This window comes from Ahaetulla prasina, chromosome 2 (genome assembly GCF_028640845.1).
Source record: "Ahaetulla prasina isolate Xishuangbanna chromosome 2, ASM2864084v1, whole genome shotgun sequence".
NCBI classification, from domain to species: domain Eukaryota; kingdom Metazoa; phylum Chordata; class Lepidosauria; order Squamata; family Colubridae; genus Ahaetulla; species Ahaetulla prasina.
In genome coordinates, this window is record NC_080540.1 from 278,293,417 (window position 1) to 278,537,209 (window position 243,793).

At 40.7% G+C, this 243,793-nt stretch overlaps 1 protein-coding gene across 6 annotated transcripts; it reads left to right on the forward strand.

Annotated features, from left to right (window-relative positions):
* The first annotated feature begins 107,911 nt into the window (after positions 1-107,911).
* Positions 107,912-242,488, forward strand: LIFR (LIF receptor subunit alpha). 6 transcript variants are annotated; one of them, XM_058170033.1, is made up of 21 exons: positions 108,196-108,589; positions 127,461-127,578; positions 154,366-154,516; positions 168,211-168,334; positions 172,809-172,969; positions 176,392-176,555; positions 178,344-178,518; positions 182,859-183,149; positions 185,772-185,901; positions 187,269-187,435; positions 188,584-188,729; positions 191,131-191,296; positions 192,221-192,291; positions 193,846-194,059; positions 209,423-209,599; positions 210,817-210,918; positions 212,344-212,511; positions 228,983-229,126; positions 231,664-231,757; positions 233,351-233,426; positions 235,422-242,488. In XM_058170033.1, exons 3-21 carry the CDS (start codon positions 154,432-154,434, stop codon positions 236,049-236,051), a joined length of 3,285 nt encoding a protein of 1,094 aa, XP_058026016.1. In that variant the 5' UTR covers positions 108,196-108,589; positions 127,461-127,578; positions 154,366-154,431; the 3' UTR covers positions 236,052-242,488. The 6 variants fall into 6 exon arrangements, 4 of the variants coding, with proteins under 4 accessions (XP_058026015.1, XP_058026016.1, XP_058026014.1 ...); XR_009153551.1 differs by lacking the exon at positions 127,461-127,578 and having other exon boundaries at positions 108,197-108,589; positions 235,422-241,743; positions 241,840-242,488; XR_009153552.1 differs by lacking the exon at positions 127,461-127,578 and having other exon boundaries at positions 108,197-108,589; positions 235,422-241,743; positions 241,847-242,488.
* The last annotated feature ends 1,305 nt before the right edge of the window (positions 242,489-243,793 follow it).

The following is a 243,793-nucleotide window of genomic DNA, read 5'->3' on the forward strand; positions in this document are numbered from 1 at the left end:
TGCCAGAACCTGCTTCCATAGCAATAGCAGTGTCATATCTGTAGCTCAATCAAAAGCACATATTAAGCATGCATGACACTGCAGGTACTATCTCTGGCAGTCCTGGTTGAAAGAGTTACAAGGATGGTTTTCATGCTGTCAGAACATGTCGAGAATATTGCAAAAACCCATTTTCCCTATCCAGTGCCATCCAGATGTATTAGATTTCAAGTCCCACAATCCCTAAACTTCTTAGTTGGAATCTGCTGGATGTCAGAGCATGCAGAGAAAATTGTAAAAGAGTTTCCCATATCTGGTGCCATCCAGATGTATTAGATCTCAGCTCCCATAATCCTTAAGCTTCATAGCAGCAAGATTCTCCTACATTCCTAGCCATAAGTGGGCAAGGAAAACAGCAAAAGTGGTGGTGGTGATGCTGATGACGACAACACTGAAAAGAACCTTTATAAAGAAGTGTGTTATTCATGAACATGAGGCTATATTCTCTACACTCTAAATTGCTACCAGCTTGCCTTCCATCGAGGACCTGTATACTGCATGAGTCAAAAAGAGGGCTGTGAAAATATCTATAGACCCCTCACATCCTGGACATAAATTGTTTCAACTTCTACCTTCAAAATGATGATACAGAGCACTGCACACCAGAACAACTAGACACAAGGACAGTTTTTCCCCCATGCCATCACTCTGCTAAACAATTCCCACAACACTGGAAAACAGTTTAATAAGGCTGTATTACTATTATTTTTCTCATTTTTCTTATTACCTATCTCCTTTTCTACTTATGATTATAATTTTATTTCTTGTATATTTATGATTTATATTGTTTTATTTAGTTTCCTAGTATGATTTATGTTGATTGCTTATTTAGTATCCTATGACTATCACTAAGTGTTATATCTTATGATTTATGATGAATGTATTTTTATGACTATGATTTAAGGAAGGAAGGAAGGTAAGGAAGAGAAAGAGAAGGAGGAGAGGGAGAAAGAGGAAAAGAATTATTGTTCACTCCTTGATCCAACTACCCTAAGCAGGAAGTTTCGTGATAGAAGATGTTGTATTTTGGAATTAGCAGGTTGAAAACAAACTCTATATGGTTTCGTAATTTTAAGATAACTATAGGTTTAGCCATTCTCCCATTTCAAAACTTTGAGAGGAAAATAGAGGCTGTCATAAAAAGTAGCACTTGGAGAAAGCAATTGAGATTTTCTGAAATGGCCATCTCTAACATTAATAGTGGGGGGAGGCTATTCTAGAGATATTCTCAGACTTCTGATAAATTCTGGAAGAGTAGAAAGAAAAGCAGATATGACAGGACAGACGTGTTCCTGCTTCACAAAGAACTATAATTTGAGAAACTGATTTATCAGCACAGACCTTGACCATAGGTAGTAGCTACCTGCCAAGACTAGTATAGTTTACTCCTGGTGTGACAAAAATGTTAGGTGGAATTCTTAATGTATTTTGGATTGGATAAAGAAATACAAAGTATCTGTATTTCTTTCAATTTAGAACCTGCTCCCCAAGTTCAAAACTGACTTTAAAGGGCTTTCAATTAATGTAATAAGCCATAAAAAGGTAATGCAAAACAAAAACAAGATGAATCCAGTCAATTAATACAAAATCATAGGCAAAACCACAGTCAGCAAGGGCCTTTATCCATCTCAAACTAAGGGATGAGAGAACGATCAAGTGTTCATTGCCTATTAGAATACTGTCACAGTGGGAGACAGTCAGAGTTCAGGTGGATCCAGAGGGCAGGCATTGTGACTAAGAAAGTATGCTGTTAATAGAAGGCATTGTTAATTGAAGAAACCCAAAGCATGCCCAACTCTTCCAGCAGGTACTTTATAGGTAATAACCATCAGCTTGAATCACACTCATAACTGATATGCAGTGCACCTCACAAAGCAGAGGCATCACTGCCCCCACTGATGTATTCTGGATCAGTTGAAGTTTCCAAGTGGTTTTCAAAGGTAGTTTTAAGTAGCAAACATTGGAGTAGTTGAGTTGTGAAGTTTCTAGGACATGAGTCTAGAAGCAGGGTCTAAAGCAGGGGTCTAAATGGTCTAAAGCAGGGGTCTCCAACCTTGGTCCCTTTAAGACTTGTGGACTTCAACTCCCAGAGTCCCTTAGCCAGCAAAGCTGGCTGAGGAACTCTGGGAGTTGAAGTCCACAAGTCTTAAAGGGACCAAGGGTTGGAAACCCCTGGTCTAAAGGCTCTTCTCAGACTTTGTGGTGGCTGGGAAGAAGCAATTAGGAAGAATGGTCTGCAGTTCTGTGCCCTAATAAACGGCTGGGTGGGCGTGACCATGGTGGGTGTGGCCAGGCAGCACTCGGCCTCCTGCATCCCCCGGGAGCAAAATTGGGCCATGGGGAGAGAGCACCCCCCCCGTGACTCGTTTTGGGCCTAGTAGTCCTCCCTGCAGCCTCCTGGGAGCAAAAACAGGCTTTGGGGGGCTGTGCTGCACCACCATGCCCCATTTTGGGCCTAGTAGACCTCCCTGCAGCCTCCTGGGAGTAAAAACGGGGCACATGGGGACTCCTGGGGGGGGCAGCCAGCAATTTAACAACTGGTTCTTCTGAACCGGCTGAATCCCGCCACTGGCTATTATCACTCCCACAAAATGGCCGCCATGACGTGCATAGCCACTATGCTATGCTAGCTCACCCAAAGGTGGACTAATGAGGTTCCTCAGGATCTTCACTGCCTGTATAAAGTCCCATTTATCTTTAATGTTACTCTCTTTTTCTTTTTGTAATACCTACCGAGTCTCTATGGAGCTCAAGAGATATTGGAGGCTAGAATCTGCTGGCACATTATAGGCCTGATCAAGTGTGTGTTTCTTGTGGGTGCCAATTGTGTAAAGCAGGGATGTCCACTGGGAGGAAAGTTTAAAAAAAAAGGTCAAGCCATGTGACCAACACCTCACTCCTTTTTATGTATGTCATGTAAAAATGTCCTATACTGTCAGCCTTACTAGAAAACACAACCAGATGAGTTAACTCTACTTTATTGTAAGGCAACTGAAAGTACAATTCTCTCTGTGTGCCTCCCTTTACAGCCTGAGAAATGAGAGAGGATCTAAGGACCCTCTTGCCCAACTCACTATCCAGCTGCAGACTATGCTGTCTCTTACTGTTTCCTAGATAGCCCTTGGCCAAGTCTCCCAAGTTCTTTCTCACATACCATTACACATACACACCTAACTGATTAATAGTCAGTGTCAACAGAAGAAAGTTCTACAAGAATAGACATATATGGATTCCTATCAAGGGAACGGGACTGTGGAACCTTTCAGTTTTATACCTGTAGATTGGGCAACAGAGACCAGGTACGAAAAGTATATCTTCACTCTTTTTCAGGGCCACCTATGTCTGCTGTAATTGTGTAACTGAGTTGGAAGATCATTTAAAGGCAATTTATTGGAGTACTCTGATAAAGTGGGATCGCTCTATGAAAGGAGAGAGAGAAAACCTGCAAAAAATGGCTTACATTTACTTTTGTAATTAATATAACAAAAAAATAAAATAAAATGCAAAGTGAACATTGTGTCAGTCCTGCCCCAAGTCGAACCTTTAAGTAAGAATGATCCTTGGTTCCATTTGTTGAGAAAGGTATAGTTTACTGAAGGTCAAGTGGATTACAGTAAAACAAAGCCAGAACTAAAGTTCATGTGCCAAATCCCTAGGTGTAACTTTCCCCCTCTTAGATACATCCCATTGCTGGTCCCACCCCGTCATCCAATCACCTTCAAAGAAAATGTTTTTAAAATGGTCACTCTCAGGGGAGGCTGTCTTGCAGCTGCATTCTTCTCTCAGCGACCTTCAAGCGCCATCTCTGAGAGTCACATTTAGGTCCATTACTTTCACTTACCCCAAGCAGTTCCTCTCCCTTTCTTTCAAGGGTTCATGGCAGACTGGTGCCAAAGATCAGAGAGTGCAGGCATGAGATGACAGTTCTGACACATGGATTGGTTTAGAAATGATCATCAATCCAGTTACCATATTTTTCGGAGTATAAGACACACCTTTTGCCGCTGTAAAAGGAGGTGAAAATTTGGGTGCATCTTATACACTGAAGGTAGCCCCGCCCACCCACTGGCCCCCACCCTTTGGCATCTGCCTCCCAGCAATTTACCTCCTTGCAAGAACAGCAAGAAGAAACAGCCCATTTCAGCTTCAGCACAGCCTAATTAGCACAAGTTGATTGTCGGTTGGATCGGCCTCCCGACTCTCAGCTGTTTCAGGCTGCAGGGATTGCCATTGCCTATTGTTGCACCGGCTTCTGCTGCTTGCTGCAATGAGACAAAATTGCTGGGAGGCAGAGGCAGATTTTTTTTTTCTTGTTTTCCTCACCACAAAATGATAGGTGTGTTTTATAATCCAGAGCGTTTTATACTCCGAAAAATACAGTACATCATAAGAACAAAAGCATCCAATATTATGTGAGCTTTGGACATTGCATTCTGAATAAAAGAAACATTTGCAAGGGAAAGCCATCAGAATGGGTATGACTAAGAGGCATTTGCACTCCTCCCCAATGCTGTGCTTGAATACGTCTTTGCTCCTCAGCTAAAAATGAAACTTTGATCTACGATGTACTAAATAGTTCTCTACCAGCTCTGATTTCTAAAAGAAAGGTTTTGTACATTTTTTTTGAAGGTTAAGGCTTATGGCAAGTTATTAGCAATACGTTTGAAAAAAAGCAAATTTGAAACACAAGAAAACCTGTGTTAGTTAGTCAGTGCAATAGTACTACAAAACCCTTACTGCAAATATTTTAAAAAATTCCACCCTACGTGACCCTCCCTACTTAAAACACAGGGCTTGAACCAACAAATTCCACCAATATAATAGGAGAAATGTTATCTGTTTCTTACTTTTATGGGAAATAAGCTACATATCTGTAGCCATAAATTAGAAAAACTTCTACCCCAGTTCCAAGCATGGAAAATCTCAGACCTGGTCATGTGTATTTAATGTCCTGCACGCAATTTGTATGATTGCAATGCTTCTCGCTCTCAAAACCATCACCAAAATGAAAATTACAGCTCCTGGCCACAAGAAATGGGCCTCCCCTTTCCCTAAAACTCTGCCCCTAATGCAAACATTTTAACTGTCTTTTCGTAACACAATAAACCCCAAACTGGCCACCCACATATTAGCTTGGCTTGTTGTTGACCCTGTGTATCAAGTGACTGCAGAAAACTGGTGTGGGTGAGCATATTGTCCAAATACAGTTTTCGGGATTTCAGGTCCGTATTTGTAATTTCTCAACAGTGATTGGGCCAGCCAATGTGGTCTGGAAGTTAAAATGTTAGATTAGTTCTGAGGAGAATAACACTTAAACTCCCATCCATGCACGAAACAAATCCATGGTTTGATGGGTTGCTAAACTACTTGGCAAGGCTGTATTGGGCAAGATTATTTCATAAATAAGTCATAAATCGAGCAGATAACCCTTACTTTACACTCTGAATTCTTTTACTAACCACAAGTAAGCAGATAGATGTCTCCATAAGGAACACTCTTGCTTTAGCAAATGTTTTCTAATCATTCATCTATTATTATTCCTTTATTGCTTAAAACACAACCTTACCATCCAACTTGGCTGCTTGAAACTTTAAGCAAGTCATTTCCCAGCAGTAATAATTTTATTTACTGTAAATTAATTTATTTGCAATACTGTAGCGACCTACTAATGCATTGATGTCATAAAAGTCCACTTTATCTCAAAAGCTGAAAGACCACAATCAATACATTTTTCTGTCTTTTTTAAGGTCAAGGCTATTGAATAAGAGAATGATGCTTTGAAACAAAAGAGCAAGAAAAGAAATTCCATTGAGAACATATTCAATAGGGCAGTGGTGAAATGTAAAATTTGTTACTACCGGTTCTGTGGGCGTGGCTTGGTGGGGGTAATGCGGCTGAAGAGGTTGTAAAAAAGTCCTTGTAAAAGGCTTTGACGATCCAACCAGTTGCCTGATTGTCAGAGGCTTTTGCTTTCTTTTAAAAGCATTTTTTTTGAAAAGAAAAAAATCCCTCTGACGGACTAGGCAACTCAGCTAGGATCATCAGAGTCTTTTAAAAGCATTTTTTTATAACCTCTTCAGCTGAAGAGATTGTAGAAAAAATGCTTTTAAAAGGCTTTGACGATCCCAGCTGAGCCGCGTGATCATCAGAGGCTTTTTTTTACTTTTAAAAGCATTTTTTCAGCCGAAGAAAAAATGCTTTTAAAAGTAAAAAAAAAAAACCCTCTGATGATCATGCAGCTCAGCTGGGCATGGGGGGGGGGCAGGGGTTTTTGCTACCGGTTCTCTGAACCACCTACTGCCATCACTACTGGATCGAGTGATCCAGTCTGAACTGGGAGCATTTCACCTCTGAATTAGTGTTAGGGTTAGATCTCTATGAATTAGGACGGAAAAAATGGATGTTGCCAATGGGTTCAGAGTACATCGGAATGATTAGTATGGAACTGACTTTTCGAGCCTGCCTTATCTACATTTCATGGTAAACTACATGGAGAAATCCCATTGCAGAGCATATCCAGTTAGGGTTAGGTGTCCATGAATTCAGACAGAAAAATGGATGTCGCCAACTAATTCGGAGTGCATCAAAGTGATTAGGAGGGTTTTGACATTTCAAGGCTGCCTTATCTATTAATCCTGGTAAAATATATTAGAAAATCTGACATAACTACTTAGGGTCAGGCTTAGGGTTAAGGTTAGATCTCCAGAAATTTGAATATAAAAATGGATGTCCCAAACAGATTCAGAGCGCATCAAAATGCTCAGGAATGAGCTCACTTTTTGAGTCTGTGTTATGCACATTTCCTTGTAAAATACAAGGGAAAATCACATTGGGGGGAATATTCATGTAGGGTAGGGTTAGGATTAGGGTTCTATGAATTCAGACAAAAAAATGGATGTCACTAATGGATTCAGAGCACATCAAAATGATTTGGAGGGTTTTGACATTTCAACCCAGGTTTATGTATCTTTCCTCATAAAATACATGGAAATCCCATGGGGCAGGGGCATATCCACTAAGTTGGACCTTAAAAAAGCAGGAGAGGAAGAAAATAAATTAGCTATGGTGTTGCAGAAGGCTCCTGCTTATTCCTCTGACTGTTGAGCAAATGTGACTGATAAGGAAATGTTTGAGCATATAATATCGTACTAGACATGTCACTAGAAGGCAAAATCATGAAACCGCATCTCACTTAGTTTGGCCATGTCATACAGGTGAATAGAGAAAGCAATTATATTTGGAAGAGTTAGCAATAAAAAGAAGCCAGGTCATCAAAGAACATGGTTGTTGGATGCTATCAAAGCTGACACCAGACAGAGCATATATAATCTCAAAGAAATAATTCAAGTTCAAAAGATCTGGAGATTTCTGGCCCATAGCATCACCAAGAGTCAGACTCAACTGAATGGATATCTTCTTCTTCTTCTTCTTCTTCTTCTTCTTCTTCTTCTTCTTCTTCTTCTTCTTCTTCTTCTTCTTCTTCTTCTTCTTCTTCTTCTTCTTCTTCTTCTCCTCCTCCTCCTCCTCCTCCTCCTCCTCCTCCTCCTCCTCCTCCTCCTCCTCCTCCTCCTCCTCCTCCTCCTCCTTCTCCAGAGCGACAATGCTATGATGGATTCCGTTAACATAGACTTTGACTGATCAAACTGCCATCCATGGTGTCTCCATGAGTGAAAAGTGATTCCCATATGAAGCATTAACCCTTTACAAATATTTCCTACAAATCTATCAAAAGTGGTGATTCTAAGAAGTAATGGAGTGTAAAGGTAAAGGTTCCCCATATGTGCTAGTCGTTCCCAACTCTAGGGGCCGGTACTCATCTCCATTTCAAAGCCAAAGAGCCAGCACTATCCAAAGATGTCCCCGTGGTCACGTGGCTGGCATGACTAAATGCCAAAGGCACACAGAATGCTATTACCTTCCTACCAAAGGTGGTCCCTATTTTTCTACTTGCGTTTTTTACATGCTTTCAAACTGCTAGCTTGGCAGAAGCTGGGACAAGTAATGAGAGCTCACCCCATTACGCAGCATTAGGGATTCGAACCGCTGAACTGCCGACCTTTCGATCGACAAGCTCAGCGTCTTAGTCACTAAGCCACCGCGTACAAGCAGAAAAAACCAATATGAATGTTGAATATTGTGTAAGAAATTACAACAAATAAAGCATTCTATTGACTTTAGAATCTTCATACCAAATCGTAATAAACACGTCATCAGTGCATAAGCGCACCAACATGCCTACCGTCCCTGTCCTAGTGTTTTCTTTTATTCATGCCCTTTACATGTGTTTATAATTATGTTTACATTTGTATCTGTCATAAAATACATGCTTGGTGAAAATAAATAAATAAATGAAAATAAATAAAATAAAATACTACGATTTTCTTTGTAATAACTAATTGCAGTTTCTCTCTGAGATTGCTGCTGCAATGAAAAAAGGAAAATTGCTTTGCTTTCTAAGGGGACCTTTCAAACAATTCTAATCAATGTTATACCTCTCAATTATAAGTCCTGACCTGCAGATTTCCATGCACAGCAATGCACAGTGAGATCATTATACCTCTGTCTCTTGAACTATTGATGAGAATTGCATCATTTATGAGGAGCCACAAAAACAGATGGGTGAACCAAAATAGACACAACAATAGAAACGATGCTGTCTAGAATATTTATAAAAGAGGATATGGATCAAAATAGACACAATGGTGGAAACCATGCTGCCCCGTCTATCTTTAAGAGAGTATCACAATTCCTTACAGCTATTGCCTTTTCTGTGGTTCATATATTGTGATATAATCCAAACCCCAGCATTATTTCTAGAGATGCAGTTTTTGTATAGAGCGCATCCTTCCCCTGGTCATGCAAATCACATCCTGCAAGGTAACCCATGCATTCTTCAGCACATGGTCCACTCTTGGATTGAAGAGCCTGTCTTAGCTATTTGCATTAGACTCTTTCTCTACATTCATTTCCAGGTTTTGCTATTTATCTATACTGCAAATCATCAGCTGGAGACAGCAGCGGAGAAGAAAAGTTATCTTCTTTTCCCATCCATCATTTTTCTGCTGTTCCTTTGACCCATCTAAATACCTTTCATTGCATCAGAGGTTTCAGGTACATAGAAGAATGGGGAATAGAAAATAATTATGAAAGGGGAAAACAGAGGGCAAAGGACAGTTAAATGGTCATTCTACAGTCTATCATTTCTCCCCTTCCAAATCTTGTTTTAAGCAGAGATCTATCAACAAATACAAATTGGCTAATTAGCTCAGTATGTTATCCAGAGATTAGATATTCATAAATAATCCACCTCTTCTCTTAATACAGGAATTTTTATAAAATCCTGGGAAACATCCTAATATGTGTCTATTTTTAAAGGGACTTTTCTTTCTCAAAAACACATGCTGTTCTGCAGCGTTGACCTTCATTTTCCAGTAACATTTCTCCCCTTCCCAGATGTGGAGTTTCGGAATAAACCAACTCATTTGCTGTTACAGAAGGTCACTTCTTGTGTGACCCGGTACTTTCAAGAAGCAAAAACAAATTAATGAGTTCCTTCACATTGCTGGTTTACATGAAAATCATTTTAATTTCCTCCTTTTTTAGAAGTCATCATTTTACAGTTTACAATAGCTGATTGCTGCTCATTATTTTTATCAGAGAGGAAAGAATGCCATCATTCAAACTTTTTTTTTAAAAAAACAACAACCCTAAATCTGATATAGTACTCAAAATCAAGTCCTATTAAATTCAATAGGTTATGCATAGACTTCAATCTAAGATGCAGAAAATGAGTGAGAGACAAAATCTTGAATCACCCCAAATCTGTGTAGTTCAGCTAAATCTGTGTAGTTCAGGACAAAATGGAACTGGAAGTTAGAGAGGCAGCCTGATGTCAATTCTAAAATAGCAATCCAGGCAAGTATGACAAGAGCAAGCAGAAAAACAAGACATGTGACAGATAAACAGGAAGAATTGAAGGAGGTTCCCTAGCACTAAGAAGCAAAGCAGGAAGACTCAGGAGAGAGGAGAAGAGTGAAATGGCCAAATCAAGAGTCAGTTCTACTCTTAGGCAAAGTGACTGTGTAAGGTAATCCTTGACTTATCACCAGTCACTTTTTGGGTGCTTAGCAACTTTACAGCCATTTGCAACATCTTATAGTTATGGGACTATGATTTACTTTTTTTTTTTTTTTTGCTGAAAACCAGTGTTTACTTTTGGTTTCTGGAAAAAAGCCCATTGCAAACAATGGTTGGCATTAACACCCATAGTGCTAATTGCAAAAAATTGTCATAAAATTGGCCATAATCATATAGTGATCGGCTTAATGACTTACAACCACAATTCTGGGCTCAAATATGGTTGTTAAGTCAAGGTCGATTACCTATATTCCAGGGGTGAAATGCTCCTGGTTTGGACCAGATCACCCGATCTGATAGCGATTGTGGCAGGTGGTTTGGAGAATAGGTAGCAATCACGGCCCGAGGCTCCGCCCACCTGCCCAGTTGTTGTTACTTCCTGGTTAAAACATGGATGTAAAATGTGTTTTATACCCTCTACGCATGCACAAAAAGGTTTTGTGAATGCGCAGAGAGTCTGCGCATGCATGCAATGCACACACGCGCATGAGTGAAGCAAGCGAGCGAGGCTGGCACATGCATTCCCTAACTGGTAAGGAAGGTAAGTAGATTTCACTCTTGCTGTATTCAATTTAAGACAACCCTCTATTTTGGGGTTTCTTAACCAACAATATGTGTAGGCTTGTAATACATGAATGGTTCCTCAAATCCATGCAGAGAAGATACAGAAGAGGAAGACAATGTGTCCAGTGCAGTTTTCAGCTGGGTACAATGAGCAGGTTGATAGTGTTGCAGTGAATAATGAGAATAATAAGCTATTAAATTTAGATGCTGCTCGACTCCCAGTGACACTGAACAGGATGACCACAACCAGTGTTTCCCCAATGGAGAAAATGACTCAACTCAATATCTCTTCCTGGAGAGTTCTGGAGAGAAAAAAATAGAGCACAACAATGATGAAAATCATCTTGAATGCATTTGGGTCAATATAAAAGGGGGGGATGATATTGCCATAGGTCTATACTATAGGCCACCCAACCAACCAGAGGAAGTAGATGAACTTTTTGCTAGTCAGCTAACTAAGGTATGTAGGAAGCACATCATGATAGTAATGGGAGATTTTAACTACCCTGACATCAACTGGGAGACAAACTCTGCACCAAGTGGAAGATCCAACAGGTTTCTAACAAACCTAGCAGACAACTTTGTTTCCCAAAAAGTAGCGAGGGCAACAAGGGGATCAGCCATACTGGACTTAATTCTCACTAACAGAGATTGAATGATAGAAGGTGTTGAAGCTACAGGAACCTTGGGGCAAGTGATCACGCAATATTAGAATTTAACATTAAGCAAATACAAGTAGTAGAACAAAGTCAAACTAGAGTCTTGGACTTTAAGAAAGCTAATTTCAATAAACTTATTGAATAAACTTGAGAGAGCTTGAGAAGGATTCCATGGATGAGAATCCTCAAGGGGAAAACAACTCAAGAAGCTTGGGAAATTTTGAAAAGTGAGATTATAAAAGCGCAGTCTAGCACAATACCAGTGAAGAAGAAAAATAATAGATCTCAAAGAAACCAGCATGGATGCATAAAGAACTATCTGACAAATTGAAAGACAAAAAGGACAAGTATAAAAAGTGGAAAGAGGGACAAATAACTAAGGCAGAATATCAACAAATAGCCCGAGCCTGTAAAGATGAAGTGAGGAAAGCTAAGGCTCACAATAAACAAAGGCTAGCGACAAAAGTAAAAAATAACAAAAAAAGCTTCTTCCAACATGTTAAAAACAAGAAAAAAGTCAAGGAAACAATTGGCCCATTGCTGGGAGAAAGTGGCAAGAAGATGACAAGCAACAGGGAGAAAGCAGATCTACTTAACTCATATTTTGCATCTGTCTTTACACAAAAGGAAAAAACAATCCAACCTATCAAAAACAGCACCACAAAAAACAGATTAGGAACACAAGTTAAAATAGGGAAGAAAATGGTAAGTGAATACCTGTCTACCCTAGATGAGTTCAAATCACCAGGACCAGATGGATTACACCCCAAGGTTCTGAAGGAATTGGCAGACGTGATCTCAGAACCACTGAACTATATCTTTCAAAGATCCTGGAGCACAGGGGAGCTGCCAGAGGACTGGAAAAGAGCTGATGTAGTTCCCATCTTCAAAAAAAACAGATCCAGGAAACTACAGACCTATCAGCCTGACTTCAATACCGGGGAAGATTCTGGAAAAGATAATCAAGCACCGAACACCTAGAAGCAAACAAAGTAATAACCAAAAGCCAACATGATTTTGTCAAAAACAGATCATGCCAGACTAATCTTCTTGCATTCTTTGACAAAGTGACAAAATTAGTAGACCAGAGGAATGCTGTCGATATAATTTATTTGGACTTCAGTAAAGCATTTGATAAAGTAGACCATAACCTACTACTAGATAAAGTAGAAAAATGTGGGTTAGACAGCACCACCATCAGACGGATTCGTAACTGGCTGACCAACCGCACTCAACATGTAGTCCTCAATGGAACTACATCCACATGGAGGGAAGTATGCAGTGGAGTACCCCAAGGCTCTGTTTTAGGCCCAGTACTCTTCAACATCTTCATCAATGACTTGGACGAGGGGATAGATGGGGAACTCATCAAATTTGCAGATGACACCAAGCTGGCAGGAATAGCCAACACTCCAGAAGATAGGCTCAAGTTACAGAAGGATCTTGACAGACTTGAACATTGGGCGCTATCTAACAAAATGAAATTCAACAGTGAAAAAAGTAAGGTTCTACATTTAGGCAAAAAAAAAAATGCAGTTACCGTATACGTGGTACCTTGCTCAATGGTAGTACCTGTGAGAGGGATCTTAGAGTCCTAGTGGACAACCATTTAGATATGAGCCAGCAGTGTGCAGCAGCTGCTAAAAAAGCCAACACAGTTCTGGGCTGCATAAACAGAGGGATAGAATCAAGATCACGTGAAGTGTTAGTGCCACTTTATAATGCCTTGGTAAGGCCACATTTGGAATACTGCATTCAGTTTTGGTCGCCACAATGTAAAAAAGTTGCTGAGCCTCTAGAAAGAGTGCAGAGAAGAGCAACAAAGATGATTAGGGGACTGGAGGCTAGAACATATGAAGAACAGTTGCAGGAACTGGGTATGTCTAAAAAGAAGGACTAGGGGAGACATGATAGCAGTGTTCGAATATCTCAGGGGTTGCCATAAAGAAGAGGGAGTCGGGCTGTTCTCCAAAGCACCTCAGGGTAGAACAGGAAGCAATGGGTGGAAACTGATCAAGGAAAGAAACAACTTATAACTAAGGAGAAATTTCCTGACAATTAGAACAATTAATAAGTGGAACGACTTGCCTGCAGAAGGCCTCCAAGGTCCCTTCCAGCTCTGTTGTTATTATATTATTAAGAGGTGAGAATTGGTGGGCAGAGACTGCTTTCTAGTATATAGAGAAAAATGATCTTGCCAGGAACAGCGATTAGGATTTGGTCATTTTAGGGTCAGGGTCAGGGTACAAAGAGTTTTAGCTGAGATAAATGCAGTCTGCACTACAAAGTCCTTGGTCTTCTATTGCAGATCTTCTCTTGGTGAAGAGTCTGACTTTTCTTTGGACACACATGAAATGCTTCTCCTCCATTGGAAACACATGAAATTCTTCTCTTGAACTGGACACACATGAAGTCCTTGGACACACATGAAGTTCTTCACCTCCATTGGATACACATTATTATTATTATTATTATTTTTCATATTTATATACCGCCCTATCTCCCTAGGGACTCAGGGCGGTTCACAGGCAATTAAAAATACATATAAATACAAACTAAAATGACAATTAAAAAACTTATTCTATAGCCGAATTATTAAAAAACAGTATAAATAATAAAAACCCATTTAAAACCAGTAAATTTAAAATCTAATCCAGTCCCGCGCAGATGAATAGGTGTGTTTTAAGCTCGCGACGAAAGGTTCGGAGGTCCGGAAGTTGACGAAGTCCTGGAGGGAGTTCGTTCCAGAGGGTGGGAGCCCCCACAGAGAAGGCCCTTCCCCTGGGTGTTGCCAGACGACACTGCCTAGCTGACGGCACCCTGAGGAGTCCCTCTCTGTGAGAGCGCACGGGTCGGTGAGAGGTATTCGGTAGCAGTAGGCGGTCCCTTAAATAGCCCGGCCCTATGCCATGGAGCGCTTTAAAGATTGTCACCAACACCTTGAAGCGCACCCGGAAGGCCACAGGTAGCCAGTGCAGTCTGCGCAGGATAGGTGTCACGCGGGAGCCATGAGGGGCTCCCTCTATCACCCGCACAGCCGCATTCTGGACTAACTGGAGCCTCCGGATGCCCCTCAAGGGGAGCCCCATGTAGAGAAGGGTTTCTTTTCTAGTGGACATACTGTATTGTACAATGTTATTGTCAACCCTGAAGCTGACCCGACCAGTGCTATATTGGAGCTTCAATGTTGCCACACTGGAGTTGAGGGAGAGGGAGGAGTGATTAGAGATAGAGGGGTTTGTGTAGCCAAAACAAAATACTGTCTCTTGAGAACCAAGGATGTTCTCACACTGGGACTGTGGAAGGAGGAGTGAGGTCACTAGACGACCAGAGAGCATCTTGATTGGACCATATGACTGATTGTTTGGGGTTGTGGGAAAACTTTCTATTTTAACTAGGTGAAAACCGTGGGAACCTTTAGAATTGGTTTTCACTAAATATGTGCCAATATGATATTACCAATAAAGCTATTTTTTGAGGAATATACCTGCCTCGGAGGGACACGGTGGCTCAGTAGCTAAGACGGTGAGCTTGTCGATCAAAAGGTCGGCAGTTCAGTGGTTCAAATCCCTAGTGCCACGTAATGGGGTGAGCTCCCATTACTTGTCCCAGCTTCTGCCAACCTAGTAGTTCGAAAGCACGTAAAAAATGCAAGTAGAAAAATAGGGACCACTTTTGGTGGGAAGGTAACAGTGTTCCGTGAGCCTTTGGCATTGAGTCATGCTGGCCACATGGCCACGGAGACCTCTTCAGACAGCGCTGGCTCTTCGACTTTGAAGCGGAGCTGAGCACCGCCCCCTAGAATCGGGAGTGACTAGCACAGATGTGCGAGGAGAACCTTAACCTTTACCTGCCTCAGAGTTTTGTTTGCTATGGATCTATTACTTGGAACCCTGACAATTATTCTAATACAAGAGAATTTTTTTAGATAAACACTTCATCTTGTTGTGTTATTCCAGGTTAAAGTAAGAATTGCTTTTCCTTCACTTCAGACTTCAATTGCATTGTGTTACTCCAATGTAAAGAGATATTTGATTTTCTTTTGCTTCTGATAAATTTTCAGTTGTATTGTTTAATCTAGTGAAAAATTGATTTGATTTTCTTTTGCGATGAATAATATAAGGGACTGTGTTGTTCCAATGTGAGGAGCTATTTGATTATCTTTTGACCGAAATGCTGTTCACTGAAATGCAGCAATAGGCTTCCCACAAATAACACAGATTTAGTATCATTTCTTTCCTGGTGGTGAAATTACCTTATCTTCCTGTTTTACAAACAGAGCAGTCAAATGATTATCAGCAGTTCTCTTGCATTGTTATAAGCTAAAACCTTAGGGTAATCAGTAAGTATAAAAACAGAATGGATGTAAAAAATTTTCCTTTTTGGAAAAAAATAGGTCTTTTGGTTTCTACTTTGATAGAGTGATCCAGGGAACAAAAAATGCTGAAATTAAAAACCATGGCTGTTTTCTTTGCTGTAGATAATTGAACACATCATTTTCAAAATAGGAGATTTGGCTAAATTTTACTTCATATTCCCTATCCAAATAATTGCTCACTGTGTGATCTTGAACAAAGTAGCAATCCTCAGGACAGAAGTATTTAAGCAATTATTCCATCCCGTGTCATTTGGATTGAGTAATAAATTTGGTTAATAGTTTCTGAAGAACAATAACCTTGCAGATGATTTAAATAATAACCCAGTTGGAAAATTGTATGATGGATACAACATAATGAAGAGAGGGAGATTCCAGAAGATGGGGAGCATGGTGATTTCCAAATAATTTAAAAGCCTTCAGATGCTTCCTTTGGAACTGTGGGAATAGTACCATACCTTTCCAAGTTTTATTTTCCTTTCATTGTTCTTTGGCATTGTTTGTCACATTCTGTGCCACATTCTGGGGCAAGAATATAAATCCCAAGGTACATAAGAAGTTATCAGTGTTTTGAAAAGATTCTTGCCCATCTACATAAAAAACACAAGCAGAATGTGTGTAAATTTAATATAAACAGGCTCTGACCACCAATTTATTGAGAATTATCATTTTAATCTATTGAACATAACTGACTGTCTATTAATTCATAGACAGTCAGAACAATTAATGAGTGGAACAACTTGCCTGCAGAAGTTGTGAATGCTCCAACACTGGAAATTTTTAAGAAGATGTTGGATAACCATTTGTCTGAAGTGGTGTAGGGTTTCCTGCCTTGGCAGGGGGTGGACTAGAAGACCTCCAAGGTCCCTTCCAACTCTGTTGTTGTTGTTGTTATTTTTGTTTATTATTATTATTATTATTATTATTATTATTATTATTATTATTATTATTATTATTATTATTATTATTATTATTATTATTATTACTATTATCTATTAAAAACTTCTAATTGGCTAAAAATGATATACCCGCTAAATCAGGAAGCAGTTAAATACAGCTATCTTGCTGACTTTAGATTTTTATATTTCAAGTTTACAATTTATAGATTTATTCAGTTGTATGGATGTTTTTTTTACTGGAAAAAAAGAAATAAAAAATCTCTTGTCATCTTTTCAGAAAAACATTGCTGTTTATAAACTACCAATCACTGTGAAATAAATGGTAGCGGCAGAAACAAGAATCTTCCATCATAGCCCTAAGTTTGATTTATAGACAAGCTGAGCCAGGATTGTTGTACAATCAGCTGAGAAAATTAACCTGTAGACTTCAGTCTGGCTCTCCCCAGACATTTATTCCAATCTCACTCACCTGAATTGTCAAGAATTGTCTGTTCATTCAAGGGATGGGTTCTACTTACCTTTGCTACTGGTTTGCATCGTGCCCGCGTGCATGCAGTTGCTCCACTCGTGCGCAGAAGAGGTTTGATGACATTTGGGTCAGTGGGCGGAGCCTCCCGCCGGTTTTACTACTGGTTCTATAGAACCGGTCCGAACCGGGGACAACCCACCATTGGTTCATTCCACAGTATCTGTTGGCCACCATTCATACCAAGTGGTAGCCACAGTGAGGTGGGAAATGCCTTTTAAGCATTCATTCTTCTTGTGCGGGTTGGGAATGAAATTTTGAGAGAAACAAAACAGACAATGAGATTTAGAATCAACTTCCATTTTTGAAGTGGAGCAAGATATGGAGTCGAGGCTCTCTGAAATGCTCTTTTGTTTTACCTATTTATTTCAGTCTGATTTTTTTAAAGAAAAAGAATGTTAGTATGAAAACATGTATTATTGTCTTTATATCTCCTATTATGCATATCTGAAAGCCAATTTTTCTAATATTGTAATTTTGTATATGATTTACATAAGCATGTGAAAATCCCATCTTCCTTCCTTCTTTCCTTCTTTCCTTCCTTTCTCATTTGCTCCCTCCCCTTTTGTTTTACTCCTTCTGTCTTTTTCTATCCTTCATTTTTACCTTCCCTTATATAGAATGTCTCCTTTGAGACATTCTGAAAAGAAGTACAATTTACGGGATTAATTTCCTAACTTGTTTTAAAAGTCAACTGCAGCTCCATTTGTTACTCACTTTATATTACCTTGATGTATATTTCCTCTTCGTTTGATTTAATTACCGAAAGACAATTTATTAACATGCCCTTCACTGAGACATCAAGTGGATATTTCACCCTGGTGTTTCAAAGTGATGTAAACTACTTTGAAGAGCTGTAAACATGATTCAGAATATTTTATCTGCAAACATTGTAGATCCAGTGTTGTATCTCTGCTTCCTTCATCTACAATAAAGTTGAGAGATGGAGGAGGTAAATTCAAGGAAGGTTCAGCTGAGCTACTTGTACAACTGTTTCCTTGGCATGGTTCAGATGATAACAGAATACTTATATGATGCAAAGAATTTTTGTGTGCTACCTTGTCAATACAAGTAGTCCACAATTTACGACCACAATTGAGCCCAAAATTTATGTTGCTAAGTGAGAAATGTGTTAAGTTAGTTTGCCCCGACTTTTCTTCTTGTTAACAACTGCAATTGTTAAGTGAACTACTGCAGTTGTTAAGTTAGTAACATGGTTACTAACAGAAACTTTGTATCAGCCCTGGAAGCCATCTTTTTCTTTGGATCTTCAGGGCTGCCACAGTGCTGTGGAAAACTGGGAGGGGGGATTGCATGAAGTTGTAGAGATATCTAGCCATAATAACATTCTTTTCTCTGGGAGTCAAGGACATTCAGTCTGCATCTGGAGTGACGTGACTGGGAGGCATCTCTATTTGGGATGGTGCATTGATTGGACCATGTGAGGAACATGTGGGTGCAGGGGAAGGGGCTTGGACTTTCTTTTGGGTGGAGAAAACCTGGAAGCTTTCAGATTCCGGTTTTCCCAGATGTGCCAATATGACATCTCTAATAAAATGGAACTTTGAGGAACTTCTAGCCTCAGAGTCTTCTTTGATTGGGAGTGCTACTTGGAACCCTAACACTTCGCTTCTGACAAGAAAAGCTAATGGGGAATCTGGCTTCCCCATTAGCTTTGCTTGTCAGAAGGTTGGAAAAAGGGGGTCACATGACCCCCGGGACACCGTCATAAATATGAACCAGTTGCCAAGCACCCAAATATAAATCACATAACCATGGGAATGCTGCAACGGTCCTAAGTGTGAAAAATGGTCATAAGTCCCATTTTCAGTACTGTTGTAACTTCGAAAGGTCACTAAACAAGCTGTTGTAAGTCAAGGACTACTTGTATTTGTGGTAAGAGAGAAGGAGAAGGATTCTTATCAAGAATGAAATCAAGGGTGAAATGCTCCTGGTTTGGACCGGATCGCCTGATCCAGTAGCGATGGCAGCGGGTGGTTCGGAGAACCGGTAGCAAAAATCCCTGCCTCCACCCCGCATGCCCAGCTGAGCCGCGCGATCATCAGAGTTTTTTATTTTATTTTAAAAGCGTTTTTTCTTTGGCCAAAAAATGCTTTTAAAAGTAAAAAAAGCCTCTGATGATCGCACGGCTCAGCTGGGATCGTCAGAGCCTTTTAAAAGCATTTTTTCTACAACCCCTTCGGTAGAAAAAATGCTTTTAAAAGGCTCCTCTGGTGATCCCAGCTGAGTTGCCTGATCATCAGAGGCTTTTTTTCCTTTTAAAGGCAAAAAAAAATGCTTTTAAAAGAAAAGAAAAGCCTCTGATGATCAGGCAACTCAACTGGGATCGTCAGAACCTTTTAAAAGCATTTTTTCTACAACCTCTTCGAAGAGGTTGTAGAAAAAATGCTTTTAAAAGTAAAAAAAAAAACTTGGCCATGCCGACCCAGTCACGTTACCACCACCACCACCAAGCCATGCCCACAGAACCAGTAGTAACAAATTTTACATGTCACCACTGATTCTTACCATACTACCAAATTACCAGTTCTTGTTCTGCTTGCTCATCTGGGAGGCTGACTTTCCTTTTACAGTAAACATAGCACATGAGGTTTACCAGACATGCGGCTCACTGTTTATGTCTCTGCCTTGTTCAATCAGTCTAGTCTTTGCTTTCTTTATGGTGTCAATACTGGTAATTAAAGTCTCAGTTTGATTGCTGTCATAACACGTAAAAACTAGCTGATTAATGGCCCTTGATAAGAGACAAGTAATCTCGGTCTAAGTATTTTTTTTTAAAAAAAAGACAGTGAGATGAAAAAACACGGGTATAAATCCTTATAATCCTGTTCCTCTGACTCCCACATGTTTTACTGCTAGTCTCACCACATTTCAATGGTATGTTGTGCATAATAACACAACTGACCTTGGTTTTACTCTTCGTCTAGGAGGCTCAGGAACACGAAATTACAGTAAAGGACAGATGGGTGCAAATGAATTCTGGAAATTGGTTGTATAATGGTCTTCTTCCTGTCTAGGAAGTTCAAATGGGAACAAAGATAGGAATGGAAAAAAGATGGATTATGACCCATTGCTAGAATGGTGGGCTAATCCATCAGTCAAAACTTGAGCGCAAATATTTTTTGCAGATGCATTTCAAGGGATCCAAACTAGTCCAGCAGTTCTGGAATAGCAGTATTATAATAATAAAAAAATCCCATAATGAACCTTTCTCTTAAACATCTTCATAATTTGTAATATTAAATTAAAAAGATGCCAATATAATTATATAAATGCTTTTTGTTGTTAGTTGTGAAGTCGTGTCTGACCAATCACGACTCCATGGACAACATTCCTCCAGGCCTTCCTATCCTCTACCATCCTCTAGAGTCCATTTAAGCTCACGCCTACTGCTTCAGTGACTCCATCCAGCCACCTCATTCTCTGTCGTCCATTCTTCTTTTGCCCTCAATCTTTCCCAGCATTAGGCTTTTCTCCAGTGAGTCCTTCCTTCTCATTAGGTGGCCAGAGTATTTGAGTTTCATCTTCAGGATCTGGCCTTCTAAAAAGCAGTCAGGGTTGATCTCCTTTAGGACTGACTTGTTTGTTCGCCTTGCAGTCCAAGGGACTCGCAGGAGTCTTCTCCAGCACCGGAGTTCAAAGGCCTCAATTCTTTGGCGCTCAGCCTTTCTTATGGTCCAACTTTCACAGCCATACATTGCAACTGGGAAAACCATAGTCTTGACTATACGCACTTTTGTTGGCAGGGTGATGTCTCTGCTTTTTACTATGCTGTCTAGATTTACCATAGCTTTCCTCCCCACGAGCAAGCATCTTTTAATTTCTTGGCTGCAGTCCCCATCTGCGGTGATTTTGGAGCCCAGGAAAATAAAATCTGTCACTACCTCCATCTCCCCCATCTATTTGCCAGGAATTAAGAGGACTGGATGCCATGATCTTAGTTTTCTTAATGTTGAGTTTCAAGCCAACTTTTGCACTCTCCTCCTACACCTGCATCAAGAGGCTTTTTAGTTCCTCTTTGCTTTCTGACATTAGAGTGGTATCATCTGCATGTCTGAGGTTGATATTTCTCCGGGCAATCTTAATTCCAACTTTTGATTCATCCAGCTTTGCCTTTCTCATGATGGGCTCTGCATATAAGTTAAATAGGCAGGGCAATAGTATACAGTCTTGCCAGACTCCTTTCCCAATTTTGAACCAATCAGTAGTTCCGTGTCCAGTTCTCACTATTGCTTCTTGACGCGCATACAGGCTTCTCAAGAGACAAATAAGATGGTCAGGTACACCCATCTCTTTAAGAACTTGCCACAATTTGTTGTGATCCACACAATCAAAGGCTTTAGCATAGTCAATGAAGCAGAATTAGATGTTTTTCTGGAACTTCCTAGCTTTCTCCATGATCCAGTGTATGTTGGCAATTTGATCTCTAGTTCCTCTGCCTCTTCGAAATCCTGCCTGTACGTCTGGTAGTTCTCAATCCACATACTGCTGGAGCCTAGCTTGTAGGATTTTAAGCATAACTTTACTAGCATGTGAAATGAGTGCAATGCTTTACTGTGATATAAAAATATATAGTTAAAAAAAATTAATCTTATGCTACACTACCTTAAGAAGTAAAAAGGAAAAGAAAAAAGGAAAGAAGGGAATGTGATGAGAAGGGGGGGGAAAACCTATAAGCATTTAAACAAAACTAAAAAAACATATCCCAAATTCATTCATTCTTTTATTCAATCTATTTATCTAATCATCCATTTACCAAATATATTTTGTTTTAAATAATGAATTAAACCTGGGCTATATGAAATCATAATTGCCTGGTCTTGGCTGATCCCAAAGTTGGGACTTGACAGATTACCTCAAGCCAATATTTAGAGTCTGGAACACAAGCATTCTTCTTTGAGTGCATACCTGCTATTTTTTTTTCTTTCTCTTTAAACATTTTATTAGATTCTTCTTCTTCTTCTTGTGCCATATCTGTCATCGAACATTGGCGATCTTGTTGGTGACCCTATTTTTATCAACAGCTGCACAAAAAAGTCCCTTCGATTTTGAAGCCATGATGTTCTTCTTCTGAACCTCGTTTGCCTTCATTTTTTCCCTGGAGGATTAAGTAAAGTATGCCGTATTTTTCCAGGAGTCGCATCACATGTCCAAAATATTCTAACTTTTGCTTCTCCCGACTTTATTAGATTATAGAATAAAATACAGAAAAACAAAAACAAATAGGAAAACGGAGGGGGGGGGAGAAGTGGTGAGGGAGGAAAAAAGGGGGGAAAAGCACTGACTTCCGACTCCTTCTGTTGCAGTAAAATAAAGCATTAACATTAAACCAGGGGTGAAATCCAGCAGGTTCTGACAGGTTCTGGAGAACCGGTAGCGGAAATTTTGAGTAGTTCGAAGAACCGGCAAATACCACCTCTGGCTGGCCCCAGGAGTGGGGAAGGAATGGGGATTTTGCAGTATCTTTCCCCTGCCACACCATGCCCAAGCCACGCCCACCAAGCCATACCACGCCCACCAAGCCCCACCCATAGAACCACTGATTTCACCACTGCATCAAACCTCAACTTTTCACTTTTCCATAATGTTATAAACTAGCCATTTCTATAATGACAAATCAATCTAATCAGTAGAACCGAAAATCAAAGTTTCATTTTTTTCCACCTCAAGCACAAAGTCCAAAAGTGGTCTTCGTGTAGCAACAAAAGCACTTATATTCTTTTCTTTGATTAAAACAGTCAGTTCAGCCATTTCTCCCAACACCATCAGTTTCTGTAGCCATTCGTCCATGGTGGGAATTGAAATATCCTTCCATTTTCGTGTGTACAGTAAGTAGTCTTGCTGTTGGAGTGCATGACCTACTTTTGTGCAACACTTCAAGCTCAGAGATGCCTCGAACCATGAGGTGAGCAGCACATAAATTTAAGAATAATTAAGCTCAATATCTAGGGGACACAGTGGCTCAGTGGCTAAGACACTGAGCTTGTCGATTGAAAGTTTGGCAGTTCAGCGGTTCGAATCCCTAGTGCCTCGTAATGGGGTGAGCTTCCGTTACTTGTCCCAGCTTCTGCCAACCTAGCAGTTTGAAAGCAGGTAAAAAATGCAAGTTGAAAAAATAGGGGCCATCTTTGGAGGGAAGGTAACAGCATTCCGTCCGCCTTTGACATTTAATCATGCCGGCCATATGATCATGGAGATGTCTTTGGACAATGCTGGCTCTTCAGCTTTGAAATGGAGATGAGCACTGACCTCTAGAGTCAGGAATGACTAGCACATATGTGTGAGGGGAACCTTTACCTTTACCTTTAAGCTCAGTATATCCAAAGTTCTTCAAAAAGTAAAAGATGTTGCCCAAATGAATGGGGAAGGGGCTGAAAGGTGACTAGACTACAAAGACATTTCCCTGGAGGGCAGGATGAGATGCACACATCATTCATAAAGACATATCCTTTAGGAATAGTAGGAAAAGCACTTTCTGTCATAAAGGGATGTAAGAATGAGTCTCAGTAAAACTTGGAGAAAAACTGAATAAATCAATTCCTATTGAGAGCTTTCAATTAGCTTTTCTCTTTGGCTCTGATTTCATTGGTGTGTGAACTGATCTGAAAGCACCTTTTACTACAAATCAAGCCTGTTAAAATCTTTAAATTCTATTTTAAAAAAAAGCTTTGAACTGAAACAGCATCACTAGATAATTGTACAGCTGACATCCCCTAGGAATTCCTATTTCAGAGAAGAGCATTTTGACCTTACCTCTCTGAATCATGCATCAGCATATTTGTGGCATAAAAGACTTAAAGTCACATCTCTCTTGAGACTTGGCTGAACAAGCAAAACCAGATGATTTTTTTAAAACATCTGTGAGTAGTAAGAAAATCTATGCAAGACATGACACTTCCCACATGATACAAAATGAGCTATTATCCCTCCGTGAGGTGGAATGGATCCACCATGTGAAAATGTTGACTGCTGTTAAAGGGAATGGAAAACATCTATTTACATTAGATAGATCTCTTCTTTTGTCTAGGAGCTCAAAAGAGTTAACCCAGAGAGCTTTATTTTATTTTCAAAGCTACTACCCTGGCCGGGAGGGGGGGGGAACTGGTTCAAAGTCAAGTCCCTTCCAACTCTGTTACTGTTATACCGATCCTAGGATTTATGTGTTGTGGTCTGGCAGCAGCCTGCGAAGCTGGCAGCAGAGTCGGACAGTGAGGAGGCCGGGGAGGACCCTGGGCCAGTCCTGGAATCTGGGGAAGGCTCAGATGAGAGCTCTGCGTCGGAGGCAGAGAAAGAGCCATCTGGGAGGTACATGCTGCCTCCAGAGCCTCCAGAGTCAGACCTCAGCGAGGAAGAGGAACCTGTTCCCAATGCACTCATGCGCAGAGCTGCCAGAAGGTAAGAACAGCTAAAACAAAGGGGACGACTCAGGAGTAGGGCTGGGAGATGGTTGGTCCGTTCCATAAGACTTAAAAGAGGAGCAAAGGCAGGTGGGCAGGGGTGAAATCCAGCAGGTTCTGACAGGTTCTGGAGAACCGGTAGCGGAAATTTTGAGCAGTTCGAAGAACCGGCAAATACCACTTCTGTTTGGCCTCAGAGTAGGGTTGGAATGGAGATTTTGCAGTATCCTTCACCCAGGAGTGGGGAGGGAATGGTGATTTTGTAGTATCCTTCCCCTGGAGTGGGGTGGGAATGAAGATTTTGCAGTATCATTTCCCTGCCATGCCCACCAAGCCACGCCCACAGAACCGGTAATAAAAAAAATTGGATTTCACCACTGCATGTGGGCCTTTGCAGGAAGCAACGTTTGTTCATTCAGTTCAGCTTAAAGCCTGAAGCTCTGTTTGATTCTGGACTCCATGTGGCTTTGCCAAATAGGTTTTTGGCAGCGTGTCAAGGGCGATAAAGGTGGGTGGTTATCCCAAAGGACTTCTTTATAACTAATTGGGATTCATCTGTGAATGAACAGAATTCACAGCTGTTGCAATAAAAGAGGTTTTTGGGACTCCTCGTGTGTTTTAATGACTCAGGAAGCCTAGGTCAGAACATTATGCTACACTTTCTTTCTTTCTGTGTCTGTTTTCCATTACAAAATAGTAAGAAACTACCATGTGCAATCATAAAGATGATTCTGAGAATTGCAAAAAGGAAAGTTAGTAATGGCAGGCAGACCTGGAGTATGCAGCCTACTTCTGTTCTACAGCATGCTAACTGGGCGTGGGGGGTTGTTTCTGGGAACTGAAGTCATCCCATCTTAAAATTGCTGTGCTTTAGAGTGTTTCCAAGTTTGGTGGCAGAAGATTTTACAAAGCTGCCTCCCTCACTTCCAATATGCCTGTTATCACTCTGCAGCCCCCCCCCACTACTATTCCTGTTTCCTGATCTGAAAAAGGCCCAGGGGAGAAGTCCCCTCTTGATGACTTCCTGTGGAATTTAATTGAAACTCAGAAAATCAAGGCGACTGCTGATTGCTGCTGAAGAAATGCTCCTAGAATGAAAAACAGGATGTCCACGTTATCCTTTTGCCCCTTACAAGGGCATTGCAGGAATCATGCACCTCACCCTGGAGAATTTCAACAAAATGTATTTTTCCTTAGGAAAAAAAAAAGCAGCAATTTATTTTCAGTTTAATGGTAGGGAAACAAGGGCATACATACTAATAAGGTCAGAGAATCAGTGTTTGGGTCGCTTTGCCCCAACCAGGCTCCTCTGAGATGGCAACCTGCTATTCCTTTATGCTTTTCAATGTGAGCTCTACGTATTCTTCAAGATGGGAATAACACTGTTGCTTGCAAGGCTGATCTAAGTGTCACTGGGATAACAGTGGGAATTTCAGTGGAAATAATATATGGGAATTTCATTGACATCTCTCAATGCTACAACCGCTTCTTTCTGTTAGGCCAAAAAGACACTTTTTGCTTAGTCATTTTTATATTATATTATATTATATTATATTATATTATATTATATTATATTATATTATATTATATTATATTATATTATATTATATTATATTATATTATATTATATTATATTATATTATATTATATTATATTATATTATATTATATTATATTATATTATATTATATTATATTATATATTTAACAAATTTATATAGCCACTCAACTCACATATAGGTGACTCCGGGTAGCATACAAAATTTTAAAAATGCACCATATAGCAAAGCCAATTAAAAAAAACAAAAACCTTCCCCCAATGGCAGGGGTATCAAATTCAATTTCATTTGAGGGCCGCATCAGGGTTGTGTTTGACCTTGGGGGGCAAAGGAAGGTCATGGCCAGGATGGCTGCACCCAGCTCAACATCACTTGTATCAGGGGCACTTGTGGTTGCCCAAGCACTCTCCCAGCTAAAATGGAGCTCAGGAGGGCTGCCTAGTTTGCTGGCAGACACACCACAGGCTGGTCCTTTGCTGTTTCCAGGGTGGCCCCGCAGGCCAAATATAAACACTTGGCGGGCTGGATCTGGTCCCCGGGCCTTGAGTTTGACGCCCCTGCCCTCTGGCATCAATGACACAAATAAATCAGCTACTTGATCCATTTTTAATCATAGACTCCAGGCCAACTGAAAAAATCACATTTTTATGACCTTTCGGAAGAAAAACAAGTGAAAGCCAGCTTTAGCTTGGGGGCAATGCTGTTCCATAAAGAAGGGCCCACCACGGTGAAGGCCCTTTTTTATGCCTCCATCAGATGACAATCCCTAATCAATGTACCCATAACATGCTCTGCCTTCCTGTCTTGGTGGGCTGGGTGAATCTAAGCCAGGGGTATCAAACTCAAGGTCCACGGACCAGATCTGGCTCATGGGGTGCTTAGATCTGACCCATGGGGCCACCCTGGAAACAGTGAAGGACCAGCCCACGGTGCCTCTGCCAGCGAAAATGGAGCTTGGGAGAGTTCCCTCCCAGGCTCTGGTTTTGGCCAGGACGGCTTCTTGCAACCCTCGGCCAGTGAAAACGGACACATTTTTAAATGACTAGTTGACTGAGTTTCATGTTTAATGAATAAAAGAGATAGAATAGAATAGAAGAATAGAATAGAATATATTTTTTATATTTTTTTATTATTGTAACTGGACACACAAGGAATTTGTCTTGGTGCATATGCTCTCAGTGTATATAAAAGAAAAGATACCTTCATCAAGGTACAACACTAACAACAGTTAATGATAGTCATAGGGTACAAATTTAACATTTAATGATACAACACTTAATGATAGTCATAGGCTACAATTAAGCATTCAGGAAACAATCAATATCAGTGTAAATCGTAAGGATACAAGCAACAAAGTTAAAGTCATAAGTGGAAGGAGATGGGTGATGGGAACAATGAGAAGAATAATAGTAGTGCAGATTTAGTAAATAGTTTGACAGTGTAGTTTGACAGGGAATTATTTGTTTAGCGGAGTAATGGTGTTGGGGAAGAAACTGTCCTTGTGTCTAGTTGTTCTGGTGTGCAGTGCCCAATAGTGTTGTTTTGAGGGTAGGAGTTGAAACAGTTTATGTCCAGGATGCGAGGGGTCTGTAGATATTTTCACAGCCCTCTTTTTGATTCATGCAGTATACAGGTCCTCAATGGAAGGCAGGTTGGTAGCCATTGTTTTTTCTGCAGTTTTATAATAATAATTATAATAGATAATAACAACAATCCAAATGGAAATCCAAAAAGCTGTAGGTGCGTATGTGTTCGTGCCCATCTGCAGCTGAAGTGGTAGGTGAAGATCAGGAAGTGATGGAGACCTGACCACTCTCCCTCCCCTACCCCCACCCCAAAATCCCTGGAGCGTTTATCTGATTATTCGTAAGAGAGTTCAGTTAGTCTGGAGAGATTCTTGTAAATAGGCAAGTAGCAATAAATAAACTTTTCGTATCAGCTCATGGTGTCATTCTGGTTCCTTGCACTGGACAATATCCTGTGCAAGCAAAGTAACCAAAATGATTGCGTTCCATGTTTAGTGATCAAGCAACGGACTATTGGCATCATGGCTACAAAATGCACAAGTTCACATCTATCCTAGTTATGCAATATTTGCAGAGTGCACAGAACTTTATTACCACACGCCTTTCAAACACCCGCCTTTTCCCGCCCTCCTCAGCCGCTATCTCAAAATGCCATGAAGTTATGATTCAGCTACAAAGGACTTTGCTTGAATATTCAGATCTGGGCACGCACATCCATGTTTTCTCAAACCTCACTTATACAAACATAGCATTTAATTGGGTGTGTGTCTGTCAACAACAGACTACCTGTTTTTTTCTGCTCACAGGGCTGTTGAACAATGCTTTGCTTTCAATCGGTGAAAGACAAGTGGCTTTTTTAAAAACACAGGAATCTTGAAATAGACAGAAGAGATTAGTGGTGGAGGAAACACCATTGTACAGATCCTGGTGGTTTGTTTGGGAACAGTCGACTTTAGTTCTCTGCTACCTTCCTTTGTTTCTATTGAGAGGGAATGTATTATGCCTGTTGCCTTAGTTTCTGGATCTGTTTGGAGAAATGAGGAATTGGGAAGAACCTCAGTCAGCCCCAACAGTTCACAAACCATGCTAGAAACAACAAACATCATGTCATTTGTAATGGCAGAAAGGTTTATCACTCTCTATGGAGCATTTCATTGACTAGAATTCCTTTCTTGTTTTCTATCTACCCATACAGTTAAAATCTCAAGATATTCTCTATGGCACATAGCAATAGCACTTATAACAATAGCACTTGGACTTATAAACCCCTTTACAGTGATTTACAGCTCTCTTTAAGTGGTTTACAAAGTCAGCCTACTGCCCCCAACAATTTGGGTCCTCATTTTACCCACCTCGGAAGGATGGAAGCCTGAGTCAACCTTGAGCTTGGTGCAATTTGAACTGCCAAATTGTAGGAAGCCAGCAGTCAGCACTCTAACCACTGCACCACTGCAGCTCATAGCCAGGTTATCTGTAGGACTGCCTCTCCCTAAGAACATGTATCCATCCTATCAGCCAAGTCTCTTGGCTCAGACATTGCCATCTGATGGGACCTACTGTAGGAATTGTGCCTTTTCCATGGAAGTTCCTGCCTTCTGGTACACTCTTCCCCTTTAAGTTTGGCAGACTTCTACCCTCCTAGTCTTCCAAAAAGCACTTAAGACCTTGCTTTTCCCTTCAAGTGCTGGGATAAGGTGAGGTGGACAAGAAGATTTAATGATGGGCTGCATGTGGACACTTAATTTTGGTGCCAGGTTTTTAACGTTTATAGTAGGCAGAGAGAGAGAGAGAGAGAGAGAGAGAGAGAGAGAGAATGTTTTATTATTATTATTGATGTTGCTTTAATTCAGGGGTTTCAAACTCGTAATGACATATTGTTGTGTCACAATTGTTGTTGCATCACAATTTTTTCCCCTTCACCAGCATGTGACACATTTGGCCAGCGTGCTGTGAATTTGACACCTCTGCTTTAATTGTTGAAGTCCATTTAAATTCAAGAAGGAAGAGATGTGTCAACTATCTCACAGGTGACCATAGGGTTTTCTTTTCTTTTCTTTTTACAAGAATAATCAATTTATATACTCAGCAGGGCAAAAGCCTTCCTTTTTTTTGTTCAGTGTGAAAATCTGACTGCCTGATTAGGATGTCTTTTTTTTTTTAAAGAAGGAAGATAGATGTTTTCATCATTGCAAATGCCCATCTGAGCTTTTTCAGACACACAAGAAAAAGGACATTTTCGTCCTCAATTTCTTTTTTTTTGGGTGTGTGTGCGTATGAAAAGCTCACCTCCTTCTCTAGGAATAAATATTCCTGCAAGACACCAAACATCCAATTTATCCCAGTGCTTGAGGAACTGTGAGTGTATAAAGCCTCTAAGCATGACCAAATCTTAGCTATCGAAGCTACGTAGAAAGAATCCCTCTTAGCAAATGCACTCCTATTCTTGAGTTGGACTTTCCAGTAACTTAAATTAGCCCAGGATATAGTTATATGGATCAAACTCAATAACTGACATTTATGTTAATTTTAATAAAATTATCTTTAATATTTATCCTAGCTCTGCTCACCTTTTCTGATTGTGGCCCTACCTTTTGGGGGGCATTTAACTTCCTGATGCCAAGTTCCCAAAAAATATTGTGTAAATTTATTGAAGCTTGTGACCTGCCTGTGGCACATGGATCAAGTTACAATTTTTGGTAGTATCTGTAGAATTTCCTACCACACACTTTGCAAAAGTTACTGATGCTAACCATTAACTTGGAATTTTTCCTTAATTTCAGTTTTCTTCTAGTGTTCTCCAGAATGACTTCTATGTTGGCAAAAGGAGGGTTTGAGCTGTACACATACTCAATGCACATACACTGTAAAGGAATGTATAAAACAGATTTCAGGATTATGAAGGCTAATGCTATTTCTCCCATTCCAACCCTCTGTCAGCCTTGTAAGGTAGTCCAGACAGGAAGCAAACTCCGGAGTACTAGGTCTATCATTACTGTAAGTTTACATTAACAAAATCTTGCAAGTCTGAAAGTACTTCTCTCCCCTCTCACCTTTACAGTCCAAGAAACCAGGGATAGTCCCTTATTTGCCATGCCCTCATTCCTTCTATGGGCTCAGCTGACTTTTATATGACCATCACCTAGTCTGCAGTTCTTTTTCCTGTCTTTTACAGGTTAACAGAGTTGGAAGGGACCTTGTAGGTCATCTAGCCCAACCCCCTACCCAAGCAGAAGACCCTTCACCAAGGGTGTCCAAACTTGGCAACTTTAAGACATGTGGCCTTCAACTCCCAGAATTTCTCAGCCAGCTTTGCTTTGCTGGCTGAGGAATTCTGGGAGTTGAAGGCCACAAGTCTTAAAGTTGCCAAGTTTGGACACCCCTGCCCTACACCATTTCTGACAAATGGCAGTCCAATCTCTTCTTGAAAGCCTCCAGTGATGAAGCTACCACAGCCTCCAGTGATGAAGCTACCACAATTTCTGAGGGAAAGCTGTTCCATTGGTTGATTGTTCTCACTGTCAGAAAATTTCTCCTCGAATCTCTCCTTGTTCATTTTCCATCCATTATTCCTTGTTTGGCCTTTGGGTGCTTTGGAAAAAGCTTGACCCCCTCCTCTCTGTGGCAGGTCCTCAAATATTGGAAAATGCTTTTATGTCTCCCCTGGTCCTTCTCTTCACTAGACTAGCCATGCCCGGTTCCTGTAACCATTCTGTTTACACAGTTCTGGGCTGCATAAACAGAGGGATAGAATCAAGATCACGTGAAGTGTTAGTGCCACTTTATAATGCTTTGGTAAGGCCACACTTGGAATACTGCATTCAGTTTTGGTCGCCACGATGTAAAAAAGATGCTGAGACTCTAGAAAGAGTGCAGAGAAGAGCAACAAAGATGATTAGGGGACTGGAGGCTAAAACATATGAAGAACGATTGCAGGAACTGGGTATGTCTAGTTTAATGAAAAGAAGGACTAGGGGAGACATGATAGCAGTGTTCCAATATCTCAGGGGCTATCACAGAGAAGCGGGAGTCGGGCTGTTCTCCAAAGCACCTGAGGGTAGAACAAGAAGCAATGGGTGGAAACTGATCAAGGAAAGAAGCAACTTAGAACTGAGGAGAAATTTCCTGACAGTTAGAACAATTAATAAGTGGAATGACTTGCCTGCAGAAGTTGTGAATGCTCCAACACTGGAAATTTTTAAGAAAATGTTGGATAACCATCTGTCTGAGATGATGTAGGGTTTCCTGCCTGGGCAGGGGGTTGGACTAGAAGGCCTCCAAGGTCCCTTCCAACTCTGTTGTTGTTACTTGTTACATTCTTCATATGTTTTATTCTCCAGTCCCCTTATCCCCTGATTGTTCTTCTCTGCACTTTTTCTAGAGTCTCAACATCTTTTTTATAGTGTTTTTATAGTTTTTAATAGTGTGGTGACCAAAACTGGATGCAGTATTCTAGGCATAAGACTTACTAAGTCTTCAAGATGATTCCCATAAATGTCTCCTACAAAGTAGTCATTTTTTTTTCATCACATACATGATTGGTGCCATGTACCTGAAATTATTTTCCTGGAGCTTGGCAAGGGTTGCTGTTTATGGCTATCAGTCTATAGGACATGTGCAGTAATCTTCAACCAAGGAGGACCCTGATTGAGTCTAACTTTTCAAGATGTTTAACTCTTTATATAGAGGCATTAGTAGATACATAGTTCTAAATCATGTAGGGCTGCCATGTAGGGCTACTGGAAAAATATAAACTACCATTAGATGGCAGGAAAGAGACACAGAAACCCAAAGCTGTTGCTGTCATCCCCTGGAAATCTCAATTTTGTACCCCAAAACTCATAATTCTAAACCCATCCATTCCAAATATGTGCAAAGTAAGAAGCAACACCAGAACTGTTTTTTCATGTTTTGTAGATGCAAAGACATTGGGTGGTCTTCTGCTTTTCAAAGAGTTAGTTGCCATTGTTATTTCAATGGTTTGCCTAAAACTAGAACATATTTACTTTTTGCTGGTTTTTAAACCAACCACTGCCAGTGCAATTCGCAATGATATCAAAGCAGTACAGAACTGCAGATCAAATCCTAATGAAAGAATAGGATAATAAGTTGCAGAGTTGTTTTTAAAAAATAGCCAAGGGATACAAGCTTGTTTCGTTTAGAGGCAAGCACTTTAAAAAAATGCAAGCTGTTCTGTTAGCAATCCAGGATTTGAAAGTCCATTTCATAGTGCCATGAAAAGGGGATAAACAGGGGTTGAGGTTACTCCTTACTCTAATTAATTACTCCTAATTGATTAAAAAAAAGTATGTTGGATAATTTGCACAATGAACTGTTCTACACAAGTGAGATTTCTAATATTGTTTCTCAATAGCCATCTGGAATGTTTATCTTCTGGTGACCGTTTTAGTCATTTGTTTTCATGATTTTTCTCTCCCTTTTCTAATAGAGCTCATAATCAGAAAAATAACAGGCAATCAGAATTCAGATGATTACTGATCCAAGGTCAAAAATATTAACACGACTGAGACATTAAAATAACACATTAAAATAGCTGCTCCGAAAGAAATTGAGAGCACTGGGTGCCAAATAGGATCATCATGAAAACATCCCAATCTTTCACTGAGTTAGAAGATTTCTTTTTTTACTGAATTCCAGGCAGTTAAACCCAGAGGAAAAAATACAGTAAATAAAAATGGATAATGAAATCTCAGGAACTCAAGCATATTTATTCCGAGGACTAGTCTAATGATCCATCATGATTTCCAGGGATAGCCTTTTTCTCCGGGGAGTAATAATAGCTCCTCCCCCACTTTTTTTTCTTCAGTAAGTTCTGAAGGTTGGAGAAGATGGAGAGCAGCTTTTTAAGTTACAATGTACAGTATTTAGGTTTAAAAGAAAAAGAATAGAATAGAATAGAATTTTTATTGGCCAAGTGTGATTGGACACACAAGGAATTTGTCTTGGTGCATATAGCTGGAATGCAAGAGCTTGCTATTGACAGCTATTTTTAAAATTATACCCAATGCAACAATGCAATATGAGCATTCATTTGTGGTGAAACTTTAGCACTGAACTGATATTGGGCAGAAGTAAGAAAAGGCAAAATTTGAAATGCAAAGTTAATGAAAATAAAAACTTCCTTTAATCAACCTCATATTCTGAGGATCCATTATGGCCCATTGGCATTTGTGGGGTGTTCTTTTTGGCATCCCAGTTCAGTCGGGATATTTACTGGTAGTCTCCAATCCAAGGATTAATCTGTTCAATGCTGCTTGGATTTTTGAAATCAGCCAACGCTAATCAGGTGCTACCATCTTCTGTTGTTGGGAGAATCCATAACCATCTGAATCAGCATTTTTCAAACATGGCAACTTTAAGATATATAGAATTCAGCTCCCAGAATTTCTCAGCCAGCTTTGCTTTGCTGCCTGAGGAATTCTGGGAATTAAAGTCTACACATCCTAAAGTTGTTGTATTTGAAAAAAACAACAACCCACTGATCTAAATATTCCAAGTATGAGAGAAATGGACTTTCCTAATGTTTTTATATATTGCATGTACTTTGTATATTTTTAAATGTTTAGCTAATATTACTGCCTAACATTAAACTCAATTATAAATGTCATTTCTGGACTTCCGGTGGTTTCGTTTTCCCCGAGAAGGACGCCTGGAATGGCGTCCCGAACTGAGATTCTGTAAAAGCTGGTGAAACAGCGGGAGAACGGCTGTTAGCCAGCTTCAAAGCTTTTCTCTGGGTGAAAGAGATTAGCCAGAGTGGCTGGAGAGCAGAAGATTGCCCCAGGGGCTCTGCTTTCTTATGCAGAGTCTCGGAGGGCTGCCTGCATAACCCAGCCCCACTCCAGACTCGGCTCGATCCTGTTAATTAAGCAGGACAAGAGGAAAACGCCCACCTCTGCTCAATTGATTCCGTTTTGAATAACTTCAAGCAGACGGGACAAATACAAGCGATCGATTACTGGGAAGCAAGAAGAGAGCTGACTTCTACTCCTTTTAAAGGGAAAACTTTTCTCACTTGAACTTAGTGAAGGAAGAAATGGCGTCTGAGAGGAAGTGGATTGAGGCTGCTTGTGAGAGAAAGCGAAGTTCGTCTTTGTGGATTTTAGCTGAATAGAAGCTTTCCAGAGGAGGCAAGGTGAAAGTTTTATTTTACAACTTTAATTGGAGACTTTTGAGACTTTGAGATTTACTAATTTTAATTAGAGACTTTACTTAAATTAAAATGGCTTCTAAGCCACCAAAAGCTCCCATGACGAGAAGGGGGTCTGAAACTAATTTAGAAGATATATTAAAGGAACAGAACAGAGTTTCTGAAGAGCGATTTAAAGAAATTATGAATAATATTCATGGTGTGAAGGATCAACTTAGGGAAGAAATTAAAGAGACTAATAAAAAAATTAGAGAAGATTTATTGATGGTTTTCAAGGTTTGGCAAAATTTGGAAGTAATGGAGGATAAGGTGGAAGTAATTAGTCAAGCAAATCAGTATTTGGATAATAAAGTTGGAGAGCTTCAAAATAAAGTGGATAAAAATGAGGATCATGTGGTGGTATTGCAATATAGAGCGTTGGAGAAGGCTTTGAGAATTAGGGGTCTTCAAGACCGAAGGAAGAAGACCTTAAAAAGTTATATCAGAAGCCTTAGCTGAAATGTTAGGCATGGACCCTCGAGAAGTTGATTTTCAAATTGATAAGGCATACAGGGTTAATTCTTGGGTAGCGAGGCAGAAAAAGCTCCCAAGAGATATTGTAATTTATTTTTTAACGTCTACAATAAGAAATCAGATTTTGCAAGCTACATACCAAAAGAAATTGCAAATAGCAGAACAGGAGGTGTTGGTTTTGAAAGAGATCCCTGCTAAAATGTTAAAGGATAGAAGGATTTTAGGTTTTTACACAAGAGCTTAAGAAGCATCAGATTCAATATAGATGGGAGGTTCCAATTGGTTTAACAGTATTTTTCAAGGCAGGAGATATCGAATTGATACTGAACTGAAAGCAAAGATTTTCTTTTAATGTATTGAAAGTGGATGTAGAAACAGTGGATAAAAGTCTTCAAGAGAAACAGAGTGGGGAAGCTGAAACTGCACCTGTGATATCAGTCCCTCAAGAACAATCTCAGGAACAAAGAGTGACAAGGGGAGCTATTAGGCGTAAGGAGATGGAGGAACGACTTCGAAGACAAGAACGGATTCTACTACTGAAGCTGTGGGAGGAGCCAAGCCAAGAGTGAGGTCTTCAGCTAATTGCTCAGAAGCTTCAAGAGGCCAGAGATGGCAAATAAATTTTTGACATGGAATGTTAATGGTTTAAATTCAGCACAGAAAAGAAGAAAAATATTCCATTATTTGAAACAATTTAAAAATGATGTGATATGTTTGCAAGAGACACATATAAAATTATCAGATCAGAAATATTTGATTAATTGAAATTAGGTAAACATTTTGTTTCTTCTGCTCGAATAAGAAAAATGGTATAGTTATATATTTGAAGAAAAATATATCAAGTAAATTAATTGAAACGGACATTCAAGGAAGATATATTGCTATTGAATTGATTTTAGAAGGAAAAAAGACACTTGTGATTGGCATATATGCACCTAATCAACAACAAGAAAAATTTTATAAATTGTTACATGAAAAATTGACTTTTTGGGACTATAAAACATTTATTATATTAGGGATTGGAATGGTGTAATGGACATTAGAAAAGATAAAGAACTCTTTCTAAGAAAATTCCTATGCATGCAAAATTGCCTAAATCTTTTTGATTTGATGGAAGATTTTGAGTTGAAAGATATATGGAGAAGGCAGAATTTTGATGATAGAGATTATACTTATTTTTCGGATAGGCATCAATCTTTTTCACGTATTGATTTTATATTAATTACCAATGACTTGCTTTCTAGGGTTAGGAAAACAAAGATATTTCCAAGGTGTTTAACTGATCATAGTCCGGTATGGATGGAGTTGCAATATGAAGGTGGAAGAAGATCATGGAGAATAAATGAAAATTTGTTTAGATATGAGGATAATGTAAATCAATGTAAAAAACAAATGAAAGAATTTTTTGATTATAATTTGGGAAAGGAACTTGATAGAAATGGTGTGGGACGCAAGCAAGGCCTTTATGAGAGGAAACTTGATATATATTAATAGTAGACAGAGGAGAAAACTACAAAAACAGCGTAGGGATTTAGAAGAGGAAATTCAGAGGAAACAACAATTATTGGTACATAATCCACATGATTTAAAAACTATTGAGGCGATAAAGATATTACAGAGTCAATTTAATATGTTAATGGCAGATCAGGTGGCAACCAATATACAATATGCTAAACATAATACTTTTTGTAATGCCAATAAATCAGGAGGTGGTTGGCTTATATGTTAAGGAAAAGACAGAAAGCACGTACTATTGAAGGAATTGAATACAAGGGTAAAGTGCGATTTCAACAGGATAAAATTAAAAAAGCTTTCTTGGAATATTATACAAATTTATATGCCAGAGATACAATATTGAATATGGATATTGATAAATATTTGAAAGAATATAAGGTTAAAGGTTTAACTAATGAACAAAGGGAAGAGTTGAATCGGCCTATAACTTCTGAGGAAATTATTTGGGTAATAAAGCAATTAAAATAGGAAATCCCGGGCACAGATGGACTTACAGCAATATATTATAAAAGTTACAGGATGAGATAGTTGGTCCACTTATGGAGTTATTTAATCAGATATTGATGGGAGGAGGAGTACCACCATCATGGAGGACTACTTTTATTTCATTGATACCAAAAGAGGATCAGGATTGTACTAAGCCTGGGTCAAAAATATTAACACGACTGAGACATTAAAATAACACATTAAAATAGCTGCTCCGAAAGAAATTGAGAGCACTGGGTGCCAAATAGGATCATCATGAAAACATCCCAATCTTTCACTGAGTTAGAAGATTTCTTGTTTACTGAATTCCAGGCAGTTAAACCCAGAGGAAAAAATACAGTAAATAAAAATGGATAATGAAATCTCAGGAACTCAAGCATATTTATTCCGAGGACTAGTCTAATGATCCATCATGATTTCCAGGGATAGCCTTTTTCTCCGGGGAGTAATAATAGCTCCTCCCCCACTTTTTTTTCTTCAGTAAGTTCTGAAGGTTGGAGAAGATGGAGAGCAGCTTTTTAAGTTACAATGTACAGTATTTAGGTTTAAAAGAAAAAGCACGTAGCTGGAATGCAAGAGCTTGCTATTGACAGCTATTTTTAAAATTATACCCAATGCAACAATGCAATATGAGCATTCATTTGTGGTGAAACTTTAGCACTGAACTGATATTGGGCAGAAGTAAGAAAAGGCAAAATTTGAAATGCAAAGTTAATGAAAATAAAAACTCCCTTTAATCAACCTCATATTCTGAGGATACATTATGGCCCATTGGCATTTGTGGGGTGTTCTTTTTGGCATCCCAGTTCAGTCGGGATATTTACTGGTGGTCTCCAATCCAAGGATTAATCTGTTCAATGCTGCTTGGATTTTTGAAATCAGCCAACACTAATCAGGTGCTACCATCTTCTGTTGTTGGGAGAATCCATAACCATCTGAATCAGCATTTTTCAAACATGGCAACTTTAAGATATATAGAATTCAGCTCCCAGAATTCTGCTGGCTGGGGAATTCTGGGAATTAAAGTCTACACATCCTAAAGTTGTTGTATTTGAAAAAAAAAACAACCCACTGATCTAAATATTCCAAGTATGAGAGAAATGGACTTTCCTAATGTTTTTATATATTGCATGTACTTTGTATATTTTTAAATGTTTAGCTAATATTACTGCCTAACATTAAACTCAATTATAAATGTCATTTCTGATATTATCTTAAATCACATTCTCTTCCTTGGGAATGGGAACCAGGCCAACTCTTCAAGATGGACACGTCTTTGTAGCTAAGAGGTCTTGCATTGTTTCAACAGCCATCAATAATCCATTAGGCGTTTTTTGGGATAGGACTGAATCAACTGGATTTCACTGGAATTTTCTTCACAATTTTGTTTCCTATGATTTCCTTTTATTCTATTCCCCTCAGAAAGATTCCACAGATTATTGCAAGGAAATGATTCCAGAGTCTAAACCCAGAATAACCTTCATTGAAACCACATGAGCTGCCTTTGATTATAAGCTGGGTGTAAGGATTTAGTCATGGGGGATCTGTGATGACTATTCACGTACAGTAAAAACAAAAACATGTTTGGTGGTTGTTAGATTGGGCGATTGAGGAGGCAGGAGACAGATCTTGTGTAACAACAGCTCTTTATTGTATGGTGTGAATCCAGCAACCAAACCATAGCAGAAGCTCTCCTTATATACTATTCTGGCTGAGGCACCAGCCAATCATCAGCGTGCATTTTCCTTCCAAAAGTCAAATACATTACAGTGCTGATTGGAAATAACTGCTCTTCCTCAGACCCTTGTTCCAACAACTTCCCTATCCTCCTTCAGTCTGTTGCTATCCACATGTGCTTGGATTTCAACCCTCCAAAATGTCTAACTATCCTGGCTTCTCAGGAGCAATGTTAGCTTGCTACTGTCTTAAGCAGTGTCTGTCCTTACCTAACAGCATTCTCGCAATGTCCTACAAATAAAGCCTTGGGGGGAAAGTCCCGGAAGAAATGAATGGGCACAGAATCACCCTCATTCACAGATTCTAGTGGACATTAGACAACCCATAACCCATTGGGTCATCATTTCAGATATAATAAAGGTAAAGGTTCCCCTCGCATATATGTGCTAATCGTTCCTGACTCTAGGGGGCGGTGCTCATCTCCATTTCAAAGCCAAAGAGCCAGCGCTGTCCGAAGACGTCTCCATGATCTAAATGCCAAAGGCGCACGGAACACTGTTACCTTCCCTCCAAAGGTGGTTCCTATTTTTCTACTTGCATTTTTTAGGTGCTTTCGAACTGCTAGGTTGGCAGAAGCCAGGACAAGTAAGGGGAGCTCACCCTGTTACATGGCACTAGGGATTCGACCTGCTGAACTGCCGACCTTTCAGTCGACAAGCTCAGCGTCGTAGCCACTGAGCCATTGCACCCTGTTACAATATCTTATCTAAAATGGGAAACAGAATGACCATGGATGGGCAAAAAGCAATGGGAGTGGAAGGATTTCCTGCCAGCTTCCTGACTGACTTTTCTTGGAATGGCAGGGAGTGCTAGCTGATGGTTAATTGTGACAATGTGGCTGAAATTGCCACAATTTTGCCAAATTTCAATCTTACAAGTCATAATTGGTCCTGGGTCTTGGACACGTTCTTGAAGTTCTTGAACCTACTTGAGGTACATTGATTCAAAAATTGTTGCCTTATAATACATTGTTTTGCACTGCTGAAAGCTACAGACAGACAAATGGGACAGTTTTAGAGATATATAGATTGTATATGCACACCTATACTGTTATTAGGGAGGAGAAACATCTGAGAAGACAGAGGTCTTCTGGTGGGAGGTCAATGGAAGGTATCAAGAGGTAATTCTTTCAGGACAAACATAACAAATCCACTGCCGTGGTTGTTCTTTCTTCCAGCTTAAGGAAAGAGAAAGGAAAGGACATTCTACTAACAGGAAACATACTCCCCAGGTTAATTATATTAATCAGCTGCCTACTGAATGATGAAATTACATTTCAGACTTACATAACATGATGTAGGGGCAGTTAGTCTCAGAACAACACAATGGTCATGTCACTTATTTATCTCTACAATTATATATAACTGACCTCAATTCTCCTGAACTGTCCAATTTGCTTCAGAAGTTGGTAATTCATCTTGAGATCTTGTGTGGTTTTTATATAAGAACATGAAACTTTCCATGTACTTGCTTGAAATCTCCCGGGACTTCATACAAGAATTGAAAAAGCCCACAAAGCTTAGGAAGCTGATAAAATTTGGCCATTTCTAATTTCTAAACTTGATATTGCTGCTTTTTCAGTCTCACCTTACTTAATTGGCAGTACCTGAGAGGAAATGGTAGGTTATCAGCCACTTTAAGAACAGACCAATTTCTTGGATAAGGTTAGGGTAATATAAAACCAATTTGCTCCAGGATTCTATTGTTTGGATGCTTAACCAAAAAGCAAACATTCCTCCTCCTTTCCCACCCTCCCTCTCCCCCCGCTTCTTGAGGTTAAGCTAAAATATTTTTTTCTCTCCAGAAGTGTTATTTGGAAATAAATTCAGAATATCAAGCTCAAAGGTTGGAATCCAAGTCTGAAGTTTATTACCTGTGTTTCCCCAAAAAGAAAACCCTTATAATTTTTTGACCCCTGAAATAAGCGCTTGGCCTTATTTTAAGGGAGGTCTTATTATTTTAGGGTGTGTGGAGCAAGATGGGGCTCTCTTGCCTGATTTCCAGCTCTGTCTCCCTAACCCTAACCAGAGGAAATGGTGGGGACCAGCTACGCATGCATTTAAATATTTCTGAGGAGGGCTTATTTTTGGTGAGGGCTTATTTTTGGTGAGGGTTTAGTTTGGGGGGAGGTTTATTGTAGCACATGTGCTCAAAAGCCCAATTGGGCTTACTAATAGGGGATGTCTTATTTTTGGGGAAACAAGGTACCAGGAGTTATATTCTATGGAACAGAGCAAAGGAAGGCAGATCTTCCTTCCTCCTAGAAGCTCCTCTATCCTCAAGGAGTAGATTTTGAGAAGACAGAAAGAAAACAATGACAAAAATGGTATTATGAATGTAATTGGCAGAAAAATATAGCAAAGAAGAAATGTATTTAATTATCCATGTAATAACAGCAGCAAGACTTGTATTTGCGCAAAATTGGAAGTTAGAGATAATCCCATCAGAAGGTGAAGTAATAAAAAAGATTTTATATTGTGCGGAAATGAATAGATTAATTTTAAGAATAAAAGATAAAGAGGAATCGGTGTATTTCAAGACATGGGAAAGATTTTATGTATGGTTAAAAAAGAGACAGAAATAAAAGTCAATGAATAGATAAACAGTGTTAATAAATGGAAAAGAAATTAGAAAAATGGTAATGAAGAGTAGAAACCCAGATATCACCAAAATAGATGGAAAAGGGAGAGGGGGGATGAAGAAGAGAAGATTATAGATATAAATGTACAACCATGAAATGATGGATTGGGTAAAATAGAAAAGAAATCAAAAAGAAAGTATATATCTTATTATCAGAAGATTGGAGTTGCTCGGATATCAAACAAGGGAAATAATATGCAACAAGGAAGAAAGAAAGAAGAGAGGAATAGAAGGTAAGATAGAGGAGGTGAAGAAGAGAGAGGGATGGAAGGAAGGAGAAGGAGAGAAAGATAAGTTAGGGGATAAGAGTAGGAGAGAAGGTGAGAAAGGAGGGAAAGAGAAGAGTGGGGGAGAAGGAAGTAGGTATGAGGAAGGAGAGGAGGAGGAAGAAGGTAGGAAAGGAGATGGAGGGAGGGAAAAGAGAAGAAGAAGGTTTGTTGTAAAATGAAGGGAAAAGAAAGGGTAGAAGAGCAACTCCAAAGGTAATTAAAAAGTTTTATTTTCGTGCTTTCTTTAGAGAGAATATGTATGATTATCTATGAATAAGAAAATGTACATTTATAATATGTGTATAAGAAAACTAAAAAATAAAAAAAAATTCAAAAAAAAAAGAATGTAATTGGCAGCTTACTCATGAAATGTTCCATTCAAATTTGCGTGCCCTAGGGAAAGAGACTGTTGGCTTTTTCTCCATAGCAACTGAGGGTAGGACAAGAAGCAATGGGTGGAAGTTCATCAGAAGAAGATCCAACCTGGAAATAAATTTCCTGACAGTGACAACTAACAAGCAATGGAACAGTTTGCTTCCTGGAGTTGTGGGTGCTCCATCACAGGTGGTTTTCAAGAAAAGATTGCACCATCTTTTGTCCAAGATGGTATGAGGACTCCTGCCTTGGGCAGGTGGGTTGGACTACAAGACCTCCAGAATCCCTTCCAACCTTATCATTCTATGAACCTAGATTGTGGCTTGTATATGGGACTTGATGAACCCTGGTTCTTTCCAAAACAGCTAATAATTTGATTATAAGCAGCTCACTTTTCCAGCAATTATGAGCATTTTAGTTCCATTGATATTTTTGTTAGACACAGCTGCTATAGCAAAGTTACAATAAGCAGCTGATTTTGCCACAAACGTTTGGTTTAAATAGCCATGTAACAATGCAGGAAAAGTCCTTGAAAGATTATAAGTACTTTACTGGCCTTGAGAAAAGCATGAAAGAAACACTCTGTGGTGCCACATTGTCTGCAGGCATTAAAGGGATCTGTGTAGCAAAGCAGATTTTTTATTCTGCATGTGATGGGATCTTCTCTCATATCAGGTCATAGCTAGAACTTTCTCCTTTTTTAAAATTCTGGACAGCAGATTTGATTGTACAGTCAGAGCTGTCAGTGGTGGAATTCAAATTTGTTTACTATCGGCTCTGTGAGTGTGGCTTGATGGGCATGGTGTGGCTTGGTGGGCGTGGCTTCGAGGGCATGGCAGGGAAAGGATACTGCAAAATCGCCATTCCCACCCTACTCCAGGAGAAGGATATTACAAAATCTCCACTCTGCAGCCAGCCAGAGGTAGTATTTGCCGGTTCTCCGAAATATTCAAAATTTCCGGTACCAGTTCTCAAGAACCTGTCAGAACCTGCTGAATTCACCCCTGAGAGCTGTCACTGTGATGGTTTTGACCTCCTACAATTAGCACAGGGGCCCCCCAAGGCTGTGTGCTCTCCCCACTTCTCTTCTCTCTGTATACCAATGACTGCATCTCCAACGATCCATCTGTTAAGCTACTGAAGTTCGCAGATGACACAACAGTGATTGGTCTCATTCGAGACAATGACGAATCCGCATATAGGTAAGAGGTCGAACGACTAGCCTTGTGGTGCAACCAAAACAATCTGGAACTGAACACACTCAAAACCGTAGAAATGGTGGTAGACTTTAGGAGAAACCTGTTGTGCCTCGTCCACTTTCCCCGCAGCCGGGGCCTTCTTATCTGCTTCTGAACGCTGAGGAATGTCCTAGCATGCCTCCCGGCCCCAGCCCTGGCTCCATGCCCAGGCAAACGGAGCAACTAGACCCCTCCCCCTCCCTCACAGCATGTGAGCCTGAGGAAGGTCAATTACCAACAGCTGCAGACTGGAGTGACCCTCGCTTCAGGAGAATTGATAAGCGGCGTCAACAGAAGGAAGGGAGGGGCAGGCCGGGATAAGTGCTGAGTCATGGAGCCACACCCCATGGCCTATATAAAGGATCTGCTTTCTGGCATTCTCTGAGTCAGGCAAAGTCTACCTTATCTTGCTGAAATCACTTTCTGGTCTGCCTGCCTGCTTTGAGAACTTTGCTAGGACTTTGGCAGAGCTGCAGAGGCACGCCTGATTCGCATTTCCCTGACCCGGCCATCAGCGGAGGAGTGGGACACGACAAAACCCTTCCACCTCTCACAATACTAGACAACACAGTATCAACAGTAGAAACCTTCAAATTTCTAGGTTCGATCATATCCCAAGATCTAAAATGGACAGCTAACATCAAAAACATCATCAAAAAAGGACAACAAAGAATGTTCTTTCTGCGCCAACTCAGTAAGCTCAAACTGCCCAAGAAGCTGCTGATTCAGTTCTACAGAGGAATTATTGAGTCTGTCATTTGCATCTCTATAACTGTCTGTTTCGGTTCTGCAACCCAACAAGAAAAACACAGACTTCAGAGGATAATTAGAACTGCAGAAAAAATAATTGCTACTAACCTGCCTTCCATTGAGGACCTGTATACTGCACGAATCAAGAAGAGGGCCGTGAAAATATTTATAGATCCTTACATCCAGGACATAAACTGTTTCAACTCCTACCCTCAAAACGGTGCTATAGAGCACTGCAAAGCAGAACAACTAGACACAAGAACAGTTTTTTCCCGAAGGCCATCACTCTGCTAAACAAATAATTCCATCAACACTGTCAAACTATTTACTGAATTTGCACTACTATTAATTTTCTCATAGTTCCCATCACCAATCTCTTTCCACTTATGACTGTATGACTGTAACTTGTTGCTGGCAATCCTTATGATTTATATTGATATACTGAACATCAATTGTGTTGTAAATGTTGTACCTTGATGAACATATTTTTTCTTTTATGTACACTGAAAGCATATGCACAAAGACAAATTCCTTGTGTGTCCAATCACACTTGGCCAATAAATTTTTTTATTCTATTCTATTCTATTCTATTCTATTCTATTCTATTCTATTCTATTCTATTCTATTCTATTCTATTCTATTCTATCTGGATGGCCCAGTGTGGCAGAGTATGGGATGGTATCCAGGATGATGCAATTGAAGCTCCATCCCTCTTTAGATGTTTGTAAGTGATGCACATAAAATGCATGGACCTTCAAGTAGCCACCATCTTGACTATTTTGATCATACCCTGCTGTCTACTCCTGAGGAGAGAGCAGGTAGGGCAATTATTTAAGGCTGCAAGTGGTCTCAAAGAAAGAAAGTGGGATAGAATTTATTTTTTCTCTGACTGAAACATAGGGAAGATTTGTTATGGGGGAAGGGGAGACACAAGGCCCAATCCAAACAAAAACAATAATTTTGGATTTTGCAAAGGCTTGTCCCTGCAGCAGCTAAAATTAATCTTTCTTAAGAAAAGAAAACAACACCTGATTTGTTTTTACTTTTGTTTTTGTTTTTCTCAGTTACAGTATGAACTTGCATCAATAATTATTTTTGTGACTGTAGGTTTTTGGAATTTAAAAAGACAAGGACTCTTATTAACCGAAGTGATTCTATTGGGGAATTTTACCTGCTTGAGGCTAACCTGCATTTGGACCAATTACATCAGGGATCTCCAACCTTCGTAACTTTAAGGCTTGTAGACTTCAACTCCCAGAATTCCTCAGCCAGCAAAGCTGGCTGAGGAATTCTGGGAGTTGAAGTCCACAAGCCTTAAAGTTACGAAGGTTGGAGATCCCTGAATTACATGATCAATCTAAGAAAGAACAGGCTTAACCAAGGTTCTCCAACCTTGGTCCCTTTAAGACTTGTGGACTTCAACTTCCAAAGTCCCTCAGCCAGCAAAGCTGTGGAGACCTGTGGGCTTAACTTTTCAAAGTTTGCAGGACTGCTGTAAACATCCTGGTTTTTCTAAACATCAAAATAAAAGCTGATATATTTTAAAAAGGTGATGCAACCCTATTACTCATTCTCCTAGAATGTGTTCATTTTTCTGCAGAAGTAATCACATGGTTGTTAAGCAAATATGGATCCCCCCTCTGTTGACTACTCTTTTCAGAGCTGGCTGGGAAGGTCACAAATGGCAATCACATGATCCCGGGATGCTGCAAACAATGGTTGCCAAGTGCCCAAACTTTAATCAGGCTTGTGACCAAGGAGATGGTGTGATGGTTGTAGGTGCATATTTACTATACCTACAGTACATACATCAGTGGTGGGTTTCTACCGGTTCGCCCCGGTTCAGGCGAACAGGTAGTGGCGGCGATAGGAGGCTCCGCCTACCCGCCCAGATGCCATCACGGATGCTCTGTGCATGCGCAGAAGGTTCTGCACATATGCAGAAGTGCCATGCACGCACGCGCCCACAGTTCCAAACTGGTAGCAAAGGTAACATACTGACATACAGCCACATGTACACTTACCGGTTGTCATAAGTCGGTACAGTTTATTATTTATTTATTTTTTTATTTTATTTTATTTTTATACCGCCCTTCTCCCGAAGGACTCAGGGCGGTGTACAGGCATAATAAAACCGACAATACAATATACAAGTTTAAAATACGATTTAAAAAACTTATTTAAATTAGCCCAGTAATTAAAATTTACCATACTAAAAAAACCCCGTTTAAAATTAATAAAATTTAACATTAAAATCCCAATTTAAGCCAGCCCCGCGCGGATAAAAAAATGAGTCTTGAGTTCGCGACGAAATGTCCGAAGGTCAGGTATTTGGCGTAAACCCGGGGGAAGCTCGTTCCAGAGTGTGGGAGCCCCCACAGAGAAGGCCCTCCCCTTGTAACTTGCAACAGGCGCTAAACAAATTGTTGAAACCCAAGTATTACCTGTATTTGTACTTTTGAACGCTGATGCTGAAAAAAACTCCTGAAAATTCTGTGGATAGCCAAGAAAATAAATAGATCATAGAACAAATCAATTCAGAGTTCTCACTCAGAGCATACACGACCAAGCTCAAAATATCCTACTTCAGGCACATTATGCAAAGCCTCAGCTCACTGGGGAAGGCTCTAATGCAGGGAAAGACAAAAGGAAAGAGAAGAAGAGGACCCAGCAGCACGGGGGAATGGAATCCAGTTACAGTGCTGTTCAATACATCATTGGAAGATCTGAAAGATCAGGCTAGGAATGGATGTCTCAGAGAAAAAAATATGTGGCCACTCAGAGTTGACTCTGAGTCGATGCACATAAAATGCATGGACCTTCAAGTAGCCACCATCTTGACTATTTTGATCATACCCTGCTGTCTACTCCTGAGGAGAGAGCAGGTAGGGCAATTATTAAGGCTGCAAGTGGTCTCAAAGAAAGAAAGTGGGATAGAATTTATTTTTTCTCTGACTGAAACATAGGGAAGGCTGTTATGGGGGAAGGGGAGACACAAGGCCCAATCCAAACAAAAACAATAATTTTGGATTTTGCAAAGGCTTGTCCCTGCAGCAGCTAAAATTAATCTTTCTTAAGAAAAGAAAACAACACCTGATTTGTTTTTACTTTTGTTTTTGTTTTTCTCAGTTACAGTACGAACTTGCATCAATAATTATTTTTGTGACTGTAGGTTTTTGGAATTTAAAAAGACAAGGACTCTTATTAACCGAAGTGATTCTATTGGGGAATTTTACCTGCTTGAGGCTAACCTGCATTTGGACCAATTACATCAGGGATCTCCAACCTTGGTCCCTTTAAGACTTGTGGACTTCAACTCCCAGAATTCCTCAGCCAGCAAAGCTGTGGAGACCTGTGGGCTTAACTTTTCAAAGTTTGCAGGACTGCTGTAAACATCCTGGTTTTTCTAAACATCAAAATAAAAGCTGATATATTTTAAAAAGGTGATGCAACCCTATTACTCATTCTCCTAGAATGTGTTCATTTTTCTGCAGAAGTAATCACATGGTTGTTAAGCAAATATGGATCCCCCCTCTGTTGACTACTCTTTTCAGAGCTGGCTGGGAAGGTCACAAATGGCAATCACATGATCCCGGGATGCTGCAAACAATGGTTGCCAAGCGCCCAAACTTTAATCAGGCTTGTGACCAAGGAGATGGTGTGATGGTTGTAGGTGCATATTTACTATACCTACAGTACATACACCAGTGGTGAGTTTCTACCGGTTCGCCCCGGTTCAGGCGAACAGGTAGTGGCGGCGATAGGAGGCTCCGCCTACCCGCCCAGATGCCATCACGGATGCTCTGTGCATGCGCAGAAGGTTCTGCACATATGCAGAAGTGCCATGCATGCACGCGCCCACAGTTCCAAACCGGTAGCAAAGGTAACATACTGACATACAGCCACATGTACACTTACCGGTTGTCATAAGTCGGTACAGTTGTAACTTGCAACAGGCGCTAAACAAATTGTTGAAACCCAAGTACTACCTGTATTTGTACTTTTGAACGCTGATGCTGAAAAAAACTCCTGAAAATTCTGTGGATAGCCAAGAAAATAAATAGATCATAGAACAAATCAATTCAGAGTTCTCACTCAGAGCATACACGACCAAGCTCAAAATATCCTACTTCAGGCACATTATGCAAAGCCTCAGCTCACTGGGGAAGGCTCTAATGCAGGGAAAGACAAAAGGAAAGAGAAGAAGAGGACCCAGCATCACGGGGGAATGGAATCCAGTTACAGTGCTGTTCAATACATCATTGGAAGATCTGAAAGATCAGGCTAGGAATGGATGTCTCAGAGAAAAAAATATGTGGCCACTCAGAGTTGACTCTGAGTCGATGGCACATAATCAATCCATCAGCAGCATATTCAGAATCAGAATAGAGCTGGAAGGGACCTTGGAGGCATTAGTGGTTTTCACTTACCTTTGCTACCGGTTCGGGACCGGCGCTTGCGCAGAGCGTCTGTGATGATGTCTGGGTGGGTGGGGGAGCCTCCCGCCACTGCCACTACCAGTCTGCTTGAACCAGGGTGAACCGGTAGAAACCCACCACTGGTTGGAGGTCTTCTAGTTCAACGCCCTGGTATAGAAGACCCTATACCAGTGATGGCGAACCTTTTCGGCACCGAGTGCCCAAACTGTGCATGTGCATGCATACATGTGCCGGAACACTGGAAACCTGAAGACCAGCTGGCGGGTGCATGCATGCCTGTTTTTTGGTCGTTTTCCGGCCATTTTTGGCCTGAAAAATGGCCTGAAAAAGGCCCGAATAATGGCCTGTTTTTTGGGTGTTTTGGGGGCCGTTTTCAGGCTGTTTTCTGGTGCTCTGGCACTCCAGCACTCGTGAAGACCAGCTGCCAATGGCACGTGTGCCCTCAGAGAGGGCTCTGCCTGCCACCTCTGGCACGCATGCCATAGGTTCACCATCACGGCCCTATACTATTTCAAACAAGTGGCTGTTTAAACTCTTCTTAAAAACCTCCAGGGATGAAGCACCTACAACTTCTGAAGGCAAAGCTTTGCCACTGATTAATTGTCCTCAGTATTAGGAAGTTTCTCTTTAAATCCAGGTTGCTTTTCTCCTTGATTAGTTTCCATCCATTTTGTTTCTTGCCTTGCCTTCTGGTGCTTTGAGAAATAAATTGACTCCCTCTTCTTTGTGGCAGCCCTTCAAATATCAGAACACTGCTATCATGTCACCCCTAGTCCTTCTTTTCTCTAGACTAGCCATACCCAATTCCTGCAGCCATTCTTCATAAGTTTTCTTTTCTAGGGCCCTTCATCATCTTAGCTGCTCTTTTCTAGCACAGCCCTACCCATTTGTATTTAGAAATCTCTTTGAATCCATCAGTGTTTAATGCTCAGAAAATGCTTGCGAGATTGGTAATCACAGCACCGGATTGCTCTCTGATGCACTTTGGGAAATGGGCATCCCTGCATTATAAGCCTATAGACAGCTTCCCACAAGAGTGTGTCTGAAAGCTTTTGTAAAATGCCGGAGATGCCGCAGGAAGGGAACACTCAAGTCCCTTTGCTTTCATTAGCAGCCAGAATGATATGATACAATAAGCAATGGAACTTTCAGTATCGCAGATGAATACCAGATGAAAACGACCAGAGAAGAAGGTGCACATGCTTTGTGCACTGTAATTGGACCTGCAAGTACACAGCCTCGGGCACAAATAAATGCACGAATCCCCGTGGGAATTGCTTCAGCTTCTGGCAAAAGGAGCAGTTGGCAGCTGCAGAGGGACACCGTGGGTAGAAGGATTGGCTGGTTTCCAGGCTTCTACAGCTTTCAGATCCTTTCTTCTGCTTCTTTAAATAGCTTCCTTGGGTTTGACTTCTGGACTGCACTTCTGTTTGAACTGTCCTTGGTAAGCCTGTCTATCTAGGTATCTTCCCCAGGTATCTAAACTTTGTTATTGGAATAGGGTTTATAGGTTAAATCAGTGGTAGTCAACCTGGTCCCTATTGCCCACTAGTGGGCATTCCAGCTTTCATGGTGGGCGGTCGGGGTTTTGTCCGATACTAAAGCATTTTCTCTTTTTTTAAATTTAATTGACTTTTTTTAAAAAAATTCACAGCATTATTTAAAAACATTTTCATTAGGTTTTCATAAAATTCCCCGTGACAATTTAAATTTCTGAAAATATACTATTTGTATCGCCTGCGCATAAGTTTAATTCATGTTACGTAAGTGGAACTAAATGGCGCTATAGTGTGACCGAAAATGAAAGAGCCTCGTCCCAGAATAGCTTGCGCATTTCCCCCCATACCACCCAGCTGTAACAGACAAGCAGAGCTGGTAGCCGGCGCTCCCCCCCAACCCAATCTACGATGCGTGAGAGGCATGCACAGATGACGATATACGGTGCATTACTGTGAAACCAGTGGGCAGTTAGAAAATTTTATTACTAACAGAGATACAAAAGTGGGCGGTAGGTATAAAAATGTTGACTACCCTGGGTTAAATAAATAGTTTGTTGTTAGTTGCGAAGTCATGTCCAACCCATCACAACCCCATGGACAACGTTCCTCCAGGCCTTCCTGTCCTCTACCATCTGGAGTCCATTTAAGCACCTGGACCATCTGGAGTCCATTTAAGCTCACACCGACTGCTTCAGTGACTCCATCCAGCCACCTCATTCTCTGTCATCCCCTTCTTTTTTTGCCCTCAATCGTTCCCAGCATTAGGCTCTTCTCCAGTGAGTCCTTCCTCCTCATTAGGTGGCCAAAGTATTTCAGTTTCATCTTCAGGATCTGGCCTTCTAAAGAGCAGTCAGGGTTGATCTCCTCTAGAACTGACTTGTTTGTTCGCCTTGTAGTCCAAGGGACTCACAGTTTAATAATTAATAATAGTTTACATTCAATCAATCACAAGACTGAGATCAGAGGGGCCCAATCCAATCCCCAGGATAGTGTAAGTCCCCCAAAGATTTGCCTGCAGCACCGGAGACCTGTTACTAATGGCCATTTTTTAATGCAACCCAATTGTCAAATGTTATATTTTTTTCTGTCCTGCTCTACGGAGTAGAGAGTTGGTCTCGGACAGAAGGCCACTTGAAGAGACTAGAAGCATTTGAAATGTGGATTTACAGACGGCTGATACGTATAATCTGGGTTGACAAAATCAGAAATGAGGAGATGATAAACTGCCTGGGAAAGCCAAGAGAAGACATCAAAACCATTAAAAAGCAAAAGTTAGAATATTTTGGACATGTGATGCAACACTTAGAAAAATACAGCATACTTCACTTAATCCTCCAGGGAAAGATTGAAGGCAAATGAGGTCCAGGCAGAAGAAGAACATCATGGCTTCAAAATCTAAGGGACTGGTTTGGACAAAATTCAGGAGCACTTTTTTGCGCGAGTATTGATAAAAATATGATCGCCAACGTCTAATGACAGATATGGTCCAAGAAGAAGAAGACTGCAACCCAAGGCTTAATTAGTCCTACTAACTATCTAATGATATACCTTGAAGTATAAATAATCGTATTAAACATATTTAATTTTAATGGCGCATAAAGGTAAATTAAGTCAATAATCATTTTGCCCTTGTCCACTACTTTGAGGAGCCTCTTACCCTGAACACCACTCAAGGGCCACATACAACCCTTGATCACTAAAGAATCTTAGAAATAAAGATGATGCTTGGAGCTTGTACCAGCGATGTTCGAGTCAGGAAAGAGAACAAGTTCAAAGTCAACCACATGAACAAAGCCTCCTCTTCTTTTTTTTTCGTGAATTAAAGGTGTCATGCATGTAAAAATTGGTGTGTTGTGACCACTGTCTTGTTTTTTTAATTCCCCTTGTGGATGCCACTGCTTGCATTTTGCTTGGTAGGAGGTCTTAGTTCCCCTGTTCAATGGAAATATATGTGCAGAGGTGGGATTCAAATTTTTTTACTACCGGTTCTGTGGGGATGGCTTGGTGGGCACGGCATGGCTTGGTGGGCATGGCTTGGTGGGTGTGGCAGGGGAAGGATACTGTAAAATCTCCATTTCCTCCCGATCAGCTGGGAATCGGGAGGCAGAGAATAGATGAGGGTGGGGCCAGTTAGCGGTGGTATTTACCGGTTCTCCGAACTACTCAAAATTTCTGCTACGGGTTCTCCAGAACTGGTCAGAACCTGCTGAATTCCATCCCTGATAGTGTGTCTATATTGTGTGAAATATATATTGTGTATCAACCTATTCTCCAAAGCACCTGAAGGCAGGACAAGAAGCAATGGATGGAAACTAATCAAGGAAAGAAACAACCTAGAAATTAAGGAGAAATTTCTTGACAGTTAGAACAATTAATCAGTGAAATAACTTGCCTCCAGAAGTTGTGGGTGCTCCAATACTGGAGGTTTTTAAGTAGAGATTGGGCAGCCATTTGTCTTAAATGTCTTAAATTCCTGCCTGAGCAGGGGGTTGGTTGGACTAGAAGACCTCAAAGGTCTTGAGATGGGGGGAGGGGGAGGGAGGAAGGGAGGGGGAGGGGAAGGGAGGGAGGGAGAGAGAGAGAGAGAGAGAGAGAGAGAGAGAGAGAGATTGATGACCTTATGGATGTAGAATGTAGGAAAGATTACCTTGATGGAAATATCCAAGAACTGTTACATAGACAAAAGCGATGGAAACATTTTTTTAAGTCCAGGCAGTGAGATAATATGTGTAAAGAAACTCATGCAGATATCTCCTTATTCACTACAGTATCAGAAGTAGGAAAAGATACACGATAATCAGATAAACATAATTCTGTTATTATAGGTCATCTCAATAAAAAAAGTTATTGTTGCATTGATTTTTTTCGTCTGGTCTACCTAAATGGTGGTGCTGCCACTGACAGACTCATGTTCTTCTCCCTGCAACAACATGGAAGTGGTTTGTCACTGTCATCTTCTGAAATGTGTTTTTAGCTTCTCAATCTGCTCCCGGTGTCAGTTTGGTTTCCTAGCTGCCAAATACAAGTCTGTCCATTGGACAGATTTCTTAAGATCCATAAAGTGGACTAGATGCTGCCACAGCACAATTATGATTAATCAGTTCCTATGTTAAGAATGGGGGTGTGATGGCTCAGCAGCTAAAGACGCTAAGCTTGTTAGCCTGGAAAGCTGACAACGTCAGTTCGAGACCTGAGTGGCATGCAATGGGGCAAATTCCCGTTACTTGCCCCAGCTCCCATCCTTGGGGCAGTTTGAAACCCTGCCTTCAGAAGTTGTAAATGCTCCAACACTGAAAGTTTTTAAGAAGATGTTGGATAACCATTTGTCTGAAGTGGGGTAGGGTTTCTTGCCTAAGCAGGGGGTTGGACTAGAAGACCTCCAAGGTCCCTTCCAACTCTGTTATTCTATTCTAAATGAGAGTGAATAAAAAGATACCACTTCACTGGAAGATAACAGCGTTCTTTGTGCCTTGGTGTCTAGTCCAGTGGTGGGTTTCAAATTTTTTTACTGCCGGTTCTGTGGGTGTGGCTTGGTGGGCATGGCATGGCTTGGTGGGCGTGGCATGGCTTGGTGGGCGTGGCAGCGGAAGGATACTGCAAAATCCCCTTTCCTCCCAATCAGCTGGAACTTGGGAGGCAGAGAATAGATGGGGGCAGGGCCAGTCAGAATTTTTACTATCAGTTCTCCGAACTACTCAAAATTTCCACCACCGGTTCTCTAGTACTGGTCAGAACCTGCTGAAACACACCTCTGGTCTAGTCATGCTGGCTACATGAGCATGGAAATGTCTTCAGATAACACTGGCTTAGCTAAGAAGCGAACACCACCTCCTAGAAATGGACACAACTGGACAGGAGAAACCTTTATCTTTATGTGAAGAACTTCTTCAAGTCAAGCTTCACTCCGATGACTATTGTAGACCCAACCATTTAGGTTCCTTGGCACCTGCAGTACAGGGCAGTTTGGTTGCTATTTTCTGTTTTGATTTTAAAAAAACCAAACATTTCCAACTCTAGCTTAGACCCAGGATGTATCTGACTTTGATCAGCTAAGAGCAAGAAGGTTCTCCAGTTTGCTATGACTGATCAGACAGTTGTCAAATTATATCTCTCCTCTTTTGTTCTCCAAAGACCATGTCAGCCAGTGTTTCTCCACCTTGGCAGCCTAAAGATGCGGGGATTTCAGTTCCTAGAATTCCTCAGTCAGCATGCAGCATTCAGAGAAAAAGAAAATGTAAGTTACCTAAGAAAGATCTTTTTACATTCACATCTGTCCTGTAGGCCTGCCACTGGGAAGTCTTCCAAAATTGAATTCCTGCTTCAGACGCCACACAGCTGTGCAGTTCGTTGCCCTAGGCATAATTCCATGTAATATATAAGTAATAAAAAACACATTCTGGAATCTGAATACCCATGTAAATGATATTTATATAATGTAAACCGATCTAAACATTCTTTAGTTTCCACGACTTATTCTATATTGTCACTAACTTTTTAAATTATTATTATTCTACTGAACATGTTATTCAGGGAGAGGAGCAGGAAGGTCTACATACAGCACAGAATTCCTATCCAGAGCGCTGGAAATATTACAGGTATTTGCAAGTTGATAGCATTTCATTAACTTTATGAGTTATTGATGAGTATTTTCAAGCAAAAGCCCCTAACTGTATAGGCTGGGAATGGCTGAACAATGAAAGTACATCCGTGCTTCTATAGAATTGCAATTTCCTCTTGGCTCCAGGCCCACAAAGATATAACTGCACAGTAACTTTGTGGGCTTATAGTGCCAGGAATTTGTTCAGGAAGGCCTTTGATTTACTTGCCATTTAGGTTTGATTATTTTGCTCTGGATTCTTGGATGCCTTTTCTTCCTTTTTGTTTGTTGATGTATTTCTGATGTGGGTTGTGGGTCTTTTGAGTCAATCTTGGAGACTACACCGATCACTCCCTGCAGTTTATTCTGCAAGATATTCAGAAGTGGTTTGCCATTGCCTTCTTCTTCCTAGGGCTGGCAAGGAGGGATTGGCCCAGTGGTAGGTTGCCCCCGATTCGAACCGGTTCTTGCAAACTGGTAATAAAACCGGGGGGGAGGCTCCACCCACTGACACCAGTGTCATCAGGAAGCTTCTGCGCATGCACAAAAGCAAGCACGAGCGAGTGAGTGAAGCAAGCAAGCAAGTGCGATCCCACTGCAAACCATAGTAAAGGTAAGTAGAACCCACCCCTGGATTGGCCTAAGGTCACACTATAAAAAAATGTTGAGACTCTAGAAAGAGTGCCGAGAAAAGCAACTAGGATGATTGGGGGATTGGAGGCTAAAACATAAGATGAATGGTTGCAGGAACCGGGCACAGCTAGTCTAGTGAACAGAAGGACCAGGGGTGACATGGTAGCAGTGTTCCAATATTTGAGGGGCTGTCACAGAGAGGAAGGGATCAACCTATTTTCCAAGGCACCTGAAGGCCAGATAAGGAATAATGGATGGAAATAGATCAAGGAGAGATTCAACTTGGAAATAAGGAGAAATTTTCTGACAGTGAGAACAATCAACCAATGGAACAGAAGTTGCCTTCAGAAGTTGTGGGAGCTTCATCACTGGAAGCTTTCAAGAAGAGACTGGACAGCCATCTGTCAAAAATGGTGTAGGGTCTGCTTAGGAGATGGGGTTTGGACTAGATGACCTAGAAGGTCCCTTCCAATTCGGTTAATCTGTATCTGTATCACCCAGCTGGGGTGGGGTGCTACAACGGCCGTAAGTGTGAAAACCAATCATAAGTCACTTTTTTCAGTGCTGTTGTAACTTTGAATGGTCACTAAATGAACTATTGTAACTTGAGGACTACCTATAATAGACCAAACTACTTAACAACTGCAAGTTTAATGACTGTTCAAAGTTATAATGAATTCCCTAAAATATACTTTGGGCAGCAGCATCACTTCCTTCCCTCCTCCACAAGAAGACCACGTTACAGGGGCTTGGCAACTGGCTGAACTTTATGGCGAGTTGCACCATTCCATGGTCACATAATGTCATTTACGATGTTTTGTGCTGGAAATTGGCCTTTTGTACAGATTTCTGGCAAACAATGCCCATAGGAATGCATTGACCTGCTTAATAGTAATTGCACTTAGACTTATATACTGCTTCACATTGCTTTACAGCCACTCTCTAAGCAGTTTACAGAGTCAGCATATTTCCCCCAACAATCTGGCTCCCCAGTTTACTGACCTTGGAAGGATGGAAGGCTGAGTCAACCTTTGTTCTGACCCAGCCTTAGCAGAACCAAGAAACAGACTCCTTGTCCCGAAAAAACTCTCTTTATTTAGCTACTGTGAATTCATGGCATTCACATACAGAAAAATCCAGGCAATAATCCTTCCAAGGATTAATTGCTATAACAGACCTTATCAGTCCTTGGATAATTGCCAGGCTGAGAGCTTCTACTCACAAAGCTGTAACCATCACTTCCCTTTTGCTTCTATTCATTCTCCAGCCAGGGAGGGGCCATTCAGTGTCCACATGTGCCTTTCTTCCTGAGTCGACCCCTGTTCCTCAGTTGTTCTCCTCTCCTGACAGCTCTGTGGGAATGTGCATCTGGAAGAGACCCCAGCTGTTCTTCTTTTCCACTTATCTCCCACTCTGAAGGCAGCTGCGAGTTGGACGGACCTGGCTCTATCTCTGCTTCTGACGCAGATCATCCATCAAAGCCTTCCTCAGACTCCAGGACTGGCCCAGGTTCCTCCCCAACCTTCTCATCCTCAGAGTCTTAGCAGTTCCACTTGGCAGCTGACGGGCCACAACAACCTTGAGCCTGGGGAGATTTGAACTGCCAAACTTCTGGCAGACAACAGTCAGCAGAAATAACCTGCATTACTGCATTCTACCCATTGCATCACCACGGCTTATGACCATGGCGTTCACTGAATCCCTATTGCATTCATTTAACAACTGCAGTGTTCACTTAATGGCCACTGCAAAAAAAGTTATCAAATCAAATCAATCACATGGGGGACTTGGTTTATGACCATTATGACAATGGAAATTCCAGGCTCCATTACCGTTGAAAGTTAAGGACTAGATAAATAAAATACCACCAAGACAATGTAAGATATCAAAACAGCATTAAAAGTTGTTGTTTTTTAATTACTTGGTCCTGACTCTGAACTTCCAAGGGGATGCAGCAGGTGGTTAACCAATCTGAGCAGGACCAGAACAAATGGGTCAGTTGGTGGGGTTGCTTTGATTTAACACATTCCAGAACTTTCCTTCTTGCTTCTGAAACCGTGGCATCAAATGCAAATGATCCGAGGCATTTCAAACCTACACTTTTCCATTTCAGATTGTCAACAATACATTTGTGCCAGAATGAAACCTAATCATCACCTCTGTACCTTCTGCTGTAATTTTTATCACCCAAAATGAACTGATAATCGCATTATAGCTTATCCTGTTTACTTTAGTTGCACAATGTCCTTGTTATGACCCCTTTTCTCCATGCTGTTTATTTCTTGAATACAGTATTTTTTATTACAGGTCAGTGACCCAGATTAATTAAAACCTACAAGAATATGATCTTCTGTAGATCTGCATTGTTTCGACCCTGCCGTTTCTCACAGCTTCATCCTAATTCTATTCATTTCCCCACCCCCACCCTCAACTTTGGTGTTTTGGCTTCTCCCTGTTCTTTATTTTGTTGTAATTCCTTCTATTCTCTCTTTATTTCTCTTTGCTTACTGTAGTGCCAGCTGTTTAAAAAAAAAAAAAGAATAGCAGCAGCAGCAGCAGCAGCAAAACCTCAAATTACCTTTCGAGAAGACTAAAATATTCCCTTTAAAATGGTAAAAACTTGCCTGTCCAAATGTCCTTTTTATTTTGAATGGTCCAATGTGAAGGGGAAAGGCAAGATTTAATTTTTTCATTTAAAAAAAATTTAGAGTTTTCCTTCTGATGAGTTCCAGTTTATTGCAGGAACTCGGTATGTCTCGTTTAATGAAAAGAAGGACTAGGGGAGACATGATATCAGTGTTCCAATATCTCAGGGGCTGCCACAAAGAAGAGGGAGTCGGGCTGTTCTCCAAAGCACCTGAGGGTAGAACAAGAAGCAATGGATGGAAACTAATCAAGGAGAGAAGCAACTTAGAACTAAGGAGAAATTTCCTGACAGAACAATCAATAAGTGGAACAACTTGCCTGCAGAAGTGAATGCTCCAACACTGGACATTTTTAAGAAAATGTTGGATAACTATTTGTCTGAAATGGTGTAGAGTTTCCTGCTTGGGCAGGGGGTTGGACTAGAAGACCTCCAAGGTCCCTTCCAACTCTGTTATTATGTTATATGTTATTATCCTCAACCTAATATGTCCCCTTCTATAAAAACTGGTTTCCCTTCCCTTAGGTTTCCCTTTTCACAGAGTAATGCAACAGCAAGAGAGAAGCACGATTCACACCTTAGATGCATTTTTTCCTGCATCTACTTTTATTACAAGGTGCAAAGAACCTTCTTAAGAAGTCACAATCTCAGCTTCAGTCAATAAACACTAAAATCTTATTTCATGCAGGAAAGCCACAGATGGCTGCTTTTTCCCAATTTTCTTTAGAGAAGGATCTGGTTTATTTTGGAGATTGATATCTCCCACCCATCCTTTAAAGGTCTATCCTCTTTCCTTGCTGAATTTCCTTTATAATACTATAGCCCAGGAATGTCCAACTCAATGCTGTCTGGGTTATTCTGGCAGTTGAAGTCGACAAGTCTTAAAGTTGCCAAGGTTTGTGTGCATGTATTGCTTTCCTATTCTTAGGAAACAGACACATACATTTTATCTTGGTCTGGTTTTTTTAAAAAAAACTTCTCAAAAACCTGGCATTTTATCAGGGATATGTAGACTTTTTATATTCACTGTATGATGGACTGATAAATATATAAATAGCTCTAGGTTGAAACTAAACTTTGTGCTTCAGCTGCAGAAGTCAATGTTGTTTGCTTACTTTAAATTTAAAGAGCAAAGGTTAACTTGGCTACTGGCCAATCAGCCATTCCACACTTACAATAGCAGGTTTGTGTGCATCATTTTTAGCTATGTAAAATGGTCAAGGACATTTGCCTCATGTTTTCTGTAATTCAGAGATGTGCCTTGTTGATAGAGTTTCCAGGTTGGAAGCAGGCAGTCCTGAAGGCTGTTTGCTCTCTGGGTTAACTTTTCTTTGCCTAAATACGTAATTGCTTCATTCAAAAGAAGAACTGCTCTCTTGTGTGTGTTTTTATTGATTGTCCAAAAACAATGTCTGTCAATGCTATTTGTGGGAAAGGAAGCAACATGGGATGAAGAGTTAAATATATAGGTAGTCTTCTACTTAAGGCCATATTTGGGACCAGATTTTCTGTGAATAAACAAGGCAGTTGTTAAGTGAGTCACGGCCAATTTTATGACCTTTTTGCCATGGTTAAGTGAATCTCTGAAGTTGTTAAGTGAATCATGCAGCCATTAAGTGAATCTGGTTTCCCCCATTGACTTTCCTAGTTGGTTGCAACTGGTGACCATGTTCCCCTGAGATGCTGTAACTGTGATAAATATATGCCAGTTGCCAAGCGCCCTAATTTTGATCATGTGACCATGGAGATTCTGCAATGTTTGTAAGTGTGAGGACCAGTTGTAAGTAACTTCTTTCAGAGTCATTGTAAGTTTGAATGGTTGCTAAATGAATGCTTATAAGGTAAGGACATTAACATTAAGAAAACTAAGATCATGGCATCAGGTCCTCTCAATTCCTGGCAAATAGATGGGGAAGAAATGGAGGTAGTGACAGATTTTATTTTCCTGGGCTCCAAGATCACCACAGATGGGGAATGCAGCCAAGAATATATATATGAATATATATATAAGAATATATATATATGTGTGTGTGTATGTATGTATGTGTATATATATATATATATATATATATATATATATATATATATATGTATATATATTTTCTGAGGTTTTCGCGGGTGTTTGTATGTAGGTCTTTGGTTATTCGGGTTTTCTCCCGCGTAAAATTGGAAGTGTCTTGGCAACGTTTCGACGAAGTCTCATTCGTCATCTTCAGGCTTCAGCTTCGTGCTTCTAGGAGCAATGTGTGAATGCAGCTGTTTCTTCCTTTTTAACTGCTAGTGAGGGTTTGAACTGATTGGGTGGGAGCTTGGCTGTGCTCTGATTGGATGGGGTTTTTTTGTGCTCTGATTGGATGGGGGTGTGTCCTGTTTGGGTGGGGGCTTGGTTGTGCTCAGATTAATCTGAGTTGCAGGGGAATTTGAGCTGGTGAGTTGCATTGCTGTTGTTTGGCTTCGTGTTTGTGGTCGTGCTACATCTTCATAGTGGATGTCTGTCTGCTGTATGTATGGATTGGAGGGGTTTGAAATGGCTAATGTTGCAGCTGCGGTCTGGCTTCTGGTCCTTGGTCGTGCTTCCTGATCAGTGTGGGTTTGGGTCTGCTTTCTGGGTGGATGTGTGGTGGTGACATCCTGTGTGGACCTCGTGAGTGTGGGTCTGGTGGGTCTCGTGTTAGGGACTCGTTTGTCAATAAGGGCGGGTTTCCAAATGGCTGGTAGGCGGGAGGTATCATCTCGTTTGTTCATGCTGTGTGGGCGTTTTTCTATCTCGATGGCTTCTCTGATTATTCTGTTGTTAAAGTGTTCAGTTTTGGCGATAGTTCTGGTCTTTTTGAAGTCAATATCGTGTCCTGTGGCTTTAAGGTGTTGGACCAGGGAAGAAGTTGGTTCCTCTTTTTTGACTGAGTTCTTGTGTTCTTCAATGCGTGCACTTATTCTTCTGTTGGTTTGTCCGATGTATGTGGTGGGGCAGGCGGTGCATGGGATTTCATATACTCCTTGATTTTCTAACTCAATTTTGTCTTTGGGGTTTCTTAGGATGGTGGATATTTTTTGGTTTGTGCAGAATGCTGTCTTGATGTTATGTTTGTGGAGGATCTTGCTGATTCTGTCTGTGGTGCCTTTTATATATGGGAGGAGGGCTGTGCCGTTTTCTTGTTCTCTGTCTTGGATTTTAGGGGGGGTTCTTTTGGATTAGTTTGGTAATCTTATTTCTCTGGAATCCATTGGATGTTAGTACATTTGTGAGAGTGTAGTTCGGTTTTAGGTGTTGTTCGTCAGCTAAGCATTTTGTTCTAGAGATGAGTGTCTTGGCTACGGAGTTGATCTGTGCTGGGTGGTGGTGTGAGAGTGCATGCAGATAGCGGTTTGTGTGTGTTTTCTTCTGGTAGATGGTGTGTTCTAGGGAGCCATTGGGTTTCTTGTAGACTAAGACATCTAGGAAGGGAAGTTGGTTGTTAACTTCTGTTTCCATGGTGAACTGTATTTTGGGGTGTAGGCTATTGAGGTGTGTGAGGAAGTTGTCAAGTTTTTCTTTCCCATGTGGCCAGATTATGAAGGTGTCATCTACATATCTGAGCCAGAGTTTGGGTTTGTGATCAGATTTTTCTAGTGCTTGGGTTTCAAAGTGTTCCATGTAGAGGTTGGCAATGACAGGTGAGAGGGGTGATCCCATGGGTGCTCCTTCTATTTGTTTGTATTTTTGTCCGTTATAGATGAAGTATGTGTTGGATAGGCAGTGGTTGGTTAGATCTAGGATGTGCTTGGGGGGGGTTATATTTGTTTTGGATAGCTGTCAAGGCTTCTTTGATTGGCACTTGGGTGAAGAGGGATATGACATCAAAGCTCACGAGTAGGTCGCTGGGCTGTAAGTTTTGTTTCTTTATGATCTCTATGAACTGGAATGAGTTTTTTACGTGTGAGGTGATGGATTCTGCATAGGGCTGTAGTTGTTTGGCCAGAAATTTGGCTAGGTTTTGTAGAGGTGAACCCACACTGATCAGGAAGCACGACCAAGGACCAGAAGCCAGACCGCAGCTGCAACATTAGCCATTTCAAACCCCTCCAATACATACATACAGCAGACAGACATCCACTATGAAGATGTAGCACGACCACAAACACGAAGCCAAACAACAGCAATGCAACTCACCAGCTCAAATTCCCCTGCAACTCAGATTAATCTGAGCACAACCAAGCCCCCACCCAAACAGGACACACCCCCATCCAATCAGAGCACAAAAAAAACCCCATCCAATCAGAGCACAGCCAAGCTCCCACCCAATCAGTTCAAACCCTCACTAGCAGTTAAAAAGGAAGAAACAGCTGCATTCACACATTGCTCCTAGAAGCACGAAGCTGAAGCCTGAAGATGACGAATGAGACTTCGTCGAAACGTTGCCAAGACACTTCCAATTTCTGCGGAGAAAACCGAATAACCAAGACCTACATATATATATATATATATATATATATATATATATATATATATATATATATATATACATATATATATGTGTGTGTGTGTGTGTGTGTGTGTGTGTGTGTGTGTGTGTGTGTGTATGCTTATATATTATATAGCTACTTCATGCTTATGCTTATATATATTGTTGTGACAAAATAAATAAATAAATAAAAACCTTAAAAGACGCTTCCTCCTGGGAAGGAAAGCTATGGCAAATCTAGACAGCATACAAAAAGGCAGAGACATCACCCTGCCAACAAAAGTATGTATAGTCAAGGCTATGGTTTTTGCAGTTGCAATGTATGGCTATGAAAGTTGAACCATAAGAAAGGCTGAACGCCAAAGAATTGAGGCCTTTGAACTATGGTGCTGGAGAAGACTCCTGCGAGTCCCTTGGACTGCAAGGCGATCAAACTGGTCAGTCCTAGAGGAGATTAACCCTGACTGCTGTTTAGAAGGCCAGATCCTGAAGATGAAACACAAATACTTTGGCCATCTAATGAGAAGGAAGGACTCACTGGAGAAGAGCCTAATGCTGGGAACGATTGAGGGCAAAAGAAGAATGGGACGACAAAGAACGAGACGGCTGGATGTAGTCATTGAAGCAGTCAGCATGAGCTTAAACCGACTCCAGAGGATGGTAGAGGACAGGAAGACCTGGAGGAACGTTGTCCATGAGATCGCAATGGGTCAGACATGACTTTGCAACTAACAATAACAACAACAAGGTAAGGACTCCCTGTATTGGCTCAGATTTTCTGATAAAGATGCCCTCACCAAAGAAGAACTTCTCTTCTCTTCCCTTCCATAAAATCATAGTTTTGGGGCTGGAATATTTACAGGGAGAAAGCGAGACTATTTTCCTCTGTGAGATTTCCTGCCCTAGTTTTGCATCCAAACTGCTGATCTTTGCCAATAACAAGGGGGATTGTGTGGTAGGACAGCAAGTTAATCACACACTTCAGTGTGGTTGGTCCTCTTGAACCATTTGGCAAAACAGAAATGGAACAAAGCAGGAAATATGTCCTTGCTGCAGAGTGCATAGAGTTGACAACTAATCTACAGTTGCATTGCCCAATTCTCAGAGCTATATTCCTGAATCATCTGGAGGGCACTAGGTTAGCGGAGGCTTATCTAGAAGGAAACTCGCTGGAGGCATTTGGTTCGTCAAATAAATTAAATATATATTTCGCCCTGACAAGCTTGGAGCCAACCTTCTCCAGAATTTAATGACTCAGACATCAACAAAGGTATGTGAAGGGTAGAAATCGCACATCCCAGGTTTAGCGCTTAGATTCTTACAATATCATTTGGCAACTGGCAGCAACTGGCCAACTTTACCTGGGTTTGGAAACTTAAGCAGGATTTGCCCTGGTTTACTCTTGGATGGGAACCAACAAAGCTGTAGACCAGACCAGGGTGCTCATATATTTAGATTTGTAGATTTGCAGAGAGGAGGTCAGATAACAAGACAGTGTGTCACAACATTGCAGTGCAAACTTCATTTCAAGTGTGGGCACATTTGAAAGGTACAATTACCTCATAACACATTTCATTATTTTGATACCTTCATGGTTCAGTTCAGTTCAAATGAGTATAAAGATTTGTTGCAGGCTTAAACTCTCTACAGGAATCTGAGCTATTAATGGTCAAGGGAAATTAGGGGAAAGAAAGAATTCAAGGTGGAATGTACTTAGATCTCTTGCAGGCACACAATAATTCATGACTTATGATGTGTTTGACCCTTCCCTTGGGCTCAGCCAGGTCATCTCCTACAATTGGCTAAAACATACAATGAACAGTTGCAAGTACTTGGCATGGCTAGTCTAGTGAAGAGAAGGCCAGGGGAGTCGTGATAGCAGTGTTCCAATGTTTGAGGGGCTGCCACAGAAAGGAGAGGGTCAAGGTATTTTCCAAAGCACCCAAAGGCCAGACAAGGAATACTGGATGGAAACAGATCAAGGAGAGATTCAACTTAGAAATAAGGAGAAATGTTCTGACAATGAGAACAATCAACCAATGGAACAGCTTGCCTTCAGAAGTTGTGGGAGCTTCATCACTGGAAGTTTTCAAGAAGAAACTGGACAGCCACCTGTCAGAAATGGTGTAGGGTCTCCTGCTTGGGCAGGGGGTTGGACTAGATGACCTACAAGGTCCCTTCCAACATTGTTAATATGTTAGATCTGTTAGATGTGCAGTTGATAACTACATTTCAAGCCTATCTTAGTTGTTCAATAGGATGTCTAATTTTAAGTTGGCCAGTTAATATGAAAAATATTAATGCACACACATTTCAATAAACCATGCTTTGCTTTAACAAATCAAACACATTCACAGAAGGTCCAAAAATCAAGCTGGTAGACATGACTGCATAATCAGAGCGCCATTCTTTTTTTAAAAGAGGTAGTCCTCAACTTACAACCATTCATTTATTGACCATTCAAACATACAACAGCAGTGAAAAAAATGCAACCAATTTTTTTACACTTATGACTGTTGCAGCATCCCCACAGTCACCTGATCAAACTTTGGATGCTTGGCAATCGGCATGTATTTACAATAGTTGCAGCATTCCAAGGTCCCGGAATTTACAACCTTCTTTGGGAGCTTCGGACAAGCAAAAGTCAAGAGACGAAGCCAGATTTGCTTATCAACTGCACGATTTACTTAACAACTCTAGTGTTTTGCTTAACAGCCATGGCCAAAAAGTCATAAAATGAGGCACAGCTCACTTAACATCCATCTTGCTTAGCAACAGAAACGTTGGGTTCTACTGTGGTTGTATATTGAGGAAGGAGTAGATGTGTGTGACAATGCATGTAAAAAGGGGGCAGACCAGTGGTGAAATCTAAATTTCTTTCTTACGGGTTCTTTGCGCATGGCTTGGTGGGCGTGGCTTGGTGGGGTCATGTGACTGGGTGGGCAAGGCTATGTGACTGGGGGATCAAAAGACAGAAACTCACTAACAATTTCCTGCTGGAGCAGGGCTGGACTAGATTACCTCCAGGTCCCTTCCAGCCCTGGATTATCCTCTGAAGCTACGTCTAGTGCCAGGTTTGTAGTCCTTCCTTCCTCTCCTTTTCCTTCCTTCCTTCCTTTCTTCCTTCCTTTCTTCCTTCCTTCCTTCCTTCCTTCCTTCCTTCCTTCTTTCTTTCTTTCTTTCTTTCTTTCTTTCTTTCTTTCTTTCTCTCTCTCTCTCTCTTTCTCTCTCTCTCTCTATCTCTAACGAACTCCCCCCCCATTTTTTGCCTAGCAGGCTTCAGCTTTTTTACCTTTTAAAAAATGGTTTTAAAAGTTTTTTTTAAAAAGCCTCTGAGGATCAGGTACCCCAACTGGGATCATCAGAGCCTTGTTTTAACCCTTTAAAAGCATTTTTTACAACCTCTTCCGCCAAAGAAGTTGTTAAAAAAAACATTTTTAAAAGTAAAAAAAAAAGGCTCTGACGATCGCGTGGCTCAGCTGGGCATGGGGGGGGAAGGGATTTTTGCTACCGGTTCTCCGAACGACCTGCCACCATTGCTACCGAATTGACAGATCCGGTCCAACCTGGGAGCATTTCAGGCAGATGTTTGTAAAGTGGTAGCCGCCATTTTGACTTTTTTGACTTGCATACATCCCTGCCATCATTAAACAAGGGCAACGAGCTATAAATGTTAATAGTCAATTCTTAGTACTGGCGGGTAAATCTACACATGATAATAATAAAGTCAAAGTCAAAGAAAGTGCTTAGCATCATACGTGAATCTAACCAAGAATAACGTTGATGCTGAATTCCAGAAGCTGGACGTAAATGATACTCATGCAGTTGTGTACATGTGGCCTTCCCATAAAGACAGAGCAAGCAAACCATCTATTCTTTTGTCTCATTCCTCTCCTGTAATTTAGCAAAGCAAACTTGAACTGGCAACTTTAAATTGTATTTCTGGTCTTTAAACACACCCACACACACCCACATATATGCATTTGGGAGTGAGTCACTAGTCCTGAGTGTAAGATTCAAAGGTGACCACAAGGTTGATGCAGCATCTATCCAGCAGTCTTAACACTGCTATTCAAGCCCTTTCATTTGCTATTCCTTCTGCCAAGGAAGGTTTTCACAAGAGCGCATCTGATGAGTATTGACAACTTTGGGGCTTATGCAGTGGTGGGATTCAAATTTTTTTACTACTGGTTCTGTGGGTGTGGCTTGGTGGGTGTGGCATGGTGGATATGGCTTGGTGGGAGTGGGCGGGTAAGGATACTGTAAAATCTCCATTCCCATCCCACTCCAGGGGAAGGATACTGTAAAATCTCCATTCCCTCCCCACTCTACAGGAAGATTACTGCAAAATCCTCATTTCCTCAGCTGGGACTTGTGAGGCAGAGAGTAGATGGGTGTGGGGCAAGTTAGAGGTGGTATTTACTGGTTCTCCGAAGTACTCAAAATTTCTGCTACTGGTTCTCCAGAACTGGTCAGAACCTGCTGAAACCCACCTGTGGGCTTATGTTTCCTAAATTACGATATATAGTAAACCAGTGTTTTTCAAACTTGGGACCTTTAAAGATGTAGACTTCAAGAATATAACCCCATCAGCTTTGGAAGTTATGGTTCACTTCAGCAAGGCTCAAAGAAGAAGCAATACCATTTCCTTCTATTATCCTCGACAAAGTGAAGGTTTCTCTCCTCTCATTGATCAAACAAAGGAAATCCTTTTACATCAATAACTTCACTTACCATTACTGAAGTGTTCAAATTAGTCCTTTTCTAAACTGTCTCCTTCAAACTTTTTGGCTAGTGGTAGCCTAGCTTAGCCTCCCACACAACGATCAACACACCTTATGCCCAATCATAAGATTCGATGATGAACAGTCTGAAAGGCTATGAAAGGCTATAGCCTAACCACAGGATCTCCAACCTGGATCAACACATTTGGCATGCCGTGAAATAAATGTAACTAATGATAAAACTTCAATTTACCCCTTGAACCTGGCTATTTCCAAAATAACTGATATGGTGGTGTCAGCTACTCTAAGATATCTTCTAAAGAATGTCTCTGAAACCTATGTAAGGCTCAAAAACTGATTCTGCTTGAGACTTCTGGACTCTCATATTTTACAGAGAGGAGAGGGGAGGGGAGGGGAGGGGAGAGGAGAGGAGATTAGGTGGGGCTGATGCTAATGGAGGTATCATCAAACATGTTAGCATTCATGAGTACCAATCTCCTCCACCAATAACCAACATTAGGGAGATCTAGGATTGTATCTTTTATAGTTTTTAATGCATTTCCTTGTAGAATTTCCAGACTCTTCCATGATGAAAAATGAATGACCACAGAAATAGGCAAATAGCATCCCTCTAGTTCAGTGTTTTTCAACCATGGCAACTTTAAGATCTGTGATCTTCCACTCCCAGAATTATCCAGCAAGCTTCCTCAGCAAGGTGGCTGGGGAATTCTGGGAATTGACATCCATAGCTCTTAAAGTTGCTAAGATTAAGCAACATTGCTCTGGATGTTGGTTTTCAAAAGGGGTGGGTTACACTTACCTTCGCTACTGGTCCGTGAGAGAGTCCATGATGATGTCCGGATGGGTGGATGGGTGGGCGGAGCCTCCCGCCACCGTTACTACCAGTTCGCAAGATCTGGACTGAACCGGTAGCAACCCACCACTGGTTTCCAATCACTAGACTTAGAATAAGTTTATTGTTACTTTAAATGTTCACTAATCAGCATACAGTAAAATGAAGTTTCATTGCATACAGCTCTCAAAGGATCACCACCGCCAATATACACTACATAAACATGACCAAAAAATTATGCATATACACACATACCCACATATATTCTATAGCACAGAAACAATACAGTTCAGATGTACAGTTCAGATGTATACATGTACATGGCAAGAAAAACGAATCTTGCGAGTTTACCAGACGGATGGCATACGATAATTCCCTGTCAATGTAAGCAAGTCAGGGAAGATGGAAACTGGACTCCTAACAACTTCCAGAATGTTGGAGATTGCTCCAGGATGAAATTAATTTAAACACCAAACAAGCAACCAAAATTCAATAGCAACACATAATATTAGAAAAATGCTTTTTCAAGAATGTCACACCAAGATTTTTTTAAAGGCCAAGACATTTTGGGGGGGATTCCATAGTTGGCACCAAATCAGTCTGTCTAGAAACAATATCCAAATGGATATTTCAAAATCAGCTACAGGTTCCTTATCAATTATTACCTCGCCTGTTACAGCAGCTTCGAGCATATAGTGATTCTGATATAGTTGACTTTGAGTAATTCATAATGCAATCCTCTGCTTGTCTGCCAAGCAATAAAATTTATTGAATTCAATAAAATATAAGTCTCAGACAAGTATCAAATTTGCAGATGACACCAAGCTGGCAGGAATAGCCAACACTCCAGAAGATAGGCTCAGGATACGGAAGGATCTTGACAGACTTGAACATTGGGCGGTAACTAACAAAATGAAATTCAACAGTGAAAAAAGTAAGGTTCTATATTTAGGCAAAAAAACCCAAAATGCACAGGTACCGTATATGTGGCACCTTGCTCAATAGTAGTACCTGTGAGAGGGATCTTGGAGTCCTAGTGGACAACCATTTAGATATGAGCCAGCAGTGTGCAGCAGCTGCCAAAAAAGCCAACACAGTTCTGGGCTGCATAAACAGAGGGATAGAATCAAGATTACGTGAAGTGTTAGTGCCACTTTATAATGCCTTGGTAAGGCCACACTTGGAATATTGCATTCAGTTTTGGTCGCCACGATGTAAAAAAGACGTTAAGACTCTAGAAAGAGTGCAGAGAAGAGCAACAAAGATGATTAGGGGACTGGAGGCTAAAACATATGAAGAACGGTTGCAGGAACTGAGTATGTCTAGTTTAATAAAAAGAAGGACTAGGGGAGACATGATAGCAGTGTTCCAATATCTCAGGGGCTGCCACAAAGAAGAGGGAGTTGAGCTGTTCTCCAAAGCACCTGAGGGCAGGACAAGAAGCAGTGGGTGGAAACTAATCAAGGAGAGAAGCAACTTAGAACTAAGAAGAAATTTCCTGACAGTTAGAACAATCAATAAGTGGAACAACTTGCCTGCAGAAGTTGTGAATGTACCAAAACTGGAAATTTTAAAGAAAATGTTGGATAGCCATTTGTCTGAAATGGTATAGGGTTTCCTGCCTCGGCAGGGGGTTGGACTAGAAGACCTCTAAGATCCCTTCCAACTCTTATGTTATGTTATGTTATCTGCAGGATGCACGTAAATCAAAAGTGAGGGGTTCTTGGTGGTCTCTGAGTTTGGTGGTTTTCTGGCAGACATTTGATTACCCAAACTAGGGAAGCTCATCAGCACTGATAATGTTCTCAAATTACTCATTTGAGTAATGAAATGTCTCCCAGAAAATAACCAAGCTTAGAGAGCACCAAGGACCCTTCATTTCAGCCCCGAGCTACAAATATTCTCCTTTATCGGGAAATCAAAACTGCAATTTTAACTCCTCCTAATTTTCCAACAATGTGATGTTGTTATGTTTTGGCTTACTGTGATATGTGTGTACCTACCCAGTTCCTGTGATTTGCACACCATAGTTAGTAAATGATATGGGCTTGTCTACTATGACTTTTAGCCAATTATAGCAAATACAAACCACACTATAAGGTAAAAAAAGTGAATTCTACCTTCTGTTTTCCTCATCCAGATAAATGATTGTGCCCCTTATTAGGCTGTCTATATATGCCCTGATTTCTAAAGAGAATAGATTTCACCTCTTTCACAAAGATAGAAATGTGCACAATAAAATAAAAACGTATGGCTAATTATTATGTTTAGAAATACATTTAAAAATAGCTTCCATAATTTTCATTGTGAACTGTATTTCAGTATTGCACTCTTCCAGAGGAGAGAGGTTGATGAGTTTCTTTCTTGAGAAATTAGAATCTCAGTCCAGCAAGGATTACATCACAAGTTAACCTTCATTTAGCAAAAGCTACTGTATTTTTTGGAGTATAAGATGCTCTGGACTATAAGAGGCACCTACCTTTTTTGGGGAGGAAAACAAGAAAAAAAAATCTGCCTCCCAGCAATTTGCCTTTTTGCAGCTAACAGCAAACAGCCTGTTTCAGTTTCAGTTTCAGCACAGCCTGATTAGCACAAGAAAAAAAATCTGCCTCTCCCTCCCAGCAGTTTGCCCTTGCAGCAAACAGCCCTTTCCAATTGCAGCTTCAGCACAGCCTGATTAGCACAAGTAGCTGATTGTTAATTGGATTGGCCTCCCAAAGATCAGCTGTTTCAGGCTGCAGGAATTGCCATAGCCTATTGCTGCCACCACGTACCCCATTTTCTAGGCTGGCAGGTGGGCGGGGCTACATTCAGTGTATAAAATTGCCTTACACAATGTAAGCCGCCCTGAGTCTTCAGAGAAGGGCGGGATATAAATTCAAATAAAAAAAATGCACCCAAATTTTCACCCTCCTTTATGGAGGGAAAGAGTGCACCTTATACTCCAAAACATACAGTAAGTCCCTGGATGAATCTGTTTGGGCTTCCAAATTAAGTAGTGTTGGGTTTCACTGGCACAAGGGAACTGGCAAGGGTAGGTTGAAAAAGTGAAGATGGCTACCACAACCATGGGATTGAAGTTCTACTTATGTACACTGCCATGCCCATGAAAAGGGCTTTGACTGACTTTTTTGCTGTCCCTTTGGATATTCCTAAAGTAACAACATCCTGGAAGAAAGCAATGGCAAACCGTTTTGGGATCAACCAAAGATCCAAAGAGAAAGATGGCTCCCAGGGCTGACACCTTAATTCAGAGTCATCTTTTGCTTTTACCCAAAGGAAGTGTCCTACTAAAATAAAAACACCAAATATTTCAGTTTTGTAGGCTTAGTGTTCAATACAGCACAAAGTAAAACAGTGTTTTTCAAGCTTGGCAACTTTAAGATGTGTGGACTTCAGCTCCCAGAATTGAAGTCAGGTTGGCCCAGTACTTCTTGAAGGAATTAGTTTGGAGGAATCTAGTAGAGTAGATGAGATGAAGCACTCAACATTTCTAATTCAATCATGGGGTTGTCTGGTTGTGGCTTAATGTGCGGAGTGAAACCAGCCAATGCAATTTGTCAGCCTAGGTTTATGGTATGGCACAGTGTTTCTCAACCAACCTTGAAATCAGCCAATGCAATTTGTCAGCCTAGGACTGTTTCACAAGGAGGAGGAAGAGGACACAAATAAATTGAAGAAAAAAATATTGTAAATAAAAAAAAACATTTTATTCATTGCAACAATAATACAGAATACAATATATAATATGATAAATGCATAATAAAAACATTTGTAACAATAACATTTTGTATTGTAATTGTGCTTACATGCCTATTAATTATTATTTAAATGAGTACTTTTCCATTGAATGAATATTTTTTGTCAATGTATCATCTTCTAACAATATATTGGAAATATCTGAACAAGAAATATCCTTCATAGTGAATTTTACGGCAAGTGCTGCTGCTGGAGTATCAACATTCAATCTCGATTTCTCACTTTTCCAAAAATCATTAGCAATTGAATAAATAAAATTAATTATTAAAACTGAAACAATAACATTAGTGAATTAACTTGTAAATAAAATTCTACATATTTGGCAATTATTAAATAGATAATGAATTAATAAAAGGTTAATTATTGTGCTCACCTGTGTATGATTGAATATTCACTGAGAAAGAAGTGAGTCTAATGTGTGCGTGTGTGCTGTGTCGTGTTTCGGTAAGAAGTAAACAAAGCCACTTGCGCACGGCACACTCTTGCGCACGGCGCACTCTCTCAAAACAATTCTCCTGTGTAGAGCACATGCGTCTCATATTCACATCTTGCCACACTGTACCGAGCCTTGATGAATCATCATGTCAAATATAAATATGTCACATCACACACAACGGATCGGATCGGATCGGCATCGATCGAATATGGAGTTTTACAAATTAGTCTTCAAATATCGAAAAGGAGGACATGTAGGAGGACACTTTTCAAGAGAGGACAGAACTTACAAAAGAAGGATTGTCCTCACTAAAGGAGGACGATTGGTCACCTTATCTTTAACCCTAAATCAAAATAATTCTTCCAATAACATGTTGCCTACGGTAACATTGATCTTTTACTGGGATTTTTGAACATATTTCTTTAGTTAGCATTTCATTAAGCTGAGGGTTGTGGGGTTTTTTGGGTGTTTTTTTGGGGTGGTTTTTTTGCAATTATTCTGTGATCCATTTAATCTTCCAACACTTTCAGCACTGTCATTTTGTTTATAATTGCACTGGTGCTAGACAACTCTTCCAAACAGTGTTGGAAATGTTTCCTTTATATCATCAAATGCATGTCAAAGAAATGTCACCAGTCAGTTATCCATTGGGGCCCATAAAACAGTGTTGTTGTTTTTTTTTGTTTACATTTATACCCCGCCCTTCTCCGAAGACTCAGGGCGGCTTACAGTGTATAAGGCAATAGTCTCATTCTATTTGTATATTTTTACAAAGTCAACTTATTGCCCCCCCAACAATCTGGGTCCTCATTTTACCTACCTTATAAAGGATGGAAGGCTGAGTCAACCTTGGGCCGGGCTCGAACCTGCAGTAATTGCAGGCTACTGTGTTCTTAATAAGCCTTAATAACAGGCTTTTTACCAGCGTGAGCTAAACCGGCCCGAGTTTGGGGATGTAACATGGCAACAAAAGCTGTGATTTGGATAGACAAATTTGTTCTGTTTATTAATCTGACTGATTAATCAGTATACCTCATTACCACTCAGAAGCCACCCACAAACATCATTTTCACACGCTGTTCCTCATAATCCTTGTGTTTTATTCATTTTATTTATGTTCTGCCTTTATTCTTTTTTATAAATAACTCATGGTGTCAAACATACCTAATACTCTTTCTTCTTCCTATTTTCCCCATAACAACAACCCTGTGAGGTGAGTCAGGTGAGAGTGACTGGCCCAAGGTCACGCTTAGGCTTTCATGCCTAAGGCGGGACTAGAACTCACAAACTCCTGGTTTCTGGCATGGTGCCTTAACCACTAGACCAAACTAGCTTTTTCTTCCTGGTGTATTATGACTGTCACATCATATGGCATCACCTCACAAACTAGCATTGGATATAGTTAGGAGTTGAATGGGAGACCATGAAGAAATTTCTGGGCAATAGGCTATACAAGAAAGTCAAAAATACACCCCAGAAGAAAACTGCTGTGAGGCAGTGGTGGGATTCAACCAGTTCGCACCACTTCGGGAGAACCGGTTGTTAACTTTCTGAGCAGTTTGGTGAACTGGTTGTTGGAAGAAATCATTAAGGCAGAGAACCGGTTGTTAAATTACTTGAATCCCACCATTGCTGTGAGGTCTATAAAAGCAGCAAACACAGGTCTCCTCTTATAGGCATATTTGGCAATTAGATGGTTCAAGGCAAAACAGTTATCAATGTTATCAGTTATCAATAAAACCCCAGAAGAAAGCAATACTAAACTATTTTTTAATTATTCCCAAGAAAGTATTTGTTCATTTGGTCACCAAGAGTTGGAGACGAGTTGATGGATATTTTATTTTACTTTATATTAGGGTTCAACCTGTAATTTCATGCTGAACACCTCTGAACTCTAGTACTAAAAATCTCAATTAAGGGGATTATTATCAAGTGACAGTCATCATCATAGGGAACTATTGCTACCTCAAACTCTTGCTAGTGCTTATTGATCCATGACATTTCAATTTACCATCTGACTTTTCTGGTCCTTTGAACTTTTATTTGCTTATCAGCCACAAAAAGAAAACCCACTCATTCTGATACAGAACATGATAACCGAGTTAATGTATCATGCAGTGGGAGGCTGTTTCAGAAGGTAAGGAGACCAAATGTTCAAGTGTAGGCTTAACTGGGAACTTTTCTAACTAAAATCAATTAACAAATAACAAACAAAAGCTTACTTAAGGAAGATATTGTCCCGTCTTATCTGCAGACAGTCCTACAGTGATGTTAAGTAAGACCAAAAGACTGGTTATCAGCTAGATATTTTGTACTCTTGCAAGTTAAAAATTACCTGGACAAATGCTTGGAGGCCTGTAATTATTAACACACTTGCAAGCAAAAAAATATTGTATCTGTTGTAATCAAGTGTTCATTAATTCTGAAAGGCATTAGGTTATATATTGGTAGGGAACTGTGATGGGATTCAAATAATTTAACAACCGGTTTGTTGAGTTCAATAAACACGGAGACGCGTTGAATCAACAACTATTCTTTAATCTTGGAACGCTCTCTAACAGGCACGAACTAGCTAACGAAACTCTGACAGGAAATGAATCTTTTTCCTCTCAGCAGAACACCTACTTAGAACAACTATAATAGGACCTACCTAGTGGCACTGAGGGAAGCGAGACGTTGCTACGTCTCGTCCCTCATTGCGTCGGCAGATAACCGCCCGGCCACCCTGTTTCGGGTGACTCGCTCCCTCCTTCACCAGGGGGAGCGGGATGACCCGTTGCAGGGACGTGCCGAGGAGTTTAACGGTTATCTATACGATAAAATCGTTCAGCTTCGGGACGGTCTGGACCAAAATTGGGTGGATCCAGATGAGACGGCTGAGGGCGGTCTTGTGGAAATTGTCTGGGATGAGTTTGACCCTGTGGCTCCCGAGGACATGGACAGGTTGCTGGGTAGGTTGAATGTCACCACGTGTTTACTGGACCCGTGCCCCTCCTGGTTGGTACTGGAGGTGACACGAGGCTGGCTCCAGGGGATTACGAATGCTTCTTTGTTGGAGGGAGTCTTTCCGGCCGCATTGAAAGAGGCTGTGGTGAGGCCCCTCCTCAAGAAGCCTTCCCTGGACCCAGCTGTTTTAGGTAATTATCGTCCGGTCTCCAACCCGCCCGCGAAGGTTGTAGAGAGTGTGGTGGCATGTCAATTCCCCCGGCACCTGGATGAAACTGTCTATCTAGACCCATTCCAGTCCGGTTTCCGGCCCAGATACAGCACTGAGACAGCTTTGGTTGCATTGGTTGATGATCTCTGGAGGGCCAGGGATAGGGGTTGTTCCTCTGCCTTGGTCCTGTTAGACCTCTCAGCGGCTTTTGATACCATCGACCATGGTATCCTGCTGCACCGGTTGGAGGGATTGGGAGTGGGAGACACTGTTATCGGTGGTTCTCCTCCTATCTTTCCAATCGGTCGCAGACGGTGTTGACAGGGGGGCAGAGGTCGGCCCCGAGGCGCCTCACTTGTGGGGTGCCACAGGGGTCGATTCTCTCGCCCCTTCTGTTCAACATCTATATGAAGCCGTTGGGTGAGATCATCAGTGGCTTCGGTGTGAGGTACCAACTGTACGCTGATGATACTCAGCTGTACTTTTCCACACCGGGCCACCCCAACGAAGCTATCGAAGTGCTGTCCCGGTGTCTGGAGGCCGTACAGGTCTGGATGGGGAGAAACAGGCTCAAGCTCAATCCCTCCAAGACAGAGTGGCTGTGGATGCCGGCATCCCGGTACAGTCAGCTGCGTCCGCAGCTGACTGTTGGAGGCGAGTCATTGGCCCCAATGGAGAGGGTGCGCAACCTGGGCGTCCTCCTGGATGAACGGCTGTCTTTTGAAGATCATCTGACGGCCGTCTCCAGGAGAGCTTTTTACCAGGTTCGCCTGGTTCGCCAGTTGCGCCCCTTTCTAGACCGGGATGCCCTATGCACGGTAACTCACGCTCTCGTGACGTCTCATCTGGATTACTGCAATGCTCTCTACATGGGGCTCCCCTTGAGGAGCACCCGGAGACTCCAGGTAGTTCAGAATGCGGCTGCGCGGGTGATAGAGGGAGCCCCTCGGGGCTCCCACGTAACACCTCTCCTGCGCAGACTGCACTGGCTGCCTGTGGCCTTCTGGGTGTGCTTCAAGGTTTTGGTAATGATCTTCAAATCGCTCCATGGCATAGGGCCGGGCTATTTATGGGACCGTCTGCTGCTACCGAATACCTCTCACCGACCCGTGCGCTCTCACAGAGAGGGACTCCTCAGGGTGCCGTCAGCTAGGCAGTGCCGTCTGGCGACACCCAGGGGAAGGGCCTTCTCTGTGGGGGCTCCCACCCTTTGGAACGAGCTTCCCCCAGGACTTCGTCAACTTCCGGACCTCCGAACCTTTCGCCGCGAGCTTAAAACTCATCTATTCATCTGCGCAGGACTGGACTAGATTTTAGATTTTAAATTTAAATTGGTTTTAATGGGTTTTATTATGTATACTGTTATTTTTAATTATTTGGCTATTTGGAATAAGTTTTTTAATGGATGTTTTATTTTGTATCTATATGTTTTTTATCTGCCTGTAAACCGCCCTGAGTCCCTAGGGAGATAGGGCGGTATATAAATACGAAAAAAATAAATAAATAAATAAATAAATAAACTTTGCGAACTGTCAGATGGGGAGCCAATCACAACGCTCCTGGCTTCCCACTTCTCCTGTTGCTTGCGTCTCAACCAATCAGACTGAGCGGTGCTCGGATTGGCTGAGATGCAGGACACAACACCCCTCATCCCCCGGATCATGCAGTCGTAGTCGGCCAAATAAGCGGTGCGTCGTCGACTCCACCCTGAGCGCCGGAGTTTGTGGTACAGAGTGGCCGCGGATGGCATGGGAGCGGCCACTCGTGGAACAGCATGAGCAACGGCGGAGGGCTCGATGACCGGAACTTCCGGAGTCACAGGTAAGGGAACTGACGAGAGCGCTTCGGGCCATGGATAAGAGGGAAATGCGTGGAATTGCAAGTGATTGTTGTCATTTGTGATCGGTTGGCCCTGGTTTGCCGGCGGCCTAGGTGGAATGTTCAAAGGAGTGGCAGGGGTAGGAGGGTCTTGCGATGAGTCTTGTTGTTGTTGTCGTTGTTGGGTTGTTGTGGTGGCGTCCGGGGTCTGCCCGGGTGGCGGTTCTTCCAGGCTGAGGCGTGTCTCTTGGCGAAGAGTGGAACGCTGGTGGTCGTCTTCACCGGTGGCCAGGCGATGCCTTAATTGGTTAATGTGGCGCTGCCAGATTCATCCATCCTCAAGGAGGACCCTATAAGAATAGGGCCCAGACAGTTGTATTATGTGTCAGGGTAGCCATCGTGGAACATCCCCAAAATTTTGTACATATACTGAGTCCCCAATACCGAAAACCCGGGCCCGACCCTCATGGGCAGGGACCCTGTCGGAACCGTACGTGGGGTACAACCTGTCCAGGACGGTACGAAGGCGTCGCCCCATTAACAATTCAGTGGGGGTTAGTTTAGTTACACTGCACGGAGTGCTGTGCTGGGCCAACAGATATTGATTGATTTTTTGTTGCCAGTCAGCCCCCCCCAAATGGCCCAAAGCTTCTTTTGCCGATCTTACGGCCTGTTCTGCAAGGCCGTTTGCCGCCGGGGGGCGTGGCGGATGCCAAGCCTGGCTAAAAACAGCTGGAAGGCAGCTGCGGAGAATTGAGGTCCATTGTCAGTGACCAGCACATCAGGCAGCCCATGGGTGGAAAATAGTTTGTCCAGGACCTTGATAATGGAGTCGGCAGTGGTTGACGGCGTTAGGACTAACTCTACCCATTTGGAGTACGCGTCGACCACTACGAGGAAGGTCCATCCCTGGAAAGGGCCAGCGAGATCTGTGTGGATCCGCCCCCAAGGGCCTCTGGGTGTCTCCCAGTCCCGGACTGGTGCCGCAGGGTGTGCTGCTCGGGAGGATTGACAAGGGTGAACTGTCCCACCCAGGATTCTATCTCCCGGTCTAAATTTGGCCACCAAACATAGCTTCGCCCCAGGGCCTTCATGCGCCCAATACCGGGGTGGGCCACATGGAGACATGACAATATTTGGGGCCGTAGAGTGGGGGGAACTACCACCCTATGTCCCCAGAGCAGGCATCCTGACTGGGTGGACAGTTCGCCGCGTCTGCGGACGTATGGCAGGAATTCAGGTGCAACTGTCCCCTGGGACCAACCCCTCCGAACCCAGTCAATGACTTGGGACATTACGGGGTCCTTTCCAGACTCCCGGCATATGTCTGAAGCCGCTACTGGGCAATCTGACTCCTCAATCAGGAGAACGGGCATTGAGGGGGCTGGATCCCTAACGTGGGTGGGGAGTGGACAGCGACTAAGGGCATCAGCATGGCCAATTTCTTTGCCCGGCCTATGTACCAAATGGTACGAATAGGCTGCTAGAAATTCGGCCCACCGAAACATCCTCAGGAAGAGAATTTGAGGGGTGGGTCGGTTACTGGCCAGTAAGCCTAGAAGGGGCTTATGGTCAGTGACCACAGAAAAACAGCGACCATAGAGGTAGTCGTGGAATCGCTTGATTCCAGCTACCAAGGCGAGGGCCTCCCTATCCAGCTGACTATAATTCCGTTCAGCTGGGGATAGGGTGCATGAGTAGAAAGCTATGGGGGCTTCGATCCCATTGGGGAGGACATGGCTGAGAACAGCGCCAACACCACAAGGCGAAGCGTCGCATCTTATAGAGAGATGCAAGGTCTCGTCATACTGTACTAAGACAGCGGACGAGGTGAGGAGGCGCTTGACAGCGGCAAAAGCTGCTGCCGCGGCCCGGTCCCATACCCATGGTGCGTTTGCGTCCAATAAGCAGTGTAGCAGTTCTGCCACAGTCGCTTTGTGGGGCAGAAACACCGCATAAAAATTAAGAAGCCCCAGGAACAACTGGAGTTCTGCTTTGCAGGTGGGGGTTGGGGCGTTTTGGATTGCAGCTATTTTGGAGGGAGTGGGGTGGATGCCATGGGCATCCACTAAAAATCCCAGGAATTCCACCCGTGGCACCCCAATTCTGCACTTTTCTCTCTTCAATTTCAACCCCACCTGACAGAAACGGGTTAGCACCGCCCTTACTTTGGTGATGAGCTCTGGCATATCCCCAGCCAAGACTATTACGTCATCAAAGTAAGGGACCACCCCCGGGATCCCATGGAGCAGGCGCTCCATGATACCCTGGAATATTCCTGGAGCTATACTGACTCCGAATTGAAGTCTCGTGCATTTAAAAGCTCCCCGGTGGGTGACGATCGTTTGGGCCAATGCCGTTTCATCATCCACCAGGAGCTGTTGATAAGCCTGGGCCATGTCTAATTTAGCGAAAATGCGGCCCTTGCCCAGGGAGTGGAGGAGGTGCTGGACTACCGGCACCGGGTAGGGGTTTGCCTGCAGGGCCTTATTAATATCCCCCTTATAGTCGGCACAGATCCTCACGGATCCATCCGGCTTAAGGGGAATGACAATAGGGGTTTCCCATTTCACGTGATCTATCGGAACTAAAACCCCTTGGGCCATTAAACGGTCAAGCTGCTCCTCCACCTTCGGTCTCAACGCAAGGGGAACCCGTCTCGGTTTGAGTCGTATGGGCGCCACCTGGGGATCCAAGTTCAGGGAAATGGGGGACCCCCAATATTTACCCAGGCTCTCGTCAAAAACATCTGCGAATTCGGCAGCCAGCATGGAGGGGACATCCAGGCATGTACTGTGGACCCCAGCAATGTGAAGACCCAAGGCAGCGAACCAGTCGAGCCCCAAAACGCAAGGCCGGTCACTCTTAACAACAATCAGTGGGAGGTGGTCATTGAAGCCATGATATGCCACCCAGAACTTGCCAACCCCCACTGTTGGAATAGCCACCCCCTGGTAGTCCCGTAATGTGACAGCGCAGGGTTGCAGGCTGGCCTTGGAGACACTCGGCAGAAGCCACTTCAACGTAGACCATGCGATAAGTGACCGGGACGACCCCATGCCCACCTCCATAGTGCACGGTGCCCCCTCCAAGTTCACGGTATCATAGATCTTGTCAGACGACGACGCAGAAGCCGCGTAGCTGACAGGGACATCATCTTCAAAATGGGCCACGGTGGAATACTCCCTTTGACGAGGCGCAGGCATCTTGAACTGTCCCCGCGATTTGACCGGACTGCGGCCAACATCCTGGACCGGCAGAGTAGCCCGGCAAACCCTGGCCAGGTGTCCGCACTTTCCACAACGACGACAAACAGCGGACTTGAACTTGCACTCATCCCTCGAGTGATCACCGCCGCAGCCCAGGCATTGTGGTTGGGAACACTTGCCCTCAGGGAGGCCTGTCCGTTTGGGTGTAAGCTTGAGGCGCCTCACCTCAGCTTCATCTTCCGACGAGCTTCCCTGGGCAGAGTCCCCGAAATGGATTGAAACTGGACGGCTCCCATCCACCGTTCCTGTTCGGAACTGGTGGAGTTCTGCAGCGGACTTTTCGGCCATTTCGGCCGCTCTCACTTCATTGGGTGTTGTGTCCTTCCGAGCAAGGAGGCGGCGTTGGAGCTTTAAGTCCTTGACTCCATAGACCAATTGGTCTAGCAACATGTCCTCGAGGTCACGAAACTCGCAGTGTAAAGCAGCAGTCCTCAGGGAGGATATGAAATCATTAATAGTATCAGTATCTGATTGTATACAACGGCGAAAAGCATGGCGGCGGGCGATCCGGGAGGGCGCCGGAGCATAGTGTCCCCGGAGTTTATCAATCAAAACCTCCCAGGACAATTCACATACTGGTTGAGGTGCTGCAAGGGCTCGTGCGATGTTGAAAACCTCGCTGCCACAAGAGCTTAAGAAATAGCCACGCTTTCGAGCGCTGGAGATGTCAGACAAGTCGTTCGCCTGCAGAAAGCAGTTGAACCTCTCTAGGTAGGCGTTCCAGGAGTCAGTGGAGGGGACGAACAGAGCGAAGGTAGGCATCAGGGTCGACATGACGACAAACGAAACAGCTACACGAGGTTCGGTAATCCACAAACCTCGTCGCCAGTGTTGAGTTCAATAAACACGGAGACGCGTTGAATCAACAACTATTCTTTAATCTTGGAACGCTCTCTAACAGGCACGAACTAGCTAACGAAACTCTGACAGGAAATGAATCTTTTTCCTCTCAGCAGAACACCTAATTAGAACAACTTTGCGAACTGTCAGATGGGGAGCCAATCACAACGCTCCTGGCTTCCCGCTTCTCCTGTTGCTTGCGTCTCAACCAATCAGACTGAGCGGTGCTCGGATTGGCTGAGACGCAGGACACAACACGGTTCTCTGCCCTAATAATGACTGGCTTGGTGGACGTGGCCACGGGATGTAACTGGCAGCACCCTGGGAGCAAAAACAGGCTCTGGGGGGGGACGTGCTGCCCCCCGCGCCCCATTTTGGGCTTGTAGGCCCAAAGTAGGCCTTTCTGCAGCCTCCTGGGAGTGAAAACAGGCCATGGGGGGGGGCGTCCCTGCAGCCTCCTGGGAGCCAAAAGGGGACGGGGTAGGAAGGGGCAGTTTGCCCGAACTGGTCCGAACCGGCTGATTCCCACCACTGGTAGGGAGCAAGACATAGAAAAAAACAGCAGCCTGCCTAGGTTTTATAAATATATCTGCAAAAATGGGACACATAGAGAGGGGCGCAACACATATAAGTTTCAATCATATTATGACAGCTGCCATCTTGATCCCCACCACTATTCCATACGCACTCTCTTTCCACAAATATTTAGGCTAGAGAGGAACATAGTTTAAAGAGGGAGTCAGCAAATTTCTGACTTCCTCTTTAAAGAGGAGGGAGATAAAGTTCTTCAAAAGGAGGGAGATAACATTTTTCAAATAAACTGAACTGGGAATAACCTGCCAAGGCACAGTTCCAAGAATTATCTTGATACTAGCATTGTTGGTGATAGTGAAATTAATACTTGTCCCAAGGGGTATCTACCTCCTCACCACTGTATCACTGCAGTTATAGAAAAGAGAAATAATTTATATATGCAGATTATAATCAATATATAAATATATCTGCTGCTCAAAAAACAACAACAACACCACAGATACTTCTGGCCCTTAAAAATGTTTATGGCACAAGGTTTTGTGAACTATGCCCCACAAAGAATAAACCGGTACTCAGGGCAGAGAATGAATGTAAAATATATCATGATTTCACTTGCAGAAAGCTTACACAGAGGGCAAAGTTGGCACAGGCTTTTGCCCTTTCTACACTTTGCATTTTTCAGTGCTGTCGCTGAATGTTCCTGCTTTTGTTCTGCTTATCTTTCAGTATATAAAAAGAAATCCACAACGTGTCTTTTTTCAAAAACAAACAGGATGAAAGGTAAGTACAGGGCCAATTCACACTTTCTTTTTCGCCTATCGCCAGTGCAGGCCGCTCACTGCTTCCTGTGTATAGGAATATTGGGTGTTGCCTTCTTCCCACCGTAAATGCACTCCTTGATTGTGTTTTCCAGCTTGGATTCAAAATTGTTATTTTCTAGCTTGAGATATGGGGAGCCCCCCAGAGTACTCGGTCGCTAGGACTATCTTCCATTCTAGCAATGGCTTCTAGGCCTAGTTCCAGCTGGCTATACTGGGCTGAATGGAATTGTCTGGTGCCCCTTTTGCTCTAAACTCCTGGTTGCTACCTTCTCTGCTGGTTGGAACTTGTTGTTTTTTTAAAATACAGGTAGTCCTCCACTTACAACAATTCACTTAATGACCACTCAAAGTTGTAACAGCCCAATGAAGTGGACAAGAGATGATGGATGGATGATTCCTCTTTTTTGTTGCTGCTCCGAGTTGCTTGACATGATTAGAAGTTAGATAGGACAGAAAGAAAAAGTTTCTCAATAAAGGATGACATGATTAAAAGCTAGAATAAGTGACAGAAATAAATTTTTATTTAATTTGTTTAATTTTTATTTGATAAAATGGAAATAATAATGAGAAATAGATGGAATAATTGAATAATGATAGACTGTAACATAATATAGATGTATATCAGGGGTGAAATCCAGCAGGTTCTGACAGGTTAATTTTGTTTTAATTTGTATATTGTACTGTTTTTTAATCTGGCTGTACACCGCCCTGAGTCCTTCGGGAGAAGGGCGGTATAAAAATCTAAATAATAAATAAATAAAATAAATAAAACCAGTAGAAGAAATTTTGAATAGTTCGGAGAATGGGCAAATATTGCCTCTGGAATAGGCAATATTTTGCAGTATCCTTCCCCGGCCACGCCCACAAAGCCACATCATTCCCACCAAGCCACGCCCACAGAACCAGTAGTAAAAAAATTTGAATTTCACCACTGATGTGTATTGTTATTAGAAATACATAAGTTGATTGACTGTAATAATGATAATGTTTAATCTGATCAGTTTCATTTGTATTGGATTGTATGGTGCCCAGGTGCCATACTGTTCATGCATTGATTTGACATTTTTATAAAAAATAAGAAAATATTTTTTTTAAAAAAAGTTGCAAGAGCCCTGAAAAGAGTGTCTTAAGACCATTTTTCACACTTACGACTGTTGCAGCATTCCCATGGTCATATGATTTACATTCGGCTATTTGACAAATGACTCACATTTATCACCGCAGCAGTGTCTCGAGATCATTGCAGCCTTTCGACAAACAAAATCAACGGGGAAACCAGATTCACGTAACAACCATCTTACTGATTTAACAACTGCAGTGATTCACTTAAATGTGGCAAGAAAAGTCGTAGAATGGGGCAAATTTCTCACTTAGCAACAGAAATTTTGGGCTCAGTTGTTTATTTATTTGATTTCTATACCACCCTTCTCCCAAAGGACTTAGTTGTGGTCTAACTGTGGTCTAACTAACTGTAATCATGAGGTTCTTCCAATGATAGACAGTTACATCGATAAATCATCTTCATGAGAGCCAGTAGTGAAATCCAAATTTTTTTATTACTGGTTCTGCGGGCGTGGCTTGGTGGGCGTAGTGTGGCTTGGTGGACGTGGCAGGGGAAGGATACTGCAAAATCTCCATTCCCACCCCACTCTGAAGTCAGCCAGAGGTGGTATTTGCCGGTTCCAAACTACTCAAAATTTCCACTACTGATTGGAACCGGTATCCACTACTATCTCTCCTGGTGGCACTCTTTCTGCTTAGGCTGGGTAAACTTCCCTGCCCCTAATCACACTTCCACAAAGTTTCTTTCCTTTTGGTTTATAAGATCTTTAAGTTGCAAAGTATAAAGCAAAAAAAAGTTGGAGTTTACCTCTCCTTTGCGCTAGCAAAAATTTTCGGAAGGAATGTAGGAATCAGAGTGAAACCTCCTTATTGCTTGGATGATAATCGTAGCACCAGAGCTATCATGAGTCTCCCATTAGGGGGAGAAACAAAAACAGTGAAAAGGTCTGGCTTTTGTGCCAAGTGTGAAAAATTTTTTTTATTTATTTACATTTATATCCCGCCCTTCTCCGAAGACTCAGGGCGGCTTACATTGTGGAAGGCAATAGTCTCATTCTATTTGTATATTTATATACAAAGTCAACTTATTGCCCCCCCCAACAATCTGGGTCCTCATTTTACCTACCTTATAAAGGATGGAAGGCTGAGTCAACCTTGGGCCTGCAGGCAGCTGTGTTTAATAACAGGCTTCTTACAGCCTGAGCCACACCGTGGCCCCTAAGATGGGATGGAAGGCAATTCTATGTGCAAATATCTGGGGAAATCAAGCAGAGGCAAAGAAGCTAATGAAAATGGGGCAACCTATAATTTCAACAAATTAGGAACAAAGGCAAAAATATATGTCCCAGGATAATGTTGCAGGATCCAGTCTGGATCAGTCATTGGGACCAGAGCAGGGGTGAAATGCTCCCGGTTTGGACCGGATCGCCCTATCTGGTAGCGATGGTGGCAGGTGGTTCAGCAAACCAGTAGCAAAAATCCCTCCCCCCACATGCCCAGCTGAGCCGTGCGATCATCAGAGGTTTTTTTTTTTTTTACTTTTAAAAGGATTTTTTATTTGGGCGAAAAAATGCTTTTAAAAATAAAAAAAAGGCTCTGATGATCACGTGGCTCAGCTGGGATCGCCAGAGCCTTTAAAAGCATTTTTTTACAACCTCTTTGATGCTCTGGTTGCCTGATTTAAAAATGCTTTTAAAAGGCTCTGGCAATCCCAGCTGAGTTGCCTGATCGTCAAAAGCTTTTAAAAGCATTTTTTACAACCACTTTGGTCGAAGAAAACTTAATTTTATATTATAAAATTTATATTAAAATTAAACTATATTAGAAAGGTTACTATGTAATCATGTATTTCATAAGGCAAACATGGAGTGGGACGGGGAGAGATAAAGTACATCCAACAGGATTATTTTCAACATTTTTGCATTTCAAGTTGAAGAAATAATTACTTTCTTAAATTCTGATCATCTGAGATTTCCATTAATACGTCTGCTGAAATGAAGGGTAGCGCTAATCTGGTAAATGATAATAAATGTAAACCCATGCACTAATATCAAGCCTAATGACTGCCTTAAAAGAAAGTTAATTACTAAATGCACCGTCTCTGCTTACCATAGAAGCTTTTGTGTTGGTTCCAAATATCTGAATTAATTGTTTCTGCAAGACAGGATGAGAAAGGCTCAGATGTAAAGCAATCAGAATTCATAAAAGGGTACAATCCTATTTTTTTTTCCTAAAGCAAATCCTTAAATCTTACCTCCATGGATTTTTTTAACTAAATGGCCAGTCTGAAAGCCTTCCTCCACTTTATTCTATTCCAACCAATTATTAATTAGTAAAAATCTGTAAAACCCGTGCAAGCTTTTGTTACCTTAAAGCTACTAGAATCTGCAGCCACTTGATTTACTCCAATGATTGCACATTTTAGAATTCCGTGGGCCAGAATCAGCACCCTGTCCTCACCAGCCTCTTTTTCTATATCCTAAATTCAGCACCAAATCACAGAAGCATGATCTGCCACCAATTTTAGCTCAATATAAGTTAAAAAAAAAAAGATTCATAAGCTTTTGGAAAACCTTTGCACATCCAAAACAGAAAATCAAAACACACAAATATCCGGTTGCTATGATGCCACCAACTGCAATTCCAGAATTTTTTTTTAAAAAATGCCCTACTTCCTGACCTCCGGACTGTTCGCCGCGAGCTGAAGACATATCTATTCTTCCGGGCAGGACTGGCTTAAATAGGGTTTTTAAACATGGATTTTATTGGGGTTTATTTTATATTTTGTATTGTATTTTAAATTTAGGCTTATATTGAATAAGTTTTTTAAATAGTGTTTTTATTGTAATGTATTATTTTATCTGCCTGTTCACCGCCCTGAGTCCTTCGGGAGAAGGGCGGTATAAAAATTAATTAATATTATTATTATTATTATTATTATTATTATTATTATTATTATTATTATTATTATTATTATTATTATTATTATTACCCATTCATTGCAATCTACTTTTCCAGTAAGCTTTCCTGCCAGCCAGGAATGATGTACACCAGATTTTGCTCTTCATTGAGAAATATATGAATGTGAGAAAGAAACTTCATTGCAGGTGTGTTGATTTGGAGAATCCCTAATGATGCAGTGAATAGGCTTGAATTATAGATATGTTTTACATAAATATTGCAGTGGACATTGATTGCTGAATTCAGTAAGAAAGCTGCATTGGGGAGGTAAAGAAGGCCTGAAAATGGCTCTGAGCTAGGAGTAAGACAAGGGTAATGTCCTTGGGTGGTTGAAGATTGGTTTTGGGGACATTAGAGGTGTGCCAGTTGGGATCTTGAATATATATATGTGTTTTGTATGCAGATTATGCTGTGTTCTTGTCTGAGAACCCGAATTATTTGCAGGCCATTAGTTTCAGTGGTACCAGGTTCACCAGACTAAGAAATCAATGCCATGTAGGTAAGGACTACTTTTATTGTAATAACTACAGCAACAGAAGCACTTGCAAGTCTGAAAGCGCTTGGAAAGAACAGTGAAGTTAAAGTTCACAAGGCAATATATGAAATGGTTTTATGGATATGATGGAAGCGAATATAGCAATAGCCATAGCACTTAAGATTTATATACCTCTTCACAGTGCTTTACAACCCTCTCTAAGTGGTTTACAGAATCAGCATATTGCCCCCAACAATCTGGGTCCTCATATGGTTATTACACATACACACACACAAACACACAGACAGTCCTTGACTTACAACCCCAATTAAAATTTAACTATATTAGAAAGGTTACTATGTAATCATGTATTTCATAAGGCAAACATGGAGTGGGACGGGAGAGATAAAGTACATCCAACAGGATTATTTTCAACATTTTGCATTTCAATTTGAAGAAATAATTGCTTTCTTAAATTCTGATCATCTGAGATTTCCATTAATCGTCTGCTGAAATGAAGGGTAGCGCTAATCTGGTAAATGATAATAAATGTAAACCCATGCACTAATATCAAGCCTAATGACTGCCTTAAAAGAAAGTTAATTACTAAATGCACCGTCTCTGCTTACCATAGAAGCTTTTGTGTTGGTTCCAAATATCTGGATTAATTGTTTCTGCAAGACAGGATGAGAAAGGCTCAGATGTAAAGCAATCAGAATTCATAAAAGAGTACAATCCTATTTTTTTTTCCTAAAGCAAATCCTTAAATCTTACCTCCATGGATTTTTTTGACTAAATGGCCAGTCTGAAAGCCTTCCTCCACTTTATTCTATTCCAACCAATTATTAATTAGTAAAAATCTGTAAAACCCGTGCAAGCTTTTGTTACCTTAAAGCTACTAGAATCTGCAGCCACTTGATTTACTCCAATGATTGCACATTTTAGAATTCCGGGGTCCAGAATCAGCACCCTGTCCTCACCAGCCTCTTTTCTATATCCTAAGTTCAGCACCAAATCACAGAAGCATGATCTGCCACCAATTTTAGCTCAATATAAGTTAAAAAAAAAGATTCATAAGCTTTTGGAAAACCTTTGCACATCCAAAACAGAAAATCAAAACACACAAATATCCAGTTGCTATGATGCCACCAACTGCAATTCCAGAATTTTTTTTAAAAAAATGCCCTACTTCCTGACCTCCGGACCTTTCGCCGCGAGCTGAAGACATATCTATTCTTCCGAGTAGGACTGGCTTAAATAGGGTTTTTAAACATGGATTTTATTGGGGTTTATTTTATATTTTGTATTGCATTTTAAATTTAGGCTATATTGAATAAGTTTTTTAAATAGTGTTTTTATTGTAATGTATTATTTTATCTGCCTGTTCACCGCCCTGAGTCCTTCGGGAGAAGGACGGTATAAAAATTAAATAATAATAATAATAATAATAATAATAATAATAATAATAATAATAATAATAATAATGATAATGATAATAATAATAATAATAATTACCCATTCATTGCAATCTACTTTTCCAGTAAGCTTTCCTGCCAGCCAGGAATGATGTACACCAGATGTTTGCTCTTCATTGAGAAATATATGAATGTGAGAAAGAAACTTCATTACAGGTGTGTTGATTTGGAGAATCCCTAATGATGCAGTGAATAGGCTTGAATTATAGATATGTTTTACATAAATATTGCAGTGGACATTGATTGCTGAATTCAGTAAGAAAGCTGTAAAGAAGGCCTGAAAATGGCTCTGAGCTAGGAGTAAGACAAGAGTAATGTCCTTGGGTGGTTGAAGATTGGTTTTGGGGACATTAGAGGTGTGCCAGTTGGGATCTTGAATATATATGTGTTTTGTATGCAGATTATGCTGTGTTCTTGTCTGAGAACCCGAATTATTTGCAGGCCATTAGTTTCAGTGGTACCAGGTTCACCAGACTAAGAAATCAATGCCATGTAGGTAAGGACTACTTTTATTGTAATAACTACAGCAACAGAAGCACTTGCAAGTCTGAAAGCGCTTGGAAAGAACAGAGAAGTTAAAGTTCAAAAGGCAATATATGAAATGGTTTTATGGATATGATGGAAGCGAATATAGCAATAGCCATAGCACTTAAGATTTATATACCTCTTCACAGTGCTTTACAACCCTCTCTAAGTGGTTTACAGAATCAGCATATTGCCCCCAACAATCTGGATCCTCATATGGTTATTACACATACACACACACAAACACACAGACAGTCCTTGACTTACAACCCCAATTAAGCCGAAAATTTATGTTGTTAAATGAGAATTTGTTAAGTGAGTTTTGCCCCATTTTACGTCATTTCTTGCCACAGTTGTTAAGTGAATCATTGCAATTGATAAATTAGTAATCTGGTTGTTAAATGAATCTGGCTTCCCCGTTGACTTTGCTTGTCAGAAGTTTTCAAAAAGTGATCACATGACCCTGGGACGCTGCCATGGTCATAAGTATGAAACAGTTGCCAAGCATCTGAATTTTGATTAGGTGACCATGAGGATGCTGCAAAGGTTGTAACTGTGAAAAACGGTCGTAAGTCACTTTTTTCAGTGCCGTTGTAACTTTGAATGGTCACTAAATGAACTATTGTAAGTTGAGGACTACCTGTACTGGTAGGCCACTGAAAAATACATTTCTGTATGGCCTAAATGTAATAATATTTTTTTATTTATTTATTTATTTATTTATTAAAATTTTATACCACCTTTCTCCGAAGACTCAGGGCAGCTTACATTGTATAAGGCAATAGTCTCATTCTATTTGTATATTTATATACAAAGTCAACATTGCCCCCCCAACAATCTGGGTCCTCATTTTACCTACCTTATAAAGGATGGAAGGCTGAGTCAACCTTGGGCCTGGTGGGACTAGAACCTGCAGTAATTGCAGGCAGCTGTGTTTAATAACAGGCTTCTTACAGCCTGAGCCACACTGCGGCCCCTAAGATGGGATGGAAGGCAATTCTATGTGCAAATATCTGGGGAAATCAAGCAGAGGCAAAGAAGCTAATGAAAACGGGGCAACCTATAATTTCAACAAATTAGGAACAAAGGCAAAAATATATGTCCCAGGATAATGTTGCAGGATCCAGTCTGGATCAGTCATTGGGACCAGAGCAGGGGTGAAATGCTCCCGGTTTGGACCGGATCGCCCGATCTGGTAGCGATGGTGGCAGGTGGTTCAGCAAACCAGTAGCAAAAATCCCTCCCCCCCCATGCCCAGCTGAGCCGTGCGATCATCAGAGGTTGTTTTTTTTTTTTTTACTTTTAAAAGGATTTTTTATTTGGGCGAAAAAATGCTTTTAAAAGTAAAAAAAAGGCTCTGATGATCACGTGGCTCAGCTGGGATCGCCAGAGCCTTTTAAAAGCATTTTTTTACAACCTCTTTGATGCTCTGGTTGCCTGATTTAAAAATGCTTTTAAAAGGCTCTGGCAATCCCAGCTGAGTTGCCTGATCGTCAGAAGCTTTTAAAAGCATTTTTTACAACCACTTTGGTTGAAGAAAACTTAATTTTATATTATTAAACTTATATTAAAATTTAACTATATTAGAAAGGTTACTATGTAATCATGTATTTCATAAGGCAAACATGGAGTGGGACGGGGAGAGATAAAGTACATCCAACAGGATTATTTTCAACATTTTTGCATTTCAATTTGAAGAAATAATTGCTTTCTTAAATTCTGATCATCTGAGATTTCCATTAATACGTCTGCTGAAATGAAGGGTAGCGCTAATCTGGTAAATGATAATAAATGTAAACCCATGCACTAATATCAAGCCTAATGACTGCCTTAAAAGAAAGTTAATTACTAAATGCACCGTCTCTGCTTACCATAGAAGCTTTTGTGTTGGTTCCAAATATCTGGATTAATTGTTTCTGCAAGACAGGATGAGAAAGGCTCAGATGTAAAGCAATCAGAATTCATAAAAGAGTACAATCCTATTTTTTTTTCCTAAAGCAAATCCTTAAATCTTACCTCCATGGATTTTTTTGACTAAATGGCCAGTCTGAAAGCCTTCCTCCACTTTATTCTATTCCAACCAATTATTAATTAGTAAAAATCTGTAAAACCCGTGCAAGCTTTTGTTACCTTAAAGCTACTAGAATCTGCAGCCACTTGATTTACTCCAATGATTGCACATTTTAGAATTCCGTGGTCCAGAATCAGCACCCTGTCCTCACCAGCCTCTTTTTCTATATCCTAAGTTCAGCACCAAATCACAGAAGCATGATCTGCCACCAATTTTAGCTCAATATAAGTTAAAAAAAAAGATTCATAAGCTTTTGGAAAACCTTTGCACATCCAAAACAGAAAATCAAAACACACAAATATCCAGTTGCTATGATGCCACCAACTGCAATTCCAGAATTTTTTTTAAAAAAATGCCCTACTTCCTGACCTCCGGACCTTTCGCCGCGAGCTGAAGACATATCTATTCTTCCGAGTAGGACTGGCTTAAATAGGGTTTTTAAACATGGATTTTATTGGGGTTTATTTTATATTTTGTATTGCATTTTAAATTTAGGCTATATTGAATAAGTTTTTTAAATAGTGTTTTTATTGTAATGTATTATTTTATCTGCCTGTTCACCGCCCTGAGTCCTTCGGGAGAAGGACGGTATAAAAATTAAATAATAATAATAATAATAATAATAATAATAATAATAATAATAATAATAATAATAATGATAGTAATAATAATAATAATAATTACCCATTCATTGCAATCTACTTTTCCAGTAAGCTTTCCTGCCAGCCAGGAATGATGTACACCAGATGTTTGCTCTTCATTGAGAAATATATGAATGTGAGAAAGAAACTTCATTACAGGTGTGTTGATTTGGAGAATCCCTAATGATGCAGTGAATAGGCTTGAATTATAGATATGTTTTACATAAATATTGCAGTGGACATTGATTGCTGAATTCAGTAAGAAAGCTGTAAAGAAGGCCTGAAAATGGCTCTGAGCTAGGAGTAAGACAAGAGTAATGTCCTTGGGTGGTTGAAGATTGGTTTTGGGGACATTAGAGGTGTGCCAGTTGGGATCTTGAATATATATGTGTTTTGTATGCAGATTATGCTGTGTTCTTGTCTGAGAACCCGAATTATTTGCAGGCCATTAGTTTCAGTGGTACCAGGTTCACCAGACTAAGAAATCAATGCCATGTAGGTAAGGACTACTTTTATTGTAATAACTACAGCAACAGAAGCACTTGCAAGTCTGAAAGCGCTTGGAAAGAACAGAGAAGTTAAAGTTCAAAAGGCAATATATGAAATGGTTTTATGGATATGATGGAAGCGAATATAGCAATAGCCATAGCACTTAAGATTTATATACCTCTTCACAGTGCTTTACAACCCTCTCTAAGTGGTTTACAGAATCAGCATATTGCCCCCAACAATCTGGATCCTCATATGGTTATTACACATACACACACACAAACACACAGACAGTCCTTGACTTACAACCCCAATTAAAATTTATGTTGTTAAATGAGAATTTGTTAAGTGAGTTTTGCCCCATTTTACGTCATTTCTTGCCACAGTTGTTAAGTGAATCATTGCAATTGATAAATTAGTAATCTGGTTGTTAAATGAATCTGGCTTCCCCGTTGACTTTGCTTGTCAGAAGTTTTCAAAAAGTGATCACATGACCCTGGGACGCTGCCATGGTCATAAGTATGAAACAGTTGCCAAGCATCTGAATTTTGATTAGGTGACCATGAGGATGCTGCAAAGGTTGTAACTGTGAAAAACGGTCGTAAGTCACTTTTTTCAGTGCCGTTGTAACTTTGAATGGTCACTAAATGAACTATTGTAAGTTGAGGACTACCTGTACTGGTAGGCCACTGAAAAATACATTTCTGTATGGCCTAAATGTAATAATATTTTTTTATTTTATTTATTTATTTATTAAATTTTTATACCACCTTTCTCCCGAAGGACTCAGGGCGGTGTACAGCCAAAATAAAAACAAAATATATACAGTTAAAACAACATTTAAAAAAAGCAAATTATAAAGGCTGATAATTTAAAATTTAGATTTAAAATTTTAAAATATTAAGAAAACCCAATTAAAATTCATCGCTAATTATGCCAGTCCCGCTTTTAATGAATAAATATGTTTTGAGCTCACGACGGAAGGTCCAAGATCAGGCACTTGACGAGGCCAGGGGAAGTTCATTCCAGAGCATCACTGCCCCACAGAAGGCCCTACTCCTGGGGCCTACGACACTGTTTGGCGGACGGCACCCTGAGGAGACCCTCTCTGTGAGCGTAAAATAAATATGTAAAATATGTAAAATAATTGAAATAGTTCTATAATGCTATGACCTAGATCTCTTAAATAGCTTTATTTTTAGTTCATTATAATCATATCATGTGTATTTGTTATCATGTTTTCATGGTATTATTGTTTGTATTATAGTTTGTATTGTATTTTAAATTTAGGCTATATTGAATAAGTTTTTAAATAGTGTTTTTATTGTAATGTATTATTTTATCTGCCTGTTCACCGCCCTGAGTCCTTCGGGAGAAGGACGGTATAAAAATTAAATAATAATAATAATAATAATAATAATAATAATAATAATAATAATAATAATAATAATGATAATGATAATAATAATAATAATAATTACCCATTCATTGCAATCTACTTTTCCAGTAAGCTTTCCTGCCAGCCAGGAATGATGTACACCAGATGTTTGCTCTTCATTGAGAAATATATGAATGTGAGAAAGAAACTTCATTACAGGTGTGTTGATTTGGAGAATCCCTAATGATGCAGTGAATAGGCTTGAATTATAGATATGTTTTACATAAATATTGCAGTGGACATTGATTGCTGAATTCAGTAAGAAAGCTGTAAAGAAGGCCTGAAAATGGCTCTGAGCTAGGAGTAAGACAAGAGTAATGTCCTTGGGTGGTTGAAGATTGGTTTTGGGGACATTAGAGGTGTGCCAGTTGGGATCTTGAATATATATGTGTTTTGTATGCAGATTATGCTGTGTTCTTGTCTGAGAACCCGAATTATTTGCAGGCCATTAGTTTCAGTGGTACCAGGTTCACCAGACTAAGAAATCAATGCCATGTAGGTAAGGACTACTTTTATTGTAATAACTACAGCAACAGAAGCACTTGCAAGTCTGAAAGCGCTTGGAAAGAACAGAGAAGTTAAAGTTCAAAGGCAATATATGAAATGGTTTTATGGATATGATGGAAGCGAATATAGCAATAGCCATAGCACTTAAGATTTATATACCTCTTCACAGTGCTTTACAACCTCTCTAAGTGGTTTACAGAATCAGCATATTGCCCCCAACAATCTGGATCCTCATATGGTTATTACACATACACACACAAACACACAGACAGTCCTTGACTTACAACCCCAATTAAGAAAATTTATGTTGTTAAATGAGAATTTGTTAAGTGAGTTTTGCCCCATTTTACGTCATTTCTTGCCACAGTTGTTAAGTGAATCATTGCAATTGATAAATTAGTAATCTGGTTGTTAAATGAATCTGGCTTCCCCGTTGACTTTGCTTGTCAGAAGTTTTCAAAAAGTGATCACATGACCCTGGGACGCTGCCATGGTCATAAGTATGAAACAGTTGCCAAGCATCTGAATTTTGATTAGGTGACCATGAGGATGCTGCAAAGGTTGTAACTATGAAAAACGGTCGTAAGTCACTTTTTTCAGTGCCGTTGTAACTTTGAATGGTCACTAAATGAACTATTGTAAGTTGAGGACTACCTGTACTGGTAGGCCACTGAAAAATACATTTCTGTATGGCCTAAATGTAATAATATTTTTTTATTTTATTTATTTATTTATTAAATTTTTATACCACCTTTCTCCCGACGGACTCAGGGCGGTGTACAGCCAAAATAAAAACAAAATATATACAGTTAAAACAACATTTAAAAAAAGCAAATTATAAAGGCTGATAATTAAAAATTTAGATTTAAAATTTTAAAATATTAAGAAAACCCAATTAAAATTCATCGCTAATTATGCCAGTCCCGCTTTAATGAATAAATATGTTTTGAGCTCACGACGGAAGGTCCGAAGATCAGGCACTTGACGCAGGCCAGGGGGAAGTTCATTCCAGAGCATCACTGCCCCCACAGAGAAGGCCCTACTCCTGGGGGCCGCCAGCCGACACTGTTTGGCGGACGGCACCCTGAGGAGACCCTCTCTGTGAGAGCGTAAAATAAATATGTAAAATATGTAAAATAATTGAAATAGTTCTATAATGCTATGACCTAGATCTCTTAAATAGCTTTATTTTTAGTTCATTATAATCATATCATGTGTATTTGTTATCATGTTTTCATGGTATTATTGTTTGTATTATAGTTTGTTTGTTTTTATTTTCCCAGATTAAAAAAAGATTTTAAAGAGAAAACAGTAAAAACTGCTTCTTTTTAAAACCATTAACCCTCTTGGGTTAATTATTTTTTTTGTATGGGATCTGTGTGCATTCTGATTCAGTAAAATGACTTAATTTTATCTGTCTGTTCACAACAGTGCTGTTTGTAGACAAAATACTTATCGGCTACAGCAAAATATCTCTTGAAAAATAATTAGATTTCAAAGTAATTCTGCTATCACTGCTTTTTTCAATCACTGGGTTGAATGGATCATATGAATCACTCAGCAAGGATTATAAACTGTTTCATCTCCCCTTAATTGTATAGTATCTATATCGCCTTGATAGTAATGGTATTACCTTTTGGAGATATTGAGAAGTCACAAGTTCAGAATTCAAATCATTCATGTTTCTGGATGGCTTTATAAATCCATCCTCTGAGATAAAAAGAAACAGAACATAGCTTCACAATGGGCTCACTTACATATCTGCTTGAGCACGCTGCAATTACAAATATCAATATCAAACAAAAATCAAGAACTATTTTAAATCAGAGAAGCCATGTCTTGGAGTAAAAGTGCACAGTTTTGCAGAATAAAAACTGAGGATAACATGGGGGAAGATAATCCAGAGATAAAAGAAGATAAAGTCACAGAAACAAAACAAAACAAAAGCTCTTTTATGAACTGTTTGCAGTCCTAACCATGTCAATCTAATCAAGATCTTTGCCAGAGATTGTAGATTTCTAAAAGTATTAAATCATCAATGTGCTGCAAGAGATCTCTGAAACAATGGCTTCACTGCCCCTTTAGATTCCCCCCTTCCTTTCTGGCTTTGTTTTTATAGGATTCTTTTGATGTTCTTGGTGCCAAACATGCGGCCCCCTATTTTGTATCTCCACTTGAGCATTCTGAAGGGAAGGGTGGGATAGAAAAATAACGAACACAACTTATTCTTCTGTTAAACTTCTGTTCCACTAGAATAATAGGGCACTTCCTTCTCTTCAGTAGACACCATAATGATTTTTGTGTGTGTGTGTGGTCTAACTCTTTCAAATAAAAGGAAATAACCCAAAAGCTTGCATTTGCTCCTCTGAGGTCAAGGCCCCGATTCACTCAGCTTTCTTGAGAAGAGAACTGCAGCCTGTTCCTTCCATCCAGCTTGCTCCAAACCTAACTCACGGAGATGGATTAGAAACAGTTACTCCTGGAGTTGCATGCACGTCAACTGCAATCCTAATGAATGTTCACTTGGGGACAAATGAGAAGGAAAAGCAGTCCTAAGTGAGGCTGGCAAATTGACAGAAAACATTGGAGACAATAAAGGACAGAACAGATAAGCTGGGTGAGGCAGAGCTCTAAAGAAAGGTGAAGGTTTGATAATAAATCATTCAGTGCCTTTTTCTTCAGCTACTTGGCCAAAGAAAATGCTATGCTGATTGCAACGAATGGGCAGTACAAGCTTCTTCTGTTCCTGAAATACAAACTTAACCATTTTTCTCACTAGGCAGAAGACTTTGGTCCTATAGATACAAATCAGCGCTAAATTTCATTTACTAAAAATAAATTGTGTACTGTGTTCTGTATGTAGTCTCTGTTATCCTTCAGGTTTACAGGTCCTTCTCTATGAAGTCTTGAGCCTGGCTGAAGCATCTCTTAATAGCAATAGCCCTTGGACTTATATATGGCTTCACAGTGCTTTTACAGCCCTCTCTAAGCTGTTTACAGCAGGGTTCTCCAACCTTGGCAGCTTTAAGACTTGTAGACTTCAACTCCCAGAGTTCCTCAGCCAGCAAAGCTAACTGAGGAACTCTGGGAGTTGAAGTCCACAAGTCTTAAAGCTGCCAAGGTTGGAGAACCCTGGTTTACAGAGTCAGCCTATTGCCCCCAACAATTTGGGTCTTCATTTTACCGACCTTGGAAGGATGGAAGGCTGAATCAACCTTGAGCCTGGTGAGATCTGAACTGCCAAATTGCAGGCAGCCGGCAGTGAACAGAAGTAGCCTGCAGTACTGCATTCTAGCCATTGTGCCACTATGGCTCAATAATATTAGGTAAGACAAAAACTAGACTGAGCTCCAAAAAGTCCTTTTTTTTTCTATTAGTAACATATTATGGTTGGCTAGATTATCTAATGATGCAGTCAAATGTTTGCTTTTATAGGAGATATACTGGCTTATTTCCAAGATTACAGCAAGAGTGAATGAGAAGTGTAGCAGTATCATAGCTCTGTACCATTAGTAGGGACCCCACAGTTCATCTCCAACTTCTTCTTCCAGAGTCACTGGTTTGAGATAAGCAGCTATACAAAATAAACAACAGAAGGAGATCCAATAACAGAGTACCATCTACAGTGCAATTAATAGGAAAGATATATAGGGCACAATATGGATAGTCCTTGACTGTAGTAAACGAGGCTGGAACTACAGACTTAAGTCATTGTGACCATAGCTGGAGGCATCATGTGAATGGATCTAATTTTTTTTTTTTACATTTTTGCCATGATTGTTAAGCAAACACCACTTCTGACAAATGAATGTTGTGTGGTTGTTATACAAGTTCATTTTTCCCAGTCAACATTTGGGGGAGGGGGACGGGGGCAGAAACTGCAAGTAAACCCCAGAAACCAGCAAAAAAAGTTGCAAATTGCAGTCATATGATTGCAGGACACTGCAAATGGCCATAAAGATGAGCTGATTGCCAAGTGCCCAAAACCCCCACAGGGGTTTGCCAGCATCATAACTACAAAAATGGGTCAGATGTAGCTCTGGGGAGGTCCATCATAACCTTGTTGTTATGGGCACATATTTGTGAGAATGGAGCAGTGGTGGGATTCAGCCAGTTCGCACCACTTCGGGAGAACCGGTTGTTAACTTTCTGAGCAGTTTGGTGAACTGGTTGTTGGAAGAAATCATTAGGGCAGAGAACCGGTTGTTAAATTACTTGAATCCCACCACTGGAATGGAGGATAGCCTAGAATGGAAATACACTCAAAATGGTACAAAGGCAAAGCAATATAAGACATTCTAATCCAACAACAGGTAGCCCTAAATTAACAACTGGTTCCTTAGCGACCGTTCAACGTTACAACAGATCTCTCCCCCCCACCCCAAAAAAAATACTTATGACCTGGATTCAAAGTTCTGACAGCAATCCCTCTCCCACATTACATAGTTACATTTTGGATGCTCAACAACTGGTTGTTTGCAGCATCGTGCACTCATGAGACCAAAATTTACATTATTTGTGGCAATTATCACTTTTGGTTTTCTGCATAAAAAAAATCCATTGCATACAATGAATTCATTTAATGATTATGTTATTTGCTTTATGACTTCCATGTTCACTTTACAACCATCACAAAAAATGGAAAATTGGGTGGGTCCTAGGGGGGCCCTGGCTTACAACTGTCATGACATACGATGGAAATTCCGGGCACCATTACAGTCATAAATTGAGGACTACCTGTATATTAATCCCTGAACATGAATGAGTTTTCTGCCTTCTTCCCCAACTAACAAGACAATCAACCTCAACTGATTTTCAGAAGAAGCAGGTTAGTGAAGTAGACATTTTCTCCTCCAGCTGAAGTGATTTGGATGGATGGATGGATGGGTGAGTGGGTGGGTGGATGAATGGATGGATGGGTGGGTGGATAGATGGATGTATACATCAGTGTAGATAGCAGAGGGAATGGCCTTGAAGAACAGAAGGAAGGGTTGCTACCTGACCCGAAATCAAGAAAGCAGTAAACATCTCAGACAAGTGGCTCCATAGTTTACATGAAGATAAAAATGTATTAATATAGCTTTACAATAATGGCACAGGTTTCCTAATCTAGTATACCTTGAAGGATGGACAATCAAGAGGAGATCTGTACTTGCCTCTCAGATCTACCCTATTTCTAATTCAAGTTCTTTGAACACAGACATCCATTTCCAAATGAAGTGTATTTATTTACTTAATTATTGTCCAGAGGGGGGTGGAACAGGGACTTGAAATTCTCTGGAAATCAAATTGGTGATCTGCCTTTGGCAGCCCACGGTGACAAATTGTTCTATGTTGTTTAAAAAGGTTCACGTTAATGTTCAAATTCTCTTGAGTAACTGCAGTCTCAAGGAGCTGCAGCACAACAACACTTCTTGTTTCCAACACACATCTGCACCCCTTGGGCAAAGCTGTTTCCTTGTGAATGAAACACAACACATGCACCATCCCAGATCAGATTTGCTGAACTGTAAGTCTCTTTTCAAATGGTAGTTTAAACAGGAAATTTTTTTAAAAGGATGTATTAAAAATTAACGAGTTTATCAGATTGCTACTACCGGCTAATACTTTCCTCTTCTAACGTTAAATAACTTACCTGTAAGAATCCAGATTCCCAGGTAGAACTGTATTTTTAGAAATATATTGATATTAGATATCCTTAATCTTATTTTGGATTTTTTTTATTTGAGTTTTTATTTTAAAAGGAAGGTGTTAATGAATAATAAAAAGAGAAAGGAGACTTGTTATCTTCTTCTGTAAATCTTTTATTTGTTCCATTTATATTCCACTTTTCCTCCAGAAGTTCAAGAAAGCATCATAGAAATTCTGTCATCACAATAACACAACCACAAGGTAAGTTAATTTAAGAGACGGTGAATGGATCGAAATGAGCCCATGGAGCTTCAGGGCTGGGTAGAGATTCAAAATAGGAGAGTACTTAGTTGACCTTCTTTGTGCTTATAAAACAGTCCTGGTTACTACTTGGTTGGTTCACTCCACAGAATACCAAATTAACCATTTCCATACTGATAGAGGGAAAAAAAACCACAGGTAGTCCTTGACTTACAACATTTCATTTAGTGACCATTTAAATCATGGGTCCCCAAACTTGGCAGCTCTAAGACTTGCGGACATCAACTTCCAGAATTCTGGGAGTTGAAGTCCACAAGTCTTAAAGCTGCCAAGTTTGAAGATCTCTGATTTATAGTTACAACGGGAATGAAAAAAGTTACTTATAACCGTTTTTCACCATTCCCATGGTTCACGTGATTTACATTCAGATGGTTGACAACTGACTCCCATTTATGATGGTTGCAGTGTTCCAAGGCTTTGTGATGATCTTTTGCAACCTTCTGACAAGCAAAGCCAATGGGGAAACCAGATTCACTTAACAACCAGGTTACTAACTTATCAACTGTGGTGATTCATTTAGCAACCATGGCAAGAAAGGTCATAAAATGGGGCAAAGCTCACTTAACAACATAAATTTGGGGCTCAATTGTAGTCATAAATTGAGGACTACCTAATTGTCCACGAAGTCACCAGAATTGGTGCTCGGTTTCAACTTTTCTTATCTCCTGGGTCCTCCTTTAACACTTTAACAAGTCCTCTAAATCACTTGATTCAAAACAAGACAGTGCAGCACCTCAGTTGGTTCAGGTCTATCACTAGCAAGCTCTGAATGAAAGCATGTTCAGGAGCAATACAGAGTGTACCCCAAGTCAGATCTCATAAGTCAATCACAATAAGTTTCATGAATTTTATTAATCGGTATTATTTTTCTCAGAGAAAAGGTTACGGTACTTATGAATGTTCAAAAGTCATGTGTCAGGCAAGTAAGGAAGCACTAAGAAAAAAATGGCCACCAAATCGAACATATAATTTATACAATAAATTGTCGGGGGCAGGGTATACCCTGCGTACATAGAATTACTCTAAACATATTTCTTTTTCCTTTTTTTGTTTTTTTTTTAAAAATGGATATTTTATTTTAAATTGGGAGAAGATTTAGATTTGAGGAAGAGTCCGGAGTTGAAACTAGGTGGAGAAGCTGGGGAGGAACTCTCTATAATCTATCTGGCAGATATCTTTGGCTCTTCCATTGCAATTTTTTTCTGTGAAATCCCTATAAAAAGCAAGGTTTCTTTCAGAAACTCAGAATTGAGTTGAATTCCAGGAGTGATAATGTCCAGGAGTGCCACTTAGCAGTCTGAACAGGAAGATCACCCACATAAATACAATCTTATTACATATTCTGGGGAAAAAAAGAAAGCTAAGTGTATTATTTCAAGATGAAAGGGGCATTAGACCTCCTTCTTTAACACTAGGGACTCCTGACTCCAAAACTGCTGAATTGCACTCTTGATGGCAAGGACAGAATGGGTTTGTAGCTCCAATCCATTTCCACAGGACTTGAGAGCAGAAAGATTTTCTAGACCTTAAAGTCCTTTGTGTCTTTCAAATGCTTACAGGAAACACGGGAGCAAGGCTGGGGCAGGAATTGTTACTGAAGAATAGGTTTCCTATATTATCTCAAGGAAAGCATATTTTAAATAAAGACTACGGAAGCAGGGTACAATTATGGAGCGGAAAGGTCCCACACCATGAAGGCATCCGCTCCTTCCACACTGCCTTCCCCACTGTTCATCAATCATCCAGGCTCATTCCTTGATTAAAGCCAAGGCAAAATATCTCCAGGGAAATCTTGAAATGCAAAACACCTTTCTTTCTTTCTTTCTTTCTTTCTTTCTTTCTTTCTTTCTTTCTTTCTTTCTTTCTTTCTTTCTTTCTTTCTTTCTTGTGTGGTTCACTGAATTTCCTCTCATTTATTACAGCAGTGCTTCTTAACTTTCAGAATTCTAAAATGTGTGGACTTCAACTCCCAGAATTCCCCAGGCAGCGTGCCGAATGGGGAATTCTGGGAGTTGAAGTCCAACCCATTTGAAAGTTGCCAAGATTGAGAAACCCTGCATTATAGCAATTGTTTGCCTCCTTTTCTAAATCAGCAGGATTTTCTTTCGGCTACAATCTAGAAAAAGAAGTCCACTGGGTAGTCTCATTTTTATGTGACAACCTGTCATGGATGGAGGACAGATCTCCTGTTCATTTGAGCTGCTTAAATGAAAGAGACCCTTTGTCGCTGCCACTCCTGAGTAACCAAATGCAAATTCCTTTCATGGTTATTTGGATGCCAACTCCAGTTGACTTTGGGTGGTTCGCAAAATAAAGAACATAAAAAACAAGTAAATAACAATATAATGAAGATTATCCAAAAAAAGCATTAATTGCAAAATAATTACAGGATAGCAATCAGACTCAATCTCAAATATCATGAGTGTAGATTGATCATTGACTGGGGATATAGAGTTGTTTTTTTTTAGAATAGAATTTTTATTGGCCAAGTGTGATTGGACACACAAGGAATTTGTCTTGGTGCATATGCTCTCAGTGTACATAAAAGAAAAGATACGTTCATCAAGGTACAACATTTACAACACAATTGATGGTCAATATATCAATATAAATCATAAGGATTGCCAGCAACAAGTTATAGTCATACAGTCATAAGTGGAAAGAGATTGGTGATGGGAACTATGAGAAGATTAATAGTAGTGCAGATTCAGTAAATAGTTTGACAGTGTTGATGGAATTATTTGTTTAGCAGAGTGATGGCCTTCGGGGAAAAACTGTTCTTGTGTCTAGTTGTTCTGGTGTGCAGTGCTCTATAGCGTCGTTTTGAGGGTAGGAGTTGAAACAGTTTATGTCCTGGATGTGAGGGATCTGTAAATATTTTCACGGCCCTCTTCTTGATTCGTGCAATATACAGGTCCTCAATGGAAGGCAGGTTGGTAGCAATTATTTTTTCTGCAGTTCTAATTATCCTCTGAAGTCTGTGTCTTTCTTGTTGGGTTGCAGAACCGAACCAGACAGTTATAGAGGTGCAAATGACAGACTCAATAATTCCTCTGTAGAACTGAATCAGCAGCTCCTTGGGCAGTTTGAGCTTACTGAGTTGGCGCAGAAAGAACATTCTTTGTTGTCCTTTTTTGATGATGTTTTTGATGTTAGCTGTCCATTTTAGATCTTGCAATATGATAGAACCTAGAAATTTAAAGGTTTCTACTGTTGATACTGTGTTGTCTAGTATTGTGAGAAGTGGAAGTATGGAAGGGTTTCTTCTAAAGTCTACTACCATTTCTACGGTTTTGAGTGTGTTCAGTTCCAGATTGTTTCGGTCGCACCACAAGGCTAGTCGTTCGACCTCTATGGACCTCTATGAGACCTCTATGAGACAGAGGTGAAATCCAGCAGATTCTGACAGGTTCTGGAGAATCGGTAGCAGAAATTTTGAGCAGTTCGGAAAACCGATAGTGGAAATTTTGAGTAGTTTGGAGAACTGGCTAATGTCATCTCTGGCTGGCCCCAGAGTGGGGTGGGAATGGAGATTTTGCAATATCCTTCCCGCAGGAATATCCTTCCCCTACCACGCCCACCAAGCCACGCCCACAGAACCGGTAGTAAAAATTTTTAGATTTCACTACTGATATTTATTTATTTATTTATTTATTTATTTATTTATTTATTTATTTATTTGATTTCTATACCGCCCTTCTCCCGAAGGACTCAGGGCAGTGTACAGGCAAAAATAAAACAGACAGTACAATATATAATTTAAAATGCAATTAAAAAACTTATTTTAAAATTGGCCTGAAAATTAAAATATACAGTGAGCTAAAACCCCATTTAAAATTAGTTAATAAGAATTTTAAAAATTTGATAAAATTCAATTTAAGACATCCACAACTTTCTAAAAATCTTTCTAAAAATCTATCATGTGTCATGGTGGGGTGGGATAGGGGTCTGCAAACTTGGCTCTTTTAAGACTTGTGGACTTCAATTCCTAGAGTTCCTCAGCCAGCAAAGCAAAGCTGGCTGAGGAACTCTGGGAGTTGAAGTCCACAAGTCTTAAAAGAGCCAAGTTTGCAGACCCCTGGGGTGGGAGATCTGCTGCTTTAGTCCAATGAAGCCCTCTGTATTATTTATTACAGTCACATGAGTGATACAATTAGAAAATTGCCTTTACAATGTAAGGTCTCTTTCTTGAGAATTATGTTTAAAAGATTAACAAATCATCAACCTGCTCCCCCAATGTATATCAATGTATATCAAATCAATGTATATCAAATCAAAGTACCATCTTGACAACCATCCCAAAGGTGCTTTTTCAAGAGGCAATTGGACTTTCTGGTTTTTCTTTGAAGACATTTCGCTTCTCATCCAAGAAGCTTTTTCAGCTCTTCTTCTCATCCAAGGAACTGAAGAAGCCTCTTGGATGAGAAATGAAAAGTCTTCAAAGAAAAAGTCCAGTTGCCTCTTGAAAAAGCACCTTTTTCAAGACCTGGATGACTGAGAATCTCTATAGACATCTTGACAATCAATTTCCCATTAGCAAACACATTCAGTGTATGCAGTTTCCAATATTGCCCTAAAAGCCATAGTTTGTTTTAGTCATGATTTACCAAGATGATGTCCTCACTCATCCTATGACATGTATGAAAGTCTGAATGTATAAACGTGTTTTGCTAACCTGGAGAAACTCTCCTAAATTTATTTCACGGTAAGATTAAAAGTTATTCATCCAGTCATGACTAGGTCTCTTATAAACAGTAATTACCGTAAGTCTCCAAGAAGTGCAAAAGGTTCCTAGTAGTTACTACTTTGGCAGTCATCATTTCAAACTTGGGCAGAAGCTCAGCCAGGATCTTCCAAGAAGGAGACATTTCTGTAGGTTCTAACTGTGTTGTGAGTAAAATTGGAAATAATAAAGGCATCAGTCATGCCTTGTAATATGAGATAATAAAATAATAGAATAAGATAGGGAGATGATTTCTGTTTATGCTTTCTTTACTTGGGGGCAGTCTACTTAGGTCTCAGAAATTAACTTAAAAAATATTTATTTAAATTAAATTAAAATTCATGAGAATTTCAATAAAGGTATGACATTATAAGAAAGTGAAAGTTGTTTGTACTAAGGCATTTGTCCATATTTTTGTTCCTTATTTTTACATTATAAACACTTGGTCTGGTAATTTGTCCATGTTGCATACGCAGATTGTGATCTGGTTCAGTGAACACACAGCTAGAGCTATAATGTGATTTCCTTGGGTTTTGGAAGGAATGTTTTATGAATCTAGCCAAATGTCAGTTATGTTACAGCATGTTGAGTGGGCCCAGTCAATCATGGTTTATTCAGTAAATTAATGTTAATTATTTAGCTTGTTGCATGAATGTTATTAGATACTGGTGACATTGTATGGATAGAATCAGCTGAAAATAAATGCTTTGTATGTCTACTGTGCATCTTAGAACAATTTGCTCAAAACTGAGATCCATTAAATTTAATTTGTGGAAGATTGCTCCAGGAAGCTGAACAGGTTTGACACTTTAATGCTGACTTGATGCTTAAAACTAGTGAGTCATATAACCAGCCTTGAAACAGCCTCGTGAGAAATAGCAAGGATAATAATCAGGATTACCTTGATCTGTTCTCTCATTCTCTTTCAAAGCGATGTAAGAAAATTTGCATTTGTGTTATCTGTTGAAGTACAAAGGATCTCTGCTGAAATTCTCATGGATGGAGCAGATGCTCTTGCTTTACTCCAAGGGGGAGGGGCAAGAAGTATGATTCTCCTATTTTACATCCTCCTGACCTGCTGTCTTTGTGGAACTTCTTCAGCCATCAGCTTAACTTCCAAAGCTATCATTAAATCTCAAAGAAGACATCGGAACCTTTCGCCGCGAGCTCAAAACTTACTTATTTATCTGCGCTGGACTGGGTTAGTTTTCTTAAGTTATGGGTTTTTAATGGGTTTTATCTCTAAATTTTAATTGTGGCCAATTCAAATAAGTTTTTTATTAGTATTTTAATTGTATCTACAATGTATTCATTTTTACTTGGCTGTGAACCGCCCTGAGTCCTTCGGGAGAAGGGCGGTATACAAATTTAAATAATAAATAAATAATAAATAATGTGGGCCTTTTCCAGATTGGGAAGTATGAATAGCCAGGGAGACATCGGAAGAGAGATACCACAGAAAGGTCCATGGAAAAAAAAGTCAAGTTGATGTTCAGGAAAGTGCAACCAAAACTTTCCCTCTTTTTTTTTTTTACATGTGCCCATGGGTGACACACACCTCAAAAAGGCAAGTTCATTGTAGCTCCCCCCCCCCGCCATCTTGACTCCCTCTCCCTAAAGATATAGTAGCAGAACCCCTGATAAGACGACACTTGGAATACTGCATCCAGTTTTGGTCACCACGATATAAAAAAGATATTGAGACTTTAGAAAAAGTATAGAGAAGAGCAACAAAGATGATTAGGGCTAAAACATATAAAGAACGGTTGCCAGAATTGGGTATGTCTAATGAAAGGAAGGACTAGGGGTGACACTATAGCACTGTTCTAATATCTAAGAGGCTACCACAAAGAAGAGCTTGCCTTTGGAAGTTGTGGGAGCTTCATCACTTGAGACTTTCAAGAAGAGATTGGACTGCCATTTGTCGGAAATGATGTAGGGTCTCCTGCTTGGGCGACGGGTGTGTGTGTGAGTTTGGACTAGATGAACTACAAGGTCCCTTCCAACTCTGTTAAGCTGTAAAGAGGGGGTCAACCCAGTGCTGAAATCCAAATTTTTTTTACTACCGGTTCTGTGGGTGTGGCTTGGTGGGCATAGCAGGGGAAGGATACTGCAAAATCCCCATTCCCACCCCACTCCAGGAGAAGGATACTACAAAATCCCCATTCCCTCCCCACTCTTGGGGGAAGTATACTGCAAAATCTCCATTCCCACTCCACTTTGGGGCCAGCCAGAGGTGGAATTTGCCAGTTCTCCAAACTGCTCAAAATTTCCGCTACCGATTCTCCAGAACCTGCTGGATTTCACCCCTGGGTCAACCTATTCTCCAAAGCTCCTGAAGGCAAGACAAGAAGCAGTGGATGGAAATTAATGAAGGAGAGAAACAACCTAGAACTAAATTTCTTGACAGCGAGAACAGTGCCTCCAGAAGTTGTGGATGTTCCAACACTGGAAGTTTTTAAGAATACGTTTGTCAGAAATGGTATATAGGGTTTCCTGCCTGAGCTGAGCAGGGCGGGCTGGACTAGAAGCCTTCCAAGGTCCCTTCAGCTCTGTTATTCTGTTACATCCCCGCCCCCAAACTGTAAAAGAAATCCGAATCAAAATTCTCAAGCGCCCCTTAGGCGAGGAGATAAGGGACCCTCTCTTTTGGAGGATGAAAAAGCTTTGGGGATCTCGCAGAGCATCCTTGAGGTTCGCGTTGAATAGAGGTGGAGCTTCCCCAGTTGGCGAGCTTGACAGGTCCCTGCCCGCTGCGCTGTCAGCCTCATCCAGACCAGGGATCAGCTGGAGAAAGAGGTCGGGAGCGATGCCCCGGCGGGGGACGAAAGCTGTCTCGGGAAGCCCCTTCGGAGCAGGTGAGGTACTCCTGGCGGGGTAAAAATCTGCGCGGGTAGCTTTGAGTTGGAAGAATCCAGCAGGCCAAAGGACCGGGCGGGCTCTTCTCCGGACGCTCCCGAGCCTTTCCACCGAGCGGCTTCTGTTGCCTGTCGGCTCGCGGCTCCTCCTCCCCGGGGCCGTAGTCAGAAGTCAACCCCTTTCCATAGGCTGCCGTCGTCGCGGCTCTTCTTGACTGCGCCTTTGCTCGCCAAGCTGCCAGGCCTCTCGCGGAGCGCCTCGCTGGAAGGCGATCCAGCAGTCGGGGGAGGGTGTGTGTGTGTGTGTGTGTGTGCAATTTCTCGGAGCCCGCCCGCGGGCACGGTGGAGTCCCACAGGCTAGCTGGCTTTTAGGAACAGGATTCCCGGTCCCTTGCACGCCTCCCGCCCCCCTCCGCTCCCCCCCTTCTTCCCAGGCTTCCTGTCGGGGCTACGTAATCCCGCCACCCGCAGCAAAGCCGAGGCCCGGCCCGCCTGGCATTGCGCTTCGTTATGGACAAGCACGGCGGGAGGATAAAGGAGAAGCGGCGTTATAAGGTGAGGGGTGTCTTGGTTTAAGAAGGGGGAAGAGGGGCCAGGAGATTTTGGGGTGGGGGAAACCCTGGGATCGCCTGTTTTGGTTGGTTTGTTGGTTTGTTTCTTTGCGCGTGGGGCAGCCCATTCGCGTGCAATAGATTCCACCGGTTCCTCTCCGGAGTGAAGCCAGAATAAATTAAACCGGAGTAAATTAAACTTGATGTGGAGGAAGCAGTTCGCTCCCAATCGGTCCCGTTGGAAACGTTCCTGCGATCCAGGATCCTATATACCGCTTCCAAGGGGAAACTCTGGGTGGGATAATTCCGTTGATTCGGAATCGGATCCCGTTCCCTGGGAAAGCTTTTGGAAGAAAGGGGGCCATCTAGACGGTCCCCCTCCTTCGTTGAGGCTTCGGGACCCCGGAGGTCAAACTTTGTCTTCGGTTCCCAGGGAGATTTCTCTCGCCAGCCACCTAGCGCCCTCCCCCCCCTCATCTGCGCCTCTTTTCTTAGAAGAGGAAAGGAACTCCCACGCCATCCCAAATATTGTCCCCCGCTCTCCCGGCCAGCTCAGGCCGATTCCCCCCCCCCCCGCCTAAATGTCACGCCGTCTGGGACCTCTCTAAGGCTCGGGAAAGGCTTACGGTTAGCGCAGATTCCTTTTTTTTTTGTATTGGTTTTTTTTTTAAAACAAGCATTTCCGCTGATTTCTGTGAATGTGGTGGATTCCGTAAACGCGCTTGGTCCCCCTTGGGAAATGAGATTCGAGCGGAGAAGGGAAAAGTTGGGGAAGAGGGGAGCGGGGGTGGGGGTTGGGAGTTGCGAATGAAATCGGCGCGTTTCGATACCGATTTTGCTTGCTTTCGAGGTAACCGCGGCGATGAATGCGGAGAGGAATTGTTTCTTTCTAGGCTGCGTTGCTTATGTAGGTTGAAGGTCTGTCTGTCTGTCTGTCTCTGTCTCTCTCTCTATCAATGTCTGTCTGTCTGTCTGTCTATATCTATCTATCTATCTATCTATCTATCTATCTATCTATCTATCTATCTATCTATCTATCTATCTATCTATCTATCTATCTATCTATCTATAATTCTATATCTATCCAGCCATCTATTCATCTCATCTCTCTCTCTCTCATCTCTCTCTCTATATATATATCTATATATCTATATAGCAATATCATTCTCTCTATAAAATCTATATCTATATCTATATCATCTCTCTCTCTCTCTTTGGGGGTCGTGGGGTGAGCGTGGGACTGCGTGACACTACAGAAAGTGGGAGGAAGGGAAGAGTGACTCAGATGACTAGTTTGTCCTTTCACTTGGGCTCCCCCTCCCCCCCCATTTTGAGGACTGACGTGATATTGGCAGGATTTGTAGTGAAAGTTATTTGTCTGTGTTCACTGACTATAGCAAAAGCTGGGGCACTGCATTCCCAGATAGTTTTAAAGTCTTTGTCTCTCTCTCTCTCTCTCCCACCCTCCCTCCTTCCCCCTCCCCCTCAGAAACATATATTTAGTTATTTTTAAAGGTGTTGAAAATTCTGGCGGATCACAGCATCAAAATAAATCCTTACTTTGCATGCACCTTGCTGGTGTGTATAAATATAAATAAAGATTTATAGGACAAGGCTGTTAACAGTCAGAATGACTAGAGTCGTGCTTTGAGCTAAGCCTTTCCCCATGATTTATTGAATAAATTACAACTAGCTAAATTCATGCATTTGGGATTGTAAACTGGTTTACAGAAGAAAACAGCTAGGTTCCTATAAGAGGCTAAATCCCAGGCACAATAGGCTACCTTTATTATTACATAGTAGAGGGCAGAATTTAAATGGATTGCACTCACAGTACACTCCTGTTTTCTGCATTTAAAAAAAAAATCCAGGCTTAATGAAAATAGCCACTGTTTGAAATTGGCTTCAAGATAAACTAATGGTTAACTTTTAGAATGGTCTTCTGGATCAATAATTCATCAAGCTGCAATAAGTGTAGAAGGTTCTCTTTGACATACATAAACTAGCCTGGGTGTCTTCTCATTTTCTTGATTTGCAACCTGATTTTGGATTATAAAATATATAACCAGAGCTGCAAAAGAACTCGATCCATTTTGGCCTTGGACAATCAACAATTTTAAGTAGCCCAACAGCAACTCTAATTAGAATGATAATGTGACACAGCTGGCAGTAATTTTTAAAAGCTTGCACTGAAGTTACACCATTCAGCGGCTGCTTGGAAGCAGGTGAAAAAAAAAGAGGAGTTGGTTACAACTGCCCAGAGAAGGAAGCTGTTTCAAAGTCTTCCTTGTTCCTAAAGAACAGAAGACCCTCAGAGCCTGAATTGAAAGAGGAACTTGGAAAGCTGAACCATATTTGCAGGAACATTTATACTGAAAAGGTAATTCCCACAAAACTTTAATTTCAGACCTGGTAAAACACGGAGCAGTTAATCTCCGTCCTGTAACACATATGGATACCTTCCTTGGTATTTGTTACTGGTAGGTTGTTTGCTCCACTCAACTCTTAGATTGCTTTAATTTTTTAAAAAAATTTAAAAAAAAATGAAAAGCTGGGTAATTCAAGAACTGACTTTAATTTCTAGCAATGCCCCTGGGCTCTGTTGGGATGCTTAGAAAATAGATTTGGTAGAGGGGGGAAACATACTAAAATAAGAACCAGTAGCATTTATTGGAAGCTCCTTAAAGTAACCAGGAGCTTTTTTGGTGGGGGGGCATGTGTGGCTTTGTGGCACAATCCTGGGAAAACCTGGATTAAAGGAAAGGTATTCCTGACAACATCAATGCCTATATACATTGTAAAACTTTTTAAAAAAATTGAATCTATTTTTTTACTTGATCCTAATTAAGCTTTGTAACTTGGGGCACTAAGGAACATCCTAGAAGGCTTAAGATTGAATATTTTGTGGCTGGCCATGTTTAGCCAACTATTTTGTGAGAATGCCTGCAACATTCGTAAATTTATGGTGGATTGAACATTCGGCTTTGCCTTTAGGAAAATGTGGATTGGCACTGTGACCTTTTTAAACCATAGTGTATGCTACATAAAACCTTGAATATATTTTTTCTAAATTACCAAAAAAAACATTTCCTAATTTTTTTTTAAAAAACAAACAAACTTTGTTCTCAGAAAATAAGCAGTTGCCTAGAATTGATTGATGGATACGGTATCCTACTCTCCCAAATGAATGTTTGAAATTAAATATCTCATAGCCACGCTATAGAGGTGGAAAGGATTTATGTAGTCCTTCTATAATCATCTGAAGACATTTTAATTAAAATGTTGACGATTTTATATGACTTTCTTGTTTGCTTGCTAGAGAGATTCGGGGTTCTGATTCTTTAATGAGCTGTTTAATCAGATTTCCATATGCAGAGCAGTGGATTATGTTAGATAAGATTATTGGTAAATCTTATCTGAATCCTATTCAAAATGATTCTTTTCAATATTCTGGAATAAATTAAGATAATAGTTACAGTTTTTCTTTAATTAAAAATGAAAAGCTCAAGCACTGACTAATTTCTAGCAATATCCCTGGCCCTGTTGGGAAGCTTAGAAAATAGATTTGGTAGGGGGAAAAACATACTAAAATAAGAACCAGTAGCATTTATTGGAAGCTCCTTAAAGTAGCTGCAGCTTTTTTTGGGGGGGGAGGGCATGTTTGGCAAACTAAAAATATGCCACCTTGGGAAGATTTTTCCCCCCAAAAAACACTATTGATTCCCCCCTTTTTTTGTTCAGAATGATGCTTTCTATAACTTCATCTGCATTGATATACTTTTAACTGTCTATCTTCTCACTTCTGTCTCCGAATACAACACTGAAAATACCAACACCGTCGTAATTTTTTAATTTTTTTAATTTGCATTTATATCCCGCCCTTCTCCGAAGACTCAGGGCGGCTTACACTATGTTAGCAATAGTCTTCATCCTATTTGTATATTTATATACAAAGTCAACTTATTGTTGATTATCTTCTCAGCAAAGACAAATGCAGTAGAGATGTTAATACAATTTGTTGGAATGATCTTAAATGTAAATTGTCTCAATGTTAAACTTGACTCTTAATATAATTTTTCCTTAGTATATGGAAATGATTAACACTTTCCTTTTTAAGGCACATTTGTACCAATCTTCTAACAATTATAAAATATAGCAGAAAAGTGGAATGGATTCAGATCTAAAACATTAAGAGGCACTGGTGAGGGATGGACAAAGCAGAAAATTAAAGGGCATGGTAAAAATCTATTCCTCATGCTGCATCCTTTCCTTTAATCGTGTCTGGTGTCCTCATTACCCTAAAGTTCCAATAATATTGGCTGATGTTCCTTATTGATTTTTCAGGAGAAAAATATCTGTTTGGACCCTTTGTTTAAACATTCTGGGACTTTTAAACATACATTTCCTCAGCTTTGTTTTGATTTTTAATTGTACAGGAAATTCTGTATTCTCTTGCACGTTTAATGGCTGCTTGCAGATTTGCTAAGATATCCATATGTCCCTTAGCAGTTCCGCCATATGTAGCAAACTATTTTGGGCAAGCCAATCATCTATTTAGTTCATTATTTTTCATATTAACTGGTAGAGTCTTAAGTAGACGATTAAACCTGAGAGCTTTTGCAGAGCATGTGCCACTGCTTAGTCATCGTCTAGGTATAAATCTTAAGAACACTTATTTGGTGAATTACACAGCATTGATCATACAAGACTACTTTTATATGCCTGACAATTTATAAAAGCATACAGTATAGACCAAAATGCCAATTGTTTTAAGGAATAGCTCTTGTTTTTGTTTTTAAATCATTTTCCCTTTTAGGCTATTGATTTCTATAATGTGTATCACGCTGGCATTTTTAATATTCTCTTGCACTCTCTAAAATTGGAATGTACTGGATAGATTGACATTGAAAATTAAACAGAAAGAGGCTGTAGAATATTATCAGATGTGGAATTTATTTTACCAATGGTTGGGAAAAAAGGGGTGGAGATTAAGAATGTATTTTGTATTATTAAGCAAATTAAATACCCAGACAGCACGATGTTTATTAAGCACTAAGAAATGTATTTAATAGAAAATTAATATATATATAAAAAGAATTGGAATGTACTGGAAGGTTAATTAGTCCGGCAGCTTCATTTCTTCTTATGGCCTCTATGCACACCATTGTCAAGCTGCTGCTAACCATTGTTTTTGTACAAAACTACTCTGTGTTCTTTTTGCAGAGAAATACACAACAAAATATTTTTTTTATGAATTCCACATTCTCTTTCCTTCCAGCGACCTTTCCGTGAACCTTTTAACTCTCTCACTAATTTGTACAGTGCAAATAATACTTTTAGTGCTAAGGAGATAAAGTGTATTGAACTTACAATTTATACCGGCTGCAGAATGGCCTGGTGTTGTTGTGTTTTTTGGGGGGCGGGGCGGGGTGTCATTTGTTTTTCCCTCTAATAAGGCCTAACCCTAGTGATTTGCTCCAACTGGATTTTAAATTGCAGGTTTCCTGTTGCATCTATCCTGGTGTTCTTTGGAATGTGTTGGGTTTCATCTGGGAATAAATGGCCAGCACATCTGGAGCGTGGTAGCGTAGTTTGGGAAATGCTGCATTTGGTTCTCTGCCTAATGAAACTTGATCCACATTGAAACGGGCAACCTTGACAGCTCTGTGATTCAGGCACCTTTGTCAGTTAATATTAACATTTGTTCTTTCCACTGAAGACAAAACAATGCAATTTAAACAGAAACTGTAACAATGACTTGGTCAAAGGATTCGGTTCAGCAATGGGCAATCACGAAGAGTTTCAGAAGTTCTGTGAGAGTTTGGAGGTTGGAAGGAAGGCGTTCAAATGGGAAAAGGGAGATAAATGTTACACCCAGTTGCAATTGGACACAGTCTTTTCTTCCTTCAGACCTGCCTATCATCCTGTAATGCAGCGGTTCTCAACCTGTGGGTCGGGACCCCATTGGGGGGTCGAATGACAATTTGCCAGGGGTCGACTAAGACCATCGGAAATATGGGAAGTATACTTGCGAGTTGAAGAATCGCGCTCCAATGGTTGACTCCACAAGCCAGCTGCAGGCTCTTCAGATCGCTAGCCGAATTCAGCTTCAGGCGCGATGAATTAAAAAAGAGAGAAATCTTTGCTCTGATGTCTCACTCTCAAGCCAGCTGCAATTACTCCCAATCGCTAGCCTAATCTGGCTTCAGGCGGGATAAACTTAATAGGGGAGGAGTCTCCGCTTTAATGCCTCCGTCCTCAAGGCAATCGCAAGCAGTTCAGATCGCTGGCCAATACGGCTTCAGGTGCGATAAATTCAAAACGAAAATAATTTTATGGTTGGGGTCACCACATCGTGGGGAATTGTATTAAAGGGGTCGCCACATTGTGGGGAATTGTATTAAAGGGGTCACAGCACTATAAAGGTTGAGAACCACTGCTGTAATGGTATATGGGGGATTGACCTTAGAGAGCCACAGACGGGACAATCAGCATGTAAAAATATCCTAGTCCACAGAAACAGAAGGGCAGCACATGGGAAGCGTTTAAGAAAAGGGCCTCTCCAGTTTCTGGAGAATAAAAGAAGAGGGGAGAAATAAATACAGGTAGTCTTCAACTTAACAGTTCATTTAGTGACTATGCAAAGTTACAATGGCACTGGAAAAAAAGTGTGTTATGGCCCTATTTCACACTTACAGCCATTGCAGCATCGTCAAAGTCAGTGATCAAAATTCAGACCCTTGGCTACTGACTCCTATTTATGCTTGTCGCAGTACCCCGGGGTCATGTGATCACCTTTTGCAACCTTCCCATGAGCAAAGTCAATGGGGAAGCCCGACTCACTTAACAGCCGTGCAGTATTTCACTTAACAACAACGGCAAAAAGGTTGTAAAATGGGGAGGGGGAAATGCGCTGAAAAAATGTTTCACTTATCAACAGAAATTGTGGGCTCGGTTATGGTCGTAACGCAAGGACTACCTGCACTTCGTCTTGCAAGATTCTGTTAATGTAATCTCATAACAGTATGGATCTTGGAGATCTTCTAGCCCAACCCCCTGCTGAAGCAGGGCACCCTGTGCCATTGCTTTACTTCTATGTTATGTATCATAACTTGTTTCCAAGGTTCTTATCTATTCCAATGTGACTATGCGGCTTCACAAAGCACTGTGGTATAAAAGTTCTGTTTACAGGCTACCATCTGTTTCTCCCCCCCCCCCACCATCCACAAGGCATATAAATATGGTTAGAGCTTCTTGTTTGAACTCTGCTGAAGGGCTAACACATCCCTTGAAAAAATGGTCATCCATAAAAGTCGCAAAATATTTGCCCATTTGCATTTTTCGTGGAGTTCAAATATTGCAAAAAAAAAAAGAAAAGAAAAGAAAGAAAGAAAAGAAAAGCTATAAATATATTTTTACAGAGAAACTTTTTACAGAGATATTATTAAACTCTGCAGTTTCCTTGCTAAGATTTCAGAAGAAGTTTGCCGCTGCATCCTTCCCAAAATTGAAAGAAAAAGAAGGGATTGACCTAAGGTTTCTTTGTGCCCAAGGTAGGATTAGAACTCATGGTCTCCCATTTAATAGCCTGGTTCCTTAACCCTGTATATCACAGTAACTTTCAAATGTGAAATACTTGTCTTAAAAAAGTCTTCACTATGTACCTAAACTACCAGAGCACTTGATTTTTGTAGTGGCTTAATGTGATTACTCTTACTCTTAAGGTGTTTGCATTACTCTAATGTGTTTCTGTCTCTCTTTTTTTTTTTACACACATACATCATAAATTAAACATGAGTTTAAATTGCACAAGGGGCCGGAATAAGTGTGAACGGCTAAGGTTTTGTTTCAGAGTACTCTGTGAACCCATCTAATGGGACCAAGTTTTGAGTTTATAGATTTGAGAAATGGCTTCAGGACCAAAGTCTTTAGCATCATTGTTGATCTTGCTTGGGATTGTGGCAGTAGTGAGATTCAATTTTTTTAATTATTGGTTCTGTGGGTGTGGCTTGGTGGGCGTGGCAGGGGAAGGATACTGTAAAATCTCCATTCCCTCCCCACTCCAGGGGAAGGTTACTGCAAAATCCCCAATCTTCTGGGACTCGGGAGGCAGAGAATAGATGGGGGCGGGGCCAGTCAGAGGTTGCATTTACCGGTTCTCCAAACTACCAAAATTTCCACTACTGGTTCTCCAGAACTGGTCAGAACCTGCTGAAACCCACCTCTGGATTGTGGGACAGAAGCAATTTATCATTGCAAGATGGAAGAATTGAGAATAGACCATTTTGAGAATAAGCTTGGACACACATTTTATTTTTATTTTATTTAAGGGGTGTGCATAAGAGCACAAACGTGCCTACCGTTCCTGTCCTATGGTTCTTTTCATATATATATATATATATATATATATGAATATATATAAGTATATATATATACTTATAGTTCCTTGTTTCTCCCCATATATATGTTTATATATTATATAATCTTTTTGTGTGATGCTTGTGTATATTGTTATGACAAAATTAAATAAATAAAATAAATAAAAGAATGAGCATGGACACATGCTTAAGTTAATTTTAAATACTGGTAGAGTAGAATGCCATATTTTAGCTCTTGGTAATAGCCAGTGGTGAATTTCCTGCTGGAGGTAGTGAAAAAGACCAATATACTGGATTGAAAATGAATCTGGTTTAAATGACATGCTAATCCATCATTTTATTAACCCATCATTTGGAAATAAACTGCAAAGAATTGGGCTAAGCTAGGCAAAACCAACCATATAGTGCTCATGGGAACCAAACTGCTGGCGTTAGAAAACCATGGTTTTGAGCAAACAACCACAAAATGCTTGTTTGCTCTATCTCTCCCTTAGCTACTGTCTAGTGGTTTTCTGTATTTGTTTTTCAGACCAGATCTGGTAGCCTTACTTTTAGTGCAATCACATCCTACAAATTGGAGTGTAAAGCAACGTTTCTCAACCTTAGCTTTAAGATGTGGCTATATGTTAGCTGGAGAATTTTGGGAATTGAAGTCTACCCTTCTTACAGTTGCTAAGGATGAGAAGCTCCAGTGTAAAGTACATTCAGGAGAAGCGTATTCCAAAGTAAATATTAGAACTGCAGCCTGTTCAAAAGAAGTCACCTATCTAATTCTCTACTTTCTCAAAGTTCTTTAATTCTCAAAGTTTGCCTCTTATTGGGGTTACTATTACCGGAAAGTACAATTTATTTTACTAGAATCACTCTCCTAATTCTCTTTAGCATGGAGCTACAGCCCTATTGTATAACATATTTTTTTTCCCTAGCAGACAGAAAGTTGGCTGCTGTTGATAGTTGAATTATAAATAACTTAGGGAATGGGGGAGAGGAGAAAACACTGATATCCAAATTAAGATATAGTAGTGCGTTTTAAGAAAAAGAAAGCATTGACCACTATGGAACAAGCATGCATATTTTCTAACCACACGTGATTTATTTTAAACATTTTACCACAAAAGCCACTTATACTGTATCTTGCCTATCTTTTTGTTTATGTGAATAACCGTAGGGAAGGGCAATTTTGCCAATCTGAGGATTGTGGGTAAAACTTTAGTTGTAGGATAGGGGGAACATGATAATGAGTACTTTTGTCTTGAGGAGCCTGGGAATTTTTCCTTTCAAAGCCAGTGCTGTGGTATTTTGGGAGTATTTTGTAGAGGAGTGGCATAATAATGCAGTGATGTGAATACTGAATGCAGTGCGTTCCCCTGGAAGGGTGCTTTATCTTCCTCTGTTGCCAAGTTTGCAATAATGACAAAAGTCAGTGGGAAGCAGCACGTAGGTGATTATTCATCTCGTTTAAAAATAGCTCAACTTATTAACAGGGGCCTCCATTTTAATAGAAGTAGCACTTCAGTATTCATAAATTCCTCCTATCACTTCCTTGTTAAACACCGAATAATAGATTTGCAATAAGGTAGGCATATAATTGTCTATTAATGTACAATGTATACATCGTGAAGATGACTATCTACAGATGGATCCAGATTTGGAATCCTTTCATATCCTTATTTGATAGTAAGATATTCTCAGCTGAATGGCACTTGCCACTAGGTAAGGATCCTGGCAAGTCTAACTTACGAAATCTAATGTAGCATCTGCAGCCATAAATTTTAGCAGGATGGAAGTAGAGCTGTCTTGGCCCCAAGGCAAACATTTAGAAGAGGTCACCCAGTCCAACATCATTTAAAGAGCTAGGTGTGAGAGAGCAGGCCTGTTCTAGCGTCTGGAGCTTCTCGTTTGGATTATTGCAATGCTCTCTACATGGGGCTGCCCTTGAAGTGCACCCGGAGACTGCAGCTAGTCCAGAATGCAGCTGCGCGGGTAATTATGGGAGCCACTCGTTGCTCCCATGTAACACCATTACTGCGCAGTCTGCACTGGCTTCCTGTGGTCTTTCGGGTGCGCTTTAAGATCTTGGTTACTACCTTTAAAGCACTCCATGGCTTAGGGCCCGGGTACTTACGGGACCGCCTGCTGTTACCTTATGCCTCCCACCGACCCGTACGCTCACCCAGAGAGGGTCTTCTCAGGGTGCCGTCCGCCAAACAATGTCTTTGTTGGAGCTCCTACGCTTTGGAATGAACTTCCCCCTGGTTTACGCCAAGTGCCTGATCTTCGGACTTTTCGCCGTGAGCTGAAAACGCATTTATTTATTCAAGCGGGACTGGGTTAAAAGTTTTATTAAATTTTAATTGGGGTTATTATTTTAGGGTTTTAAATTTTTAAATTTCGGCCATCTTTGTAATATGATCGGTTTTAAGTTTCTGTTTTAATGTTTATATTGTGGGTTTTTTATTATCTGGCTGTACACTGCCCTGAGTCCTTTGGGAGAAGGGCGGTATAAAAATCTAATAAAAATAAATAAATAAAAAATAAAATTAGGCACATGTGCTATTCTGAGGGATGAGTGGCACCTGCACAGGGACTCAGGGTTGTTGGGGTTTTTTTTGGGGGGGGGGGGAACAGTGTTGGCAGGTTGCTACCGGATTTTGGTTGCAGGAATCTGAACCACCATTAGATGTAGCAGAGTTAGAATTTTCTGCATGACTTTGTTGGCATCAGAATGCACTGCTGATTAGAAAGGGTAGACCAAGGGTCTGCAACCTTTAACACTCAAAAAGCCATTTGGACCCGCTTCCCACAGGAAAGAAAACACCAGGAGCCACAAAACCCTTCCCATGCCTGACTATTTTTTGAGCGGCCACAAAACTAGCATATGTAGTTGAATTAAGCATTCTGTTTTCTTCTGAAACTTTTCTTTTCTTGGACTTATCTATGGTTGGCCTACCGGAAGTTGAAAAGCTCAATAAATCGTGTGCCGGCAGGTGTCGCACATTGGTGGTTATGACGCATATTTTGAGTGACAGGGAGCCGCAGCAGAGAGTGAAAGAGCCACATGCAGCTCCAGAGCTGCAGGTTGCTGACCTGTGGGGTAGACTATGGAAAGAAGGAAAGGAAAGTTTGTTGTAATTTTAGAGAGGGTAAGATATCAACTGTAACCGCTGTTAAGATCAGAAATTGCGGTTTATAACCCCTCTTTAACTATCCCATCTTTCTGTATTTCTTTCTTTGCATTTTTCCTGCTCCTATTTTTTTGTTACTTTGCTTTTGATTTTAAAATGTGACGTGTTTTATTTTCCAAAAGTTCCTTTAATCAATTTTTTAGACAAAACATGCACTGCTGCTTATATGCTCATTCACAGCCCAGTTCTACCAGCTGCCTAGGCGATTTAGATTTAGATTCCTCTCCGAGTGCACACTGGCCCACAACCAAGTTTGTTTTAATGACTGAAGGCCCAGCTGGGCCTCTCTTTGTCTGCAAACCCCAGGGTAGCCACCATTCCTCCTTGGTTACATTTCTGACACTGGATTTGGAATAAATATATGCACACATCTAATACACACACACTTGCATTTTATTTTGTGTTTTTTATATTCATTGGTTGATTTTATGTTATAATTCTTTGGCTATAATTTTTAATAAGACTAAATCTTAGACATTTTGAAGTTTCTTTCTTACTCCCTAAAATAAGAGACTATGTTTTCCAAAAATTTAGATTAGGCAATTGAGTTTTGAAAAGTTTGTTCACTTACACCGTCACAAGTGGCAATTTACACCTTTTATTGGGCTTACCTGCTTTTTTTGTCAGCTTTTTAAAATAACACTAAACCCGGATATATGTGGAAGATTTGACTGTGAACAACTCTACCTTACAAAAGATACACAGAAGCTCTGTAGAGGAATGCAGAATAAAGGAAATAACTCTAAATAATTATTATTTTGCATTTCCAGTTCTACTTAATTTTCTGTCTTTCTGCTATTGTAAGAGTTAGTTAAATCTGTTTAAAAACAGTGTGATAAAATGGCTATAACACCTCTTCTGAAGGATGTTGGCCTAGTTAAAGAATAGCAAAATACAGTATAAGAACAGGAAGGAATCTATAGCAATTATGTATATCATCAAACAATGATGTGTGGATATAGCTGTTAAGTCACCTTAAGAGGAGGCAAGGTTGGAACTAGACCAACAATGGAGAAAAATTGTTCTCTTTAAAGATCAATTCATTTGGCCATAGCAATTAATTTAGCTGTAGCAGAATGAGTCATATCTTATTGCTTCCACAGTTATGACTTGTGGATCTGCCAGGATACACAATGCCTGTCCTGAAAGTTATCAGTTGGGAACATCTGCTTGCACATATTTGCACATTTGAGTATAGGACAACTCAAAGAAGTAGTGCAAGATCAGAGGATGTGGAGAAACCTGGCCCATCAAATCGCCAAGAGTCAGACATGACATAATGGATAATAGCAATAACAATAGCATTTAGACTTATATACCGCTTTACAGTGCTTTACAGCTCTCTCTAAGCAATTTACAGAGTCAGCATATTACCCCCAACAATCTGGGTCCTCATTTTGCTGACCTCAGAAGGATGGAAGGCTGAGTCAACCTTGAGCCTGGTGAAATTCGATCTGCCAAATTGCAGTCAGCCGGCAGTCAGCAAAAGCAGCCTGCAGTACTTCATTCTAACCATTGCATTACCTTGCTCAGATGATGATATGATAGCATTATCATTATCATTTGCAAATAGAGTCTTCCCGGTGTGGCATCTTCCATGCTTGGCTGCATCTTCTATTATTTCTAATCAATACTCAGGAATTCCCACTGGTGGCTTGTTGTCCAGCACATGTGAAATGTGAATGTGAAGACTCTAGTCTTAATAGAAATATCAGAATAAAAAGAAAAGTTTCAAATAAATAATGGATTGTACTAGGATTGTCAGCATAATGCTTTCCTGATAGAACAATGGTCGGGAAATCTCAAATGATTTTAGACATTTGAATTAAAATGTCAATCCAATAGAAGAGAATATATGTACCTGAGGATTTTACTGTGAAGTCCTTGGTGCTCCCTGAGCTTAGTTGTTTGCTTGTAGATATTTCAATACCCAGCTAGATAATATCAGTGCTAGAGAGAGTGGGGTTTGCTGGGTTATTTTTCCCTGCCATCACTTGCCCTGACAATGTTGGTGGGGATGTGGTTTTCTTCATGGTAGTTTCTTGATTAGAGTATTGTTCTCTGTTTGATTTGTTTATCTGGTGTTAATCCCTGCTTATCAGGTTGTTGGGTATTGGAAAGGATGTTTTCTGTTCTGTATGTTTCTTAGCTTTTTTATTGTTTCATTTGAATGGTGTGTACATGTGTTTATTTCTATATGTCTATTGATGGCTGATTTGTCTGAGTTTCAACCTTCCAGGAATTTCCTAGAGGATATACACAGAGACAAACACACACACACACAGCTGAAGATCAAGGAGCACTCCCATGCTGTGAACCTGCTCTTTCAGAGCAATGCAATGCAATTGTCCAAAACATACTGCATTTACTGTCAGGACAGACAAAGCATTCCAAAATGTTTTACAGTATCTGGATAAAAACTGAAATTCTTGTTGCGGATCCTGTTGGGTTAATTTGGAAATGCTCTCAATAGATTTGTTAGAGTAGAACACTATCTCTTACAAAAATGGAAGTTGGGGAAAAACAACTAAGAACAATGATATCAGGCTTGTACTCTTGATACTGTTCTGAATGAAACTCTTCTGAATGAAACAATTGATAAATTGTTTGGGAATAAGATGAAGGTTGACTATGAAGCTTTAGTGATATAAAGGGTATGTACAGAACTTATCCTACCTCTTCTTTCAAGAAGTTAAATCATTTATCCAGCTGAAATGTCAGTAGTGAGGAAGGCTATTGCCTCACTGATTGATTTATTGAATTGCAGATAGACATCTGGGATAACTTCTCTTTGTCCTCTCTTATCAGCACACCCCAGGCAAAGTCTTCTAAACTTTTATTGACTTTTTTTTGGAGCTAAAATAGTGTTCCTTATCCTTATTTCTTCTCCATTTGTTGATTGTCCCATGTTGGCTGAAGATAATGGCAAGTTTAGTTAAATAACTAACTTTTGGGAGGATTCTAGGTCACCCAACTGAGAGGTGTGTTTGAAAATATTTTTTACTTAATGTTTCTGATTAAAGCAAAGGGAAGAAATGTACTTGTTGATTGTAATTGCTAGTATAGCTTTGAGCTTTTTCTTTAGTAAATTTCTGATTTTTTTTAGAAAGTGTGTTTGTACACATTATGCAGCTGGACCATAGAAAGAAACAAATATCTGAACTGATCAGAAATTTAGGAGTCTTCTGCCAGTTTCTCTCAAACTGGAATTCTTTGCATAGTTCACATGCTGAATTAAATTATACACTATCAGAGTCCCAAAACAAATTTCATAGCTCCTTTAAGCATTTTATTCAACAATTTATTTGAGTAATAATTATGGTTGACCTGTTGTTACTTTTCAGCATCTCTACAGAAAATTTGGCTTTTTAGGTGTACATGTAATTATACCAAGGTGATACGGATAACAAAATCCTTAAAAACAACATTGAATTTCTGACTCTTAGAAGATTAGCACATTAAGGGGAAGCTGATGACAGCAAGTTTGAAATGTTGGTCTGTTCTTTGCAGGTGTTCCTGATAGGTGAGCTTCAAGCAAACATTTGTTGACTTGAGCCTGCATTCATAAGTAAACAATAAGATTGATGTTCTATAAAGCATGTGGTTTGGCCCTTAAAACTATTCTCTTGTGGGTAAGAGAAACATGTTTTTTCCCCTAGCAGTATTGAAATACATCCTTTGACTGCAGGGACAAATATATTTTTCCAAAGTTGCTGATTATTGTGGAAATCATTGGAATAGGTTCTCACTATTATCAAACAACAAGCATCTGAGAATTGTAATGTAAGTCCTAAAATAAGGCTAGCATGGATCAACGACATCAGAAAAAAAAATCCATGCCGTGCTGGCAAATAAGATGCAATTTACATTGATGCCTTCAGCTGTTGTAAGACTGGCTATTCCTGCCCTATTGCAGGTTTGTGTATGATTTGAGATATTCTAATAGCATAAAACTACAAGCCAAAATATTGTACTGTACAGTACTGATATATTTTAGGGAACTTTTTTTTTCTGTTAAGTGAATCCAGAGATTATATTTTTGTAAGACGACTGGAGAAACTTGGGAGCAAGCTATATATAAATGAAATAATTAAAACTGAAACTTGGTATAATTCATGATGCGGATTCTTGTTCAATAACTATATGTACTTCACTTCCAAAGTGAAGTTGCACATTCCTGAGTCATGGTACCTCTCCACTTCTCTTCCTATTCCAGCAGAAACTGAAGATCACTTGGTGAGATGGACAGCACTGTCTCTATCATAGTTATTCATTTTTGATGCCTTCTCATGCCATCCTGCATAGGAATTCTGGGAGTTGAAGTTAAAACATCTGATTAGATAATATTCTAGGTCAGTGATGGCTAACCTTTTCCTGACCGAGTGCCCAAAGCATGTGTACCCGAACCCCCAAAATGCAAGCATGCAGCCCACGTGCGTGCCCCTGTATGTGTACCCCTCCCCCTGCATGCGCCCCACCTCATGCATGCGTACACAGACCTCATGCATTCACATGCGCCCCCCCTGCAAAGACCCCAGCCCTGCAAATGCATGGCAGCTGGCTGGCGGGAGGCATGCACACATGCACAGTAGAACTGAACTGGGGTGATGGATCACGTACCATCAGAGAGGGGGCTGCGTGCCACCTCTGGCATGCATGCCATAGGTTTACCATCATGATTCTAGCTTCTAAGAGATAGAAGGGGGCAAGGAGAAGTAGAAAGAGAAGTGGAGAGCCAGGGATTATGCCATGGTCCTAGTGAAGCATGGATGAACTTTCATCTTTCCGCATAGGTCATGGCAAAAAACACTTTTGTGGATTACTGATTTACAATGAAGAATAATAGTTGACTTCTGTGTTAAGCTGGCAAGCCAGTTCATTCACCTATCTATCTCAGTAGATGCTTCATTTTTTTCTACTCTGGTTTTGTAGGTGTGCCGTATCGTAGACAAACTCTTACTTTGTGTTCATTTGAATTTTTGTGGCCCAGGTGTAGCAGCTATCATTGAAAAGACACTTCCTATATTGTACTAAGTTGTGGTTTGTTTTAATTATAGTTTGAAGTACACTATAGTCCTTTATTCTTGTAGAGTTAGATGATCCCTGCATTGTTAATTCAATTCAATTAAACCTGAGAAGCTTGATGTTCACAATAAAGTAAAAACAAATCTACAAACCTTGCATTGCAGGTTAAGATAAAATGTAAATGAATATAGTCCCTTTCTCACTTCTCCAGATTTTTTACTTTGTTCTGTCAGTCGTAACATAACTCTATTATCTAGGATCAGTCACTAAATTACAGAGATAACATCTTTAGTGGTAATATGTGCAAATGGAGCATTTAACAAGAACAGAACAGTGTAGAATATTAGCTCCATGGCTTAAATTGTCTCTTGCTCTGGCAGTGAATCAGAATACTACTGATTTTCCAGATTTTTAAAGACTTTCTTTTTTAAATAGACAGAACATACATGCAATAATGTCTTCTGAATGGGAGATTGTGGTCATGAAACACCCAGTTAGCTGAAAGCAGCTTTAAAATTGAAACCATGAGAATCATCTACGGGAACTAAATTGATTTCCTAGTCTTTTACAGATTCCTGAAAGCACAAATCTATACATTCTCCTTAAATTATGTTTAAAATCAGCAACATCTCCTAAACGTTGACAGTGATGTTTACTGACTCTCGTCTTGAAGGTCTGGATCAATTGCCCTAACAATAATTTCCATGTAACTTTGAACATGTCAGCAATGCAATGATTTCAGAGTATAGGTAATGTGTTGCCCTTCCCAGGAATTGGAGAGAATTTACAAGACAGGAGGGAGAAGAAGAAATAAAGTTCCAGGAAGTGAGAGCTTCTTTTGTCTCAATGGGGAAATGATATAGCATTAACTTAATTGCTTGGCTGTCCATTGGCCTGTACAAAGGCAGAGAATGTTCTCGGACTTCTGACCGCAGTATCTCTTTCTTCACCTGCCTCCTTTTATTCACTTTACCCTTGATCTTTGGCTCATGTTCCTTCCCTCTTTTGCCCTGTCACTTCTCCGTGCATCAACTTTGCATAGGCTAAAACACGATCAAGTTTGTTGCGATTTGCTTTAGCGTGTTGTGATTATTAGACATGTATTGATTTAGAGAAACATATAAGCCTCCATCGATTAACATTTCTGAAGTAAAAAAACGACAGAGCTAATGATAGATGGGAGGCGGGTGGATGGGCCTATCACGCGCGCAATGGCCAAATTGATCAATGATGCATAAAGGCGAATATCTCTTCAGTGGTAGTTTTTACACTTCAACAATGTTAGCAGAGGCTAACAAAAGCTAAGTGGATAATATATTTTAAGTTCTAGAGATTGTGATATCTGTTAGGATAGTTTGATATACATGTGTGTGTGTGTGTGTGTGTGTGTAATTGACTATCAGCTGATTGATTTGCAGTTGTATATTAATGTTCAAGGATATATTTAATATAGGAATAGGACACACTGGCTGGGTTCAACGTAGGCTGTTCAGGACTGTAGATGAATTGCAGTGGAAATGGCTTTTGGATTCTTATGCTCGTATTTTAGTCGATGTTCATAGAATTCAAGGAGATTCACTTTTAGCAAGTGCATGGGCACAATTGCACTTTCAGTAACATACTTGGCAAATGGATAGTTTGCCAGAGTATTCAATCCACTGCTCATAAGCTGCTTGCAAATGGAACTTCAGTCTGATATCTTTTTATGGTTGTAAAATGTGTTTTGGAAGCGTGGCTCTGTTTTGGCCTTTGAGCTATATTAGCATTTATTCTTCTACACCATGTCATTATAACAGATGCATTTATTATTCAGGAATCAGGGCAAAAAAAATATGTGTTGGCTTTTAAGTGCTGCTCAGGACAATATTCACAAACAGAAAACATGCCCTAAGAATCACATTAGCCATTAAGAACACAATATTAATTTCTTTTGCCATTTTAATAAAAATCTGGACGGCTTGACTTAGATGCCAACTTTGAACATCTTTTTGAAATTGTGAATCTTTCGAAACTTTGTTTTAGAGCTATGGCATGCAATTCTACTGTGTTTCCTTGGAATAAGCTTGTATTTAGTAAGAATCTCTGAATAGCTTTCATTTGTTGCTGCACCTAAGTACCGGAAAACCATACCTATGAAGATATTAGGAATACCAGTGTAACTGTTCTGAACTAACTATAAGCTTTCTTGTTTGGGCAAAATTTCATTCTTTCTGCTGATGTGATACCTTGTCCCTGCCTCTTAATTCTGTCTTTTTTAAAAGGATTTTCTCTTCTTTTGACCCACTAGTTACATTGCCTGCATATGAAGGATGGACAATGGACTAGAAATATGTCCATAAAAAAACAACTAGAAGCCACCTCTTCATAACTCAGTAGGAGGGAACAGGAAAAAACAGATGAAAACGGTTAGAAAGCTAACTTTCTTGTATTCTGCAACATGCTCTTGAAAAGTCTTTTCCTCTTAGTTAGTGGTGTTTGGAATTGTAATCTAGCACACATCTGAAGAGAATTATGTCAGGGAAGGCTAAATTTGAAATGATCTACCTATGATTCTGGTTCAGTTCATAGCTGGCATTTAATAAGGTGATAGGAAAGAACCACTTCACAGTTTGCCAAGTGTAGACTATAAAACAGAGATTTGTACTGTTTCCTTTGAACAAATCTGTGTTAACTATGGTATAGAATAACATAACATGAACCAAGCCATCACAACAATGTTATCAGATTAAATTTGAATTTCTTCTAAGTTCCTGTGGCAAGGTCGGCAAATTTTATAAAAAGAAATACAGAAATGTGTTCAGGTTTTCAATTTTCATTGGCATTTTTCATGAGGAAGAGGCCAAATTAGTTAGAGATGAAATGTTAGAAGAATAAGCGGTATTGATATGGTATTTTTCCCCTTTTGCGTTTCTGAGAGGATTTTGTGGGGCTTTTAAAACTGGGCTATCCTGTTTTAGGATCTCCGCTACATATTTTAAGTCTTTCCCATTTTAAAATAACAGGAAACCACATTTCAACAGAGTGGTTCTGAAAGTTGCAACAGCCTTAGCCTAGAACTTAAGACAAAGTGCAAACTCTGTCAGTTTGTGGGTTTATTCCAGAAGCCATAATTGGGCTTTATATATGAGGCTTTTCACAGGGATAAATAACAGATCGGTTACCTTAATCCTTTAAAGTAGCCAGAGAGATATTTTTATTGCAATATTAACAAACCCACAACTGTCTCAGTCTTCTCGGTTGTGAGGTTTCCTTTTCTTTGCTGTAAAATTTCCACAAAAGAAATATTTGTTTAGCTGAATTTTAGTTTTTCTTTACTTAGAAATTACTAATTTTCTGTGAGTGGGTATGCCTATGCATATCTGGATTTTAAAAAATGAACTTAAATATTCTTAGATCTTTGTTTGGTGTGACTGGGACTGCCCAAGAGGCTGAGTCCAACAAACCACAACTTATCCTGAGATATGAACCTTGTCAGCAAATATGGTGACATGTTTATAAGTAATTGCCTCCTTATTTCAAGCTTTTTTTTTTTTGTGAATGGAAAATCCCATATCTTTCTTTTCCCCAGAAATAAGAGAGACATTCTAAAGCAGGGGTGTCCAAACTTGGTCCCTTTAAGACTTGTGGACTTCAACTCCCAGAGTCCCTCAGCCAGCAAAGCTGGCTGAGGAACTCTGGGAGTTGAAGTCCACAAGTCTTAAAGGGACCAAGTTTGGACACCCCTGTTCTAAAGAAACAGCTAGGAACACCACAACATAGAAGAAGATGGGGAAAACAGGGAAAAGCAGATATGGCAGAACCACATTTATGACAGATCACTTGATTTAGAAAAAAAAGTGTAATGTACAGTAACAGAGTTTTGGACTAGGATTGTGAAAATTCAAGTTTGTATCTACTCAGAGTATTCTTGACCAGAGTTTGTCTTTCTCAGTTCAAGAAGAGTAAATTCTAAGGAAGGCTTCTTCAGCTCATGGAAGAAAGTGGGATATAGATCTAGTAAATAAATATAGCAAATTTTTCTGAAGGCTCTCTTCAAATAACTTTTAAAGTTTCTTTATATATCTTATTCAGACTTGAACTCTTAAACCGTCGCTAAGTTTGTATCGGATTTTTTCATTATGGAGCAGAAAAACTGGCCTACAACATGATCTTCATTACCACCGCCATTTTGTCCTTGCAATGTAGTCTGTGAAATGGTCAAAACTGAGAATGCTAATTCTACCTCCATTGTACTCTTTAAAAAACAAACAAACCAAAACACCTCATTATAGGAGATGAGCCATGGGATCTCAGAGTGGTTTGCAATATTGGGAAATATATTGTTTGGGGGGTGGGGGGTGGGAATCATTTTTTTAAAAAAGGAAAATGCTAATGTAAATTGAACAGTGTCATCTTGGACATAAATTCTAATGGGATTGTCACTCTGTGCTTGTAACTGATGTAACTGAAGGACTTTTGCTGCCTTTATCTGTACAGTGTTTTGGCAATAAATCTTCCAATGTCCAGTAGTTTAGCATTTTTAGTGCATAAAATGTTCATGCCTCCCTGTTATCCATTACCCTCTGGGCTGCTTTCCAGCCATTGGCAATATTCTAAAAACACAGACAAGTTTAAAAATCCTTAATTGCAAATCAGTAATGTAATACTGTATATTCTGATGAATTACAAACTAAGTTTTATCTCAAGCTCATCAAGAATGTAAATTTTGGATTTTCCAAAAATTGTTATTCCTTAAAAAAAACTAAAACATATTTTATATAAACTGTGAAAGGTCTGCATATCTTATGTGCAGTTAAACTGTATTGGGATTCCATCTCCCAGACAATGTCATCTGGGAGTGTTAAGAAAAGAGGAGTAAATTCATTATAATTGTATTCCATCCCTTGAGGGTTTGCCTTCAGTAATATCTAAGATAGTTACAGTACGAATAAATGTTGCACAAATTGCAATTTAGAGGATAAATTTAGGCCATGATTTTTTGCGTCTTATTCTTCAAAGTAGGCCACCATTCTAATTTTTCTTTTTAATGTCTCATTTTCACTGCTGTTTTGCTTAATATCTGAAAATTGATTCTAAAGAAAATTAACTTTCACTCTTACTAATTACTTAGCTGTGCTGCAATTGAAAAACTGTCTGGCAGTAGAAACTGCAAGCACTGGAAATGTCCAATCTTGCAAAATTTATAGAGTGGCTTTTCAAAATTAATTTCTTTGAAATATTTCCTAAGGTAATGTCTCATTCATCAGATAGTTAGGATTTTTTTTTTTAGTTCTTCCTTAGAATTATGACAGTCTCCAGATACGATCATTTAATTTGGGTACAGTGAAAAGACATGCTTAATTCTCTGAGTAATAAGTTCAATATGGCATTAATTATAATTCTGATTTGTTGCTATTTCTAAAGGAAAACATTTGTGGCAAAAATTTACGCACATGAGTCAGTATTGACTCTTGATGATTGCCTGGATAAATCCTGCACTTTTCTTGGCAACGTTTTGGAAGTGGTTGCCATTGCTTCCTTCCTATGGTCCAGAGAGAATGAGTGGTCCAAAATAACTCGGTTGGTTTTATACCTAAGGCAGAACTAGAATTCACCATCTCCCATTTTTGGTTTGGTACCTTAAACACGACATCAAACGGATTCTCTTAGAAAGCGATTACTAGTACTTCAACCAGTTACTGGAACATATCAGAACCTTTCAAAAGCAGGATTAAGTCGGCTCCAAAAGAACTAGGGGACACTTGTTTGCCAGGAATGTGGTAGATTTGAAAAAGACAATGCCTGAATCAAGGATCTTGGAATTCATCTTGAAACTCATCTAATGTTCCCAGAAGGTTAAGAAAGTTTGGAAGAAGAAATAGCACTCTAAAGAAACTCTGTATTTATATGCAGGAATTTAGTACAGTCTTACTCTTGATTCTTCTGCCCACCAAGTGCATTTGGACCAGACGTTTGTTGGGAGACAAACTTCGTTAAATATCTGTCAACTGAGATCTAATGCATCTGGAAGTTATGAGATAAGGGAAAGTTCACAAACGCCTTTCTGGAATATATAAGTTTCCTTGTATAGAGTACAGCAGCTAAAAAGCACCAGTCTGGGCAAGCTGAATGCATTCAATTGCTGAACCAAAATATTGTATTATTAATAATTGTAAAGTTAATTAAGTATCAGAGTCTGTTCAGAAAGACTCACTAATATTTCCAAGCAGGCCATACATAGATTTTTTTTCTCCAGAATTTTTTCTTTTCTAAGCAGTCATTTTAGTAAGTGTTTTGTCCCCACGTTTTGGTTCAAGAAAAGATCTTCAGGGTTTAGGAGTTGTGATGGGAATACAGTACAGGGTGGCAGAAGTGTCTTAAGCTATTGACAAAGTTATTCTTTGTCCTATTGCCAAATCCTTCAGTTTGTTCATCTTTCTGACCCACTTGGATTATTAGATAGGGAAAAAAGAGTCTAGAATTGCCCCACAATTATGAATCTGTTACTGAAATAAATCAGGCACAAGGAATGCGGACAATCTGCTATCTCCTTTTTTCTCTTCCCCAATCTTGGTAGTCTTTGTTTGCATAAGTGTCCTTCTGCCCCAGGGATCGTAGATTGATTTCCTATCATTGCTATGATGAGTTCTTATCAATTCTTTGTCGGATACAAATCCTATGACACAGATTAGTTATCTCAGTACATAGGAAGCCATATGGAAGATAAAGAATATATTGGTCAAACAAGAAATTGCTGAGTAAAATGTTAAATCTGGGTTAACTTTAACATTAAAAGGTAAAATTACTACTAGTATTATTTTGTTTTCTTTGGGGGCAAATTTTGTTTGTTCAACATCCAGGGAACCAGTTTATCTAAGTTTATTTCTTAAAGCTTTACATTTATCAACAGAGTGAATTTTCTTTGATTTAAAAAAAGATAGAATCACAGAATGTGGTCAGGCAAGAAATTGCTGAGTAAAATGTTAAATCTAGGTTAACTTTAAAATTAAAAGGTAAAATTATTCCTACTATTATTATTTTGTTTCCTTTGGGAGCAAATTTTGTTTGTTCAACATCTAGGGAACTAGTTTAGCTAAGTTTATTTCTTAAAGCTGTACATTTATCAACAGGGTGAATTCTCTTTGATTTAAAAAAAAAATAGAATCACAGAATGCATGTCTGAAAGAGTCTGTAGTTTCTCTAATCCAGAGGTGGAGCTGGCTCACCTCTGGATTCTGGGAGTTGAAGTCCACAAGTCATAAAAGGGCCATCATACCCCACGCCTGCCAGTCCAACCCCTTGTTCACTGGAGGAATCCATTAAACACCATAAACAAATGGTGAATATCCTGCCCATTAAAAAAACCCAAAGAGAGGAAATGATTCCTTAATGTCTCATATTGTGGCAATTTTTTGCATTGGCAGAGCAGTATTCTAAGCATCAGCTTTTATATTTGACTTGCAAAATGGCAACTATGAAGTCAGCATTCCTCAACAGCTTTTTTTTGCATTAAACAACTGTGATAGGGTTTGTCTGGGTTGCTTTAACGCACAGTAGAAAGCAAGCCAATTTGGTTTGTAAGTTGTGATTTATGGCTGTTATCAACGTGTGAAACCAAACATTTATTTTTAGTGATCTAAACTTAAGAATTTTTAAGAGTGCTTAACAGAAATGTTTTAGTGTGGGATTGCTTTTAGCATTTGATTTTGGTTTTGTCTAGTTGACAGCCGCTTAAATATGAGCCAGCAGCATGCTGCAGCTGCCAAAAAAGCCAATGCAGTCCAAGGCTGCATCAACAAAGGGATACCCAAAGGTGCTTTTTTTCCCAATTGTCTCTTGAAAAAAAGCACCCTTGGGACAACCATGATCTGGATGACGGACATAAACATTCAATGAAGGGATAGTATCAAGATTGGGGGTCTATGACGCTCTCTGAGTTTGGTTGTTTTCTTGCAGATGTTTCATTACCCAAATGTGGTAACATCATCAGTGCTAAATATCAAGATCATATGAAGTGTTAGTACTGGTTTATAAAGATTTGGTAAGGCCACATCTGGAATACTGTGTCCAGTTTTGTCACCACAATAGGAAAAAAAATATTTGAGACTAGAAAAAGGTACAGAGAAAAGCAACAAACATAATTAGGGACCGGAGGCTAAAACATACGAAGAACAGTTTCTGGAATTGGGAATGTCTACAGCAGTCTAACAAAAGAAGAAGTAGGGGTGACATGCTAGTAGTGTTCCAATATTTGAGCGACTGTTACAGAGAAGAGAGGGGGTCATTCTCTAAAGCAGCTGAAGGCAGGACAAGAAGCAGTGTATGGAAACTAATCAAGGAGTGAACAAACCTACAACTAAGGAGAAATTTTGTGACAGTGTTACCAATTATTTTCTGGAATGGCTTGTTTTCAGCAGTCGCTGGCCTAGAGTAAATTCCATTTGAATTCATTTCTCACAATTTTAAGACGTTGCAATGCAGTTTTAACTTTTTCTCCTTGTATTCCCCCCCTCAAAATGTAAGCTTAAAGTGATCAAACAAATTAAAGGGACAATTTTAGAATACAGTATAGAGCAGATTAAGTTTCTTGTAATGAAGAGTGAAAGCCAAAGGCTGTAAACACAGGGTTGGTAAGGTTTGTGCATAAGAAAACAAGTCCATTTTCTATTTATGTGTCTTTAACGTTACTGTCAGCCAAATTGGCAATTTGCTTTGCTTTCCCAGAAATATGTAGTACTTCTGGCATGGACTTGTAATTAAGGGGAAAATTTGGAAGCTTTTTATGTTGGCAATAGCAACAGGATGTGTAATATGAGGCATCTCTTGAGCACTGTTTTTCTTTTGCTTGTGAAAGAGAGTACCATTTAACTTATACTATATAAGGATGATCAATGTCCCAAAGAATCCTTTAAGAGATTGTTTAGGTAGCACCGACGTTCTTAATGTAAATATGAAGCACTAAATTTCTCTTTCCTTAATAGGACTTCAGAGCCGATCTTAACATTGCTGTGAAAAATGATGATGTTTATTGACTTCAGGATCAGACCTTTTGTTTTTAATTCCAAAAATAAAATAAATTTACTGAGTTAGGTTTTTCTTGTTCCATACAAGTAGCCAACATTTGTAAACCCACATAGTATTAAGGATACTAGTTGTTAAGTTAAAAATCAGAATTTCATTTTGTTGAGATTTAATTGTGAAAAACTTTTTTTAAAAAAATAAACCTAATGCTTTCTAATAAGGTAGAAAAGGTATAATGATAATCTAATGGACCAGTCTTAGTTGTACCCATGCAACATTCACTGTAACAAAAAGGACAATAGCTATTTTAAGCACATTTTGGCTATGCCACGAGATCATCCAAAATCCCCTCTGTCCTATGCAAGCTGGGATCTGTTCTGTGGGCACTAGGGATCGATTCTCTGGAGGCACTTCGGAGGCGAACCGGGGGAGGTGTGATTTTGTGCACTGCCTGGGTCCTGCAGGATGCGGCTTTACTCGCTTGTGCAACCCGGTTCCTGGCTGGCCATGAACTGCCACCGGTCTGCAGCCTACTGGTTGGGGGACCCCTGATCTAGAGACTGCCTTGCAAACCAGCACAAATTTTGCATCTTAATACCTAAAACTTACACAATATTGGCATGTTGGAGGCAGTAAGTTTGCTTTAATGAACAAAAAGCACTGTGGGACGAAGCAGGATACGGTGTGTAGGTAGTAGAAACGAAAATTGTTGGATGAAATTATCCACTGGATGCATTCTCATGAAGACTGATCCCTCTACTTCAGGGGTTGGCAATTAATTTTAACGGAGGTGGGGGCGGGGGGCTCACGTGAGAAATTGGGACTGTTGTGGAGGGCTGAACCAATAGTGCTGGGAAGGTGCATAGGCAAGCACGCATAAATTGAAAAAATAATCACCTTTGAAATAAAAGCACAGACAAGGACAGCCAAAGGATCAGAAGTGGTGGGGGAAATAAATGCCCATGTCTGCTAGAGCTACAATCTGTATCTTTTCTGTTTCCTCTTATTTGTTATTGTATTTCCACTCCTATATCTTCCTCATTTGCTCTTTCCTTGCCTTTTATCTCTCTCCTCTAACCATTCATACCATTTCTCCCACACTATATAATATTCTGTTTCCTCTTTTTCATGTATTTCTTTTTTTTTTATTGAAAAAGTTTTAACAAGCAAAAACATTTTACCCCCTTCCCCCCATCCCCCGGCTTCCCGGGTCAATCACAAGGTATTGTTATACATAAACAGAACATAGAGTAAAATTTTCCCTTCTAATCCAATTAACCTCATCCAAATCTTTTCATTTCCTAACCCCCCCATTATATTATTTCAGAGAAGGATTTTGGTAGTTTTGCATGTATAAGTATCTTCTTAGAAGAGGCTCTCTTATCATTTCTTGTATCAATTACTCCATTCCAGTCTCCTAATAAAATAAACGAACTGTAATCCCAGAGGGTCAACCTCTCATGTAACATTTTATAAAACTTTTCTTGTTGCTGATTAGGTGCATAAATACCTATCAGTAAAGTCTTTTTTGCATCTATTTTTCATGTATTTCCTTTGTAAGTTTGTCCATTTCTGCACATTCCATAACTTTTCTAATCAAATTATCTTCCATTGGTATATTATTATTTTTCCAATTTTGTGCATATATTATTCTTGCTGCTATTATGATATGTATAATTAAATATTGTATTTTTTTTTTCATAAGTCCTAGTAAAACTATTTCTGACTTCATCTCTATATGCTGTTTGGTTATCTCTTCTAATTGTAGTCTAATTTTATTCCAATATTGTTTTGCTTTGGGGCACATCCACCATATATGGTAATACATTCTCCTTTGTTGTTTGCATTTCCAGCACGTTGTTGGGGTATTGGGAAACATTTTAGCCAGCCTTGCTAGTGGAAGATGCCACCTATAGAACATTTTGTACATATTTTCTTTATAGGTTACAGACATTGTCAGTTTGTAATTTTTGTTCCATAATTTCTCCCATTTATCCAATTCAATGTTATATCCAAATTTTTTTGCCCAAATTATCATGTTTTCTTTAACTACCTCCTCTTCCATTTTATATCTTAATAAATAATTATAATTTTATCTTCTGTGCCTTGAAGAATTTTATCTAATTTGTGTATTTCTTTTTGAAATCCATATTGTATTAAATCTGTCTTATATCCAGATTGTATTTGCATGTAAGGCCACCAATCAATTTCTGTATCCTGTTGTTTTAATTCTTGCCTTGTTTTCAATTCTCCTTGACTGTTTAGTAAATCTTTGTATCTTTTAATGTTATCAATGTCCAGTACATTCGGATAATTAGATTAGTTAATATAGATATTAGCTATAACTAATATATACACATATCACATTAATTTTTTGCCAATGGCAGGGCCAGTGCTAGATATTTTGGCACCCTAGGTTAAGTCATACTTTTGCTTATCTTCTGATTTTGTTAGGAAATTTAAAAAGGTCCCCTTTTGTTTCTTTGAGATTTTGAGCTTTATCCTTAGGATTTTCAGCCTGGGACAATTTTTTTTCTTTCCTCTGACATTTTCATCCTATTAAAATGCTAAATGAATATCTATTTATTGTGAAGACTTGACAGTTGCTTTTTTTTTTTTGCTCTTACTGCAACTTTTCTAGGATACGTAATCATTTCCATGAGCTGAGTCTGTGAATCTATATCTTCCAGCCTTTGAGTTCAAGGCAAGTGTGGGTGACTCCTGACATTCCAGAAACAGATGGTATTATTAGTAGTTAATACGCTGAGCTGGAGAATTCAACGATCTGACTTGATATAAGGCAGCTTCTGGTGTTCCCATGGTTTTCTACTTAAAGAAAAAAAAAAGCTTTGTCATATTCTATTAGTTCTCTTTTTAGCAATCAGATATTTATGGACCCACAACTTTTATTGGACATTTATACAGGTTATTTGAAGGGCCATCTTATACCAATTATATTTGTTTGTTTGTTTCCTGCCTTTATAACTTTTATCAATAACTCACATACCTAATACTCCTTCCTCCTCCATTTTCACCACGACAGTAACCCTATAAGATGAATTGGGCTGAGAGACAGTGACTGGCTTTCATGGCGAGGGCAGGACTAGAACTCACAGTCTTATGCTTTCCAGCCTAATACCTTAACCACTAGGCCAAACTGGCTGCTAGATTAAATTAGACTGAGAAGGTACAATATGTTATAGATCCCTTCTATTAAGGAAGTCCACTTAATGGGAGCATGAAGAAGAAGAACTTGCCTGTGGTGGCTCCTTATCTTGTGCAACATCATCTCCACAGAGATAAGATTGTCCTCCCCCTCCCCACCTTTCAAAAGTCCATGAAGACATGGTTTTGCTATTCAGCCTCAGGATCCCAGGGTGATACAGAGCCATCATATAGCTTGTTTGATTGTTGCTGCCAGGGGGATGAGGGTATTTGGGTTTTTACTTTGTAAGCTGTCCGGAGCAACTATGAGTGAATTGGTGGCATATACATTTTCTTAATAAATCAATCATTGCTTCACTTCTGTTTGGCTCAGATATATAAAAGACAGCTGCCCATCACATTCTTAACCATTGGCCACACAAACCTGAACTGCTAGATATTGGAATTCAGTAATATCTAGAGCAGGGATGTCAAATTCAAGACCCGCGGTTGCCCACCCATTCATCTCACCAGGTATTTTGATCTGGCCTGCGGGGCCAACCTGGAAACAGCAAAGGCCTGGCCCATGGTGCCTCTGCTACGAAAACGGAGCTCAGGAGGGCCACGTTTTCACTGGCAGAGGGTTGCAGGAAGCCATCACAGCCAAAAATGGAGGTCTGGAGCACATTTTCATTGGCAGAGTGCTTGGGCAACAACAGGCGCCCCCACCATGCCACTCTGGCCATGCCCACCCCAGCCACGCCCACCCCAGCCCCCTGAGGTCAAATAGAACTGTGATGCAGCCCTCAATGAAATCAAGCCCTCATCTCTGATCTAGAGAGTCACAAGTTCCTACAACTAGTGTAGTTCAGATTCCTGCCAGTTTCAACTGGAATGAATTGAAGTAGGCCTAGTTTAACTGAACTAGGTAGAGATGTAAAATACTATTTCTCATGTCAACTCGCAAAGCATCCCTGACCTGCTCTCAAGTTGCCATAGGCAAGGGGGATGAGAAAACGAACTCTGCAGCTGCGGGCAAAGCAGCATTTTAGTCAAAAGAAAAGCACATTCTAGTCATATCTCTGTCAAGGCCGTCTCCGAGGTTACCCACAGTGGCGGAGGGGAGTGATCTCTACAACCCCCGAAATTGCTTCATTGGAAAATTTGACTGATGGCACACCTTGGGGATAGGGGGGAAACATGGTCAGAGTGGGAACGTAAATTACGTGGGATCAGAGTTTGCTTCACTTGGACCATGCAATAAGTGGATTTCTTTTGAAGCTTGGCTCGAGACTTATGATTTAATTAGGTCAGAACCCTGACACTGAACTAGCTAGAGATGTAAAATACTATTTCTCAGGATTCACAAATGTGATGTTTACAAAATTTTCTTATGACATTTGTTGCATGTGGAAGCTGTCGTTTGTAAAAATGACACATGATGGTTGTCTTTGATTGTGGCAACAACAAACATTCTTTGATTAAACAAGGAGGCAGAGTTGTTTATGCAGAGCTGGCTTTGAATCTTGTAAGTTCATCCCATGTATTTTTCTAAACTCAGATGCCTACATGGTCTTATATAAATATGATTATGCACAACCCTCTAATTAGCTGCATGGAGAATGCACTGTGTTTGTAACTTGAAAAAGACGAGGATACTTTTTAAAAATATATTTTTTTTCTAATTTGGCATCATCTACCCTTGGTTAATCAAAACTAAACAAAAGACTTTATGAGCACAAAACTGGCTGAGAAAGTTTACAAATTTGGAAGCCTCCAGTGATCTCCTTTAACAACACATGTAACCTTTGGAAAGTCCACAATTGTCAGCTCGGATTGAGAATTAGGCAGGCATTCTTTGATTGCCATCAAATTCTCATTTCCAGTGCTGGGGAATTTGTGGCTCTCCAGATGTTGTACAACTTGCAGTATCTCTAGCCCATCTAGCTTATGGCAGTGTTTCTCAGGGAATTCTGGGAGTTGAAGTCCACATATCTTCAAGCTTCCAAGGTTAAGAAATGCTGGACTACTTGAGGGATGCTTGGAGTTGTGGTTCAGAAGCATCTAAAGGTGATAGATTTTTATGGTTTACCACTAACTGGCCAAGCCACTTAAAGGCCCAGGAGAAAATCAATCAATCAATCAATCAGAATAGAGCTGGAAGGGGACCTTGGAAGTCTTCTAGTCCAGGGGTCTCCAACCTTGATAACTTTAAGACTTGTGGACTTCAACTCCCAGAGTTCCTGGGAGTTGAAGTTCTGGGAGTTGAAGTCCACAAGTCTTAAAGTTGCTAAGGTTGGAGACCCCTGTTCTAGTCCAATCCCCTGTTCAAACAGATATGGAACAGATATGGAGTCAGATAGGAGTTAGATGGTAGGAGAAGCATTTTAAGTTTCTGAGAAGGATGAATTTTATTTTCACTCAGAAAATAAAGTGAGGTACATTCTGCTCTTGAAGGAAGTGACTCGGCAGTAAACTTATTTGGCTTATTTCTGAGCCAAAACCAATATGAGCCATGGGAACGGATTGTCCACATCTTATGAAACACAACATCAGTCTCTTTATATCCTGTAGGACTTTGATTATTATTGCTTGCTATTTTCCAGCCTCCCTCCCCCCCAACTACACACACCACTCTGCATGTTAATTTCCTTGTTAATATTCAGAATTAAAAGGGAAATTGTTATTTCCCCCTAATATTTGCTGTCATGACTGAGTCAGCGCTGGGATGAGGTGGGGTTGCAATACTACATGCTTAAAATAAATTTTATGTAATTCATCATCTGAGCTGTTTTTCCTTTTCAGGTTTAACTCATATTCAAGACCACTGGCTCTGATTACAATCTTGTCATATGCAGTAAGAATACAGACTCTGTTCAAATAAAATCGGAAAGGGCTCTTTTTCTTCCCCTACCACCACAGAGCCGTTTGCCATGAAATCTGGATAAAATTTTAAAATGCTAGAAAGCATTACCCCCCACCCCCGCCTCCCAGGACCTGATGAAATATTTTCTCTAAAAATGCAGTCAGGAAAGGTGCCTAAACATTGTTATTCTTTATTATTCCAAAAAGATTTGTATGTTGAGGATTAACATGGGAAAATTAAAAGAAGCTTCTCTCTGACTGGGCAAACCATCAGTTTTCAGAACTGAAAATCTATTAAGAGTGTAAAAATGGAAGTCTCAACCTTATAAGACCATGATGGTTTTATAAGGTTGAGACCATGAGTGCCACAGGTGTCACACAGAGCCCTCTCTGCGGGCACACCAGCCATCGCCCCAGCCCATCTCCATGGGGCATGCATGTGTGCATTCCGCCAGCCAGCTGCTCTTCAGGTCTCTGCCGCGCATGTGAGGGTTGCACATGCGCATGAGGCGATGCACAGATACATGCGGGGTGCATATGCAGGGTGCACACACACAGGGCGCATGTGCGGGGAAAAGGGCGCATGCGCAGGGCACTTGCATTGCATTTTGCAGGTTCACTCATGTGCGCCCCCTGCATTCCATTTTGGGCCTCCTGCACCAACCTGGAAACCAAAATGGGGTGCGGGGGTATGGGGCACATGCGCGGGGGCGTGGCACATGTGTGTGGGGTACTCGCATTGCATTTTGGGGGTTCGGACACGCGCACATGTGCTTTGGGGACTTGAGATCAAAAATGTTAACCATCACTGTTGTAAGAAATAGAAAATGCTGCTAGCCTGATTGCTCAGAAATTAAGACTGAGTGTTATTGTTGTTGTTAGTTGCGAAGTCGTGTCAAATGGGAATTTTTTTAATGCAGCGGACACGCTTGTTATTTCCTGTTTTCCTTGGCTCTTTTTCTAAAAAAATGTGAACAGATGGAGGAGTCTAAGGTCAGAAGACAGTGCTGTTTTATTATCATGTTGGTGGTTTCTTCCATCTTTAACTTTCTTCCCTGCAATTTTTTAAGCTTGAAAATACTGAGAAACTAGGTTTCTAAAAGCTTTGCATCCTACAGTTCCATTTTAACAAAAAAATTAAAAGAATGTTAAGTAAATTCAATTAGTAAACTAATTGAAACTTAAATTGTAATTAAAGTCAAACCCAACTAATACTAGGTTATCGTTTTGCATTCAGTAAGTATATTACTTGGTGCATTGAGCAAATCACCAGGATTTCAATGCATTTTCCTGAAATAGCAAAGTGAATTTAGAGTCATATAAAATGAATATTCCACACATTTCAATTCTCTCTAGTCTTTACTTTTTCTTCCAGGGCTCAGTACTTTCTCTGAGTTTCTGCAGTGTAACTATGAAGATAGTTCAATTTTTCTTCTGCCATTTTCTCTTAACTTCTCAAAATTAAAATGTACACATTTCCTCTCAACCTTTTTGCCCTCGCAGTAACCTTATGAGATAGCTAGAGAGTTGAGGTGGGGCTCCATAGCACTTCATGTTCAAAGAGAAAAGATGCTTTGGAATGTGATTTAAGGACCTCCTTTGTTGACAGTCTGTCAACCCTGACCTGACCGAAGCCATCTTGGAGGTTCAGTGACTGGAGCTGAAGGATAGGGAGGGGGGATTAGAGATAGCTATGGCTTTGTAGCCAAAACAAAATACTTAGTCTTGGGAACCATGGACATTCTCACACCTGGTCAGAGGAAGGAGGAGTGGTGTCACTAGGAAACCAGGAAGCGCCTTGATTGGACCATGTGACTGATTGTTTGGGGTGGAGGAAAAACTTTTAATTAGGTGAAAACCGCAGGAACCTTTGGAGGCGGTTTTCACCAGAACTGTGCCAATATGATATGCCCAAATAAAACCATTCTTTGAGGAATCTACCTGCCTCAGAGCTTTGTTCACTATGGGTGTATTACTTGGAACCTTGACACAGTTCACTTGTTGGTGCTGTTGAATTTATGGCAAAGTGTCATCAATAAAGCAAAACGACATTTTCAAATTGACAAAGGCCTATGTAGAAAATCTGGCCTTGTGCTGCCCATTGGCTTTATGTCCCCAACATGCCGTTCAGCTGATGAGCAAATCCCTCAGATCTTATCTCTAATTGCAAACAAAACTTTTGCCTACTGTGGCTTCAGAGAACAGATGCCTCCTACTTGTTCTCATGGACCATCTACTGCTTTGGTACCACTGCTATTGTCCAGATTGTACTGCAAAATTGGTAAAAGCAGTGCATTTGCTTAGCTCCATGCAGAGTTTTCAATCTCAGCCTGACTTTTTCCCTTCAGCCCCCATTATTCAGTGGTCCTTTGAGTGCTCTGGATTTCATTCCAAAAGGACTCTTTGGACAGCTGCGTGTTTTTCCTAGTATTGTACTCCCGTTATGCACTTGGCCATGACTTTTGGGATCAAGGCTATGAGTCTGTAGAGATTCTCAGTCATCCAAGTCATGGTTGTCCCAAAGGTACTTTTTTCAGGAGGCAACTAACTAACTAACTAACTAACTAACTAACTAACTAGAGCATACAAAACATTTGCCAGACCTATTCTCGAATACTGCTCATCAGTCTGGAACCCACACCACATCTCTGACATAAATACAATAGAACGCGTCCAGAAATATTTTACTAGAAGAGTTCTTCACTCCTCCGAAAACAACAAAATACCTTATGCCACCAGGCTTGAAATCCTGGGATTAGAAAACTTACAACTACGTCGACTTCGACATGACCTGTGTTTAACACACAAAATCATCTATTGCAATATCCTTCCTGTAAATGACTACTTCAGCTTCAATCGCAATATTACAAGAGCAAAAAATAGATTCAAGCTTAATGTCAACCGCTTCAAACTTGATTGCAGAAAATATGACTTCTGCAACAGAGTTGTTAATGCTTGGAACTCATGACCTGACTCCATAGTCTCTACAAAAAATCCCAAAATCTTCAACCAAAAACTGTCTACTATTGACCTCACCCCATTCCTAAGAGGACTATAAGGGGCGTGCATAAGAGCACAAAAGTGCCTACCGTTCCTGTCCTATTGTTCTCTTTATTATACCTTTTATATCCTTTACACACACACACACACACACACACACACACACACACACACACACACACACACACACACATATATCATGATGTATTTTTTTACTATGACAATGTTTATGTATACTGTTGTGACAAAATTAAATTAAAAAGAAAACAAAAAAACCTGAACTTTCTTGTTTTTTCTTTGAAGATGTTTCGGTTCTCATCCAAGAAGCTTCTTCAGCTCTGACAGGATAGTGGGGAATGGAAGGATTTATATTCCTTGCAGACAGCTAGTAATTTTGCATCCTTTTAGAGTGTTCTTGAAGCACTGGAGGTTTATCTGTGTCCTCAGAGTCACCTGAGTAGTGGTTCCTTAATCTGCAAATTTTCCTCCGGAAATCCAGTCCTACTCCCACACCATTCAAAGGGTGTTCATTCCAAATTGTATAGTTAAAAGTCTGTAGAGCCTTTGAGCTTCTTGGATGAGAAGCAAAAGTCTTCAAAAGAAAAAAAAAAGTCCAGTTGCCTCCTGGAAAAAGCACCTTTGGGATGATCAGGACTATGTTTGATTTTTTCAGGTATATCAAAGTATCTTTTGTGGACTGGCTCCTAAGTATTTTACCACCTGCACTAGATACATGCAAATATGGATAAGTGTTTAGCTGCTGCTACTGCCTATGTTTAGCATGTCCCCATTACCCTGCAGTCTGGTGAACAGGTATGATACCTCAGCCTCCAAGTCAAAAGTCTATGACAGGAACAAATAACTCTTCTTCCTTCTCTTGTGAATATAAATGTCCTTCCGGAGAAGGAACAAATATGTTTTCTTCTTTTCTCTTGAGTTTTTTATTGCATAGTTAGTCTTCTTTGGGTAGGAATTATAAATATCTATTACATATAAGTCTTCCTATTACCTAGGGTTTAAAAATAGTAATGTTATCTATTGAATATCTGGATAAAGCAGGGGTCTCCAACCTTGGCAACTTTAAGCCTGGCAGACTTCAACTATTTGCTGGCTGGGGGATTCTGGGTGTTGAAGTCTTCCAGGCTTAAAGTTGCCAAGGTTGGAGACCCCTGGGATAGAGAGATAGGCAGTATATAAATTTAATAAGTATTAAATACTTTATTTAATTTTAAAGCTTTATTTAATACTTTAAATTAGTACTTTATTTTTAATACTTTATTTAATACTTTAAATTAAATAAAATATTTTCCCCATTTTTTCCAATGATTTCATATTATTAGTCAAATTTCTAAATTTAATTTAAATGAATATTATAAGTACTTCTTCTTTTTTTAAAAAAAGGAAACACCAGGAATTTAATTTGGGCAGCCTGTTCCTAATGGAGCAGAGAGCATGTTTCAACATGCTATGCTTTTAGATCAAACCTAAATATTAGAAATGTCCCCAGTCTAGTTTCTCCTCCTGCTTTTCAAGTAAGCCACAAAATATGTGGCTTGAAGGATCATGTATTGTAAGCTAAATGCTCTTAGTCATGGAGAAGAGAGCTAATGGACTTGAACTTGTATGTTTTTCCCCTCTGGTAGCTAAAGTCATGACACAATTTATAAAACACCCACATGATTTATGTTGCCTCTCTGTCTTCTGATACCATGTATACATTTCAACCTTGAAAAACTGAGCCTGCAGCCAAAAGCCTAATCTGTAAAAAATGCTGGGAAACCCCATGTACCTAAAAAACTCATGATGCTCAGTGGTGTCTGGGGGTAAGTGAGGAAAGGAAAGGAGAGGGGAGGGGAGGGGAGAGGAGAGGAGGGGAGAGGAGGGGGAGGAGAGGAGAGGAGAGCAGGAAAGGAAAGGAGAGGAAAGGAGGAAAGGAAAGGGAGGGAGGGGAGGAGAGGAGAGGAGGAAAGGAGAGGAGAGAGGAAAGGAGAGGAGGAAAGGAAAGGAGGAGGAGAGGAGAGGAGAGGGAGGGGAGGAGAGGAGGAAAGGAAAGGAGAGGAAAGGAGGAAAGGAAAGGAGAGGGAGGAGAGAGAGGAGAGGAAAGGAGAGGAGGGGAGGAGGAGAGGAGGAAAGGAAAGGAGGAAAGGAGGAAAGGAAAGGGGAGGGGGAGGAGAGGAGAGGAGGAAAGGAGAGGAGGAAAGAGGGGAGGGGAGAGGAGGAAAGGAAAGGAGAGGAAAGGAGGAAAGGAAAGGGGAGGGGAGGGGAAGAGAGGAGAGGAAAGGGGAGGGGAGAGGAGGAAAGGAAAGGAAAGGAAAGGAAAGGAAAGGAAAGGAAAGGAAAGGAAAGGAAAGGAAAGGAAATCAAGCTTGATCATGTACAGGTCAAGTGTCTGAGAAAAGTATTTCTTGTAAAGCTTAAAAAACTTGTTTTGTAAAGCTTAAAAAACTTGTTTCTTAAGCTTTACAAGCTCTACTACAAGCTTAAAGCTCTACTAGAAGAACTTACTGTACAGGTAGTCCTCGACTTACGACCACGATTGAGCCCCAGATTTCTGTTGCTAAGCGAGACAGTGGTTAAGTGAATTTTGCTCCATTTTACGACTTTCCTTGCCACAGTTGTTAAGTGAATCTCCGCAGTTGGTGAGTTAGTCACATGGTTGTTAAGTGACTCTGGCTTCCCCATTGATTTTGCTTGTCAGAAGGTCCCAAAAAGGGACTCGCATGATCCTGGGACACTGCAGCCATCATCAATATGAATCCGTTGCCAAGCTTTTGAATTTTGATCACGTGACCATGGGGATGCTGCAGCCAAAAGCCTAATCTGTAAAAAATGCAGGGAAACCCCATGTACCTAAAAAACTCATGATGCTCAGTGGTGTCTGGGGATAAGTGAGGAAAGGAAAGGAGAGGAGAGGAGAGGAGGAAAGGGGAGAGGAGAGGAGAGGGGGAAAGGAAAGGGGAGGAGAGAGAGGAGGAGGAGGAGGAAGGGAGAGGAGGGAGGGAGGAGAGGAGGAGAGGAAAGGAGAGGAAAGGAGGAAAGGAAAGGGAGGGAGGAAAGGAGAGGAGAGGAGGAAAGGGGAGAGGAGAGGAGGGAGGAGAGGAGAGCAGGAAAGGAAAGGAGAGGAAAGGAGGAAAGGAAAGGGAGGGAGGGAGAGGAGAGGAGGAAAGGGAGGAGGAGGGAGGGAGGAGAGGAGAGCAGGAAAGGAAAGGAGAGGAAAGGAGGAAAGGAAAGGGAGGGAGGAGGAGAGGAGAGGAGAGGAGGAGGGAGAGAGGAGAGAGAGGAGGGGAGGAGAGGAGAGCAGGAAAGGAAAGGAGAGGAAAGGAGGAAAGGAAAGGGAGGGAGAGGAGGAGGAGGAGGAAAGGGAGGAGGAGGGAGGGAGGAGAGGAGGAGAGCAGGAAAGGAAAGGAGAGGAAAGGAGGAAAGGAAAGGGAGGGAGGAGAGGAGAGGAGAGGAGGAAAGGGAGAGGAGGAGAGGAGGAGAGGAGGAGGAAAGGAAAGGAGAGGAAAGGAGGAAAGGAAAGGGAGGGAGGAGAGGAGGAGAGGAGAGGAGGAGAGGAGGAGAGGAGGGAGGAGGAGGAGAGAGGAAGGAGGAAAGGAGAGGAAAGGAGGAAAGGAAAGGGAGGGGAGAGGAGGGAGAGAGGAGAGGAGGAGGAGGAGGAGGAGAGGAGAGGAGGGAGGGAGGAGGAGAGGAGGAAAGGAAAGGAGAGGAAAGGAGGAAAGGGAGAGGAGGAGGAGAGGAGGAGAGGAAAGGAGAGGAGAGGAGGGAGGAGAGGAGCAGGAAAGGAAAGGAGAGGAAGGAGGAAAGGAAAGGAGGGAGGAGGAGGAGAGGAGAGGAGGAGGAGGAAGGGAGAGGAGGGTAGAGGAGAGGAGAGGAGAGGAGGAAAGGGAGAGAGAGGAGAGGAGGGAGGAGAGGAGAGCAGGAAAGGAAAGGAGAGGAAAGGAGGAAAGGCAAGGGAGGGAGGAGAGGAGAGGAGAGGAGAGGAGGAAAGGAGAGGAGAGGAGGGAGGAGAGGAGAGCAGGAAAGGAAAGGAGAGGAAAGGAGGAAAGGAAAGGGAGGGAGGGAGGAGAGGAGAGAGGAGAGGAGGAAAGGAGAGGGGAGGAGGAGGAGAGGAGAGCAGGAAAGGAAAGGAGAGGAAAGGAGGAAAGGAAAGGGGAGGGGGAGGAGAGGAGAGGAGGAAAGGAGAGGAGAGGGGAGGGTAGGGGAGAGGAGGAAAGGAAAGGAGAGGAAAGGAGGAAAGGAAAGGGGAGGGGAGGGGAAGAGAGGAGAGGAGAGGAGAGCAGGAAAGGAAAGGAGAGGAAAGGAGGAAAGGAAAGGGAGGAGGAGGGAGGAGGAGGAGAGGAGGAAAGGAGAGGAGAGGAGGGAGGAGGAGGAGAGCAGGAAAGGAAAGGAGAGGAAAGGAGGAAAGGAAAGGGAGGGAGAGGAGAGGAGGAGGAAAGGGAGAGAGGAGAGGAGGGGAGAGGAGAGAGGAGGAAAGGAAAGGAGAGGAAAGGAGGAAAGGAAAGGGAGGGGAGAGAGAGGAGAGGAGGAGGAAAGGGGAGGAGAGGGAGGGAGGAGGAGGAGGAGAGCAGGAAAGGAAAGGAGAGGAAAGGAGGAAAGGAAAGGGAGGGAGAGGAGAGGAGAGGAGAGGAGGAAAGGGAGAGAGGAGAGGAGGGGAGGGGAGGAGAGCAGGAAAGGAAAGGAGAGGAAAGGAGGAAAGGAAAGGGAGGGAGAGGAGGGTAGAGGAGAGGAGAGGAGAGGAGGAAAGGGAGAGGAGAGGAGAGGAGGGGAGGAGGGAGAGCAGGAAAGGAAAGGAGAGGAAAGGAGGAAAGGAAAGGGAGGGGAGAGAGAGAGAGGAGAGGAGAGAGAGAGGAGGAAAGGGAGAGGAGAGGGAGGGGAGGAGAGGAGAGCAGGAAAGGAGAGGAGAGGAAAGGAGGAAAGGAAAGGGAGGGTAGAGGAGAGGGAGGAGAGGAGAGGAGGAAAGGGAGAGGAGAGGGAGGGGAGGAGAGGAGAGCAGGAAAGGAAAGGAGAGGAAAGGAGGAAAGGAAAGGGAGGGAGAGAGAGAGAGGAGGAAAGGGAGAGGAGAGGGAGGAGGAGGAGGAGAGCAGGAAAGGAAAGGAGAGGAAAGGAGGAAAGGAAAGGAGGGGAGGGAGAGGAGAGGAGAGGAGAGGAGGAAAGGGAGAGGAGAGGAGGGGAGGGGAGGAGAGAGCAGGAAAGGAAAGGAGAGGAAAGGAGGAAAGGAAAGGGGAGGGGAGAGGAGGAGAGGAGAGGAGAGGAGAGGAGGAAAGGGAGAGGAGAGGAGAGGGAGGGGAGGAGGAGAGCAGGAAAGGAAAGGAGAGGAAAGGAGGAAAGGAAAGGGGAGGGGAGAGGAGAGGAGAGGAGAGGAGAGGAGAGGAGGAAAGGGGAGAGGAGAGGAGAGGGGAGGGGGAGGAGAGGAGAGCAGGAAAGGAGAGGAGAGGAAAGGAGGAAAGGAAAGGGGAGGGTAGAGGAGAGGAGAGGAGAGGAGAGGAGGAAAGGGGAGAGGAGAGGGGAGGGGGAGGAGAGGAGAGCAGGAAAGGAAAGGAGAGGAAAGGAGGAAAGGAAAGGGGAGGGGAGAGGAGAGGAGAGGAGAGGAGAGGAGAGGAGAGGAGAGGAGGAAAGGGGAGAGGAGAGGATGAGGTCCTATTGTCTATTTTGCAGCATCTCCCTCCTTTGTAATTCAAATTTTTGCTAAAAATTTGTCCTGCAAATTTTTCCAGGGAAGGAGGGATCTATTTTTTTATTTACGTTCAAATTGTTTTAGATTATTTCCCCTGCTATTTTGAGCTTGCCTCTTCTTTAAAGTTTCAGTGATGCCGCTGTACAGATTTCACTTGCATATTTCTGCATCGTTATTGAGCCTTCCTGGGTTTCCCATTCCCTAAACTGAAAAAGCTGCAAGAGAGGAAGATGAGTAAGTTTTAATTTAGACTTGAGAAGTCAGGGAACCTGTGATGGGCATTTGCCGATTGTCCTTGGCTACCTTGTAATAAGATAAGTGCCAGGATGTTGCCTCCCAATCATGGAAACAATTTTTCTTCTTAAATAGACAAACACTTTTCCATTAATTGAAAGAGGAGTCCCTTTTGATTTAAGGCCAGAAGCACCTAATATATTTTGGGTCAGTGCCACAATCCAATTTCCCAATCTGCCAGGGATATCAACTGGCTTAATTTTTGCTTGTTCCTGAAGGTTAAAGTAGTTAAGGGTAAAGATGGGAGCGTTGTGCTTTCAAATAGCTTTCTGCTTTCGTTCCATCCTTAAAAATTCTCAAACCCTCTGTAGGAATTTTGCACACACACACCCCGTCCTAGAAGAATGAAATATTTTAGAAAATATTTAAAAAGGCAGAATATATTTTCCTGGATGAGAAATGGAGAAACATGTTTTAAAGACAAAGCAGCTTCCTGACTCCCCCCACCTTTGTCAATGGGCCATTAAAGCCTCAGCCAAGCTCACTCATTTCCACCTTTGTCAATGGGTCAGAGGTAGAAACTCATTCTCCCACCTTTGTCAATGGGCCATCATCATCTGCAACATAATAGGACCCATCTAGCAACAGAAACTCACCACATGGCAAGGCTCAAGCAAGCTTGAGAGACAACCTACAATGTTAGCTAAGACCCCTAGAACACCTGGGAGTTTGACAACCAATCAGGATACTCTTCCTGTGCCCCAGAAAGTTCAAAGCTCAGAAAAAGCATAAAGCCAGGGAGCACACAGGATCTCATCCCTTTTCTGTTCAGGAACTCAAGCCATGTGATCCTGACCACCATTAAACCATCTTTCCAAGCAGTCTCCATGTTTCCAGTGTCTTTGTCCCCACTTGGAACTGAACCCAGATGGATATTTCTTCCAACACCTCAATTTGAGCAAAATTTACCCCTGTGAAAGTTGGTTAGTTTGCTGCCAGGTTTTGGGGATGCTATCTTGGAATATTTTGGGTGTGATAGATGAGATGCCGTGGGGATATCAGGACACTGCCGTATTAAGATTAAGAGAGGACTAAAATGCAGTTCAGTTTACAGACAAAATTGTGGTTCATGCTGCCAAAACAGTAGCTCAGTTTTCCAACAATTTACAGCAATTAGAGTTTGGATTCTGCTAATTTCTAGCATTTATCCCACTCAGTGTCTGTGATAGAAGAAATGGAAATGTGCAAAATGGATGTTTTACTAAGTGATACAAGCCAAATATGCAAAGAGGTCTAATTAAATCTGACAAAAGTCTTTGCAATGCAGATAAATAAGTGTCTTTTCTGTAGTTTTCTGTATATGTAGCAGGTCACCCCATGTACCTAAAAAACTCATGATGCTCAGTGGTGTCTGGGGTAAGTGAGGAAAGGAAAGGAGAAGGGGGGGAGAGGAGAGGAAAGGAGAGGAGAGGAGGAAAGGGGAGAGGAGAGGAGGGGAGAGGAGAGGAGAGCAGGAAAGGAAAGGAGAGGAAAGGAGGAAAGGAAAGGGGAGGGGAGGGGAGGGGAGAGGAGAAGAGAGAAGAGGAGAAAAGGAAAGGAAAAAATGGTCATCAGTCACTTTTTTCAGTGCTGTTGTAAATTCAAACAGTCACTAAATGAACTGTTGTATGTTCAAGACTACCTGTACTATCTCCCCCCCACCCCCGGATGAGGTCCTATTGTCTATTTTGCAGCATCTCCCTCCTTTTTTAATTCAAATTTTGTCCTGCAAATTTTTCCAGGGAAGGAGGGATCTATTTTTCTATTTACGTTCAAATTGCTTTAGATTATTTCCCCTGCTATTTTAAGCTTGCCTCTTCTTTAAAGTTTCAGTGATGCCGCTGTACAGATTTCACTTGCGTATTTCTGCATCGTTATTGAGCCTTCCTGGGTTTCCCATTCCCTAAACTGAAAAAGCTGCAAGAGAGGAAGATGAGTAAGATTTAATTTAGACTTGAGAAGTCAGGGAACCTGTGATGGGCATTTGCCGATTGTCCTTGGCTACCTTGTAATAAGATAAGTGCCAAGATGTTGCCTCCCAATCATGGAAACAATTTTTCTTCTTAAATAGACAAACACTTTTCCATTAATTGAAAGAGGAGTCCCTTTTGATTTAAGGCCAGAAGCACCTAATATATTTTGGGTCAGTGCCACAATCCAACTTCCCAATCTGCCAGGGATATCAACTGGCTTAATTTTTGCTTGTTCCTGAAGGTTAAAGTAGTTAAGGGTAAAGATGGGAGCGTTGTGCTTTCAAATAGCTTCCTGCTTTCGTTCCATCCTTAAAAATTCTCAAACCCTCTGTAGGAATTTTGCACACACACACCCCGTCCTAGAAGAATGAAATATTTTAGAAAATATTTAAAAAGGCAGAATATATTTTCCTGGATGAGAAATGGAGAAACATGTTTTAAAGACAAAGCAGCTTCCTGACTCCCCCCACCTTTGTCAATGGGCCATTAAAGCCTCAGCCAAGCTCACTCATTTCCCCCACCTTTGTCAATGGGTCAGAGGTAGAAACTCATTCTCCCCACCTTTGTCAATGGGCCATCATCATCTGCAACATAATAGGACCCATCTAGCAACAGAAACTCACCACATGGCAAGGCTCAAGCAAGCTTGAGAGACAACCTACAATGTTAGCTAAGACCCCTAGAACACCTGGGAGTTTGACAACCAATCAGGATACTCTTCCTGTGCCCCAGAAAGTTCAAAGCTCAGAAAAAGCATAAAGCCAGGGAGCACACAGGATCTCATCCCTTTTCTGTTCAGGAACTCAAGCCATGTGATCCTGACCACCATTAAACCATCTTTCCAAGCAGTCTCCATGTTTCCAGTGTCTTTGTCCCCACTTGGAACTGAACCCAGATGGATATTTCTTCCAACACCTCAATTTGAGCAAAATTTACCCCTGTGAAAGTTGGTTAGTTTGCTGCCAGGTTTTGGGGATGCTATCTTGGAATATTTTGGGTGTGATAGATGAGATGCCGTGGGGATATCAGGACACTGCCGTATATTAAGATTAAGAGAGGACTAAAATGCAGTTCAGTTTTACAGACAAAATTGTGGTTCGATGCTGCCAAAACAGTAGCTCAGTTTTCCAACAATTTACAGCAATTAGAGTTTGGATTCTGCTAATTTCTAGCATTTATCCCACTCAGTGTCTGTGATAGAAGAAATGGAAATGTGCAAAATGGATGTTTTACTAAGTGATACAAGCCAAATATGCAAAGAGGTCTAATTAAATCTGACAAAAGTCTTTTGCAATGCAGATAAATAAGTGTCTTTTCTGTAGTTTTCTGTATATGTAGCAGGTCAAATTTTTCAATTTTCAAACATTTAGGGATGCTCAAAAGTTGTGACATGCCTTGGGGATTGTAAAGATATTTTGATTACTTTAATATAATTCAGGTGTGCTTGGTAAGTAACAACATACATATCATAACTTTTTAACATTTTATTTGTTTCATGTGTATATATGTGTTGTGTCTTGCCCGCCCTCAGAGCAGCCAGGGCCTTCTTATCTGCTCCCGAACATGGAGGAATGTATGCCTCCTGGCCTCAGTCCTGGCTCCATGCCCAGACAAACTGCAGAAGAAGGAGCACCTCCCTGCCCCAGCCCTGACTCCATGCCCAGGCAAACGGAGCAGCTAGACCCCTCCCCCTCCTCCACAGCATGTGAGCCTGAGGAGGGTTTATTACCAACAGCTGATTGGAGTAATCCTCGCATCAGAAGATTGGATAGGCGGAGGCAACAGAAGGAAGGAGGCAGGCCTTAATGAGTGCTGAGTCATGGAGCCACACCCCATGGCCTATATAAAGGATCTACTTTCTGGCAGTCTCTGAGTCAGGCAAAAGTCGAACTTATCTTGCTGAAGTCACTTACTGGTCTCCTGCCTGCTCTGAGGACTTTGCTAGGACTTTGGGCAGAGCTGTAGAGGCAAGCCTTATTCGGATTTCCCTGACCCGGCCGTCAGCGGAGGAGTGGGACACGACAATATGTGCATATGTATATGTTGCATTTGACATACCAAAAAGTGGTCCACAGAATTCCAGTGGGGAAAAAATTCCATTATTGTTATGCAAAGGGAAGGAGAGTAGGAATTATAAGGCACAACATCAAACGATAGTGCCAACTTACAAACGCAGTTCTGATAGTTCTTGCTGTTCGGTGAATTCTGCATGGTTGCAGCCTTCCTCTGGCACATAAACACTGTTTGCAACCTCCTGTTAGCTTCCCATTGATTTTTAATGTGGGAAGTCAGCAGTGAAGATTGCAAATGGCGATCTGCATTGTCATAATTAGAAGCTAGTCACTGCGCACTCCAATTGTGATCATATGACCATGGGGATACCATAAGATCTGCAACTACATGGACCCATCATAACTGCTTCCCAGTCAAAATCATCATGTATTACTTTTATTCTTCTCATCTTTCTTATTACCCATCTCCCTTTCTACTTATGACTATAACTTTGTTGCTTAAATCTTTACGATTTATATTGTTTTATTGAGTTTCCTAATATGACATATGTTGATTGCTTATTTAGTATCCTATGACTATCACTAAATGTTGTATCTTATGATTTATGATGAATGTATTTTTATGATGACTATGATCATGATTTATTACTTATAGCATTTATGTACACTGAGAGCTTATGCACCAAAGACGAATTCCTTGTGTGTCCAATCACACTTGGTCAATAAAGAATTCTCTTCTCTTCTCTTCTCTTCTCTTCTCTTCTCTTCTCTTCTCTTCTCTTCTCTTCTCTTCTCTTCTCTTCCCTTCCCTACCCTACCCTACCCTACCCTACCCTACCCTACCCTACCCTACCCTACCCTACCCTTTGAAGGGTCTTTGAACAAGTAGATATTAAACAAAGACTGTCTGTAATGCACAACTCTTTCCTTCCCTCCTTCCCTCTCACTTCGCCAATCTCCTAGCTGTTGATATTTTTCGTCTGAATTAGGCATAGTCTCACACAGTATCATTTTAATACTAATTTTCCATGCATTGCTCTACAAAATAAACATTTGAAGTGATACATTTCTTTTGTGCTGACAATAAGAACCAGATTTTGCCAAAGTTGTTTCATTCTACAACTAAGGTTAATGAAATAGAGCAATGCAATGTATAACATCTGATATTTTCTAGTCTCTATAATTCAAGTAAATGTTTCTTATTGAGAAGATAAGCAATAATTATATTAAAATATTACTTTTTATTATTAGAACTTGCCTGCATCAAAGACAAAGACGGCTTGAAGTGACCTGTTTTCCGTAACGAATTGCAAAAGAATGTGGATTAACCAAATTCTTTGCTACCTATTGATGGTAGCACATTTGTTTATTCTGAACCGGTTTGTCTACAGCCAAGAAAAAGGTTGGTGTGATTTGATATTTCTTTGCTCTTTACCTGCTATCTATTGTGACTTCCCAACAAGTTCTCTGTCTCAATTGGGGAGTATATGGCCTCCAAATCTTCCTAAAGGACAATTCTCAGTATTTTTTATCAACGATGGGAATTGTAATCCAACCACATCTGGAGAATCACAAGTTCTCCTCTCTTATATTGCAATATATTGCTTAATGTACATATTTGGTCACCTTGGCAACTTTCAAATTTATGGACTTTGAGCTCTAGAATTTTCAGCAGTGGCCTTATTGGAATTCCAAGAACTTGAAAGAGGTACACCTGGACAGACAAAATAAAAGGTTCAAATCTATTTATTTGGAAATGCACATTTGCAAATCTCGTAACTTTTTCATTGGACTTTCTTTGGATAGTTCTTTCAATGCATATTTTCCCATGAAGCATAATATTATACTGTCTATGGAACAAAACATTGATGTAAGGCATGAGAGGATGGAAGTGGTGGAAAGGGCCAAAAATGTTAAGATCTTCAATGACTCTTGTTCTGTATTTTCCCCACACCAGTTGTTTTACAGGCTATGTAATATTTATAATAATTATATTTATTTTTTGAATATATATATGTGTGTGTGTGTGTGAGAGAGAGAGAGAGAGAGAGAATACACATACACACACACACACACACACACACACACACACACACACACACACATATATATAATAAACTTTCCTGAAAATAAGCCCTCCCCAAAAATATTTAAACGCATGCGCAGCTGGTCCCCGCCATTTCCTCGGGTTAGGGTTAGGGAGACAGAGGTTGAAATCAGGTAAGACGGCAAGAGGAGCCCCGTCTTGTTCCATGCGCCCCAAAATAATAAGACCTCCACCAAAAATAAGGCCAAGTGCTTATTTTGGGGTTCAAAAAAATATAAGACAGGGTCTTATTTTCATGGAAATACGGTATTATGTGTGTATGTGTATGTATGTGTGTCTATATATAATCTTCTACTTATTTAATTTTATATGTTCATTATATTATAATAGTATATATATCATAAAATAAATTGTAACCTATTGTATTAATGTGAGCTGAGGGGGGCAATGGTAATGACTCTTGACATGTGATTTAAGCATTTAGTGTTCCTATTCTTAAAAATATATACGATATGCCACTTACCACCTTCAAAAATCAGGATTTTAGAACTAAACACAAATTAAACTAAAGACAGCAGTGTCTCAGACTCCTGCATCCAATGCTGTAGCATTTCTGCTACAAATTTCTCTTGTAATAGAAGCAACCATTGTTTTGCCTTTGAGTACAAAGCATTTACGGAGCCTCGTGGTTAACAACCTTCATTTTGTAACCCATAACATTTCAATTTTTTATTATTATTTTTGTTTTGTTAAGGGGAAAAGCTAGAAGGCTATCGCTTCTGGGTAGCATCCAGGCACCAAGATTGCTCCTTAAAGTGGCTTTTTCTGGCCTCCCCAAAATGGGAACCTTCCCCTTCCCATTTTTGAAATGTGTAACAACGTTGTGCAACATTTGTTGCACCCTTCAAACTGATGGAAATTGCACATTCCTATTGAGAAGCAAAAAAAAGACTGCAAAGGCAATGTTACAACTACTGTAAATATTTTCATTTGCTTTATTTTACTGGCAGTGTGTTTGGGCTTGAGAAGAGATGTTTGTTCTAGGGTAATCCTAGTCTATTTTAAGTTTTTATTGCTAACTGTCTTGCATGTCTTGAACATGTGGAAAAGTAGAGGTACAAGTTAGAGCCCACGTAGGTTGACAAGTTGCAATATCAGAAGTTTATGCAAATACGTTTAAAGTAAACTCGTAGAGGAATCATGGCAGGTGTCACTTTGCTTCCTGAAGTGGTTTGATGTGACTTAATGCAGGTAGTCCTTTGCTTACGACCACAATTGAGCAAAATTTCTGCTGCTAAGCGAGACATTTGTTCAATGAATGTTGCCCATTTTACGACCTTTCTTGCCCCGTTTGTTAAGTGAACCATTGCAGTTGTTAAGTTAGCAACATGGCTGTTAAGTGAATCCGACTTCCCCCTTGACTTTGCTTGCCAGAAAAATCGCGAAAGTTGATCACATGACCCTGGCACACCGCAACCGTCATAAAGCTGAGTCAAGCATCTACATTTTAATCGCATGACCACAGGGATGCTGCAACAGTCCTAAGTGTGAAAAATGGTCATCGGTCACTTTTTTACAGTGCAGTTGTAACTTTGAATGGTCACTCAACGAACTGTTGTAAGTCAAGGACTGCCTGCACATGCATGACTCTGTTTATGCAAATATATGTTTTATAAGATTGTTCTAAAAACAAGTTTACAGCCGTGCAACACCAGTATGTCTGGTTCGTTCTGCACAAGGGATATTTGAATCCCATAAGCCAATGCACACCTGGAACAGTCTGGCACAACATCATGACTAACCTGACTAGGTGGCTCAGTGGCTAAGACACTGAGCTTGTTGATCAGAAAGGTTGGCGGTTTGGCAGTTCGAATCCCTAGTACAGATCTCCTGCATGAGCAGGGGGTTGGACTAGATGACCTCTAAGGTCCCTTCCAACTCTGTTGCTGTTACTGTTACTATGAATTGATCAGGCCTCTGCTGAAAATTTGACCAGGGTGTATTGTCTGCCTCAAAGTCACTGAGCCATACTCTTTAATTGCTGGTGATTCATTGTGGTGGCCTGGATTAGTTCTCTAGTGATGCGGTCAGGCAATAAGTTAGAGGAAACATTTTAATAACTTCCTTTTGAACTTTTATACTGAGATACAATCCACAGTTTGGGGGAAATCCATACTATGACATGTTTGGCTAAAGCCAGCATCTGCTTGCGCAGACTGTCCTTTGAGAAGTTTGGCCATCGTTATCTTAGTAAATGAATTCAGTCTCCTGTTATACATGGGTTCTGATATAATATCCATCATGCTTTACTGTAGGGTGGATTTGATTTAAATCACGATTTAAATCACGATTTAAATCATGATTTAAATCGCTAGTAAAAAGGCTTGATTTAAATCAACTCTATTTAAATCATAATTTTTAAAGAGCAGCTGTCATCTCTGTCCCACAGTGGCTCCTCCTCTAACCCGCTGTTGACTCACCAACAGTCCCATTCACTTTAATGGGACGGCTGGTGATGCAGCAGTGACACAACCAGGTGAGGGATGTGGCAGGCACCAGGCGCTAACAGGCGCTGCCATGATGGATCTGAAATGACAGGTGCCCTTTAATATTATATTTATAAGCTGCTTAGGTTTCATTTTCATTTTTACTGCTTGCCCTTCCTCCTCACACTTAGAGCCTGGTGGTATGGATGCATTTCTCTTCGAACAATCATACAGTTTGTAGTGTATATAGATTTGCAAAACAAAGGGATTATCAGAATATTCCTGAACTTTGTTTTATGATTTATCTCATGGTTACTGTGAACTTGTGTAAATGCATCAATGCAGTGTATGTTATCTCAGCTTGCAGAGCTTGAATTCATTGAATAGGTTTACAAAAAATGTAAATATTGCAGAATATACAGCCTCAGGCTACATAACTAAGCTCCATTTCATGCTGAATAAACTAAATTATTAAAATATCTTAAATAGAAAACTATCTTTAGATAGATTTTTACCCCAAAAGCATTTTATTAAAATAAATTTGATAAAAATAAAAAATATCTGATTTAAATTTTTAAAAAATATGATTTAAATAAAAAAATATGATGGTTATCACCTTTAAAGCCCTTCATGGCTTGGGACCATATTATCTGAGGGACCGTCTCTTGCCAGTCACATCTACCTGACCCATCAGAGTGGGGATGCAGGGAATGTTGCAGGTCCCATCCCTTAAGGAGATACACCTGGTGGGACCCAGAAGAAGGGCCTTTCCATGGTGGCTCCCTTTCTCTGGAACATCATTCCCCCAGAGATTAGAATGTCCCCCACTCTAGCACTCCTCCAGAAGGCGCTGAAGACCTGATTCTGTTGTGGCCCGGCAGCGGCCAGTGGAGCTGGCAGCAGAGTTGGACAATGAGGAGGTTGTGGAGGAACTTGGGCCAGTCCTGGGGACTGGGGAAAGCTTGGACAAGGGCTCTGCATCAGAGGCAGAGAGGGGGCCATGGCCATCTGATAGTTATGTGCTGCCTCCGCAGTCTCCGAAGCCTCCACAGTTTGACATCAGCAAGGCACAAGAACAGCAGGAGTCTGTTCCCAGTGTGCGCATGCACAGAGCTGCCAGAAGACAAGAACAATTTAAAAAAAACAGAGGCGACTTGAAAGTAAGGCTTGAAGATGATTGGCCCCTCCCATAAGACATAAAAGAGGAGAGAACAGGACATGAACTTTTGCAGGAAGCAATTAGTTCATCTAGTCAGTTCAAGCTATCGAAGTGCTGTCCCGGTGTCTGGAGGCCGTACGGGTCTGGATGGGGAGAAACAGGCTCAAGCTCAATCCCGCCAGGACAGAGTGGCTGTGGATGCCGGCATCCCGGTACAGTCAGCTAAATCCGCGGCTGAACATCGGCGGCGAGTCATTGGCCCCGATGGAGAGGGTCCGCAACTTAGGCATCCTCCTGGATGAACGGCTGTCTCTAGAAGAGCATTTGACGGCCGTCTCCAGGAGAGCGTTCTACCAGGTTCGCCTGGTACGCCAGTTGCGCCCCTTTCTGGACCGGGATGCCCTATCCACGGTTACTCACGCACTCGTGACGTCTCGCCTGGATAACTGCAATGCTCTCTAGATGGGGCTCCCCTTGAGGGGGATCCGGAGGCTACAGTTAGTCCAGAATGCAGCTGCGCTGGTGATAGATGGAGCCTCGTGGCTCTATATGACACCTATCCTGCGCAGACTGCACTGGCTTCCTGTGGCCTTCCGGTGCGCTTCAAGGTTTTGGTGACCACCTTTAAAGCGCCCATGGCATTGGGCCGGGTTATTTACGGGACCGCCTACTGCGACCGAATACCTCCCACCGTCCGTGCGCTCACAGAGAGGGTCTCCTCAGGGTGCCGTCAGCGAGGCAATGTCGCCTGGCGACGCCCAGGAAGGGCCTTCTGTGGGGCTCCCACCCTCTGAACGATCTACCCCCGGACTTCGTCAGCTGGACCTTCGGACCTTCCGCGGGCTTAAAACATACTTATTTAATTGTGCAGGACTGAGCTAGATTTTAAATTTTGGGTTTTAAATTGGGTTTTATTTCTATTTTTAATTGGACGGGCTTTAGAATAAGTTTTTTAAATGTTTTATATTGTATTTATATTCTATTTATCTGTTTTTAGTGCCTGTAAACCGCCCTGAGTCCCTTGGGAGATAGGGCGGTATATAAATATGATTAATAAATAAATAAATAAATAAGCTTTGAATAGTTCTGTTTGACTCTTGCCCTGCGTTTGGCAATTAGTTCTCTGGCACCATTCCAAGGGAGATAAGGTGGGTGTTTATTTCCCCTGAAAGACTATTTGTGAAGCCTTGCAGACTGTGAATGATAATAATTCACAGCCGTGTAAATAAAAGAGGTTTTGCTAGGACTAAGATTGTGCTTTATACTTTCTAAGGAAGCCTAAGTCAGAACAGATTCTGCCAGTGGGCCTGGAGAATGCAGAGTGGGATGGAGCCAATTATATGGCTCATGTGATGTGCTGCTCACCAGGGCAGGAGGTGGAGCGTGATTTTATTATATTACCTTATTATATGAGTCTTCTTTTATTAGTTTTATTGTTTTTATATGAGGTTTTGTATTCTATAAGCCACTTTGAGTTGCCATGTGCGAATAGGCGGCAATATAAATTCCCTAAATAAATAAATAAAATAAACAACCACAGCAAGTCATGAAATGGAGCAAAACTCACTCGCCTTGCTTAGCAGCAGAAATTTTGGGCTCCATTGTGGTTGTCGAGGGCTACCAGGACAGTTAACTGAATTCCTGCAAGGAAAAATTCACAACTGAGTGCTTTTCCTGAACTTTGCTTTTAATACCGATTGTTTATCACCGTAATAAATTTTGTGGGATTGGCTGATTTCTCATTCTCCCCCCCCCCTCTTTTCCAAACAAAACAAATATCGTAGCTTCTCTGGCTTACTCCCTGCTTTGTTTGGCATTTGCATTCCAGAAGGCAATGCCTATCCACAGAATGAATTAGTACTTTGTATTGGCTACACTCTTCAGGCAATAACATTAGGAGGCTCCCTCCAGCCATGTTTTGCATAGTCTAGAACTCGATTAGTGGATCCTGAGATAAACAAGGTAACTTTACTATGCTTTGCAATCTCATTTAGAACAGGAAAGGGGAACACCTCTGGCTGCTAAACATTACTGACTTAGGTCCACATTTGTTATGGGATTTGGAATCTTAACAGCACCTGAACTGGAAGGCCTAGCAGAGATTATACTACCTGAGACTTCTCAGGAAACAACAACTGAATGAAAAACTGCTGGTGGTCTTCTACCGCTGCACCACAGAGAGCATTTTAACTTATTGCACCTGTGTATGGTTTGCCAATTGCACAGTAGCAGATAGGACAGCGCTCCAGAGCATTAACATCATTGCCCAGAGGATCATTGGTTGCACTCTCCCCTCCTTGGAAGAGCTTTATAGCTCCCTCTGCCTTAAGAAAGTTCAAAACATTCTTAGAGATCTATCTCATCCTGGGCACATGTTCTGACCTAGGCTTCCTTAGAAATTAAACAGCCCAAACTTAGTCCCAGCAAACCTCTTTAATTCATACGGCTGTAAATTACTTTCATTTACAGTCCGCAAGGCTTGATAAACAGTCTTTCAGAGGAAGGTTATCAACACCCACCTATCTCATGTGGAATGCTGCCAAAGAGCTAATTTCCAGACACAGGGCAAGGCCAAACTTGGCACAGAGTCACAAACAGAATTTTCAAATCTTGAATCGGCCAAATGAACTAATTGCTTCCTGCAAAAGCTCACATTCCATTCGCTTTTCTTTTATGTCTTATGGGAGGGGCCATTCATCTCCAAGCCTTACTCGACCCTGTTTCCTGTCTCTTGGCAGCTCTATGCATGCGCACACCTGGAAAAGGCTCACACTGTTCTTCTTCCTCGCTGATGTCAGACTCCAGAGGCAGCAAAGAACTACCAGATGGCCTTGGCCTCCTCTCTGTTTCTGATACAGAGCCATTGTCTGAGCCTTCCCTAGACTCCAGGACTGGCCCATATTCCTCCCCAACCTCCTCACTGTCCGAATCTGTCTGTGTTGTGTCTTGCCCGCCCTCAGAGCAGCCGGGGCCTTCTTACCTGCTCCCCAACACTGAGGAATGTATGCCTTCCGGCCCAAGTCCTGGCTCCATGCCCCCACAAACTGCAGAAGAAGGAGCATCTCCCGGCCCCAGCCCTGACTCCATGCCCAGGCAAACGGAGCAGCTAGACCCCTCCCCCTCCTCCACAGCAGGTGAGCCTGAGGAGGGTTTACTCCCAAGAACAGCTGATTGGAGTGACCCTCGCATCAGAAGATTGGAGAGGCGGAGGCAACAGAGGGAAGGGAGGGGCAGGCCTTAATGAGTGCTGAGTCATGGAGCCACACCCCATGGCCTATATAAAGGAGCTACTTTCTGGCAGTCTCTGAGTCAGGCAAAAGTCGAACTTATCTTGCTGAAGTCACTTACTGGTCTCCTGCCTGCTCTGAGGACTTTGCTAGGACTTTGGGCAGAGCTGCAGAGGCAAGCCTGATTCGGATTTCCCTGACCCGGCCGTCAGCGGAGGAGTGGGACACGACAGTCTGTGTTTTATTTTTATAGTTACAATGTACACTGAAGATGGCATTTAATTTCGTTGTAGGAGGTTCAATGACAATAAAGTAAACTAAAAACTAGAAAAACTAAAAGAAAAACCTAAACAAGTGTTAACTCAGCAGCTAGCAAGCCAGTTTTCCTCTTAACTGTTCCTTGAGATACACAAAACACGGATGGTTTTGTAATATTTTTCCAGCCTTCATACGTAATTTTCAAAGGAGAAGTGGTATAAAGTGGCTGATGATCTCTTGGTGCATTAAAGTCCGGAGTCTTACTTTATTGAAAAGAAAATTTCACTCAGTGAAATGCCAAATTTTGGACATTAATTTTGCTCCGGTTTAACTCTAAGAATTGAATAGGAAAAATAATGTTATTTTTGGCTTTTTCCTGGAACTGGAAGAGAAGTCCACACCCCTCTCCCAAGTGAGTTTCCTGCTTGAATACATCTTTTCTTAGCCTAGTTGATTTTGTTTTTGCATCAGTTTCTTCTTCATGTTTTAAAAATAAAGTTAAAGGGGAGGGAGGAGCATGGAGATTTGCAAAAAAGAAAAAAGGAAAAAAAGTAATGTACTGTTACATGGGGGCCAATGGATAGCACATTATGTCCTCCTATTCTATATTTTAAAATGAACGTTTCCTTTGAGCCGAGCTTGAGTTCAGAAGATATTTTGTGAAATATCTGTGTAGCTTTCTTGGCAACAATATGGAAATAGTTTTTATTGCTTGTTGCTTGAGTCGTTTATGCTTTGGTTTTCTTGATCTTCCAGCTGTAACAGGCTGTTGAATTGTGGCACATTATCTCCTGTAATTCCAACCATCATGTTGATGTTCACTACAGCGTGGCCTAGCGGTGAAGCTAATCGCCTCCCATTCGGAAGGTTGAGAGTTCAATCCTAAGTAGCAGCAGATGTTTCTCTCTCCCCAGGTGCAAAACAAAAAATTTCTGCTGCAAACTCCACATGGCATCAGGAGGGGCATCCGGCCAGTAAATGCTCATCTCCATCCAGTCGCCCTGACTCTACCCCGAATTAGTTACGTGATGAGAGACATAAAAAGGGAGTTGATGTTCACTGATTGGTAGCAAAAACAAGCGCTGATGTTGGGGACTCAAAAGAGCAGGGAGACAATGAAAAACTCAACCACCTCTTGCCAGAGAACCATACGCTTTTAAAAGTAACTTTCTATGCTAGCTTGGAAATATGAGAAATGAAATTCATATAGTACAGGTAGTCCTCGGGTTACAACAGTTCATTTAGTGACCATTTGAAGTTACAACGGCACTGAAAAAAGTGACCTATGACCGTGTTTCACAGTTACAACCTTTGCAGCACCCCTATGATCATGTGACCAAAATTTGGACGCTTGGCAACTGTTTCACACTTATGACCATTGCAGTGTCCTGGGATCATGTGATCACCTTTCACAAGCAAAGTCAATGGGAAAGGCAGATTCCCTTCACAACCATGTTAGTCCTTGACTAATTTAACAACCACAGTGATTCACTTAACAACTGTGGCAAGAAAGGTCATAAATTGAAGGCAAACTCACTTAACAAATGTCTCACTTAGCAACATAAATGTTGGCGTCAATTGCCACCACATGTTTACTTGACCTGTGCCCCTCCTGGTTAGTACTGGCCACGCAGGAGGTGACACGAGGCTGGCTCCGGGGGATTATAAATGCTTCTTTGTTGGAGGGGGTCTTTCCTGCTGCCTTGAAAGAGGCGGTGGTGAGACCCATCCTCAAGAAACCTTCCCTGGACCCAGCTGTTTTAGGAAATTATTGTCCGGTCTCCAACCTTCGCTTTGTGGTAAAGATTGTAGAGAGTGTGGTGGCACGTCAATTACCCCAATACCTGGATGAAACCGTCTATCTAGACCCGTTCCAGTCTGGCTTTCGACCCGGATACAGTACGGAGACGGCTTTGGTCGCGTTGGTTGATGATCTCTGGAGGGCCAGGGACAGGGGTTATTCCTCTGCCCTGGTCCTATTAGATCTCTCAGCGGCTTTCGATACCATCGACCATGGTATCCTGCTGCACCGGCTAGAGGGTTTGGGAGTGGGAGGCACCGTTCATTGGTGATTCTCCTCCTATCTCTCTGACCGGTCGCTGTTGGCAGGGGGGCAGAGATCGACCCCAAGGCGCCTCACGTGTGGGGTGCCGCAGGGGTCGATTCTCTCGCCTCCCCTGTTCAACATCTATATGAAGCCGCTGGGTGAGATCATCAGTGGTTTTGGGGTGAGGTACCAACTGTACGCTGATGATACGCAGCTGTACTTCACCAACCCAGGCCACCCCAACGAAGCTATCGAAGTACTGTCCCGGTGTCTGGAAGCCGTACGGGTCTGGATGGGGAGAAACAGGCTCAAGCTTAATCCCTCCAAGACGTAGTGGCTGTGGATGCCGGCACCCCGGTACAGTCAGGTGCAGCCACGGCTGACTGTTGGGGGCGAATCATTGGCCCTGATGGAAAGGGTGCGCAACTTGGGCGTTCTCCTGGATGGGCGGTTGTCTTTTGAAGATCACTTGACGACCGTCTCCAGGAGAGCTTTTTATCAGGTCCGCCTGATTCGCCAGTTGCGCCCCTTCCTTGACCGGGATGCCCTATGCACGGTCACTCATGCTCTTGTTACCTCTCGCTTGGATTACTGCAATGCTCTCTACATGGGGCTCCCCTTGAAGAGCACCCGGAGGCTCCAGTTAGTCCAGAATGCAGCTGCGCGGGTGATAGAGGGAACGGTTCGGAGCTCCCATGTAACACCCATCCTGCGCAGACTGCACTGGCTGCCTGTTGTCTTCCAGGTGCGCTTCAAGGTATTGGTTACCACCTTTAAAGCGCTCCATGGCTTAGGACCAGGATACTTACGGGACCGTCTACTGCCATCTTGTACCTCCCATCAACCTGTGCGTTCTCACAGAGAGGGACTCCTTAGGGTGCCGTCAGCCAAGCAATGTCGACTGGCGGCCCCCAGGGGAAGGGCCTTCTCTGTGGGGGCTCCTACCCTGTGGAACGAACTTCCCCCTGGACTTCGACAACTACCAGACCTTCAGACCTTTCGCCGCAAACTTAAGACTTATCTATTCCGTCTCGCAGGACTGGCTTGAATTTTAATTTTGTAGTTGATTTTATGGGTTTTAATTTTTATTAATTTTATAGGGTTTGATTGTATTTTAAAATTGGGCCAAATTTAATAAGTTTTTTAATGTCTGTTTTTAGTATTGTATGTGTTTCCATTGTATTTTATCTTGGCTGTAAACTGCCCTGAGTCCTTCGGGAGAAGGGCGGTATACAAATTAAAATATTATTATTATTATATTATTAATTGTGATCATAAGTTGAGGACTGCCTGTTTACCCAAATTGGAACATAGGAATTTAGACTAGGTAGTCCTTGACTTAGGACTGGTCACTTAACAACTGTTCAAAGTTGTGATGGAACCACAAAAAGGTACTTATGACCCACATTTGAAATTCTGCTGCCCTTTCTCATAGTCCCGTGATGGCAGTTTGGGTGCTCTGCAATTTACCCTCCTTTACAGCTGTTTACAGTGTCCTGCAGTCATGGGACCACAATTTATGATGTCTTTTGCCAAAAAAAACCCCAGTGTTTATTTCCAGTTTCTGGCAACATATACCCATTGTGGACAATGGATTCACTTAGCGACTCACAGTATTCACTTAATGACCATGACATTTGCTTTTTGACCACTGCAGCAAAAGTTGTAAAATCAGATCGGTCATGTGATGACCCCCTTAACGACAGGCCCAACCTATGACTTAGGTTGTGGCTTAATTATGGTTGCAAGTTGAGAACTAGCTGTATGATTCTTTGGAACAGTGAAGGTATCCCATGCACCATTTGGTTTTCTGCTGAGAGGAGCCAGGTGGAATGATGAATCCCAGATCTATTTTCCAGCCAAAGATTCAGTGGTTGAGCTGCTGGGGGTTCACAGGAGTTCAGGAGAACCTCTACCTAAGGTTCTTTGCAATTTGGAGAACCCCCCAAATCCCACTCCTGGCTGGCCCCATCTGCCCCACCTTTCCCAAGAGTCCCCACACGGCCTGTTTTGGATGCAGGTAAGTGCAGGGTGCGTGTGGAGGCTCAGGGAGGGTGAAAAATGGGCCTACCGGAAGTTATGTTGTAATGGCCTCCAGAGGGCCTCCAGAGCCTGGGGAGGCCATTTTCACTCTCCAGGAGGCTTGAGAAAATCCTCCGGAGTCCGGGGCGGGCAAAAATGCCTCCCCCCGCCATGGTGCAGGAGGCCGACTAGGCCACACCCACCATGGCCACGCCCACCCAGCAACTGGGCAGAGAACCTCTTGCTAAAATTTTTGAAGCCCTCCCTGCAAAGATTATATTCTCTTAGAAGCAGGAAATTGTCGAGTTCGAACAAGGGGCCATCTTTGTAAAGATAAAGAAATGTTTAAGTACAAAATTAATTTGCAAGATTTATATGGCTACCCAATTCAACAAACTGTATAGCATACAGGAGTCAACTACAAATACAAACCCAACTGTGGCAGTGCCCCAAACAAAGAGAAACACAATACTTTAAAAATCAGTGTTGCAACTAATAATTTAGACTCCACTCATGTGGAACCAAAGACCTGGGGAAAAAAGCGCCATCTTAACTGCCTTTCTACTTGCCTTTATTAAAATGAAAAGTGCAGCACTTTCTGACATTCAGAGAGTTCACTTAAAGTTGACTATAAAATACTTCCTGTGTTTTACTTTTATGTAACTTTGTGTGGTTTATGGTTCAGTGGTTTGTGGCTTGTGCCGCAGCAAGATCATCATTCAGAGTGTTCGCTTCTTAGCGTGATGGCATGTTTTGATTCTTCTATTTTTGTTTTTATGGGTTTTTTTTGATGCTGCTTAGACTATTGTACCTTCTTTATATCTAAATTCACAATAGGCTTTCCACCTGTGAATTTATTCCCTCCTTTCCCCTAAGAGTGCATGGCTACTTACCCGGGGATCTTTCCTCATTTTATCCCTATACCAACCCTGTGATGTGGGTTGAACTGAGTTGGCCTTAAGTTTGCATGGCTGAAAATAGACTTGAATTTGAGTCTCCCTGTTCTAATCCCACCACTACACCATACTGGCTGTCAGTAGTGTGGCAACTGATTGCTGTTTTTAATAATTTATAATTTATAAATAATAATGTGTGGTAGCTGTTAAAGTGTTGAACTAGGCCTATGTTAAAATGTTGGACCAGGACTCAGTGTGGATTCTAAATCAATCTTAAGGTTCTCCGGGTACTGTCCCAAGGGTGCTTTTTCAGGTGGCAACTGGACTTTCTTGTTTTTTCTTTTTAAGATGTTTCGTTTCTCATCCAAGAAGCTTCTTCAGCTCTGACAGGAAAGTGGGGAATGGAAGGATTTATATTCCTTGCAGACAGCTAGTAATTTGCATCCTTTTAGAAGGTTGATGAAGCACTTGGGGGTTAATCTGTTTTCTCAGGATCACCTGAGTAGTGCTCCTGGTTCCTGAACCTTCTCTGGGAAAAGGAATTATTATCAATTTGTTGTAAAATAAGTTTGAAATATGAGATAGTTTGATTAGTTGCACCATTCTATAGCTCTAAATATATTCACTGGGCATTTATTTGATTGATTGATTTTTATCCTCCTTTTCTTATTTTTATAAATAACTCAAGGTGGCAAACATACATAATGCTCTTTCCTCCTCCTATTTTTCCCACAACAACAGCCTTGTGAGGTGGGTTGGGCTGAGAAGAATGACTGGCCCAAGATCACCCAGTTGGCTTTCATGCCTAAGGCAGAACTAGAATTTACAGTCTCCTAGTTTCAAGCTTGGTGTCTTAACTACTGGACCAGATTGGTCTCTTTTGAGTTTTCTGAGTTTTCTGAGTTTTCAGAATTTTGTAGTAGGTGTTCATGAACATTTTTATTGTGGTTCCAGGTTCTTCATATTCGGCTCAGAACTTGACATGTATAACACACAATCTCGATAATGTTGTCTGCACATGGACTACAGATGCTGGAGACGATTCAAAACTTACTTATGAATTCTGTTACAATGCCAGGTAACAATACTGATAACTTATGCAAAATCTTTCCCAAGATTTTTTACTCTGCTGTACTAAATTTATATCTGGAGTTGGTTTAAGAAAAGGCTCTTTAGAGACAGAGCACCAATGGAGTCTATAGAACTAAAAGTTTGCTTTGGCCTTGTAAATAAACTTAAGTCATTCATGTTTGGCTTCTGCCAATGGTCACTATAAATATCTCTCAGGTATGATAATGAAGTAGAAAGGACCGCATTCTTCACATAGTATCACCATTGGTATTTTCATTCACAACAACACTTGCAAATTGTCTTCCTCAACTGAATCAGAAAACAAACAAGGGATTTGTTTTAGTTAGATTTTACTTGCATTTCAGTTCTGAACTATCTTCAAGGACCATACTCCAGTATAGTTCTGAAGTTCATGAAGTTAATCCAGAAGTTGCTAATGCATGGTTTATTGGAGAAAGTCACCAGGAATGAAGGAGAAGATATAAATAAATTTCCCACATTCTAGTTTGCTCCAGATATCTGTCTAGTCCTCAGATATTGTAATTCTCTAAATTACCTTGGATGAGAGTTGGTCCAACACAACCAGAAATCTTCAATTTTGGGAAGATGGTGTAGAAAATGCAATAGGTTAAGTTGAAAATAGTTTGACTTAGAAATTTAGAACAAATGCCAACTTGAGGAAGTTCTTAACAAGATGGCTCTACAGACAAAAGAGTGTTTTTGTTACATTGCTTGCTGGCCATTTTAAGAACCAAATCAGTTTCATCTTTGTCTTTTTAAAACTGTATTGTATCAGCCTTCATTCAGGCAAAATAATTCACATTATAATTCAGTTCTTCCATGTTTTTAGCAATAGGAATAGCACTTAGACTTATATACCGCTTAATAGTGCTTTTACAGCCCTCTCTAAGTAGTTTTACAGAATCAGCATATTTCCCCCAACAATCTGGGTCCCCATTTTACCAGCCTCGGAAGGATGGAAGGCTGAGTCAACCTTGAGCCAGTGAGATTTGAACTGCTGAACTCCAGCTAGCAGTCAGCTGAAGTAGCCTGCAGTGCTGCACTCTAACCACTGCGCCACCCTGGCTCTTTTAAATAAGAATTTTGATGGAAATGAAAGGAATGATATTAGCTGGCAAATCCTTGGGAGTTTCATGGAACATCTCAAGCATAAGGAGCTGACTAACTACCTTATATATTGCCTGTTGTCAAGGTATACAAAGAAGATACTTCTTGGTAATTTCTGAGATCTGAAGAAACCATCATTAAAAAAAATATGTCCATACTCTGGTTTCTTTAAAACCAGAAAAAAAAATCTTTGTGCCAACCACAAAGAATGAGGATTCAGAGGTAAATGGTGTTCTGCTTTTTCCAAGAATCCCGTGATAGACATCACCAGACTGAAGCATTTGATATTCTTCCAAGAGACCGTGATCAGTCTGAATGCTTCTGTCAAAGGGCACTTGACATAGCACATAAAACATTTTGTTCTGTGAAAGTTTTCTCAATATGTAACAGGAAGTTGCCATGCAGCAAGCATTGTTATATTCTTTAATTAAAATACTTGGTACCTGGAAAATTCCGTGGTACATCTATGGAGAGATACAGTGGTGAAGAAGTGTTGTCACAGCCACTCAATAATATATAAAACCAAGGCTAGTCTACGTTCTTCAAAATTTGCCCAAAGTTCTTTTCCCCCCCCTGCCAATATCTCAAATATTTGATTGTCTATTACTTGGTATTAAACCACTGTTAAGCCTTCAAAAAAAATTCCTTTGGTCTTGCTGCTAAGCAGTTTTCAGCAAGAGAAAACTTGCTTCTAAGTTGGCAGATTTGAGGGTAAAGACAATGTGTTATGTTTCCCAAAGAGCATAAATCATTCTTTCTGTTTTTCTTTTGATTGTGGCTTTTTTTCTTATGCAAATTGTTAGAATTTTAATCAATATTTGTCATATTTTCTCCTAAATAGGAAGAAAAATATGAAGTTACTCATTTGCTCTATTTTTTAAAAAGATAATATTTGTAAAGCACTATGAAGCAGTATATAAGTAAGTCTAAGTGCTATTGCTATTGCTATTTAGTCCAGAATTTCTTATTTTTGACACCATATTTAATGGTAGTTTGGTTTTATTTTTATAGGTTTGTATCATAAACTACTGTCAGGCATGAACCAACCAGATCTACACTGTACCATTCAAATGAGTTATTTTATTGTTTTATGCCTATTTCACAGGAATTTTCCCAGACTAGCAGAGTCTAGAAAGACTGAATCAGGCTCAAAGGCTGGGGGGAAGTTAAGACCTTGTCCTCTTGTGTTTCTGTAATCAATTCAGGCAAATTCCCCATTTGATTCTTCCTCCTGACTGGGATGGTTGCTCTTCAACAGCCATCTTGAAAGCAGTGGAGGAAATCTTTTTTGGTTCTTGGTTCTGGAATAAATTCAATAAGTCTGCACTTTCTCAGTCTGTACATGTGCTGATTTGTAAATGCTCACTTTTCTAGAATTTAGGATAGAAAGGCATTCAGAGAAATATATATTAGATGAAAATGAAATAAAAATATGGATCTTCACAAAATATCTAAAATGTGTATTTTTTTTAAAAAAATGCCCAAAGAGATTGGCTGTGGAGATTCTCAGTCAGCTAGGTCATGGTTGTCCCAAAGGTGCTTTTTTCAAACTGGACTTTCTAGGTTTTTTTGAAGACATTTCACTTCTCATCCAAGAAGCTTTTTCAGCCCTGAAGAAACTTCTTGGATGAGAAGCGAAACGTCTTCAAAGAAAAACAAAGAAGTCCAGTTGCTTCTTGAAAAAAGCATCTTTGGGTCCCCAAAGAGATAACAGTAGCAATAGCACTTAGACTTATTTACCACTTCAACAGTGCTTTACAGCCCTCTCTAAGTGATTTACAGAGTTAGCATATTGGCCCCAACAGTCTACCATATTTTTGGGAGTATTTTTTTATTTATTTATTTTTTGTCACAACATCATATAAAAAGGATTATATAGTATATAAACATATATATGAGTAAATATTAGGAGGTATAAGCATCAATATATATATAGGAAGAAGAAAAGAAAAAAGAAAAAAAACAATAGGACAGGAACGGTAGGCACCTTTGTGTGCTTATGCACGCCCCTTATGGTCCTCTTAGGAATGGGGTGAGGTCAATAGTAGAAAGTTTTTGGTTGAAGCTTTTAGGATTATGGGAAGAGACCACAGAGTCAGGTAAAGTATTCCAAGCACTGATGATTCTGTTACAGAAGTCATATTTTCTGCAATCTAGATTAAAGCGGTTAACATTAAGTTTAAATCTGTTGGTTGCTCTTGTATTGTTACAATTAAAGCTGAAGTAGTCTTTATAAGCTGAAGTCTTTATAAGTCTTTATAAGCTGAAGTAGTCTTTATAAGATGCACCTGTTTCCCCCCTAAAAGGGGGTGAAAATTTGGGTGCGTCTTATATACCAAATGTAGCCCCGCCCACCCACTGGCCCCCACCCTTTGGCCTCTGTCTCCCAGCAATTTACCTCCTTGAAGCAAGCAGCAAGAAGAAACAGCTAATTCAGCTTCAGCACAGCCTAATTAGCACAAGTTGATTGTCGATTGGCTCGGCCTCCCGACTCTCAGCTGTTTCAGGCTGCAGGGATTACCATTGCCTATTGCTGCGCAGGCCTCTGCTGCTTGCTGCAAGAAGGTAAATTGCTGGGAGCAATTGCTGGGAGCAGATTTTTTTTTCTTGTGCTAATCAAACAAAAATGAAAACGAAAATGCTGAAAACGAAAATGAAAGTAAAGCAGGCTGTTTGTGCTCCAAAAATATAGTAGGTCCTCATTTTACCAACCTGGGAAGGATGGAAACCCGATTCAACCTTGAACCGGTGAGATTCCAATGGCCAAACTGCTAGCAATCAGCTGTCAGCAGAATTAGCCTGAGATACTGCATTCTAACCATGGTGCCACCAAGAAATAGTTTAACTTTTTAACTGAACATTTTTTTTTAAAAAAATATTGAGTATTATAGAAATGTATCCAGATTTTATATGTAGGGTTGAAATTGTAATTTGGCTCAGGCTTTCATTATTATTATTTTTTACCCATTTCAGTCCATTTCTACTCCAGGTTGCTATTACACTTTATTAAATACACCATGCATGTGTAATAATTTAATAATCAGTAATAACCCATGCAAAATAGGGGTTCTTTTTTTTTGTAACTTTGGCCTTCTTGTTATACATGTGTTTGAGGAGCATCAAAACGGAAAAAAAATGTCCTGCTTTCCTTGGAGAACCTCTTTAGTACTTTTTAGCCTATGTTTTTTTTTAGCCTATGGTAAGTGTTTACACTGGTAAATTCAATTTATTCTTTAATTTGACCTTAGACGGAGATTTCAATCTTCAACCAAGGTATTGTGAATTCCTCTGACCTTTGTGATTTAAAATAATTTCCAGTGGCTAAGATGACCTTTCTCTTTCCCTTTCTGCAGTTCTTCCAAACCACAATGTTCATTAACCAAGGAAAAAAAGGGAACATTTGGATTAATTGTCTTTGACCATATGCAGATTGAGATAACCACCTTCAATTCAGCGGAGGAAGGGGAAAATCCCCTAGCTAAAAGCAAATTTGTGCTTCCTGAAAAAGACATTTGTAAGTATACCTTTTCTATATTCAGAAACAGAATGTTTGGAATTTAGGGGCTAAGTTTGGAGTTAAGATGCTAAGAATCAGTCCAGGTGGGTTTCAGGCTTACATTGAACTTCCTATGCGGTCTAAAATAAAGCACTATCCTGAAATCTCCATGTATTTCTTTTTCTAGATCAAAGTATGTTTTATGCAATCCATAATGTGTAGCTTGTCCTGAAATTTATAATAAATACAGAGAAAATGTACTTGTTCAATTTGGGATTATTCTGTTTTAAACCTCTGTTGCAGTGGTGTCAAACTCAATTTCATTGAGGGCCACATCAGGGTTGTGATTGACCTTGGGGGGCCGGGGTGGGCATGGCCAGCTTGACATCGCTTGTGTCAGGGGTGCTTGTGGTGGCCCGAGTGTGAGTGTGACCTCTGTTTTCAGCTAGAATGGCATCCTGCAACATTCTGCCAGTGAAAACGGAGCTCGGGAGGACCGCAGGCAGCCCTCCTGAGCTCCATTTTCACTGGCAGAGGCACCACCAGCTGGTTCTTCACTATTTCCAGGGTGGCCCCATGGGCCAGATCTAAACACCCCATGGGCCAAATCTGGCCCCCGGGCCTTGAGTTTGACATCCTTGCTCTATTGCAACAATTCATCTTTTTTTTAATCCTCCTCATACACGTTAATAAATTGGAGGGAAGAAAAAGCATTTCCAGTGAAGTTAATTGATTTTTAAAAATCTTTGTTGTGAAGTAATCTAGAGATAAAATATTTGGAAAGAGGACTTTCTAATCTGAGGGTCTGGATCAGAGGTGAGTTTCAGCAGGTTCTGACCAGTTCTGGAGAACTGGTAGCAGAAATTTTGAATAGTTTGGAGAAGCGGTAGTAAAAATTCTGACTGGCCCCGCCCCCATCTATTCTCTGCCTCCCGAGTCCCAGCTGATTGGGAGGAAATGGGGATTTTGCAGTAACGTTCCTCTGGAGAGGGGTGGGAATGAAGATTTTACAATATCCTTCCCCTGCCATACCCACCAAGCCACGCCACTCCCACCAAGCCACACCCACAGAACCGATAGTAAAAGTTTTTGAAACCCATCACTGGTCTGGTGAGATTTGTTATGCTTTCTCCACTGATGATCAGGGCAACTGAATATTAGGTGTAATATGTTGTGACTCCTTTATGGTACTTGCAGAAGTTCAGGACACCACCGTGTTTCCCCGAAAATAAAACCCTGTCTTGTATTATTTTTTTTTTGAACCCTGAAATAAGCGCTTAGCCTTATTGCCATGCACTCAAAAACCTGATTCGGCTTATTATCAGGAGATGTCTTATTTTGGGGAAAACAGGGTAAACGCGACTTTCTTTGGCCAATAACAGAATATCTATTTCTGATCAGCTGGTTCTTTCTGTATGTTATATAGGACGACACCTAAGGTGATGCATGAACAAAATTATTTCATATAATTTCTACATATAACATAGCATGTTATATGATTTCTGTGTGTACATATGTACTGATACTTCTCAGAAAACATATATCCTGTTTTCAAGCTTTGGAAGCTTTGATTTTTGGTATAAATTCTGCTTGTTTTGCCTGTTTATAAAATGGAAAGATGTTTTTTCCATTTTGAGAATACAGTGGCAGATTGTGGTAGGTTAGAGATGATGTTCTATTTTGGAATTCAGCCAGACAGTAATTTCCCACAATATTTCATAATAATTTGGCTGTTTATGAAGGGAAATGAAAGGGTTTAGGGAAACCTTCCAATTTTATGAGAATGTGAAATTCTCCTGCAGTTTAAAATAGTAAGATTTGATGTACAGTTTTTTTCACGAGCGCGTGACTTCTGTTCAGTGTGAATCCCTGACTACAGTTATGATCTTTGAGTGCAATCTAATTAAAGTTTAAAATAAAAGTACATATAAGATTGTGGCAAAATAATATTGTCTTGTTTTCTTTTTACCCTGTGGTTAGAGAATACACTGGTAAATTCAATTTCCAGTAAAGCCATTTACACTTGTCAATAGCAATAGCATTTAGACTTACAGTATATACTGCTTCGCAGTGCTTTACAGCCCTCTCTAAGCGGTTTACAGAGTCAGCATATTATCCTCAACAAACTGGGTCTTCATTTTACCCACCTCGGAAGGATGGAAAGCTGAGTCAACCTTGAGCCTGGTGAGAATCAAACTGCCGAACTGCAGTCAGCAGAAGTAGCCTGCTGTACTGGATTCTAACCACTGTGCCACCATGGCTCATAACAATATTATCAGTTGTACTTTTCATGTTACAAATCTCTTCATCAAAGATTTCATTTCATTGAAAACTTCAATAGATAATTAGAACTGCAGAAAAAATAATTGCTACCAACCTGCCTTCCATTGAGGATCTGAATACTGAACTAGTCAAAAAGAGGGTTGTGAAAATATCTACAGACCCCTCACACCTTCGACATAAATTGTTTCAACTTCTACCCTCAAAATGACGCTATAGGGCACTGCACATTAGAACAACTAGACACAAGGATAGTTTTTCCCCAAATGCCATCATTTTGCTTAACAACTAATTCCCACAACACTGTCAAATAATTTACTAAGACTGTATTACTATTATTCTTCTCTTCCTTACTAGTATCTATCTCTTCCCACTTATTCCTATTACCGCATTGCTTGTATCTTTCAATTCATATTGTTTTTATTTGTTTCCTGGTATGATTTGATAGCTTATTAGTAATTTTGACTATCACTGTGTTGTATCTTTTTATTCTTGATGAATGTATTTTATTCTCCTTATGTACACTGAGAGCATATACACCTAAGACAAATTCCTTGTGTGTCCAATCATACTTGGCCAATAAAGAATTCTATTCTATTCTATTCTATTCTATTCTATTCTATTCTATTCTCTTCTATTCTATTCTATTCTATTCTATTCTATTCTATTCTATTCTATTCTATTCTATTCTATTCTATTCTATTCTATTCTCAATACTGTAAGTACTGATAGTTTGGTGGAATAGTTATTTTCACTGGATTTTTAAAAAATCCTTGCTGTAGGAGAAAAGCAGATTAGTGACTACATCATGACGGAAGAGAGACTATATGTTCAAAACATAGGGGCCGGTTTAGCTCACGCTGGTAAAAGCCTGTTATTAAGAACACAGTAGCCTGCAATTACTGCAGGTTCGAGCCCGGCCCAAGGTTGACTCAGCCTTCCATCCTTTATAAGGTAGGTAAAATGAGGACCCAGATTGTTGGGGGGGCAATAAGTTGACTTTGTAAAAATATACAAATAGAATGAGACTATTGCCTTATACACTGTAAGCCGCCCTGAGTCTTGGGAGAAGGGCGGGGTATAAATGTAAACAAAAAAAAAAAAACACTTATTGACATTCAGTAATTCTGAGTCCAGTTAACCTTCTTTCTTCCACCCAGTACTTGTTCCTCTGATGCCTCATATTCATAGACTGACTTCAGATTATATAGCTGACACATCGATTCTGGAATGGTATGATGGTGGATCAGTCTTTCAATACCAAATTGATTCTAGTTGGCAAATTCAGATTCTGCGTAAAGATCCAATGGAGGAAATAGCACTAGTAAGTTGTCTCTCTTTACACCTCTCTATTTGTGCATGTGTGTGTATATGTGTTTGTGTAACCTGATGGTCTCTAGCAATAGAGACTGATTGATCCCATTCTCAACTGACATTTGTAATCAAAGACACTGATCTTGAGCATCTTGAACTGAACAATCATTACAGTCATCAATAAAAGCAAGCTTAATCATTAAAGAAGCTGATGATAGAAAATGAAGAGGTTAAGGATGAAATTGCAAGGCAATTACTGTGATCCACTATAAGCTGGCAAACCAGTGAAATGGAATTAGAGGAGCTTTGAAATATTGGAAAATTATAATGAGACACGTGGCACAATGATTGCACTTTTGGGACATCAAGCAGAAGATTTCACTATGCTGCTATGGGATATGGAAATTATAATCCAGCATGTTTGCATGTCAGCGGGTTGAGCTAAAGTGCTTGAATGGGAGATCCTGTTTAACTGGGACCGTCTGAGTTCACATATATGGTGAGACATACTGGTAATTGGTTTTAGATTTAAACCAATGAACAAAACAGTCAGTATTCTTTATTAACCAAGAGGTACTGCTCAATATTATATGTAAACCATGTTACTCTAGGTTTTATACAACCCACAATAAAACAAGCCATGGCTTAGCATGATGTGTCAGAATAAAGAACCTCTTTAAAAGAGTCTCCTTACCTCTTAGTTTAACTAGCAGCACAGAAACTTGCAAGAATAAAAAGGATGAAGGAATATGTTTGCATATGGCAGCCATCTTAAAATGAGAGTGTCAACTCTGAAGCTGACCTGGTTAAAGTCATTTTTCTCCTGCCTCACAGTTGCCGCCAACTTTGAAAGGGGGAAGGGCGGGGGAAAGCAGATAGACTGGCTACCCATCAAAGCAAAAAGTTTTCCTGTGGGAACCGAGCTGAAGGTCATCCCAGCAGATGGCAGAGGAGTGACCAAGCAGCCTCCCAAGTGACCTTCATTGGACAATGTGACCAGTGACACATGGGGAGGGAATAGTGCTATTTTAATTAGGAAAAAAACCACGGGAACCTTTAGAATTGGTTTTCACTAGCTGTACAGATATGGTATGTCCAATAAATATGTTCTTTAAGGAATATACCTGCCTCGGAGTTCTGCTTTGGGTGGCTGCAGTACTCGGATCCCTGACAGAGAGATTCAGCAGTGAGAGACAGGATGCTTTAAAAAAAAATATTTAATTTTATTTACAAATTACAAAAATAAAAATAAAAAATGACAAGTACACTAACCTCACCAGATAATTACCCCCCAATTAATTTTAAAACAACAGCGCATAAACACCCACAAAAAGAAAGAAAGGATTGGGGGGAAATTGTCAAAATAAGATAGAAAGAGAAGGGAAAGAATAACTTACGTATTCTACTCATCAGTAATCCCTGGTTTACTAAGAATTATTATATTCTACTATATAATGGTTAGTACAAAATATTATTGTAGAACATCACAAAATCTCTGCATAATAACACATATTTCTTCATCCTTTAAATAGCAAAAAATGCTATCTTTTCCCAGACAAATGGATCACGCATTTCCAAAAATTGTTCTAAACATCTGGAATAATATCAATATTCTAATTCAATATGATTCTTTTAATCACCCCCCTTCCTAGGATCAATACAATTGGGGTGGGCAAAGATGGGGAAATCTGCATGAATACAATGAACATTAATATAGTCTTCTTTTTGCCTAAATTCTGGTCTTGCACAGCAATTAGTAGGTGCGGTAAAGTTATTGGAACAAATCTTGCAATTTCAGGAGACCTTTAATACATCAGTTGGCAGCAAAGATACTCTCCTTCGTTGGGAATGGACATCAGATCTGCCTTTTAATTGCACCACTCACTACTTTAGGATTCGCTGTTTTCTTAATGAGAAAAATTTTGCTGGAAGGAAGATGTGGAGTGAATGGAGCCCACTTGTAAACATTTCGGGTAAGATGACGGGATTGAGCCCAACTTTTGGAATAAGAAGAGTCTCTTATCAAATGTGCCGCTATTGATGGCTATCAAAGTATTAGATGAATGACTAGCTGATTCGTTTTCTTACCATTCAGTACCAAGAGTTTTTGTACATGGCTTGCTGTTTTCTAAATGGATGAAAGACTGAATGTTAACTACCCTATTATTAATGGTTTATTAATAACAATAAACTATTGCTATTACTAGAAATAGAAAAGTATGGGAGAATTATGGAAGTTTTGGTTTAAAATCTTGTACTAAAGTAAAGGTGCTTCCAGAACAATTTAGATTCTGGTTTAGATTATATTCTTATTTTTACTAGAAGGCACTGATAACATGGAATATAACTAGGTACAGTGGTGGGATTCAGCCAGTTTGCACCACTTCGGGAGAACCGGTTGTTAAATTTCTCAGCAGTTTGGCAAACTGGTTGTTGGAAGAAATCATTAGCGCAGAGAACCGGTTGTTAAATTACTTGAATCCCACCACTGACTAGGTGTACATGGCATGTTATACTGAGAGTCCTCAATTTATGACTGTAATGGAGTCTTCTCATTACTGTAAATCAGGATGATTTTAAAGTGGGTCATCACCTTAAGGGACCCAATTTTACAATCTAAAATAATAGAATAGAAATAGAACAATAACTTTATTGTCACTTTGAATGTACACTAACCAGCATACTTTAAAATGAAATTTTGTTGCATACAGCTTTCAAAGGGTCACCACCTCCAATGTGCACTACATGAACATGACAAAACAAACAAACAAACAAATAAATAACTAATGATTTTATTAGCTTGAAAAGAAGGGGGCTAGAAGAAATTACATCAAGCACAGTATAGTTAACAAAGATAGGAAGATGGTTTCCCTACTCATCTCACAGTAGAGAAGTTGAAATATTCCATTGAAACTAAATGGAAGAGATTCATGCGTCACTTTGAACACCTTTGAACATTATCCACCTACTGCTGAGTCAACATAAAAATGGCTTCCATTACTGCTCACCAATGGCTGGATGATTCTGGAAGATGCTATAAATCATGGGTAGAGATGGGACACCTCAGCACTGACAAAAGAAACAGTTTTTAATACAACATTCAGTTATACTGTGAAATGCACTCATAAGAGAATCAAGATTACATAATACTTTATAATGCCTTGGTAAGACCACACTTGGAATATTGCATCCAATATTGGTCACCACGAAAAGGTGTTAAGCGAGAGAAGAGCAGCAAAAATGATTAGGGGACTGGAGACTAAAACATATGAAGAACAGTTGTGGGAATTGGGTATGTCTAGTTTAAATGAAAAGTAAGACTGGGGTGACACGATAGCAGTATTCCAATATCTTAGGGGCTGCCATGAAGAAGAGGGATGTCAACCTATTCTTCAAAGCACTTGAAGGCAGGACAAGAAGCAGTGGATGAAAACTGACCAAGAAGAGAACCAACCTAAAAATAAGGAGATATTAATAAGGAGGGTCTGGATGGGGAGAAACAGGCTCAAGCTCAATCCCTCCAAGACGGAGTGGCTGTGGATGCCGGCATCCCGGTACAGTCAGCTGAGTCCACGGCTGACTGTTGGGAGCGAGTCATTGGCCCCGATGGAGAGGGTGCGCAACTTGGGCGTTCTCCTGGATGAACGGCTGTCTTTTGAAGACCACCTGACGGCCGTCTCCAGGAGAGCTTTCCACCAGGTTCGCCTGGTGCGCCAGCTGCGCCCCTTTCTAGACCGGGATGCCTTATGCACAGTCACTCACGCCCTTGTGACGTCTCGTCTGGATTACTGCAATGCTCTCTACATGGGGCTCCCTTGAGGGGCATCCGAGGCTTCAGTTAGTCCAGAATGCAGCTGCGCGGGTGATAGAGGAGCCCTCGTGGCTCCCGTGACACCTATCCTGCGCAGGCTGCACTGGCTACCTGTGGCCTTCCGGGTGCGCTTCAAGGTGTTGGTGAACGTCTTCAAAGCGCTCCATGGCATAGGGCCGGGCTACCTACGGGACCGCCTGCTGCTACCGAATACCTCTCACCGACCCGTGCGCTCTCACAGAGAGGGACTCCTCAGGGTGCCGTCGGCGCGACAGTGTCGTCTGGCGACGCCCAGGGGAAGGGCCTTCTCTGTGGGGGCTCCCGCCCTCTGGAACGAACTCCCGCCAGGACTCCGTCAACTTCCGGACCTCCGAACCTTTCGTCGCGAGCTTAAAACTCACCTATTCATCTGCGCTGGACTGGGTTAGCTTTTAAACTTATGGGTTTTTAATGGGTTTTTATTCTAAATTTTAATCGTGGCCAATTTAATAAGTTTTTTAATTATATTTTAATCGTATTTATATTGTATTATTTTGTATTTTTTATCAGGCTGTGAACCGCCCTGAGTCCTTCGGGAGAAGGGCGGTATAAAAATTTAAATAATAAATAAATAAATAAATAAATTTCCTGACAATTAGAACAATTAATCAGCGGAACAACTTGCCTCCAGAAATTCTGAATGCTCCAACACTAGAAGTTTTTAAGAAGATGTTTGTTAACCATTTGTCTGAAGTTGTGTAGTGTTTCCTGCCTAAGCAGGGGGTTGGACTAGAAGACCTCCAAGGTCCCTTCCAACTCTGTTATTCTTTTGTTTAAAGTGCATGTCTGAAGTTTACTTCTGGTTTCTGGCAAAAACTACTATAGGAGAAAATGGATTTACTTAGCAACTGCCATGTTTGTTTAATAATCACTATGATCACTTAATGAAGAGAGCAGTGATCATAAAGTTATGATCATTGTAAAAATGATCATAACTTTGAGTCTGATCACATAATGCCTCAACCTACATCCACAACAAGGTATGACCATAATTCCAGGCTTAAATATGGTTGTAAGCTGAGGGCTACCTGTAGTGAGGCATGCTAAGGGTTGAAGTAATCTGGAGAGCCATCAGTTGTTTTCTCTTGTAGTATAGCCATATGTCTGTGTGGTTCTGTTTAGGCTGAAAAATGAGCACTGTTTTTCTATAACGCCTGGAGCCTCCTTTGGGTGTTTATAAGATGTACTTATAGCAGGTGGTACAATCAGCAGCTGTTTTTTGTTACCTTGTTGAGTTGCTGAGCCTGGATCCTTGTATGGCACCTATGGGTTCCCTTGGTGCCTATCTAGTCAATGCTACATCTGATTTCATTTTGGTTTGCTGTTGTTGTTGTTTTAGATTATTTTAATTTAGAGAGAGGGAGGGAGTGGGAGGTGGACAACAAATAGAGAGGGCCCAGGCTCAAGCATCTTTTCTGTTTCCAAGAGTTCTAATGTCCCCCACACTTACCTAGAGACATTTCAAGAAGATACGAATGATAGAGAGTTGTCAACCGGTGTTCTGCTTAGAAATATGCCCATCTGTCAGAAACAATTCAACTGTAAGGTGAAGAAGTAGAGAGCATCATGAGAGGTTAAAGGGAATAATGGATATGATTTCATGTGTTTACCTTCTGGCATTTTGTGAGACAGCTGTTCTTAAAATGTGGGTCTGCGGGACAAGAATTTTGGAAATCTTTAGAGTAAAAGAATATAACAGAATAACAGAGTTGGAAGGGACCCTGGAGGTCTTCTAGTCCAACCCCCTGCTCAAGCAGGAGATCCTATACCATTTCAGATAAATGGTTGTCCAATCTCTTCTTAAAAACCTACAGTGTTGGAGCACCCACAACTTTTGTGGTCAAGTTGTTCCACCGATTAGTTGTTCTCACTGACAGGAAAATCTCCTCAGTTCCAGGGTTAAATTATGTGAGTTTAGTTTGCTTTCAAATCCAGAATTGGTATCTCTATTTTTCTAAAGTCTGAGTTTTTTTCAGGACCAGTAATTTTAATTAATACTGTTAGTTTAAGTGTACCTTCTCAAAGGCACCTGTGTTCTGTTGTGCTTCGTTCTTATGTGATGGAGATTATAGCTCAGTGGCTCTAATTCCCCGGAGGCTGGGCCTGTAAATGAATTGTTGTGTGCAGCTGTTTTGCTGAATAATCAATGTCGCCAATTCTTTCCTTTCTCAGTCGTGTCTTTATTTTATTTTATTTTTTTAAATAGTTTTTATTGAACATTTTTCAACTTTAAAAAACACAAGTACAAATGAAAAAAGAGGGAAAAAAGAAAACAAATACAAATACAAACAAATAAAAAACACAAGCAACACAACAATATAATTTTACAGCTTTCCATATCAGCTTTTGTAATTCACTATTCAATATTTGCCTTCTCATAAATTTTAACAATTCTAGTAATACTATAATAATTGTATTATAACAATATAATACGTTCTGATTAGTCTTGTCTTTCTGTTGCAGGAAGGTCCACAAGCAAAATCCCCAAAATGTACCCTATAGATAAAGTGGTGGCAATAGGTTCCAACGTGACTTTCTGCTGTGTATATCAACCTGGATACACTTTCATCAGTATTAATTATGCTTCGTGCAAAACTCTGAAATGTGAGATTGCCCCTCTCACCAAATGGAGCCAGACAATCTTTGTGCAAAATGTTATTCGTGACCCTTATTCTGATATCAATGGCTGGTGTGAAGTACGAAAGGAAGGAGCATCCAAACTCTCCATTGGTGGAACAGTTTTATTTGTGGGCTGTAAGTGTTAATTTCTTCCTTATATTTTATGGTTTACCTATTCTGTGTAGATCCATGTATGGGTAAACAATTTGGGTGAATGGCAAAGATTGAAAAAAAAAGTTGCTGAAAATAATAAAAGGAGAAATGAAATAAATAAAATGAAATAAAATATGTAAAAGCTACTTTCTATGTATGACTCTTACTATCAAACGAAGAAACTAAGAGTCCAGGCAGTTCAAATTAATATATAGGTTTATTGTATGCTAAACTTTAACTTAAGACTGTCTACAGTTGACCTCATCCCATTCCTAAGAGGTCTGTAAGGGGCGTGCATAAGAGCACCAGCGTGTCTACCGTCCCTGTCCTAATATTCCCTTCATTTGTATTCATTTTGTATTCCATTCATGCTGATACTTATATATATTATTTAATATGTATTTGACAAAATAAATAAATAAATTAAATAAATAAATAAAGCTCTCTACAAGAATCTGAACTAACAGTCAAAGTGAGTTAGCGGTAGATATGAGTCAGTGGAATTCAAGGTGGGCTGGACTTAGATCTCTTGTGGGCATAAAAAGGATTTGAGATTGATGATGTATTTGACCCCTCTCTGGGGCTCAGGATGGTCATCTGCTACATTTCCTACACTTACATTTCAAAATGCAACTCTTAAATAATTTGAAAAACTGAAATTCCAGAAATTGGCTCCACTGTAGAATGGACAGTGCTCTGGAACAGACTATTTTGGTGGGATCAGTTCTATTAGACAGTATGGTAATCATTTATCGTATTTTTTACGTGAGCTGAGTTGTGTGTGGTAGCAATAGATCACGAAAGAATGATCTTTTTATTTTTTATTTATTTTTATTTTTTTTATTATTTTTTTTATTTTTTTTTATTCAAAAAGTTTTACAAAAAAATTTTTCCCCCTTTCCCCCCAACCCCTCTCCCTTCACAAACCCCCTCCCCCCTCCCCCCCTGGCTTCCCGGAACAAACACAAGGTATAGTTAAAAATAAAACAAACATATGCTAAAAAAATTTTTTCCCAAAACTATTATACCAATTCTCCCTCTCTAGCTCTGACTTCCTCCTTACATAACCAAATCCTTCAAAAAATTAACAATAAACAGTAATAAAATATATAAATCAGTAGAACAAATTAATCCTAAAATATTTAAAACCAGCTAAAGCATAAAAATCCAATGCAGTTCAGAGAATATCTCCTTATAGCTTCTATAACCATATAACCATATAATTTCCCCAAGTCCTTCTTACATAAGATCTTTCAAGAATATTCTATTTAAAATTCAATACAACAGATTATAAAATTTATAAAATTTCAATAGAAAATTACAATATTATTTAATTAATTACAATATCTATTCAACTTTAGTCCTTCCTCATCAAAATCCAGTATATCCAAATATCTAGTCTCTTATAATCACAAATTGTCTTTCGGGACACTAATATTTTTGTCTATTAATATTTTAAAAACCTTGTTTCAAAATAATACTTTTGTCTCTTGCCATTTTTTGGTGCATTAATCTCTGTCTTTCCTTCGTTGCTCCTTTTAAAAGTCAATCACAATATTTCCTAGTAATTCCTTATGTCCAGAAATCCAAAATTACTGCCGTATATTCCATCAGTCCAAAAGAGAACTCTTGGGAAACATTAAGCTTGTGAGTCTTTTCCATTTGAGGACAATCTCCTGTAGCACAAATTCAGGCAGCTCATCCAAACTATTTAAAGAAAACTTCTTTAGATCACCTTGTTTCTTCACGATCAAATCTTCATATTTATCCACTTTTATTTGTATGTCCTCCATTCCATTTTCCGAATAATTGCACTGGTTAATTTGCTCCAAACTCTCATCCAAAACGTCCCCATTTTTATCAATTCGTATTTTGAATAATTAAATACATACTTTCTGTGTAGTCCTGTATAAAGTCACGAATCCATTCTTCTGAAAGAACCTCCATAACAAAATTCCTGCTGAGAATCCCTTGTAAAGTACTTAAACAGCGTAATATAATCCAACAGTCCACAGCCAAACACAATAAGATAAAATCTCCATTCAGTTTCAATTCAACAGCAAAGCTCCCTTTGATGTATCGCTCTGCTTTCAGTTTCTCTAAAACGAAACTGAAGGGGGGCGCAAGTCAGAAAATCAAAAATACTTGCAAACCAATAATTGTTCCTCACACTCGTTCCGCCTGCTTTTCGTATCCACAAAAAGAAATCAATTGCTAGCAGAAGTGGACACCTTCCTCTTTTCCTGCTTTTTCAGGAGCGCAGAGAATACTGGAGGTGGGGGAGGGGTAAATAAGGGGATTCGACCGTTCAGGACTTTGTATTACAAAACAAAGCCCTAGGGAATCTACCCAATTCCTCCCCTTGCTCTGTCTCTCTCTTTCAACCAGAGAGAGAAATGAAGCCGGGATCAGTTGTTAAATCCGGCTTTTACCATATTCAATGCGGAGTGCCATAAATTAGCACCCAGCGAGAAAGGTGGCGCCACCCAGAAGCCCAGAATGATCTTTTTATATTAATTTCCTTACTGAATTATTGTTGAAATGGTAGATTCAACTAATATGTACATATAGGTAACACTTCTTCTTTCCCATTTGTTACTATAGATCCTCCAGGCATCCCCCAAAATTTAAGCTGTGAAACACGGAATTTTAGGGAAATAGAATGCCACTGGGAGGAGGAAAGATACACCTTCTTATGTGGCTCAAGAAGAACCTATTATTCCTTATTTGAAGGGTATGTTTCCGTGTACTTTTTTTAAAGTAATAGAATATATATGTGTGTGTGTTTGTGTGTGTATATGTATATATGTGTGTGTGTGTGTATGTGTGTGATATTTGGTACAAACGTTATTCAGATAAACTTCTCATTTATTTATATGTGTAGTTAGGTTGTAGGTCAGGGGTGACAAACTCGATTTCATTGAGGGCCGCATTAGGGTTGTGTTTGACCTTGGGGTGGAATGGGTGTGGCCGAGGTGGGCATGGCCAGCTCATTATCACTCGTGTCAGGGACACCTGTGGTGGCCTGAGCGCTCTGCCAGAGAAAACGGGCTCCCAAGCTCCATTTTTGGCTGTGATGGCCTCCTACAACCCTCTGCTAGCAAAAGCTTCCAAGCTCCATTTTCACTGGCAGAGGCACCACAGGCCGGTCCTTCACTGTTTCCAGGGCGGCCCCACAGGCCAGATCTAAGCACCCTGCAGGGCGGATCCGGCCCCGGGGCCTTGAGTTTGACACCCTTGTTGTAGGTTGACCCAATGAGATAAGTCTGTGGAGAGCTACTAATTATAAATGGCCATATATCTTATGCCTTCCTTATGGTTTTCCAGGGCAATCAGAATAACAACTATGATGGCTAACAGGAGTGTGCACCAATACAGTGTAGTGGTTAAGAGGTTGATCTAGGTTGAAGTCTACTCTCAGCCATGTCTTTTAGGCCAGCCATTCTGTCTCAAATGTGTATGGCGATTCTCAGTTATCCAGATCATGGTGGTCCCAATGGTGCTTTTTCAAGAGGCAATTGGACTTGACATTTCACAATTGATAAAGGAGAATATTGGTAGCTGAGGACTGAAATGAGGGGTCCTTAGTGCTCTCTGAGCTTGGCTGCTTTCTTGCAAATGTTTCATTACATCTGTAGGAGAACAACCAAGTGCAGAGGGCACTAAGGACCTCCCACTCACACAAATCTGTTGATGATAATAAGATAGATGGTGAAAGTAACACAGTAAGTGATGTGATATAGAGATGGAATTGTTGAGGATGGAAAGTAGATGGAGGAGAAAATCTTTTTGCCCAGGGTTTCTTCAGATTCAAAGATTAAAACTTTGTCCAGCTTTTGAAGATCCTAGCTATTCCTCTCCTCCCCCCCACTCCACCCCGGAAGCCTCCTCTGGCAGAAAGCCAGTTTCCTCTCCCTGCTTATAGCAGGGCTGATCTGGAGTGGAAAAACAGAGGGCCAACAAAATATGGTTTATTTAATGACATCTGTTTTTTTTGAGTCAACTTATTTGTCCATTGAAATCACCGCATGACTATGATTTATCTGACCTTTTCTATGAGATGTTTTCTCTGTTTTTAATCATTTCTCTTTAACTTTTCAGAAACTCTGGGAAAAATATGTCATGTGCAACAATGCCTCGAAATTGTAAATATTATCACTGTAATTTTACACTCCTGAAGGACCAAACAGAATACAACTTCACACTACATGCTTTCAGTCATCTTGGCCAAGCAGAAGCTTCCCTCTTAATTGATATTAGGCATAGAGGTGAGATTTTTTTCCCTCTGTCCTCTGGTGAAAAACCTTTTTTTTAAAAATTTGAAGTTAATCAAAGTTTGAAGTTTTATTTATCTGCCATGGAAAAGAGGTGTTCCATTTAGAGCATTGTTCTCCTCCTCCTCCTCCTCCTCCTCCTCCTCCTCCTCCTCCTCCTCCTCCTCCTCCTCCTCCTCCTCCTCCTCCTCCTCCTCCTCCTCCTCCTCCTCCTCCTCCTCTTCTTCCTCTTCCTCCCCTTCCCTTTCCCTTTCTCCTTCTCCTTCTCCTTCTCCTTCTCCCCTCCCCTCCTCTTCCCCTCCCACTCCCTATGTGTTTATGTGTAGGTATGTGTGTGTATGTGGTTTAATGGACAAAGTGTTGAATGTAGAAACAGGGAGACCCAACTTTGAGTCCATTCTCAGCCCGTGGAAGCTCACTGGATGATTTTGAGATACTCATTGCTTCTCATCCCACCTACCTCAATGGGTGGTGGTGGTTGGGGAAAAGTAGAAGAAGACAGCACTGTGAATTCTGTCTTGAGCTTCTGAATAAAAGGCAGGATATAAATCTAACAAACTTCTGATACATTTTTGTATCTTTCCTTTTCCCAATCACATTCAGATTGCTCCTATTTTCTCCACTGCAACAGCCCAGGACTGTTAGCTATTTAAGTCTGAGAAAGAATGTGATGGAATGTATGGATGACCTTTGTATGGATGACCTTGGAGAAAGAGGGGAAGAGAAGCAGATTGGAAACAAGCAAGAGAGGAGAGGAGCCCCCAGTGGTTTAATGATCAGCAGAGGAAACTTTAAAAGGACCTGCCCTAATGGATCAAGCAGTTAAAAGTAGTGGTGGGAAGTTTCATATTTTCAGATCAGGTTCTTGCAGGAATAAATCAGAAAAATGTGTTTGTGTATGTATATTTGTAGAGAAGGATAAAAGCTAGCCAAACTTCATTCTAGACAGAATTTATAGGTCATCATGGATCAGTGAAAAATTCAAATTTATTCCCAGCAAGGATTTTGGTGGAATGTAAAAACAAAATCCTTACTGATTGCATGCTAATCTCTTAGTTGACCGTTTTGTGCTGCATTGGTTTGCCAGTGAATAAAAACGCAAGTTAGGATTCCTTTTAATGAGATATGTTTTTCCTTTCCAGTTTACCCACATACTCCTACAGACTTAAAAGTGAGCAGTGTAACTTCAACTAGTTTCAGACTGTCATTTTTCTTGCCTGGCAATTTCAAAGAAACCAAACTGCAATGTCAGGTTCAAATTTCCACTGGTGCTTCCCAAGAAGAAAGGGTAGGCATCCTATGACATTTTTATAATGTATTATTGCCATGTCTATATGGCAAACTTATACTCATCCTTTGGGACTTCTTCATAGACACGCCTTGACTTAGTCTTTATAATCGGATTATACATGTGGTTTAGTTTCTGGTCCCTTCCTCCATCTTCCTCTTGTAAAGAACTATTATTTATTGTTCATTTGCTTATATGCCATGTTTCTATCCAACGAAAATGCATGTCCTGTACACAAGCTACTAAGCACTGCGGCATTGTTAAAAGACCACCTGTAGATCCGACTGGCTTGTAGTGAGCAGGATAGTCCCTCAAAAGCCAGATCACAAGCATTTAATAGGTGGGTTCTTCTACACCTGGGGTGTCAAACTTGATTTCATTGAGGCCTGCATCAGGGTTGTGTGACCTTGGGGGGAGGGGCAGAGTGTGTGTGCCCAGGGTGGGCATGGCCAGCTCAATGTCACTTGTTTTGAGGGCGCCTGTCAGGGGCTCCCGAGCTCTGTTTTCGCCTGCAATGGCCTTCTGCAACCCTCTGCCAACGAAAATGGATCTCTGGTGGGGAGTGTGACCCTCCAGAGCTCTGTTTTCACTGGCATAAGCATCGGAGGCTGGTCCTTCACTGTTTTCAGGGCAGCCCCGCAGGCCAGATCTAAGCACCTCATGGGCCGGATCTAGCCCTTGGGCCTTGAGTTTGACACCCCTGTTCTATACACTCCTTGGAATTTCCTTTTACCACAGTTGCTGAAAATTGATGACGAATTTCTCATCATTTACAGATGTAAAAGCATATGAAAACTGTACCCAAAGCCCCATGATAGGCTTAAACATAGCTTAAGAAGTCAAACACTTCAACTGCCCCCCAAAACAAGAAAAAAACCACCCCACTTAGCTTTGCCTCCTGCTACTTTAGGGTCCCCGTGAAATGCCATAAGCACACCAGACCAAACAAAGGTTTCTCTCCCTGATCAAAAAGTGAAAGTCCCACTACTATAAACTACTGTAAATTGTAGTAAAGAAAAGTAATGCAACTCTTTCAAAACTGACTTGAGGATGCCCTATTTAGCAGGCTTACTGCTGCAGTGCTGCATTGACCTCAACATTCTTCCAAACGTTCTTCAAGGTAAGCCTATAAAAATGGAATTCTTTCATTTTTACAGCAAATATAGCTTTACCATTGGCCGTATAGCAAATACAGCTGCACAAGTGTTACTGAAGTGTTTCATTGACTTCAACCCTTCAGTAACACTTGTGCACTGGTAAAGTTGTTTCAGCTAAAAAAAAAAAAAAATGTAGGAAAAAAACGTTCCCATTCTGTTCATTCCCCTTGTATTCATCCTTTACTTTGATTTTCTTCCACCTGTCTGTTTGCTCATCATACAAGAACATTTGACTACTGAAGTTCCTGGAAATAATGCATGGTTGCAATGATAATTGATTGGGTGCATCAGTGCTCTGCCTCTTGATTAGCAAGTTGTTTGTGTATCGTTCTGTGGTTGCATAGCATTCATAGGAATGTTAGATCTCTCTTGCTATGCCACATTTGAAAGGGATCTATGCGGGGGTTCCCCCCCCCTTTAAATGTGTATGTTCTTATAAAAGAGTGATGCACACATTATATAAATAGCTTTTCATGGCATGGACCCAGGTTATTTAAAGAACCAGCTCATTCCAATGAGATGAGCCATGGTGGTGCAGTGGTCAGAGTGCAGTACTGCAGGCTACATCTGCTGACTGCTGCAATTTGGCAGATCAAATCTCACCAGGCTCAAGGTTGACTCAGCCTTCCTTCCTTCCAAGGTGGGTAAAATAAAGATCCAGATTGTTGGGATCAATAGGCTGACTCTGTAAACCATTTAGAGAAGTGGTTTACTGTGAAGCAGTCTATAAGTCTGTGCTATTGCTATATCTGCTCTGGCAGAAGAAGTATATTGCAGACCCTATTGGTCAAGGTATTTTGCCTGGCAGAAGGTTCCAGAAGAACCTTTTCTACCAAGGCACCTAACCTCTGGAGCATCCTGCCCCCTGACCCAGTAAGATCTGCACCTCCCCCCCTTCTGGACTTCCAAAAGGGCTTGAAGACCTGGGTCTGCCAGCTGGCCGAAGGACCCAGTAAGGGACTGGCATCTTGAATTTAATGAATTAATTAGATGCCTCCTGTTCCCTGGGCGCACTCTGCTCTTTTCCTTTCCATCTTGGTTAATTGAATTTTAACTATATGGTTCTTGTTTATGGTTGTCATGTTTTATATAGTATTTTAATTGTATGACTGTAAGTTATCTAGAGTCACCTAGCGAGGTGGGTGGCATAAAACTGTAATAATAAATAAAATCTGGACCATGCAACAATAATTGTAACCATCAGCTCTTTGACCTAAAGATATGTTCCTGTTTTCTTTTTTAAGAATGTGCTGCTGGATGATTCAGAAAATTTACGTTACACAATCTCAGTGGACAAATTGCATCCATTCACAAAATACGATTTCCAAATTCGCTGTGCCACTCCAAAACCTTTCTTTTGGAAATGGAGTGATTGGAGCACGAAGAAAAGCTATAAAACTCAGCAAGCCCGTAAGTGTATTGAATTTTGGATGCCTACGAATAGAAATTAAAATTAAATATGAGTCCCATGATTTTCTATGATTATGATATTCACCTGAAAGCACCATCAGACATCTCCCAGCACCATCTAAGTGCATCCTAATAATTATGGATCTGACCATTTTTGGCTTTGCCATGGCACAAAAACAGGCAAGGTACGGATCCTGTCCATTTTGCATGATTTTCACATGGGATCAACATGAAAGCACTGTAAAATTACAGAACATTATTATCTACACACAATTGCAACAGGAATCATGAATCTGAGAAGTGAATCCTTAATAATCATATTGTGTTTTACAGGTCATAACCACCAGAATAAATTTTATAAAATACCAGAAACTCTTCCAAATCAGAGATTTACTGTACTGTTGTATCACACTGATCTATTGCTTGATAGACTCAGAAAGATTCTATGTAAAAAAAAAAAAGTTCCAAAAACAGAAGCTGAAATACTAGTCGATCATTTAAAAGGCTGTTCCTCAGTAAAACTTTATCTTACCTCTTTGTAGGTCAAACTTTAATGCATAAATGAAAACTTTCAAACTCACAACTCGAAACTTCACAAATTTCAAATCATCTGATATGTTAATTTGTACAACTAATACGTTAGACCTATTTTGCAAATAATTAAATGAAATGTTAATAGTAAGCAACATTTGGTGTATCCAGAATATATTTAAGCTAAATGGTATAAGAAAACTCTGCATCTCTGTAACTATAAATATTTTTTTCCAAACAATGAAAAAGCTTCAGTGTTGCAGGTTGTACAATTCCTGATGAATACAAATTGGACAATATATAAACAAAGTCTAACATCTTAAAGAAAATGTACCTATTATATATGCCCATTAATGATACTTTCGTTAATGCAATTAACTATTCTTCTTCTAGAACCAGCAAGACCGCTTGATATCTGGAGAGAAAAAGATGCTACTGAAGATACAGTTACCCTATTTTGGAAGGTATATATTAAGATATTTGTGTCTAAGGTCCCATGTTTTGAATATCAATTTTTAAAATTTATTTTATTAGATTTTTTAAACTCCCGCCTTTATTACTTTATAAGTAAATCAAGGCCTCAAGCATGCCTAATACTCCTTCCACTTCCTATTTTACCCACAACAACAACCCTGAGAAGTTGGTTGGGCTGAGAGAGAATGATTGGACCAGTGTCATCTGGCTAGATTTCATGGCTAAGGAAGGAATTGAATTCCTGGTCTCCTGGTTTTTAGCCTGGTGTCTTAACCATTAAACCAGTGATAATCAACCTGGTCCCTACCGCCCACTAGTGGGCGTTCCAGCTTTCATGGTGGGCGGTAGGGGTTTTGTCCGATACTGAAGCACTTTCCTTTTTTTTTTTAACTTAATTGACTTTTAAAAATTTTTCATAGCATTATTTAAAAACATTTTCATTAGGTTTTCATAAAATTCCCTGTGACAATTTAAATTTCTGAAAATATACTATTTGTATCACGCGCGCATAAGTTTAGTTCATGTTACATAAGTGAAACTAAATGGCGCTATGGTGCGACTGCAAACAAAAGAGCCTCGTCCCAGAATAGCTCGCGCATCTCCCCCCACACCACCCAGCTGTAACAGACAAGCAGAGCTGGTAGCTGGCGCCCCCACCAACCCAATCCACAACGCGCGAGAGGCATGCGCAGACGACGATACATGGCGCATTACTGTGGAACCGGTGGGTAGTTAGAAAATTTTATTACTAACAGAAATACAAAAGTGGGCAGTAGGTATAAAAAGGTTGACTACCCCTGCATTAAACCAAAGTGTCTCAATATTTAACTGACTGAAGATCGAACTTTCCTTGAACTTTCACATAACCCTTTCAAAGGCATATGAGCATATATGTATATATATGGTATATATACCATATTTTTCAGACTATATTTTTCACCTAGATTTCGAAGAGGAAAACAAGAAAAAAAACTTTTTGGCCTCTGCGCGTCTGGTTTTTGCCCTCCCTGGCCCCCAGGAGCACTCTGCAGGCCTCCCAAACCCTCTGTGCATCCTATTTTTGGCCTCCAGAACCCCAACACATCACATTTTTGCCCTCCCCAGCCCCCAGGAGTACTCTATAGGCCTCCCAAACCCTCTCTGCGCCCGTTTTTCCAAAAACCGAGCCTGTTTTTGGCCCAAACCCCCCATGCGTCCTATTTTTGTCCTCCCCAGACCTCAGGAGCACTCTGCAGGCCTCCCAGACTCTCTGCGTGTCCTGTTTTTGGTGAAAACGGGACCTGGGGGGTGGTGGTCAGGAGGCCAAAAACAGGGTTGTATTCGGTCTATAAGTTGCACCATTTCCACCCATTTTTTGGGGGAGGGGGGGAGTGCGTCTTATTGTCTGAAAAATACGGTAAATGGTTTGCCCAGTGCTTTGTAAATAGAGGACAATGAAGAATATTATTACAAACTTTTTAAAGGCATTAGTTTACTCTCTCACTTCCTTTCTCCTTTTCCTTGGAATAATTATTTGCTTCTGTTTACAATTTGTTTCTGGATAGCCACTCTCTATTCTTGAAAGCAATGGATTGATAGAAACTTATGAGGTATATTGGACCCTTCCGGATAAATCCACAAAGAATGAATCAGTTCCTGCATCCCACAACTCCACCAAAATAAATCTTGGGAAGAATGATTACATATTTACAGTGAAGGCAAAGAATAAGGCGGGTTTTTCTCCTCCTTCTTCAATCAATAGTGCTGAACTTCCAGCGGGTAAGTAAAAGGGGAAATTGTTGTTGTTTATAAGTTGTGGGAGGAATGAGCAGTGGGAATGAGAGGTCCAGTGAGATTTTGTGTTTAAAAACAACAATATTACATTTTCATGGTTTTTTTTAAAGCATGTTGATTAAACAAAATACTGTAGGTGGTATTTGCAGTATTTCAGTTTCCATTAAAAGTCCTATAAACAAATTGGCGCAAAGCCCAGTGGTGGTATTCAGCCAGTTCTATCCGGTTCAGGCAAACTGGTAGTGGCAGTTGCAGGAAGCTCCGCCCACCTGCCCGGACTTCATCACGTCCCGTTTTTGATGCTCTGCACATGCACAGAAAGTTCTGTGCATGCATGGAGGTGGCACGTGCTCACATTTGCGAACCAGTAGTGAAGTGAATACCACTCCTGGCGCAAACATTAGATGTTCTACCTGCTCTGAGAGCATGGGAAAATTTAGATGATCCTGCATTGCTTTTATAAGCTGAATTTGGAACAAGATTTTTGGCAGCATATGGTTCTCTTCTTGAGCAAGTAAACAAGAAGTCTTCCATTAATTGCACTTTCACTGAGTTTCTAATGAGCCTGGATATGATGGATAAAAGCTTTCAAACAAGTCAGAATAATGAGCGATGTTTGTGAAACATGATCCTATTGCCTTGCTAATGGGGCCAGATTGAAGCTTGCTTACCCAAATATGGAGGTTTTAGTGTCAGCATCCACCTGAATTTCAGTGTGTATCCACCTTTTTCAGGAATTGGTGGATAGTGGGAAGTTTTCTTCCTCCAAATTCTTCCCTCTTTTCATATAATTGCTACCAACCTGCCTTCCATTGAGGACCTGTATACTGCACGAGTCAAAAAGAGGGCTGTGAAAATATTTACGGACCCCTCACATCCTGGACATAAACTGTTTCAACTCCTACCCTCAAAACAACACAACTAGACACAAGAACAGTTATTTCCCGAACGCCATCACTCTGCTAAACAAATAATTCCCTCAACACTGTCAAACTATTTACTAAGTCTGCACTACTATTAATCTTCTCATAATTCCCATCACCCATCTCTTTCCACTTATGACTGTATAACTGTAACTTTGTTGCTTGTATCTTTACAATTTATGTTGATATTATTTCCTGATTCCTGATATCATTAAGTGTCGTACCTTAGAATTCTTGATGAAGGTATCTTTTCTTTTATGTACATTGAGAGCATATGCACCAAGACAAATTCCTTGTGTGTCCAATCACACTTGGCCAATAAAAAATTCTATTCTGTTCTGTTCTGTTCTGTTCTGCTCTGCTCTGCGCTGCGCTGCTCTGCTCTATTCTATTCTATTCTATTCTATTCTATTCTATTCTATTCTATTCTATTCTATTCTATAATACTCCTCACATGATGACCATTTAGTAATGAAATTGTTTTTGGAAGAGAGCAGAGACAGTTATTAATAGAGCTGACCACTGTGGCATTTGCAATATTTTATTTTATTTTATTTATTGTTTTATTCTGCCCATCTTATAAACAAGTCTGAGTGGCTCCCTGTCAAAAGTAAAAACAACATAAAAACCACAATAAAGCTATAAAACTAAACTTTTAAAAACATGAAAAACAACAAAACCCTTGTCAGCTAGTCTGTTATCCTACTACTTGGGGGTGGGGGGGAAGCCAGGTCTTCAAAGCTTTATGATATTTATTTATTTAAAATGTTTATGTAGCCACTCATATTATATTAAAAATGCACAGCTTAAACAGAAAAGCATTAAGGTTTAAACAAAATCTTAGGAAATATGTAGAGAGCTAATATGTAGGGAGCTAAAAGGGTGCAGTGGCTCAGCGGCTAAGATGCTGAGCTTATCGATCGAAAGGTCAGCAGTTCAGCGGTTCGAATCCTTAGTGCCACCTGACGGGGTGAGCTCCCATTACTTGTCCCAGCTTCTGCCAACCTAGCAGTTCAAAAGCATGTAAAAAATACAAGTAGAAAAAACAGGGACCACCTTTGGTGGGAAGTTAATAGCTTTGAAACTGAGATGAGCACTGCCCCTAGAGTCGGGAACAACTAGCACATATGTGTGAGGGGAACATTTACCTTTACCTTTAGAGAGCTAATATTTCTTAATATCTCTTAAATGTATGTATTTTCTGAATATAAATAATTGATTATCCAACCCAGGATTATATTCTTCCAGCCATGTTTTCTCTCTTTAATAGAAGGATGCTATAAGTTGTATTTTAAGGCTTCTACATTTGAAGGCCACAAACTTGTGAAGGAGTTTTAGTTGACTAATTTGTTGTAAAGAACCAAGAGGATTTTACTCAGTGTTGTGTTGTTTCAGTAGGATGTGTATGGCTGGAACTTTCCATTTTTGGCTTTCTAAATTCTGCTGCACATGAGAAATATCTAAACTTTGTGCTAAGAGCCAAATTCTGATCCCTGTATACTTCATATTGTTTCATTTAATCATGCGGAAGATCAATAAACTAAGAGCATTTCCATTTCCTTGACTATTGGTAATTTTACATGAAACCCTGCAGAGTGTAATTTTTAACATGAACTGTGCAGTTTAACTCCTAAAAACCTGCAGTATTTTTTAAAGTGAATCCTGTTCAAGAATGTCCAGCTTCCCTGTATTTCATTACAATATTTTGCCATAAAAAATATAACTTTCTTCTGTTCTCAGCCTCTTTTTCTCCTCCCCCCCACCATTCCTTAATAAGAATTTTTTTTTTTGGTTCTATGGTTAATTTAGGCCTGCGCAAAATAATTATTTTTTTAAAAGCATACAGTACCAAATGTGTAACTTGGTTTATTCATAGGAGACACAAGATGGTCTGAAGGAGCAGCATTTTAGCTGTGCTCTGCAGACTCTCTAATTATATTGGTTTTATTTGTTCTTGAAATCTTTGTTACTGTAAAGTTTACTTATGCACTCATGTTTGGTGTATCTATTGAATTGTGAAAGTATGATTCAATCATAATTCCCATAATTGAATTTAAAATATTTTCTAATTTTTGTTACAATGTTTCAATAAGATGTGGGAGGTTTTTTTTTAAAAAAAACAACAACTAAGGTCTCTTAATTTGTCAAGATGATAACTTGGTAAGAACCAGTGGTGGGATTCTACTGGTTTGGATTGGTTTGGGTGAACCGTTAGCTCCAACTTTCATCCGCGAGCAAACCGGTTCGCTTCAATTTTGAAGTGGGCCCATCCACCCACCCCTGCATTATACTCACCTATATTTCTGTTTCTGAAGCCCAGCTGATCAGCGCGGCAAAGTGGATTGCCATGCCTCAGCTGTTTTCCTTGCCGTCAGTAATGCGGAATGTGAGTTTTTTCCATACTGCGTACGCACACGTTTAGCAAACCGGTTGTTAAACCGATAGGATCCCACCCCTGGTATGAACATAAATTAAGAAATTAAATACATCTACATCAGTGATGGCTAACCTTTTCTGGACCAAGTGGTCAAAGCGCACACGCAACCCCCCAAAATGCAATGCGCGTGCACCCTCACATGTGCCCCTGTGCATGGGCCCCTGCATGTACCCCGCTCCCCTTTGCCTGTGCACACAGCCTTCCACATGCGCCCCCCTGCGCATGTGCAGCAGAGATCTGAAGACCAACTGGGAGGCTGGAGGTGTGCATGCATGTGCGGTGGAGCTAAGCTGGGGCAATGGCTCAGCTGTGGTGGAGACATTAGCTTGGCAGCTCTCTGGCTACTCTGAATGGAAATGCAATTTCAATTTGCAAATCAAATAAATATAGCATGAAAGCCAAGTGTGGCCCTTAAAACACAAGAAATCATTATTGTCCTGTAGGTCATGACACTATGGCTTTGCAGCAGCATCTTTTGGTAGCTTTCAGTTGGCAACTCCTCTGCTCCATCTGTGGTGGCTGCCATGATACAAAGTTTTGTTTGTCTGCAACGCCAGATGGAGAAATAAACAAAATATTTTTCCTCTACGTCAGCTGTGTTTTATATGCATGCCCCTTATAGTCCTTTTAGGAATGGGGTGAGGTCAATAGTAGACAGTTTTTGGTTGAAGTTTTTGGGATTTTGAGAAGAGACCACAGAGTCAAGTAGTGCGTTCCAAGTGTTAATAACTCTGTTACAGAAGTTATATTTTCTGCAATCAAGATTGAAGCGGTTAACATTATGTTTGAATCTATTGTTTGCTCTTGTATTGTTCCGATTGAAGCTGAAGTAGTCTTTAACAGGAAGGACATTGCAATAGATGATTCTGTGTGTTAAATACAGGTCTTGTCAGAGTCAGCGGAGTTCTAAATTTTCTAATCCCAGGATTTCAAGTCTGGTGGTATAAGGTATTTTGTTGTTTTCAGAGGAGCAGAGAACTCTTCTTGTAAAATATTTCTGGACGTGTTCAATTGTATTAATGTCAGAGATGTGGTATGGGTTCCAGACAGGTGAGCTGTATTCAAGAATTGGTCTAGCAAATGTTTTGTATGTTCTGGTTAGTAGTGTAGAGTTTTTGGAAAAGAAGCTGTGAAAAATTAGATTTACAACTCTTAGAGCCTTTTTTGCTATGTAGTTGCAGTGGGCTTTGGCACTTAGATCATTTGATATGAAAACTCCAAGGTCTTTAATAGGGTGGGGGTAATCTGTAAGGTAATGTCCATCAAGCTTGTACTTAGTGTTAGGGTTCTTTTTCCCAATATGTAAGACTGAGCATTTGCTGGTTGAGATTTGGAGTTGCCAAATTTTAGACCAATCAGATACAAAGTCAAGGTCTTTTTGAAGGATAGAAGTATTGTTGGTGGTGTTAAATAGTTTGACATCATCAGCAAAGAGAACACAATAACTTGAGATAAGGTCACAGAGATCATTTATGTATAGTATGAAGAGCGTTGGTCCAAGAACACTGCCTTGGGGAACGCCACTTTTGACAGGAACAGGATTTGATACAGCATTGCCAATTTTGACCGCTTGTTGTCTGTTTGACAGGAAGGCATTTATCCAATTGTGAAGAGGTCCTGAAATGCCGTATGATTTTAGTTTTAGGAGAAGTTTATCATGTACTACTGAGTCGAAAGCTTTGCAGAAATCTATGTAGGTCTATTGCTTTGCCTTGATCAAGATTAGTAGTCCATATGTTTTTGCAATGGAGAAATTGTAAGTTACATGATAATTTTTTTTTGAAACCAAATTGTTTATTAGAGAGTAGGTTGTTTGCTTCTAAATGGAGGGTAATGGGTTGGTTGATGATGATAGGCATCCCTTCCTTCATCCTAGATTGACACACCCATCCACCCAAATCTATCTATTGTTCTATTTAGCTGTGTTTCCTATGCCAGGAGAATGAACCTAAAAAGAAAAGGGCTTTCTACAGAAATCTTGGAGCCATGGAAATAGCCACATTTTTCTAATTTTTGTAGCGAAGTATTGGAAGTAAGAATTATACTAGTGGATGTATATATTCAGTATTCATTAGGTTTTCAGAAATACAGCTTGGCACAAAGGGACTGGAGGATAAAACATATGAAGAACGGTTGCAGGAACTGGGTATGTCTAGTTTAACAAAAAGAAGGACTAGGGGAGACATGATAGCTGTGTTCCAATATCTTAGGGGCTGCCACAAAGAAGAGGGAGTCAGGCTGTTCACCAAAGCACCTGAGGGTAGAACAAGAAGCAATGGGTGGAAACTGGTCAAAGAAAGAAGCAACTTAGAACTAAGGAGAAATTTCCTGACAGTTAGAACAATTAATAAGTGGAACGACTTGCCTCCAGAAGTTGTGAATGCTCCAACACTGGAAATTTTTAAGAAAATGTTGGATAACCATCTGACTGAGATGGTGTAGGGGTTCCTGCCTGGGCAGGGGGTTGGACTAGAAGGCCTCCAAGGTCCCTTCCAACTCTGATGTTATGTTATGTTATGTTAAAGTATTAATTAAAACTTCAAACTACTATTGAGGATTCACTAAATGGGAGAGGAAGAGAATACCAACGTAACTTGTATGCCTGAAATGGCTAGCATGTATCTGAGAATGTTTAAAAACTTGCACACGTTTTATGATCAAAACTTACTAGCAGAAGCAGTTGATTTATTACCATTGATTTATATGTACCTGGCACTTCACAAAAAACCAGTCTGACGAGTCTGCTCCCTCAGTGCATTTTAACCAAGAAAGAAACAATAGACAAAGACATGGTGAGAGGAGTGGTAGATAAGGGGAGGAATTTTCTATTATTATATTCTATTGTAGGGCTGTCAAACTCAATTTCATTGAGGGCCGCATCAGGGTTGTGTTTGACCCTGGGTGGGGTGGGTGTGGCCAGGGTAGCTGTGGCCAGCTTGACGTCACTCATGTCAGGGGCACCTGTGGTAGCCCGAGTGCTCTGCCAGTGAAAATGGGTTTCCGAGCTCTGTTTTTGGCTGCAATGGCCTCCTGCAACCCTCTGCCAGCAAAGACGGAACTCGGGGAGGGCCGCATGCAGCCCTCCCGAGCTCTGTTTTCACTGGCAGAGGCTCTGTGGGCCGATCCTTTATTGTTTCCAGGGTTGCCCCATGGGCCAGATCTAAGCACCCCATGGGCCAAATCTGGCCCCCGGGCCTTGAGTTTCATACCCCTGTTCTTATACTGTGGTATCAGGTTAGATAGGGTCAAACTAGTATCCTTGAAGTATGTTTTTGTTTCATTGGAGTAAGTAAATAAAACACAAGCCATCGCACTGCAGAAGCCATATCGTTACACCTGTAACAGTTTTGACTAATCAAAACTCAGATAGGATTTTTCTTCTTTTTAATGATAAGCTTTAGTTGAGACTGATACCATTTCTAGAGTTATGGAATTTCCTTGTAAATTACAATGGGGATTTTTTCCCCCTGGGAAACTATTAGCTAGTATTCCAGGTTCTGTAATCTGTAGCTCTGACTGATATGAACAGCTTACAATCCTTATGGCTCATCTGATGTTTTTTACAAAGGAACATTTTTGGATGACTCAATGTGTCTCTGCATTATCCCTAGCATAACTGAGAGGCACATTGAGTCATAGATCCCCATCACTGAGGCTGACTCATCTAAAAAGCGGCAATGAGGAATACACTGGCTGTTGCTTCAGACTGGACTTTCTGCTTTTTTGCAAATATTACAGATGCTTATGGAAGACAATGCTTCATTTGTGTGTATTTGTATGTGTCTTGCTTGTGATACCGTTGTGTTTTTTTTATGAGGGAATTTAGAAAGGAATGCCGTCAGCACAGTTGGCAGTACAAAGACTGGAAGAGCTGAGCCATAGTTAAGGACTTAAAATATCTCTCTGCTACAAAAGTCCAGAATCAGGAGAAGCATGTGTGTGTGTGTGTGTGTGTGTGTGTGTGTGTGTGTGTGTGTGTGTGTGTGTATGGAAGCATTGTTCATGTAATAAGATGGGGGAGGTTGGCTAACCCCTTCCCTAGTTGGCTCATGGCCAGAGTGTTGTGACCAAGGCCCAAGTAGTGATTACTAAACACAATTCAGTCCTCAACAAACTTATTTTATTAAAACAGCTGAGTATTAATTCATTATCAGCTTTGTCCAAAACAAAATTCTTGATAACCAGTCCCTCAGCCTTATCACCAACCTTTGATGTCTTTGGCAACCTGCCAAAGGTTTTTCTTGGTAAAAACTCCACAAAGTTCAAGAGATGCTGACAAGAAGCACGGAACCTGTTAGATTCGGGCAATAACGAGGCAGGAGACCAGATGAGTAACAACAGCTCTTTAGTTTATAGTGAACCCAGCAAAAGCAAACGGTAAAAACCCCTCCTTATATACAGTTCAGCTGGAGGCTTCAGCCAATTAGCAACGTGCTATTTCCCGCTCTATTTTCCCTCCAAAACCCTTAAAGATACATTACACTCCTCCCCTCCCAGAAAACTTTTTACCCCTATTTACATAAAATGAATAATTATTTTCTCGTAGTCACGTAAATCATGGGCGTCTCCTAACTCTTTCGGACCTGCGCAGTTCATTATCTGGGAGTGAGTCGAGCTGGCCGGAGGGACTGTTCGTTCCTCTCAGCGCCTCCTCCAGGCCATCCGGCCTTGGATTACTTGTCTTGCAGAGTCGTTCCTGTTTTCCTTCGGAGGGACCGGTTGGTGTCGCTGGAACTCAGATAAGTCCTGCGGTTTTCTCGGGTTTGAGTTAGCTGTGGATTCAATCATTGGATAGTCAGGGCCTGTTTCGTCTGTTTCTAGACTTGTAGCTATTCTTTTTCTTAACTGGTCTATGTGGCGTTTCCAAACCCGGCCATCCTCTATTTCTACGAGATATGATTTGGGCCCGGTTGTTTCTAGGATTGTTCCCTTTTGCCAGTTTGGGCCTTCACCATAATTGTGTGCCCATACGGAACTCCCTACTGTCAATTCTCTTGTTTTGCCCGGTGTTGTTTTGTACCCGTCTGGTGTGTAGTTCGGGTTTAACCGGTCTAACGGGCATCTAAGCTTTCTCCCCATCAGTAGCTCTGCTGGGCTGCGGCCAGTCGCTACACAAGGGGTTCTGTGTTGTACCGCTAAGAAGGTGTCAATTTTTAATTGCCAATCCCCGGGTCTGATTCTGGACAATGCCTCTTTTGCACTCCGGACGAAACGCTCTGCAAGGCCGTTCGTCGCAGGGTGGAAAGGCGCCGAGAGGACATGCCGGATGCCCTCTTCCGCCAAGTACCCCTCAAAAAGGGTCGCCGTGAACTGTGGCCCGTTGTCTGAAACGAGTGTGTCTGGTAACCCGTGTGTTACAAAAAGGTGCCGCAGGACTGAAATTACAGCCTCTGCGGTCATGGATTTCATTAGAATGATTTCCAGCCATTTGGAAAATCGTCTACCACCACTAAGAATGTTTGGCCGTGGAAGGGCCGGCAAAATCGATATGGATTCGGGACCATGGGCCCTGGGGTTTCTCCCACTCGGATTGGGGCCGTTGGTGGTAGTGGTCTGGATTCCTGGCATGCTTGGCATTTCCCAACCCTATCGCTAATCTCCATGTCCATCAAGGGCCACCACACATAGCTCCTGGCTAAACCCTTCATTCTCACGATTCCAGGATGGCCTTCGTGCAGAAGTTCCAGAACTTTTTCCATAATTTCTCTGGGACCACCACTCTATCCCCCCAGAGCAAACACCCCCCTTGCACCGACAATTCCCCGCGCTTTTTTACATATTCCCTAAAACGCTCACCCGGCGCAGCGGGCCATCCTCTTTGCACCCAACCCATTACAGTCCTTAATGTAATGTCCTTGTAAGAAGCCCGAGCCACCTCCTTGGAAGTGACTGGACCAGAGTCCAAAGAGTCAATTAACAAGACGGTGTGCCCGGAGTGGGGTCTTCGATAGTCGCTGGTAAAGGGCATCTGCTCAAGGCGTCTGCATGCCCTAACTCCTTTCCTGGCCGATGTAGCAGTTTGTAAGAATATGCAGCCAGAAAGATAGTCCATCGGGTCAATCTGGGCGAAAGTGCCACGGGCGTTGGGCGATCGCCGCCAGCAACCCTAGTAAGGGTCTATGGTCTGTGACGATTTCAAGTCGCGACCAAAACATATTCATGGAACTTCTTTACCCCGGAGACTATGGCCAAGGCTTCCCTATCCAACTGGCTATAGTTCCTTTCAGCTGAGGACATTGTTCGGGAGTAAAACGCTATAGGGGCTTCTGTGCCATTTGGCAGCCTGTGGCTGAGCACAGCCCCCACCCCGTAGGGGGATGCATCACAAACTAGCACCAATGGTAGTGTGCTATTGTATTGTATCAATAGGCTATCACTAGACAGGAGGTTTTTTATTGCTTCGAGTGCTCTAGCTTCTGCCTTTCCCCAAGACCATGCAGCATTTTTCCCTAGTAATTTGTGTAGCGGCTCGGCTATAGTTGCTTTGTTTTTTAAAAAAAACCGCGTAAAAGTTTACCAGACCCAAAAACGCCTGCAACTCTGTTTTGTTTTGGGGTGCTGGGGCCTTTCTGATTGCCCTAACCTTGCTCTCAGTGGGGTGGATCCCCTCCCTGTCTATCCGATAGCCCAGGAATTCTACGGATCCTACCCAGATCTGGCATTTGTTCAATTTGACTTTTAGACATGCGGATCGGAAAATACTTAAAACTTTTCTCAGTCGCACCCCAAGATCTTCCATATTGTCGGCGGATACCAGTACGTCATCAAAGTACGGTACCACCCCGGGGAGCCCCTGCAGAAGCCGCTCCATTAAATTTTGAAATAACCCTGGTGCCACACTGACCCCAAATTGTAACCTGGTGCATTTGAAAGCACCCCTGTGCGTTACGATTGTTTGTGCTTCGGCCGTGCTGCTATCTACGGGTAACTGCTGATAGGCTTGGGCCAAATCTAGTTTGGCAAAAACCTGCCCCTGCCCTAACGAGTGTAGCAAGTGTTGCACCACTGGGACGGGGTAAGCACTCTTTTGCAAAGCTTTGTTTAGCGTCGCCTTGTAATCGGCGCAAATCCTGACCGACCCGTCTGGTTTCACTGGGGTGACTATCGGCGTCTCCCACTTCGCATGGTCGACTGGCACTAGTATCCCCTGGCTTACTAGTTTGTCCAGTTCCCGGTCAATCTTGGGCTTCAGGGCGAAGGGAACCCTCCTAGCCTTTAAACGGATAGGGGCAACTTGAGGGTCTAGGTTGAAGGAGATAGGGGTCCCCTTGTACTTGCCCAGGCAGTCTTTGAAAACGTCCTCGAACTCCTTCATGAGTTCGTCCTTGAGGTCGACTTCATTTCGGAAGACTCCGGTCACTCCCATGCCCAATGCCCGGAACCAGTCTAGTCCCAACAAACTCGGCAGAGTCCCATCGACGATGGTGATGGGCAGAGTTTTTTCGAACTGTCCATACTTGACGTGGACGGTCGTCGCCCCTCGGACAGGGATCCTGTTCCCTTGATAGTCCTGCACTCGTAGCTTCTGTGGCCGCAGTTTGCGTTTCGCGATAGCCGGCAAGTTTTTCTAAGTTGCTCCAGGACATGATCGTAATTGACGATCCAGTGCCCACTTCCATTCGGCACGGCACTCCTTCGATGAGTGTTTTAATAAAGATTTTTTTTTCTAGGCGTGTTGATGCCTGGCCCACTCTCACGGCGGTCTGATTAAACTTCGCGCCTTTTTTCCCTTGACCAATCCTGGGCCGTTTCGCGGTTCCCGCGCTTTGATTGGTTGGTTTGAATTTTTGGCGGGAAGGTTGGGGCGCTCGGCAGGCTTTGGTGATGTGCCCTTTTTTTTCACATCGCCGACACGTGGCATCCTTAAATTTGCAATGTTGCCGTTGGTGTTGGCCCCCGCAACTCGCGCATTCGCCCCGGTCTTCCCTCTCTGGCCTCCCGGTGTGGAAGACTTCTTCCTCTTCCTCCTCTTCCGACTCGGCCTGGACTTCCTCGTTGTGGACCGGGGTTGTTTTCGCTGCCGCCCCTGGCGCGACTGGCTTTTGTAGTGTTTCTGCCGCTTGGGTAGACATCTCGTGAGCCCTTGCCTCGTCCAGGGCGATTGCGAGCGTTAGGTTGCTTCTGGACAGCAGCCGCCGTCGCAAACGGATGTCCCTGACCCCGCAAATTAGCTGGTCGAGCAACGCGTCTTCCAAGTCTCGGTACTCACAATGGTTCGCGGCTTTCCTCAGTGCTGCCATGTACACACTGATGGACTCGCCTCTTGCTGCATGCGCTGCCTTAATTTGAACCGTTGAACGAACTTGGAAGGCGTTGGTGCATAGTGGGCTTTCAAAACAGTCTGCAGAGTTTGCCACGGTACCGCCTGTACCGGCGTTGGCTCAGAAAGCGATTCCGCGGTGTCGAAAACCTCGGGACCGCAGTGACTCAGGAAATCGCCCGTTTCCTGTTGTCCGAGACTCCTTGGAGCTCGTTGGCTTCGAGGAAACACTCGAAGCGAGCCATGTATGACCCCCATTTTTCTTTGGCTGGGTCGAATGGCGCTGGCGGTGTATAGCTGGACATCGTTGCTAACCGCCCTTATTTTGCTGGGTTCGTTCCTGGTGCTCTTTTGCCTCGAGATCCCACCTTCATCACCAGTGTTAGATTCGGGCAATAACGAGGCAGGAGACCAGATGAGTAACAACAGCTCTTTAGTTTATAGTGAACCCAGCAAAAGCAAACGGTAAAAACCCCTCCTTATATACAGTTCAGCTGGAGGCTTCAGCCAATTAGCAACGTGCTATTTCCCGCTCTATTTTCCCTCCAAAACCCTTAAAGATACATTACAGAACCAATATTGCTTTTCTACAAAGGACCCAACGGCTCGTTGCCGCTCTTTTAAGCCTTATGGGAGTGGCCAATCATCTTCTGACCTTACTCCCGAGTTGTCCTTTTTTCTTCAGCGGCTCTTGCCTTCTGGCAGCTCTTTGCATGCGTGCACTAGGAACAGGCTCCTCCTGTTCCTCTGCCTCTCTGCTGTTCGCCTCTGGAGGCTCTGGAGTCCACGCATGGCTCCCAGATGGCCCTGGCCCCATCTCTGCCTCTGATGCAGAGCCCTCGTTCGGGCCTTCCCCTGACTCTAGGACTGCCCCATTGTCCCACCCCCCAGCCTCCTCACTGTCTGACTCCGCTGCCAGGTCCGCAGACTGCTGGCGGACCACAACACAAAGGCCCATCTGTTTAAGGTATGAAGATGATAAGAGAAAAGAATGCTTCTGTTATGCTTTGACTCTGCTTTGCTTTCAGAAAAGAGGAAAAGTAGATTTATTCTTTTCTGTGAGTGCCCCTGCTATTATTTATTACTTTGCCATGCTAAAGGATTCTTGTTAACCTGAGTCCACTGTCAACCGAAGTAACGGCCTAAACTCATTTAGGCACTAAATGGAAGGTGTACAACGAAGCAACTCCAAATATGCCAAACCTTCTGAGTATGATTTGGAGAGAGAATGTTCTCAAGAAAATCATTGGCACCCCTGCCAGCACAAAACTCAAGCTTGCAGCTTTCAAGGAATTATCTTGAAGAGATGCCATGACTCCCTGAAGCAAAATTGGATTTCTTTTGAAGTAACTGAAATCAAATCTGGCAATTGCCACAGAGTGCTTCTTGTGAAAGTTGCTGATTGTGTTGCTTCCATGGCTTCCATTTGCTTCTCTTTCTATTTTCCACCTGCAACATTACTGCAGATAGCAAAAACACATGCCTTTGCATTAAACCCTATTGCTGAGGAGTAACAGAATTACAGAATTGGAAGGGACCTTGTAGGTCATCTAGTCCAACCGCCCCCTCCCCGCCAAAGCAGGAGACCCTATACCATTTTTGACAGTCTCTTCTTGAAAGCTTCCAGTAATGAAGCTCCCCTACAACTTCTGAAGGCAGGCTGTTCCATTGGTTGATTGTTCTCAGTCAGAAAATGTCTTCTTATTTTTAGGTTGAATCACTTCTTATTCAGTTTCCATCCATTATTATTTGTCTGGCCTTCAGGTGCTTTAGAAATAGGTTGACCTCACTCCTCTCCGTGGCAGCCCCTCAAATATTGGAACACTGCTATCATGTCTCCCCTGGTCCTTCTCTTCACTAGACTAGCCATGCCCAGTTCCTGTAACTGTTCTTCATACGGTTTAGCCTCGAGTCCCTTAATCACTTTTGTTGCTCTTCTCTGCACTCTTTCTAGAGTCTCAACATATTTTTATAGTGTGATAACCAAAACTGAATGCAGTATTGTAGGTGCAGTCTTACTAAGACTTTATAGAGCGGTATTAATACCTCACATGATCTTGACTGAATCCCTCTGTTAATGAAATTTAGGATTGTCCTGTTTTCTCTGTAGCATGCCAGTTCAAGTCCACATTTGCTATTTCATGCTAAGTGGCTTGGCAATCTAGTAAAGTGTTTTTCAAACTTGGGAACTTTAAAATGCATAGACTTCAATTTCCAGAATTCCCCAGCCAGCCTCTTGCTAAAGAATTCTGGGAACTGAAATCCATGCATTTAAAGTTGTGAAGATTGAGAACACAAACCTAAGGTATTCCATTACTTTTAGAGCCAAATTATATGAGGAAAAGAAAAGTATTTTTATAAAGTTTAACACTGTATTCCCATTTTTTAACCTAGAATGACACTTATTTTTATTATGATAACGTCTTGTAGAATTTAACGCATTTGAATATAAAAGTCTCTCCATTGATCCTGTTTTCTGCTTTGAGTTGTCCTGAGTAGAAAAACTATACTGAAGCTAAGGTTGTAATGATAATAGAATTGAAACAGACAAGCACCTGCCACATAATACTCCAGACTTAACAACTGTTGATAAGAAAGGCAATAAAATCTGGATAGTGGGTATGGCAATACCTGAAGGCAGCAGAATAAAATAACTGAATAAAATCACAAAATACAAAGACAATGGCTCTAAGAAAGAAAAGAAAGAAAGAAAAGAAATATCAATAGTAATGAGGTGCCTTGGTGCAATCCCAAAACAATTGCAGCACCACTTGAACACCGTTGGCATTGACAAAATTTCCATGAGTCAATTGCAAAAGGCAGCTTTACATTTTGCAACTGAAACCTTTAACAACATCAAACAACAACATCTGCCTATACCAGGTCCTTAATAAAGATTCATTAGGTGGATAAAAATGTCAAAACCAGTCTAAACATCTGGCAGACTGTATGATGAAACATAATACCCACATTCATAGCAAACTGTAATATTGCCAACATGATTAAATATGCATAAACGTAAAGATAAAGGTTTCCCTTGCACATATGTGCTAGTCATTCCCGACTCTAGGGGGAGGTGGTCATCTCTGTTTCAAAGCCGAAGACCCAGCGCTGTCCAAAGACATCTTCGTGGTTATGTGGCCGGCATGACTCAACGCCAAAGGCGCATGGAACACTGTTACCTTCCCACCAAAGGTGGTCCCTATTTTTCTACTTGCATTTTTTATGTGCTTTCGAACTGCTAGGTTGGCAGAAGCTGGGACAAGTAATGAAAGCTCACTCCGTTACACACCACTAGGGATTCAAACTGCCGAACTGCCGACCTTTCAATAGACAAGCTCAGCGTCTTACCCACTAAGCCACCGTGTCCTTTTATGCATAGTGATGTCCTAATGCAAAAACCACAATTATATATTATCTGATGCAAATACTTAAGTTGCCGCATTGATGTCATGACATCATCATGCACATTTTGTCCGATGCTCCCTCTACTACAGATACTCTCAAGTGATGGTGTGCAATGGCCCGTTTAAATCCAAGTTGCCTATGGTCACCTAAAATGATCTCGTGTTATTTGTGTTCGTTGAGATCAAAATGACATTTGAGAATGTAGACAGGGCAGCCCACAGGATATTTTGTATGGGCCATATCTGCATTATAGTCATAATTCGCATATTATATTTGTGCATAGTTCCAAGGAATGATCTTTGCTTTTATTTTTATAACAGGGGACATTTCCATAGAAAAGGGAATTGGAAAAGATGATAGTATTTCTCTTGCTTGGCATCCTGACTCCAATGTGACTTGTGGCTATGTAGTGAGGTGGTGTAATAGTCCTGAGCCGTGTGCAGATGTTAACTGGGAAAAGTTTTCGTCAGGTGTGACAAATGCTGATATCAAGTCAGGTAAGAGCAGCTCTTCAGCTTTCTTTCTGAAATTAAGACAAAGTGGGCAAAGAAAGGCAGAAGCCTTTTACAATGTAAGTGTTGTAAGAAGCCAACTGGCAACTAACAGGGGATGCTCTCTATGCTTAAGGAGCTAGTTTAAAGCACACAACTCTCTATCCCTAACATGTCGTGTCCCACTCCTCCGCTGACGGCTGGGTCCGGGAAATCCGAATCAGGCTTGCCTCTGCAGCTCTGCCCAAAGTCCTAGCAAAGTCCTCAGGCAGGAGACCAGTAAGTGACTTCAGCAAGATAAGTTTGACTTTTGCCTGACTCAGAGACTGCCAGAAAGTAGATCCTTTATATAGGCCATGGGGTGTGGCTCCATGACTCAGAACTCATTAAGGCCTGTCCCTCCCTTCCCTCTGTTGCCTCCGCCTCTCCAATCTTCTGATGCGAGGGTCACTCCAATCAGCTGTTCTTGGGAGTAAACCCTCCTCAGGCTCACCTGCTGTGGAGGAGGGGGAGGGGTCTAGCTGCTCCGTTTGCCTGGGCATGGAGTCAGGGCTGGGGCAGGGAGATGCTCCTTCTTCTGCAGTTTGTGGGGGCATGGAGCCAGGACTTGGGCCAGAAGGCATACATTCCTCAGTGTTGGGGAGCAGGTAAGAAGGCCCCGGCTGCTCTGAGGGCGGGCAAGACACAACATAACACATGCAACTATGGACCGCTGGCTCTTGCTGCCTGCTGATAGGTCACAATAGCACAGGGTGTCAAACTCACATCGTCATGGTGGTGTCATGTGACTTATCGGGACTTTTCCCCCTTCATTAAATCGGGCGTGGGCATGGCCAGCACATGACGCATCCAGCCCATGGGCTGGGAGTTTCACAACACACGTTAAGTAATGTCATGTAGACATGCAAGCCCTTCTCAGAATTAACCAGAAAAAAAGTCATGTAACAATAACAAATAATAAAATAAAAAGGAAAGATTCCAAGGAATCTGCCAGGTTTATTTTGAGGAAGATTACTATTACAGCTTATTTATGCTCAACATCTTATTCTGAAAAATCCCAATTGTTAGGTAAATTGTCATTTTCTCAATGTCTATTGTAAAAAAAATAATACATTCCTTTAATTCAAAAGGTTGCTTTCTACCTGCTTGATATGAAAATATACCTTTATTTTAAAGTTATAGCCCCATAATGAAAATTTATGAATGATGTTTTTGTGTTTTAGGTGTCTTTGAGCCTGGAGTTCGATATACATTTTCTGTCTTTGGATGCAAAGAAAATGGATATCAGATACTGGGATATATCAAGGGCTACATACAAGAATTGAGTAAGCACATGTTATTTTTTTGTTAAAAGTTGTTGGCAGAAAAGTGTTCATTAACGGAACTGGAGACTATTGAACAAAAGCCAGGATATGAAATAAGAGCCATCCGATATTAGCTTTGCACTTGCATTTAAGTATGTTTATACAGCTTGTTGGCTCAGATCTTTTATTTTCAATGATAGGGTACAATTAGAAGAATTATAGCTCTCTCTTGAAAACAAAGGGGAAATGAGGATAGTGTATAAACAGGATTCAGCCATTTGCTGACAAAATGCTACAGTGATCTAAATGACATTATTAAATCCAGTCCTTAATGTTAAATGTTACTTAAATGTCTATAGGTCAAGCTAGGAATAAAGACAGTTCCAGAAAGGAAACATGTCTCGAAGCACAATTCTTGGACTCTTTCCCGATTTTGAAAATGATTCAAAGAATACTTGAGTGAAGAGCTGCTCTAGACTCTCACTTTTCTTGCAGAACAGAATTCTGCTAAACATAAATCATAATCCTTCTTGTAAGATGGGTGGAGCTCATTAGAATTCAGGAAGTTGAGATAATAGACAATGAAATGCCATCAATAATTGTATTATTTCTTAGAAAATGAATATAACAAGATGGATATCCTCCCAAAGATGCTTTTTTCAAAAGGCAACTGGACTTTGTTTTTTCTTGAAGATGTTTTGTTTCTTATCCAAAAAGCTTCTTCTGAAAAAGTTGAGAACTGGAAAAGCTGCTTGGATGAGAAGCAAAATGTCTTCAAGCAAAAACAAAGAAAGTCCAATTGCCTTTTAAAAAAGTACCTTTGGGACAACCATGACCTGCATGACTGAGAATCTCCATAGACAACAAAATGGGTGATTTTGTTTCAGGATTTAACTGCTTCCGAATGTTCCTCACCTTGTACTCAAAAGCTAACTAGCTACCTAATGTATTTTAATAGTTGGGCCAAATTTAAATAAGTTTTTAGCTATTGCTTTTAATTTGTACAGTACGTGTCTTGATTGTTGTTTTATTTGGCTGTTAACCGCCTTGAGTCCTTCGGGAGAAGGGCGGTATACAAATTAAATTATTATTATTATTATTATTATTATTATTATTATTATTATTATTATTATTATTATTATTATTATTATTATTATTATTATTATTATTATTATTATTATTACCTAGAATTGCTTTCTGTTTCCAAAAGGCGTGTTTTATTACACTATAGCCCAATGATTCTCAATCTTGGTGACTTTAAGATGGATGGATTTCAACTCCCAGAATTCCCCAGCCAGCATGGTGAATGGAAGACCATCCATCTTAAAATTGCTAAGGTTGTGGAACACTGCATAGTTGTTCCAGTGAGGAGCAAAGGGGTTGTTTTAAGTGGGAAGGGATCTGTCCTCTCCATATTCAAGGAATATTTGGTTCTTTCCTACCCAGGTCCCAAAACGGCACCTGATTTTAATGTGGAACATACCACCTCTGATTCCATCGTAATAAAATGGAAGAATATATCTGTTGAAGACAGCCGAGGCTTTTTAAAAGGTTATTTGCTTCAGTGTGCCAAAGGAGAGAAAGATGGCCCAACGCCAAAATATTTTAAACCAGGTAAAGAAATATCAATTGGATTATTTTCATTTGTTTTTTTTTTTAAATGTGACCTTTCATTTTAGGATTACAGCTAACATTGCAATTTAACCTCAGGGATGCTGTTGAAGTGGTGAATTGAAACACATGTCTAAACACTCCGGCTCCACAGTAATTTTTATATGTGTGGTTTACTGAAAGGAGCAGCACCCTCTCATTTTTAATATTCACTGCCCCACCAGATCCCATGCAGAACATGGTCAAAAATGCTTATTATATGATAGTTGTACTGATAACAATCTTATGATGACTGTAAATACGAAATGAAGAACACATACAGGAATTTTGAAGGATGCAAACAGTGCTTATAAATACTGTACTGCAAAAAAAAAAAAAAGGGGCCGCGGTGTGGCTCAGGCTGTAAGAAGCCTGTTATTAAACACTGCTGCTTGCAATTACTGCAGGCTCGAGTCCCACCAGGCCCAAGGTTGACTCAGCCTTCCATCCTTTATAAGGTAGGTAAAATGAGGACCCCGATTGTTGGGGGGGCAATAAGTTGACTTTGTATATAAATATACAAATAGAATGAGACTATTGCCTTACACAATGTAAGCCGCCCTGAGTCTTCGGAGAAGGGCGGGATATAAATGTAAAAAAAAAAAAAAAGAATACAGTAATTCTCTGCATTCAGTATACAATGATATTCTGTTATAAATACTGTATTGCACGAGAATATAGTAATTCTTTGAAATGGTATAGGATATCCTGCTTGAGCAGAGGGTTGGACTAGAAGACCTCCAAGCAAGGGTGGGCTTCAAAATTTTTAGCAAGGGGTTGTCTGCCTGGTTGCTGGGTGGGTTTGGCCATGGTGGGCATGGCCTAGTCGGCTTCCTGCACCACAGTGGAGGGCATTTTTGCCCCGCCCCCCCACCCCCGGACTCCAGAGGCTCTCCTCGAGTGTCCGGAAGGGCGAAAACAGCCTCCCCAGACTCTGGAGGCCCTCTGGAGACTGGAAACGGGCCTTCCCAAACTTCCGGTAGGCCCATTTTTCGCCTTCCCCAAGCCTCTGCACACGCCCTGCACTTACCTGTATCCAAAACGGGCTGCGTGGGAACTCCTGGGAAAGGTGGGGTAGACGGAGCCAGCCAAGAGTGGGATTTTGGGGTTCTCCGAACTGCACAGAATCTTAGCTAGAAGTTCTCCCGAATCCCCAGCAGCTCATCCCTGCCTCCAAAGTCTCTTCTAGCTCTATTCTGATTGAAAACATTTATACACATCATTGGTTAAGATACGTGGGCACTATACCTCTGTCAGATTTAAACTGTGATAAATCATGGTTTAGTCAGCTTTGCTTTCAGGCATCTGTATGGAAAAAAAAACAACTCTCAAAAGGATAGGGGGGAAAATGGTTGCGTAGCTAAAGAAACTTAAGTGTAATATTTTGAGATGTCTCCTGCCCTCTTGCTGTCTGAATGGGAATTGATACATCCTGATTCTTCATCCTTTTTGCAAAGCTTGGTTACAGGCTTGCGACAGTGTAAGAGGAACTACAGATACCATATAAATAAACTTCATAGGTTGCTCCTGGAACAGTTTTACCAACAAGGCCATCTTTTAATGCCAGCACCAAAGCTATCACTGAAAATTGCCACAAAGTAGTTTTACTCTTTTTAAGGAAATATTTCCTGCACTTTGCAAACGCCTTTTACAACTCAGCTATAGCACTGTTATACAAACTGGCTCAAATAGCTTAGATTAAATCTATGTTGGAAAGTAACAAACAAAGTGTAATATTTATTTGATCAATCAGAATAGAATAGAATAGAATAGAATAGAATAGAATAGAATAGAATAGAATAGAATAGAATAGAATAGAATAGAATAGAATTCTTTATTGGCCAAGTGTGATGGAAGCACAAAGAATTTGTCTTGGTGCATATGCTCTCAGTGTACATAAAAGAAATTATACGTTCATCAAGAATCAACACTTAATGATGCAACAACTATGGAACAGCACGAACTTCTCCTTACACTGGAAAATCCTTCCTTATTTCCCATAACTGCATTGGTTGCATTCATGAATGATCAATGGTAGGAGCAGGATGGAGCTGGTACATCCATCCTCACTGTCCTGGACCTCTCAGTGGCTTTCAATACCATCAGATATGGTATCTAACCCCAATTTAGGGATTTGGGGGTGGACAGCACAGTTTTGTGCAATTACCTCCTTCCTCCAAGTCAGTTTTTAATAGGGAATGAGAAGTCTAGTTCATGTCCCCTTCCTTTGTGGGGTACCAAAGAACTTGATGCTCTCTCTGCTCCTGGATTTCTTTATATATCACCAATAAGTTGATGATACCCAGCTTTATATATCTGTGCTGGGTAAAACGAGTGAAGCAGTAGATGTCCTTTCATGGAGGCCCTGTGGGTCTGGGTGGGAAACAACAGACGTCAGCTGAACCCTGCTAAGATGGAATGGCTGTGAGTGGGCTCCCCTGTATCCAGGAGTTTTCCATCTTTGATCTTGGTTGGAGTTGAGGTCTCCAACCTTGGCAACTTTATGACTTATGGACTTCAACTCCCAGAATTCCTCAGCCAGTACATGCTAGCTGAGGAATTCTAGGAGTTGAAGTCCACAGGTCATAAAGTTGTCAAGGTTGGAGACTCCTGTTCTAGACAGACCTAGTCCATAACTTCGGGGCCATCTTGGACTCACGATTCCTATTTGAAGAGCAGGTGGCAGGCATGGCCTGAAGGGCCTTTGCCCAGCTCCACATTATATACTAGTTATACTCCTTCATGGATAGGGAGGCTCTCCACTCAGTCTCTCACGCCCTGATTATCTTGAAAGTATTTGGAAGCTTCATCTGATGCATAATGTGGCCATGTGAGCCATACTGGGTGCTCAAAGAAGGGCACATATAACACACCTTTGCTCCGTGAACTGCACTGGGTTCCAGTTTGCTTGTGGGTTATCACCTAGGGAGCCCTACATGGCATAGGGCCAAGCTACCTAAGGAATTCCCCATTTGATCAGGCAGGGAAGTTATGCTGTGGATGTTGTGACCCAGGCCCAAGTAGGTAGTCAGTGTGAAAACAAACAAACTTTATTTGAACAGCTAAGAATTACTTCATTCTCGGCATAGTTCAACTAAATTAAAGCAAATTCATCCCAGCACAATTCCTCATACCTATCACCAACCTTGGTTCAGTTAGGCAAACTGCCAGAGGCCTTTCTTGGCAAAAGTTCAGAAGACACCGATACAAAATAAATGCAACAAGACGAAGCTATCAACGTTGTTTTCTGGCAAAGAGCCCAAACGCCGTTGCTGGTCCTTTAAGCCTTATGGGAGGTGCCAATCATCTCTTGGCCCTATTCCCGAGTTGTCCTCTTTGCTTGAGCTGTTCTTGCCTTCTGGCAACTCTTCTCATGCGTGCATTAGGAACAGGCTCCTCCTGTTCCTCTGCTTCACTACTGTCACTCTGTGGAGGCTCTGGAGTCCGCACCTCACTCCCTGGCCCCACCTCAGCCACCGACACAGAGCCTCATCCGGGCCTTCCCCAGCCTCCAGGACTGGCCCACCCTCTTCTAGCCTCATCGCTGTCTGACTTGTTGCCCACTCCGCAGGCTGCTGGCAGACCACAACAGCGGATCCCTTCAGTCAAAGAATTTCAACTGGTGAGGTCTAGGAAGAGACTTTTTCTGCCATTGCCCCTGCATTATGGAACATCTTGCCCACAGAGATGAGACGGGCCCCCACTCTCCTAGCCTTCCTCAAAGGGGTCAAAACTAGACTGTGCAGCCTTGCATGGCGGGGTGGGGGGCTTTGCAGCCTTGCACAGAAGACCACACAACTGTAGGACTTGTTGCCCCCATGAGAACCTCTCCCCCACCCACTTAATTATTGCTATATGCCCATCTTGGAATTGTTTACCTTTTTTGAAATTTTATAATGTTATATTTTCTAATGTAATTTTTTAACTTAAATCAATTTTAATATTAAATATTTATATTTAATATTAAAATTGATTTAAATTAAAAAATAAATATAAATAAATATTATTTATATTTATATATTGATTACATCATATATTGCCCAGAATCTCTCTCTGAGGGAGATGGGCATTAAGAAATGGGAAATTTAAACAAACAAATAAATAAATATTTCCAGAATCTCATTCGGCTTCCATGGAGAAAGAAGCAAAATGAAGAACCCAAAGTAACCCTTGCTCTTGAATTGGATTTTGACCCCTACTTGAGAAGAGAATGTTGATGATGGGGACTCTTTGGAGATGACTGATACTACTGTGTGCTTTTAGAGTGTTAGAAGAAACGTATAAATGAGTCACTCATTGCCCCTGAATCTGTTATATACTTATAAGAATTGATTCTTTGCATTCTATGGCTCTGTACACTTGTAAACCATTTGAAAAGAAAAGTTCTAGAGAGGGGGAGACAAAAGAGTAGCCTTTTGTCTTTCCTCTGCACAGAGCAGGGGTGTCAAACTCAAGGTCTGCAGGCCCGCGGACGGCTTAAATCTGGCCTGCAGGGCCATCCTGGAAACAACAAAGGACCGGCCTGCAATGCCTCTGCCAGTAAAATGGGGCTCAGGAGGGCCATCCTCCCAAGCTTAGTTTTCGTTGGGAGAAGGTTGCAAGATACTTTTGCAACCGAAAATGGAGCTTACGAGGGCCGAGTGCAGCCCTCCCAAACTCTGTTTTTGCTGCAGAGGGTTGCAGGAAGCTGTTGCAGCTGAAAACGGAGATCAGGAGCCCTTTTTCTTTGGCAGAGCACTTGGGCCACCACAGGCGCCCCCGACATGAGTGACGTCAAGCTGGTTATGCCCCCCTGCCCACCCCCCAAGGTCAAACACTACCCTGATGTGGCCCTCAATGAATTCGAGTTTGACACCCCTGGCCTAGAGGAACCCATGCAGATTTTCTGTTTCTCTTTTTTCCCTCTTGCCTTAGAAGAGCCTTCTTCACAACCCCATTCTCTGTGCAGTAGAAAGCAGGAAGGGACTCCAAGTTCTGTATACAAAAGACAAGTCAGGGAGAGGTTTTGGGAAAGAGACAAAGTCAACATCCTGACCTTCACAGGGCATAAACTGAGCCTGGTGGATTTTATAGAGTCCAGCTGTCCAAGAGACTTATCCTCAAAGCAGTGGTGAAATCTGAACCGGTTTACTACCGGTTCGTTGACTGCACATGTGCGCTGCATGCACAGTGCGCTGCATGTGCAGTGCACTGCATGTGCAGTGCACATCACGCACCAAATGCGAAATGCATGCCAAAAGGAGGCATGGGTTAAGTAGAACAGCGCAGGGGGGGATCAGCTGTGGTGCGCAACCTTTTTTTTACTTTTAAAAGCATTTTTTTACAACCTATTTGGCCAAATAGGTTGTAAAAAATGCTTTTAAAAGTAAAAAAAAAGGCTCTTACGATCAGGCAGCTCAGCTGGGATCATCAGAGCTTTTTTTTTATCTTTTAAAAGCATTTTTTTACAACCTATTCGGCTGAATAGATTGTGAAAAAATGTTTTTAAAAGTAAAAAAAGGCTCTGACGATTTCGTGGCTCAGCTGGGATCATCAGAGCCTTTTTTAAAAAGCCTTTTAAAAGCATTTTTTTAAAAGAAGCAGCAAGTGGGGAAGTGGGCGACCAGGCGATTGGGTGGGCATGGGTCGGTAGTTGGGGGCAGAGATTTTTGCTACCAGTTCTCTGAACCACCCACCGCCATCGCTACCAGATCAGCCGATCTGGTCTGAACCGGAAGCCTTTCACCCCTGCCTCAAAGTATACAGTAATGAATTCTTTAAGGAGCAACCTAAGAAATGAAATATGAACAAAGCCTCATGTCTTTAAATGGCCCAATTTTATATTGCAAAGTTTTCCAGATCAAGGTACTATATATATTTCACTAGTAAAGCAATACAGCCCTCTATGGAAGTTTTGTAATTCTGACATCTCTTTACCTTGGTACCATTGTTTCTATGAATGGGGAAATCTTATTACAGGCCTGCAAATGACCTTTTTGTCTTTGCTTTGCATTTATGCTTCTGTCAGAGGGACTTTTGCCTCATCCTGCTTCTCATTTTCTTCGTGATTACCCAGTTCATTCCTTCACTTCCCCAATTCCCTTATTGTGGCAATTATACTGGTGTGGTGGGAAAGGCATGCAAAATTGCTAGCATTATTATTTGCAAGGCTTTGGAAGGCCTCCAACATTTGCTGCCAGGTTTTTAGAGTTTTAATATGTTTTTGTTTAGCTGATCCTCCCTTAGACAGATGGCCTTTTAACTGCCTCTGTTCCCTCCCCCCTCCCCCCCAAAAATAATGGCAAATGTTCCCATACACATGTATAAGAATAGTTGGAGTGTAAGAGGTAGTGATGGCTGATAGTTTGTTTTCTGTTAAACTCATAAACATACAGAAATAATTATAGGCATCTAAATACAGGTAGTTCTTGACTACCCCACATTTCTGATACTAAGCAAGACAGTTGTTAAGTGAATTTTGTCCCATTTTTCGACTTTTCTTGCCACCGTTCTTAAGTGAATCACTGCAGTTGTTAAGTTAGTATCACAATTGTTAAATCTGGCTTCCCCATTGACTTTGCTTGCCAGAAGGTCACAAAAAGGTGATCACATGACCCTGGGACACTGCAGCCGTCTTAGATACGAACCAATTGCCAAGCACACAAAAATGCTGCAATGGTTGTAAGTGTGAAAAATGGTCATATATAAGGTGACCAACTTTTTTACAATGACACAAATAAATTGAAGAAAAAAAATCGTAAATAAAAGAAACATTTTATTCATTGCAACAATACACTATAATATGATAAATGCATAATAAAAAACATTTGTAACAATAACATTTTATATTGTAATTATGCTTACATGCCTATTAATTAAATGAGTACTTTTCCATTGAATGAATATTTTTTGTCAATGTATCATCTTCTAACAATATATTGGAAATATCTGAACAAGAAATATCCTTCATATTGAATTTTACGGCAAGTGCTGCAGCTAGAATATCAACATTCAATCTCAATTTCTCACTTCTCCAAAAATCATTAACAATTGAAAAAAACCCTTTAACTGCTGCATTAGTTCCAGGGAAGCACAACGTAAATTGAACAAGAATAAATAAATTTTCACATGGAATATGTTCATTTTTGAAATGGCTGAATCTTTCCACCCATCTTTTGTCAATTTCAACGTGTTTATTTTCCCATTGTATTAATTTTTCAGAATTTAAAAATACATTCAGTCTTCTAATTTCTTCAAAGAGACAATTGTCGTCTATTTTAATGTCTGGCATTTCTTTAGATAAAAACTCAACGCAAGATTCAATATCTGTCCAATATACTTGCGATGAAGTCAAAAAACACCATTGAAAACTGTTATTTCCTGTGATGTTTGTTCTAGACCAGTGGTTCTCAACCTTTATAGTGCTGCGACCCCTTTAATACAATTCCCGACGATGTGGCGACCCCTTTAATACAATTCCCCATGATGTGGCAACCCCCAACCGTAAAATTATTTTTGTTTTGAATTTATCATGCCTGAAGCCATATTGGCTAGCGATCTGAACTGCTTGCGATTGCCTTGAGGACGGAGGCATTAAAGCGGAGACTCCTCCCCTATTAAGTTTATCGCGCCTGAAGCCAGATTAGGCTAGCGATTGGGAGTAATTGCAGTTGGTTTAAGAGGGAGATAGCAGAGCAAAGATTTCTCTCTTTTTTAATTCATCGCGCCTGAAGCCGAATTCGGCTAGCGATTTGAAGAGCCTGCTAGCGATTTGACGAGCCTGCAGCTGGCTTGTGGAGTCAACCACAAGGGCTGGGAAGTGGCTCAACAGGCTAATGTAGCCTGTTATTAACACACAGCTGCCTGCAATTACTGCAGGCTCAAGTCCCACCAGGCCCAAGGTTGACTCAGCCTTCCATCCTTTATAAGGTAGGTAAAATGAGGACCCAGATTGTTGGGGGGGCAATAAGTTGACTTTGTATATAAATATACAAATAGAATGAGACTATTGCCTTACACAATGTATCCCGCCCTGAGAAGGGCGGGATATAAATTCAAATAAAAAAATAATAAAAAAAACCCATTGGAGTGCGATTCTTCGACTCGCAAGTATACTTCCCATATTTCCGATGGTCTTAGGCGACCCCTGGCAAATCGTCATTCGACCCCCAACGGGGTCCCGACCCACAGGTTGAGAACCGCTGTTCTAGACCATTCTTCGATATATTGAAAACATGTTTGTAAAAATTCTGCACTTCTTTGATAAACTTTTCCATTATGGTATGAAATGCAAATGTTCCCTCCATTGCAGCTAACTGTTTTTCATCTTCAGAATAATTTGAAGTTTTTAAAAAAACTTGTTACTTTACAACTGGAAGCAGATGCATCTGATGATTGCTTCTGTTTCTTGGTGGTCAAGTGTTTCGTAATAACTGCTCTGCCACCGACTGCAATACAAAATTCTCCGCTGCAAATATTACAGAAAACAATTTTATCCTTCTTTGATTTGAGGAATGGAAATTCCTTATTCAATTTATTGTTGAAATGGCATTTCCTCTTTTTTGATTTTTCCATCCCTAAATGAAATTAAAAATTAAAAATAAAATATAGAGCTAAATGAACGATGCCAGCACATTCATTATGGATAAATAAAATTAATTATTAAAACTGAAACAATAACATAAGCAAATAAACTTGTAAACAAAATTATACATATTTGAAAATTATTAAATAGATGAATTAAATAGATTTTAATTATTATTAAAACGTGAATTATTGTGCTTACCTGTGTATGATTGAATATTCACTGAGAAAGAAGTAAGTCTAATGCGTGCGTGTGTGCCGTGTCCTTTTTCGCTAAGAAGTAAACAAGGCCACTTGTGCGTGGCGTAGTCTTGCATGCAGCACACTTTCTCAAAACAATTCTCCTGTGTGGAACACATGCGTCTAATAATCACGTCTTGCCGCACTGTACCGAGCCTTAATGAATCGTCATGTTAAATACAAATATATCACATCACATGCAACGGATCGGATTGGCATCAATCAAATACGGAGATTTACAGATTAGTCTTCAAATATCGAAAAGGAGGACGTGTAGGAGGACACTTTTCAAGAGAGGACAAAACTTACAAAAGAAGGACTGTCCTCTCTTAAGGAGGACGATTGGTCACCTTATCATATGTCACTATTTTCAGTGCTGTTGTAACTTTGAACGATCACTAAATGAACTCTTGTATATTGAGGACTACCTGTATATTTGAATGAATCTCCAAACAGTCAAAACAGATCAATTTAAGTTCATATCAGGAACATCCATGAAAGCTGAGAAAATGGTCCCTTTAGCTCTGTACCAAAATCCAATGTTATTGAGAACATATATGAAGAAATTCTTCATTTAGGAAATCTGCCCCATAAATCTATATAAATCTACATATAAATCTACATCTGTTTCTCATTTCCCCTTTTTGAGTTAACTAAATATTGGCTGATCTTTTCTTGACCTTGAATTTCTCTGCCATCGATTCTTTGTTTACTAAACTGCTTTCTCTGGTCTGAGAACCAAGGGCAGCTTCAATCTTTATAATAATAACTTTCTGACCCTTACCTTTGTCCAGAAAATAAAATCTATTTTTTAAGAGAGAGAGAGAATACAGTTGTGAGCAATTAATCATATCTTCCAAGCAGTAAAGAATAGGAACAAATTCACATTCATTTCTGTAAAAATAGGCCTTAATTTAATAGTAAATAAAATAAAATGCAATTGTTCATCTATTGCTACTTTCATCAGCATACCTAAACTGCTGAAATAGTTATTCTGTTAAAAGTAGAAGCCAGTGTGTCAGAATTGGTATGGTATTGTTTTTGACAATTTGTTTAAAATTCCCAGAACCATAGGGCTGTTAAAACATTAATAGTGTCAATAAAGTAAAAGTTAAACGAAAGCCCACAATGAATTTACAAGCAGATGGATTAACCAGGAACATATGTCCATTCATAAAAGTAAAAAATTGATGTGAAGCTGATGATTCAATTTCTTTTTTTGACTCCTCCATGCATCCCTCAGTCTTCCAATTGGGTAGGACAACTATAAGATATAGCTATATAAAAATATACAAATATATACAAATCTATTTTTTAAAAAGCAATCTCTATTACTAATCTGTTTCCCTTTTTCTGCTGGTGTGAATGAATATTCCTTTTGAAATAGCCAAATTTAAAATGTGAGCATTTGGAACTTCATTTCAGTGCAGCCAAAAATAAAGTTGGCATATTTAATTGGCATGTTAAGAGAATGAGACAAAGTATGGTGTAGGCAAAATAATTTTGCAAAATCTACTAAGCATGCTAATACAATGAGACATCAATGAGATACATTTCAGTGTGGGTTTCCCCCTCCTCCTACACTTATTTAAACATGCTGGCAGGTTATAGTGACACTTAGAATTATACTGAGAATCATTTTTTCCCAAGATTTATTGCGTGAATCTACAGAATGGGACAATGCTACAATGGACGCAGAGATAATTTTTCAGGACATATTAAGCATTTATGTTGAGTACAATAACACAACTGTGTTCTCAGGTGTTATTTTGCCAAATCTGGCCAGATGTTTCTTCTGGATGAGACTGTATCATGTTGCACCCAGAGATAATTTTGCAAGATATACTAAATGAACTTGCTGATGATGCATTGTGTGGCATCCAGAGATTATTTTGGAAGACAAACTATATGGTCTTCCTGGATGAGAGAAGTTTGCATCCAGAAATAATTCTGCAAGATTCAGTGAACATGTTTATTGAAAAAGACAAGAGGTTCACCATACTGAAGGTAGAAATGTTTGCAATATTTACTAGGCAACAGATTTACTAGTGGAATACAGATTCCTTCTATTCTGTGCTTGCAATTCTAGAAAGCTGAAAGGAATGAGACAGACTTTTGTGGGTAAAGAAACTTGTTGGAAATAGCATTTATTAAGATTATAAATAAGAATTGTGTAGATTGTGGCAGGATATATATATATAAAGAATATAATAAATACATTAAATACATAGTACTTTATTAAAGTAGATGCTTTATTGCAATTTGACCACTCTTGACTATTGAAAATAATTTCCTATAATAATAAGAGCAGGAATAAATGCCCTATTGCAGTTTGAGTACACTTTTTAAAAATAAAGTTAATTTCCTACTATAATAAGGGTAGGGTTTGCTTATTGACCAAATGCTTATCTTTGGGATAAAATATTCCTCTTAGGATATTCATCATCAGAAATGTCAACAATATACTGTGAGCTATAAACATTGATGGTTAAAATACCCAAAGGCCCAGCTTGTATGATTTGATCCAGTCAATTATCACTAGTGGATCTAGCAATCAGTTCTTTGTTACAAAGGCAACTGATCTTAGCTTGCAGATTAAGCATCGCACAGCAGCAATGCATAAGGATCGTTTGTCAACATGTACAGAAAGCAGATTCCAGTCTGTGTCAGCTCCCTTTTAGCGAAGAATGTGTGGTTCAGGTGAATTAGATTTCTCTGCAGATCCCTCTTCTTGACACTCTTGAAGGGTAGTCTTGAATTCTCTTCTTGAAGGGGTCAAGCTATTTTCCAAGGCACCCGAAGGCCAGACAAGGAATAATGGATGGAAACTGAACAAGGAGAGATTCAACCTAGAAATAAGGAGGAATTTTCTGACAGAACAAACAACCAATGGAACAGCTTGCCTTTGCAAGTTGTGGAAGCTTCATCACTGGAGGCTTCAAGAAGAGATTGGACTGCTATTTGTTAGAGCAGTGATGGCTAACCTTTTTGCCATCGCATGCCAAAAGCAGGGAGAGCACAGGGGGTTGCGCATGCAGGTGCGTGCCCACACCCATGATTCAATGCGCCCCATGCATGCGCGCCCCCCCACTTTTGGCACGAAATGGCCCGGTGGGCCCAGTAGGCCCATTTTTTGCCCTCCCTAGCAGGGGTGAAATGCTCCTGGATCTGTTGTGTCTTGTCCGCTCTCACCGCAGCTGGGGTCTGCTTATCTGCTCCCGAACACGGAGGAATGTATGCCTCCCGGCCCCAGTTCTGGCTCCATGCCCAGACAAGCTGCAGAGGAGGGGGCACCTCCCGGTCCCAGCCCTGGCTCCATGCCCAAGCAGGCTGCAGAGGAGGGAGCATCCCCCGGCCCCAGCCCTGGCTCCATGCCCAGGCAAACGGAGCAGCTAGACCCCTCCCCCTCCTCCACAGCATGTGAGCCTGAGGAAAGTTTACTTCCAACAACAGCTGATTGGAGTGACCCTCGCATCAGAAGATTGGATAGGCGGAGGCAGCAGAAGGAAGGGAGGGGCAGGCCTTAATGAGTGCTGAGTCATGGAGCCACACCCCATGGCCTATATAAAGGATCTGCTTTCTGGCAGTCTCTGAGTCAGGCAAAGTCGAACTTATCTTGCTGAAGTCACTTACTGGTCTCCTGCCTGCTCTGAGGACTTTGCTAGGACTTTGGGCAGAGCTGCAGAGGCAAGCCTGATTCGGATTTCCCTGACCCGGCCGTCAGCGGAGGAGTGGGACACGACAGGATCGGAGGGGATCGCGCGATCCGGTAGCGATGGCGGCTGCTGCTTCGGAGGACTGGTAGCAAAAATCCCTGGCCCCGCCCCCCCGCCTCTGCTGAGCCGCACCATCTGCAGAGATGTTTTTTTTTTACTATTAAAAGCCGGTTTTGCTTCAGCAGAAACAGGCCTTTAAAAGTAAAAACAGCAGAACCTTACTTGTACTCTTACTTGTAGAAAACATGTTTTCTACAAGTAAAAGTAGAGATTCTAAGGCACTTACCTGATTACTGATGAACGCATGGCCACAGCTCGAAAGCAGTTTCAGCTTCAGCCCAGACAGAATCAATTGCTCAGCTAATCTATTTCCTCGGTGATCAACTGGCTGGCTTTGCTGAGGAACTTTGGGATTTGAAGTCGACAATAAAATAAAATAAAATAAAATATTTGTGCAACTTTCTGAGATTTGGTGTGTTTCTGTAGTGTTTCACTCTAACTACACAAACACACAAAATCTCAGAAAGCTGTATGTGGCGTGTGTGTGTGTGTGTGTTAGTTGTGTGTGTGTAAAGTGTAAAAGTTGGTTTTTGAGCTTTTTGTGGCTATGTGAAGTGTGAAGTGCAGCTGCTTTTACATTGTGTGTGAGTCAGTTGTGTTGTGTTGTGTGTATGTAAAGTGTGAAAGTTGGTTTTTGGTACCTCTTATTGTTTTTTAATACTTTGTTTATTATTTTTATTATTTATTGTTATTGGCCACGCCCTCCAAGCCATCTGACCACCAAGCCACGCCCACCAATTAAGCCACACCCACAGAACCGGTAGGGAAAAATTTTAGATTTCACCCCTGCTCCCCAGGCTCCAGAGGCTTTCTAGGAGCCTGAGGAGGGCAAAATGGCCTTCCCCACCCCCTCGGAGGCCAGAAACAGCCCATTTCCTGACTTCTGGTGGGCCCAGAAGGTCCGAAAGTCAGCTGGCCAGCATGCGCATGTATGCTGGAGCTGAGCTAGGGAAATGCTTGAGTGCCCACAGATATGGCTCTGCGTACCACAGGTTTGCCATCACGGGGGTAGAGTCTCCTGTTTGGGCAGGGGTTGGGACTACAAGGTCCCTTCCAACTCTATTGTTCTGTTATAAAACATTCAAAGTGAGAAAGTACATATGGATAGAAGAGAATAAACTAATACTAAGCAAAACTAATATATCTAAAAGCAGAATAAAACATTTTAAAGATGATCAAAATATTGATAGATCTCTGTTTATGATTTATAAAAAAAATCTGCCCCCCCATAATTTAAAAATAGCTTCATATTCTTTCTTCGTGAAATTTATTTCTATTTTATTTGCCCAAGGAAAGTCTTCCTAATGCCTGATTTGAAAGAGTTTTCACTTCCTATATAATGCTGCCTGCCATATAGCAATGGTCAGCTGTATTTCTGTGGAGACAGCAAAATTCTGCTTAGGGACAAAACTGCCCCATGGCACTTTCCTTGCAGTTGTAATATGAGGTGAATTAAGGAAAGTGATGGATGGATTTCCCCAATTTTGCTTCCTTTACTTACTTTCAAGTGTCCCCAGCTGGTGGGAGAAACAACTACCAATTGGTCTCCTTTGCATGTGATGTGATAGGGTTAGGCAAGTATAGATGGGTGACCAGGACAAGATTCAGCCCTCTTGATACCATGAAACAGCAGTAAAAAATGATTACTGGAACATGGTCATGCCCTAGATAGGGAAATGGAGGGAGGAGCCTTATGGTCTGCACTGTTTATGGTATCACATCCACAATCTGTTGCAATGACTGGATATTAGGGTTTTTTTCCCCTCCAATTAACACAGATTCTGCATTCGTCACAACTCAATTAAGCAGAAAAGGCCCCTCTAGCATTATTAATTAAACTTCTGAAGCAAAAAATCTTCCCGAATTAATAATGCCAAGGGACCTTTCCCCATCCTTTCATTATTTTCTAAATATTTTTGTCCTAAAACTAACCAGTAGAATTTTATGTTCTGGCGATAATGCATTTATTTATTTAGTTTATTGTGGACTGGTTGCTGGTCCACATTTGAATGGAAATATCTGGCTTGTAGAAAACTGCAAAGTTGGAAGAAGTGTTAGAAATTATTCTAGTCAAAAGTCTTACAGGATTTCAAAACTATCTATGAACATTGTGATTAGTTGTGGAATGCTAACTGATGAGAAAGAAAGAGTTGAAAACTAAGGGTGAAGATTTTGGGCTGTATGATTGGAGGGGTCCTTAGTGCTCTCTGAGCTTGGTGGGGTTTTTTTAAGACATTTCATTATCCAAACTACATAACATCTTCAGTGTTAGTAAGGAGTGGGATTTGCTCTCAATTTATATTCTAGTGGCTTACCCCATCAGTATTGGTGGAAGAACTATTCTCCTTTATTGAATATATAATTGAAAAGGAGTTTTCTCTTGAGACATTATATTGCAGGGATCTCCAACCTTGGTCCCTTTAAGACTTGTGGACTTCAAATCCCACTGTCCCTCAGCCAGCAAAGTCCACAAGTCTTAAAGGGACCAAGGTTGGAGACCCCTGTTATATTGCACATCTGTCAACTGTCCAGTTGGAGAATCCAGAAAAAGAAACTATTGGGTCATTATTTTACCAAGAGTATAAACTTTACTGAATAAAGCATACTGGCACAGAAAAAGCAAAAACCAGCTCTTGGTTTCTTCTTTCCCCACTGCCCCCCACAGTCCATTACGTCCACCAATCACTTCTGTTCACTTTCTTATGGGAACCAGCCGACCATACTGGGACATCTGTTCGGAGTGTCCTTGAGGTGGGAACAATGTCTCACGGGAACTGACGATGCTTGGATGCCATTCCTTCGACCCTTGCATTCCCTTCCACCCCCACCGCCCTTATTCTTTGTCAAGTTGTGAGCGAAGCGGAATATAGGTGAAAGTGTGAATCAGTCTTGATAACAGCCCATATGTATTTATATTTTTATTTATTCGTATTTTTTCGTATTTTTATAAAATATAAATATGAATATATGTCTACTAATTCCCAAATCAGATCATTTAATTTGCTCAGCTTTCATTTCTTTGCCCTTTCTTTGCATTCCCTGTCATGCTACTAATGTCTTCATGAAAAGGCAAACAAACCTGGGCGTGATTATGTGTGATTCCTTAAAGATTGTTTTTGTATTATGTGTGCATGAACTATGCGGATGCAGCTTGATCTGCAGTTAAAATGGAAAGGAGGCCATTCAGTAATCCTCTTTCAGGAGTCCCAGGATTTGAAAACCAGTCTAGACCAAACTTTCAGTTGAATTCAGATGAATTTATATTTTGTGTGATCCCATAATTAGGCTCCGTTTTTACTATATCTTTACAAGTATCATTTATGTATTTATGGAACAGATTATTTGTAGTTCAGGATTGAATTGTAGGGTCCTTGGTATTCTCTGAGCTTGGTGGTTTTCTTGCAGACAGATCATTGGCCAGCTAGCTAATATCAGTGCATGATGATGTGATTGATAGTTACAGTGTGATGTTTGTTTGTTTATTTATTTGAAAAATTTATATTGCTGCCTACTTGCTCATGGCGACTCAAGGCAGTTTATAGGAAATAAAAACACGATATAAAAGAAATAAAAAAATAGTAAAAATAATAAATCCCCACCCCAGCAACAACACACAATCATACCAGCTATTTAATGCGTCATTCCACTCTGGGCTGTTATCTAGTTGTGTAATGAAACTTCTACAAGAAAGCAACCATGCTCAGAGAGCACCGAGGACCCTACATTGTATATTTATTTATAAAAAATTTATGGACACCCATCTGATGAAAACATAAACATGCTTTTTGTTGTTTTGTGACATTTCCTTTCTAATTCTTTTTCTTCTCCCCCTTTTCCCTTGCAATAATGCCACACAGAAATTAACGTTACTGATCTAAACCAAGATGTGTTGACCGTATCAGGCCTTCAAGGGAAAACCAGTTACCACTTGACTTTTAGAGCCTATACAGCTGCAGGATCTGGACCTGTTAAAACATTGAATGTGGTTACAAAGGAAAATGGTAAGTAATGAGACAATTGGGTGTTTGTGCTGCACTTAGGCATTGTCAAGAGTTGTTAGAACAAATGGTGTGTAGTCCTTAGCAAGCATTAGACTGAGTTTCAACGTTTGTCAAAGGGAATCATGCCATTAATATCAGGGGTGTCAAACTCAAGGCCAGGGGGCTGGATCCGGCCCACTGGGTGCTTGGATTCAGCCCGCAGGGACACCCTGGAAACAGCAAAGAACTGGCCCGCGGTGCCTCTGCCAGAGAAAACGTGTGTTGCCCTCCTGAGCTCCATTTTCGCTGACAGAGGCTTGCAGGAGGCCGTCGCAGCCGAAAGCAGAGCTCGGGAGCCTGTTTTTGCTGGCAGAGCACTTGGGTCACCACAGGTTCCCCAACACGAGTGACATCGAGCTGGCCATGCCCACCCTGGCTCCATGAGGTCAAACACAACCCTGATGTGGCCGTCAATGAAATCGAGTTTGACATTCCTGATTAATATTGGTCACCACAGTTACGTATGATATTTGTTAAAATTCTAGGTATTTTGCAGTGTATGACTAAGTTGTTACCAAAGCTTGTAAGGTTTGTTTTTACGCCTGGTTTCTGGAGGTCTCCAGAAAGGAGCTATTAACATCAGAAAATGGCAGTTCTGTTAGATTTTCCCTTCAGTTATGAGTTGGATGGTTCCACACCTTGTTCTGCCTCCTGTTTCCTAGAATTTCTTCTGCTGTCTTCAAAAAAAAAATTGTGGTGTCTCACCACTTATTAGTTTCTAGCTCTCCTCAGGATAGGGGTAAAGGAAATTGCTATGGACTCACATAGTAGCCATTTTTTTTTCTCTCCCCCCCCCTTTTTTTTCTGTTAAAAAAATGGACAAATGAGATGGGATGCTGCCTGGCTTCCACATTAATTGCTGCGAGTGGAAGAAGTGACTCAGCTGAAGCTCAGCTGGGGTTGAACTAAGGTTGGGAAGGCCCAGGTTCAAGTTCAACTATGGAAGTTCACTAGAAGAGCTGGGGCTGGTTATTTCCTTTCAGCCCATCAATTTGAGTATGGTGGTTGCGAGGATTAAATGCAAAAGTGTGAGCACCACAATTAGAGGCAGGGTCTAACTCTATAAATAAATGAAAAGGGGGAAAGGGGAAACATGGTAGTATCAGTAGTATAAAAATGAAGACGATGCAGTGGCTTAGTGGTTAAGAAGCTGGACTTGTCGGTTGGAAGGTTGGCAGTTCGAGACCCAAGCAATACATGACAGGGTGAGCTCCTGATCTTGACCCAACTACTGCCAAATTAGCAGTTCAAAAGCTTGCAAATGCAAGTAGATAAATAGGTACCACTTCAGTGGGAAGATAACACTGCTCTGTGTGCCTTGGCATATATTCATGCCACATGACCATGAAAGTGTCTTCGGACAACTCTGGCTTTCTCAGCTAGGAAACGGAGATGAGCATTGCTCCCTAGAGTCAGAAACAACTGGATGGGGGAAACCTTTACCTTAGTATGAAAACATCTTGAGGGTTGCAGGGAAAGTGAAGTAAAACTACAGGCAAGATTGAATCCAGAATAACGGGTAGGGGCATTTTTTATATATTTAAAATTAGCTATGGAAAGAGGAGAATGGTTGTTAAAGATGCATCCTTATAATAGGAGGCTAAAATAAAAGAAAGAGATGGTATTGTTCATTGGTCCAATTCAATGAATCAAACTGAAGTCAGAATGTGAGGTGTGAATTAACAGAAAAATTAAGAATATTGTTTCCAATATAATTGCAAGGTTTTCATAAACCTACCTTGTATATTTTTGAAATTGTATCAGAGCTTTGTCAGTAATCTTTTTGCTTAGTGTCTAGAATGCTACAATATTTTTTGGGTTAGGAATATAGTACTAGCACTTACACACCACTTTACAGTGCTTCCCAGCCCTCTCTAAGCGGTTTGCAGAGTCAGCCTATTGCCCCCAACAATCTGGGTCCTCATTTTACCCACCTCGGAAGGATGGAAGGCTGAGTCAGCCTTGAGCCTGGTGAGATTTGAACTGCCAAACTGCTGGCAATCAACAGTCAGCAGATGTAACCTGCAGTACTTGCACTCTAACCACTGCTCCACCACGGCTCATATAAAATATGAGTATAAAATTTAAATGATATAAAATTTAAATGAATATAAAATTTAAATGATAAATGTCTCAGGAAGGAATTTTTTTCCGGATAGTTGTGATACTCCTGCATATGTTTTGTTGTTGTTACTGTTGTCCTGACATATTTAATTAGGTAATTTAAATTATAGAACTGTCCTTCAAAAACTAAGTGTACCAATAATGAATAGAGTATTTTATCTCTTTCTCTGTGCATAAACAGCAGGAGGGATTATTGCCATTTCCAATCAATTACTTCCACTCCTACTAATCTGTTAAAAGCAACATTGGTTATTTTCTGGGAATTTGACTTAATGTCAAAAGACACTCTAGGAAATTGTCCCAAGGCTTGATGGAAGTTGTTGACTAACTGAAATATTGCTGTCTTACTAGCTTTTCTCTCTCATACTTTTCAGCTTTGGGATTGATCATTGCCATAATTATCCCGGTGTCTGTGGTTCTTGCGTTGGCTGTTGTAACTGGGATCCTCTGCTACCGGAAGAGAGAATGGTAACTTTGGCATCCAGCCATCTTAATTTCCTTTTCCTTCTACAAAGAGAAACAGATTCTGGCATATGTTCTTGCATTAAGCTATTAGATCTACTCCAGATAGGATATAAACTTTATGTTCCGTATCGGTGAAGATTTATTTATAAAGCATAGCCGCCTTCGGGTACACGCTAAATCTCTTGCGCTCCAAGAATTGCATTTCACTGGGCAAGATTTTGGGAGATGCCACTGGAATTTGTGTGGCAACTTTGTTGGGGATGTTGATATAGCCAGACGCAGACTGGCCAGTTGATTAATACCAATAGTACTTAGACTTATATACTGCTTCACAGTGCTTTACAGCCCTCTCTAAGTGGTTTACAGAGTCAGCTTATTGCCTCAGACAATCTGGGTCCTCATTTTACCCACCTCGGAAGGATAGAAGGCTAAGTCAACCTTGAGCCTGGTGAGATTTGAACTGCCAAATTGCAGACAGCTGGCAGTCAGCAGAAGTAGCCTGCAGTACTTGCACTCTAACCACTGCACCACCACGGCTCATTAATGCTAAAATAAACCTCTCAAGTATTCTTTTGGAAGGGGAGTAACCTGTCGTGTCCCACTCCTCCTCCGAGGGCTGGGTCTGGGAAGTCTGTATCAAGCGTGGCCACGAAGCCTCTGCAGCTTTGCCAAATTCCTGTCAGAGTTCTCAGGGCAGGCAGGAATCCAAGGTGTGACTTCAGCAACCAGATGAGACTTTGCTTGACTCAAGGAATGCCAAAAAGCATATCCTTTATATAGGCCATGGGGTGTGGCTCCATGACTCAGCACTTATCCAGGCCTGCCCCTCCCTTCCTTTTGCTGACGTCGCCTCTCCATTCTCCGGAAGCGGGGATCCGTCCACTCTGTCTTTTCGTCCTCCTGGTCTGCTGCCGGCAATTCTAGCTCGTGGCTGGCTTCGTGCTCACACGCTATAGGAGGGAGGTTTGTTTGCTCATTCTGTCTGGGCATGGTGCCAGGGCTGGGGGCTGGAGGCATGCCAGGCCGTTCCTCTTCATAATCAGACTCTGGCTCAGATAGCAGAAGATGGGAGGGGCCCGGCTGCGGAGAGGAGGGCAGGTGAGGCACAACATAACCTCTGAAGTTCATTCAAAGCTTCTTTGAAGTTAAGCTTTAAAAATATGAAGAAACAAAACTCTCTATCAATGAAGAAGAATGTTTGTAGCTCAAGGTTGAAATGAGAGGGTCTTTGGCGCTTTCTGAACTTAGTTGTTTTCTTGCAAATGTTTGATTACACACACTAGGTAACATCATCAGGGCTGCACTGATGAAATTACCTAGTTTGGGTAATGAAACATCTGCCAGAAAACAACCAAGCTTAGGGAGTGCAAAGGATCCTTCAAAAATCTCTATAAATCGCCACAGCTCAAGGCCCATCTTTGGGAACCTTGAGTTCCTCCCAGCGCCACTTGAATTTTTAATGAGTGATTGCTTCTGGGAGAAAAAACAATAACTGGGGGTGGGGGGGGAACATGCCTCATTTTGATATTGAAAATAAATATTTCAGGAGGTTTGTCGGCAATTCATAAATTAACATTGCTTCCCTTATTTCAAAAGGATTAAAGAAGTCTTCTATCCTGACATTCCAAACCCAGAACACTCCAAAGCTTTGGATTTCCCAAGAGATTCAGAGGTAATGTGTTCCATTTTACCATTCAAATAATATCATAAGTGAATGATGAATGTGTGTGTGTGTGTGTGTGTGTGTGTGTGTGAAGCCCTGCTAAAGTGAAACAAACTGTTTCACTTTAGATGACCCTAACTGTTAACTCCAGCTGTTTTGGAGGGAAACTAAGAACATTCGTATTTGGGCAGGCTTTTTCAAGTACTAGAGTGTACTTCAGAGTGAAAGGATGTTGTGTTTCTTCACTTGAGATTGAGCGTGAATGCAAGGACTGAAAAAAAGTGTCTTCAGCTTTTGAAGAAATGAGCTGGTGGCAGGAGTAACTTCAGGATTTATAGGCGTCCATAGGAGGGTAAGGGGCAGTGATGGTACATGGGCCAAGACCAGTGGTGAAATCCAATTTTTTTTACTACTGGTTCTGTGGGTGTGGCTTGGTGGGTGTGATGTGGCTTGGTGGGTGTGGCTTGGTGGGCGTGGCAGGGGGGGATACTGCAAAATCTCCATTCCCTCCCCACTCTGGGGCCAGCCAGAGGTGGTATTTGCCAGTTCTCCAAACTACTCAAAATTTCCACTACCGGTTCTCCAGAACCTGTCAGAACCTGCTGGATTTCACCCATGGCCAAGACTTCATAACCGAAGAAGCAGACATGATGTAGCTTATATATTTTCATAATGATTTCATGTACATCAGTGTTACTGAACTTCTGCAATTTTAAAATGTGTGGACTTCAACTACCAGGATTCTCCAACAGCTAAAGTCCATACATCTTAAAATTTGGTGAGGCTTAAAAATACTAATGTATGTCATGTCACTGTGGCTTCTAACAGATAACTGTGGAATGACAATAAATGTTTAGCTAATTTTTAAAACCTCTCATTATCAATTGCTTTTTTTCCCCAGGCCACTAACTGCCTTGATGAAAAGCACAGGTTTTGATCAAGTAGTATTACTAGTATGAATAAGCCCATCCACATTTAAACTAGCCCTCAGATTTTTAACTAAAATACCATAAAAGGGCCGTGGTGGCTCAGGCTGTAAGATAGCCTGTTATTAAAACACAGCTGTCTGCAATTACTGCAGGTTCAAGCCCCACCAGGCCCAAGGTTGACTCAGCCTTCCATCCTTTATAAGGTAGGTAAAATGAGGACCCAGATTGTTGGGGGGGCAATAAGTTGACTTTGTAAATATACAGATAGAATGAGACTATTGCCTTACACACTGTAAGCCACCCTGAGTCTTCGGAGAACGGCGGGATATAAATGTAAATAAATAAATAAAAAATGTGCTACCGGTAGAGCCTTGAAATTTTTGTATTTTTTTCCCCAATCTATTCTGAAGGACTTCATTTGTTTCATGTTTTGTATCAATAAATGTTCTTTTCCAGAGCAAATATCATTTTAAATTTTCCCAACCGGCATCTACAGATATATAAGGGTATTTTAAAAGAGTATTACCATGTATACTTGTGGATAATAAGCTCATCTAAAGGCAAGGCAAACTCAGTTTTGGGATTGTATTGTGAGCCTAAAATTCTTGACTTATCCATGAATATATATGATAAGCAGTTTACATTTTTATTAGTTAAGTTAGATCTTATTTGCAGTGAATGCCCAAGTTTGTGAAAGTCTGAGGAGCAATCTTAATTGAATAGCATGTCATTGCTTTGGTGTTTATTGTGTAAAGCAGCCACCTTCTTTAAACCAGTTAGCTGGCTTGCAGCAAAATAAAATCATAGGCTTGATGGAAGATTATGTGAAATTTGCAATATTTAGTCAGCATTACACAAAAACCCGGAACATTTCTGGAATCTATTTCCAGCCCTGAAGCTAAAATAAAATATTCATGTAAAAATAAACACTTCAAATGTTTTTTTCAAAAAAGAAAGACAAATCAACAATAAAAAGAAAAGTGATGTAATTTTCCTTCCGCTCCAAAATAATCCAGTTTATTTACATTTGCAAGTGCTGAGCTTATACCAAGTTTATTTTATTTTCTGATTGTAGGGGAACTCTAATTCTAAAACCTTGGAGATGAACCCATGTACTCCCAACAACATCGAAGTAGTTGAAACCCAGTCCCAGGGTCTGAAAATTGAAGACACGGCCATTACATCACCTGTTATGGAAGACCCTCCTGAAGATGGCTTGGAGTCTGAATCGGGGAGCCACGTTGTGGTTTCCTATTGTCCACCAATCATTGAGGAAGTCATATCTAATCCCCCAGAGGATGAATCTGCGGTGTCTTCCCAGGTTGTTTATATTGATGTCCAGTCAATGTATTCAGCGCCAGTTAAACCAAACGAAGAATTGGAAGCTGACTGTGTGGTTTCAGCAGGTTATAAACCACAAATGCAACTTGCAGTTAATAGCTTCAGGCAGTTGGAGGAAACATCAGCGACAGAAGAAGACTCAGACAAGGGTGCAGGCTATAGACCACAAGTGAATGCATCTTCCTGGAATACAGGCGGTCCAGATTCTCCAGAATCCACAGAAAATGTCTCATTTGGGAGCCCTTGTTCGATTAATTCTCGGCAATTTTTGATTCCTCCGAAAGATGATGATGATGATTCTCCCAAAGCTATTAACTCAGGATGGTCTTTTGTTAACTTATTTCACACCAAATCAAATGAATAAGACATGGTTGCCCTGGAAATAGCTCTTTGCTTGGGACTGGTTATTAACAGTTTTGGAAGTACTATCTCAGAGCGTTGATTATTTCGGTTAAGTTGAAAATTACAGTGGACATTTTATAACTGGTAGAGATGCTAATTCACAGTGTTTCCGGGAAGGTAGTTCTAAAACCAAAGAGCAGCAACTAGTCTGCAACTGCCTTTCCACAGTCTTCCTTTTACCCTGCCCTGGCTCAATGCTGTCAGTCGGATTCAATGTTCCTTATCTGTGACTATATTTATGACTTCCTATTCTGAGTATGCTAGAGGAAACATAAGCAAATAGAAGCAAAATTTATTTCTGCAGGTATCAATACGTCTATTAAGCCTCAAAGGGATACATATATGCAGGTGTGTTCTGGATTGGGATCTTGTTATCTAATCAGGAATATGTTTAAATTTTAAGAAAGTATATTTAGGTCAGCCTTTGTTACAGGATCTTATTGCTTAAAAATGCAGCAGATGGATGTTACAGGAGCCAAACCCTATAGGACCCATACACTACAAGTTCCATCCAGGCATTGAAAGTCCCAGTCACCAGAACGTTACGAGATCACAGGAAAACACTGCAGCACCAAACACTACAGTACTGAATGGTGCAGTGGCCTAGAGGTAGAGCTCTCACCTCACAATCCGGAGGCTGTGAGTTCGATCCTAGGCAGAGGCAGATATCTCTCTCTCTCTGGGCACGATGAGAATATATCTGCTGAATATAACTCCGCATTGGCAACAGGAAGGGCATCCGGGCTGTAAACACTCAGCTCCATTCAGTTGCCTAGATTTTACCCCGCAAGGGATTATGTGGGTCATTAAAAGATGATGATAAAACACTACAGTAGTGCTGCTGATAGTTTAATGGCATTAGATTTCCAGCTGCTTTGGAGAGCCGTTGTTTAAGACAGTTTGTTCCCTTTTAATTCCAGTAGAGCCAATTTAGATTGCTTGCCAATCAAAGCTTGCAGTGTTATGTTTATGAGCCTGCTGTATGCATGTATATACACAATAATTTTGACTCAGGATACCACACAAGTGTAACACTGATTTTAAAGCTTAGTCAGGTATAGATAAATGTTGGACTTTTAGCATATTTTTTTAATAAATTTTATTTTTCCATACTTTAAAAAATAAAATAAAATACAATGTGTGCTATGTCCTCACCTTATACCGGAGAGATTATAAACTGCCTTCCCGACATCCCGCTTCCTAGCACTGATGTGGATCTAGACATCCTATTGGATATTTGGTTTTCAGGAACACCAATGCCCCAACTATGTCTCTTTCAGTAAGAGATGGCTGAATGAGACTGTGCTGCAGAGATGGGCAAATTGTTCCATACACATATTATTCTATACACAGGACAGCTCATGTTGTGAGATTTGTGTCCCAGCTGAAATATGCATATTTTGGATGCAAGGAGTAAAGCAAATCTTTTTTTTTGTTTTTTAGCAAAAGCAGTTGGGGAAAAATCGACGACATCTGCATGTCATGGGAGAAAGAAAAGAACAATGCTAGGTACATCAATGGGATATGCCCACTGGTGGCAGCAGTGACTGAGAGAAGGGAGAAATGGCCTTGGGAAGATAGGATTAGCATGTGTCATATTTGGACTTTGGTGATTTCTGAGAGGGGCAGAAGGAAAGGGACATTGCAGGGAAAGAGGGCAGCGGAGAAAGATATACCATGTCAGAAACTGTAGAGAGAGTAGGGGAATGTTTTCCTCATGTCATCCACACTCTTACCTTACCGTCTTCCAAAATCGTAGGCTGCATAAATACTATTTGGAATCAGCCTTCCAACAGCTCCTCTTCATCATCTCTGGGGAAAACCCATTTGCTTTGGGGAACGGCCAACTACAATACTCAATTGCCTCCAACTCTGAATTTCCCTGCAAACTTTTACGAGGAGAGACAGTAGATGGAGCAAATTATGCTTTGGCGATCCGAGATTGAAATTCCTCTGTAAAATACTACCAAGCAATTTAAAACCAAGCCTTTTGGGATACGGTCAGGTGGAGTAGTTTTCATACAATTCTTAGCATTTAGAGTGTATTTCTTGCACATGTAAAATTGCAATTTTACACAACTCATTAAACTGATACTTATGCACACTTCTTCAGTGATGTGCTTAACCAATTTAGCTTTTGTAACTGGCAAGTTAATACTTTCTATGCAGCATGTATTTCAAAAATCAAGCCAAGCATATCGGCTGGTTTCTTCTCTGAGCTGTTGAAATCAATATATAAGATTTCTTGAAAACATGGAATGGTCCCATTTTTCCCAGGTTATCTTTCAGCTTAGCTATATTCAAGGTTACCAAATTTGGATAGACATTTGTAGTCATTTTAAGATAAATGATTAAAAATGGATGGAAGTTTGATTTAATCTTGAGTTTTCAGAAAATAGTCTGATTTATAGCGTGCCTTTAACGTACGGGGGCTTTTGTTTAATGCTTTGATTCCCCTACTCAGTTTCCACATTTATCATCTTTAAAAAGATGTTAATCATATTTGCCCTCAACTATTACACTTTTGTAAGCCTTTTTAAATCTCCATTTTCGGAGATAGCAGTTGAGGTATCTGCATTGATAATAACAATAAATATTTCCACGCCAAAGATGAGAGGTGTTGCTTTTACAATTAATACAGTGGCCTTCGTTTTCTTAAACTACTTTTGCAGCTTTCCAGAGTTTGACAGAATTCGATTTTTTTTCTACCCAGAGTAACTGATCCTGCTAAACGCTGCATGTTTTTCAATACTTTAATAAAGATGAAATGTGTGTGATGGAATGAATGTAGGTATCCTGGCAGTAAGACGTTAATGTGTGTATGGCTTTAGTGTAAAGCTGGTGTCTTGGAAATTAATAACACATCTCTAAGGGTAATTGCCCCTTTTCAAGAGAGTGGTCCATCCCAACATATCTGAAATGTGCAAAAGTTCCAAAATCTATAAACATTTTCCATAAATACCTTTCCCCAACCAGGGCACCTTTCAAGATTCTGTATTTCAAGACTCAGAATTTTTTGGTTAGCATGTTAATTAGCATGTTAAAAATTCTGGGTGTTAAAATCTATTAGGCTGGGAAGGGTTGCTTTGTTTAAAACTTGATATCTTGGAAAAGAAGAGAAGGGAAAAGTAAAGGGAATTTCCATTTATTTATATCGCTCCAGGTTATTTTTATAATACCGCTTAATTTTGTAAACATCTCTAGAACCTCAGGTGCCAGACTCTGCATAACACACATTGCCTTAATTTGCATGATGTTTTCCTTCATTATTTAGACATAAGCCCAGTTCGTTCTCTTGTTTCTGAGAATTATGTTGGAAAGTCAAACAAAAATCTATAAAAAGAACACTATCCATATTATACCTCACATAAAGGACATAATTGAAATTCTTACTTTTTCAGAGAGATTTTGAGAACCTTATATCTAAAATGTCAGAGTTTGGGAAGGGAGATATATTTTAACATTCTTTTGGGTTAGTTTTTGTTTCTTTTTTAAAATGGGGATGCTGCTCAGTTTGTTCTGGAGAACCTTTCAGCATTGAGCCATGTATTTCATGTGGGTGGGAGGGAAGTTATTTTGTTGTTTTTAAAAGAATTTATTTTTTGAAGGACATAATTACATTTAATTCATTATATGTTTGTTGCTATGAGGGAAAGGACTGTGAATTTTGTTTTAGTTTGACTTTTTTCTTTTTTTTTAATTTGGAATGGCGTTTTTGAAGAATTAGGGTATCCATTTTTAGTAATCCTTTGATATACCTCATAAAAGTGATTTATCAGAAAGAGTAAGCTACACGAATCTTTGCAAAACAGCATTTTCTTATTCATGTGAAGACACCGATTTACTGGGGGAGTGTTCTGCTGTACATTGGCTCTATGCTTTGGAGGTAGAATAGACTGGTAGAGTTAGCTTTTAAATAAATATATTGTACATAAAACCATTGGACTGCCCTTACTAATTAAGAAGCAGGGACTGCTACACCAATGTGCATTATATCTTGGATGTGGGTGTCCATTTAAGGTCAGTTCATTCCACTCCTGGCCCTGACAATCAGTTAGACCAGGGGTCTGCAAACTTGGCTCTTTTAAGACTTGTGGACTTCAACTCCCAGAGTTCCTTAGCCAGCTTTGCTTTGCTGTCTCAGTCAGCTTTGCTTTGCTGTTTCAGTCAGCTTTGCTGGCTGAGGAACTCTGGGAGTTGAAATCTACAAGTCTTAAAAGAGCCAAGTTTGCAGACCCCTGGGTTAGACGGGCCAGTAAGATGAAGCAAATGGCACAACACCAGGTGTCAGTTTACACAGCAAACTTCTAGGTATTCTCTAACCGGGATGGCACATCTGGGGGGAAAGAATTGCCTTGCTTTCTTTCTGATGATTTGTATAAGTTAAGATGACCATCCAAGTGCTAAATTGAGGATATGGAAGCTGCCATACAGCCATATCCAGATATCTTTGCAAGCTGTTTGCTCGCCAAGATTTTTCTTGCAAAAGATAAACAGAGAAAGAGGCACCTGACGTCTGTTAGAAAATGGCTTTTTTGAAAGTTTTGATCTTTCTCAAAAGTATCCTATACAACATCCATTCATCTCACTAAGGCTTGAGGGATGTTGATGGATATTTTTGAGCTCTTAATGATCACGGACACTTGAGGATTCTGGCTTTGTCCATGGTGAAGTTCAATAAACTATTCCCCAATAGAATCCTTGTGTTTCTATGCTCGGTATTTGAAATGCGGCTTCAAGTTAACCGTACTCCAAATCATTGGCATGTTCAGATGTAGAGATTTTTAAAAAGGTTCCTGAAGCAGCTTCTGAATTATGATATCTCGGTTAAACGAACAGCAGTTGCCCTTTTCTGGAAATGTGCATGTGCAAAGTTGCATTTTGTGATCAGTTAAGAGTGAACTCCCAGTTCACTGAGGTGACTTCGAACAGTTCTGTGCTTTTTATGAACCGAGTGAGCCACCGCCAAAATGGTACACGCTTCTCTTCCAGATCAGAAGGATTTTGTTGGTCAGCAGATCTGTCCTTGGGGAATGGTTGGTTGAATGTTTGCAAACTATCACCTAGTATTAGTGATATTAGTTACTAGTTCTGGTGTCCGGGCGAGTGGATTGTTGACTCTATGGTAGCATGCATAGATTTTTGTTATTTCTTGCCGTTTTTCCATGAAGTCATATGGTCTTGATTGAGGGCCCTTCATTGCGAATGTGAAATCTCCTGCAGTGAGATGAAACAGAGACAGGAAGGACTTGTAGAGGGGAAACTGTACTGGGCAAGTGCGGAAGTGGGGTGGGGGTGGGCGAGATGGGTTTGGGGAACATTCTTCAGAAGTTAATTGTAGCTAAATAAATAATGCTTGTATAATATATCCTTGTTTTATAGCTCAATACATTCTGAAGGTTTTTATTCAATCCTGCAGCATATTAAACTTATAATACACAATAAATGTGAAGTTAATCTCCGTGCTTGTTGAAATATTAAATAACCAGTGTAATATTGAATCAACTGGAAGACTCAATGTTGCTTAACTTTCTTATATTTTCCTCCTCGAGCAATTTTATTTCTTTTTTTGTTTGTTTGTTTCTAGTATGTATAAAATGGGCTACTGATTCTGGCCCGCTGATGCCAGACAGCTCAGGTATATTAAAATGTAGGTTAAATCAGGGGTCTCCAACCTTGGCAACTTTAAGCCTGGCGGGCTCGCTGGGGGATTCTGTGAGTTGAAGTCCGCCAGGCTTAAAGTTGCCAAGGTTGGAGACCCCGGGTTAAATCATTCTACTCTTCTTACTCCACTGTACATATTTAACTTTACATATTTAACTGGCAAAACTGCATTTCTGAAATACTTTTTCCGTTTCACTTTGTTCACTTACAGATTAACAGTTTATTGCTGTACTGAAAGACATGATCACTTTGCAGTTTAGGAAAATTCCTGTTAAGTCTTTAGGACAAACTTAAATTCATGAATATGAGTTGTATCCAACTCTTTATTAATCTTAAAACCAAAAGGGTTTGATAGGACTTTCCCATTTTCTGTGTTTGCTGTGCTAAACCCCTCTTGAGTAGATGTGCGCAACATATCTATGGACTGAGGCCAGTGTTGTGTAGACATCAATATGAGCAAAACAACAATGTAGCAGCTATATGATTCCTAGTGAAGCTATCCAAGCAGATCTGTCAAGCAAGTAATAACTTTAGAGATAAACAAGGAGGAAAAGAGAGGGAACATTAAACTATACAAGTAATGTAGCACTAGTGCACTAAATTTGGAATGACTATGAAGCTAATATGCTACCATATAGCCAGACAGTGCTTATCCCTATAATATGCATGTATTAAGAATATTTGCCAGAAATACTGTAATGAAGTTTAATAAATGTATTTTCTTACCCTTTAAAAGTGTGAATGTTTTTTTTTCTTATCCATTTGAGTTGGTTTTGCTTCTGCCTCTGTAATGTTGCAGTTCTTACTCAATAAAAGCATATTGTGGGATACCAGGCTTTCAGTAACGTTGTTGTGGCACTAACTGCTTTCTAGTTGTAGCCTGAATTTCTTCTTCAAGTAAACCAGCTCTAATCCAAACCTTTCAATGGTTTTTCAAGTAAAGGTTTTGCTTGCCATAAACTACAAAGCCGTTATGATAATCATTGGTGATGGCCATCTTCAGTAATGCTGTCAGCGTTCCAGGGGGGAAAAAAACCCCAACTCCCAAGTAAAAACTCTGAAGCAAGCACTTTTCAAAGTTCTATTTATTAGGATAGGTAAACTGGCACATCTGGGAAAACCCGAATCTGAGACGTCCGGGTTTTCCCTCAGTAAATCAAAAAACCCCAAATCATCCCCTCACTCCTCAGTCGATCACATGCTTGCTCCAATCGCCATCTGTCCCATCTCGATACAGCACTCTGACCACTCTTCCTCCAGAGGCAGGATCGGCCTGATCTTGACCGACAGAAAGAATGATATGTCTAAAGACAACCCCTCTACTAAATCCCCCCCTCCTACTTTCCCACACATGAGAAGGTGGCAGCATGGAAGCTTCCGGCCTAATATGGCTTCCAAAGCTGACAAATGCTTCCTGACTTTATATGAAGCCAGAACCACTCATACAAGAGCTGGTCAAAGCAAATGAGGTGACCCTGGGTGGCATCTACTTAACTTTTAGGATGGGGATGGCTGATCTGTAAGGCACTTGTGAGAGATGCGTTGCTTAAGCCTTCATGAAAGTGGAGCAATCCTGGTATCCAGGACTTCTCTTCAATAAAAAATAAAAAAATAGATGTATGTTTAAGAATTTCAACTACCTGTACGTGGTGCAGAGTATGGGAAATAGTCTTCAAGCTACATTAAGATTTATGTAAATTCAAATGATTTTTGCCATATGTTCTGCCACTTTTACCCCTGGATGGTTAATTAAATATTCAGTAAAAAAAAAATTGGTTTCATTAGAAAATATCTGTAGCTCAGGGTTGGAGTGTGGAGTTCTTGGTGCTCCGGAAGTTTAGTTGTTTGCTTGCAGATATTTCATTACCCAACGACAGACACAACCAATCAGATCCACTCATGAAAAATCCAGTCAGCAATTGTATTGTGATATAAATTATGAGAATCTTCCTATATTACGAGAATCTTCCCAGATTACTTGCTTTCCCCGGTAACAACTAAATAAGATTTCATGGAACTTAGGGGTGCTCAGACTTATGC

Excerpts from the sequence above, each read along its gene's own strand:
- LIFR (XM_058170032.1), top strand. The coding sequence starts at position 154,432 with ATGTGGATTAACCAAATTCTTTGCTACCTATTGATGGTAGCACATTTG. Across the intron at positions 188,730-191,130 it reads GTGCTTCCCAAGAAGAAAGG|AATGTGCTGCTGGATGATTC; the intron begins GTAGGCATCCTA and ends TTCTTTTTTAAG. Across the intron at positions 209,600-210,816 it reads AAATGCTGATATCAAGTCAG|GTGTCTTTGAGCCTGGAGTT; the intron begins GTAAGAGCAGCT and ends TTTGTGTTTTAG.